We start from the raw sequence: 288358 nt of genomic DNA on the forward strand, positions 1-288358 counted from the left end.
TATTCCTAATAACAATTCCTTTATAGCATTGCAGGGGGGCTTACGTCAGTTAAAACATGTGGGGGAGATTAGAAAACTGCTTGATATACACTAACACCCAAAAACCACTTGAAACACTTGTTTTGGAATTTTTCAGTTCCTTCCTTTCCTTTAAGAATATGATCTGAAAAGAGTAGGTTGTTTATATCTCAATGACAGCAGTATTTTCCATTAACTTGTAAAAACTTTAATTCTCCAATTATATCTCAACTGAAAATAAAAAAGAAACTAACACTTTGTAACCGAAAATAAAATAAAATAAAAACTTTAATTCTCGATAATTGAATCTGAAATCAGTCCATAACATCAGCACCAGTATAGCTTTTGAACTGCAGTGTAATGAGAGATAATGACTTATTAGCTATTTTAGGGGTTCTTGCTTAATTATGGTGAAGGAAGCTGCAACTTTTTATGTTTACCTCCTCAATATTGGTTCACTTTCTGAAAGGGAGTAGGGGAAGGAGAGGGGGTTTTCAAAGAGGTAAAGTTGAGATGGAGATGAAAAATTTTTGTTTCTGTTTTTACTCTCTCTTTTTGACACACACACCCACACTTACGCACACACACGCACAGTTTCCTTTTCTACTTTAGCCACATTCCTTTGGTTATATCACAGTTGCTGAAGTTTCTGGATGTCAATATTTCCTTTCCATTGTCACTAAGAGGAGCCCACATAGTGACTTAATAAGTTAATAGCAACCCTTACTCCTAAGGCTGTATAGATTTCCCACTGTCTGGCTCGAGTGCTATAGGAACATCAAGGTCTTCAGTTCTCACAGAGCTTACAGTTGATTGGAGAGACAAGACCAACACGTGAAATAACAGTACTATTAGCACATATAAGCTGGAAGCAAGATAGGACTCTAGCGGATACCAGTAAGAACCAATAACTTCAGCGTCTGGAGATTCATCTGTTACACCCACAGTGGTGGAGCTGTTGTGTGACCTGGGAAAAGGGGCTCCAAGCTAGAAAGCGAACTTCCACTATCTGGAGAAGGCCATGAAACAGGGAGAGGAAGCAGACAGCCTGGGGGCGGGGTGGGGGGTGGGGTTTGGCCTCCCAGGTGCCAGGAGTTCCCCTCCCTCTGCTCCATTCTCTTTGACCTGTGGCTGAATCTCACTCCTTGGTTATGGATTCCTAACACTTCTTGCTCCAAGTGACTATGTTCCATGTTTTCATCTATTCCAATTTTGAAAATGAAATAAAGAAAATACATACCCTAAGGAGAAACCAGAGGAAGAAAAAAAAACAGATGTAAGAACCATAATTTTCCTATCTAAAAAGGCAGGTTACTCAGAGTACTTCACACATAGTTGAGAGACCAGTTACAACCATTAGCAAGTTGTTAGCACTGACTTTAAACTCCCTGCTCTGATGTAGCCCCAACCATTCAGAAGGAGCTGTGTGGTGTCACTAGAATTAACCATTATAAAAAAATACAAAAACAACACTCAATCCACAACTGCTTATTGGGTCCATTACCTGGGTAATGTGCATTGTGGTACCCCCAAAGAAGATTTAAACATTTAAACACACACACACACACACACACACACACACCTATCTAGTCTCAAATCAATAGCTAATGATCTTGATGCCACCATAACGATATGGAAGGGCCCCAGTAGTATAAGGCTGTAAAATTTCAGCAAGTGAGGGCAACTATGGATTTTCCAAAGGTTCAAAAACTCAGAGGCTGGGGTTCTTCAGCCACTGTAGGAGTTAGACTGAGGTATAAGAGTGGGAGAGGTTGAAGAGAAAACATATTTCCAACAGTTAAGAATGTGGGCTCTGGCATTTGACTGGTGAAAATCAATCTTGGCCTTGTGCTAATTACTTCACCCCTCTATGCTTCCATTTCCACATCTGCATGGGAATGATGATAATATCCATATCTCTCTGATTGCTTTGCCGGGAAGATGAAGTGAGTTAGCTCATGTACATTATGAATTACATAATACCATGCTTACCACACAGCAGACAATCAGTGTTAGCTGTTATCGCATGGAGCAAGTACAAAGAAAGCACATTTCAGAGTAGCACTTATTTTAGGATCACTTGTTTCTGAATAATCCTGCCAAAGCTACTTGTGACTTGATTATTCAGAAAAATTAACCAGATTGGAAGCTTTTTAAAAATAAATCACATAAATTGAATTCATTTAAATTCATATGAGAAATTATAGGAGGTAGCAGTGTATAGATTTTACTATCTTTTATTCAATCAACCTGTACTTTCATTGGTTTCTTTTTTTACAGTCAATGGTAAAGGGACCCTATATGTCTTAGTCAGTTTGAGCTGCTAAAACAAAATACCGCAGGCTGGGTAACTTAAACAAGATATATCTACTTCTCACAGTTCTAGAGGCTGGAAGTCTGAGATCAAAGTGCCAGCATGGTCAAGTTCTTGGTAAGGGCCCTTTTCCCGGTTTGCTTGTGTTCTGGGTGGGGAGAGGCGGAGTGGAGGAGAGCTCTCTGGGTTCTTCTTATAAGAGCACTAATCTCACCATGAGGCCTCCCGCTCCCCACCATGACCTCATCTCCCAAAGGCCTACCTCCTCCTAATACCATCAGCATCGGGGATTAAGGCCCCAACATGTGAATTTGGGGATACAAACATTCAATCCATAACGCTGTACTTAAAAGAAACATAAGAAACAAAAATTTCAAACTTACGTGTTATAAATGGTTCTATAGAGCCAAATATTTATAAGTTAAAGCTTTAGAAATAAAAGAAAATCAGTTATGAAAGAAGTGTCTTTGAAGGTTAAAACTTAACTTTTCTGGGCAAAAGAGTTTTGTTTTTTTTTTTTTGAAAATTGTATTTAGAGTGTTTGAAGATACATAAGCACAGAGGGGTGAAGTAATTAGCACAGTCTAATATAAATGTATAGTAGATTTAGATTGTGCTGACCAAACAGATGTGCAGGCAACTCTTGCTGTGTGGTTTAGGGCAGGGGTCCCCAACCCCCGGTCCACGGACTGGTACCGATCCCCGGCCTGTTAGGAACAGGGCCGCACAGCAGGAGGTGAGCGGCTGGCGAGTGATCTAGGCTTCATCTGCCTCTCCCTGTTGCTCCCCATCGCTTGCCTTACTGCCCGAACCCCCCCCCAGAAAAATTGTCTTCCACAAAACCAGTCCCTGGTACCAAAAAGGTTGAGGACCACTGGTTTAGGGTACATACCTAAGCCTCTCCAGCACCTCAGAGGCCCATCCTGTCTGCATCCCCCCTCCCACTGTACCCTTCCTACCCTCTCTTCTGCAGTCCTTACCCAAATCCCCATGGTCCCACTGCTCCTGCTGTGGCTATGTGCAAGAAAATGTGTGTGCAGGGGACTTCCCTGGCGGTCCAGTGGTTAAGACTCCAAGCTTCCACTGCAGGGTTCAATCCCTGGTCTCAGAACTAAGATCCTGCATGCCCCCTGGAAAGGCCCAAAAAACAAAACAAAACAAAAAACAAAAAAAGAAAGAAAGTGTGTGTGTGTCGTGGTTGTGGTGGTGATGGGAATCTCCACTCCCATGTCCTCCACATTTGGGGGAGAAAGGAAAGGTGCCCCAGGGATCCCAGGTAAATGAGAAATGAATGTTCACATTAAAAAAAATGTTAATCAGAGCAGTTAATTTCTACAGAAATACCAGCACCAAACAGGGTTTATTGAGAGGCAAAAAGGGCTTAAGTTCCACGACACCTTATTCACATGAGCTTTTCCCAGGGGGCTTTTGCATTTTTAGCTTCCTTATCTGGAAAGTGGCTCCCCAAATTGTAAGTGATTCAAACCCTACAAAACCTGGATTGTTTCTGGTCAGCACTATAGGTTAATTATGGGATTCCTTTCATGGACTTTTGTGACTATCCTGAGAACCTTACTACCACATAAAATGTTGCTTCTAAGAAGTAGTTTCTAGTGAGAATTAACACAACATACCACCTGTTCTCAGCCCTGGGAAGATGTCTGGTCCCTAAACTAGGTTCTTAACAAACGTTTGCTGATTGAATAATAATGAAATAAATGAAGGGAAAATGGATATACTTGAAGCACTTACTGAATACTTCTCTCTGGAGGGTAGGATTATAGTGATTTTTATTTCCTCCATACCTGGCTGAGTTTCTGAAATTTTTCCACAGTGAACATGTATTATTTTGAATAATTAAAAACTTGCTTTAAAAGTTCATAGTATGGATTTTGTAAACTTATACATGTATGGAATGCTTGCTCTGTGGCCTTCTGTTACTTTTGAGGGTATCAATTCAGAGGAGACCTACATTGCCTTGCTCTCAAGAAATCTATGGTGCCAGTCACTGTTCTGAGCCCTGAAGAGATAGATTACAACACAGGTCAACATTTATAGAGCTTGGTCTATTCAGGTGGTGGTGAGGGAAGGAGAGAAGTGGGGAAAGAGAAAAACCTGGTTATCCTCAAGCATCCTTTTATATAGAATTATATGTAAATAAACACACACACACATCTTAGTTATATACTTCTTTCATCTTACCATAGGAGAAGTTTTTAGGAGTGGCCTAAAAATCCCAGAGAAATGTTGACTACATTTGGATACACCCAGCAGATGGATTTTCACTCCCAACTTTAAGAAGGAATGCAAAGAGAAAAAAAAAAAGTCTATCAAATTACCAAATCTGGGATTAAACTATATATTTGAAAGAACAGCTCATATTTATTGAGTTCTTACCATGTGTCAGGCATTATGCGAAGTTTTTTATATGCATTGCCACCTCATTTTATTTTCCTTTTATTTTGACAACATGCCTATGAGATAGGAACTAGTATCACCAATCCCATTTTACAGATGAGGGAAGGAAGACTGAAAGCAATAACAAGTCACCTAAGGTAACAGAGATGGTGGCTGGCAGTGCCTGACTGGAATCCTAATTAGCCTACCAAGCCCTTCTAAACCACTCCTCTTCAGGAGGCCAGATTACAAAGAATTCTGGTTCCAAAGAGAAAAATAAACTAGAATATGGATAATTTAAAAAATGGAATACAAAGGAGTTTCAACAACAATGTGATACCAGCCTTTCAAATTAAAAAAGTAAAAACACTGGAAAACCATTTTCTTTTTTCTTTTTTCTCAAAAAGGCCGACTTCCTAGACATTATGGGTGGGTTATTAACTCATTTCATTAAACTAAATTATGAATTTGCTTTTCAATTAAGTGTCTCATCACTGTCACAGCTCCGATGTGTCCTTTCCTGTTTTCCAACTTCATCTTGGCCCAAAGTAAGAAATGATTCGGTTTGTGTGTAATCCACAGGACCCAGGGAGGATCTTTTGCCCCTTTTGTTTTCTTGGGTGTCCTCACTCTGGAGGCCTGGCATTCCTCACGTGTCTAGGGCAATGCAGGAGCAGCGAAGCGCGGGGAAGCCACACAAAAGACATCCAACCACTATCAATGTTAAAAGATCAATTCAGGGCGCACACGAAACACCCAGTATGACCAGGAAACGAAGAAAAAATACCTTCTCCCAGAGGGTGAGAAACTGGTTGACCTCTTGTGAGTGTCCACAAAAAACTGAGCAGGTAAAATGGTGGGCGGCGATCTTTGTGGAGCCCCAATCATCCCAAACGCGCCTTGCAGGCGCGGCCTCCGCCCTTTAGTCCCAAGAGGCCGGAGGGGCAAAGAGGGGGCGCAGGGCGCGAAGTCTTAGGCGGTGTCTCCTTCCCCTCCCCAGTGCAGGTTCTGACCAGTGGCCGACGCTTCATTCATCTTGCAGGCGCCGCGGCTCCAGGGCAGGGTAGCGGGGCAGGGGCCGGGGCCGCTGGGCTGCGCCCGCTGGTCCAGCGAAGGGAGGGGCCGCGCGGCGCGGCGAGGATGCCCGGCCTTCCCTCCCTCTGCTTCCAGCAGGCGCAGCCCCGCGGCTGGGCCCAAGGGCTGGCTTGGGTTTCCCGCAGAGCTGGGCCGCCCCGGCCTCCGAGCGGCCCCGTGGCTACCACGCCACCGCCCGGGTGTCAGGCCCAGGACGCAGCTTTCACGCACACACGCCCGTCCTCACCCTCCTTCCCTCTCTGCAGCCCTGGCAGCCCCGCTCTCCTGGTCCCTTTCTCCGGGGTGCCCGGCAGCCTCGCGGCCTCCGCAGGCCGCTCCCAGGGGCGAGGCTGGGTGCTGGACGCGCGCGGGAGCCGGGCGCGGGGAGGGGCCGACGGTGGGGGAGTGTCTGGCTGCCCCCGCCCCTCGAGTGAGTGACTGGGCGAGGAGGTCCCCTCCCTCCCTCCCCCTCCCTTTTTCCAGGTCCCCTCCCTCGCTCGCTCGCTCCCCACCAGCTCCGGCTTGCTCCCTGCCCACTCCCGGGGGGACGTTCCGTGCCGCGGCCGCCGCTTCTTTCACACTTTAGTTGGGAGCCGCGCGCCGCGCTCAGTTACTGGAGAGCTGGCCGCGCGCCGCCGCCTCCCGCACGCACGCACGCGGGCCGGGCTTCGGGGGTTTCGGCTCTTACCCCCGGCGTCTGGGAGGAGGGGGAGACCCGGACTCACTGTGGGGAGGAGGAAGAAGAGGAGGAGAAGGGAGGAAGAAAACAAGCGAGGAGGATCCGGGCGGGGGGCGGGAGGCTTACCACCTTCAGCCCCCCCCGCGAGCGCCCAAGGTAAGCGTGAGCCCACGCCGACCTGGGGCGGGGGGAGTTGGCGGCGCAGCCCGCCCGGGTTCTGCTCCGGGCGCGCCCGGGTGGGCTGGGAGGGAGGCCTGCGGGGTGCCTGCCGCGCGGCGGGGATGGGAGCCGCGGTCGTGGCGCTGCCGGCGCGCGCGGCCCGGGCCGGGGCTGCTGCTGCTACTGCTGCTGCTGCTGCTGCTGCTGCTGCTCCTACCACTGCCGCCGCCGCCGCTGCCGTTGCGGGGCCGGCGGGGACGGAAGCTGGGGTTGTGGGGAGCTGCTGGGGTCATCTGCCGGCCGGGGCGGAGGGGTTGGGATGCGGTTGGGGCTGCTGACGACTTTCGTCACATTGAGGCCTGGGTGGCTGGGATTCGACCCCCCTCCCTTCCCATCCGCACTCCCCGCCGCCCTCAGCCTTTCCTGCTCCTCTCGAGCTCTGACTGTAGCCGCCGTACTTTGCAAGCCAGAGCTTGAAAGAAAAAGCAAAATTCAGTATCCTCTGCTAAATCTCCTAGTCTCTTCTCCCGCTGCGACTGATTGATGTGTTTGTGTGGGTGCCGTGATCCCCGGGATTTCTGAAGTTTTGACCTTTTTGGGGTGACTTGTCTCGATGCAGCGATTTGCCCCCCTCGATGTATTTATTATTCGTGCCCATGCGAGGCAGCCAGAGGGTGCCTGGTTATTGTACTGGGGAAAGATTTCACTCCCTTCTGCAGGCAGTTCGCGAAGTGCGGCCGCCGCAGCTGCCTCTGGTTTGCTGCCTGACGTCCTTCGCCGGTCTTCCACCCTGCCCCCCACCCCCTCCTCGGAGGGATTTTTTTTTTTTTTCCACTTACTGTTTGTGTGAGAGGAGCCCCTGGGCTTAGAGCCTTTCATCTCCCATTCATCCCTCTTCTAAAGCTCTGAATTGTCTCAGGCACGATGGTAAAAATTGGGGTGGCTTTCTCTGCTCCAAGAGTTGCACGGTCAAGGATAAAAATATATACACATAAACACGTATTAATCCTGGGAGGTGACAAACACAGTTTGCGATAGAAGTGCTTGTTTTCCAGTAGGAAGTTGACGACCTATGTATGAGGTATCTCCCATCGCATGTGGGGTAGGAAAATTGTTTTAAAATAGATAGTTGCTTATTTTGTACCGTGGCTGGAAGACAGCCCTAAGTTCAGCTATTGGAGCAAGTCTGAAAGTGATACACCCTGGTCACCTAGAACTTCACTAAAGACACATATACTCTGACTCAGACTTTGGGAGGGGGACTGACAACATAAATTCCATGTAATAGTTTTTTTTTTTTTTTTTTTTTTAAGAAAACAGTTGGGCAGTTTGGGGAAGTGACACGTTCATTACACAGACAGATCTTATGAACACTTCCTAACTTCATGGGCTGGGCTCACCTTCTACCTAATGGAATAACCTTTCAGTTGGTAGAATTGGGATGTACCAGGGTAGAAAAAAATTGTGGGTAGAGTGGGCCTGGGCTACTCTAGCTTTCTTGGGGGGAGAAGGTGATGTTTCTGAAGGGTCTTTAAGTTCAAGATGCTCAATCTGGGGGTTTCCTCCCCATTTTCATACTTCTAGAGCTGGATTGTAGGATCAATAGAACATGTTCTGTGTTGGCTGTTTGGAAATGCCATTGATCAGGCATGGAGATAAATTTAGACTTAATCATCTATTTTTCTTTTGCTCTTATAAAGTAGTAAGTGCCGGTGATAGGACAGCTGAGTGTATTTATCTCTGCATTAAACCAGTGCTGGGACTAGTAGTTCACGGATCAGAAATGCAGCATTGAAAGGTAACCTCCTTCAGTGTTTCCTGCTGTGCAGACTGGGTTCAGAGAACAGCTCCGGAGGGCTACTCGGAAAAGCGACAAAGACAAGCGGACTCAGCACTTGGATGAGCAGATGCCTGCGAAGGAGTGGGGTGCTTCTGTTGTCAAGCTTATCTCCATTCGGGCATTTTTCCCAAGAAAAATTGGACTTGGTTGGTAGGGAGGGAAAGTTCATCCTAGAAGGATCCTGAGGTTCTAGCTTCCCTTTTCAGCTGACTCAGTTTCAGTGGTTGAGAGAGCTGATAATTTTGTTTTATTGGCTAGTAATTTACCCTTTACCCTCTCACACCTGATCTCACTTTATCATCTAGCATGGATTTCTGGGAATTCGTAGGCCACAGTCTGAAGTGGTTTGAGCTTCTTGAAGAATCACAGGGTATACATCAAAAGCTTGTTCATTAATTGGTACTGTTTGCTGTGACTGATGCAGAAACTCGACCCAGGAGGAAGGTGGCGTGTCCCACTGTGAATATCATTTCCAGGTTGATGGTGCCTCGGCACATGTGTTGGATTTCTGACCAGGCAAGACTTGACGGTCACATCCTGAGTGGCTTGCTCCAGGCTCCTTGTGGCCCCTTTCTTCTAGCCATTTTCTGTCAGGGAATGAGACGCCCCAGGTTGGAGAGAAAGAATCATGGCACCGCCCATTAGAAAAGGAGAGGGCAGGAGATTATTCACAGAGGGCCTTAAGTGTGATAAGTATCACCAGCTTCTCGTGAACTTATCGATAGAGTTTGGAACCCTGTGAGGCACAAGCAAGTGCATTTTTGGACATCTTATGTTCCTCCTTGGAATTTTAGAAGCCTTGGAGCTTGGGAGAAGTAAAAGCTGTGATTACTTAGGCTCTCATTAAAACATGAAAGGCAGGGGCTTCCCTGGTGGCACAGTGGTTAAGAGTCCGCCTGTCGATGCAGGGGACGCAGGTTCGTGCCCCGGTCCTGAAGGATCCCTCATGCCGCGGAGCGGCTGGGCCCGTGAGCCATGGCCGCTGAGCCTGCGCGTCCGGAGCCTGTGCTCCGCAGCGGGAGAGGCCACAACAGTGAGAGGCCCGCGTACCGGAAAAAAACAAAAAAGAAAGGCAGCTTGCAATAGATCAGTATATAATACTTAGAAAACTGAGAAGACGGATAGGGCCTGCGTGCAAGGAGAATTGTACACTGAAACTGTATTTTAAAATTGGTGACATTTGTGACTTTAAGAGATCATAAATCAAGAGCTTATCGAAAGTGACATGTAAATTATATACATACATATTTTTAAAGTAGGCAATTATTTTGCTTGACTCCCTCAGTTCTGAAGTTTAATTTTACAAGTTACACTTGCAACAAGAAACAACTTGACATGCTGTGGTTATGCAATCAGGACAAGAGTGGTTGCACGTAAACTGGGCTAGGATGAACATGGAAATGAACACACAGCAGTGTCCGCAGTCACCAGGTATTAAGAAGTCCCTTTTTTGGGCTTCCCTGGTGGCGCAGTGGTTGAGAATCTGCCTGCTAATGCAGGGGACACGGGTTCGAGCCTTGGTCTGGGAGGATCCCACATGCCGCGGAGCAACTAGGCCCGTGAGCCACAACTACTGAGCCTGCGCGTCTGGAGCCTGTGCTCCGCAACGGGAGAGGCCGCCCTAGTGAGAGGCCCGCGCACCGCAGTGAAGAGTGGCCCTTGCTTGCCACAACTAGAGAAAGCCCTCGCGCAGAAACGAAGACCCAACACAGCAAAAAAAAAAAAAAAAAAAATCCCTTTTTTTTTCTTTTTAATTCATTGTGTTCCTGGAAAATGCATTTCCTAGGTTGTAGGGTAGTCACATAATGTTAAGATTGCTTTCTCTCTATACTTGTGAGAGGAGATGCACCTGCCCCAATCTGAATGGAAACTGAGAAGATTAACTAACCGAACTAGGTAGTTAGAGGCAAACTGTTTTGCTCATCTCTGCAACCCCCATGGCGGCTTGTACACTCCCTTGCACTTGGAATAACTCAATGAGTGATTGAATTGAATGGAATTCACCTAATTAGTTAAGATCTGTAATGTGTCAAAAACCTCCTTGGAAATGCATTAGATGCGGATTTCCATTTTAATAAATCAGTAGGATAGTTTATCAAGAGCTCCATATTATGCCTCAGGTAGGGTTTTTTTTTTTTTTTTTTTTTTTTTTGCGGTACGCGGGCCTCTCACTGCTGTGGCCTCTCCCGTTGCGGAGCACAGGCTCCGGACGCGCAGGCTCAGTAGTTGTGGCTCACGGGCCCAGTTGCTCCGCAGCACGTGGGATCTTCCCAGACCAGGGCTCAAACCCGTGTCCCCTGCATTGGCAGGCGGACTCTCAACCACTGCGCCACCAGGGAAGCCCCATCAGGTAGGGTTTTTAAATGTTGAGAAGTATTGGACAGGAAAGTAAACATACCAAGCATAATGTCTTCTCAAATAGGAACTTCTAGTTAGGGTCATCTTGATTTGGAATATAGATAATATCCGTATTTGACAAATATTTCTTCACTCCTGATTGTGACTGTGGTCTTTCTTTTTTTGTCCGAGGCATTCAGTGAATAACAATGCTTCATATTTATAGGGAGCTTTATGGTTTTCACAGTTCTTTCATGTACCGTTGTCTTACTTGGCACTGTCCTGCAGCCATAGCACTCAGGGCTTTCCATGCTGGGATCTCTCCCAGAAGATGCCTGCATCAGGGAGTCGGGGAGACGTCCTGGGGAAGCTCACAGGTAGCCCCACCTCTTGGTTTACTGGATTTTCTCAAGGGAGCTACAATTGGTATTCACTGCTGGTCCCTCTAAAATAAAACAAGCAAAGTTGAGACTTGTCTCATGCAGCGAGCACGCTCAACCTGCCAGCGTTCATTCTGTGGCTTTGCCCCTACCTCTTTTCGCTCTCCTTGGGCTGCCTTTTACCTTGCCCCTTTGCCAACTGTCCCCTTCATCTACCTATCCTTTCTGAAGTGTTTCCATGTTTTTCTGTCCCACAGATTTTCATCCATAGGCTCTCCTGCTGCTTCTCCCACCACCTTACTTTTGCCTGCAGGACTTGGGTTGTGTGTTTCCGAATGACGTTTTCCAGTACTTGAACCTTATCTCCAGGCCCACTTTCCCTCTGACTCCTCCCACCTCTCTGCTCGAGTGTAGACTTTCTGCTTCCAGCCACTTCTCCTTTCTACCCTCAGGGCCCCTCTGCCTTGTCCTACTTTGCCCCCTACACCTCCCTTATGCCTTCCACCCACTTCTCTCCATCAAGCCCTCAGATCTTCCAGCACATGCCTGCCTCTGCCTGTTTCACAGGCTCACGCCATCTCAGCAGATGTGTTTACAAGCATTCATGAGTTGAAGTCCGCATACATGCTTTGTACCTTTAGGAGAATGGAGTTAGAACACCCCCAAGTTTGGGGATCTTTCGCTTTTGTTTTCACTTTTGATTACACAATATTTTTGACTTTTAACGGCTCTTAAGCCCTTTACTCATAGCTGAAGCACTTTGCTTCTTCACTTCACTTAGCTGTTACAGCCTATGTTGGATAATAGATAAAGGAATATCTAGGTGACTATTGTTATTTTTAAAGATTGGACAACATATCTTGAGAGGCACTTCAGAGATTTTCATAGTGGCACCATTGAAAGGCTTTCCTGTACACCCACGTCTACTTACTAGTCACAGAAGTAGAATGGTTTGTTTAATTTCATCCTCAATACCTTATTTTTTTCTCCTTTGGTTAAATAAATGTTGGTTACATGAATGTTGGTTAAATAAACATTACTGTAATATGAACCAAATTTTTTCTCATTTGTTGTGGTTTTACTGCTCTCCATGAAAATTTTATAAGCTCATTAGACACATTTCTACCAAGCAAGGATTCTTTAGCTAAGACCCACCATTGTCGCTTTCCCTTATAAATTTATAACCTGTGTTGGCCCTACCAGTAGGGTCAGTGGGAGAAAGAGGACTGCTACTGGAAAAACACAGCCTATTGACTCATTGCATACGAACTTAGGTTGGTCTTTTCACAAAACCATACTTCAGAAGTAGATCCAGCGCTAGTTACGCAATATCCTGAGCGCTCCAGGGCTTTTGGAAGAAGGTGCTTTAAAGGAGAGCAGGGACAATTGTTTTTAAGTAAGAATTCCCTTTCTTTGATGGATCTGTGTTTTATTTGAGTGCAGTGGTTATTGCAGTAGTTTCAGTTTATTGTTACACCATATATTAGGACATTTTCTACCTTACTTGGTGACTTATGGTTTTCCCTGCCTGAGCAAGGTAAAGAAGGAGAATGAGAGGTTGGTGGTCTTTGCTGGAGTGTGAGGACATTTTTCATACCCCTCATCACAGATGCTGGTGGAGTAGGTGACACCCACCCAACAATCCAATAGATGCAGTGTGTATCATCACAGGCACACCTAAAAGCTTCTCCCTGAACCCCACAGTTGACAAGGAGATCTACACAGGTCATTTACAGTGCAGGGGAGCCCCTATATCAACAGTACATTTTCTTTCGGGAGAGGATTGAAAGGCCAGATGTAGAGTAAGGAGATGCTGCAGGCTCAGGCTGAGGTTTGCAGAGAACTTTTCAAAGACACAGATAATTAATACATGCCAAGGGGTGACTTCAGCAGTTCTATCTGAAAGTTGCCAAAAGCAATTTTCCTAAGATAATTTTGTAACAGTTCTTACAATTAAAAGGTTATAAAGGAATAAGCTACATATATCTAATTCTGTGTCTCAGGCAGATACTATAACTATTTTGAGGAAGGAGGTGAGAATCCAGGAACCTCTTTGAGTTGTTTAATATCTACTGAAAATTCAGATGTTCTGGTTTCTATGCCAGGAGTCCATGACAGTCTAGGTACAGCTCCCAAAACAAACATCTGCTTACCCTTGGTGGCCGTCCGAACACCCACCCCCGCCCGGCCTTGAGCTTTCCTCCCTCGGTGGCTTCTCTTGGGGTCCAAGCCATTTCTCGAGTCTCCGTTCAAATCCCTTCTCCTTCAGGAAGCGTCTTCTCTGACCATCAGAGTGGTTTCTCCCTTGGCTTCCACGAACTCCTGCAACACTTATTTGTTGTTTATTTTATTTCATCATTAGTTTTGGTCTTCATTTATGTTTATTTGTCGCCCCACGGAATTATCAGCTCTTCTATCGTGCCCACTGGGCCTTAAGAGTATAACATGCTGAATAAGTAGCTGTTGGTTGATTGACAGCTGGTCATTGGTCTGAGGCTTAGAATTTTTCTTTGTGAAGACCTTGCTCCCATTTAAAACTCTTTAACCAAATGAGGAAGTGGAGTTTCTCAGGGATGAGAAAAGATAATGGGAATTGTTTAATTCCTTTGCTGCCGAGGTTAAAGCATCTAATCTCTCCTCTTACTCTCTTAGATAATATATTAAACAAACATTGACTTTTGTTGATGATACTTTGTGTCATCTCTGTGCCTGGCACTGGAGAGATGCTGGAGATACAGATAAGAAGGCCTGGCCCTGACTTTGTGGACTTCTCAGACAAGTGTGGGAATTGACAAGCACATGATATGTCGTAAAGAGTCAAGGTGCTTTGGAAGTTGAGGGGAGAAAGCAGCCAACTCTGTCTAGAGGTAGGCTGACCCGGCACCCTGTCTCCCTGGGACAGTCCTGGTCTGTGCCCATTGTTCAACATAGTTATTAATGCACCCCCTTTGCCCTCAAAAGTCTCCCAGTTTGGACAATGAATTATGTGATTCCCCAACATAAAGAAGTCATAGAAGGCTTCACAGAGAAGGAGGTATTCTGGATGACACTTGAAAGCTGCACAAGGGTCCCCTAGGGTATTGCTGACATTTCCAAAAATATTGGGGGACGAACATTGGTTTACTAACTGTTTTCCTCATTTTACTATGGATTCATAGACTAATTCACAGACTGGCATTTGTGGATAAAGGGATCTGGGGGCAGATGGAAGATGAAGTAGGGCATTCCAGCAGGGGACACACAGTGACGTGGAGAAACGTGGGTGTGGGTCATTGTGGCTGGAGCTTCTGCATCTTGCAGCACGATGCAAGATAAGACTGATCAACTATGCAAGGCTTCACAGTACATAGTTTGGACTCACTGCCCCAAATAAGAGGCATTGAGAGATTGTAAACAGGGGAGAGACATAATTTGCATGATAGATGGTTCCTTTGTGAGTGTGGGTAAAAGACTGGAGGGGAACAGAGAGTGTCCCCAGGACACCTACCGCACAATTGGGGCCCAGCACATATTTGTTGAATGAATGAATGAGAGAGAGTTTTTGAATCTGTGGTAGTTGAAGCTACGTGGTTTTGTATGAGATTGCCCAGGGAAAGTAAATATTATAGAAGAAAAACACTGGACCGTGAGTTCCAGGGAACACCATCTTTTATGGGCTGTGGATGGAAAGGATAGTGAAGGAGACTGAAAAGTGCAGGCTCCTCACTGAGGCAAGAGAACCAGGCAGGTGGTGTCAGGAAGAGAGGATGGATCAGGAATTGGTGAGTGCTTAGAATTGTCACATGAAGAAGTAAAATAGCACTGAAGAGTTTTTCTCAGAATTTGTAGTTCTGTTATTAAATAAAAGTGGAAATATTTACCTTATGGGAGATAACAAGATATAGGTACTTAGTATTATTATTATATTCATGATGCTTGCAAAGTTTGAAGCTTTATCACTTTGTTAGTTTTATATGTCGGGATTCTGAGGTTTGCCTTATATAATTTATGCCAGTACCTGGTGTAGTAAAAATCTGAGGCCATGTTTTGGGAGGATGATGAAATAACACAGCGTTTAATCATTGTGAATTTATGATTGTGCATAGTGATTTATAAAGGGGTTAAGACACTTTTGAGTGTTTACATGCCACCAGATGAGGAGCCATCCACAGTAAGGACACATTGAGTGACAACATTGTGACAAAGGATGGCTAGTTGCAGAAGCCAGGCTGAGTAGCAGTGTCATTAAAGGTTTGTGGTAGGGCTTCCCTAGTGGTGCAGTGGTTGAGAGTCCGCCTGCCGATGCAGGGGACACGGCTTCGTGCCCCGGTCCGGGAGGATCCCACATGCCACGGAGCGGCCGGGCCCGTGAGCCATGGCCACTGAGCCTGCCCGTCCAGAGCCTGTGCTCCGCAACGGGAGAGGCTACAGCAGTGAGAGGCCCGCGTACCACAAAAAAAAAAAAAAAAAAAAGGTTTGTGGTAGAAATAGAGACTCTTGTTGCAGAGTGAATTGTTACTTGTCCTCAGTCTCCACTGAGAGACCCTGGATGGAGATGGGGGCAACATCATAAATGTATTGGAAAGAGTGTGGGCTTTGGATTCAGCACATTTTATCCCGTTTCCACCACCTCCTAACTCTAGCTTCGTGATCTTGAATATCAGTGGTAATAATTGACAGTAGTAATGATAAAAGCTAACATGTATTGAGTGCTTACTCTGTACCCAGGTGCTGTGCTAAGTACCTTACATGCATTGTCTTTAATGCTTGAGACAACCTTGTGAAGAACCTACGACTGTTACCTCTACTTGATGGATAAAGAAGAACTGAGGCTCAGGGTCTCTGGGACCTTGACCAAGGTCTTGTAGCCAGCAAGTGGTAGTGCTGAGAATCCAGGCCTTCTGACTCTAAAGTCAGGCTCTTAATTATCGACTCCTGGGCAGTTCTCTTTGCGCCAGTCCCCCTACCCTTCCCACCACACACACATTCCTTTCCCCTCACCTACTGCTTCTCTTTGAAGCAGATCACAGACACTATGTCACCTTGTCTGTGTATACTAGATTATGTTTCTAAATGATAGCAGCTTTTTTTCCTTTTAACATAACCACAATATCATTATCATTCCTAAAAACTTTTTTTTTTTTTTTTTTTTTTTTTTTTGCGGTACGCGGGCCTCTCACTGTTGTGGCCTCTCCCGTTGCGGAGCACAGGCTCCAGATGCGCAGGCTCAGCGGCCATGGCTCACGGGCATGGCTCACGGGCCCAGCCGCTCCGCAGCATGTGGGATCTTCCCAGACCGGGGCACGAACCCGTGTCCCCTGCATCGGCAGGCGAACTCTCAACCACTGCGCCACCAGGGAAGCCCCCTAAAAACTTTTTAACGATAATTTCTTAATATCAAGTATCCAGTCAGTAACCAAATTTTCCTGGTGGGCCCAAACATTTTTTTTTTTTTTTTTTTTTTTTTTGCGGTACGCGGGCCTCTCACTGTTGTGGCCTCTCCCGTTGCGGAGCACAGGCTCCAGACACGCAGGCTCAGCGGCCATGGCTCACGGGCCCAGCCGCTCCGCGGCATATGGGATCCTCCCAGACCGGGGCACGAACCCGTATCCCCTGCATCGGCAGGCGGACTCTCAACCACTGCGCCACCAGGGAGGCCCCAAACATTTTTTTAATGATTAATTTGTTTCACACTTGAGAGATGCATCCGTCTTTCTTTTTTTTTTTAATGTTATTTTTATTTATTTTTATGTTTTTATTTTTTTGGCTGCGTTGGGTCTTCATTGCTGTGCGGGCTTTCTGTAGTTGCGGCGAGCAGGGGCTACTCTTCATTGCGGTGCGTGGGCTTCTCATTGCGGTGGCGTCTCTTGTTGTGGAGCACGGGCTCTAGGTGCGCGGGCTTCTGTAGTTGCGGTGTGTGGGCTCGGTAGTTGTGCCTTGCGGGCTTAGTTGCTCTGCAGCAGGTGGGATCTTCCCAGACCAGGGCTCGAACCCCTGTCCCCTGCATTGGCAGGTGGATTCTTAACCACCGTGCCACCGGGGAAGTCCCCATCTTTATAGGCTTCCTTTCTCTATTTTTCCCTCCTCTTTTTCTCCCCTAGCAGTTTATTTGTTAAAGAAACAGGGATTTAATCTGTAGGATTCCCTGCATTCTGTAGTTTGCCGATTGCATCTTCTTTCTTAGTGTTCTTCACTATATTCTTCAGTTTCCAATATTTCCTGTAGTTTGATCTAGACTGGAAGCTTGATCAGGTAGTTTGGCAAGAGTACCTCATAGAAAGTGTTCTGTACTTCCTCTTATATCACATCAGGAGGCCTTCTTGTTTCTTTATTTGTGAGGTTAAGACTAATTGGTGGATTTAGGTGTTGTCAGCCTGACCTTTCCATTATAAAGCTTCCCCAGGCCCTTCAAAAACCACTTTGGCCATTGCTTAGATGTATTATTTCAGAAACAGTTGAAAAATGATGATATTCTGTCATCCCTTCTGCATTTGTTAGCTGGAGTTTTTCTATTAAGAAGAAATTTTCCACATCAATTACTTGGTTACCTCGGGATATAGGAAAATTAATGCTCAGTTTTGTTCCCTCTGTTTTAAATAATGTTCAGAATTATGAGTTGACTTTCTGACATCTTCCAAAGAAGACCAATGAGGTTTTTTAAAAAGTATCATTATGAGCTCATGGATTTTAACACAATTCATGTGTTTATAGTCCTTTGAAGTTATTTCTTTTGAAGTTCAAATTATCTTGGGCCTGTAGGAGATTCTTTAAATTGGCTTCTGAATCATTTTGACATGACTCTCGTGGTCTTTGAGGACGTCTTTACTTTGTGGTACAACAAGGTATTTCAGGCTGATCTAGTACTTTTCCTGTCCCAGATCTTTTTATTGGTAAATGGTATTTAGATACCACAATCCGGGTGTTAGTAGTTTTCATTGCCTCTGGGCTGGTCATTGTTCCTAGGTCTGTTCAAGTGGACAACGTTAGAAAAATATGTAAGTATGTATATCTAGCTACTGAGATATGGATATATACATATGTTTGTGTATTGATATGTTTTTGTATATACCTGGTGTGTGTATGACATGTATATATACATATGTGCATATTGTTTCTATTTAATGTAAGCAAACATATCTATTTTTTCCTTTTAGAAAAAAGGTTGCATACTATAGTTACGCACTTTGCCTTTTGCACTTAATGGTATTTTTCAGAGATCACTCTGAAGCCATGTATGAACATTTCTTAGTGCCTTTTACAACTTCAGAGACTCCACTGTGTAAATAAACCAAACTTTGTTCTTTTGGATATATAGTTATTTTCAGTCTTTTGCTCTTACATTGTATTGGGAATGATTTGTTTTCGGTGATGGGGTTTTATTTGCAAATCAGACATAAAGCCTGAACGGAAACATTATTTTTCCTTAGCTCAATGGACAGCTGAATGAACAGTGCTGCAGTGAATAGCCTTGTGAATATTTATGTATGTATTCTTTCCAGTTTATCTTTAGATAGATCCCTAGAAGTGGGATTGCTGGGTCAAAGGATGAATAGATTTGCAGTTTTGTTCAATATTGCCGAAGTCCCTTCTGTGGGTGCTACACAATTTTGCATTCCCACCAGAGGTAATGAGAGTGCCTTCTTACCCCACAGTCTTACCAGTAGACATGTTGTAAAAACCTTTGGGTCATTGACATTTAAATGATACTTTGTGTAATTTTAATTTGCATTTCTTTTATTATGAGCTAGCTTGAGTTCCTTTTCATATGTTTTGGGGCCACTTGCATTTCTTTTTCTGTGAACTGTCTTTTCATATTTTTTGCCGATTGTTATAGGATTTTAGGTCTTTTTTTCCCCTTTATTTTATGAAGCTTTTTATGTATTAGGAATATTATATACTAGGGATATTATCCCTAACATCTGACAGTTTTTCCCCAGTTTATCATTTGTCTTTTTCCTCTGATTATGGTTTTTTTAGTGTAAATTATTTTTCCTTGATTTAGTCAGTTATATCAGTCTTTTTCTTTATTGCCTCTTGGATTTGAATCAGGATGTGGAAAAACTTTTCTTCTAGATTGTAAAGCAGCACTATCCAATAAAAACATAATAGGAACCACATATGTAAATTTTTAACAGCCACAATAAAAAAAGTAGAAAGAAAGGTGAAATTAATAACATATTTTATTTAACCCAATATATCAAAAATATTGTTATTTCAACAAGTAATCAGCATTTTTAATTACTAATGAGATATTTTACATTTTTTCATGCTAAATTTTTGAGAACTGATGTGTATTTTATACTTAGCACATCTCAATGTGGTCACTAAATTTTCGTTGTAAATACTCAATCTGTATTTAGACTATAAAATTTACAGTTGAAAAAGTAAATTCACATAACCAAGTTGTTCTAAGTGTACGTAAAAGTTTTCTAATAACTGAGTTGAGTGTCAGTTTTTTAATTTCAATTTAAATTATTTAAAATAAATTAAAACTTCAAATTCAGTTCCTAGCCACGTTTCAGGTACTTGGTAGCCATGTATGGATAATGACTGCCATTTTGGACAGCACAGTTATAGGATAGTCACTCATATTTTCTTTTAGCACTTGTGTGGTTTTATCAATTAACATTTAAATCTGTGACCATTGGAATTTATTTTGCTGTATGGTCTGGGGAATGGATCCAATTTTCTCTCTCTCTTTTTTTTTTTTTTTTAACATGGCTATTTGGAAATCACAAACCACTTACTTATTAAAAAGTTCATCTTTTCCCCACTGATTTGGGATGTGCCCCTATCCTATAGTTAATTGCTATAAGTAATTAATTAGCTATATTTCTGCATTTTCTGTTCTCTTCTATTGGTTTGTCACTTCATGTTCCAGTACCCTACAGTTTTAATCATAGAGGCAGTATAAATATGTTTTAACATTAAAACCATGTTGAGATACCGTTTCATACCTAGTAGATTGGTAAATGTCTGTCAACATCAAGCATTGGACAAGAATGTGGAGCAAAGGGAATATACATACAATGGTGTTGACAGTATAAATTGGTATATGATTTTTGAAAGACATTTGGAATGCCTTCTGAGATGGTCCCCTGACCCCCTTAGCCTTCAGCATAGCAGAGCAAGGTAGCAGAGCAGATCCAAGCCTGGAGTGGGAGCAGTTTTGTCTAATAACTTCAGTTTGCCGTTCTAATATTATCATATTCTATATAAATTGCATGGTGAAAAAGGTTGGGAGGCAGTGCCTTAGAGAAACTTACACATGTGCAAGAATGCTCATAGTAACCCTATTCATAACAGCAGAACACTGGAAACAACCTATTTGTCAATCAGCAGTATACTGAATAAAGAAATTGTGGTACATTTATGATAAATAGTCGTGGGAGTGACCTACAACGGTGTGTATCCATAAGGATGAATCTCACAAGCACACAGTGAGTGGAGAGGCAAGGTAGAAGAATAATACAGTGTGATTCCATTTATGTAAAATTCAAAACAAGTGCTAAACCAAAGCAATACATTGTTTAAGGATTGATTCACGTATGGGAAGACTAAAGAAAAGCAAGGGAACTATTAACATAAAATGCAGGAAGATAGTAGTTACTTCTTGGGGCAAAGGGGAGAGTGTGATTAGGAAGGGCTACACACAGAACTTCCAAGGTGCTTGTAAGGTTCTGCAGGTAGCTACATAGGCATTTTTTTTCACATACATTATATTGTACATGTGTTATGTGATTATTTCATAGCAAAACAACAACAGAAATCCAGGCTCAGTAGTAGGCTGACCAAAACTCAAATAATTAAATTTATGCTCAACAAAAACTTCTGTTAGATGTGAAACACTTGGCTCTTACCATGCCTCATTTAGTGACAATGACTTTTTAACTGGCTGGAAGAACAATTGAAGACAGGTTTGCTTTTAGTGGCTCGGTCGGGCGGCAAGAATATGTTACCGTGTGTTATGTGCACACAAGTGACAGTCACATCGCCAGGTACAGCTATAGGTAGAGGCGTGGGTTCTTTGACACTTAAGCAGTTTTTTTTGGCACCAGGCAATTATTTTGGGTACCATTTTTGCAAAATATAATCACGGCCAGTTTTAAACTTTATTCAGAGAGAGAATCTTTTTGGAGGGACAGCATCATAAATAGCAAACATTTATGAAGCATATGCTATACACCAGGTGCAACATGTACAGTAACTCATTTAATCTAGTTAATAGTCCCATGTGAAGCCACACAGGGAATACAATGTTGTCAGAAAGTCAACACAGGAAATACATGATGGGATTTTCATGAAAGCTTGTCTGACCCCAAATCCCATGTTCCCAACTTATATTCCAGAATATCTTTTTAAGAACTTCAGGAACTGATCTATCCTTTGCTCAGTGGAGGCCTGTCCCAGAAAGTTCGTATTTCTAGCCTGAACATTTCAGAGAAGGAAATCCCTGATTCTAGTGTGGCAGTTCTTCACAATGTCTGTGAATTTTTAACATCAGTTTTAAGTTGGCTGTCTTTAATAGCATTAAGCAGTTGCTCTCTACCCCTCTGTGTGATAGGTCAGTCCTCTTATACACTTGGTGGCCTTAAAGAATTTGATTGACTGGGCAGTGGGAGACCTGCCAGGGTTTCTGTCGGTTTTCTGATTTGAAGCCTTTCCTAATTTTCCATCCCCAAGATTAGCCTGAACCCTAAAACCTCTCTTGACCATGCCTGTGCAAAACCTTTGCAGCCCATTTCCCCTTCTGGCATTAAGATTGTATACATCTCTTTCTCTAGCTTGTCAGAATTTTAAAACCTTTTTTTATTTTTGGTTCTTCAAGAATTACCTTACATATCCCAAATTGTGATATCAACAAATGAAACTTATTCCTGGTCTTTTATCTGAGTCGTTATTTGGCATATTATTATCAGACCCGGCACTAGTAATTGTTATTATGCTTTGAAGTTACATCATGCTTAGCTTCAGAGTTCCCCCCTTCCTACCCCTTCTTTCCACTGGTATTTTCAGGAGAGAACACAGCTGATGAAGGGGATAGGGTGGGAAGGAGCATTGAAATGAGCATTTGGTTGCTAGGTAACCTGGCTTACTCAGGATTTGTGACTTCCTAAAGTTATGTAGAAATTAAATGCAGAGCTATTTGGAATCTCTGTCCAATGGCTCATTCCTCTTTAGATTAGTGTGCATTCACTTTGGGGCTGACAGTAGCTTCTAAATCTACACAGCCTCTTTCTCTGGGGGTATTAGACTCGCTGTTTCAAGGGAACGTATGTGGTAAAAACCATTTTTTTAATAAAAATGAGAAGGTCAGTGTACAAGTGAAGATGGTGAATCCCCATCACATCTTGTGATCTGTGGATGTGTATGTGCCTTTCTGAGCCCTAAGAGGGTAGTTTTTATAGTGATACTGAAGCCATCCTTGTATCTTTCTTCTATTTTCATTATATTTGAACTTCCATCAAGTTTGCTTTAGGTTTTAATGTCAAGAAATAGACTTGCCCTTTATATAATCTCAAGTGAGAGCTATATGGTATTCTGTGTGAAGATAAAATCCCTTGCGTGTGTTTTGATAATTTCACTTTTTAAAAAGCATAATATCTAAGACTAACAAAGTTAAAAAGGAACCAAATAAAATTAAATAAACTCCTATGATTAGGAAGGAAGTCAAATGAGTATAACCAGAAAATGAAATGCCTGTGAGATTTATACTGGTTTTCTACTACTTGGTTAGATCCTATAATAATGATTTTTGAGGGCTCTTCTTTGGATCTTAGATGTTGTCCGTTACAAAGGTGGCATTAGAGTGAGGGTGAGGGAGAAATGGCCTTGGAAGAGAATAAAAAGAGCAGTGGTATTTATGATCAAGTGTTGTTCTTTGGAAAATAACATTTCTATTAGAACTTGTAGCAGGTTATTTGTTAAGTGGCAAAGAGGATCAGAATTATGAGGGAAATTCAGTTCAGACAGCACTGCTTGTCCACATAGCCTGAAGATAACCTTGTAATTTACAGAAACACATCCAGACTGTATTTTCCTGATTGCTCCTTTAAAGGACTATTCCGGAAGGACTTGAGCCTCTCACTCTGTTACATTGTGCTTTAATGGGCCAGCTGCTTGCATGTGAAAGAGTAAGAGAAACTCTGAGAGGCTGTGGTCTAAATTTGGATGCCTTCGTGAGATTAAGTGGGTTTTTTCCTCCTTTCTACACTGCCCCCCTCACCCCCCATTCCTCTATGGAATTGAGTCTTTGATGTGGAACTAACTGTGGCTGTAACACTTTACATGTCTAAAAATGAGTGGGAAAAAATTAAATAGGTTCCTAAATGGTATTCCCCATAATTGAATGACTACAGCTACATTTGGTAACATTTAATATGAAAAACGGAGATAACCTCTCCGGTAAGAGTTTCTTTCTAAGCTGAACAGAACTTTCCCCACGGGTCACATCCTGTGCTCTGCCACCTGCACTTAGTGCCATGAATGCAGCTGCTAAACAAACGCATGCACAGTAGTTCAGAAATCCACAAACACTGTTTTCTCTCTGAAGTAAATAAAATACATCCTCTTGGGTTATTTTGATAGCTCTAATAAATCTCTAACCTGCTTACCTTTGAAGGTAAGAGATTTATATTGCCTTTTTTTTTTTTTTTTTTAGGGTGGGAGGTAGGACTGGGGCATTTAAGGAAGTATACCAGGTCTCTAGCAAATCATTCATGATGCCAAATGAACATTGTATTCGACGTGGCCATTTATCTTTTTTATCCAGTGTCAAGAAGTCTAAAATAAAAAGTTCTGTTTCTTCTTTGCATGGATAAGTCATGATAAGGCCGTGATGAAGTCATGATGAAGAGGATTCAGAGTCTGGTTTTTGTACTGCATGGGCACAGGGATTCCATAGCAGACGTGCTAACGGGTATCAGGTGAGGAAGGGAGCTGTAACCTTCCATTATCAGGGTTTTAGAAACCATCAAGTGGGCCACAGGAAGTCAGAGTTCTTGTTTTCACTTTTTACTAGACTGGCTCTACCTTTGTTATCTACGGTCAACACAAGAAAGAGCAGTTGGAGAATTAATAACTCAATGATATTAATACTGAGATGGGGCAGCTAAGAATGAGAAACATGTCCTAAATCGAAATCATAGCAATTCATTATTTCCTTGCTGAGTAGGTAGGTAACTCGATGCACTTGGTAATACATTAGAATTGCTCTATTAAAACTGGAAAATGTATGCTAATATTGTAACATCACAGTCAGGAATGGTTTATTTTTGTTGGTGGTAGTTTATTTCCAAATCAAACATAAAGCCTGAACTGAAACATTACTTTTCATCAACTAGACAGACAGCTGAATGAACAGAGAAGGTGAGTGAATTTATTCTACAGCAACAGAAGCCCTGAGTATGGAGGGTTTGTGCTTCTTGGCAGAACCCTGCCCCCAAAGAGACTTCTGTGTCTCAATAGTGGGACCCGTTGTATTGGTGAGAAAACACTGCTCTACTGGGCTTTTTATTACCTTGATTTTTAAAATTCATTATTCATTATTTTGAATCCAGCTCAACAAAGGGTTATTATTTGGGTCATTTACTAGGACCCAGAGCTTTGCTAAACTGAGCTATAGGTTAAAATGTTTTGTCTATGTTAGGTATTTGTGAGGAATGAGAAATCCCTGATAAGCGCTTAGAAATAGGAATAGTCACTGAACTGCTAAATAGATAGAATGTGAAGGCACATCCCCCTGAAGGCTTTAACCATCCTTTGGGGATAGTATGACCTTTGAAAAAGCTGTTGTGGTCAGATTTCACCACCTTTTCTCTTGCATCCCAATCTGATGAAGTCTCATGCATAACAAAAATGGTGAATTGGGATCCTTTTATTTAATTCCGACAATGACCCACCAGAAAATTTTAGAACAAAGTCTGTTCCGTAGTCACAGGGCTATTCTCACAGTGAACTAATGGGTTTGAATGTCAGTGTTCTTTCAGTACTAGACTACCAAGAGTTATTTCAGTTGAGAAGGTGAAATATGGGTAGTTTCCATCTATTCAGCACTTTTTTTTTTCATTCTTACTCAATTTTCAAAGAAAGTTTCCATTGGTGTTTGTAGTGTAGGGATGACCTCAGGCCAGCAGTTGGGTAAACTACTTGCTGTAGTTTCTCCTTGGTCCAGGTGAGTTACAGCTGAGGGATCAGGAAGCTGCTCTCTTTGTACTTTTCAGTGAGTGGGCTCTTGTGTTGGAATTGATTCTGATCTTCAGCCTTTGTAGAAAGAAATTACCTCACAGTATTGGGGAAGAAGTAAATGGAATGAGGTAGTAATGGAATGTATGTGGGGTGTGCAGTGTGGGCTTGAGATGGGGGATGGGAAGACTGCAGGAAATGACCTGCAGATGGATTTTTCAGGTCTTCTATCGGAATAAAGGAATTCATAATGGATTTTGGTAAATTAAAACGGAAAGAGCGGGCTTCCCTGGTGGCGCAGTGGTTGGGAGTCCGCCTGCCGATGCAGGGGACACGGGCTCGTGCCCCGGTCCGGGAAGATCCCACATGCCACGGAGCGGCTGGGCCCGTGAGCCATGGCCACTGAGCATGCGCGTCCGAAGCCTGTGCTCCACAACGGGAGAGGCCACAACAGTGAGAGGCCCGCGTACTGCAAAAAAAAAAAAAAAACAAAGAAAACCAAAACAAAACAGAAAGAGCAAGAAAGTGATCTATAACAAAGTAAAATAACTCTCTTAGTCATGAATTAATAGCTCTTTACAGACCCATTAATAACTCTCTACAGAGTGAGGGTTTCAGTCCACCTGGCCCACCACAAACGTGTAAGCTGACTGTCTACCTGACACGTTGCCTGGTTAACTGCAGGCCTCGAGAAATACATGCAGAATTGAATTAAATGTTACGGTGACTCCAGGGGCTCTGGGTATTCATTGTTTCATTTCCCTTCTCTGTGGGTTTCTGAGTAATATTTTACAGTTCTAAACTGTACTCTCAGTTGGCTTTACTCTTATTTATGCCCTTTCTCAAGCAGCACTGCAGAGTTAGCTATCAACAGAAGAGGATCAACCCATTTATATAAATTTGTATAATGGCAGGGAAAGACTTATAGCAGAATAAGGATAAAGTATAAAAAACTGGCAAACTTATGAGAAATAAAAGTGATAGACTATGGAGAAGACAGTGTAGGGACAGTAAGAAATTTATTTTTTCAACAATAGAAATAAAGCCTCTGTTCTTACATTTAAAAATGATAAATAAATAAATATGCTTCAAGCTTCTTCTTTTTAAAGAATTTATTGTTCTGGTCAGCAAAAGGAAAAAAAGAACTGTAATAGATAAAAGGTCTGTGAATAGTTTATCTAGGAAATATGGCTTTGGAAGCAGTGTACTGATAATTATGCCTGTGTCCGGATTGTTAAAAATGTTTCAGGACATTAGAATTTGTCTTGGGAGGAAGGGTTATACTAAGATTAAGGAATTATTCAGGTGGATATCTTGGATTTCATACTTTAGTCATAACTTTTGAACATGTTGAATGATTTTGACCAAATTTGTAATAGCACAAGAAATGTCTTAGATTCAACCTGTGGTTTGGTGTGCGGTGTTGAAACAACATTGAAAGCCAGTCCATGTCCAAGTGAATATATTTCTGTAAATTAAAATGAATTACAGGGAATTTTAAGTGGATAAATGTGGCTGATGGTGTATGTCCACATTGAACGAGAACGGGTGGCCAGTTTTCGAATTTTCTTCTAATATACATTTTGGATTAATTTTATCTGAGGTTATGAAAGGTTAATTTGCCAAAACTAATTTTTCCCTTAAACCTCTGCATCAACTAGAGCTGTTTTTCTCAGGCAATTCTAAAATCCTACAGAAAAAATATAAATGAAATATTTCCAATTGGAGAAAATGCCTTATTGAGTCTCTAATTTTATTTCCATTTGTTTTAAATTTCAATATATATGGAGGCTTAAACATGAATATATGTGGCTTATGGGGAAGTTCATGATCAAATGCAATAATCAAGTGGGGTCCTATCTAGTTTTCAGGTTTGGTGTTAAGCAGGCTTAGAAAAACTGCTGGTTTCTCTAGTCTTCAGAGAGCTCTTCTGCAAATGGACTAGAGACTATTCCTTATTCATGACTGCAAAATAATTAGGAATATTTATCTATTTTTTTGCAGTAAAGTGTGGCTACTGGGCAGCTTTCTATGCTACTTCCAAACTAGGGTGTGCAGAGTTCAATGCTATCTTTTTCTTAAAGACAACATAACTAAAAGTTATTGGTTACATGAATTTCTTTTGAAGTGCCTCATCCTGAGTTTATCATGAGACCTTACTAGGTTCTCTGTGTTATTTTTGTTATAAGCTAAAACTTGTCTCCCATCCACTAAGCTTGCCTCATTGTTCCAGACCCGGATGCAGGGTTCAAAACTTATTTGATGCTCTCCTGGTGCTAATCATATAGTTGAGACACCTAAAATTATGCAGAGATGATTGGCTATTTAGAGACTATTTGATATGGCTGGTCATCATTGAATGAAATTTCCAAGAGAACTGGGATGTCCAGGTTTTACTCTCTGTTCCTATTGCACAAGTACAGATGGCTTTTTAGTTGGGATGGATTCTGTGGCAAAGATAACATCATTGGGGGCTTTTTATATTTCTGTGTTTTTATTTTAGTTATTTTACTTCCCTAACCCCTGTTTTTCAATTCCTGTCAGGTAAAACAAGGATGTTCTTAGGAAACGATGTAGCCAGGTTTAATTACCACTCAAATGAGGATAGCAAACAACCCACTGTTACAGCGAGGGTATCGTCCCTAGGGATTGTCAGCAGGCCAGCAGGGGGTCTTCCTGTGTAAGGAATGTGTGCTTGAAGATACAATATAAATTATAGACTCAGGGTAGTGTGAACACGTCTCCATGCCTGGGAGCATCCTCACAGGTGGTGAACACTTAGAGGAAGCCTCATACCAGATAAATAATGCTCAGGTACTCATTTATCTGTTTCTTAAAGAAACACGTTAATAAAGACAAAGAAACCAGAACAAAGGTGGCATAGGGATCAAACAGATGACATCAGAAGAGAGTTGAAATCCAGAAATGCGTTCTGAAAGGCTCTGCCTAATTACGTTACAGGTAGTCTGCAAATCTAGCCCTGAGTTTCCCTGTAACCATAGGAGAGGAAGAAACATCATCATTTACAAGATTCAGTTATAAAATAAAAATATGTCATTTCTTTGCCCAAATGCAACTGTCGCTGCTTCTCATATAGAAGAACTTCCCTCTTGTTAATGGACAACTGCATGATGACAGATTATCTTTGCTTGGGAAAATCCAGATTTCTTCCTGAGCCTTTTCTAGAAATAATTCTTTGATTACTGGAGGCAGGGAGCAATGGTAAGGCATCACGTTTTACACATCTAGAAGGACTTCCCCTCAGGATATAGTTATCCTAAAACCCCGAGAGCAAATGAAAGAAATATAATCTCTGTTGTTTCCCTGTTATCCCTCTGGTGGGATTGTGTTGGCAGGGGTGAACTGCAACGTCCACCATGAGTCATTTCTCAAATTCTTCAAGGGAAGGAATGATTGTGGCTTCATGCATGTTGTGATGTGTATGTAGGTACGTGTATGACAAGATTGTGTCGAGAGATTTTTAAAACCCTAATATTTGTCATCAGACTCCAGAGGTGAGGCTCATTCTCACATCCTGATAAAAATTATACAGTGTGAGGGGGCTCCCCTGGTGGCGCAGTGGTTGAGAGTCCGCCTGCCGATGCAGGGGACACGGGTTCATGCCCCGGTCTAGGAGGATCCCACATGCCGCGGAGCGGCTGGGCCCGTGAGCCATGGCCACTGAGCCTGCATGTCCAGAGCCTGTGCTCCGCAACGGGAGAGGCCACAACAGTGAGAGGCCCGCGTACAGCAAAAAAAAAAAAAAAAAAAAAAAAAAAAAATTATACAGTGTATTTATAGTCAGTTGTCGAATTTATTTGAGCTAAATCTCACAGTATTAATGATGATCAAAGTAAGGGAGTGAGTCACTGCTTTAGATCAGGATAGGTGTCCTGTCTGAACGTCTTAAATGATGCCAGCGTTGATTTTCTTTTTAGGTTCATAAAAGCCTTTGAAATCTGTAGGATATTTCTTTGTGGTTTTGACCAGTTGCAGAGCTTGCCAGTAAGTCCCTGAAGGAGTTCTGGTCAGACCTGAGTTATCAGAAGAGTCTGTTTCTGAAAAACGCTCAGTAACTGGAGGCATTGAGTCTGTAGCTGGTGTTGGCTGTCTCACCCACCATGAGTTTACAGAGAAGACTGCAGGGAATCTTGCAGAGGGACACAGGAAATGAAGTGAGAGTGTGTGTCAGCTTTGCCCTGATCCCTAGAGCCTTGTGAAGAATTCGCTCTGCCCTTGAAATATGGCCTGTGTGTATGAGTGTATGTGTGGTGGGGACATCTTCAAACCTCTTTTTTCACCTATAGTTTGACAGAAGTTGAAAGGAAAGAGGAGTTTCCAAGTCAAGAGAGGAAGGGCAAGGGAAGGTCACTCGGCCTCACATTTGAATATTTCCCTGGAAAAAAAAGGTACCCTTGTGTGCACATTGCAGCTGCTTCCTTCTTTCTTCCAGGTAAATCCGTTGGCCATTGCGTACCTGCTTGAGTGATTATTAATAATAACCTTACACTTATGCAGACACTGGGAAATCTTTGCAATAGAATATGTGACCTGAGAGCTGCAGTCTGGTTGTATCTCCTCCCACTCTCCAAAAGCCTAACACTAGACCCAGAAGTTAATAGTTGCTCAATAAATGCATATTGGATTAATTTGATTTTAGACCCTGGGAAAACCATCCTTGGGCTGTTTTTGGAAGAGGGAGCTAACATTACTCAGTGGAATCCTCAGAGATCGCTGGTCATGCCATAGGTATTCCTGTGGCTGTGACTAAAGCTTGACCCATGTAAACCTGAACTAACTGGAGGAGCCCTTCAGATGGAAAATTTGATTTTAGAAAGGCAAAATCACAAAGCCTAACCAAACCATGGATTTGGCATAAACGTTCCAATTCCATGGTCTATTTTTATTCTCTTACATATAGCTTTATTTAGTGTGCTAGATTGACTTGCTTTTTGTTGATACTGTTCCTTTGTTAAAATCTTGAGAAAACCATTTGTAAGTTTTGTGATTTAAGAAGTAAAACTGATGCTTCTCATTACTAATTTTTTTGCTTCTTTTGGCCACTGTTGTATCATTTATGTAAAGTTTTCTTCTTACTTCTGTGGAGGGAAAGCATAGCACTTTTGCCTCCATTATTTCATTTTTCAATTTTGGAGATAATTTGTTTTGTAAGTCAGAGGTGCATTTGATGAAGATCAGTACTTATTAAACAATGTGCTGGTTGTTGGATTGGCCATATGTGTGATTTTGCACTCTTGTGTTCTTTGAACTTTAATTTTCAAAATGATAAGACATACATTTCTGTGGTTCTTCCTTATCTCCACCCAGACATGGCACTGTGCTTGGCAGTGGAGATACAGCAGTGAGCATGACCATCGAGTAAAGTTGTGGGATACTGGATCACAGATGGGCATGAGTGGTCTTTATGTACGTAAAGAACACTACCCAGGAATACAGCAGACAAGGATCCCCACTGTTGGCTTCACTAATAATTAGCAATGTGACCTTGAAAAATCATGAAGCCTCTTTGGATCTATTTGCCTTATAACTCATGACTGGATTGGGGTCTAGATGAGTTTCTAAATTTCATTGCACATCAGAATCACCTAGAAAGCTTATGAAAATGACAGGTCCTGGGCTTTAACAACAGGCGATCTGTTGCAGTAGGTATGGGATGGAGCCTAGAAAAAATTTTTTTTTTGGCATGTTCTGTTCTGATGGATGTGGTCTGTGGGTCACACTGTCAGAAACACCTGGTGTAGATCATTGTTTTTCAAACCATGGGAGGTGCCCCATTAATGCGTCATGAAATCAATTTAGTAGATTTTGGAAAGCCGTTAAAAATAGAAGAGTGGAGAAATTATCAGAGGCATCATAGAGCAAAGATAAATAAAATTAGAAAGCCATTATGTACATTTTTGGGTGTTTGTTACAGCAGCACCCTACTTCCAGGAATCTAGAAAACTATTAAGCCTACTCTCTGCCAATTGATTTGAATGTGCAAATAGATTTGGAATTCATCTTATTCCTGGAGCACTAATTATTTCCAGAAGGTGAATTTATCTGGAATAGGGGTTTTAATATTGACAGTACCACCCGACCTGCCCTAGGATAGAAGTGTTGATCTCACCATCGCAGGGGAAACTTCCTCAGTATCATAACATAGAGTAAGTAGATCCTTCCTGAGTCTTCTCCTCATGAATATAATAAGAAGCCCTGCTCCCTTTCACTTATTGAAAACAACTTGGATAACATGGAAATAATAGTCCCAGGCCAAAAATAATGCCAGGGACAAACTCACAGCAGCAAAATCATCTTCCTTAAGAGAGGATTTACTGAAAGGAGCTCTAGATGGTTATTCCCGGAAAACTGAACATCTCTCTCTTTGGTAGTATTTGCTCAGTAAGTATCTTTTGGGTGAATGCTTTCTAGAGCCACTTCAATTCTAAGATGCTAAATAAGACTTTTCTTTATTCGTTCAATCCCCTTGTTCCTTGAAGTAATCATATACTTTAATTTTTTTTTCTGTCAGTGAATGATTTTAACTTATGAGAATGATAGTGGGAAAAAAATTAAGTTTTGGGAAAATAATCAAAATGTTAAATTTGGAGGCAGTTGGCAGAAATTAATCATTTAATTTAACTTATTATATATACTCATATATATGTGTCCAGATGGGAAACACTGTCTTCAAAGTAGCTTTGGTGATTTTGTACTAATTCCAAAGATCTTGCCACTGTTTAAAGATAAGAATATCTATCAACTAACACTATTTGAACTCTTTTTTTTTTTTTTTTTGTATTTGCCTTCAGAGTCTAGCTATGATCCTCATAAGAAAACCAGTTTTATTACTTTTACGGTCACACCTCATTTTTATGAAAAACAGTATTACTCAACATGATTACCTACCTTACTTGACAAGTGTGGCTCGGAATGCCTGTTGATTGCGTCCCAAAGACATCTTCAGAGAATGCCAGTGTACTGTGTCACTGAGCTATTGAAATGGGAGTTGAAAACATATTTGAGCAACCCTCTTCATCATGTCACTGGAAGAAATACTAGTTTCTAAAGGTGACCACTCCAAAAGGCTGATACTCTTTTTTTTTTTTTTTTTTTTTTTCGGTACGTGGGCCTCTCACTGTTGTGGCCTCTCCCGTTGTGGAGCACAGGCTCCGGACGCGCAGGCTCAGCAGCCATGGCTCATGGGCCCAGCCGCTCCGTGGCATGTGGGATCTTCCCGGACCAGGGCACGAACCCGTGTCCCCTGTATCAGCAGGCAGACTCTCAACCACTGCGCCACCAGGGAAGCCCGCTTACTCCATTTTGATTGACAAGTTGCCAATGATGGGTCCAAAAAGACCCAAGGAATGGTTGGAATTTAGGCCAGTTTCACCAGTGACAGGAACCTAAATAGGCCTTGTCTATGATTCCTCCAAGGAACGAATGATTGATGAATGAAAGTCACCTTTTTCTTTTGCTGGTGAATGCTCATATTCCGGTTCATCTGTACTCTACCTGCATGTTTGTGGCTCAGCTAAAAGAGTGGTGCTTGAACAGTAAGAGGGAAGGGTGACTGCCTAGGCAAGGCAGGGCTTGCTACAGACTAGGTGGATTATTGTCAAAGCCCTTTTCAGTGAAAAGAAGAGTTGCATATAAAGAATATGGCCTTTGCTAGCGTAAGAAAAAACAGCCAAAATTTTGAGCTGCTTCCATAGCGACAATGCTATTTTTCAAGTACAGCTAGAGCCTAAGTACACCCCTCCCCCAAAGACATCCATGCGTCAAGACAGCTCTCAGAGTAGTTGTGGAATACTTGTGAAGGCTTTTAATTAAATTTTTTTTCCTAGGGAAGGCGTGTTTATTTTACATTACTAATAAAGTAAAAATGTCTGCAAATAAGAGACCTCAAAAATTAAGACTTAAGGATTGCCGTCTTGATTACAACAGTTTAAGCAGGCATTTTAAATTTGGGATTTTTAACAGTTATCACTAAAGGAATTCTTGGCATTTATATGTGCAACCTAATTTTAGATATTTGAGCTCACAATTTGGATTTATCAAGTAAAAGAAAAACTTCAGTTATCCATAGGATACGTTGAAGTTTCAGACATTTCACGTGGATGAGGCAATTTCCAACATCAGCATCTGCTAGATCCTCCTTTTACTTCTATCCCTAGTCCCTGAGGTTGCCACCTCCCATCTAGGGAAAGGTGAAAGCAGATATTTTCTTATGGCATGTCTGAGAAACCACCAGGCGAATTTGTGTAGAAGGTCTAATGAACTGTGTTGGAATAAGGCCAGGTCTGGCTGGGGACAAAACATGATCATGCTCTGTGTGTGGGAATCAGCAGAACTCTCGGTTGGTCTTTCTCCCTGTTCCTCCCAGTATCTGTAGTTCAGAAGTCGGTTAAGGTAGTGACAGAAGCTTGGGGAGGACATTCCGGCCTTGCCTAACCACACAGCCTACGCTGAGCCATAGAAGTGGGTTTGGACTGTTTCCTCCTCTGCCTGAAAAGAAGCTGACCCTAACAGAAACTTCTGCTTATGGACCCTGTCTCCTTTGTGGCTTGGTGGCAACTAAGACTTGGGTCCACCACTGAGATGATTCAGAGAAAAGAGCCTCCATTAGAGTTACTCTATTTCTGCCACTGTCTGGGGGCTGCTGGACTTAGCTGCCTGAATTGACTTAGGTTTTGCTCTGTTGGGCTTGGGTAATGGCTCTCAAACGACTCCTACCAACCTCAGAAATGGTGATCAGGAGATAATTGAACTTACAGAGTGCTTTTCTTTTGTAAATTCTTTCATTCTGTGGATGGATTTTTGTCATCTTGTTTCAAAATCTGCAGATAGTACATAGGCTGGGTGGCTTCACGCCAGTTAGTTGAGGCTTAGTGAAGGGGTCAGTTCATCCTGGTCACACAACAAGTCTTCAGGGAGACCAGTGCTGAAGTTAGTAGGTCATGCCATCTCCCTTTCTTTTTCTGTTACTGTTGGTTTGATTGTAACAGTAACAGAATGATTTCATAGGAGTGACTGTTTTATTATAAAAGTACAGTTTCTTTCACAAAATTTTATTGCATTTTTTTTTTAGTCCAGGTTTTCTCTGCGTAATTAACTGCACTCTGGATTCTTTCTATAACACATCCATGGGGTCTCTCTGTTATCTGGTGCTATTGAAGAAGTGAATCCATCTTAAAACGAAGGAGGGAGAATGGGGTGTCAGACTGTCCTGGGTCTGTAGAAAGGCCAGCAGAGGCACTCATAGCAGCATGGTCTTCGGTTACTTAATCTTTCTGAGCCTGAATTTCCTTAGGCTCTTTAAGACAATAGGGAGGAACGGAATGTCTTTCTAACTGGCTTTTGGTGAAGATTAAATGAGAAAAATACATGTAAAAAAAGGTATCAGGCCCATGGCAAATTCTCAGTACATGGTGCAACTAATCCAATGTTTTTTGACTGTACTAACTCAGTCTCATGGGTTGGCTTCTGTGGGGAAATAACTGGTTACCAGCTTACCAAGCAGGAAGTACTGGATACTTCATGGAATCGTAAGAAGTAAGAGCAAGAAAAGATCTTATTCATTCATTCTGCAAATATTTATTGAAGACCTACTACATACTAGGCTCATGAGATACATCACTGAACAACACAGGCAAATCCCTGCCCTCAAGGAGTGTTTACTTCAGCTGGGGGAAACAGACAATAAATAAGAAACAATAAATAAGTCAATTGTGTTATTTGTTGGAAAGTGATGTACCACGGAAAAAAGAAAAAAAAAAAGAGCTTAAAGGCCATGTGATTTTATAATTTATTTACTTTTATTTTTGGCTGCATTGGGTCTTTGTTGCTGCACATGGACTTTCTCTAGTTGCGGCGAGCAGGGGCTACTATTTGTTGCGGTGCGCGGGCTTCTCATTGCGGTGACTTCTCTTGTTGCGGAACACGGGCTCTAGGTGCGCGGGCTTCAATAGTTGTGGCACGTGGGCTCAGTAGGTGTGGCTCGAGGGCTCTAGAGCGCAGGCTCAGTAGTTGTGGTGCACGGGCTTAGTTGCTCCGCAGTATGTGGGATCTTCCCGGACCAGGGCTTGAACCTTGTCCCTTGCATTGGCAGGTGGATTCTTAACCACTGTGCCACCAGGGAAGCCCAGCCATGTGATTTTAAATGAATCTAATTGGAAGGGATACATTTAATCAAATATCCGAAGGTGACAGGGTTAGCCATGCAGATATTTGGGGGAAGAGCATGCCAGGTGTCGGGGGTGTGGACAGCCAGTGCAGAGAGAGACCAGTGTGTCTGGAGTAGGTAGCAAAGGGAAGGGCAGGAGGTGAGGGCACAGGGGCCAGAATATGTAGTGGCCCGGAGGCCATGGTAGGGCTTTGGTTTTACTCTGATAGGGAAGGTGAAGGGAGAGTTTTGAGGACAGGACTGACAGTATCTGACTTAGGTTTAATGGGATCACTCTGGCTGCTGCTCAGAGAGCAGTGGAGATGAAAAGCATAGATCTTGGGGGTCATCTTTAACCCCTTCATGTTAGAATAGAATTTGGACTCAGCCTTTGAATCTGGGTCTGCTGCTGCACCACCATGGGTGTCAGAGATCCCCAAGGGAAGGAAATCTTCCAAATATCCTGTTTACTGCCTGAGGACCAGGCTTTAGGCTGTGCAAGAAGGGGAGAAAAATGCTGATTCCATTGTTTTACTAACAATGTATCTTTGGGGGATAGAAAGCTGAGGCATTTTTGTAGCCTAAAATTACTTCTGGGGTGTTTGTCCACAGAGCTTTGGGTTTATAGATTGGATATTTCAAATAAGAGATGAGATTTCATTAGGTTGGCTGTGACATTTTATTAGACTTAAATTCTCTAGTTCTGGTTAGCTGTGAAGTTAGCTGTCAAGAAGTTGGGGAACCAAAATACTTCAGTGGTGTTAAAAAAGGGAGGTTTGTGATATGTTTTTACCTAAAGACAGCAAGCATCGATGAGGTGTCTAATTTTAGACTGTTAGGAGGAAAAAATAACTTAGTTTGGTAGACTTGCCTTCCTGTTAGGCCTTTTTAATTTTAACCTTGGTCAATATTCCATCCCCCCAGGCTTTCTCCTTTGGAGAGCCCTTAATATGTCTTATTTTGCATCAAAATGTACTTTTATCCTCCCTTTTGCTTAAACTGAAGTTGTTAAAAATAAGCTAATGCCTTAAAAAAAAAACCCAAAGCCAAAAAAACCAATTCTTTAATTTTCTAAGTATTTTTAAGCCCATGATTTTTTTTTTAAAATAAAGAGAACTGTAATAAATAGAGATTAATCAATGCTGAGAGGCCAGGTTAATTCTTTGAAGGAGGGCTGATTATCTAATTTTGGATCTTCTTGAACTTTCTACTTCTTTTCTGTTATTTTGACTATATTGTGACCACAAATCTGTCTACTCCTATAATTATACTGAAAGAGGGAAAAGAGATGAAATTCATATTTGTCCATTTCATCCGTTAACTACACAGTTTCACCTTTTTTGTTGCACTTTCCCTTTGACCTGCTATTATACTTTGGTTTGGTTGCATTCTTGAGGTGTTTGATCAAAAGTTGGCCATGAGAAAAATAAAATTCCTTCAGTCTTTAAAATAAAACATTTGACATAGGCTGTCATTAGGAAATGTTTATTATGCTTCTGATAATTTTTATTTTTTATTTTTATTTATTTATTTATTTGTGGTACGCGGGCCTCTCACTGTTGTGGCCTCTCCCGTTGCGGAGCACAGGCTCTGGATGCGCAGGCTCAGCGGCCATGGCTCACGGGTCCAGCCGCTCCGCGGCATGTGGGATCTTCCTGGACCAGGGCACGAACCCATGTGCCCTGCATTGGCAGGCGGACTCTCAACCACTGTGCCACCAGGGAAGCCCCTGATAATTTTTAATATAAAATTCCTTCCTGCTTTTTTCCACCCCAGCTTACAAGGAAGCCAAGAAAGCAAATGTGACAATTTCAAATAAATGTATATTTGAGAGAAGTTTCTTTAGTTTCAAGTTCTCCTTGTCCATTTTTTAAACTATTTAGATGGAGTCACAGTTTTAAATAATAAATCACAGTTTACTTCCCCCATCAGTGAGATATTCATGATGAGTTAGGATGATTAGGGAATATTGTTTACAGTGGAGCTGTCTGCAGTTTGGGGGTAGTTTCTAAATTCAGCTCTGGAATGGTAATTAGTATAACAAATATCTCTGAACTGGAGCTGAGAACATTATCTGCGGGGCTTTATAAAGTACCTGCTCCATGAATGTGAGGCATTCTGGAAGCCTTGAAGATTCCTGTTCATATGCATACATGTGTGTGCATACTTGTAGATGAAAGTGTATAAATACAACCGCAGACACAAGACTAACCCTGACCAGAGAGGTATCAACCAAGTGCATGGGAAGGAGATCAGGGGCACATTCATCGAGGAAGTCTAATACGATGGCTTTGTTGGCTGATGGATAGGATTTCAGTGGGTCAGGTTTGTTGGAGAAGGAACATCAGGCAGAGAAAAGAATGAGCAGTAGTGCAGCAATAAGGCCTTGTGGAATGTTGGCTGTCCCCAAAGCTGATTGTACCCTTCCCTGCTCTTATCCCTTCATTTGCCTTTCAAAGCCCAGCTCAAGCATCACCTTGTCTTAGGTGCATTCTGGAGGAAGGCTTTGTGTGAAATGGATATGAGTACTGGCATCAGACTTTTACGTGCAATGCTCTTGGTCAGTTATGTAATAATAAGTGAAATTTATGTAACACTATCTACCAGGAGGCATTTTTAGTGCCTTGCATAGGCTTAGTCTTTAAACACTACAGCATCCCTCTGAGGTAGGAACTACTATTCTTCCCATTTTACAGATAGGGGAACTAAGGGGCAAAAAGCGTGAGTAACTTGCTCAAGGGCACACAGCTAGAAAGTAACAGTACTGAGGGTAGAACAGTGGCACTTGGACACCAGAAACTATTGTCTCAACACTAAATGCACTGTGACCTTGCTGGGCCACAGCTTATTTATTTGTAAAGCCTTGTGATATGATTTTCAGCACACTTGTTTAGCATGCAGTGGGTGCTTGTTAATTGGAAATCATTGCTATAATTAGTATTTCCTGTCTTCCCAATTTGATTGAAATGTTTTTCTTTTTGTTCATACCTCTCTGATAGCATTATTGCACTGCGCCATAATTGTTGATTTGTCTGTTTCACACATTGAACTGTAAGCATCTTGAGGGCAGGACCTCTACATAGAGAGCCTGTCCCCTAATGGCTCAGTAAATGCTTGTTGAATGAGTAAATGGATAACATGTTTGGGCTGTCATGGATGGTCTTGCTGCCCAGAAAGCAGCACTGTAGAGTGGTTCCTATCCAGGAATTTAGGGCGTGCAGTACCAGGTTTGAATCTAGCCCCTGCCATCTATTTGCTTTGTGTCTTGTGCAAATTATTTATCTTCCCTTCAGTCTCCACTTCCCTGTTTACTTAATGGGGGCAATAGAGTTGTTATAAAGATCCAGGGAAGATATTGCATATCTTGAATTTAACAGAATTCCTGGTTTCAGATAAATAATTCCTATTTTACTATTATTGAATAACTGCTAAAAGGCAGGTTCTGTGCTATTTGTTGGAGTACAGAGGTAAAGATTCCTCCCCCATGCAGGAGCTTCACAGCCTCATAGAAGAGAACTGTCACCAAATGCATTATAATTGTGTGCAATAGTATACAACAGTGACACGATTCAGATAAACTGGGGGGGAAAGGTGAAGAGTGGTCATTTTCTTGATGGAGGATATATCCAAGCTGGGTTTTGAAAAATCAGTAGAAGTCCTTAAGGCAAAGTCAAACGAAGCCCTCAGATATCAGGATTGTGGACCTAATTGAATAGGCAATGGGGAGCCAGTAAATTTTTTGAGTAGGAGGGTGACATCAACAGAACTGTCTTTTAGGAGGATTAATCTGACAAAAATATGTAGGATGAGTTAGTGGGGAGAAAAGTGAGGAAGTAAATACCACATAGATCTTCAGTGGAACCTCCTACATGGGATAGAAATCTATTCTGCAGCACCACTTACAGATAGATGGTCATCCAGCTCTGCTGGAACACACCCAGCAAGGGGAAGTTCACTACCTCTTAAGGCAGCTCCTTCTTTCCTTCTTTCCTCTTTCATCCCCTCCTTCCTTCCGTTCCTCCCATCCATCCACCCACCTATTCACTCATCTACCTGGCCATCCACCCACCCACCTACTCTCCCATCTACCCATCCAAGCATCCTTTCTTAAGGGTTTCCTTTGTGCCTCTTACTGGGCTAGGTGACAAGAGTGCAAGGTGAATACAATATTGTTCTGCCATTGAGGATCTCCAATCTTGAATGATCACATGTCCATTATTGAATAATCACATGTCCATTATTGAATAATTTTTATTGCTGGCAAGTTCCTTTCTCCTTAGCCTAAGCCAAAAGCTGCTTGCTTTTGAGTCTCTCTCCTACCGGTCCTACTTTTCTCATTATTTCTTCTAAAACACACGAAGTATGCTCTTCTTTTATGTGACTGCTTTTATTATTTTAAAAACTATCATGCAGCTTCTTAATTCTCTCTCCTTTTGGAAAACTTACTTCCTTTAAAAGGTCCTCGTAAGGCAGGATTTATAAAATTTAAGGACGTTTGGACGTGAATGGGACTTTAGAAGTCGATTAGAATTTATATCTTAACCTTCATCATTTTACAGGTAAGATCTGAGTCACAGGTAAGTTGTGACTTGCCTAAGATCACAGAGCTAGGTAGTGGCTAAACTGGGACAAGAACTCAGGCTTTAGGTGTCCATACTTGCAAGGGTAGTGCCCTCTCAAACCTTCTCTGCTGATAACCCTTCCCAAGCATTCTATAAATTTTCACTCTCTCTCACAGAATGTGGAACCAGAAGTTGAGTGTGGTGTCTCAAATGTGTTCTGACCTTGGGGGAGAGCTGTAATGAGAGTTAATAAAGCCCAACATTAACAGAATGTGCCAGGCTTCATGCCAGCCTCATTACCTGCATTTTCCCATTCAGTCTCCCAGTAATTCTTACAGGATGGGGTTAGTACTCCAATTTGAAGATGGGGGAACTGCACTTAAGAGGGAAGTAATTTCCACTCCATGGCCATATAGCTAGTAAGTGCAAGTGCTGGAAATCAAACTGAGGGCTCTCTGACTTCACGGTCACAGAAGGGCCATTATTTACCATAATTTCTTAATTATATATGTATCTTAAAGAAGCTTGCATTGGCTGCAGCGTAGTATTTGTGAGCATGTGTTGAGCTTGTGGTCACCTTGCATTTCTGAAATTTTATAAAAATTTATTGTGGTCTTTATTTTTCTTTCTATGAAATGTTGCACTGTTGGTTTTATCTGGTCTCATTGGTTAAGAGTGGAACAAGGCTCATGCATGGGGCCGGAACACTTGGCTGTGACTGCTGGCTCTATCCCATGTGGTTGGGTTAGTGGAGTGTCAGTATTCTCAGATGTCAATCACAATCAGTCCTACTGACCTCGGTGTGGATGTGAGATCAAATTAGACAATATATGTGGAAGGGCATTGTAAACCACAGGTTCATGCTAATCCTGATCTTTTAAAACGTGGATTGGGGGGCTTCCCTGGTGGCGCAGTGGTTGAGAGTCCGCTTGCTGATGTGGGGGACACAGGTTCGTGCCCCGGTCCGGGAAGATCCCACATGCCATGGAATGGTTGGGCCCGTGAGCTATGGCCGCTGAGCCTGCGCGTCCGGAGCCTGTGCTCCACAACGGGAGAGGGCACAACAGTGAGAGGCCCTCATACGGCAAAAAAGAAAACAAACAAACAAACAAAAAAAAACGTGGATTGGGGCCTGCCTTGCCCCTGGGCTCTAGCAAACTTGCTCCTCTCTTTTCTTGCAGGTTTTTCCTGCTCCCAGGAATACCTCCCTCCCTGCCCTCCTCCAACCCCTCAAAATGTCACTCCGCCCTGAAGGCCAAAGTCAAAAGCAAATTTTGGGAAAAAACTTCCCTTACTTCCCTGCCAGAGTTAACTTTTTCTTGCCAGTGTGTGTTCATACAACTTTGTTTTTCTTTTTCCTTTCTTTCTTTTTTTCTGGCCGCACTGTGTGGCATGTGAGAATCTTAGTTCTCTGACCAGGGATCGAACCCGTGCCCCCTGCAGTGGAAGCGTGGAGTCTTAACCACTGGACCACCAGGGAAGTCCCCATACAACTTTGTTTATAGCATCATTATAGCCCTCATCTCAGTTGGCCTTGTATTAATATTTGTTTTGCTCAGATATCCCTACTAGCCTCCTGAGAGCTCCTTGAGAATGGAGACCTTATAGTTTTCATCTTTATGAACCTTCTCTTTCCCCGAGCCTACAAGAGAGTCAAATAGTAGTTCATAGCCATTCCTCCTAGATTTGTTTGTTTGTTTTTGTTTTTGTTTTTTGCAGTACGTGGGCCTCTCACTGATGTGGCTTCTCCCATTGTGGAGCACAGGCTCGGGACGCGCAGGCTTAGCGGCCATGGCTCACGGGCCCAGCCGCTCCACGACATGTGGGATCTTCCCGGACCGGGGCACAAACCTGTGTCCCCTGCATCAGCAGGAGGACTCTCAACCACTGCGCCACCAGGGAAGCCCCCTCCTAGATTTATGTACTAGCAGCTTTGCTAGTTTCCCTTCTGGCCTTATTCCCATCAAGATAAAGATGTTGGAAAGGATGGATGGAGTGGAGCTAAGGAGATATTGTGGCCCTGTGTGATGAAGATCTTCCTTCAAGTTGTTGCCCAAGCTTGAATGAACTCTTGGGTTATTGTTATATAATGGTGACTCCTCAGAACAGTGCTCTTGTCAATTTGTCTGTCCTTTCAAAACTGGCCAGGATTACTGCAGGAGCCTCCTAACTGGTCGTCTTCCAACTTTCCCCTCCAGTTTATTCTGCACACACAGCCAGAGTGGTCTTTTAAAAAAGCCTGTCTGATCATGTTGCTCCCCTGCTGTAAGCCCTTCAGTGACATGCCTCTTTGCTCTCTGGGCAGGAATCTTCAATGGGACCTGCCTGCCCCTCATGCTTGGCCCTGTCTCCTTACTGGGGTGCACTCTTCCTTATTCCAGCCCCACAGGCCTTTTTTTCAGTTCTCTGAAAGCACCCTGCATCTTCCTACCTTGGGGATTTTATGGGGGATAGAGGGAAAGGGCTCTTTTTTCCTTCTAGAAATGTTCCTCCCCCTATCTTTTAATTTGCTAGTTCCTATCTTGATTCTTAGCTTAAATGTCATTCCTCAGAGAAGTGCACCCTCACGAAGCATCTGGTACTTTCCCTTAGTAACTCTGATAATTATTTGTATAATTATTTGCCTTATGCCTATCCCTCCCACGAGACTCTTAAGTTCCCTGAGGGCAGGGACCTTGTGTGTTTTGTTAAGCAAGGCACACTGGGTACTTAGCACAATGCCTGACACGCTGCAGGCGCTCAATAGATCATGGCTCTGTAAACAGAAGTACGAATTCATTCATTGGACTGTTACTTCTCCGGATTCTCCAGTGTGCAGGGGCCTTGGATCCATCAACTCACAGACCACTTAGGGGTTTCAACCAGGTAAACAAGCCAGAGGAAGATGTCACCTTTGCTCACAGAGTGAGTGTACAGACCTCTGAGAGTGGAGAGGGTGGGGTTTCCAGGTGTGCGGTGGGGCTGGCGAAGGTGTTTTGAGAAGGTTATGTTTGAGATGAATCCAGCCCATATTTTGCCATTTTCAACTCCAGGTATCAGACTACCACGTACCTTGCCTAAATCTTGACACCTTAAGTGGACCAGACTTTTCCTGCTCACCAAGAACTCTGTCAAACACTGTATATAAAGTTAACTTGACGTGATACTCTTAGTGAATTTTAGTGTGTAGTGTTTGCAAAAATCTGCTAAAACTCCTTTATGGCTTGGACAGAAATCTTTCTACTGGTTTAGTTTCCTGGATCTACCCTATTTGAAAAAAACAAAAAAAACCCTCTGATTATCTCCTTTCCTTAGTCTTTGGGGATCCCCAAAGATTTCTCTAGAGAGGCTCTGAGGTCAGGATCTCCTATGTGTCCTGGATTGCTTTTTTTTTTTTTTTTTTAAAGTTATTTGGCCTTTCACTTCTCACCAGCAGGCCCAGGGAGTTAGTTGGGGGAAAGGAACCCTGGAGTGGAGTCTGAAGGCAGGAATACTCTTCAGTTGGGCCATCTTGAACAAGTTATTTAACCTTTCTTGGCTTTGGCTTCCCTTTTTTTTTTTTTTTTTTTTTGCTGTACACGGGCCTCTCACCGTTGTGGCGTCTCCCGCTGCGGAGCACAGGCTCCGGACGCGCAGGCCCAGCGGCCATGGCTCACGGGCCCAGCCGCTCCGCGGCATGTGGGATCTTCCCGGACCGGGGCACGAACCCGTGTCCTCTGCATTGGCAGGCGGACTCTCAACCACTGCGCCACCAGGGAAGCCCCTGGCTTCCCATTTTTTAAATGGGGGGCGGTTGAAATGAATGAACTTGGTGTCTCCCTCTGGCTCCTGGTGTTCGGAAGCTTTCCTTTCTAATATAGTGATCCTCCAGTTCCAAAGTAATAGGTGCAATAGCTCTGCCTTCAGTTTGGGAAGTGTGCATCTTACCTTTTCTATCTTTCCCATCGTCTTTGCTTGGAAAAATCTCTTTGGTTGTTTTTCTTTTCTCCCCGCCTCCCCCCAGACTTCGCTTATTTTGGGCATGGCCATCCTAACATTTTTACAGGTTTGAATCACTCTTGGGCAATGACCCTTTGTCCACTTGACTCCAGGACTGGAGCAATCAATGACGTAGCTAAAACAGGACCAGGTTTTCCAGGTTTACATCCTGGCTCAGCGTGTGACCTCTGGCAAGGTACTTAGCCTCCTCTAGGTCCCAGTTTCCTAGGCTGTGCAGTGAAGATGACCATAGGTCCCACCCACTTCAGCGGGTGTTGCGAGGTGTCAGTACCCTCCCTGAGCACAGTCCTTTACACATGGGGAGCACTCCTTAAGAGCCATTTTTAATATTTGTGCCTCTTTTTGTGCTTCAACCATTAGAACATTTCCCAGCAAATTTACACTGAATTCTTTAGCTGTCCCGTATGGCACCTCGCTGTAGAAGACTGTATAGAACTCTACAGGTAAACAAATTTGCTGCATGAAGCAGCATTTAAAATCAGGGCATTTCTGCAACGAGCAGCTTTAAGGAGGAAGAGGATAAGAGGCAAGGAGGGACCAGGAGAAATGATTCTTTTTCCAAACGTTGTGGGACCTGCTCTACGTGCTCTACCAGCTAATTTACATTAGAATAGCTTCAGATGGGAGGGAGGAAGGAACATGGACAGGGCTGGTCATACTTCACAGTGTATCATAATTCATAATATGTACCCTTATCTTTTTTTTTTTTTTTTTTTTTAATTTATTTTTATTTTTGGCTGTGTTGGGTCTTCGTTTCTGTGCGAGGGCTTTCTCTAGTTGTGGCAAGTGGGGGCCACTCTTCATTGCGGTGCGCGGGCCTCTCACTGTCGCGGCCTCTCTTGTTGAGGAGCACAGGCCCCAGACGCGCAGGCTCAGTAGTTGTGGCTCACGGGCCTAGTTGCTCCGCGGCATGTGGGATCTTCCCATACCAGGGCTCGAACCCGTGTCCCCTGCATTAGCAGGCAGATTCTCAACCACTGGGCCACCAGGGAAGCCCTGTACCCTTATCTTATATTAAATATCCTTTATATTTAACTGTGTGAGCATTTGATTGTTGACTTAAAGTGATATTTTGTAGACATTTAAGCAAACATATGCTAATTTTGGTAGTTCTAATTTCCTTTTGTGTTCTGGAGTCAGTTTTTTTCCCCCTCATTGCAGATGTTTCTGTAGTTCGGTGAGAGCCTATGGGCCACTACCTGTGCTTGTGGTGGATAAGGTGGTCCTAGAGAGGGCAAGCAGCTGGCTCTGAGCGGACACTGGGCTGAGATCCGGTTGCCTTCCTGAAAACCCACATGCAGGGAGTGATGACATCTTTACGCCATTACTGGGGGAATTACAAACAAAGGGATTCGGTTAGGAAGATGGACTTGGGGCAGGAGCTGTGGTCATCCTGCCTTCTTCCATCCCCCTGCCCTCAGGCTGCCCTACGCGTTGCTTTTCCCCACCTCACTCTCTCTCCCAACCAACACACGTTTGGTCTCGGTGACTCAAGACTGTACACACCATCACCCATTCATTCATCAGACATTCACTGAGTGCCCACCAAGTGCCAAACTCTGGGATTACACAGATGAATTCAATACCCATCCTGTCCTCAAAGAGCTCACAGCCCAGTTCTCCTCTGCTTATGTCACCAGTTGTGAAAAAGGCCCTTAATAAGTTGCTGACACTGAGAAAATAAATAAGTTCTGGGAGTGGAGAGGCACCGGAATCTTCTTGGCTCTCCTGTGGTTAAATATGGTGCCCACATCACTCTCCTCACTCCCACGTTGGTAATTGGTTGTAGGAAAGTTCTTTGCACTTGGGAATGACATAATTTTTTTCTTTAAAAAAAAAAGGAATCTATGCAAGTCTCCAATTCTAAAATTCTGCAATTGTATGATTCTAACTTAAATTAGGAAAGCAGGCAGACAGTTTCTGAACGTGTTGCCATGGATGTTGTGTTGAGATGTCTGCTTAGTCACATTTGGTGCCATCTGGCATGAAAGAGTGACTGGATTTTGGTCTGAGGGCAACTCAAGGTACTTAGAGGGATCTGCTGTCCTTCCAATATTCAGTCGAAATGTCCTAGCACCTTAGCAGACCACCTGCCAGATAAAATACAGTATATTAAAAAATATGAATAATTTTTTTTAGTGTAAGTATATCACATGTGGAATACTTTGGGACGTACTTATACTAAAAAATGATCTGTTGTTTATCTGAAATGCAAATTTAACTGGTGATTTTTTTTTTTTTTTTTTTTTTTTGGCCTAAATCTGGCAGCCTTGGCAGCATCCACCTATAATCTGTGATCTTGGGAACATTCTGGTACAGGTAATACTGCACAGAAGTATCTATCAGATAGTAAGAAAGTTTTCAGGCAGTCAAGTCTGCCTCATGTTCCACTGAATGTTCTGCACTCTAAGTCCCTCGTCACATTTTACTGTTTGTGGAGCTTTGATTAATGTTTCTCTTTCCTGCACTACTAATGAAGTGACAAACAGCCATTCTGTTAAAATCCTTAAAATGTCCATAAATGTAATTTATATTTCAATTAGCAGTCAGTTACTTACATTTTGAAAAATAAGCTTCTCTTGACTAAATAATATTTGGTGAAATTTCAATGTACAGTAATTTATGAGTACTTTTTGGCTTTGTTTTCCTTATCTGATAAAATAGCTCTGGAATTTACGTGAGGTCAGGACCTTTTAATTCAAGCACACGCCAGGAGCTATCCCCAAATACCAGATTTTTCTACAGTTCATCTTTGGTTCTCATTAGCCTTGGAGTATTTATAACTATACCCATTCATCATCCTTTCTTTTGAGATCTGGTGCCTCTGCAAGGAAGAAGGAAATTTACAGCTCTACATTCTTGCAAAATTTATAGGCTTTTGGTGAGTTAAGATATTTGGTGAAGATAAATGGAGAACATGAGAGTTTTGCAAAATCCTTAAGATTATTAGGAACTCTTCTGCTTTGCTTTTCCTGATTTTAGTGAAGGAAAAGAGAATATGGAATAATGAATTTGCTGGTTTTCTTTATTGTATTTGATATCAAAAGACAAGTTTCAGAATATATATATTTTTTAAACCTTAATTCAGTCATGGAATTTTGGCACTAAAGTTCAGGATCAGTGGTATCCAAGTCAGACCCAAGAGGCACATGCTTTTGTTCTCTCAAGTTTGTAGAGTCAGGAACCATATGTAGTGCTCTTTGTTTGAGCTGTCCCCAGACATAGGTGGGTGAACTTTCTTCAGGGCCATGGATTCATCCTCACTCTGGCCATTCCTTAGGCAGGTAGATGTCTGACACAGCCCAAGGCAGCAGTGCCTGACCATCTCCTCTTGGCCTCCAGTGGTACAGCAGATACAGCAGCCCTTCGCCTGTTTGCAGAGGGAGGTGGGTTGGGGTAAGATGTGTGTGCATGGTATTCATCCTGAATCTTCCCTGCTCTGGTCCAAAGCCATAGCCATGGAAAACCCTTTTTCTCTCTGCTCAGGCTGCCAAGAGCAGTGCTCATTGCTCTCTGCTGGACCAGCAGAGAGAAGGGTAGGTATGCAGAAGGCTTTCTTTCCCAATTCCCTCTTTGCAAGGGACTGAGAAAGGACTGATTTAAAATATACAGTGCATAGGTGATGTCCCTTATCTTTGTAAAGTGTAGATCTGAACATACTATTACTACTTGCCTACATAGATGCGTCCAATGGCTCCCATTACCTATGGGAAGAACTGTCAACATCTAAGGATAGCAGCATGTTGGGGACCAAGGCCCAACAGGGCTGTGAGGAGAAGAAAATAGGATGTGAAGATGAGGATGATCCAACAGAAGGGGAGGTGCTGATGATGCAGGAGAAAGAGGATGATGCAAGAGAGACAGCCTTGGTTAGGTGAGAAAGGGAGGGGAGGTTGGCCTTAGCAGAAGGAATACTATTTGCATGGTAACCAGCCAGAAGGCAGAGTATGTGGAATAGATGCAGCGAAGTTGGTGGCGTTATCATTGTAAAGACAGGGTAATTCTCTGTTCATGGCACCTCTTTTCTTTATTATGCGTGTAATAAATATCAGCTGAGAGCAGCGGGGGAAATCTGAGATTTGAGGAAGTGGGAGTGGTCAGTGTGGAGAGTTGGCAAGTGCACAAACACGGAGCATAGGGGAGTGTGCGGCAAAGTTGGCTTCCCATTAGAAATGCCCAGCGTAAGGAGAAGTCATCATGGTCTGAGGCAGAGTGGCATTGGAACCCACCTCCCAGGAGCCCATGACTTAGCAACACGCTTCCCTGAAGGTCAAAAAATCGATCTGATCAGTGCCATACTGCTCCGTTCCCCACTGAATTGACTTGTTGTTAGAACACATGCTGCCTTTTCCTCCCCTTTGCCCTTCCTGGGCCTTCTCCCACTCCGTTACCCTTCTAGCTCTCCCTTGGTCGTTCATTGATCACTCAGCAGCAGCAGGCATTGGTCTGTGTGCTGGGAATTCAGCCGTGAACAAAGCAGATGAGGGCCCTGGAACAACTGTTCTAAGAAGGGGTAGCAGCCATAACCAAGGAAAAACAATTGCACACAATACTTTCAGATACCAAGTGCTGTAAAGTCAATAAACTGAGGCAGTGAGCTTGAGTGACTGGGGTGTGAGAGGGGAGGGAACTTCAGAAGGTCCCTCTGAGGACAGGACCTTGGAGTTGAGACCTGAAGGGCAGGAAAAAGCTGGCGGGGTGGGGTGGGGTGGGGTGGGGGGAGGGCATCTTCTGTGCCTTGTGGGGAAGAGGAGACTAGATGAATGAGCAATCCTGTGGGAGTGGGTGTTAGCATGGGGTGAGGAAACCCTCTTGACATTTTTGTTCAGGTGATTAAAATGTTAAAATGTTTCCATCCCATCATGGAAGAAATCTCTCTCTTCTCCCTCCTTCTCTCTTCAAAGCTCTTGTTTCAGTAATGCAAGCAAAGAGCAATAAATAAAGAAATCTTTCTCTAATAAGTTTCACCCAGACCTTCCCTTGGGTCCTGTTTTTCCTCCTATCTTAACTTGGTATGTTTGATTCCTATCTTACCTGAGCATCTTTTTCACTTTTTCTCCCTGGTGTCACACCCTGAATGGAAAGATAGCCGCAGCTGTGGGTGAAGGTGGGCTGGAAGGCTGGAGGTACCAGGTTGTCTGCGTGCTGGTTGGGTGGGACCCAGAGGAACTTAGGTTTCATTTGCAGCCATAACGTCACTCTACGGACTTTTCCCAGTAGGGGAAAGGAAAACAAACTAGGAAGGCTAAAAGAGGTTGCGTTCTTAGGCACTCTCAGAATGGACTCTCCTCCTCATTTCTGACAAATATCTTAGGGAACTTAGCTTAATTCCAAACCCTGGGTTGCCCTGGAAGTCCTGAGCAGGTACCATTCCGAGAAAAAATTTCATTTGCCAATTATATTTCCCCTTCAGGGATTTGAGAGCCAGAAGGGATCTTGGAGCTTGTCTAGGTCACCCAGGGCGGTACCTTGGTTCTCCTTCTGTGGCAGTGCTTTGTCTGGATGACTTGGTGCAGGCAGAGCAGACTGGCCCCTCTAGTACCATAGTGCACTGCTTCCCGATCTTTTTCCACTTCACAGGACCCGTAGAAAATGATCACCTGGGCAAGGCAAATTGGGGTTCATAGACAAGGTTGCTCAAGGCTAGAGATGGGAAGGGGAGCCTGGGTTGGGGAGGATGCACAGAGCAGGGGGTTTGTATCTTGGCACATGTAGAATCCATTGGTGGTATCTTTTTTCTTTCTTTCTTTTTTTTTTTTTAAGGAATTTTGCCTTTAAAAAATTTATTTATTTATTTGTTTGTTTATGGCTATGTTGGGTCTTCATTTCTGTGCGAGGGCTTTCTCTAGTTGCGGTGAGCGGGGGCCACTCCTCATTGCGGTGCGCGGGCCTCTCACTATCGCGGCCTCTCTTGTTGTGGAGCACAGGCTCCAGACGCGCAGGCTCAAGTAATTGTGGCTCACGGGGCTAGTTGCTCTGCGGCATGTGGGATCTTCCCAGACCAGGGCTCGAATCCGTGTCCCCTGCATTGGCAGGCAGATTCTCAACCACTGCGCCCATTGGTGGTATCTTTTTAGGAAACACTCCTGGTAGATTGTAGTCCTTTACTAGATTGTGGGCCCCTTAACAAGTAGGCTGTGTTTAGTTGTTCTTGAATACTTTAGGCCCTTGAAGAGTTCTTTACAACTGGGAGAGAGCCCAGGAATATGGTTGCCTTAAATGCAACAAGGATCTCTTCCGTGAGAAATAACTACAGAGAATTCTTGCTGAGCCTCATTGATAAGTTACATCTTTGGGCTGCCTGGAGTCACCCTGCTCAGGTTGGAGTTCCAGTTCTTCCACTCATTGGCTGTTCCATCCTAAGCAGATTGCTTTATCTCTCGAGGTTATTTCCTCATCTGTGCAACGAGCATAACACTATTTGGTATGTGACAGAGTCCAGACCCTACCCTCGGGCTATCTGACTTAAAAGCCCTAAGTCATTCTTTTATGAACACAAGCACGTTTATAAGACGCTGGAAAAGTCAGAGGTTGCGTTTTTTGGGGAAAGATTTTGTGGGTTAGTTAAAATAGATATTGTCCAATAATGCCTGGATTTGTAGAGCAGTTGAGAGTCATCATATCAATGCATTATTGGGCATAATATTATGTTTTAGAGTTACAAAGGTGGTCAAAATAAAGATGGTATGAAAAAGTAGGAGAAGTGAGCCTGATGATTTCTTAAGGTTTTTGTGGTTGTTAACTTAGCAGAAATGAAAATGAAGTAAGAAATCAGCTTGGCTACAAATCAATTTATCTAAAGAAACCCCCTCCCCGCCAAATAATATTAGACTTGTTTCTTGCTTCTACTTTCCCAGTTTTGATCGGGGCTGAGTCGCATGAGAGTGAGGTCCACTCTGCTGGATTTAAAATGGTTGTTGGGAGGGGACATTAGGAAGTGATATCTGATTTCTCCACAATAGATATTGATTGCTTTGGTAGAAATTAGCATGATTGAGACTTGCCTTAAGGTGAATAGCACCAGAAAATATGTCAATTTCCTTATTTTCTTTTTCTAGTATTAGAGGAAACTGTCTAAATATTTGCCCTGAGGAAATCTGATGATTCTAAAAGCTTCTTTGAAAGAAGTTTACTGAGAAGTTGAACAAACATTCTAATATAGTAAGTTTGGGAAAACATTTCTGACACTTTAAAGGCTATAATATGAACAACAAATACACACACACACACAGACATATATATAAACATATATATGAAGGAGAGGGGAGTGCTTTGTAAAGTTTGTGAAGTGTATGTCCCTTAAAAGTATGTATTAAGTTATGCATTAAGCATTTATGTTTTAAAAAAATTACCTTTCCCAATTAAAGGAACCTGGCTGAGAGACCAGCCAGATTCTACATTTTGCAAGAAAATCAAGTCCTAGAAATGTTGCATTTCCTTTTGAATGTTGGTACCAGAGATACATCAAAGATACCGGGGGAAAATCTTAACCAAGCTCTCCCTATAATTTGAACTGAAGGGTTCTATTTGATGTTTTTTTGGTTGGACCCAACATCCTGGGTAAACTGAAATTCCAGCTACTCCCTTTGGAGAGTGTCAGGGGAGAAGTACCTCCTTAAGATTATAAGTCTTCTGATAGAAGAAAGCTGCTTCTTTTGGTTGGTGGAAATTTCCATTCCCAGGATACGTATTCATTTTTACCTCAATGCAGCTTCCTCTTGGTTTTGTGATTGAGTTATTTTTAGTGAGTTACCATGCTTCTCATTCCCTGCTTAACTATGCTGCATCTTTTACTTCTCTTTCTCCATTAATTAATTCCTGCAGCTCTTTCCTTAAAGCCTTCATACACTGAGGAATATTTTAACTTTTTTATGCTCCTTTTGAAAAAGAGGGAAATATCTGGTTTGTCTAGAAATGAGGTATCAGACCTGCCCAAAATCAGGTGTTTGATTCCAGGCTTATATTTGTGTGTCTTATAATACTATTTGAATTTATTCACTGTTTTCTTAGATTGTTATTCTTACTTGACCTAAAAGACCCAATTCCAAAATAAGAGGGCAGTAGCAATGTTGTGTGCTGATTATGTGCCAATGCTGTACACATTCATGACTTCATTTATGATAAGTGATATCATCCCTATTTTATAGATGAGCAGGCAGAGCTAGTTATCTTAACCACTGTGCTTATACTGTCTAGTAAAGTTGCAATTCTGAGCTAGTTGGAAATTTATTTGTATAGTTAAAGCTGCTATAAACCCAAGATAATGTTCAATTTTTGGACTCGGTTTAGAAGATGTTAAAGCATTTGACAATAATAAAAGAAATGTATCTGCCCATTTTGCAATGCTTCATGTCCAGCAGGTACTGATGTTTATAGGGGTTGATAATCATTAGTAATATTATGAGTAGATATCAGTGAATGTCACAGCCGAACTCTTGTACTCCATTCAGTTATATTGTGGTCGATGGATGGAACAGTCCTAGTAGAAGGCACCATGGATTTTTAGGTCAAATAGAATCCCAGCTTTTCCCCTACTCTTGGATGACCTTGCAAGTTACTCACCTCTTCCAACCTCAATATATTCATGTGTAAATGGGAATAATAATACCTCATATTGCTATGGTGATGATTAAATTAAATGGGAAAATGTACATAAATTGCTTAGAGCCTTAATATAATATAATATTCAGTAGAATGGCAGTTGTGAATAATAGTTGTCATAATCATACAATAGAATCTCTGAGTTGAGAAGGATCTCAGGGTCAGATGGACTTAGTACCAGTTCTCCTTCTACTAGCAGTGACGATAGCCAAGTCACTAGCCTCTCTGAGTTTCTATTTCCTCATCTGTACAACAGAGATAATATTTAACAGGGGATCATGATAAAGATTATATGAAATGTGTCATCTGTAAAGTGTTTAGCACTAATTAACCCTTATAAATGGTGATGACCTCCTTCGCTTAAGCCGATAACCTGTGGGGACAGGGCAGCTCTAGCTACAATTGTTAGAGCTTTACTAACACTGAAGCTTAGTTTCCCTGTGACATTTGCCAGTTTGGCTCTAATCCCATAATCTGATTGGGAAAGTTATTTTTGCTCTCTGGGTCATGATTTTGATTAGATCTAGAAATATTGTTAGGACCCTAACCCACTTGCTTGATTGTTAAGATTAAAATTCTTATTCTTCTGCAGTTGATCTTTATCTCCATCTTCCTGGATACATTCTGTGCTGAACAAAAATATTTGTGTACATGAAAAAAAAGTTCTAAAGCAGAGGAATGTGACAGGCAGCGTATCAGTGGATTGGATGGTTGCGTGCTCTCTGTGGTTGTTGCCTGTGACTCAGAATTTAATACGGAGATCAACATTTTAAATAATTTAATGCTGAGTGTGCCATTTTAATTTATTTGATCTCTGCTCCGTTCTCCCTTTCTGTCTACCTTCATATGAAACGCTATAGTTTGAAGCCAGTTAATAACAATAGTATTATGCTGGGCTTTGAATGTGAAGAAAACATGAATAAACGAGCTAAATAAAGCATTTTCCTGAACGGAGTTTCCCTGCTTGCCGGATCTTCCCTAAGGTTTAGGTGCAAAATCCCTTAATCATATACTTAGCGTTTCTACTCCTTACATGCACATTTATTTGATTTCTGTGGGCTGTTCCTGTGTGCCCTGCATAAATAGCTCTGGGTGAGATTAGTATGTGTAATGTTAGATCTTACCTAACCTGCTTTTCAGTGTTTTGGAACTGAGAGTGCAATAGCTGTTCTGATGTGAATAGTTATCTGGTTTTAAAATCCAAAGTTGTTTTCGACACTGGATGCCAGATTTTATATCCCACCGGCTAACAAGTCTATAAATACCATGTTAGCTTTCCTCCCTTCTGTCTCAGAAGGAGACTTCATCTCCAGTAGCAATCATCATGAGCATATAGCGAGTGGTGGGCTCCTGGAGCCCTCAAAGCAAGATTTCCTTTATAAACACCGTGCCTGTAAAAGACAGTTTGACTGCTTGGTGTTCTTTCAGGAGCATTGGGAGGTTTCTTCACCCCAAGTTATTTTCCCTGCTAATTACACTGTTGGACATTTATCCCTCTGGGGTCCACATCTCTCCTTCCCACCGTTCATGTTTCCTTGGAGGGACAGTACTTAAGTCCCTAGTACTTGATTATTCCATCATGACCCTTTAACTATCCCCCTTTTCCAGAGCTGCAGAAGGGATGGGTTCCCACTGCTCTGGAGTCCCTGAAATGGGGGTATCAGGCACTGAAATCCAAGCAGCGCCTGAAGTGCCTGGGTTCCGCTGTGTTCAGACTCTTTGGGCAGGAAGGGAGAAGGCCCAGTCCCGAGGCTCAGGCTGTATATATGGGCAGCATTTTCCATAGTGATCAGAAGTAAACCACAGCCTTCTGGGACGAGCTGGTAATTGAAAATTCTTTCAGTTAAAAAAAAATACTGCTTATGGGTGGGTGCGGGGAATGTACAACCTCCTAAAGTGCCTTCCATCCCAATGTGTTTAACTTGTATCCCTTCGGAGGGTTCTGCCTCCCAGCGAGGGAGTCCTGGAAAGAGATGCCAGGGCCCAGTCGGCACAGTCTCTGCAAAGGAGGATTCTGAATCTTTTACCTCCATCCACCTGTGTCTTCTTGCTTATCTTTATGTACTCTCAAAATGGACTGGGTTCCAGGGGCCCACTTACTAGCTGTGAGACTTTAGGGAACATTACTTTTGAACCTGATTTCCTCATGTAAAAATGAATAGATAGTCTACATTCCTACCGTCCACCTAGCAAGGTGGTTAGGAGGAAACTGAGTATCGTGCTTCATCCAAGCATTCGACAAACACATGATGAACACCAAGTAGTGGTTTATGCTAGTATTGTACAAAGGCGTAATGTAGTTCCCTATCTGGGGAGATAAAGAGAGCACTCTTCCAAGCAAAGAAGATTCCGTCTCACCTGTCATATCCTCAGTGTGTAAGCACCTAGTATGGTTACAGTATTTGTTCAGTGGTCATGTGTAGTGTGCTTTGTGCTCTAATATTATATGTGACTCCATATGGGACAATAGCAAGATGGCGGATGAGTACTACCATAGGTGCGGAAAGACCTCCCAGCAGAGATAATGTTTGAGTTAAGCCATGATGGATGAGTAAAGTTTTATGAAGAATTTAATATGTTGCCCAGGTTTTTTTGCATTTCACCGTGGGCTGTCACGGGTCTCTGGACTGGCATCTGAGAAGCACCCCTTGATTTTTAACTTGTCCATTAATCCTAATAAAATAATCTCGCCAATGTGTTTGTAAATGTTTTGAGCAGGCTTGTTTTCAGATGAAAGTTTTCAGAATATAAAATTTTATAATGAAAAACCTCTTAATTTATATGAGCCCCCTTTTTTAACCTGATACTACTGCACTTTAAATTAAACCATGCTTTGTTTTTATTTAGGCCTGGCATTTGTTCCTAATGGCAGGATAATTATAGTGCACAGGAACACTCAGTGAACCGGAACATACTTGCTATCGATGTTCAAATAGAATTTGTTCTTTTGAGGCAGGGACAGGAGAAAAGCCACAGACAATGAGACAGATTTTCCAGAGGGCAGGTTGACAGAATGAATGTGTCCCTTAGGGAGCATCAGTTAATGGAGATCTGTTTCTTACGGGTGCATTTTGTAAAATGAAAGTTTTGGTCCCTAGAAAAGAATGTCATGTGAGGATAATGGTGAAAATTAATTAAAAGGGTATACACAACCTTCGATCTTGCTCTGTATTACTGTTTTACTGTAATAGTTACATGAATGTTATATTATTGGCTAAATATTTCCCTTGTGGGGTTGAGGGATGTCATTATATGGATTTTGTGTTTATAAGACAAAATAGTTACCCATATGAGTTATATGGTAGAGCTCCCTCTTCCATGAATTTTCTTGAGAGATTAATTCTTTAAGCATAGAAACTTCTAATTCTCAAAATTTTAATGATAGACTTTTTAAAAATCAGGAAATGCTTCACACTTTTCATCAAAGTAAATGCAAAATAATGTAGTCTTTTCTTCTTTATGACTTCAGGATTATTGTGATGAGTGTCAGTTATTACCTTGAATGCTCTGGAGAGATGCTCAGGGCGGCTTGAAATGGTCTGAGAGTGTGGTGCTTGATGAGTAGAGGAAGCAGTTGCTTTTTATATTTTTCTGTTTTCATCATCCATTGTCTTTTATGCTGTGCTTTTTACTGTTCCTCAACCTCACCCTTTTCACTGGCTTCTTTGCCATAGCAGATAAGCATGATTTGTCAGCTCCATCTTTTACAAAATCCTGCTTGTAGATCTCCTGTTGGAACTCAACACCTCCTTAGGAAGTATTCTTGCCAAAATATTGACCCTGAATTAATCAAACCTCTATATTCGAGTACCAATATATAGGACACAGAGCAATAAAGTGAATGTTAAATGATCCATCAAGGATGCAATCAGCAAAATTAAACAAAACAAAACAACTTTACAGAATAAATGACCAAAGGGGTAGGAAAAAAAAAAAAAAAAGATGAAGAAAGGCATTCATGGAACCTATAGATGAAAAGAGATTCGTCAGCCAGTTACAATGTGTAGACCTTATTTGGATCCTGATTTAAACAAACTGAAAAAAATAGGCAGTTGGGGAAAGTTGAACACTAACTGGATACTTGATTTTAAGGATTTATTATTCTTTTTTAAGATGTGATAGGTGCTGGCATGGTTGTGTGGTTTTTTTTGTTTTTTTGGGTTTTTTTTTGCGGTACACGGGCCTCTCACTGCTGTGGCCTCTCCCGTTGTGGAGCACAGGCTCCGGACGCGCAGGCTCAGCGGCCATGGCTCACGGGTCCCGCTGCTCCGCGGCATGTGGGATCCTCCCGGACCCGGGCACGAAATCGCGTCCCCTGCATCGACAGGCGGACTCTCAACCACTGCGCCACCAGGGAAGCCCATGGTTATGTTTTTTTAGTGTGGTCTTTTATAGATAGATACTGATATTTAGGAATGAAATGATATGAGTTTATAATTCTCGAAGTTCAGACTTAGGTTACAAGGGCCTCCATTCTACGGTTCTCTCTATTTTGAATATGTTCGAAATTTTCTATAAAAACTCTTAAAAAAAAACCACCACCAAACTAAAACTCTACTTTGAAGCCCAGTTCTGTCTGTGTATACAACCCGTTATTTCATGGACATTTCTAGAAAGAGTGATCTGCAGTCACTGCAGAGGCATAATTTTTCTTGACAGCTCTTGCAATTTCTTCTAATGTGCCCTGTTTCTTTTCTTTTCTTTTTTTTTTTTTGCGTTACACGGGCCTCTCACTCTTGTGGCCTCTCCCGTTGCGCAGCAGAGGCTCCGGACGCGCAGGCTCAGCGGCCATGGCTCACGGGCCCAGCCGCTCCGCGGCATGTGGGATCTTCCCAGACCGGGGCACGAACCCGTGTCCCCTGCATCGGCAGGCGAACTCTCAACCACTGCGCCACCAGGGAAGCCCTGTGCCCTGTTTCTTAACTGTCTCCATCTAAGCCCTCTTCTCTTCTTGCTTTATACTAGGAATACTTAATCTGTGAGTTCATAGATAAACTTCCTCTAAAATATAGTGCCTTTTCTGTATTTGCAAATGTGCATGTTTTAGGGGTTAGGCTCTTGGCATTGACCAGAGTTTTAAGGGTCCATATGATTCTAGAAGGTTAACAACCACCCCAGTGGCCGCCGTGCTCCACTGTCACATTCATGGAGTTGTCTTCTACTTGCACATTTCGCAGCTTGGATCTGATCACTGGTCCACAACTCTGTCCTGTGCTTCAGTCCTGTCCATTCATTTGTCTGCTCTTTATCTCCACCAACACCTCAAAGATAACATGTTAGGGGATAGTTTTACGATTTACCCAGTAGTTCTTCATGCCAAATACCTCTGAAGTAGCCTAGATTTCACTTTCTTCCTTACATGAACATCTGCACCTAAATAATCATCAAGCTTCTATTATTTTACCTCTTAAATGATATTTTTTGTGTGTATCCTTTTCTTATTTGGTACAGTGGGTTTTTTTTGGTTTTGTTTTTTGTTTTTTTAAAACATCTTTATTGAGTATCATTGCTTTACAACGGTGTGTTAGTTTCTGCTTTATAACAAAGTGAATCAGCCATACATACACATATATCCCCAAATCTCCTCCCTCTTGTATCTCCCTCCCACCCTCCCTATCCCACCCCTCTAGGTGGTCACAAACCACCGAGCTGATCTCCCTGTGCTATGCGGCTGCTTCCCACTAGCTATCTGTTCTACATTTGGTCGTGTATATATGTCCATGCCACGCTCTCACTTCGTCCCAGCTTACCCTTCCCCCTCCCCGTGTCCTCAAGTTCATTCTCTACGTCTGTGTCTTTATTCCTGTCCTGCCCCCAGGTTCTTTAGAACCTTTTTTTTTTTTTTAGATTCCGTACAGTGTTTTGACTTGGACGTGCACCATCTCTCATCTGGCTACTATTGGAATCCTTCTTACCAACCCTCTTGCCCTCAGCCCAATCCCTTCTGTTCCCAGAAACGATGTTGCTAACACAAAAATCTGATCGTTCCACCTCTCTGTTGACATCAGTGGCTTACAAGGTCTTACAAGGCCCTTCATTATCTAGCCCCTGTCTCCCTAAGCAGCCTGATTTCCTGACACTCCTCTTCAGACATATTTAGAGCATGACACACTCGTCAAATCTCCTGGGCTTTGCTTATATATTCACTCTGCCTGGAGGTCAACACCCCTTCCACCAGCCTACCTTACTCATCAACATGGGAAGTACGGCTTTACCCTTCAAGTTGTTAGGATAACTCCTCTCTCAGAGGCATCCCAGATGCTCCTCTTAGAGCACTTGGGAGCTTCTCAAATGCTCACTCTGCCATTTGCACAAACTGCCATTAAGTGGTGTTGTTTTTAACTGCCTTGTAATTGTTTAGAGGCTATAAGCTAACCTGTTATTACCTTTGTAGCATCTTTGAGACTCTAGCTTTTGCCCAGTCGTGAGGGCATGAGTGTTTAGTAAGTGGTTGCTGATTGCATGGCCTTGGTCCCCAGAGACCTTCTTTCCTTCATGTGGGTGCCACCTCGAGCTCTTTCAAGGAGATATTGGCAGGGAGACCACAGGGCTCCTTTTCCTCTTGGATCCCATTTCTTGAAGAGAGAGGTGTCCTGAGTGGCCACTGGGAGGGCTAGGTGGGAGACTGTTTTCAAGCACAAGTTTTTCTTTGGTGACTTGATTATTTCCCTCTCTTTCTAGGTACCTCTGTTCTCTCCCATTTCTTTTCTCCTTTTTAAAAATTGAAGTATAGTTACTGTACAATATTATATGTTACAGGTGTACAATATAGTGATTCACAGTTTTTAAAGGTTATATACTCCATTTATAGTTGTTATAAAATATTGGCTAGATTCCTGTTCCCTCCCATTTCCTAGTGACCCCTTTAAAATATGAGTAAAGGGTTTGAAATAAGACTACTCTCTTCCTAAACATCTTGCCTACATATATGTAGTTTTAAAATGAATTAGGGTGATTGAATTTTATTTTCAACTTATTTTGTAGTATTTTTAGCAATGAAAATTGGAGTTTAACTATCTTACTACCCAGGAACCACTGAACTCAATATTGAGAGTGGAGCCGTTTTCCCAGAAAATTATTAGTTAAGTGTTCTGAAAGCAGTTTTAGTCAGAAAAGGCTTTGTCCATGATCACAACATTATCTCAAAATTAAGATCTCTATTGCTGATATTTTTATAAGCCTACCTATTAGCAGCTGTGAGTTTATATCTAACTGTGTTATCTCCATAGGGTTTTCCTTCAGTGTTTAGTAACCTCATCCTGCCAGGTCCATGGTGGAGAAGGCAGGTTCTGCTAGCCCTGAGTCATGAAAATAGGAAAGCAAGGCTTACACTGGATTTGGGACATCACATAAAAGTCTTTCTGGCTGGTGTGTGGGGTGTGGGTAAGACAGAACGCAAGATGGAGGGAGGTATCTTTATGGTAGGATCAGGGTGTGTGGTGTCTTCAATTCCAGGCCTATGAGTCACTTGTTTAGAAGACAGCACAGTGAGGTCGTAGGTGGATGCCTGGTACATTCATTGAGGGGATGGTGCACAGAGGTTGCAAGTTTTATTGCCCAGGAGGCAAGTTTTATTGCCCAGGGTTCCATCAGAGAAGCACCCCTTTACTAGGTTCCCTGGGGTCAGGGAAATGCAGAGCATGGCCTCCACACTGTGTGCAGGACTCTCTGGGACCCTCCAAGCCCAGTGCTCCTCCAGGCAGGGTGCTTATCACTGCCCTTTCCTGGACTCCCCCTGCCCCCAGTCAGAACTTGCTAGGTGTCTAACCAGTTAACCTGGAGCACTAAATCAGGGAAGGGTTAATGGTAGAATATGTTGTTAGCCCGACAGTATGTACATTTTAATGGATATCAACAATGCTTTAATACAAAGAATAAGAAATCTGTGAGTTTTATGTTGACAAGCAGCAGAGGTGAGATACCTACCTGGTAGGTTGCGGCATGCCCAAAAGGTGTACACACACACACACACACACACACACACACACACGCACACAAACAAACACACATAGCTAGATAAAGTCTACCAACATAAACATATAACCAAATTGCCTGTCCTTTTCTTTAACTTTCCTGCTCTCTGCTATGTCCATATCAATATTGAACTTAATTAAATTTCATCTGGATGAAAGGCTTTATAAAGGTCAGGAAGAAAGCCTAACTCATTTTTCTGTGCTAATGAGTTCTTTTATTCTTTAAAATCAGAAATGAGGATGGAGAAAAAAGAAGTGTCACTTGACTTCTGAATTCACCAGCATAAAAATTGCTTATTAAAGCTCTGATTTGAAAAAATGAATTACACAAAAATAATCGCCATGCCCTTTGCTTTTTAAAATTTTTTATTTTTACCCAATTTGGGGACATTGGTTTTAATCTCAATCTGCTCATCAACAGTTGTAATATTGTGCTTTGAGGCTCTAAAAAACGCTACACACACACACGCACACACACACACACACACGCACTTCTCTAAAAACTTAGGCATGGGTACACAGTATGTTCACAAACAAATGAATTAAAAGTTAGCAGCTGATTTTACCCCCAAGTGAGTATCTTGCAGCGCTGGAAGCCCCTTCTGCTCCAAGTTCACAAAAAGGGCGTTAGCAAATGATAAGCATCTGAAAGCGGAAGCTTTCCATGTTTATAAACTTCATGAGCACATGCTCCATTGAGTGATTACATCCTTTCTAAATAATTTCATTTTTAGAAATAAATGTTAATGTTAGTTTGTTACTGGAGGTGAATAAAAGTGCCAGCCAATCCCCAAGTGATCTTTTGCTTTCCCTGGAAGGTGAAATATTTCGTCACATTGAAATCAGAAGTCGAAGCCAACTACTTAAATGAAATTTCCCTCTGGGTAGTGTACAGAATGCATCTTAAACTCCTAGACGTGTGTGTGTGATACAGACATGTTCCTGATGAAAATTTTAGGGACTGGTTCTTGGAGGGAGCTTACTTCTCGTTAACAAGATAGAAGGTTCGGTGGGCAGCAGTGATGGTATCACCACTATGTCTCCTATGAAAGACTTATTCCCTTTAGAAAGGTTTTGGTTTCTAGAATCCACAAAGCCTAGTGCAGAGCAAAATTCCCCATCTTTGCAATTGTGGTCTTACCAGTCCAAAGGGAGAGGGCACTTCTCACATCATCGGCGGGGTCACCATCGGATGTGGGTCACTGGATAATGTGTTTATCAGAAGCAGCAAAATTAAGGGTTGCCCCAAAGTAAGCTCTGTGGTTTTCTGCTTGGGAAATAAGGTCCTATTTGCCTTGTGTATTATCAGCCTGACCCCGGCGTGCACTGATGGCAGAAGAGGGTGTAACCACCACATGCGTTGTTTGCACGTAGCCAGGCTGTGATTTGTATACCTTTTCACGGACATGTTTGTGTGCCTGGTGGCTCAGAACAAACTTTGGTTGGCCTTTTTCTAGCTAAATAACACCTAAGAATTTCTGTGAATCACTTTATTTACGGTGTCACACTAGATCGGTGGGATTGTTCAGGTTTAAGAGGTAGGAACAAAATCTGTATCTTGCTTGTGGATTCTGCCTGTCCACTCTTGAGCTCCCTCTGTCTTTCTTGTGACCCAGCACAGTTTTATTATAAACGGCTCTAGTTGATGAGCAATTTTGAAAGCCTTTAAAAAATTTAGTAGTTTTGCCTCACCTCTATTGTTCGTGCCTGGCCTTTCCCTGGCCTCGTGAGTGGAAAACTTTCAGTCAGAAGGAAGCATAAAGCCCTTTGCTGAGAGGATTGCTATGTTCCAGGGGCCACTGGTGTCTATTCGGCTAGGATCATTTCCCTCCTCAATGGTAAACAAGCTGCCTGACGAGGAGCCACAGCCTGTTTCTAGAAAAATCTTAGAACTGGGAAGTATACTATGAAATGTCTCTAAGTGGTGAGGGCCACAGCCCACATCACTTCAGGGAGAGGATGCCAGAGTTGTGTTGTAGCCAAACTCATCTGGAAGAACTGAGCCCCATTCGGTCCTCCAGAGGTTCTATGAGCAGAGGGGAGAACTCAGCTGGCACCTATGGAGCCCCAGGTAAATGCAGCATTGCCTTAAGTGCAGGTAGAGCCCAAAGCCATGCCTCTGCCTGTGCTTTGCTTTTGTTTTGCAGTCCTTTCTTTGCTTTCCGTAAGATTTTAAAGGAACACGTTTTTACTAGGTCTGCATTTCTCATGAAACTAGTGTCTCGTTTTCCTAAAGGAGACAACCCAGTGTAAACACTGGTCTGCGTTTCAGTGTTTTGTCTTTTCCGTCGTTTGCTGAACCTACCGATGTTAATATCCCCTTTTGTTCCAAAGCCTTGACTTCCCTTGACATCACCACCTATTTTAGTTTTTAATCTCTAAAGAAATCTCAACCCAAACTCTTTTTTTATTAGGTTGTTTGTTCAGAACTGCCGTGTTTGACTTGCTGTTCAAGAAATAGCTGTTAGTTTTATGTGTGAAACTTCAGGGATTAAGGGACAGCGAGTGCCAGATATTTTACAGCTTTTGTCTACCTCAGTTAGAGTTTAAGGAGGCTGCTCTCCAGCTTTCCCCAGAATGTGTTTTTAAGTTGCAATTTTGAAAAGTCAACTCCGAAAGAGAAGAGAGGTTATATTTAATTTTTCTTTCTGGCCGTTGGAGAGATGGATTGAAATTTCTTTCTAAACTTGAAAACAAGAAACACAGCATTGGGACTTCCCTGGTGGCGTAGGGGTTGGGAGTCTGCCTGCCAATTCAGGGGACACGAGTTCAAGCCTTGGTCTGGGAAGATCCCACATGCTGCGGAGCAACTAAGCCCGTGTGCCACAACTACTGAGCCCGTGCACCTAGAACCCGTGCTCCGCAACAAGAGAAGCCACCATGATGAGGAGCCCGCACACCGCAAGGAAGAGTAGCCCCCGCTCACCGCAACTAGAGAAAGCCTGTGCGCAGCAATGAAGACCCAATGCAGCCAAAAATAAATAAATAAATAAATATATTTTAAAAAAAAGAAAGAAACACAGCATTGTATGAGTAGGAGGCTAACATGCATCATGTGGGGACTCCGAGTGCTTTATGCTAAACATATACCAATAGCAGCAGATTCATAAGGAAAACACTAAAAATTTCATATAGAGAGTGAATTTTCTTTGTTTTATTTACTTTTGGAAAGACAGTAAGTAGGGAATTGTGTATATTTAAAACTTAATCCTTACACAGTAATTGAAGCTGAAAATCAAAGGAAAGGCTAGGAATATTTCAAGTTTTGATATATTTGATACACTTCAGTAAGATATGGTTGAGTAGATTAGGAACTTTGAATTTTGTATGGATAATCTGTTATCAGAGTTGGTGTAAATCAAGTCAGTAATTACAGTCACAGATACTTAGAGGTAAATTTAGTGGTAAGTCCAACAGCAGTGGGCAACATAACCCATTAGTCTCAAGCATATGAAAGAGATAGGATCTCTCAACATTGTCTGGTACCATGGTGTGGTTTCCCTAAATTCCTTAGAATTATAAATTACTGATCCCAAGCAAGTGTCAAACTGTTCTCAGATACTGACATTCTTTGGAGGAATTAGGGGGTAGTAAATATATTTCTTTTATATAGGCTATTTTTAATAAGTTAATTATATCCTTATTTCAAAACGGTCTAGACTCTGAAATTAGGAATTAGAATTTATGAAGTGTGATGGGTCGTGTGTGTCTGTCATAACTATCCTGTCATCAGAATTTTGTATTCCTCAAAGTTCCGCTGTAAAGAGCATACAGTATTTGTAGGTTTGTCCCTAACCTGACATTTTAAAAGGCTTCAGTGAGCCCTCTCCAGACTTTCAGTGCCAGTGTCACTGTACTGTCTCAAAGTTGGAAGGGGCCTTAGAGGTCACCTTCAGCCACAAATGTAAGGTGACCTGTCTTGTAATTCAGCTTGTAAATAAAACCTGTTGGAACAGTGCTTTTGAAGCTTCTTCGTGCATAGGAGTCACTGGGGATCTTGTTAGAATTGCAGATTCTGCGGTCTAGGGTGGAGCCTGAGATTCTGATTTCCTAAAAAGATCCCAGGTGAATCCCAATCCTGTTGGTCCCTAGATCACACTTTGAGAAATAAAGTCTTAGAAAGTAGCTGTGAGACAGCCAGCTTCCCTCCCCCACCCCCAAATTAGAATCACTTTCTTTTCTCCCTTTCTTTCTCTCTTTCTTTCTTTCTTTCTCTCTTTCTTTCTTTCTTTCTCTCTATTGAAGTATGGTTGATTTACAATATTGTGTTAGTTTCAGGTGTACAGCAAAGTGATAAGGGTATACATATACATATATTTATATATCTATGTTCTTTTTATTCATTCTCCCTATGATGTTGTGTTTGCTCCAGTATTTTCTCTCTTTGGGGAAAGCAGTGAAAATACAACCAGAAATGGTTCCTTTCTGGGGTTGCTAATATTAAGATTTACCATAATCTCTTTCACAGTGACCACTTAAAGCTCCATGTCTTTCTTGTCCCCATCAGACCTCAAGCACCTAGAATTACTCCTGGCCCATGCTGGGCCCTGAATAAATATATGCTGAAAGAGGTTATGATTAGATGAATGTATAACATTCAGATTTGGGGATATTATGAGTCTTCATTTTGGGTTCTCACTGTCAAATTTTTAATAGACCCTGGGAACACATCCAGAAGCTACCTAATCCTCTGATGTGTGTAGTGTGGACAGTCACTCAAGTTCTTTTTCCATCTTTTACACCCTTCTGTCCCCTTTGGATCTTTACCTTTACAGACTGAAGAAGACTCACTGTATCAGCCTTTCCTAAAATCAGAGTGTTTTCATTTTGTTCTGTTTTACTCTGGGCTGTTTCTCCTTTCATCATGTCATTTGTGTTTAGATCAGTGGACCTGATATGCTGTATCACAAATATGGCTTGTACAAGATGAGGTCAGAGTGTAAGAAACCCTTTATGCTGAATTTCCAATAAACTTTCCAATGATAACCAAAAAAAAAGCAGCTGCATAATTCTCTGTGTATATACTAGAGAGAGAGAGAGAGAGAGAGAGAGTGTGTGTGTGTGTGTATGCATGTACTGGAACATGGTTCTTACTTGCTGTGAGTTGTCAGGTTGACACGTGATGTCTTTTCATTGCTTCCTGCTTAAATTGAACTTCCTCTTTGATTAACCAAGTTAGGTAATTTCATCATCATAGCTAACAGCTTAAGGGCAACATGAAGAGTTTACGTCTGCATTGGACACTTGATGATCTTCAGAAAGATATGTTTATTTTCTTTCATAGTAAAATATTCCCACTCTTTCCTTTAGAAACAATTATGGTAACACAAACCCCAGATTTGATATTTTTCCTGCTAAAATCCTCCGAGTGTCCATTCAGATCCCACTTTCTGCACAGTCTTTCTTGAATCCGTCCAGGCATCCTTTGTTATTTGGTTTTATGATAGCCGTATCAACCATCTTATGGTATCACAGTTTCTTACTTGCTCATCTTTTACTCTCTAACAATTGCTCCACTGGAGGCAAATACTTTTATCTGTATAGATATATATATGTCCAGGTGTGCCTAATCTAGTGCTGGCCCACAGCAACAGTAAACGTTGAGTGAAAAATTTAATGAATGGTCGCAGCATTTGGAAGGAGAGAGTAGACCAAACCAAGCGAAGGTATCTGGAGCAGCTTGGTGGAAAAGCTGATGCTGATCGTTTGGTTTGATGTTATGCCTTGCCTTATACTTATGATAACATGGCTGCCAAAATGTTAGAATTGTAAATAAATGCTCCATAAGAAGATGGTGTTGTTGCATAAAGCAGTAAGCTGCAGATATTTACAGTGTGTTCCGAACTGAGTTCTTACTCATAAGAGAGAACTTGTTGGGGACGTAGAAGTTACTAGAATTGCATCTGTCATCTTGAGAGGAAAATTGGCACATTCAACAAACACTTACTGAACAAAGATGAATAACAATGGTCACCTGCTTTCAAGAAGCTTATGTCCTCCTGACATGTAGACTAACACCAAATAGACTGAAAGGAATGGATAAAGAAGATGTGGCACATATATACAATGGAGTATTACTCAGCCATAAAAAGAAACGAAATTGAGTTATTTGTAGTGAGGTGGATGGTCTTAGAGACAGTCATACAGAGTGAAGTAAGTCAGAAAGAGAAAAAGAAATACCGTATGCTAACACATATATATAGAATCTAAAAAAAAAGATTCGCAAAGAAAAAAAAAAAAAAACCGCGGAGTGGCTGGGCCCGTGAGCCATGGCCGCTGAGCCTGCGCGTCCGGAGCCTGTGCTCCGCAACGGGAGAGGCCACAACAGTGAGAGGCCCGCGTAACGCAAAAAAATAAAAAATAAAAAAAAAATTAAAAAAAAAAGATTGTTCTGAAGAACCTAGGGGCAGGACAGGAATAAAGACGCAGACGTAGATAATGGACTTGAGGACATGGGGAGGGGGAAGGGTAAGCTGGGACGAAGTGAGAGAGTGGCATGGACATATATACACTACCAAATGTGAAATAGATAGCTAGTGGGAAGCAGCTGCATAGCACAGGGAGATCAGCTCGGTGCTTTGTGACCACCTGGAGGGGTGGGATAGGGAGGGTGGGAGGGGAGACGCAAGAGGGAAGAGATATGGGGACATATGTATATGTATAACTGATTCACTTTGTTATAAAACAGAAACTAACACACCATTGTAAAGCAATTATACTCCAATAAAGATGTTAAAAATCATCAGGAAAAAAAAGAAAAAAAGACTGTAAGGAGCTCTGTGGTGGAGAAGCAAGCAAAATGCTATGAGAACCCAAAGGAAAGAGACCTGGATTCCAGCTGTGGGTGGTAGAGGCGAACTAGTAGGATAGAAAATTTTTTTTACATAGATTCTATCTCTCTTGCCTTCTGAAGTGGAATTAATATGCTGCAGGCAGTCGGACCTCTTTGTGACCATCCACGTGAACACTGGTTTGGGGGCTCAGTCAGCTGAAAGCCGCTGTCCCTGTACTGCATTGCTCAGACTCTTCTGGACTCTTGCATCTGCTGATAGTTCTTTTTTGTGCCTCTTTAATGGGAATCTTGCCAGCTGTCAGTGTGCTTACTTCCCCATCTTTGGTCTGATTTGTTATGGGCTGTAACAGATAAAGGGAAAGTGAGATTGCATCAGTTTTGAGTGTCCTGAGGCATTTTTATGGGAGTTGAAGCTTAGAGTAAATATCATTTAGGCAGTTGTAGCCTTTTTTATCATTTAATGACATGTATACTTCCTGATACATATTCCCTTATTTATAATGAGAGCTGTCTTCTATAAGGATCTACTAAGTACATACATGGTAGTTGCTTTGTAGACACTGCTTCAAATGCTCAGAACTACCCTCCAAGGTAGATGATTTTATATTCATTTTATAGAAGAGGAAACTGAAGTTTAAGAGATTGATTAACTTTCCCTGGGTCTCATAGCTGGTAAATAGTAGATACTGTTTCTTGCCTAATCTGTCTGACTCCAAAGCGTGGGTGTAACTGCTCCATCCTGCCTCTGTAAGTGGAGTCGAGTGTTCTGTGCTAGGTGTGGGCGATACTTGGGCCCTAGGAGACTCAGGGTCCTGCCCTCATGGAGCTTTGGCTGGGTGCCAAAGTATTTAAAGCCTGGCTAACTGATCTCAGTAGAAGAACTATTACTATTTTGTGGTGTTGAGTACAGATTGTTCCAGTGAGCCCTAGGATACTCAGGGTCCTGCCCTCATGGAGCTTTGGCTGGGTGCCAAAGTATTTAAAGCCTGGCTAACTGATCTCAGTAGAAGAACTATTACTGTTTTGTGGTGTTGAGTACAGATTGTTCCAGTGGCGTTTGGCCTTTTGTCCATCTTCTGCTAATATTTGCTTCTCTTTGGGAATTTAACCAAAGATTGATAGGGGGAAAAGGTTTGTTACAATCTTCTTGTCATTCATTCATCTGTGTTGGGTCCCAATGGGGAAACAGATAAAAGGAATCTTCTCTAAAGGAGTTAACATATACATTGCTAGATCTAGACTATTTGAAGCAATAAAAAACTATATATTATGCTTGGCACATGTGTACTGAATGGTAAATGGATATGGTTTTAGCTCTGCTATAATTTGAAACAGCTCCAAAAGTATTTCAATTTAACATCTTCATTTATTTACACCAACTCTGGCTTTTACAACAATCTGGCTTATTGCCAGTTATCACAAGCGATTGGAAATTTCTCATAACAGAATTAATTTTAATTCATGTCTAAATGTATGCCATAAAAAGAATTTTAAAAGAATCAAACTTAGACTAATTCAGAATTTAAGGGACCTTAAAATTTGTGTCAGGAAACAAAATGATCATAGAATGCTGGAACTTCAGAGAGAGCGAGAAATTTAACTCTTGCGTAAATGAGTCTGTGGCAAATTTAAATAAATAGGAATTAGAGTAGTATTCGTAGCTTTATCATGTGTCTCTGTTTTATAGGGAATTCTATCAAAGATTTTGCCATTCCTTGAGTAAAGTGTATGTTTAAAAAAAACTGCAGGGTATCTTAGTAATAATCATATTTACTTAAACATTATTTGACTGCATTTTATGCATATCACGTTGTGTTGTATGTTATGAAATAATTTTGTTTCTGCAGGGGAACACTCACATGATAGGTGACTTTTCCTATCTGCTTGTACTGTCTTTACTAGAAAGGTAGATTAGAAAGTGGTTTGGGGAGTAATTTATTTTAGTAAATAGCTTGACATTTAAGAAATTCATTACCTTAACAGAATGGGCTATATTTTTCTAACATATAAGTTTTTTCTGGGGAAGGTGAAGGGTAAGTCAGACACTTTTAAAGCTTGCTTGTAACACTTTTAGGTCAAAGAGTACAACGTGTGAAACCTGTACCCGTAGGGAATTGATGCCAGTTATAAAAATGCCTCATTTGGCCTTGTGGAATACTGAAGAAACTACACGCCAGCTCTCCTTGTTTATTTCCCAGTGACTGAATGACTTTCTTTTTTCACTTTTTTTTTTTTTTTTTTTTTTTTTGCGGTACACGGGCCTCTGACTGCTGTGGCCTCTCCCACTGCGGAGCACAGGCTCCGGACGCGCAGGCCCAGCAGCCATGGCTCACGGGTCCAGCCGCTCCGCGGCATGTGGGATCTTCCCGGACCGGGGCACGAACCCACGTCCCCTGCACCGGCAGGCGGACTCCCAACCACTGCACCACCAGGGAAGCCCTTCACTTTTTTTTTTATTGGAGTAAAATTGCTATTACAATGTTGTGTTAGTTTCTGCTGTACAATGAAGTGAATCAGCTATATGTATACCTGTATCCCCCAATCCCACCCATTAGGTCCACAGAGCACTGAGCTGAGCTCCCTGTGCTATACAGCAGGTTCCCACTAGCTATCTATTTTACACATGGTAGTGTATTTATGTCAAACCTAATCTCCCAGTTCATCCACCCTCCCCTTCCCCCACCCCCGCTGTGTCCACATATCTGTTCTCTACGTCTGCGTCTCTATTCCTGCAACCTACAAATAGGTTCATCTCTACCATTTTTCTAGATTCCACATATATGCGTTAATATACGATATTTGTTTTTCTCTTTGTGGCTTACTTCACTCTGTATGACAGTCTCTAGGTCCATCCACATCTCTACAAATGACCCAATTTCGTTCCCTTTTATGGCTGGGTGATATTCCATTGTATATATGTATCATTTATCCATTCATCTTGTTGGACAAGACATTGTTGTTGGACATTTAGGTTGTTTCCATGTCCTGGCTATTGTAAATAGCGCTGCAATGAACGTTGGGGTACACGTGTCCTTTTGAATTACGGTTTTCTCAGGGTATATGCCTAGTAGTGGGATTGCTGGGTCATATGGTAGCTCTATTTTAAGTTTTTTAAGGAACCTCCATACTGTTCTCCATAGTGGCTGTATCAATTTACATTCCCACCAACAGTGCAGGAGGGTTCCCTTTTCTCCACACCCTCTCCAGCATTTACTGTTTGCAGATTTTTTGATGATGGCCATTCTGACCGGAGTGAGGTGATACCTCATTGTAGTTTTGATTTGCATTTCCCTAATAATTAGTGATGTTGAGCATCTTTTCATGAGGGTTTTATTAGTTTGTTGTGCTCTGTATTGGTTTGATTCCAAAGCTGCCCTGGGATTGTTACGGCCGCTATCTGTTTATTAACATCTCCATTTTTAAGATTCATACTATTTGGCAAACAGGTGTTGAACACCTTCTATGCAACAGTGACTGTGCTAGGAGTTGGGGACAGATTATTATTTTCTTTTTTTTTTTTTTTTTTTTTGGTGAATAAGAGAGTCTGTGCTTCTGTCCCTCATGGTCTAGTTTGGGAGACAGACATGAGCAGGCAGTGCGGACACAGTGTGGGAAGTGCCGGAAGAGCTGAGGGCACCCGGACAGTGGGGGCAGGGAACAGAGATCATAGGAGGCTTCCTAGAAACCCGACACTTTGAGTGGAGTCTAGGGATTGAGTTGACCCTGCAAGGAAAGCAGTCGTAAAAGCTTTTGCCTCCATCTCCCTATTTTTCACTTTTCCTATGGTGGTTTCCAGTCTCCTCCACCCTGACAGCTGGTCAGCATGTCTTTTCCTTGCACCCCATTTCTCTCCAGCTCTTTCTGTTGTTCTTCAGGACTTTTCTGCACCGGGACTACCTGCACAGCCCTTTCCACAACCAAGAGAGCAAAGAGCACGAGGGTGCATCCTAGAGAGAACAACGCATTTCCTCTCTGTTATGCTGGAAACCATCATTGCTTTTCTCTAGATATCATAGCCACAGATTTCATTCAAAATCATCTTGGTAGGTAGTGATAGAAACAGGTTAGGGGTGGGGGACTAGCAAGCTGTGGAGGGAAGTCACGCAGTGTGTCCCCCAATCCAGGTGTTCACTCTGCTCCTTCAAGCAACTACTACCATTGTCAGGAGAATCAGGATCCTTCATGGATATTTACATCCCCAATAAAATGCAGCTTCAATAGATATTCAATAGAAATTGAGTTGCGGAGGTACCAGCAAGAGGTAACAAGGTCAGTGATGCTATAAATGCCATTGAATATGCTCTGATACTCTCATCGATTTTTTTTCCACTAAAATCCTGTTACTCTCAAGCAGAGGAAATCAAAATGGGGTGACTACCCCTTTATCTAAACGAGCATTTCCCCTTTCTTACCTCTCCAGCCAGGGGTGCCCTAGATCTGGATTAACTTTACTGGCATCTAGAGTTGCGTTGTCAGTGTCTTCTGAATCATCTACTTGAAGACCCTGGCAGATCAACAGAGCCAGTGTGTGGGAAGGGCTCCACACATGGTAAAGTGGTATATAAGCATCAGTTGTTCTTACGTCTGTGATGCCAGCAGGGGCCCTGAATTCCGTAGCTCTCCATCACTGTTTGACATTGAGGACAAGTTTCCTTCCTTGTCTCCAACTCGTCTCCATTTTCCCTGTCTTCTTTGTCTCCATTTTTTCTCCAGAAAATGTTGACACTTGCATGCCTGCTGTCATCTGAGCATCACTGCTAGGGGTAGCATTCTCAGTATCAGCACCTTGCCCTACTCCCATGACCCAGGAGCACCCACATCATCCATTCTGTCGGCCAGACCTCTTGCTTAGGACCTCAGAGCACCAGTCAGTCAGGGCTTGAACTGGGTGTTCCTTGTATGCCAGTGTGGTAGCCTTGTCCATCTACTAGACTGTCCTAATGTCAGTGGACAGGGCTCCCCCATGCCTTACATACTCTGTCTTTGGTCTTCTTGACAGAATGTTGTTGGTGTCCAGCTTCTAATAATAGGTGGTTGAGTTGCAGGGGAGAGAAGTACCATTGCATACTCCTTACTGGATTCAATGAGCCTAAGATTTTTGACTTTAAGCACACTGTATAGGCGGCCACCTGGTGTGGAGAGCCGAGGCAAGTTTGGGTCTCCCTGTCCTAGGGTACTGCTACCAATAAATCCTCCCGATCGCTGATGCTACCCAAATACCTCTTACCGGTGAGCCCATTTCCTGCACAGCAGAGCCAGAGCCACCAGCCAGGAGTCAGCTCATGTTTAAAAAGGATGCAAGTCTGGCTGCTGCATTTCCTGTCTTACAGATTGATGATCTTTGACTGTTTTGCTGATGTCATTGTACATCTGTTTTTTGGAAATGAGTGTAACAAGGAAGGAAAATGGTTAATTGCAAGAACTCATTACACCATGAATGATGAAGGGTAGGCTCCTGTTTTATTTCTATTTCATTTGTTTGCTTCATTGGGGAAAACAAATAATCGTGTCACCCTATGGGGAATTTCACTTTCTCTTTGATATACAAATAAACAGCCTCGCACACTTCATTTATTTTTGTCACTGCTGGAGTGGTTGATTAAAAAAACACATTAGGGCTTCCCTGGTGGCGCAGTGGTTGTGAGTCCACCTGCCGATGCAGGGGACACGGGTTCGTGCCGCAGTCCGGGAAGATCCCACATGCCGCGGAGCAGCTGGGCCCGTGAGCCATGGCCGCTGAGCCTGCGTGTCCAGAGCCTGTGCTCCACAACGGAAGAGGCCACAACAGTGAGAGGCCCGCGTACCACAAAAAAACCCAAAACAAAACATATTATTATGCTGCTTTCCTATATCATGACCTTCACTATTGGATAGGGAAAGGAAACCAATGAAATATGTATATTTTTTAAGAAATGGAGGACCCTTCACTACAAATGCCCCTAGAAACCCAGGTCCATTAAAGCGAGATGGATGAGGTGATGACAAAACCAAACTAAACAACGGGGAGGAGGGCATGAGTCTTCGTTTTCTTTCTGGTAACATGTCTCAGAGATGAGAATTCAGTTTTCATTAATTTATTAGAAAAAAAAATAAAGTGTCCTTTTCTCTTCTTCTTGTCTTCAGCTAGGAGAACATTCCTGGTAATGGAACTAAAATTCATTTTCACTAAAACGTGTGTTCAGCCTTTGGCATATAAAACACATGTGACGTGGGTGTTGTTAGAGGGTTCTAGATGCTGACTAACTTGGATTTTCCCAGGGCCAAATCCTAACTGGCAGCTCTGTGGCCTCTAGTTCCTAGTAGTGTGTATGCTTCCTAGGTTCCTATTTATATCCCTTTATCCCCTGGCTTTTGGAGCCCAGCAAAGAGGCTCCTCTGTTTTGTTATATTTCTGTTGCTGGCCACTATCGATTTGTGATTAGCCAACCCTGATTTGAACAGCGGGTTTGCAGGCCTGTGTCTTGGTGGGGGGGTGGCCATTTGGCAGTTGAGGGTATAGATTGACATACTGTTGCTAGCTTACTGAACCCTGAATTACTGATCCCCCAATACAGCATTTGTGTTCTAAAGTTGCTATTTATGGTTGAAAGCAGCTGCTGTACACATTGCGGGGCGGGGGGGGGTGGAGTATAGTGAGATATAAAATAAATAAATAGTTAGACACAGTCCATCAAAAAATAATTACTGTAAGAAAATGTTTATGGCAAAGTAGGAAAAAGAGATTGATACTCCTCCCTCCTCTCCCTGCAACTCTGGAAGAATTACTTTGTTCATGTTCAGGGAGTTATTGGGCGAGCGTTTGTAGAAAGCCATGATGTTAACTCAGTCATGAACTAGACCTTGTCATAAAAGTCAGCTGATGCAGTTGTGGGTGCTGCAGCCAGCCCTCCTGATGTAGGGGTAGGGGCGGGGTGTGTGTGTCAATCTTGGGTATATGTTTTTATTTCTTTCCTTTTTTATTCCTTTTCTATTGTTTTCATAATTTTTTATCATATGGACAAAAGTTTCTATTTAAAAATAACCTTTATTCAGAGAGTAATTTTACCAAATGATGGTGTAATTATACTATCACCATTTGACCTTATTAGACAGCCTCTAATAATCAGAAACTTCAACTTCACTTTTGGCAAAAGTTATTTTTTTATAATTTCCGTAGTTCTCTCCTCCTGCACATCTTTGCTTTCTAGCTAACATGTCAAGTAATGAATATTTATTAATCTCCTACTTTGTGCAAAGAATTGCAGAGGATCAAAGACATCGAAAGCATGACTTGCCTTGAAAAATTTATAAGTAGACTAGGATACCAAGACAAAAGTGCACAAAAGGTAACAATATAAAACAACGGTGCAGGAGATGTCCCAAGACCATGTATATAATTACGTCCTAAATGGAGAGGTAAGAGCTGACTTCAGAGGAAAGGGAATTCCGTAGGCCAGGCAGGTTCCACCAAGATGGAAAGATAACTGTGGACTTGCAGCAACATGAACCGGTGATGAAGGAGCCATGTGGACACATGCTGATGAATTTAGAGAAGGGGAAGATCTGCGTGGCCTGGAGCAAGTTTTCTTAGAGGTGATAAGACTTGTTCTGGACCTTGAAGGATGGGTAGAATTTGAAAACAGGCGGAGATGAATAACAGGAGGGCTTTCTATCTAAGGTGAGACTGTGAGCCAGAGGCAGTTCGGGTTAGAATATGAAAGTATGTTCAGGGGTTAGTAGCTAGAAACTAGACTGGCTAGAGCAATATGCCTGTAGAAAGCTGGATGAGATTGGAGATGTGCATGGAAAGCCTTGATTTCCATGAGGAGTTCAGACTTTCTTCTGGGGGCCTTCATTCCTTATTTATTTCCTGAGCACATATCCTGAGCTAAGCACTGTTAGAAGCTAGGATACAATAGGAAGCAAGAAACTCATAATCTGTGTCTCCCAAGGAGTTTATACCCTAGACTTAGGGAACCAATAGATGGGCAGTTAGGAATTAAGAATATTCTGCCCTATATGGGGGCTACGAAGGGGCCTATCAGGTATTCTGAGACCTTTGGGGAGGGACAGCTCATACAGACCAGAATTTCAACTGGGCAGAGGTAAGGAGGGAGAACCTTCAAGGCAGAGGATAGCAGGTGCAGAGGTGGGAAGACAAAGCCAGCCTGCTGCTCGCTATTTTGAAGCGGGTTTATTGAGTTCCTACTCTGTCTAGTTGGGCCTCCAACATAGCAGGGGAGACATACAGGAGATGGTTTCTGCCCTCCAAGTACTTAGTGTCTATTTAGAGAGAGATGCCCGAGAAACACCAAATAATTGACTCTATAAGTAAGAGTTTAGGAAAGAGAGGATTGAAGGAAGGCATGAAATGGTGTGAAGTCTTCTTCTTGGTAAGTAAAGGCTTAAGCAGAAGTAGAGAGGCAGGCATGTGAGCAGAATATTGAGGGAGAAGGGTGGTCTGTGAGACCCACCTGATGAGATGAAAAGGATGCTGGTTACCTTGGAGCAGTAGTAAGAGGCAACAGTGAGTCCATGGGTCTGGGTCCTGGCGGACCCTGAGTAAGTTGCCTAAACTCCTTAGACTTCAGTCTTTTCATATGTAAAATTAAGAACCTTGACCTCAGTGGTCCTTGAGGCCGTTTCTAGCTTGAAAGTCCAAGTATCTCAGGCTTTACCCTAGAGGCAGAGTGAGTCTTGGAGGGTTTTGGACCAGGGGAAGGACTTGACAGAATCAATGCACTAAGAATCTTAATTTGTCTTAGTTGTAGAAAATTAGTGGGATAATTACTAACTTATGAGAAGTACAGTTTTTTACTAAAAATTTTAATCATGTTCTAATGTTTTTAAAACTGTGAATAGGACCATCCTGATGTCCATTGGACATTGCCTTGTGAATTTTTTCCTTTCTCAAAACAGCAAAGACACAAACAAAATCTGTGGCCTAGATAATGCTCATGAATAGTGAGAAGTTTAAAGGGTTCAGAACATGATTTACAAATACAAATTTGAATTTGTGAATCGTAAAAATTCTTTAACATTTTTAGGGAGATCTTGGAATTAGAAAATTTATGTCTTTTATTTTTGCAGTACCATTCCTAGGGTGGTAATGGCAGTGATGTCATAGAGACGATATGGGGGTGACTTCCTCCCAGATACGGGAACACTAGGCAGCTTGCCAGATGTGCCTTTGTCATATCCAGGACCAAAACTGCCTCAGCCTGGACCCCACTAGAGGTCCCACAGAGATGACAGCTGGCCAAAGGCCTTGTTAGAATAGAACATGGTCAGACCCTAAACGTAACCCATTTCTGACATGTCTTTCTCCAGTAGAAGTGTTTACCATCAAGCCGTGCATTTAGTTCTCTTTTTCAGACAAAGACTTGAAACCTTCATGTGTCAGACTGGAACTGAAGGTGGATCTTTGGAGAGTGTTAATGCCAAGAGGTGCTGGCCAGGTTGTCTGGATGCTGAGCTATGGTCTCCTGTTGGTGGGCCCCAGTCATGTGGCTCCTGCCCACATTGTCGGATCCTACCAGGCTTGTCCCTCTCTGGTCTCTTTCTCTAAGTACATTGTGTTGGACAAGCGGGAAGGAATACCATGTTCAGCAGTTATGCTACTTCAAAAGGGGGACATTTGGGCTGATATCAAATAACTATTTTAGAGTAGACTGGAAATTTTGGTAACATTTACAAGGTCCTAATAACTCATAACCTGTAACCCTAGATGTTCCTCAATAGCATTTCAATGGCTGAAGATGAAAAGCTTCTTACCCTCCCTTTATGTGTTTGTGGTCTCAAACCCCACTAAACATCACCGAAACAATGGTAGGTACGTGGAAAGACTCCCCAGTGCAGAGTCAGGAGAGAACTTGTCAGGAGCAGGACAGCATCTGCTGGTACATTAGGGAGTGGTCATTCCTCACCTGATTTCGCTTTGTCTTCCTGGGTCTGTTTTCTCTCAGCTTCTTACCATTAGTTTTCTTTAAGTAGATGATCACACAGAATGTGCTTTTTGACTGAGCTCTACAAAATCAGTGAAGTTCCCAAAAGTCCTATGCCTTTCTTGAGAGCAGCATGAGAACTGAAGTGCTTTTTTTGTTTGTTTTTTAAAGGGACATTGATTTGTGCTACCTGAAAATGGTTATTTATACTTTCAATTTGTTTGGCCCTCTGAGGACATCATCCTTAAAAAGTTCTTTGTCATGAAAACCTTAGCAAAGATTTAAATTTCAGCAAAAAGAAAACCAAACCCTTGATTTTTCAGATGGTTGAGTTTTAGAAGCGGCTCAACGTCTCTAGACTCTAATTGACAGTCAGGAAATGCACAGTCAAGGTCTGGCTGACTTATCCATTTTGGAATCTCTGGTCCCTAGTGAAATGTTGAGAACTAAACAAGTTACCAAAAAATGGTTGTTGAAATAAATAAATGGCACAGTTTTCTTGGGCAGATTAGGGACAACTATACGAGTGCCAGATGCTTCCAAAACTCCATTATACTAGTATAATATTACATATAACTCCTTTCCTATCTTTTTAGGGAGTATATACTGAACATAATTTTAAATTGTCTTTCATGGCTCAGATAAACATTTTTAACTATAGCCGTTGGTGATATGCTAAAGAGGTCACTGACCATGCAGGTGACCTAGGACCTGAGGCGGAGGAGAGATAGATCCCTTCTTTTTTTTTTTGATTTTTTTTTTTTATACAGCAGGTCCTTATTAGTTATCCATTTTATACACGTCAGTGTACACATGTCAATCCCAATCGCCCAATTCATCACCCCCCCCACCACCACCACTTTCCCCCTTGGTGTCCATACATTTGTTCTCTACATCTGTGTCTCAATTTCTGCCCTGCAAACCAGTTCATCTGTACCATTTTTCTAGGTTCCACATATATGCATTAATATACGATATTTGTTTTTCTCCTTCTGACTTACTTCACTCTGTATGACAGTCTCTAGGTCCATTCACGTCTCTACAAATGACCCAGTTTTGTTCCTTTTAATGACTGAGTAATATTTCATATATATATGTACCACATCTTCTTTATCCATTTGTCTGTCAATGGGCATTTAGGTTGCTTCCATGACCTGGCTATTGTAAATAGTGCTGCAATGAACATTGGGGTGCATGTGTCTTTTTGAATTATGGTTTTCTCTGGGTATATGCTCAGTAGTGGGATTGCTGGGTCATATGGTAATTTTATTTTTAGGTTTTTAAGGAACCTCCATTCCCACCAACAGTGCAAGAGGGGTCCCTTTTCTCCACACCCTCTCCAGCATTTGTTGTTTGTAGATTTTCTGATGATGCCCATTCTAACTGGTGTGAGGTGATACCTCATTGTAGTTTTGATTTGCATTTCTCTAATGATTAGTGATGTTGAGCAGCTTTTCATGTGAGAGCTCCCTTCTTTAAGAGCCCCCCATGTCTCTTTGTGAAAAGAGGTTTCTAAGAGAATTCATCTGCTCAACATATATTGCAGACCTACTGTGTGCCTGACCTGTGCCAGAGGGAATATAGAGAGGAATAATTAGGACATGGTCATGACCTTGGAAATCTGTCTGGTGAAGGAGACAGACACATAAACACATAAGAGTGGAGGATGTGAGTGGCACGGTCATCCAGGCTGTGACAAAGCATAGGAGAGCTCACTGACCTTCAATTTGTCTGCACACAGCGGCCTCTGCCTTCAGAGCCCTGGCATGTGCACACAGAGACTGGCCTGCCCACCCCCAGTGCTGCAGAAACAACGGCACTGCTCAGGGCTCTCTGTGCAGGAGCTGCAGTGGGGCCATGAGCCTCTCCTGCTGCAGAGCTGCTGTTTCTTGGTTTCTGTCTGTATTCGGTCCTGCCTGCCTATCTTTGGTTTGGTTCCTAAGGAGAACTAAGCTGCCACACTTTACCTCTCACCTCTCTTTCCATCTCTTCTTTCTAGTCTCTTTTGCCTCTGCCCCTTTCTTCGTAAAGTTCATCACCATCCCATGAAGTCATGATGATGCTGATGATAATGACGGTAACTATCATGTATTGATTTTTTTACTAATTGCCAGGGGCTGTGCTAAGCACTTTACATATATCGTCTCATCTGCACCCCTCAACATTCATGCAGTCTTATCCCATCTTGTAAATGAGAACCCAAGGCCCTGTGAAGTCAATAACTTGCCCAAAGCCACAAAACTCCTTTCCTTTACAAAATCACAAAATGCTGGAGGTAGTCTTTGCATCTCTAGAATTTTTATTGTGTGCATGTGTGTGTGTATGTATGTTGTGTGTGTGTAACAGAGAAGGAGACTGAGTCCTTCACCAACAAAGAGGTTTTATCTGTTTGCTTTCTCTACGTTTTTGGGCCACTTCCAGAAATTGAGCTGTTCTGGTTGGAACTTGAAGGTTCTAGCAGGCAGAATTTCAGATGGCCAAGGCTTTCCCTTAGGGACACTCATTTCAGTGAACAGCTCTCAGTCCAGCAGGCAAGTGATGGGTTTACTCAATCACTGGGTCACTGCTGACTTCCCCTCAGACCTGGGATTGTGTGGCCTGGGGCAGAGCGCTGGGAGAAAGAAAGCCCTGTTAGGCCAGGCTTTGCAGCAGTCTCTGATGGATGAGTTCATTTGTTTTAGTGGGCGGGGCGGGGGGGGAAAGGAGGAAAGGGGTTATTGTGAGAGGAAAGAGGAATGCATGTTTAGATTTTGAGAGAAACACTTTTTCTAGTGTTCACATCTTATCGAAGTGTTACTACATTGCTTCGTTAAAAGGTTTTATAGTTCTGAGGATATTAAACATACATGTACTCAAATATTAGCACCAAAATCCACAAGTAAAATAGCAGCAGGCTTTTCTTGTCTTTATACAGTTCTCACGTTTGCTTCTAATGGTTAGTTTGGGTAATTTGTATCTTTTGTATCTGTTGGTCATATTTCTTTGTACCTACCATAGTAACCAGTTTAAGGCTGAGATACAAGTTTCTGCATTAAGTTTAGAGACTGAATTGAATCAGAAATGTGGATTACAGTAGCCTTGTATAAAAGTTGAGTCTTGGGCTTCCCTGGTGGCGCAGTGGTTGAGAGTCCGCCTGCCGATGCGGGGGATATGGGTTCATGTCCCAGTCCGGGAGGGTCCCACATGCCACGGAGCGGCTGGGCCCGTGAGCCATGGCCGCTGAGCCTACGCGTCGGGAGCCTGTGCTCCGCAATGGGAGAGGCCACAGCAGTGAGAGGCCCGCGTACCGGAAAAAAAAAAAAAAAAAAAAGTTGAGTCTTTATAATTCAGTAAGGAGAACATCCCGTGTCTTTTTCCAGTGTGTGCATCAGACAAAGATCAGTGGCATTCAACTCTTGTCCTTAGCACCACGAAAGTAACATCCAGATTTCCAAGGGATTAATCCAGCTGCAGTTCTGTTCTAGTTTGTGTTGTTAAAGAGGATTAGCAGCTCAAGACTGACATGACATCTGTTTCACTGTCCTCCTCCTCAGTAAATGAGGGTCTCTTACCCGAGGGCCTCTTTTCAAGGGTCTGCTAAGAGTAGCACATTTGCTGGATGTTACTACATTTCTTGTTGCACAAAATAAAGCTGAGACAAGCACTAACTTAATTAGCTTGAAATATCCTATGACTTTGAAGAACATCTCTGATCCCTTTTTTCCTTGCCATGTCCATTAGTCACTGGAATTTTATTTCACTTTACTTTATTATGTTTATGATCTGTTAGCCGTGTCTGAATGCTGGCCCTTCAGAGGCAGGACTCGTTATCTGTTCTTCACAATGCATTTCAACACACAGGTCGCCCAGAATGTCCTTCATTGGCCATTCAGGAAGGATCATGACTTATCTGCTTAGGTTAGAATCAAATTGTGCTTTTTAAAGTAACTCATACTTATTCTATTTACATGTTCTAGTCATTTCTTGATTTTTTTTTTTTTCCTTTCCAACTGTTTTCTCTCATTTTCTCCAGGGCCACATATGGGGGCAAACTGATTCTACCCAGTGCTCCTGAAAAGCCATGAGTCTGATAGGTAATGTCAGGCATCTGGCAGAGCAGAGTATGCACAGAACATTACCTTGCATTTTATAAGTGCTTTGCACAGCATTTCATGATCTACCTAGATTTTCAAAACAATCCAAAAAAAGAAGGAAAACAGCCGTTACTACTAGGATACTGACAAGGAAATCACATGGATTTGTCCCAAGTGACATGGTGAACCAGCAGCATAGCTGTCAAAAGATCCTGGTCATGGGTGTCTTGGTACAGAAGTTTCCCCACTGACGCAGGTTGGCAGCTTCCTGCAAATCCCCTTGGTATTCTGAGTCTTGGAGGTGGAAAATGAAGGAGAACTCAAAAAGTCCATGTATATCCGCCATTGGCCTTGATCACAGAGGAGCAAATCCAGAAATGGCCTAATTCTTCTGCATAGGTTCACCCTGGTGTGGATGGGTGGCTTTAATCAAGATCTGGTATTTTCGTTTCTTGCCTTCACAGAAGTAGTGTCAGCCATGCATGAACTGTGTGAACACATATAGGTAATACAAGAATAGAGTTTTCAGCTACAGGGTGAAGGCACCAAACTCCTAAGTCCTTAGCTGAAGAACAATTATTCCACAAGCTTTTTCTATCCAGCTCTCTATAAGAAACATTTAAAATTTTTATTTTATTTTTATCCATTAAAGGCAGAATAGAAAAGAGGAAATAAGAGCTAAGCCTTGTTCATTTTTTCACTTGATACACAATTGAAGTCAACACCCTTGGGCCAAAACATAATTGGTAATAATCTTTAGACCTCATAGGGCTTCCTGAAATATTTTGGAAAAAAAAATTGCAAGTATATCCTAATTGGGTAAGTGCTGAAACAAAGTTTCTAAATAAACCGAGTCTAGGTGAGAAATGGCCTTTTTATAAGTTGTCATTTCATCCTCAGCATCACTTGGACATAAGTTCAGGTAGGTCATAGAATAAAAGGAAGAGGCTCAGAGAGAGGCAGCCCAGCCTTGGTACTGAGGCAGGCATGTAACCCCTGCGACCAGGGCTCAGCATCCCCACTCCCCTTCCAGTGCTCTTTTCACTTGTCACCTTGCCTCCTCGTCCTCATACCTCACTGTGGAAATCCAACAAAAATGTATCATCTTGCATAGGACTTACTATTGTTACGTTTTGGAGAGACACCTCTGTACAATTATTATTTGTGGAAGTGAGAGTTTTCCCATAAAGAAAGCAAAAGCAGATATTCCTGTTTCTTTGGCGTTAATAGCATATTGTCAATTGTCATGCCACCAAATGAGTGTGATACAAGGAATGAATATCTTCTGTGATGCCAGCAATTGCCGGGTAATAGGAAGGTTTGACTTTTCCAGAGTATCCTCACGTCAAATGTGACATCTCTTTGTGTATTATCTTTAACATGCACAATGAAATGTGAAATGGTGTTAACAGTAGCCCAAGGATACCAAAGCTTCAAGATTAGAAATCACTTTCAGGCTGTCTTTCTTCTTCCCCCCAGTGGGCTGCTGTATTAACACTCATTACAGCGAAGCAGAACAGATGGGCAAACAGACTGATTAGTTATTTATATATATATTTTTTTCTTTGTGAAGCTTAGATGTTGGCTCTTTCTTCAATAAAAGAAAGGAATTTTTAGATGTTGCCTTGTCTTGATTTCCCTTTTTAATCAAAGGAAGAAAGGGGGTACTTTGCTCCTGATCTATTAATAATGTGCCAATTATCCTTTTCTTAACTGCTGACTTCATAGCTCTCTGTGTACCCATTGCAATCAGAATTCGATTTTCTCTAGCCCTCCAAGCTGCATGTGGTGTCTTCATGTTCTCTCTGGCCTAGGATTTCTTTATGGAGTTTATCACTTTTAATTCATTTTTCAGAAGTGTCTTTCTTGACAAGGAAACTGTCTACAGTGTTTTTGGCTTTTCCATCCAAAATGAAAAAATACATGATTAATTGGTGGAAAGTGAAATTATCCATAATATTACATAAATAGAAATATTTTCCATAGCCTTTTTAAAGAAGGTCAGATATTTCTTTGATTTTTCTTAAAACAGATTTTGCATATTTTATTCCTTCCCAATTTTATAAAAGTAGGTTTTTTGATGAAATTATGCTTCCAGTTCAAAAAGTTAAGGTAAAGAAAAAAGCCATCCACAATTCCACTTCTGGATATATATATTCAAAGGAAATGAAATTATTATCTTGAAGAGATATCTGCACTGCCATGTTCATTGCAGCATTATTCACAGTAGTCAAGGTATGGAAACAAGTGTCCTTCAGTGAATGAATGGATCAAGAAAATGTGAGACAACACACACACACACACAGAGGAATATTATTCAGCCTGATTATGAAAGAAATCCTGCCATTCCCAACTATATGGATGAACCTGGAAGGAATTAAGCTAAGTGAAATAAGCTAGACAGAGAATCTTATATGTAGGATCTTAAAAATAAAAATGTCAAACTTATGGAAACAGAGAGTAGAATTGTGGTCGCCAGAGGCTGGGGAGTGGGAAAAATAGGCAGAGGCTGGTAAAAGGGTACAAACTTTTAGTTATAAGATGAATAAGGTCTGAGATATAACATGGTGACTATAGTTGATAACATGATATTGTATAATTGAAAATTGCTAAAAGAATAGAACTTGTGTATGCATCAAAAAAAAAGTAAATATATGAAGTGATACATGTGTTAATTAACTTGGTGGGAATCCTTTCACAATGTATATAGTATATTGAATCATCTTGTTGAATATAGTATATTACAGTTTTGTCAATTATTCCTCAATAAAGCTGAAAAAAATAAGAAATCCATCTGCACTGGAAAAAAAGAAAAAAGCCATCATAAATCCATAATCTTTTCTTATAAAAGGGCAAATGTATCACACATATATAACATGCATAAAAAAGTGATGGACTAACTTGTATATAGAAAAGAACTTCCTCAGGTTATAATGTGAAATGTCCTGGAACAATAATTCCCCTAAGGATATCTAAAATAGTACGCGAAGAGTCTTGAGGCATAGTGTAAGGAGAGGAGGGGTAAACGTGCACAGTTAAAGGTTTTTTAGTCTTTTTGAAAAATTTTGAATTGCATTTACAGATTTGCTAATGTATTTTATCAAAGCAAGAAAATTATTCTATAAAGATGGCCCTATATGAGGTTAATGCATAGCATTATGAAGGGATTACAGCTTCTAATTTCATGATATAGGATAATATAGCCGTATAGCCACTTGGGGAGATTTTTACACAAAGCCGTGGGCTATTAATTGGAGCCCATGTTTTTGAGGTGCCCAGTGATCCTATCATATAGATTATTTAGTTTTAAAAAATCATCCTCAGTGGAACTTGGTATTAGAAGATTCCATCAAACATCAAAGAGATGCTTCAGTTTAATTCTCACACTATGATCTGTGACTTCAGAAATAGCATGCTGTTAATAACAATATGTGAGAACGAGACTCAGATCTTCTTGTTGCTTTTGGTCTCTGCATGCTCATTTGCACCCTCAGTTACCTCTCTAAGTGGGCTGGTTTCAGGGAGGTGAATGAATAGATGATGTGGGAGTTGGGAGAGAAAAGCTGAGCAAAACTAATGGAAAAATGGAAGCCAAAAAAATATGCTCGAATTTATGTGAAGGATAGTAGAAACTGAAGGGAAACTTTCTTGAGCAGATGATGGTGGCAGTAATTAGGGCTACATTTCTGAAGGTCTCCTCAATTTGAGGTCTCAGTTAGATTGAGGTTAATTAAGAGAATTTTCGGTAGAAATGAAACCTTGACATTACATAAGGCTATAAAAGAGATGCAGTTCAGTAGTGTTTTAATGATGTTTATTCAGCTATGGTTGGGTCTCAAACTCAACCTTTCTTGACATTCCCAATCTCGAGGCTGAATCAGGTGCCTGTGGGGTGAACTCCCCTGTCATCCTATATTTAACCGGCAGTTGCTGTACCAAATTGTTGTGAAACTGGTCCGTCTCACGATCACCTTTCTCTGCATGTTCATATTCTGTGGGGGTGGGGAGGACACTGTATCTTGTCCTGTTTATCTCTATATACCCAGTGTCTGCCAAAAATGTGTCTTGTCAGTTTAGTAGTTTTCAATAAATATCTATTGATTAAATGAATGAATGAATGGACAATTGTTTATGTGCAGAATCCAAATGACATAGTAAAAAACTTTCCCCAGTGATCAATGGTTAATTTTGAGAGTTGGAGATCCTTTGCCTCTCAGATAACTTCATAATTATCTCCTTCGAAATGGGCAAAATATTAAAATATATTTCTGTCAAGGTTGTAAAACTTGAAAACCTCACTCTTAAAATTAACTTACTGCTGTAAAATACATAATGTGTGTTTCAAAAACAAAACCCGTACCTAATTGTGATTTGGAGAGAACTCACATTGAGCGATAGTGCTTTTTTTTTTTTTTTTTTTTTTTTTTTTGCGGTACGCGGGCCTCCCCTGTTGCGGAGTACAGGCTCAGCGGCCATGGCTCACGGGCCCAGCCGCTCCGCGGCATGTAGGATCTTCCCGGACCGGGGCACGAACCCACGTCCCCTGCATCAGCAGGTGGACTCTCAACCACTGCGCCACCAGAGAAGCCGTCCACTTTTTTTTTTATTCAAGTAAGATTTGTTGCTACAAACAGAATTTCTAAAACAGAAGAAACAGCGCACAGTGCTTTTCAGGAATAGCAAAGAGTAATTCACGTCTTAGATTCTTACATTAACTTCTTGGGTAGATTGTGAGGCTGTCAGTGTGAAATAAGAATGAGGAACAGAAAAGGAAGAGGACTCCCAGAGAGGAGGGTTGTAAACTGTCTCTGGATTCCTACTGTCCTTCTGGATTTTGCTAGGGTTTCCCACTCTCCTTCCTGTTTTTACTTTGTTTATTCTGAGGAGGCGGCAACAGACTGGGAGGGGAGGCGAGGTTTCCCCTCTCACTTCGGGTTGCTCTGCGGTGTATCGTGTACGTGTGAGGTTGTTTTCCCACATTCCTTTTTGAAAAGTGAGGAATTCATTCTGGGAGCCCACACCTGTCACCTTACGTGGTGATGCTGAAAGGGAACGAGGGACATGGGCCAAGCAGCAGCAACAACAACCCTTAGCAGCCACCTGCTTACAGAGGAGTTTTTTCCCTTCTGCCTTTAGAACTGATTCCTGTCTCCTATCCTACTTGTCTCATATTTCAGTGCTGTTCCTTTAAAAACTGTAGTAGGTCAACAGAGTGGATTTCAGCACTACTAATTTTTTTTTTTTTTTTTTTTTTTTTTTTTGCTGTACGCGGGCCTCTCACTGCTGTGGCCTCTCCCGTTGCGGAGCACAGGCTCCGGACACACAGGCTCCGCGGCCATGGCTCGCGGGCCCAGCCGCTGCGCGGCATGTGGGATCTTCCGGGATAGGGGCACGAACCCGTGTCCCCTGCATTGGCAGGCGGACTCTCAACCACTGCGCCACCAGGGAAGCCCAGCACTACTAATTTAATGTCTCTCAAAGTGTGCTCAAATTTGGATCAAATGGACTTCCTATATCTTAGGAGGTTTTATAGTTTATCTTTAAAGTTGGATAAAGTTAGCAAGGCCTCCTCCAGGGCCTTCACAAGCATCAGCAGTGCAGTCCTCTTCCCTGCCCCGCCCTGACCTTGACCCCTCTGAACACACACACACACACACACACACACACACACACACAAAACATCCGCCATGCACTTCTAAGTTCCAGTGTCTTAGCTCAGGCAGTTCTTTACATCTGGATGATGGTACTGTCCTTTCAGCCTGGCAAGTTTCTACCAAACGTTAAGACCCTACAGAATATCACTTCTTTTAATTCCTGCCTTTTCCCAATCATCATTTAATCTGCTTCCTTGAATTCTACATTGCCATAGATTCCTGTGAATCATTTATCATGGCACTTAATACACTGTATTGTGTAGGTTAAAAAAAAAAGTCAGCACATCTCCCCCCATCTGGCCCGGGAGCTCTATAGACCAATATGAGTAGACCATCAGTGGAAATACTGTAGCTTTAATGACATTGCTGCTAACTATCATCAGAATAGTTGTGTGTGTGTTTTCCATATAGCTTTAAAAAGGGGAAAATGTGTTAACATGAGGTTACCTAATAGTGTTGAGAAACTGATAAACATTAACTAGGAAAAAATATCATCCTTGTTTGTAAAACTTTACCAACTAACCCTATACTTTCTGTTAATGATTTTATATAACCAGTGATAGAAACTAGTCTGGAGAACTATACAAAGACATGGTTAGTATTATAGCCATTGAGTTGATGTTGAAATTTGTATTTGCTTGGCTTGATTTAAGATCATTACCTGTGTTATCTAAGTTCACTTATTAGATTGATTTAGAATTATCTTTTAGTATTGGGCTAATTTGAAAATTTCCCTTTGCTGAGATTAGGTGGTTTAAATGGTAGAATTTCTATGTCCATAGATGTTGTCAGTGCTCTAGGAAGGAGGGCTTAGGGGCACCAATTTTGTTGGAAGAGAAAACTTGCAGCTGCCTTTGGGTAGCACTGTTCTTTTTTATTTATTTATTTATTTTTTTTGCGGTACGCGGGCCTCTCACTGTTGCGGCCTCTCCCGTTGTGGAGCACAGGCTCCGGACGCGCAGGCTCAGCGGCCATGGCTCACGGGCCCAGCCGCTCCGCGGCATGTGGGATCCTCCCAGACCAGGGCACGAACCCGTGTCCCCTGAATCAGCAGGCGGACTCTCAACCACTGCGCCACCAGGGAAGCCCTGGGTAGCACTGTTGTTGACACTGAGAAACATCAGTTGTTCCTAAAGTGGAGAGGAGAGTAGTGGAATATGGGTGCTGATGAAGATTAAGAGGGTGGCTTGGCAGCTTCTTTTGCTCTGCCATGGGTGTGAGGGGTAAGGGCCTGTGTTACAGTGGGATGGATGGAGATGAAGGCATGGGTAGATGTTTCAAAGTAAACACCTACAAGACTGGAACGGCTTGATAAGGATGATGAAAAAATAAAATAAATAAAAATGAGCAAGCTGAGCACGACAAACCTTGAGAATTTGGATAGTGACCTTGAGTGGGGCAGGGGAAGGTAAATTCACTGCAGTTAACTAGGGGATTGTCTCCTTTGTGGTTTATCCATAAATGCTCTTGCAGCCTTTAGTAGAGGTCAAACAGAGGCTTAAAGGCTCTGAAAGAGGTGGACGACCACCTCGTTTTCTTCCCTTCATATTCCTATATCTGCTCAGTCCTTAAAGCATTCAGCTAACTAAGCAGAAAATTGACAAAAAGTACATTTAAGTCCTTTCCCCCATCTCCTTCCTTCCCAAACAGTATCGCGTCAAGTAAAATAAAATATTGAATGATTTATGGAACCCACTGGAAATGCTAGCCCATGTTCCAACCCACCTCCTCCTGGCAAAATCTGAGGAGCTAGGAAGAGCTGGCCTGTGTGCAGGACAGGATGAGGAGGTTGGAGGACTTTTCCCAGCCTCTGGAACTTGATGGATCTCAACAATGTGCTTTCCTCTCTCTGAGGCTTTTTGAGATTCCGGAACATTAGCAAACCTATATAGCCTATTAAGTTTGTGTGTGGCAAGTAGGAGTGCTCAATTATTTATTTGAATAAATAAATAGAAATTTTTTAGCTCCTCAAAAAGTCCAGCCACACCTAGAGTCTGTCATACAGAGTGAAGTAAGTAAGCAAGAGCAAAACAAATACCGTATGCTAACACATATATATGGAACCTAAAAAAAAAAAAAAAAAAAGGTTCTGAAGAACCTAGGGGCAGGACAGGAATAAAGATGCAGACATACAGAATGGACTTGAGGACATGGGGAAGGGGAAGCTGGGACGAAGTGAGAGAGTAGCATGGACTTATATACACTACCAAATGTAAAATAGATAGCTAGTGGGAAGCAGCTGCATAGCACAGGGAGATCAGCTCGGTGGTTTGTGACCACCTAGAGGGGTGAGATAGGGAGGGTGGGAGGAAGACGCAAGAGGGAGGGGATATGGGGATATATGTATATGTATAGCTGATTCACTTTGTTATAAAGCAGAAACTAACACACCATTGTAAAGCAATTATACTCCAATAAAGATGTTAAAAAAAAAAAAAGTCCAGCCACAGAACACTCTAAGACATAAATCACAGCAAGATCCTTTTTGACCCACCTCCTAGAGGAATGGAAATAAAATGAAAAATAAACAAATGGGACCTAATGAAACAAAATCTTTTGCACAGCAAAGGAAACCATAAACAAGACGGAAAGACAACCCTCAGAATGGGAGAAAATATTTGCAAACAAAGCAAATGACAAAGGATTAATCTCCAAAATATACAAGTAGCTCATGCAGCTCAATATCAAAAAAACAAACAACCCAATCCAAAAATGGGCAGAAGACCTAAATAGACATTTCTCCAAAGTAGACATACAGGTTGCCAACAAACACATGAAAAGATGCTCAACATCACTAATCATTAGAGAAATGCAAAGCAAGACTACAATGAGGTATCACCTCACACCGGTCAGAATGGCCATCATCAAAAAATCTAGAAACAAATGCTGGAGAGGGTGTGGAGAAAAGGGAACCCTCCTGCACTGTTGGTGGGAATGTAAACTGATACAGCCACTATGGAGAACAGTATGGAGTTTCCTTAAAAAACTAAAAATAGAACTACCATATGACCCAGCAGTCCCACTACTGGGCATATACCCTGAGAAAACCATAAGTCAAAAAGATAGATGGGGCTTCCCTGGTGGCACAGTGGTTAAGAATCTGCCTGCCAATGCAGGGGACATAGGTTCCAGCCCCGGTCCGGGAAGATCCCACATGCCGTGGAGCAACCAGGCCCATGCACCACAACTACTGAGCCTGCGCTCTAGAGCCCATGAGCCACAACTACTGAACCCACGTGCCACAACTGCTGAAGTCTGCACGCCTAGAACCCGTGCTCCAGAACAAGAGAAGCCACCATGATGAGAAGTCCGTGCACTGCAACGAAGAGTAGCCCCCGCTCGCTACAACTAGAGGAAGCCCGTGCGCAGCAATGAAGACCCAACGCAGCCAAAGATAAAATAAATGTATATAAAAGAAACAAACAAGTAAAAAAAAAAAAAAAGATGTACCACAGTCTTCATTGCAACACTATTTACAATAGCCAGGACATGGAAGCAACCTAAATGTCCATTGACAGATGAATGGATAAAGAAATGTGGCACATACATACAATGGAATATTAGCCATAAAAATGAATAAGATTGAGTTATTTGTAATGAGGTGGATGGACCTAGAGTCTGTCATACAGTGAAGTAAGTCAGAAAGAGAAAAACAAATACCGTATGCTAACGCACATATATGGAATCTAAAAAAAACGGTACTAATGAACTTAGGGGCAGGACAGGAATAAAGATGCAGACACAGAGAATGGACTTGAGGACACGGGTAGGGGGAAGGTTAAGCTGGGACGAAGTGAGAGAGTGGCATGGACATATATACACTACCAAATGTCAAATAGATAGCTAGTGGGAAGCAGCTGCATCGCACAGGGAGATCAGCTCGGTGCTTTGTGACCACCTAGAGGGGTGGGATAAGGAGGGTGGGAGGGAGACGCAAGAGGGAGGGGATATGGGGATATGTGTATACATATAGCTGATTCACTTTGTCATACAGCAGAAACTAACACAACATTGTAAAGCAATTATATTCCAATAAAGATTAAAAAAAAAAAAAAGTCCAGCCACATGTTGTGTAGGGCGCAGGCCTTCTGACCTTGCTTTTCAAGCGGGGGTCAGATGAGAGTGACCTGTGCTGCATTTCCTTCTTCAGCGCCTGGTCGCACCCCAGTCCAGTGGGGTTGGGCGGGAATCACCACGGAGACTGAGACACTGACTGGCTTCATGTCCCACATTCTGATCTAGCGCTCTCTTCTTGCAGGTGCGCACATTTTGACCGACTCAGCAAGAAGGTGGATTTTCCTTGTGTCTAAAGAGAAAAAAATGTCCCCGTGCCTGTAGAGATGCTTTGCAGTTCAGCCCGGCTGAAGCTGACCGAATGAGACTATGGGCTGTGCCTCTGCGAAGCATGTTGCCACTGTTCAAAATGAAGAGGAAGCCCAGAAAGGGAAGAACTACCAGAATGGAGACGTGTTTGGTGGTAAGTGCAGTTGAATTTCATCCTTGGCCCCTCCATCCAGGCCTTTCATGTGAACATTGCAGTGTTCCTGTGTTCTGTTTGCTGGGGGGCGGGACGGGGTGCAGGGGTGATGGGGGGCTGTGGGTAGAGGGCTGATGAGAGATGATAAAAATCAAGGCAGACCTTTTACATTGGGCAGTTTTCATCATAATTTATATCTAGAAGACTTTGAGGAGGATCATGGAGGTTTTATGTAGAGCTCACATTTAAATCAAGCTTTGAAGAACTAGTAGGACATAAACAGGTGCATGGGACAGTGGCCACAGGGTGTCCTGGTCCAGAACTGTAGGACTGAACACATGGAGGTCCAAAAGCAGGCAAGGATTTATAATGGAGGGAATGACATGTTTTTTGGAGTTTTATTATAAGTTTATAAGGAATTACTCTTTCTGTGAATTAGAAATTCTCGGTTTCAAAAACACAATTACAGTGAACTTAGAACTCGTCTTTTAACCGTCCTGTGATGATTCATAGTGACTTGAGACTATCTAGTGCAGAGGTCACAAACTGCCAACCCATGGCCACATCTGGTTTACAAATATATTTTCTTTGGCCCCCAGAGAATTTTTAAATAAAAAAGCAAGGCGGCCTTTAAAAATCAGGATGTTTCACACAAAACCCCAAATTTCTTGAGAAGGTCTGACAACACTGATTTTCCATTCCCTGAGGCAACAGTTGGTGGAATGGGGTAGCAGTTGCCGGTTCAATCAGAGTATGGCCTCCAGTACACGGCTGAGCCCTCCCCGTGAACGCACATCAGGCCCCGTTCACTCACTGACGTTCCATGCCTGGCCACTTACAGCCTTTTGAGTTTGCCTAATCTTGAGTTTGTCCTTTGGAAGATCAGTGATTACCCTGATGCAGGGTGGCTATGGGTTTGTACAAAATTCCAGTTAGTCCAGGCAGATGAAGCAGTTTTTGCTGAATTACTTTAACAATAATACCCAAGACTTGACATTTTCTGGTACTTCTATTCATAAAAGCACCTCTACATCTCTTATTCGATTAAGAACCTCATTGCAATGATGTTTACATGTAAACAAGTCAAGTGGCACTCTTCAGTGTCTGTCAAGGAATTCTACTGCGTTTCAATCTCTAGCTTTTGATCCGTTGCAATGGTTGTTTCAGTCCCCTGGGGAAGAATTGGGAACAACGTGGAAGGGGTAATGCTCTGTTACAAGTGGACTCATGTATATGGAGGGAGGAAGATTTCATTTTGGTTTGTTTTAAGGAGATGTATTTGTTGCCTGGAACAAATTTGCTTCTAGTGGTCACTACCAATAGAAACAAGAAATGTGGAGAAGAGTGACATATGAGCATCTTAATAAAGTAGAATCCAGCTCTTTGAAACCACACCTTCTGGGAAAACAGCTAATAGGAGCTAGAGTCATCACTGTTACTCTCAAACACTTAACTTTTAAGAGGAAATAATCTCATATCAGGGATTTCTTTAAATTAACTTCTATGTAAGGTTCTGTGTCATTGTCATTTTTGTAATGAGAGCTACCACTTATGGAGCCTTCACCATATGTCAGACACCGAGAAGCATTTACATTCATTTTTATGTTGAATTTTCGCAACAATCCTGTGAAATCTGTGCCATCTTAATTTTACAGATTTGGAAGCTGGAGCACAGTGTGACTAACTGATCCAAAGTTACTCAGCTACTAAGTGATAGAATCAGATGTCTCAGGCGCCAAAGTCCACATTTCTTTCTCAATGTCATTTCCTCCTGCCTCCCATCCGTCACTCAGTGGTTTTTTTTTTTTTTTTTTTTTTTTGTGGTACGCGGGCCTCTCACCGTTGTGGCCTCTCCCGTTGCGGGGCACAGGCTCCGGACGTGCAGGCTCAGCGGCCATGGCTCACGGGCCCAGCCGCTCCGTGGCATGTGGGATCTTCCCGGACCGGGGCACGAACCCGTGTCCCCTGCATCGGCAGGCGGACTCTCAACCATGTGCCACCAGGAAAGCCCCATCACTCAGTCTTTAATGTGAAAAGGTATTCACTGGCCAGTACACGATGTGTCAGACCCTTTGCTAAATGCCATGGAGGATACAGAGATAAACCTTGCTTTCTAGGACTTCGTAAGAGAATGAAGAAGTGTTAGGAGGCAGAATAAGCCAAATACCAGAGAAGGAAAAGACATACACATCCTGATAAGAGTCAGAGGGTTGAGAGACTGCCTTGAAAGGTGGGATCAGAGCAGATTTCTTATAGAGGTGACAGCTGACCCTGACCCTAAAGGACTGGAGAATCTAAACCTGTCGGATGAAGGGTGTAGGAAGGAACTAGATGAGGAAAGGCTAGACGTGATGTGACCCATATTCAAGAATTACAAGTAATCCAGTTCGAATGTAATATAAAATAGAAGTGAGAGGGAATTGGGTACAAAACTAAGTTAGGGTTAAATTATGGAGAATGTGGAATACCAAATTACAATCTGTAGAAAGGTAACCTTAGATTTGTAAGAGCAAAAATTTAGTGATAGTATATTGTATTAATATTTTGCTTGTCAATGAGACCATCTAACCATTCATTTGCTAATGTGGTTACAACTTTTATAGCTAAGAAGACTTTCTGTTGTTCTAAAGTACCATGTGGGACTTCCCTCGTGGCGCAGTGGTAGAGGGTCCGCCTGCCGATGCAGGGGACACATGTTCGTGCCCTGATCCGGGAAGATCCCACATGCCGCGAAGCGGCTGGACCCGTGAGCCATGGCTGCTGGGCCTGCGTGTCCGGAGCCTGTGCTCCGCAACAGGAGAGGCCACAACAGAGAGAGGCCCGCGTACCGCAAAAAAAATAAAAAATAAAAAATAAAAAATAAATAAAGTACCATGTGTAGTTTGCAAATGCTAGCATCTAATAAAGGAGCCTTGTATTAGTCAACTATTGCTGGGTAGTAGACACCCTCAGGATCTTAGTGGCGTTCAGCAATAATCCTGTCTTTCTTGATCACGAGTTGCTTGGTCAGCTGGAGTGGCTCTGCTCCGTGTCTCTCAGCTTCCTCCTGGGACCAGTGAGCCAAGGTGGGTACGCTCTTCTTTTGCAAAAAGGTAAAAGTCCAAGTGATACACATGATGCCTCTTAAGCTTAGGCTTAGACCTGGCACACTGGCACTTGCACCCACATTTTACTAGTCAAATCAAGTCCCATGAACAGGCTCAAAGACAAGGAGCAGAGAAGTCCATCTGACCACAGCACATTCATGGCAAGGGTATGGTTGTAGAGAAGGGTCAAGAATTGTGGCTAATATTTCAGTCTACCCCATGCCTGCCCAGTCATTGCTGTCTGTGTGGCTCCATGCCATAAAGTGCACTCAAGGCCTCTGCCAGCTTCTCTTCATCCTCCTGGTACTCACACTGAAGTTCCGTTCACTCCAGCATTCATCATCTTGTTACTCTTTCTCACATCAGCATTTGCAGGTTTGTGGCATTGTGTTAGATAAAGCAGGAATACAGGGAGGGAGAGAGCTTCATGTACCAGGCAGGGAGAGTTTTCCTAGCCCTACAGGGTTCTGGGAGTAGAATTGTCAGAATCCATTGTGAACATCAGTACCAGTATCCTAGATGTTACTGAATGCTAGAGTTTGAATATGACAAGAGAAGGTCCTATCTGTTTCTCCACTTGAATTAGTTTGCAAGCAGAAGTCTACAAAAATCCCAATAGAATCACAGGTGGTCACAGATGGATGGTAGATCTGGCTCACTTTTAGCCATTTGATATCTTTTGTCACCCATTGTTTCAGTGATCTATTATCACATAGCAAAGGACTCCAAACTTAGCAGCACTGATTTATTATTTTTCCCAATTCTGTGGGGTGGCTAGGGTTCATCTGCTGTTTTTTTTTTTTTTTTTTGCCTGGGCTCAGCCATGCAGCTGCATTCAGCTGGGAACTCAGCTGGGCTCGACTGACCATGATGGCTTCAGACCTCTCTTTCCATCTGGGTAGTCAAATTTTCATGTGGCAGCTAGCTTCCAAGAGAGGAAGTAGAAGCTTCCAGGCCTCTTAAGACCTGGGTTTGAAAGTGCAAGAATGTTATTTGTCCCATGTTCTGTTGAGCAAAGCAAGTCACAAGACCAACCCAGAGTCAAGGGAGCACAAAGGCTCTCCATCTGTTGAGTCTGTGCTATAGGGAGGGGAGGATTGTTGGGAGCTGTCTTTGGAGATGGGTTACCACACCCATTGACAGAGGCAATGAGAACTCATGACTGGATTGTATTCCAACCTGGACAGTTATATTCTGCTTTCTAAGTCACGCCTCTATCTTCCACCAAATAAAATGGCCTCATTCACTTTTTAAAAGCTTAATGCTTGAAAGATGTTATTACCACATGTTGTTGAAGGGTTGACCAAGTCTGTGAAAGGTGGCATATTTGGGGACAGCTCTGAAGTATATGTCTCTGAGTGTGTGTACACACACACATTCGATCCTTTTCCTAAAAGTGTTAATTTAATTTCATAGCTTCTAAGGCCATGCTGGGGAGCGTTGATAAGCAGTGTGTTTTTACAAATAGGAATTTCCATTTATGTGAAGCATTTTGGTCTCTGTGATATTTTGGTTATTTAGGAGATGATGCCGAAAGCTCAGCTTCCCTGTACACCGGTGCTGAATTGAATCTCAGAGACATATTTTTGGGTGAAGTAGAAAAGGATAGCTTTATTACTTTGCCAGGCAAAGGGGGGCAAAGGGGGACACAGCGGGCTCCTGCCTCGAAAAACTTTGTGTCCCCACTTGGAGAGGATAGTGAGAAGTTTTATTGTAATGGTTCAAAGAGGGCATGATGAGCTAGTGGACATTCTTCTGATGGGTTGGTGGTGAGGTAAGTAGGAGTCAGCATCATCAACCTTCAGGTTCCAACTGGTCTGGGGTCTACATGCTTGTGAGTAGCGTACCATCATTAACTTCTCCCACCTGGAGGGGGTTTCAGTATTTGCAAAACAGCTCAAAGATATTGTTGTTTGTATCCCTGGATGGGGAACCAGGACCTTGCCCCAAGGCTGCACTGTTGTTTCTCTTGACTGTTTGTTTCTCCCTGGTCTCCCATCCCCTCCCTTCCCTAATTAACAACTGCTTGAATCTGCCCACTGGGACTCAGGGAAGGTCATGGAGGCTGAACAAAGGCTCCTTCCTGTAATCAAAGAAATGGGGGAAACAGAAAGGCTTTGTGCCCAGGAGCCCCACAGGGCCGTGCTCGGTATCAGAGACACACCACTCAAAATGTGTGGGACAGAATTGCTATAGAATATTCCACCATTGAGGATTAACTGACAATTGGGCATCTTGACTCCTAGATTTCATAGATTTCAGGAGATCATTGACAAGGAACTTTATCACTGACGTTCACCTATAGACTTTCTTTCTACTTTAAGTATAGGAGCATAAAAAGTTTCAGATCTAAAGTTGTGTCTCATTTCTGTGGTCCTTTCAGAAGTAAAAGCCGGGCCAGAAAGCTCCATCTCCAGATTGGAATTTTCCTTTCCTCAGTGGTTAGGGCAGATGTGAAGAGTGATCAGCATATCTGCTGAGGTCATTCAGAGGACAACTGAGCAGATTGCCAAGACCAGCTTGCATAAAGTAAGTGACCAACAGGCTCAAGTTAGCAGGAACTAGTAAGGCAAGTTCTAAGAAAAGCCAGGTGCTTATTGGATTTCTTTCAACCATCATTCACTTAGACTATTAAAGTAGGTGCACAGAACAGATTCAGGCCTTATTAGGGAAATTTTCATATCAAACCTGAGATCATTATCTCTTCTGCAGCCCATCCCCAAGGGGGGAAACTCTTCAGTTATATTGACTTTCCTATTTGCGTGAAGGTCACCATCATTCTTCCAGTAATGTAGGCTTTAATCTTGCAAAGGCTTTCAACTTGAGGCATTTGTCTCTCCCAGTTCCCAGACCTGTGAATTTCACTCTCTCCTAGCATCACTTTTCCTACCACCAGCATAGTTCAGGTTGTTATAGTCCATAACCCAGAATAACACAGTGTCCTCTGAACTGATGCTCCATTAGCTCTCTTTGTTGTTTGTTTGCTTCTTTGCTTTTGTTTTTAACTCTCAATTTTTTTGCACCCTTGCAGATGGTAGCAAGTTTTTCTAAAGTACTCCTTTGTCGATGTTAATTCTCCTGCACTCAGTTCTTAGACAGTAAAATCCTAAATCCTTAGTGAATATTCAAGACCTCTGACGATGGCTCTTACCCTCTTACCCACCTTGGCAGCCTTGTTTCATTCTCTGTCCCTCATGTTTCCCTGTTCTTCAGCCAGAGGGACAGCTCACCCTGTGACCACTTTGTACGCCTGTGTCCTTCAGGTCAAATACACCGTGACCTCTGCTTGGCATGAGCCGTTTCTCCTGCTTTCATCTCTTTAAATCCTGCTCTTTTTCCAAACTTGCATAAAGCTTTCCTAATAACTTCAGAAAGAATCTCTTTCCTGCCATCCCAGAGTACATTTTTACATACTTATGTATTGCTTATATATTTAATCTCATTATTTGTGTGTGTGTGTGTCCTCTGTCTTATGAGCTGCAAAAAGCCCCTGGAGGAAGGGACTGTTTGACCTTGAGAGGACGCAGGCTTCCAGGAGCCGGGGCCTGACCATGCCAGCTCCCCTATGATGAGGTGGCCTTGACTGACTAAGGACCAAGACGGTCCTCTTGTTTGTATGTGTCCCCTTAAGTGGAAGTGCTTAGATTATTAGAGTCAATTCTTCTGGAATGGTGGTGTGTAAAAGAGCAGCGGTAAAGCAAGAATTTGGCTGCTTTCTTTCACTTGGGCTCTGTATTGCTGTGTGGCTTCAGTTCTGATCTGGTCCTTGGCTACGTAAGTTGAGAACATATAACGGGTGTGTGTGTGTGTGTGTGTGTGTGTGTGTGTGTGTGTGTGTTGGTGTTATGCCAATCTGTTACCCATCTAAAATACTATAGGAAAAAAAATACTATAGGGACCAACTTTACAGGTTATGGTGAAGATTAAATGAGAAAATAGATTTATACAGAAATTCAAAGCAGTTGGAAGCAACGTAATAATTCACTGTTTCTTCCTGTAATAATTGCTGGTTGTGTAAAGTGAAGATTAAAGATGAATTAATCTGTGTTTGTGAGATAGTAGCAGAGAGCATAATGTTGAACTCTCTGCCATCCAGTACAGTAGCCACTGGCCACGTGTGGCTATTAAGCATGTGAAATAAGGCTAATCCTAATTGAGATGTGCCATAAGTGTGAATTACACACGCGATTTTGAGGACTTACTATGGTAAAAAAGTATAAAATAGCTCACTCATTTTCTATTGGTTACATGTTGAAAGGATACTCTTTTGGATATATTGAGTTAAATAAAATATATTATCAAAATTAATTTCCCTGGTTTCTTTTTACTTATTTAATGTCGCTGCTGGGCATGTTTCCAGTACTTACATAACTCACGTTATATTTCTATTGGATAGTACTAGTTTACGTCACTAGAAGGTAGTGTTGGTGTTGACAGTTTCCTTCCCTTTCACGTTTCAGTGTTGGAGTTTACTTATTACTGAATCGAAGAGGAAAGGGGTTGGGCTGAAGCAGCAGCCCTCATTTTGTGCTTTGACTCTGCAGGTGGGAGGTGCGTGCAGGTGAAGCGTACAGGACAACGAGCGAGGCAGGGATTGGGAGCCAGCCTGGCAGATGAGGTAGACCACACTCTGACGTGCTCACCTCTCAATGCTAATTGGTGGTAGTCTTTAGCTGCCCCCCCTGTAGCTTTCCTGCTGGCCTCCAGAAGCTTCTTTTGACTTCTGAAGTTATTTCCCAAAGGTCAAAGAGGACATCTTCCCCCGCCCCGCCCCCCACCCCCTTTTTTTTTCAGTTGGTAAAGAACCTTAAAAGAGAAGTGTTTGATGGGTGTGTGATAGAGCTGGGTCACAGTCCCAAAAGCTGAAAAATATTTAAGTCAAGATGAGTGAGGAACCTGGCCCTGGGTTTAGTCTTTGAAGATTCCACAAGGTCCTGAGCTGAGCCTCCGAAAGGTCTTCAAGGCTTTTAGTGCACATGGGGCTAATGAAATGATAGAAGTCAGCCCACCTTGGCCCTGAGTTTCCATCTCACACTTCCGAAGGGAAAGTGCTTAGGCCAGCGTCTGACTCAGAGAAGGTCTCACAGTATCTTAGTTTCATTTTCTGCTTTTAGATCGTTCCTGGGCCATTCTGATAGGCTCTTATCACTTTGACAGGAAAGAGGAGACAGGCCCAAACCGTGAGCACGTAAGGCAGTGATTGTGAGTTCCCTCCTACCAGCTGGGTTTCTTCCAACTTCCCCACTTCCTGTGTTGTCTTTGACAAGGAACCTCATCAGTGCCTGAGTTTCCTTGTCTACAGTATAGAGATAATAATGGTATCCACCACTCAGAGTTGTGTGGAGGATCAAACCACGGAAAGCACTTAGAAAGATGTCAGGTGTAATTAGCAGTTGAGCGTGAGTTGTAAATAGGAGTAGACTGGCCCAGCCTCTTCACTTTGGCCCCTTGCCCACCTCAAAACAGACCGCACTGGAATGCCACGTGATGCAGGATTTAATCTAGCTGAGGTAGAGTCAGTCTGAATTTCTGTTTGGAAAAATTTTCTATGACAGAAAGTCTCGAAATGCACGATACTTTATATATTTAAAGAAAGAAAAATCCAAGTGCTGTTTTTCCTTCCCTTGCCAACGGTACCATGAGCCTGTTCTTTTAATATTATATACAGAGGTAAGCCGAAAAGTAGGCCCATCTGTCACTTATTGCTACCAGGCAGCCTGACTGCAAGATGAGGGACCCTCCGAGTTCTCAGATGCCATTGATGGGGACGTGCTGGCAGGGCCCTCGGTGGTGCCACTTCAATTTTATGTCTTGAGGGTTTCCTTCAATTGCTCCTTTGCCCCTCTAGGTGCCTGGTCTTCTCTGTAGCTGCCTGGAACCCTTCCTCAGGCAGAAAATAAGACTGAATTTGGCCCTGGAGAAGGCAACAGAGATGCTGCTGGGTGCTTCCCGGTGTCCTGGTACCATCCAGCGGAAAGCACAGAGGACTGGAGCTGTGGGCAAGGCTTGTTCTCTGCTGGGGGAAGTTCTAAAAAAGTGACTCAGCCACAAGAGAGAAGGTGGGAGGGTTTCTGTACCCATAGCACTTCTTCTCAGAGTTATTTTCTCCTGAATGACGTCAAAGAATTCAGAAATTCAAAACAATGTCCTCTTCCTGGAATCCTGGCTGATGTGGCAGAAAGGACCTGTTTTGCCATCAGCACCTGCCAGGTAGCACTTACCTAGCAGCACCTACCTGGTAGCAGCCACCTGCAGTGCACACCTGGCCATACCTGTCTGGTGCTTAGACCTCATTTAGGCCCCAGCTCTCTACAGAGATGCGCAGTACCTACCTTCTGCACCTGGAGCCTTAAGTGTGGCTGTTTCCTTTGCCCCTGAATTGTTAGCTGGCATCAAAAGCACAGACTCACACTTTACAGTTTATAAGGCCTTTTCATGAGCAGTTATAATCCCCACTTGATACAAAAGGAAACTGAAGAGCCCCGCCAGTTCACTTAACTAAAAAAGTGGGACTGTGCCTAGAACTAAGGATGCAGACTCTTGATGAAGGGTGATTCCACTCTCAGGAATAAGATATCTGTCTTTGTCATTAAATCCGAACCCACTGCCAATGCAGGGGACACAGGTTCGTGCCCTGGTCCGGGAAGATCCCCCATGCCGTGGAGCAGCTAAGCCCATGCACCACAACCACTGAGCTTGAGCTCTAGAGCCCGCGAGCCACAACTACTGAAGCCCACACACCTAGACAACTAGAGAAAACCCACACACAGCAACAAAGACCCAACACAGCCAAAAATAATAAATAAATAATTAAAAAAAAATCCGAACCCACTTTTTCTCAAGAGTCTTTACGAAGCAATTGTTAACTGGCTGCCCGAGTTCAGCCTCAGCTTTTTTTTTTTTTTTTTTTTTTACATGAGGATGTTGCAAGACTAATGTGGTAGTTAGGGCTATTTTCAGTGGACCTGAAGTTCACTCTCACGGTGAATGCACAGGCCTGGAATCTGACTAATGGGTTTCAAAGCCTGCCTCGGCTACTCACTAACATGTAGTCTTGACAAATTACTGAGGCTCTCCTTGCCTCAGTTTCCCCATCTGTATAGTATGCAGAATACAGTACTAGTACTTACTGCCTTCAGAGGACTTCAATGTATCAATGAATGGAAAGCCCTTAGATTAGGACCTGCCACATGATATGCACTGAGTGAAGCCCATTTATTTATTTATTTATTTATTTATTCATTCATTCATTCATTCATTTTTAGCATTTTATAAGTTTGTTTATTTATTTATTTATATCTGGATGCATTGGGTCTTTGTTGCTGCACACGGGCTTTCTCTAGTTGCGGGGAGCGGGGGCTACTCTTCGTTGCGGTGCACAGGCTTCTCATTGTGGTGGCTTCTCTTGTGGAGCATGGGCTCTAGGCATGCGGGCTTCCGTAGCTGTGGCATGCAGGCTCAGTAGTTGTGGCTCACGGGCTCTAGAGCACAGGCTCAGTAGTCGTGGCGCACAGGCTTAGTTGCTCCGCGGTATGTGGGATCTTCCCAGGCCAGGGCTCCAACCTTAGTCCCCTGAATTGGCAGGCAGATTCTTTTTTTTTTTTTTAATGTATTTGTTTTTTATTTATTTTATTTTTGGTTGCGTTGGGTCTTCGTTGCTGCAAGCGGGCTTTCTCTCGTTGCGACGAGCAGGAGGGCTACTCTTCCTTGCCGTGCTCGGGCTTCTCATTGTGGTGGCTTCTCTTGTTGCAGAGCATAGGCTTTAGGCATGCGGGCTTGGGTAGTTGTGTCACACGGGCTTAGTTGCTCAGTGGCATGTGGGATCTTCCCGGACCAGGGCTCTTACCCATGTCCCCTGCATTGGCAGGCAGATTCTTAACCACTGCACCACCAGGGAAGTCCCAAGCCCATTTATTATCGCTATCATCATCTGGCCCTAGTTTCCCTTGACTCTGCTGGGGGAAAAACATAACCAGTCTATTGCAGATGTGGCATTCTCCAAACTTTAAAAGTTTATTGATTGTCTACATAATACAAAATAAAGAGCTACATAATACTTAGCTCTTTATTTTGTATTTTAGAATATTTGTGTCCCTATGATTTGTTCTTTCTCTGTCTTGACCTAGACCAGCTTATGTTCTGTGTAAAATGTGAGTGTGTATGTGTCTTTAAATCAAAAGACCAAAGTATATGATTTAAGAGTGGTGAATATAATATTATGCCTTATCACTATAAAAGTGTGGTTTAAAAAATAGTACCAACATAGAAGTTAGCAAACATATTTTCATTTATCAAACATTAATTTATGTGTGTGTTGTATTTTTGTATATGGTGTGATCAGCATTTTCCTAGTCTTGGGTTTATCGTGTACAGTGAGGATGTTTCTAGAAGGAAGGACATTTCTTTGTGAAGCACTGTGGAGAGGCCAAGAGGCAACAGACACAGATTGTAACTGGATAAATGCATTCATAGCTAACTGAAGTAAAAAGCTGCACCAGTTAGATACCATTTCAATTGATGTTTTATTCTTTATTCATGTTCAACTCTATTTTATTCTTTAAAATATGAATCATTTTATAGAATTTATATGAACTTATATTCATAAATATAATATTAAAAATTGAATTTCTAACTCATCCCTTCATACTAGAGTTTTCCAGATGAATCTAAAGGTTGAACTGTAAAATATGAAACCATAAAAGTACTATAAAAAATGGATGTTTTTATAATTTTAGGTTGCAAAATGTCTTCATAATACCACAAAACCTAACGCCCTAAAAGAAATAGTTGACTACATAAAATGTTTAAATCTCTGCATGGCAACAAACACACCACCCGCCATGAACTGAGTTAAAAGACAAATGTCAAAGTGAGTGAGATTAATATCTGTAACACAAATAGGGTTAAAATGACTAGTATAAAAAGACTAAAATCTTAAAAAATTTTCCTTAAAATCTATAAGGAAAGAACTAATAACTCCAATTGAAAAATGGACGAAGTTTGTGACCAGGCAATCAAAAAAGAAAAAATTAAAAAGGCCAGTAAACATACAGAAAGATATTCAACTTCTTAGCAATCAAACAAACCACACCAAAACCCAAAGCAAAACAAAACATTTGTCACCACTCAAATTGGCAGGAACAGGCATCTGTCTCATGCTGTAACTGGGAATGTCAAACCACAACAATTTTTCTGGGGCACCAAATGGTAATATATAATATGTAAAATTTAAATGAGCTCAGCCTTTGCCCCAGCAGCCCCACTTCTAGGAATTTATCATAAGGAGATAATTGGACAAGCATGCAAATGGCTATGCTATGCTCAAGGGTCTTTCTCACTGATGAAACATATATCGAATGCAGCCATTAAGGATTAAGGTACTCTATTTATTGAGATGGAAAGAGGTCTATAACATGTCGGTAAAGGGTTTTACACAACATATCTTGTTTGTAAATTTTATATGTTTAAAATATATGGGGGCCTCCCTGGTGGCGCAGTAGTTGAGAGTCCACCTGCCGATGCAGGGGATACAGGTTCATGCCCCGGTCCGGGAGGATCCCACGTGCCGTGGAGCAGCTGGGCCCATGAGCCATGGCCGCTGAGCCTGCGCATCCGGAGCCTGTGATCCACAACGGGAGAGGCCACAACAGTGAGAGGTCCGCATACCGCAAAAAAAAAAAAAAAAAAAAAAGTTCACGTCAGAAAAAATCTTAAAAAAAAAAAAAAAAAAATATATATATATATATATATATATATATATATATGTAAAATTCTGTGCAAGTTCATAAAAGAAGTGTTTGGAAGGCTGTTTACCAAAGCTTTAACAATGGCAAGCTCTCTATTGTGGAGGTTCAGGTGATTCTTAATTTCTTTTTTTGTATTTTCCTGTATGATTTAACTCTTTTGTGGCTAACATTTATCATTAATACAGCCATTTATTTTGATAAATATAATTTTATGTTCCCACCTTCTGAAGGCCTTCAGTTGTGCTTTCAGGGTAATGTGAACTCTATCCCACAGGAGAGAGCTCTGTCTATCACTGGAAATAGCCCCAGGGCAACAGGGATTGAACTGATAGTCTTGTTTGTCCAGGTAGATAGAGTCTGATCAGTGGTGCTTGTTGGTTTCATTTAAAACCTAGCAGTTTGTCCAGTCCACGGAGCGCTTAGGATCTCATGTGGCTTAGACATGGTGCGAGGCGCTGAGGCTATAAAGATGGATTAAATCTGGTCCCTTTCTTTTAGGAACTGATAATGATGCAACAGATGAGCATCTCAACAAAAAATGTCAGTGTCCTATGATGATAATGCAAAAGGGTCTCATAGGAGTAGGAAAAGACTCATAAAGAGGACGATTGCAATTATACTCCAGTAAAGATGTTAAAAAAAAAAAAAAAGAGGATGATTAAGGCCTCAGCTGAGTCTTAAAAGATGAAAAACAGACGAAGGAACAGAAGTGTGGCAGGAGTTTCAGGCTGAGAGATAGTGAAAAGGCTCAGAGGTACATTATGCATCAGGCATGTCAAGGGGAGACTGGGAAGCTTTACCAAACCAGTGGGGAAATAACTTTAGAAAATTTCATATTAGGGCAAGTATTTTAATATTTGGAAAGTTTACACTGTAATTTTCTTTTCAAAACACCAAAAAGCTCACACAGACAGTATAGGAATCATATTATGTAACCTGGAAATTGGCCGAGTATTTATTTTTTTTTAATTATTTTATTTATTTTTGGCTGCATTGGGTCTTCATTGCTGCGCACGGGCTTTCTCTAGTTGCGGCGAGCGGGGGCTACTCTTTGTTGCCGTGTGCGGGCTTCTCATTCTAGTGGCTTCTCTTGTTGCGGAGCACGGGCTCTAGATGCATGGGCTTCAGTAGTTGTAGTGCACAGGCTTAGTTGCTACACTGCATGTGGGATCTTCCCAGACCAGGGCTTGAACCCGTGTCCCCTGCATTGGCAGGCAGATTCTTAACCACCGTGCCACCAGAGAAGCCCTGGCCGAGCATTTAGAAAACACTGGACAGATAGTGTAGGAGATTCGATGCTAATTCCTTAAGCTATTTAAATGATCAGCCTCACCTCAGGTTAGATAATTACAGACCTTGAAATACTAATGCCGGTACATGGTCTTGCATACATGTTGAGACTGTATTATCATTAAAGCATCATAGAACCAGCCAAGACAAAGTATGACGGTGTGGTATTTGTCCCATGCAGGGATCAGAACATGACAGTTATTTATTATTGCACACTGATGATGTCTCCAAAGTTGATTTTATATGCATCACATGTCACGTGTAAATTCTTCACATCTGGTGAAATAAGAAAGACAAGTTACTGCCTTGAGAGGCATGTAGGAAGTTGTGGCACGTGAGCCCTGAATCTTTGCCCAGATTTTAGAGGGGAGGATTGGGACAGAGTAGGAGATAGGATTAGCAGGTCCATCCCCATGGGACAGAGCAGAAGTAGGTCTAGCATTCATTCACCCACCAGGCCTTCCTGAGCTTTCAGCTGTGAAATATTTCCAGTTGAGTAGTTTGTGATCATAAATCGGTGTCACAGTTTAATTGTGTTTCTGATAACACATTCTAAACAGTGAGGAAAATTGCTTCATCCAATTAAGTACTCCTAAGGTAATAATCCTCATTCAGTGGTTGTTGATAGACCAGTTACAAGGTTAGAATGGCTCCAATTGAATCAGTGTTTATAAACAGACCCTGTGTGCTCGTGGGTGGTAGATACACAGGAAACAAAATCAAGTGACCTGCCTCAAATAATTTACCTTATTTCAGAAAAGACACCATTTATGCACGGGAAATATTCAGCAAGAAATAGAAACTTGAAAATATGTAACAAAGTGCTACATTGAGTGTCTGTTGGCACAGAATATCCTTGGGTACCATGGGTAATGGGAAAAATTAATGTAGGCCTGCATTTGGGGTAGAGAGAAGAGTGAAATGTGATGGGAAAATAAAGACATTTCCCTTCTAGAGAGAGATCTAGCCACTCTTCAGTACATCGTTATTAGTTCATGATCATTGACTCTGAGCTCCTTGAAGATAATGCTTTTAATTTAATCATACACCACTCTTACCTAACGTAACATAATGTCCGATATGTAAGTTATTCAATAATAATGAACTGATATTAATGATATCTGTTATTTACCGGGGGCTGTTATGCCCACTTATAGGTGAGGGGGTGGAGATGGTGAGAAGTTAAGCAACTTCCCTAAGTTTACACAGGTAATACGTTAACCTAGGGAACTCGGCTGTGTCTGGTTTCAGAACTTAAGTGAACAAATGTGTGCTTTATGAAGGGGAAGCAAGGAAGGCATTCTGTTAGGTATAGAAAGGGATTTTAAAAAATATACAAGATACAGTTCCTCTGTTCCAGGAACTTTCAATCTAATGGAAGAACAAAGCCGAGGATCACCTACCTCTTCCTTTCTCAGCCTGGCTGTCTGTCCATCAAGCACTGATTGCTGGAGCCCTGATACATGCGGGGCCCTTTGGTCCTGGCCCTCGCCCTGTGATCTGATGGCAGTCCTCTGGCCCAGTCCTCTCAGTGCCATCTTCACTGCCATGGATCATCATCCCATGACAGTGAACTTCAGGGCTCTGAAGGAAGAGCACACAGGTATGATGCGCCATGCTTTACACTGAATTTCTTTTTGAGGTTGCTGGCAAACAATCACTGAGTACTGGTAGGAAAACACCCCCTCTTATTGTACCCTGCTTCTGAGCCAGCGCCTGTTGACTAGGGTCTGGGAAACTTACATCTGAGCCAGAGTAAGGTCAAGGGCACCTCTGTTTTAGAGTCTGGGAACTCATCTGCATGTCTGGCTCTGTCTGGCTTTGCAGTTCCTTGGACCAAATGAAAACCTAAGTGTATCAAATAATTAATCCTAAACTCTCTAGACTTTGGGATAGGAAGACAGTAGAGTTTACTATAGTTGATGCTTCATTTCCTTGTTCGGGTATTTCTATTTGTTCGTTTCATTGTATTGAGATGCTCTGATGTTAAATGGAGAAAAACTGGTTATGAAACTCATATATATAGAATGTCATAGACTGAAAACAAGCCTCTAGGTATTTACCAGGAAAGGTGAGTGATGATTATCTCTAGGCGGTGCTTTGCACTTCTGTTATATTTCCAAATATCTACACCTTCTTTTCTAAAGGAAGTTTTTTGAAAAATTAAATAAATTTTATTTTCAAAAACATACTGTGATGAACATTACTGTTTAAGATGAATATGCTGTTTATGAAAGAAAGAATAACCTAGAAAACTTTCTTAAAGGAGTTTATTTAGTACTCTTTATGTGCCAGACATTATTTCAAGCATTTTGTTATTTATTAATTCATTTAATCCTCAGAATACCTTATGAGGTAGATTCCTATCAGCATGGTCCCCAAATCTGTACCTTCAGCCACTATGGCATGCTATTTTATCTTCAAGTCCTTTTTAACTTAAAGTTACCACCTGCATAGGTTATAAAATATGAAAAGCAATGTGGTCAAGATGCTGGCTTATTAAGAAAGTTCTGTATTTTCATATACCTGTTGCCACTGGAAATATCAACACGTGTAGCACTTTCCCTCGTTAGGAATTATTGCTGATAGCAAAGTTCTTCTGTCTCATGCTTCTCAGTGCCCACTTCACCGTGAACCATCACATTGAACTCCAGGGCTCTGAAGAAATTGCTCACTTTCCTAACTCCTGGTACACTAGTTAAACAGTTCGGTTTCATTCTGCCTGTCTTCGGCCCTGCACCCAATTGGTCACTGAAGATTGAGAATAAATCAAAAGATAGGAAATAACTATGATATAATTCCCTCTATTTTTTTATATTTTTATTTATAGGTTTATTATAGGTTTATTATTTATAGGTTTATTTTTAGCTAATGGGCCTTGTCTTGCTGTTCATTTCATAGCATAAAGAGGAGAGGTCATGTGGGGCTTGACAGATTATTAATTCGAAATCGAGCCACCTTAATCCTTTGTGACTTGACTCTCAGTCTCTCATTTCTCACATTTTCTACTGTAAGTAATTCTTTGCAGAAGTAACTATCTTAGAGCGCACAGTGGGCTACATACGGCTTAAGGTTTTATTAAAACAAACAAAACAAATGATGTGGCCCAGGAAGCCCAGTTTATAGAGAAGCCCTTGACTCAGTGGCTGGAGATCTTGGGTGTGGTTGGATGCTGCTGCTGATTGGCTGCTACAAGGCGATCTCTGTCATCCTCAGTTCCACATTTTGGGAGTGAGTGTTGAACTTCGGTTGGAGAGTGTTGAGCGCTCATGTTCAAAGGTTCTACTTTACCTGCTTCCCGGACTGTGGACAGTTCACAGGACACTGTGGTCTCAGTTTCTCTCAAGCCACAGGGCCATTGGAAAGACTATATATGATACTGTTTTGATGAGTTTTTTTAAGAAAAATGATGGTGGTGGTAGTGGTCAACAAATAACATCTTTATGGTCCCAAGTTGACCAAGTGTTGATTGCTTTATAATTTTTTTCTTCTAAAAATTTAGAGAGAATTATCCCCAATATCTTCTGTAGCTTCAAAGCATTACCATGAGTAGAAGGCAAGAAAGCTGGAAGTGTGGGTGTTAACTATCCCTGCTTCCATCTTGGCTGGCTGGTTATTAGTTTATCTTTCATGCAGCGACGCTTGAATTGGTACAGTGTAGTTGCTGGTCAGTGTGAGATTTGTGTTGCTGACTTTCTGTTGTAAAGTATTGTTAGAAGTAGTAGTGGGATATGTTAGTTCTATTTTTGAAAAGGGTAATAAAATGTATGATAAGACATAGTTTTAAACAAAATTTAGACAAAAGGGAACATTTAGTTTCCCAGGTTGATGACTTTTCCCAGGTTGATGACTCTAACCTGGTCACTTTCAGAGTGTGATTTTGTTGTTGACTTAACATAGCTATACTGTGTTGGTCCAGCCAGACTCTAAAAGAGCAAGAGAAAGTCACAACTTATAGAAAGTCAAATTCTAAAGGATAACAAAGGGATAATAGTCTCGTGGCTGTTATATTAAATATATGCATAAATAATATTCTACTAACATATAATTAATAATTCAGTTTTAAACAATGAATAAAGATGGTCTTTGGTTTATAAAGGTTGCATAATTAAAGTTTTTTTTGAAGTATAGTTGATTTACAATATTGTGTTAGTTTCATGTGTACAGCAAAGTGATTCAGTTATACCTATATATATTTTTCAGATTCTTTTCTATTATAGGTTATTACAATATATTAATTAAATTTTCCTAGATAAAAGGGCCATTGCTGGGAAAGGAAACTGGTGGAGAGAGGGACAAGTATATGCAGCTCACTTCCTTAAAAGTAATAGTCCATGCTTAAGTTATAATGTAAGTGGATATTTACATTTTCATTTAAAATATGTTTTCAGAAGCTATGTGCGTGGCTATTAAGACCTGAAGGTAAAAGATTAAGGGTGACGTGAAAAAGCATGGTGCTAAAATACCAATCTGTGAAATGATTTTTTTTCAGATTGTATAACAAAGCCAAACTGGTACAAATCTGTATTTGCATTATGTTGCATTTCCATTTTGAAAACCACATTCAAGGCAAGCTAAATTGCCTTTAAATTCCCTTCTAGCTACAGGCACCCATGCTTCACTGTGTAAATGTCACTGTTGATTTTGATCTATAACCAAAGGAGAAACGATCAAATTATATATGAAATAGGATTTTATTTTTAATGTTGCACCCAGCATTTTGGCCTTTATTGTGTCAGCTGTTCAACACAATATTTATTCATTAATCTTTTACTTCCCATTGCGTTCTTTCACTCCAGAAATGTCTCTTTATTTAAAAGTGTTTAGGTCTTGAGTTTTGACCATGCCTTTCCTCCTTTGTTCCTTGTCTTGTTTCTTCTAATGCAGTTGTTCAGTTGCCAAGCACTAAAATGAAAAGCAATATGCTTTTAGCTCAGATAAAACTCTGAAAATCACAGTTATTCATTCAAGAAATATTTATTGAGCAATTGCTAGAAACTGGCTTTTACTAGGGATGTAACAGGTAAAAAGGCAATGACTGCCCTCATTTTGTTCACATTCTAGGGAGTGACCCAGGCAGTAAACAGAAAGACATATAATACACTATCAGATGGGGATGAGCACAATGAGAAAAATAACAAAAGCAAGAGAGAGTGATGCAGTGGCTTTTTTTTTCTTCCCCCCCTGGGCTGTGTTGAGTTTTCATTGCTGCACGTGGGCTTTCTTCAGTTGCGGTGAGCAGGGGCTACTCTTCGTTGCGGTGTGCGGGCTTCTCATTGCGTGGCTTCTCTTGTTGCGGAGCACGGGCTTTAGGCACACAGGCTTCAGTAGTTGTGGCATGTGGGCTCAGTAGTTGTGGCTCACGGGCTGTAGAGCACAGGCTCAGTAGTTGTGGCGCATGGGCTTGGTTGTTCCGCGACATGTGGCATCTTCCTGGACCAGGGCTCGAACCCGTGTCCCCTGCATTGGCAGGCGGATTCTTAACCACTGTGCCACCAGGGAAGCCCCACGGTGGCTATTTTAGATTCATAGGTCAGAGAAGGTCTGCCTGAGCAGTTGACATTTTTGAGCAGAGACCTGAAGGAAGGAGCAGGCCAGGAGAACACCCAGGAACAGTGTTTTAGGCAGAGGAACACCAGGGCCAGATCCCCGAGAGGGGGCAGCTGGTGGTTCCCAGGAAAAGTCTGAGACCCTCAGGTGGGGAGAGTGGTGGGTGATGAACTCAGAGAGGCAGCCTGGGGTTAGACCAGGGGTCCCCACCCTCTGGGCAGCAGACCGGTACTGGGCTGCACAGCAGGAGGTGAGTGGCAGGCTAGCGAGCGAAGCTTCATCTGCCGCTCCCCCATCGCTGCGCTGGCATTACTGCCTGCACCATCCCCCCACCCTCCCCCACCTCCCCAGTCCGTGGAAAAATTGTCTTCCACGAAACCGGTCCCTGGTGCCAAAAAGGTTGGGGACCGCTGGGTTAGACTGTGTGTTGCCCCGAAGCTCAAATGTGGGCTCTGGATTCTATTCTAAATGTAATAGAAGCCAAGAGAGGGTTTTGGGAGTGGGGGAGTAATGCAGTCTGACTTTGGTTTTAATGTTAAGGCTTACTCTGGCTGCTATGTAGGGAGTAGACTGTCAGACCTGCCCAAGGCCACGTCTACCCATAGAGCTTCCTGAAGGAGACAAGTGAATCATTTCTAGGCCCTCCCCAGTTGAGGGGAGGTCAAAAGGATTTCAAGGCTTGAAACCCACACCTAAGAGTGGGTGACATGGCTTGATCCATGGGAAACAGGTGCCTCAAACGGTGATGTCAGTTGTTTCTGGAAACTGATATGGTGGTGGTGGAAAAGGGGTGAGCTTGCAATCCTTGCCCTTCTGGTCTGGCAGATACTTTGTACACCCAGACCTTGGGTGTACCTCTACCAGATCCTGCAGGAGCAGTGGGGAACCTTATCACCCACTGGCCTTGATCAGGTTAAAAGCCTCTTCACACCATGTAAAAGAAACTTTGGAACATGTCCAGGTCATGCATTATACTTTAAGATCTTTGAACTCTCGAGATTTTACCTAACTCAGGCCTTTGGGTGCAAGCAGTATCTTAGAAAGGTAGCTGAAAGAAAACGGTATAGAAGATGTGCTAAGGAACTGTGGCTGTTCTGTGTCTCTGTGTGAACTGTCCTCCCAAATTCTCCTTTGGCCTGTTTGTATAGAATGGTGTGGGCCTTTCATACTTTTCTATGTGTTGAAAATGTCTGATTTAAGTCATTGAAAGGGTTAGAAGTTATAGCAGTTATTTTATTTATTTATTTATTTATTTATTACTATTTCCAGCTTTGTTTACATGTAATTGACATAGAAGGTATAATTGAAGGTGTACAAAGTGACGATTTGATATACATATACATTGCAAAATGATTATCACAATAAGGTTAGTTAACACTTCCATCACGTCACATAATTATCTTTTGTGTGTGTGTTTATGTGTGTGTGTGTGCACGCAGTAAGAACATTTAAGATCATTTCGTTAGCAACTTTCAAGTATATAATGCAGTATTGTTGTCTATAGTCACCATGCTGTACATTACATCCCCAGAACTTACTCATCTTATAACTGGAAGTTTGTACTCTTTGACCAGCATCTTCTTATATTCCCTCACCCTCTAGTTGCTGACAACCACTATTCTACTCTCTGTTTCTATGAGTTCAACTTTTTTAGATTCCATATGTAAGTGATATACAGTATTTGTCTTTCTCTGACTTATTTTACTTATCACAATGCTCTCAAGATCCATCCATATTGTCACAAATGGCAGGATTCCTTCTTTCTCATGGCTGAATACTATTTCATTGGCTATATGTACCACATTTTCTTTATCCATTACTGCATCAATGGACATTTAGGTTGTTTCTATACCTTGGCTCTTGTTAATAATGCTGCAGTGAGCATGGGAGTGCAGATTTCTCTTCGAGATCCTGACACCATCTTTTTCGGATGTATACCCTGAAGCGGGATTGCTGGATCATATATATTGTAGTTCTCTTTTTAATTTTTTGAGGAACCTCCATACTGCTTTCCATAGTGACCGCATCAGTTTACAATCCCACCAACAGTGCAGGAGGGTCCCCTTTTCTCCAAATCCTTGCCAACACTTCTTATCTCTTGTCTTTTTGATGATAGCCATTCCAACAGGTGTGAAATGATTCAGCAGTTCTTTTTTGCTACTGTACATCCCTGTTGAGGAAGCAAAATGGACCCTGGAGAACGTTCACTATCGTAATCTACGTTTAAGTAGCTTACATATAGATGGTGGGTGAGGGTCACTGAGGAGGACCACTTACCCATCAGCTCTGTGTCCTCAGGCTCGCACTACAGAGCCTACCTCACAATTGCGATACTGCACACTTTGAATTGAACTGAACCACTCAAATGCCCTTATGAATCCTTCCCGAAAGATAAATAATAAGAACAGCTACCATCTCTTACAGACAGATTGAGCAGAATGTGTTACTAAAATAGTCTCGTTCAAACCGACCAGGTTGTGGAAGATGGTGTGTTCTTATTTCCTGTGCTGCCCACCATTGAAGTGTCCTCGAATATACTGTTCCCCCCACTCACCCAGACACGTTATTCGTAAAGAGCTATTCTTTGTCGCTGTCAGAACACACTTTAGTCTCTAAGGGGAATCTAACTTGGCGATTCATAGCAACTGGAAATGATCTTTTGTTTTATGTGAATGACTCTCTTGTGAGAAGAGGTACAGACTTGGCAGGAGAGAGAGAAAGAGCGCGAGAGCCCTCCTCGCCCCTCATAGACTCATGTGAACGAGCTCTCTCCTCGCCCTCTGGGACCTTTCTTCATGAGATCCGCAGTGAACGTCAGGTCATGACTATTTTTTATAAGTAGGGAAGCTGTACTCTTTTATCACAAACTGTACTTTAGCTGTGTTTTTCCATTTTAAAAATTCAGTGGCAGTGCTTGTAGCCTTGGGAATTACTTTAACTGAAAACAACTCTATCCAATTTCTTCCTATTCTTGCTAATGATTTTGCTGCCACTAAATTCTTTCTAATGGCTGTAGAACCCAGAATTAACTTCAGCTTCAGTCCAGAGGCATATTAAAAGAATCACCAAACATTCACTGACAAGCAATTTAAATTTTTACTGAATAAAGAATCCCAGAGGCATCTCATTCATAAACCTACTTCACCATGTACTGAAATCTATTCCCGTGACTCTCTAGCTCTCTGCCCCTCTGGTGACTTTTTGTCTGTCTGTCTGTGGACTGCCTCCCAAATCTCCCCTCTCTAATCTTCTGCAAAACTTTCCACTCCAGCCCACTTCTTCTCATTAGCTCTGCTCTTTCTGGTGTAAATCCAGGCTGCTGCAGTTTCCCGCTAACCTCCTCACCCCATCGCCAGACTGCATCACAAAAGAGCACAAGCACGTCTGGCCTGCTGGGGAGGTGCCTTGGGAGAGGGGGAGGGGACTGGGATGCTTAAGCATCTGGATTATTATCTGAGAATCTTTTCCTTAACAGAAATCCACGTAAGTCAGAACCCAGTTAAAGGAATTACATCAGATCAACATTAAAATGTCCTTCGTCCTTAACACAAACACACAGACACACACACACACACCATTGGCCAAATTGTTCCATGTTTCGGTTAACTCTATGGCAGCCACACTAAATGGGAAGAGTTTATGGAATGATCATAGAATTTCCTAATCCTGACCAGCCATCCTGCAAATTCATGACCCTTGATCTTGGGCAGCAGTGAAGGATTAACTGAGAATGAATCAGCAGAAATGTATTGCCAGTCCTAGAAAAGCAACTCTCATTTCAAGCCCTCTTGACAGTGGAATGGCAGTGGAGTTTTATCGACTTCATGTACAAAGGAAGGCATGTGAGCCCCTCTGTTAGTATCTGTTCGTAATTGCTATTAGTGCCTTATAGTTTACCCCTAAAAAGAAAATAACTGTTTGCATTTATCTTAGGTCTTATTTTATCATAACACATTTTTTAATGCCTGACCTGAAAAGGTTTATCTTTATCTTAAAGGTGACTTCCATTCGGGGAGAGGATCCATATTGTGATAACATTTTCTAATAGTTCTGTAATGGAAATCAGCAAACAGAGAGAATTTTTGTTTTTAGCAGAAATTAACTTTACTACACGTTTGTGGGAAAGTCGAATAAGAGCCTGGGATCTGAGTCAGACCGCCTGGTTCAAGGCCTGGCCCCAGTCCCACCACTTACTGGATGGTATAGCTAGCTGGATGAGTGAACGTTTCCTTAGGATGGAGACATTGACGGTTCTCTTTCTTAGAGTCCTGTGAGCATTATATGGGCTGTTGTATAACAGATTTTCTGAACTGGATCTGGGACATTTAAAGGGCTCTATAGGGGGCTTCCCTGGTGGCGCAGTGGTTGAGAGTCCGCCTGCCAATGCAAGGGACACGGGTGTGTGCCCCGGTCCGGGAAGATCCCACATGCAGCGGAGCGGCTGGGCCTGTGAGCCATGGCCGCTGAGGCTGCGCTTCCGTAGCCTGTCCTCCGCAACGGGAGAGGCCACAACAGTGAGAGGCCCACGTACTGCAAAAAAAAAAAAAAGGGCTCTATAAACGATAGCTCTCATCCTCCTCCTCTTCCTCCACCTCCAGTGAAGGAAGACATCCTAGATTTATTGCTTGGTCTTAATGCTAAGATCATATATCAAAATTGTAGTGTATAACAGAAGGCTTAAAAGGAAGTTATCTTTCAAAATACAAAGTTTTTGTAAAGACATTGCAGTATTTACTGTATACTGTAGAACAGCTTCCGTTTTCTTCCGTTAGATGCAGTGGTGGTCAAATCGCCACTGCAATGAAAAGTCTCACAACCCTTACTTTGATTGGTATATTAATTCCTAACGTAAGGAGCACAGGGATGATATCTTCCACTGGCAGAAGCTCCAGACGCCTGACCAGGGCGGCTCTGATAGTTTCCCCGATGTTACCCATGAATGTTAGTTGTCTTTATAACTTTTATTTATGTCACTGTGATTTGCAAATATGTCCAAATCCTTTCTGAATCCATTCATACTTTATGCCTGTACCATTTCTCAGAGTAATTATTTCCTGTGCTTTGCGGTTTAAAAAAAGAACTGGCTTAGTGGTTAGGAGCCTGGCCCTGGATCCCAACCAACCTGGGTTAGAACCAGCACTGCCACTTGACCAGCCAATCAAGGACTAATCTCTGCAACTGGAAAATGGGTTATAATGCCAGCCTCATAGGGCTGACATGAGGATTAAATCAAAGCAGGGGAGAGGACAGACAGCTGGGCAGGCTTTCTCTTGAACGGTCATCAAGGATAAGGGGAACCGCACCAAGAATAGTAGAGAGGACTTAGCTGGCCTCCAGCTTTTCTGTGGTTGGTGGAGAACCAGCATTCCAGAAGAGTCAGAGCAGGGCTCTTGAGAAGCTGGATAAATGGCTGTCAGAACCACCATGCATGCCCTCCCTCTCTGGGAGTGGCTCGCCACTCATTCACTTTCTTGGTTAGGAATTATTACTGTATGATACAAAAATTAAACCCCCTCTCCATAGGAAAGCCTTGGTTGCATATGCATTCCTAAAGGAGTCCAGGCTGGATTTGGATCTGGTTGCATGTCTTTTGTCGGAGCGTGTCAGAAGATGCATGTTCCGGGGCCCTTAATGGCTGGCTCATAGTTCCCTGGTCACTGAATGAGCCTCAAATGAATGGAGGAGATGTGCTATCTGGCCTCTGAAATGATGAAATGATTCAGGAATGAGGCCTGCAGGTCCAGTCTTAATTATTAAGGGTGTTGTAATGAGGGAAGCTTTACCACCCTCCCATCCTTGCAGCTGTGGACACACACCTCTCAGCTTGTCCTCTTCGAAGGCGTGGACAAGATCCTAAGAATGCTAAGAGGCCATAGCTCCCGTGCACAAGCATCGCAACGCACTCTGTTCACTCAGAGGAGTCTATCCCCTGTCTCCACGGCACACAGCTGGGAAGTCACCAAGCCAGGTCCAGAAGAGAAAGGCCCTTTGAAGCCGGTGCTCCGTCCCTTGTGATTCACTGCTGTCCCGCCAAAGGGGAAGCAGCTGGGATCAGGTTCAGTGGCAGCTTCTTTGCCCCTATCACACCCCATCCCAACCACTCCCTGTTCTGCATGCTGTGATATCTCCCCATCACCAGTTGAAGGCATACCTTACAACTTCCCGTCGGGGAAGCGGGAAACAGGTTCTGGCAGATGTTGTGTCTTAAGCTCCAGCCCCACCAGTGCCCCACCAGCTGACTCCAGGTAAAAACTCCACCCTCGTGAGACTCTTTGTGGCTGCTTTCTCTGGCTCTTGGCCAGTCTTCTCCGTGTGTTGTTCTTCCTCACCTTCCTCACCTGACTGGTCCACCTCCACTGCTCCATGTAAGTTCCACCTTTGCTACACCTTCTTTCAGAGAGAGGGAGAAAGCCTTGGATTACGATGGTTGGGGGTCTCTCCAGAGGAGATGGTTGAGGACAGGCCAGAGGACCAGCTTAGCCTGTAACGATGGCTTCAGTCTGGGCCCTGGTTAGGGAGACCGTATCCCCTCAGAATGGAGCCTGCCTCTGGTGGGATTCACATACCAGGTCTTCCTGCACTGGCCCTGGCAGCCTCTGCTCCCTACATCCCTCGAGGCCCCCTGGAATCTGCGTGTTGGCTGTACTAGACCACTTGCAGTTGTTCCTGTTGGCCATGCTCTCTCTGGTTGTTGAACTCACTGTCCCCTTGCCTAGACCTGTCCTTCCCACGCACACACTAGTGTTCCTCAGCGCTCCAGTGAGATAACGTCACCTCCTCCAAGACTCTCCCCATCCTTGCTTAGGGGGGTCCCTCCCTTCTGTTCTTATTACAGTCATCCCACACATGTGCTTCATGGCTGCAGACATTCTGCACTCTATTTGCTCATTTTCTTAAATCTTCCCCTACTAGCTGTGAGCTCCTTGAGAATAGGATCTGCTTCCTTTCCCTAGGCATAACCCCAGGACTGAGTACTACGTTCTCTGGCACGCAGTAGGTGCTCAATGGATATTGCTGAAATGAAGAAGGAAAGAAACACAGAAAAGACAGCAGGGGATAGCCTAGCACTTGCCTCAAAGACAGAAAGCAGCTAGTTCCTTCCACCACCTCATGTCTGAACGAAAATCAGAGGTGTTTTTGCCCAGACCTTTTGGGGCCAGAAATATGTCCATAAATTGGTATAGTTTACAGAGAGCTCATATCGCAGTCAATAGGAAAAATGCTACAACTCCAATTAGAGAAAAGGGGCAAAGGATATGAAGAGATGTAATGTATCACAAAGGGCACACATGAATGATCAGAACAGGGGGAAAGTATTCAGTATCACTGGTAAATTTTGAAACATCAAACTAAAATAAAAATTAGATACCATTTTCACCCTTCAATTCATTGCATATTTTTAAAAAGGATAATACCCCTTATTAGTGAGGGTGTGCTGAAATGAGTTTTACATGACTGAAGCAAGACTGTATCTTTTATCTATCTCTGATTTTCAAATATATCCAAGCATTAGGTTTCACTAGTGAATAAGGATACAGTAGACATATGAGACTTGCCCTCTTAGTGATATTAACAGTTTTCAATTATGAGATATCATAAAGGGGGTTATGTACAAATATGTACAATCTTCCTAATTCCCCTAGTGGAAACCCAGTGGCCAGGGTTTAACCTTCCACAAATATGAAGTCTGAAAACATAATTTCCCTGCTTGTTATTCTTTAACAGTTTATACTTTTAGACCATGAGCACTTCATGTATTAGACAATCCTATTTTGAAATTAGTTTTCCTTTATTAGGTTGATTTGAGACACACTCTGAAAAAAACTGAGAGCATTTTCTATTAAATGCACCAAAGCCTTATTTTAGAAATATTCAAAACATTTAGAACGAGCAGTTCATAATTACCCTAGAAATTGCTTAATGATAACTATTACATTGGAAAGGGCGAAATCACTTTCTGCAAGTGAGGATATAGTAATTATCGTGAAGGGACTGCCTGACTCAGAGAATTGATACTGGTCTATGAGGTCCTTCAGCTGAGTCTCTACTTTGTGCATAAGGTTTTCCAGAGTTAGTCTGTCTTGGTGGACTGTGGCTGAGTGGAATAGGGTCAGCCTACTTGTGCAGTCAGTCTAGCCTGAGGAACGTGCTCCAGGTAGCAGAAGGGTTCTCAGAGCATAAGCCTCCCCGCAAGACAGTGGTTTTCCCCGGGCACTGTCTCCCGGCCTCTTCCGTCTCCCCCCTCCACACCTCCTCCATTACTTATCACAGAGCCCAGCCCATGGTAGGTTCTCAGACTCTCCTGAACCTCAGCCATTCACTCTTGTGCCCTCAAGGAAGGCCGAGACTAGGAGCTGTGCCAATGGCAATAATTGAGTTAGGATATAAAGGAAGATAGAGGAACATTATTTTCTTGTAACCCTGGTTTCACTCAAATAATGATCACTTTTCTTTTTCCTGTCATAAAAGTTATTTATTGTTCTTTTAAAATTATGTTATATTTTAATTAAAGCACTATATGCATTTAGTTAAAAAATGCTAAAGGCTTATCCTGGGCGATAATATTCCCTTCTCACTTTATTTGTTAACATAGTTAAGTCAGAATTTTCAGTTAAATTAATTTTTGATGTTTACATTATGCTTTCTGTTTTTATACCTTGATGGATTTTGTGCATTAGAAATAATGTTCCCTGCAGAACCAGCACAGTTTTTCTAAAACAGCAGCCAACATTTATTGAGCATTTATTATGGGCTAGGCACTGTTTTAAGTGTATTCATATATTAATTCATGTGACTCTATGTGTGAGACTAGGTACTATAAATATTCCCATTTTACAAATGAAGAAACCAAGGCACAGAAAGCATGAGTAAGTTGCCCAAGGCCATATGCCTAGTCATTCAAGCTCTAGAGGCTAAGCTCTTAGCCACTGTGAATACTCACCTCTTGAAAAAAATCTCACCAAGTAAAGAAATAAAGATCCTAGGCAAGAATTTGAAGTCATACCAGGATTTGGGGACTTGAATTTAGTTAGCTTGGGGGACAGGATGTTCAGTGGGAGAAACCCAAGGGAAGTGAGTTTACACTAAAATGCAGAATAGTTCAGTCTTTTAATTGGTTTGTTTATTTTTATAAATACTTCTTCTACCTCTTGTTCCAAGCCCTCATATTTTCTTGAGCATATAATAATAATTAGTCTACCAGAGAATCTTCATGCAAAATTTGGATGATGAAGCAATCTGGAGCATTCAGTGAAGATGCCCAGATGTTGCATTGTTTTTTTAGTTGTTGTTTTTTTCTTTTCTTCTTTTTTTTTTTTTTTTTGTGGTACACAGGCCTCTCACTGTTGTGGCCTCTCCCATTGCGGAGCACAGGCTCCGGACCCGCAGGCTCAGCGGCCATGGCTCACGGGCCCAGCCACTCCACGGCATGTGGGATCTTCCTGGACCGGGGCACGAACCCGTGTCCCCTGCATCGGCAGGTGGACTCCCAACCACTGCGCCACCAGGGAAGCCCTGTTGCATTGTTTTGATATGAGGACATTAGCACAGAGTTTTTGAAATCGGAACAGTCCTGGGAAAGATTCATTCTGGTACATATGTCATTGATCAGAAGAAGACTTAAGTGTGAAAATATCAATAGATACGAATTTCACCATTCTAGGAAACAACTGTAAGATCCCTTCCTACCTCAAAGAGTAGCATTTCTGGAACTCTTGCCTGTCTTCCTCCTTCCCCATCTAATATGTACTTTTATGAGAATTGTTAACTTTTTAATAGTTATGGCATTATGAACTCACTCCAGCACTCATCTCCTTCTAATTCACTCATTCTGAAGTCAGTTCCGTTGATTATAAATGTAACCTTGAGGCAGATCTTGCATCTGCAAAGCTTGGGAGGACAGGATAGGGGCCAGTGAGTTGCTGACACTGGAAGAATTGACAGGATCCTGAAAGTGGGGTTGATTCCATAACATCTGAAGCAAGTCCAACCAACTGATCACCTTCTAGTTCTAAAAACCTAATTTTATATACATATATATGAGGCACTTTACGTCAAATGTGAGGCGCAGAGATTTGGTGGGAAACAGTGTGTCTTTAGCATGATAGAGCTGCCACAGAAACAGTGTAGCCCTCTCTGATGGAATCTGAGGAATAAAATGCTAAAAATATCACCACAGCAGTGCTTTTACCCCAGATCTATTTTGATTGTCACAGCCTGCAACTGTTTACCTAGAGAGAAAGGGGAGCAGGTTCGAAACGGGGTGTTAGCCTACAGCTCCTGACGTGCATTTTAAGAAGCCACCTGACAAGATCAACAGGAAGAAAAGAAAAATTGTGAACAGGTGTGAGGGAGCCAGAGGAAAACAGTCTGCTTGTGGCTCCTCTTAATTAAGTTGGCAGGTTGTTCTGTTGCTGGGCGGGGCTCTCTGGCTTGTAACAGTGGCTCTGCTACTTGCAGTTGCCTCCAGTGTGTGATCTGATGAAGGGGCTTAAGTCCCACACGGATTCCCCTGAGCCCTCACCAAAAAGAAAAATGGATTTCCGGAGTGGTTGTGTCACTGCCATAACCCGAAATGCTCCATTGGTCCACACAGAGTGCCGTTCCTGACGGCTGCATCACCATGGAAATGTGTGACACGTTGGTTGACGAGTTGTCTGTTTCCAGATGGGCATCTTCATCCCCAGCACCAGCCTTTGAGAGGCTTGACAGACCGTTTTTAAGTATATGCTTTATACAAATTGTGGTTTATCTAAGGGTCTTGCTGGCTTTTTTGTTTCATACCACGATGGATTCTGTGCAGTGTGTTATGTAAGTAATAATGATAGGTCTGGCTTTGCAGTCGTGGCTGTTTGTTTTTCTTTTTTATCCAGTCATAGCGTGTTCCACAAAGACAGCATTGGCTAGCCAGGCATGTTTGTTAATGACACGCTAAAACCTATCCTCTTTCTAAATTGGTGATATTATAAAAAGTCTGTATGTGGAATAACACTGCTTTGAAAGACGTAGCCAGCAGCTTTTCTTCATTGAAGAAAAATATTAGAAAAATATTAATAGTTTGTCTGCTATTGATACTTTGAATTCAGCTGCGTTTCCTGGAGGGATAAAAAGAGAATGAAGATTGAATATCACTCAGCTGTTTAGAGAGCGTCTACTGTGGGCTGTGGCTTAGGGGTGGGAGAGGACAGCGGGCAAGGCAAGGGCGGGTCCCCTCTAGAAGAAACCTTTTGCTGTGCCGCAGGCAAAGGGGCATCTTTTGGGAGGCTCTTTCAGAAGGTTCTGCTTAGGTCCTAAAATGTTGTGCTTTCCCCATGTCATCATGTGAGGTTTGTGTCCTCTAGACAAAATCCTAGAGTCCACTGGAATTGTGTTTAAAACAAATATGTGTGTATGTGTGTAATTTATATTTAAATAATTAGAGACTCACTGTAAGTAATTAAGATCACAATTTAGTTCAGTTAAATGTTAGTAATTATCCCAGTGAACCATCATTTATAAATATTAATGTTCCAAACTGAAGTTAGGGAGACCCATCTTTAGCTATTATTTTTTTCCTTTATTTTTGTCTCTGTTTAATTGCATGGGACACATAATTAGACAGGGTCTTTTCTTTTTCGATTAACAAGTGCTTTTCCAACTTCTGAGTAAATAATCCTTAATTAAATGTGCCAAATTTATTAATTTACTCTTATTTTTTTCTCTCCTGAATACCAGATTGGAATGTGAAATTCTGTATTTTGTAATTGTGGATCAGAACCCATTGAGTAACTTGTTAATACATTTAGGACGTGGTATTCCTAAAGGACTCATTACTGTAACCTCATACCAGTCTTTCTAATTTCTTTAGAAAGAAGCAGAGTCAATAACTACCTTGAATTGTCAGATGGAAAAAACAATTGGCTCAGCTGTGACCATGGAGTCTTTATTCAGATATATGCAAATGTATTACTTTCATAAGGATGATAATTTTGAGAAACACTGGAACAGCATAATTACTTGAAGAAATATTACTGTAACAAACATCTTTGGGGGTAGCATGTTAAGGGATAGTATGAGGAAGCCTGAAACTATATAGGAAATGGTATTATAAATAGTAAGGCAAGAAATTATATAAGCATATAGTCATTGTAGCAAATTAACCACAGGCAATAAGAAAATATATTGCGACTCCCTAGTGATAGACATCTGTCTATTAGGTAGCCTTTTATAGACATTATTCCATGTCATATGCTAGGCAATCATCAGTTTGTTGGTTGATGAAATTTTCTAATTCCATAATGTCTGTGATTTTTCCTACACACTGGACTAAAGATGACTCAAAGTCACACCTGTTTTGACCTTAGTGTGCCCAAGTCATTTCCTATTGACAGAAATCTGGTGAAAATGTCATCATAGTCATCACCAAACCTCTACCCTGGAGAGGAACTTTAATTGCAAGTTTTCCCAAGTTTGTTCTATGACGTGTTTTGATATTGGAGTTTGTTGTACTCTCTCTCTGGCTGTTGCAAAGTCCAGGTCCAGTCCATGGCCCACTATACTCTCCGCCTTGAGTGATAGATATACCTACCAATTAGAGCCGTGTGATATTATGGCTGTTCATGTGTGTGACTTTACAGAGAGATTAAAGTCTGTATGTATCATATGAAATTGTTGCAGACTGTTCCACATTTATTTATTATTATTATTTTTTTTTTTTTTTGCGGTACGTGGGCCTCTCACTGTTGTGGCCTCCCCCATTGCGGGGCACAGGCTCCGGACGCGCAGGCTCAGCGGCCATGGCTCACGGGCCCAGCCGCTCCGCGCGGCACGTGGGATCCTCCCGGACCGGGGCACGAACCCGTGTCCCCTTCATCAGCAGGCGGACTCTCACCGACTGCGCCACCAGGGAAGCCGTGTTCCACATTTAATATGGGGATCACCAACAGGAAAATTTCAATTTCCAATTGTGTATATCTATTTGTTGATCAGTTAAGCTCTTTAGTCTTACTTTGTGTTTCCAAAAGAAAGAAATTCAGGTGTGAACGTACTGCATAACGTTGCTGCCACAGGCATTTTGAACTAATATTCTCAAGGAGAAAAATCTCCCTAAACCATTATGTGATATGCCCTAATGCGTATAAATTCCGAATAGGCTTGAGATATGGAATAACCTGTTTCTGCTGCCACCATCTGCTCTCTGTGAAAGGACCAGGCAGTGCCACTTCCATTAGCTGCCTTCGTGGTGCTGAGCTTTGCCAAGTAGACAGAGGAGAGTGCCTCATAAAAAGAGGCTGGTTAAGCTTCTTCCAGATTGTTTCAAATGAACCACATAGAAAGGCTGCAGGGAAAGGGCTCTAACAAATTATGCTGTTGGGCTTTTCTTACTGACACTTTTCTCCCATTGTGAAAAAAGTTATAAAATGTCTTTTCTTTTTTGGCACTCAGATGAGTATAGGATCAAACCAGTGGAAGAGGTCAAATACATGAAAAATGGGGCAGAAGAGGAGCAAAAAATAGCAGCCAGGAACCAAGAAAACTTGGTAAGCATTGAATTTCTCGTATAACAATGAATTTTGGTGACAGCATTATAATAAAATCTTCACTGCATGTTTAAACTGCAGCTTACACACTGGCATGAGATTTCTTGAAAATGCCATTGCTATTTATAGCTTGCCTGGAAGCTGTACCAGTACTCCTGTATCCTGTTTGTTTTTGAACAAGCCCTTCTTTAATCTTCATAGAGAATGTTTCAGGGGAAATGTAGCAAAATTATTAGTATTTCAAAATGGTTAAATTTAAAGGAAAAAGCATAAAGTAGGAATGAGTTTTATGGGGGGGGCATTACCTTTTTTCTTTTTCTCTGCATCCTTTAACTCGTGTCCAGATCACAGTGAATGGCTAAGTTTCATTATTCTCCATATGTAGTGTTGTTAAGGAAGTTGCCTTTCAAAGGAAAATAAGGTACTTTGAAGGTAGGTCTTTATCAAATTTGTGCTTCACATTCACACTGTTAAGGTATTGTGGGTTTTGAGTTAACGTGAGAATTCTTATGATCTGAAACAGATTGTTAGGAACCTCTTTCTCTAATACAAATCAATATACATGTTCCACCTTAATATTCCATCTCTTAAACAGTAAATTATCATATTAGCTGATTTCTTAAGAGATTACAGGTTGTTAAGAATATGCATTTATTCAGTTATGTTGGAGTAGAATTGTTTTTCTCTTTTATTTTGGGGTTAATTGCTTGCTATTTTTTTCATGTTTGAGTCAATGTATTTTTAAGAAGTTTGCAATGTCATAAAATATTTTCACTTGACTTAAACTCCTTTTTCCGTTATGTGCTTTGTTTTTGTTTTTCTGATTTCTGCTACAGCAGAAGGAGTCGGCAGAATATTCACCAGTGCTCATGAGTATTTAAGGCTGTCCTTTTTCCATGATACACTAATGAACATAACAGGCTCACTCTTTTTCCTCTATTCTTTTCTGAACATATGATCTACAACTTGAAAAACTCAAGTATCAACAACTGAGTATTTTAGATCATTTTAAAGGAGTGAAAAACACTGTGATAAATTTTGCTTTATAAATGGGATTTGGATTTTAAGGTATCCCTTAAGTCACAGAGGTTCATCATACCTGTGGTATATTTTAACATCAATACTTAAATCCAGAAAAGGTAGCTATGACTAAATAGTGAAGTTAATATTATCAGACTTTTTACATGAATTTTTTTTTTGCTTTGAATAGATAAATAGAAGATCTGAGTAGTTGAAACATCAGTAGTCAGTTTTCTACTGTATTTTATTGAACAAAGTTTGTCGTTGCTTGATATAATTTCATCTTAAGTTATGAATCCCATCTTTAGTAATAGTATTTCCATTGGAGGCTAAAGAGACATTGGTGACCAGTCCGCTGGTGGCTCTTTCTTAGATGTAACTACTAGCGTCCATCTCTACTTCACATGCTTGTATCTCTGAAATCCTAAGGAAAGCAATGACTTTTATCTTACAGCTTGTGAGTTTTTCCTCAGTGTTGCTCTCATCATATTTAGGGCCAGTACAACTTTTTTCCTTCTCTCTCAGTTTCATAGTCTATCAGCCCCTTGGTGCTAGTGTATTCTTTTTCAGCACTGTGGTCAAAATTGGTGCTAGTGCTTTTCCATGCAGACTGAATGGAGATTCAAAAAGAGAGAAATTCTGGCCTATTTACTCATGGATTATCTATGTCAACCCCACACCACTTTACTCTGCCAGCGAATCAGAGTCCAGGCCACCAAGAGGAGTTTTCAAGTATATGAAGACTTACAAGGAGAATGGGGACTAAATGGTTATTTTTGGTTCCGAGATTTCTAGACTGCGTTCCAAAATTAAATGATTTTCAGTTATTTGGAAGTATGTTACCTTTGTCACCTCCATTTGGGGGGATGCATAATCAAGTACTGACCATGCATGCCGTTTGAGAAAACAGCCTCCTAAATTTGAAGCTTACATTGGAAGGTGGATGAGATAGACTTAACAATTCTTTATTTTTACGTCCATTAAAATAATCTGAGAGTCAAGTTGTTCTTACGTTTCAAAGAATGATTTTAAGATGTAGCTTGAAGTACTTTTTAAAAGATTTTTTTTTTACCCAAACTGTTGAAATTAAAAGGGTTGGCAAACATAACCAAGGCATATGGCATCACGGTGACAACCATGGGTTTTTGGAGGCAGAAACTGCCTGGATTCTGATCTCAGCTCTGCCACTTACTCATTGCAGGATCAAGTTACTTTACTTCTCTGAACCTCCTGCCCATCCATTGGGGAAAAAGACAGTGCTTCATGGTGCTCTTGGGAGGATTACACGAGGTGATTGTTGTAAAACTTTGAGTGCAGTGCCTGGTACGTGATAAGCACTTAATAAGAGTTAGGCATTATCACATAAAACGAAAGGAAAGAATAATGAACGTTAGAGTCAGTGTTCCTTTTCTTTTTCTTTTACGTTAATTGGTGAGAGAGATTTAAGTGAATGTTTTAGGTTAATGCCAGTGTTACATCTGTTTTGAAAAATCTTGCTCTGGAACCATGAAATTCCTTAAACAAGTATGTTTTGAGTACCTGTTATGCATAAGGCCCTTACTTGTGTTGAGAGACACAGTGTACTTAAAGTCACTGTCCTCGAGGAGCTTACAGTAGAGTTGACGGAACTGTTCAGGTCAACCAGTAGCTTACTGGGTGCCTCTGTGTACAAGGCTCTGTCCCAAACTCTGCAGATAAACACAAAAATAAGGAAACCACTGACTCTTACCACAAGGCGCTTGTATTGCAGTAAACAAGGTAAGTACCAAATGACTATAAATAAAGCAGGGTTAGATAAATAAAACAAGATCGGTTCCAAGAAGACAACACAAAGAGCTGCCGATATCAAAGAAGGCAGATATCTTGTCTGTTGTGGATCAGGACCTACTTGATGAAAGAGCTGGTGTTTACAGTGGGCCTCAAAGGATAGAATGAGGGAGAGTGCCCCAGGCTGAAGTAACAGAGGTGGAAAACACAAAACGTATTTAATAAAAAGTACATGGTCCTGTTTGATTGGGGAGCGGGAGGGGTCAGGAGAAGGCATCAGTAGGAGAGCAGCGGGAAATTAGAGGCAAAACTTAGATGGGGTCATACACAGAGCTTTGATGTCTAGCTGAGAGGTCCAAAATCAATTCAGTGGATTAATGGGAGCCTTTGAAGTTTTTAAGCTAGGGATTGTCAGAATGAGATTATGATTCAGGAAAATTTATGTGGAATCAGCAGGTGTAATATGGAGTAGTATGGGGAGCCTGGGTGGGAGATCATTCATAATAGTTTTTGCAAGAGATAGTGAACCTGAACCAAGGTAGTGGCAGGGAGCATAGAAAAGGTTTAGGCAAGGTTGCAATAGAAGCAACAAGATTTGACAGCTTCTTATAGGTATTAAAGGAAGACAGAGGACTCAGGAGATAATGGTAATAACAAGACTGTGACACCTAGAAAGATGACCGGTAGTGGTGAGAATAAATAGTGACCTCAATGAAAAGATAAAATCACTAAGAAGGCTGTGTTTGATGAAAATACAAAGTGTTCATTCATTCATTCATTATTCATTACTCACTCTTGCCCACCCTTAAAAGATCAAATGTGGTCCACAAGAGAGGAAGGGAAGCATCCATCGCATGACAGTGTAGTAACTGCAGTAACAGAACACCTGTACTGTCAGGGCCTTAGGCTCTGTGCTTTGGGGGATGCAGAGGAGCATAATGTAAATCTCATCACCCTAATGGGCTCACTTTCTGGTAGCAGATAGAAGGCATGTGACCTAAATGACCACAACTCAAGGTACATTGCGAATGTAGAGGCTGGTTTTGAGCAAGCAAAGCTTTAGGAACTTGCAGACTATCCATACGAAGGAGTCTAGCAAAGTCCACATCTATGAGTGTGTGGCGCTTGTTACCTGGGACATGCTAGGTGTTCGGTATATTTTTGTTTGCTTGAATGTGGATGGAGGAATGTATGAATAAGAGAAGTTGGACCTCAAGGTCCAACTATTACTTTGTACCTAGTAGTTGCTCAATAGTATTTAGATGTCCAGTCACTTGGGACATCTAAATACTATTGACCACGGTTTCTGTGGGTGGAAGAGATTGTGCTGGTTTTCTGTGGCTGATGATGAGTCATTTATATGTCAACCATTTATGTACTCAGTACAAACATGTGCATTCATCCAGTTTTTACCACTGTTGGACATCCATGTATTTCACTTTACTTCTCTCAGACTTTAATTCCTTCTTCAGGAAGGTAGTATAAAGTAGTAGCATTGGCTTTGGAGATTATATATAAATATATATCAATATGGATCCCAGGTTATTTCTAGCTTTATAATTTTGGTCAAATATCTAAAACTTCTGAACTTCAAGTTCCTCATCTGGAATCTGGGAATTATAAAGTTATTGAAGTATTAGAAGAAAACATAGGAGACTATGTTTAGAATCTTAGCAAAGCAGGGGAGGCTTTCTTAGGACATAGAAAGCAAAAACTATGAAGAAAGAAAAATAGTGGGACTTCCCTGGTGCTGCAGTGGTTAAGGATCCACCTGCCAATGCAGGGGACACGAGTTCGAGCCCTGGTCCAGGAAGATCCCACATGCCGCAGAGCAGCTAAGCCCATGGGCCAGAACTTCTGAGCCTGCGCTCTAGAGCCCACGAGCCACAACTCCTGAGCCCATGTGCCACTACTACTGAAGCCCACACCCTAGAGCCCGTGCTCTGCAACAAGAGAAGCCACCACAATGAGAAGCCCGCGCACTGCAACAAAAAGTAGTCTCCACTCACTGCAACTAGAGAAAGCCCGCACTCAGCAACGAAGACCCAATGCAGCCAAAAATAAATAAATAAATATATTTAAAAAAGAAAGAAAAATAGTTTATTTCATTAGATCAAAATTAAGTACTTCTGCAAGACAGAATAACTACAGAAAAGTAGTTAATAGATAGGCAACATCCTGGGAGAAAATATTTATGACATAAAAGACAAAGGATTAGTACTGGGATTTCTAAAGAACACTTGTAAATAATTAAGAAAAGGCTAATCCACTAGAAAAATAGGTAAATGAAATGAACAGATGGTTCACAGTAGAGGATATTGGGTAATAAGCATATGAAAAGATGTTCCACATCACTAGAACAGTGGCTAGTCTCTTACCCAACCTGCTGCGTTAGAAGACTCTCACACACCCCTCTGAAAGATGCTGACTTCAGTCCGGGGTGGGCTCACAGAATGGCTGGTGGGCTACTCTCTAGAATACCTCTGTGCTTTTGCTCTCTCAGTTAAATGTGTGTTTTCCAAGCACCAGTTTCCTAACCTGCTTATACTGGTTGAATGTCATTGTAATTATGTAATTTAGTTAGGTAATATGTAAACCAATGAAACACAAGTGTGGAAAGAGAGCTGTTTTGTGAAAATTAAATTAAATGCTTTGGAAAATCTTGATGAAGGCAATTACTAAAAACTTACGGTTAAATTAAATTAAATTCTGCACTCAGATTATTTCACAAGGCTTTTACATTCTCACTTCCCTTAAGAAACCAAACCAGGGAATCTTAGATGCACATTATAAGGATGTGGTTAATGCAGAAAGTATATGTAGAGCCCCAGTCAGTGATCCCTTACTTGTGAAGCCTTGTTCCTGTGTCAGAAGATGGGAGGGGGAATGCACATCCATGTATTTTAAAATAAATAATACGCTTAATGTATATATACATTTTTTATGTTGCCCTACTTTAACTCACTTTATCATTTAATTACCAGTCAGATGGTGTTGCCTAACACAACCTTTATTGTAATCAGGGAAATGCGTATTAAAACATGATTCCTTAGCTTGGCAAAAACTTGAAGATTGATAATATCAGATTTTGGCATGGTAATAGGAAAATATGTATTTACATACTAGTGGTACATATCTTGGAGGACAATTTAGCAGTATCTATTAAAATTTAAACATGCACTCAGCATCACCCAGCACTTCCATATCTTGATATCCACCCAAGCAGCTGCCCTTGTGAATGAGAAAGCTTGCACAAGACTTTCACTATAGCGTCATTTCTATAAGTGAAAAATCAAAAATAACCTTCATGCTTGTCACTAGGAGAATGCTACAGCTGTAGTACACTAGACAGCAATTAAAAAGAATGAGTTAGGGCTTTCCTGGTGGCGCAGTGGTTGAGAGTCTGCCTGCCGATGCGGGGGACACAGGTTCGTGTCCCGGACTGGGAAGATCCCACATGCCGTGGAGCGGCTGGGCCTGTGAGCTGTGGCCGCTGAGCCTGCGCGTCCGGAGCCTGTGCTCCGCAATGGGAGAGGGCACAACAGTGAGAGGCCCGCGTACCACAAACAAACAAACAAATAAATAAGTAAATAAATAGAATGAGTTAGGATTTATGAACTGTCAGGGAGAAACGCAAATTGTAGATTGGATATGTATAGTATGATACCATTTAAGGTTTTTTAATGAAACAAAACAGCAACACCCTGCATGTGCTATGAGTACTCATAAATGTACAGGGATCCATAGAAAAACCTGGATGGATGTGTCCCTAACTACTAAGAGTGGGCACCTGAGTTAATGGGGGACATAAGTGTGCTATGGCTCAGTTTCCTCCTCTGCAAAATGGGGATAATAATTGAACTCACTTTAGCAGGAATTTGTGAAAATTAAAAAGATATTCCTGTAAACTCTTAGCAGGGTTTCTGGCATAGAAAATGCAGATGTTGGCTATTGTCAACAGTGGAGTTGGATTGGGTGTGGTGGTTAGGGGATTTTTATCCTTATAAAAATATTTTAAAAATTTAATATTTTTAATTTTTTAAGGAAAATATGAGTATATTATTTGTGTGATTTAAAAATTATTTTTAAAGGGGATAATAATAACAAAACTCCAGTAACTACTTGCATACCTGGGGATCTGTAATGTAAGTAGGATTGTCATTTTCTCATTATCCTAAATACCCTCAGTTTTTCACCATTATCTGACATCTGATTAACAGCAGGCAAGCTCAAGGAGCTCACGGAAGCTCTAGGATCATCCAGCTTCATTTTATGTAGGTTAATAGTTTTGCATATAAATAATTTAAGGGTAAATTACTCCAGTCTTGGCACTATTCAGTCCCCTTCCCTCTCCAAAGACAAATAAAAGACATAGTTTTGAAGTGCCCCCTCTCACAACACGCTAAGACATTGTCATTTCTTCCTTGATTAACATTTGTCATTCTTAAGCTGTCCTCCCTTAGGAGTTAATGAATCATTTGATGCTGGTTTTTTGTTTTGGGGGGTTTTAGGGTTTGAGTTTGGGGTTTTGTATGTATGTCCTAGACTTACACGTATTATAATAGTTTCTGACTCACTATTTCCAGATATCTTTGTATAAATGAGAAGGCACTTTTCTATCAAATGAGACATATCATGGTTCGGTGAGCTTTTGATTTTAGTATTATCCAGAGAGTTGAAGACTGAGTTGAAACATGCTTGTCTAACTCACCAATTCCTGAGTACAATCAAGTGACAAGATAAGAAATAGAGCATTCTAATGGGCTTTAGTGGAGAAGGAGAATGAATCAAGCTCTAGGTACGCCCTCTTCCCGCCTGTTGAGTTTGTGAGAGCTCCTATACCTATCTCCGGTACATTACACTTCCAGTAAATGTCAGGACATCCAGTTGCAGAAATGAAGACTTAGAGATTAGGAGACATCTTTGATAAGAGGAAAATTTCCAGCAACCTGTCAGAGCTCTCTTTGGAGCAGCGGCATTCAGCTGGTGAAAACTGGGAAGTGGCTCTGACCCACGGAATGTGCTATGGTTGAAGCAGTCCCCTGGAGGGGGGCTAATGTTCTCCAAAGCATTGGATTGATTGACAGCCTGAAACAAACCAGAGAACAGTCTGCAATTTCACTCAGTACCTGTAGGTCAGTAGGAAAGCTAAGTGCTCAAGACTACAGTCACCATATCACTCTTTCTAGAGTATGCTGGTGAGGAACAAGTCATGTGGATGAACACTGTAAACTTTGACTCAATAATGTTTATTATGCTAAGATATATAATTCCCATCTAGGTGTTCTCTAATGAGGAACCCTCTTAAGAGTCAATTTAAACTCTTCTTTTTAACAGATACGACCATGTTTACTTATCCTGTGACTCTGCAGAGCAGCTAATAGAATAGCAAACTGACTTTTCGGTTTAAAGGTTGTTCTTGGTGATCTTAGGAGTGACTGTTGATCTTTGAGTGCCCAACTCACATGGAAGGTCAAGTAATTATTTTTGGAAACCAGATAATGCAAAAGACCATGACTTTGAATTGTCCCAGTTTCCCAAGTCATTTATACATTCCTAGCACTTTTTTTAAAAGCTTCTTTTTTTTTTAATTTATTTATTTAATTTGTTTATTTTTGGCTGCACTGTGTCTTCGTGGCTGTGTGTGGGCTACCTCCAGTTGCGGCGAGCAGGGCTACTCTTGGCTGCAGTGCGTGGGCTTCTCACTGTGGTGGCTTCTCCTGTTGCGGAGCACGGGCTTTAGGCGTGCGGCCTTCAGTAGTTGTGGCACGCGGGCTCAGTAGTTGTGGCTCACGGGCTCTAGAGCACAGGCTCAGTAGTTGTGGCGCACGGGCTTAGTTGCTCTGCGGCATGTGAGATCCTCCCAGACCAGGGCTCGAACCCGCGTCCCCTGCATTGGCAGGCAGACTCTCAACCACTGCGCCACCAGGGTAGCCCCCTAGCACTCTTGAGAATAAGGTAAAATAAACTGACAAGGGTAAAGCTGATATTACAGACAAAGGAAGGGTCAAGCTCTATAAAGCACCTCCTTTCCCCTCCCCTCCCTCCTTCAAGGTGCAGGTTGGATTTGAGCTCAGGCTGGGGCTGGAATGAATTGTGGAGGTGGGAAGAAGTGGGATATGGACTTGAAGGAGTTACTTCCTGGTTTGTGGACATTCTAGAAGGTTGAGGGTTCCCAAACCAAAGTGAAGATAGGGGGTGAAGATGCTCCCGAGAGCATCTGTTTTAGACAAGAGAAACTTCTTCCTAGAGCAGCTTCATAAACATCACTTTAGCCCAAGACTCATCCCCAAGACTCCCTGCTTTTAACTCAGTGATCTCATTCTCATTTCCTGTTCTTGCATGCATAGGACATGGGCATCAGCCTCGGGTTCTTCCAGATAATTAGAGAAACAGCATCAGGATCTCAGACACGATCTACCTGACCAGAACCTTTTAGTTTCTGGGGAGAAAAACAGCTCATGTGAGCTTTAGTTCTGGCAGCATCATTCTCTTTTGTTGCGGCACAGATGGAACAGGAGGAAAGAATTCTGTCTCTTCACTGATCTTGGAAAACATTCTTTATCCAACTAGTATTTTTGTGTTACTTGAGCCAGGCACATTTAGGGTCTTACAAATTCTCCTGGCACTGTGGTGGTTTATTTTAGAGTAGAACAGGAGTAGGGTGTAATTCACTAAGAAGGAGGGATTTGTTGAATCAACCCTCTAAATGTTAAGTGTTGAACAGAAGCAGAGTTCCTAATTCAGGAACAGAATGTTATGAGAATAAAAGAATACCCACAAAGTGCTTTGTAAACATAAAGTCCAACACAAATTATAGTGGTTATTGTTGTCACTAGTTAAAAGGACACTTAGATTCGTTTCTGAGGTTAGTTGCTATTTCATGGTGGAAACCAAGTTAAGGAACAGCATTCTTCTGGTTCTAAGTAAGAGTTAATACCTAGTCCCCTGAAGAAAGACTTATATCATCATAGCACACTTCATTCTCTCACGGAGAAAGGTCAATATTAAAGTGTACACAGGTTCCCCCTGCTATCCGAAAGTAGTGTTCCTAGGAAACTTCCCGTAACCTGGAATGGTGCAAAGTGATGAAGCAATTACCTTCGGACACGTCTTGCTAACGGATGCACAAAATAAATTGAGCTAAAGCACAGACACTCACAGACACAGTTCACAGGTACAGCAGTTTCATGCTGAGATGCTGAATGTAGTTTCTGGGGAAGGAGCATGGTAGTGCCACTGTCACTGCTGGGGGAATGCACTGCCTTTATAATGGCTCCTGCAAGACAAACGCTGAATGCTATTTTCTCTTTTTGCCTTTTTTCCTAAAAGCAAAAATCCTCTTCACATTTCTTTCGGTTAGCGAAAACAGGTACTAATTCTTTTGTAAAAGCGAAGTGGTGTAAAGCAAACTTTGAAAAAGCAGGGGATACCTGTACCCAACAGATACAGAAATCAATGCATCGAAGGTGGTTTTTGGAGCAACTACTATAATCATCCCAAAAGCTAGGCATAGCAGAACATGACTGAAACCCTATTTCAAATAGCTTTTACTCTTTTCCGTACTAATACACTGACATGACCTTATGCAGGCGAACACGGTGTTAGGGTCCTGGTACAGCATCTCTCTTTTTTTCATAACTATTTTTTAAGTTGATGTGTAGTTAATTTGCAATGTTGTGTTAGTTTCAGGTATACAGCAAAGTGATTCAGTTATACATGCATGTATATGTATTTTTTCAGATTCTTTTCCATTATAAGTTATTGCAAGATATTGAATGTAGTTCCCTGTGCTATACAGTAGGTCTTTGTTGTTTATTTTATAAATAGTAGTTTGTATATGTTAATCCCAAACTCCTGATTTGTCTCTCTCCTCCCCTTTCCCCTTTGGTAACCATAAGTTTGTCTTCCATGTCTGTAAATCTATTTCTGGTTTACAAAATAAGTTCATTTGTGGAATTTAGATTCCACATATAAGTGATATCATATGATATTTGTCTTTTTCTGACTGCTTCACTTAATCTGGTAATCTCTAGGTCCATCCACGTTGCTGCAAATGGCATTGTTTCATTCTTTTCTATGGCTGAGTAATATTCCATTGTGTGTGGGGGGGTATACACACCACATCTTCTTTTTATCCATTCATCTGTTGAGGGACATTTAGGTTGCTTCCATGTCTTGGCTATTGTAAACTGTGCTGCTATGAACATTGGGGTACATATATCTTTTTGAATTATAGTTTTCTCTGGATGCATGCCCAGGAGTGGATTGCAGGATCATGTGATAACTCTATTTTTAGTTTTTTACAGTATATCTCTTGAATAAATTCCTATCTCAGTGTACTCAGTTCTCACTGTCAGCTAGGTATTGTCTGGGTGCTGACGGAAAAAAAGGATTAATGAGGCACCAATGTAACTCAGGAAACTCAAGGGGCGACAGATACGTACACAGGAAGTCTCTAGTAGAGACCCTAATGCAGTCTTTTGGGAGAATGGGAATGGAATGGTGGACCCTGATTGGGAGATCTGAAGAGATCCACAGAGAGCCAGCACTGCAGCAGGGCCTTGAACGAAAGCAGTTTGCCTTGGCAAATGAGGAGGGGAAAGGGATTTCGAGCAGAAGGAATAGTGGGAGCCAAGCACAGAGACGTGACATGAATAGTGAGTGGATGGGGAGGCTGATGGAGCACATTGTGAAGTGTTCATTGGGTAGTCAGTGTGTTTTAGCTGTTTTTTGTTCAAGCCAGCACGTTAATTTCTGGTATACAGATAGCCACATTCTTTAGCCAGTTTGCAGCTACAGAATAAATAGAACAGATCTCTGCTCATCTAATTTAAAGATTGAGGGTGTTGATAATGACTTCCTTTTTCCCAGCATTGTTGCAAAATGTGATTGCTTTTTTCTTTTTTTTTTTTTTTTCCGGTACGCGGGCCTCTCACTGCTGTGGCCTCTCCCGTTGCAGAGCAAAGGCTCCGGACGCGCAGGCTTAGTGGCCATGGCTCACGGGCCCAGCCGCTCCGCGGCATGTGGGATCTTCCCGGACCAGGGCACGAACCCGTGTCCCCTGCATCGGCAGGCGGACTCTCAACCACTGTGCCACCAGGGAAGCCCCGTGATTGTTTTTAAATATGCCTTCCTTGGATGCAAAGTGTTTTCTAAAAGTTGCTGAACATAATTACTCTTGATCTCCTCTGCCCTGTAAAGCATAGCTTCTTATTTATCCTCCAGAACCTTCCCTGTTTAACTTTGGGAAGTACAGCAAACACAAACCTTATATTTAAAATTATACCTTATATTTAAATATTAAGGTATAAGGTATACCTTATATTTAAAATTTTGGCCTCTTCTCCAAATACCATGATATTTAAATAGACAATGGAAAGAAGCCCTCTTCAAACCTTGATTCTGTTTGATCCGCATGGTCATTTTAGATATTGGATTTATTTGTCTCGCTCTTTTAGCCTGGGTATTTTTTACCCAAGTGGCCCATATACAACAGTGGAGTGGGGGGAATGAGTGACAAGTGAGAGGGCCACCTAAGGCTCACCACCGATTAGAGTATCTAGAACAATAACACAGTCATGTGCCTTTTCTGCAGGTTGTTCGTATTTCTCTCTTATCTCCCCTGTGATGCTAAAAATAAAACTAAAGCATATAAGTTTCACTCATCGATTGGCAAACTCAGTGAGGTAGCTTCACCCAAAATTAATAATTTATGTCCTGGAGGTGAGAATGTCAAAAACTGTGGTAATGTTTCTAAGAGTCTGGGCTTTGAGTAGTGTCTCTTCTTATAGACTTTATTTGTGAGTAATTAGTACTTAGTATTAACAGAGGTATAGTACTCAACAGCCTCATGATTTGTTTCTAAAAGGTTCTTGGTAATTTTGACAATGGATTCTATACCTGTCATTCAGAAAAGATAGAAATAAATAACCAGGCATAAAAAATTCATACATCTTCTTTGAAAGGGGGGGAAATGTATTGCTTAGCTTGTCAACATTATAATAGATACATGAAGATGCCATTGTAACTGCCTGCTTTATGTTCACAATAGATCTAATTTATTTACTCTGTATGATAATAGATGCCAGAGTTCCTCCTTCTTTGAAATTAAAACAACTGGTAATGACGGATATATTGTCTAAAACTTAATGAGCTGGTTTCATTTTTTTGTTCATGTCAGAGTGTCATGTTACACTGCACATTTTCATTTACTGACAAAACTTCTGCTCATAAGTAGATTATTTGAGGGCTTGCTTGATTGGAGGCAAACCTTTTTTCTTTTTTTTAATACGTTATGGATTTGTACAGTTGAGGGCACTTAGACCAGAAGCAAGACAGGAATCTGGTGACTAGAACTGGAAGATGAGGTTTAAAGGTTGGTCTCAGAAACAAGGCAGAAGAAAGACAAGTATCACATGATACCACTTATATGTGGAATCTAAAAACATGATACAAATAAACTTATTTACAAAACAGAAGAAGACTCACAGACATAGAAAACAAACTTATGGTTACCAAGGGGGAAAAGGGGAAGAGGGATAAATTAGGATTTGGGATTGAAATATACAGACTACTATATATAAAATAGATAAACAATTCAAGGACCTGCTGTATAGCACAGGGAACTATTAATATATTCGATATCTTATAATAACCTATAATAGAAAAGAATCTAAAAAAGAATGTGTGTATGTGTGTGTGTGTGTGTATATATATATATATATATATATATACACACACACACACACATACACACACACACACATATCACTGAATCACTTAGCTGTATACCTGAAACTAAGAGGTTTTATAAATTAAAAAAAAAATAAAAATAGAAACAGAACAGAAAGTTCCTTATTAGAAGTGGAGTCCAGGCACACTGACAGGAATCTGGGTCTCCCATATGCTGACCAGGGTTCCATTACTTCTCCTGAGTCTGAGATAACACAGAGCCTGAAACAAATGTCAGGGAACACCAGCTGTAGGCAAAGAACAGAGAATCTCTTTACAGTGAAATGCTTCACAGTCCGTGCGATGCCTTAACAGTCACAGTGAGTAAGCTCATATCAGAATCCCTGCTGGCCAGGAGCTGGTGGCCTAGTGAAACAAGAAAAACAACACAGAGCCATTGGATTTGGTTTACTCCTGTTACTCTCTTACTTAATTGTACTTTTTAAATTAATTTTTTCCTGATTATAAATGTACTGCTTGCTTGAATTACTTCAAAACATCCTGGGAAAATATAAAAGTAAAAAATAAATAAAATTGGTCATAAATCCCATCACAGCTGTTTATGTTTTATGCCTAAATACATAGAAATATAATCTTTTTCTGAACAGAAGTGGACCTGAATTTCTTACAGAGCTATGTATGGTATTTCTTACCATATGTCCAGTAGCCATACTTCTAGGATAGTGAAAAACTGTGATCCCACAAACATCTTAATGTGATTGTTGATAGTAGCTTTATTCACAATCACCAAAAAACTGGAAGCATGTAAGATGTCCTTCACTGGTGAACGAACAAACTATATACAATGGGGTATTATTTAGTGATAAAAAGAAATGAGCTACTAAGCCATGAAAAAACATAGATGAGTCTTAAGTGTACATTGCTCAGTGAAAGAATATAGTCAAAATGGTACAATACATACGATATGATTCTATTTATATGACATCTGAAAAAGGCAAAACCATCCAGATGGTAAACAGATAAGTGGTTTCCAAAGGTTTGTGGGAAAAGGAGGGCTGAGTAGGAGAAACACAGGGAATTTTTAGGGGAGTGAAACTATTCTGTATGAGACTGTAATGGTAGATACATGACGCTATGCATTTGTTAAAATGCACTATGCATTTGTTAAAATGTATAGAACTTTACAACAAAGAGAGTGAGTTTTAATGTTTGTAAATTTTTAAAAAAATGTAAGAAGTCAGGGGATCCCAAGATGGAATGTAGACTGACAAAAGAATCTAACAGTACTACAAGTATATGAAATAACCTCACTGAAGAGGGTGACCTAAGTAACTTTAGAAATGATGGATGGAGACTGTAAAAGTAAAAGAAACTTTACGTAAGCACTGTACTCTTTTTTGCAGTGGTGCTAAGAGTTAACAGTTCTGAAAACACTGTAATTAATGGATTTGTGGATGCTGGATGGTGGAGGCAGGTTTCTCACTGTTGGAGTGAGAGGTTAGAAACACATGAGAGGTGGCTAGAAGCATCCAGTGGCAGTGGTTTAGAGCGGTGATATCAGTGTGAATTAATGTTTAACCAAATACAGATATAGATGGATACATGTAGACATATCGATAGATATGTGTAAACACGTGTAAACATATAGACACATGTATGGGTATGCATATATTTATATACATGTATGTACATACATGTGTTGATACCTGTATTTGTAGTATATGTATGCGCAGGTGTAGATACGCATGTACACACACACACCACTTTCCTGCTCTCTCAGCTGAGAGCACCTAGAGTCAATGACACTCCAGTAGCAACAAACATACCCAGCACCCAGATCTTGTTTCTAGTACCATTCTCCAAAAAAAGGAACCAAGACTTTTTGGACAAATGGCTGACTGTAGGGCTGGGGAATATATGTAAGATGATCCTAGAGTATTTTGTAGTGCCCAAATTAGGAAGTGCTAACAATATATACACACAATGATGGGGTATGTCACAGGGACACAGGAGCCAACTGAAAGGGCTCCGAGCAGTCAAAGCTGAAAGAATTGAAGCAACAAAATTAATCATACAGTAGTAGATTGTGCTATAAATATGGAATAGCGCACAATGCATTTACTTTATACAAATTATAAAAATAAATACCCATGGGTCCATACTGATACACATAAATGATTGAATAAATAGAGAAGAATTGATAAATCTCCTATGCAGAATAATTCCATATCATTTATGTATTACTCTACCCTGAAGGAGGTGGAGCATAACTTCCCACTTCTTAAGTATGGGCTGTGCGCAGTGACTTCCTTAGAGAGAGTACATTGTGAATATGGGGCAAGAAAGGTAACGTTAGAGTGGAGAAAACTGACAAACACTACCCCAGCCAGGTGATCAAAATTAACAGTGACAGTGTTAAGTTTATGTGGATAGCATGTACCCTTGGTATTATGTGATGAGAATGACCTCTGTGGTCTTCCTCCCCAAAACCCATGACCTCAGTATAATCATGAGAAAAAAATTAGACAAATCCCAGTTGAGGGACAGTCTACAAAATACCTGGCCAGTACTCCTCAAAACTTTCAGGGTCATCAAAACCAAAAAAAAAATCTGAGAAACGGTCACAGTCAAGAGGAGCCTAAGGAGACATGACAACTAAATGTAATGTAGTGTCCTGGATGTGCTCCTGCAACAGGAAAAGGACACTAAGTAAAAACTATGGAAATCTGAATATCATTTCAATGTTTGGTTCATTAATTGTGACAAATGAACCATCCTAATCCAAGATTTTACCAGTAGAGGAAACTGGGTGTAAGGTATATGGGAACTCTTTACTATTCTCACAACTTCTCTGTAAATGTTAAACCATTCTAAATTATAAAATTTAAGTATAAAATAATGGACCTGTCCTATACACACTATGAATATACTGTTTGAATATGCCATAATTTAACTAATACTTTAGAGAACAATTTTTTTTAATTTTATTTTTTTATAGAGTAGGTTTTTATTAGTTATCTATTTTATTTATATTAGTGTATATATGTCAGTCCCAGTCTCCGAATTCATCACACCACCATCACCCCTCCCCCCACTTCCCCCCACTGGTGTGCATATGTTTGTTCTCTACATATATGTCTCTATTTCTGCCTTGCAAACCGGTTCATCTGTACTATTTTTCTAGATTCCAAATATATGCGTTAATATACGATATTTGTTTTTCTCTTTATGACTTACCTCACTCTGTATGACAGTCTCTAGGTCCATCCACGTCTCTACAAATGACCCAGTTTTGTTCCTTTTAATGACTGAGTAATATTTCATGTATATATGTACCACATCTTCTTTATCCATTTGTCTGTCAATGGGCATTTAGGTCGCTTCCATGACCTAACTATTGTAAATAGTGCTGCAGTGAACATGGGCGTGCATGTGTCTTTTTGAATTATGGTTTTCTCTGAGTATATGCCCAGTAGTGGGATTGCTGCATCATAGAGTAACTCTATTTTTAGTTTTCTAAGGAACCTCCATACTGTTCTCCATAGTGGCTGTATCAATTTACATTCCCACCAACAGTGCAAGAGTGTTCCCTTTTCTCCAAACCCTCTCCAGCATTTATTGTTTGTAGATTTTCTGATGATACCCATTCTAACTGGTGTGAGGTGATACCTCATTGTAGTTTCGATTTGCACTTCTCTAATAATTAGTGATGTTGAGCAGCTTTTCATGTGCTACTTGGCCATCTGTATGTCTTCTTTGGAGAAATGTCTATTTAGGTCTTCTGCCCATTTTTTTGTTTTTTGTTTTTTTTTGTGTGTGTGTGGTACGCGGGCCTCTCACTGCTGTGGCCTCTCCCGTTGCGGAGCACAGGCTCCGGACGCGCAGGCTCAGCGGCCATGGCTCACGGGCCCAGCCGCTCCGCGGCATGTGGGATCCTCCCGGACCGGGGCAGAAACCCGCGTTCTCTGCATCGGCAGGCGGACTCTCAACCACTGCGCCACCAGGGAAGCCCCTTCTGCCCGTTTATTGACTAGGTTGTTTGTTTTTTTAATAATGAGCTGCATGAGCTGTTTATATATTTTGGAGATTAATCCTTTGTCCACTGATTCGCTAGCAAATATTTTCTCCCATTCTGAGGGTTGTCTTTTTGTCTTGTTTATGGTTTCCTTTGCAGTGCAAAAGTTTTTAAGTTTCATTAGCTCCCATTTGTTTATTTTGTTTTTTATTTCCATTACTGTAGGAGGTGAGTCAAAAAAGATCTTGCTGTAATTTATGTCAAAGAATGTTCTTCCTATGTTTTCCTTTAAGAGTTTTAGAGTGTCTGGTCTTATATTTAGGTCTTTAATCCATTTTGAGTTTATTTTTGTGTATGGTGTTAGGGAGTCTTCTAATTTCATTCTTTTACATGTAGCTGTCCAGTTTTCCCAGCACCACTTATTGAAGAGACTGTATTTTCTCCATTGTATATCCTTGCCTCCTTTGTCATAGATTAGTTGACCATAGGAGTGTGGGTTTATCTCTGGGATTTCTATCCTGTTCCATTGATCTGTATTTCTGTTTTTGTGCCAGTACGATATTGCCTTGATTACTGCAGCTTTGTACTATAGTCTGAAGTCTGGGAGTCTGATTCCTCCAGCTCTGTTTTTTTCCCTCAAGATTTCTTTGGCTATTCGGGGTCTTTTGTGTCTCCATACAGATTTTAAGATTTTTTGTTTTAGTTCTGTAAAAAAAAAATGTCATGGTAATTTCATAGGGATTTCACTGAATCTGTAGATTGCTTTGGGTAGTATAGTCATTTTCACAATATTGATTCTTCCAATCCAGGAACATGATATAGCTTTCCATCTGGTCCTGGACTTTTGTTGGAAGATTTTTAATCAGTTTCAATTTCATTACTTGTGATTGGTCTGTTCATATTTTCTATTTCTTCCTGGTTCAGTCTTGGAAGGTTATACCTTTCTAAGAATTTGTCCATTTCTTCCAGGTTGTCCATTTTATTGGCATAGAGTTGCTTGTAGTAGCCTCTTACGATGCTTTGTATTTCTTTGGTGTCTGTTTTAACTTCTCCTTTTTCATTTCTTTTTTTTCTTTTTGTTAAATTTTTTTTTAATTTTTTGGCTGTGTTGGGTCTTTGTTGCTGTGCGCAGGCTTTCTCTAGTTGTGGCGAGCAGGGGCTACTCTTTGCAGTGTCTGTTGTAACTTCCTTTTAATTTCTAATTTTATTCATTTGAGTCCTCTCCCTCTTTTTCTTGATGAGTATGGCTAAAGGTTTATCAATTTTGTTTATTTTCTCAAAAAACAGCTTTTAGTTTTATTGATCTTTGCTACTGTTTTCTTTGTTTCTATTTCTTTTATTTCTGTTCTCATCTTTATGGTTTCTTTCCTTCTACTAGCTTTGGGTTGTTTGTTCTTCTTTCTCTAGTTCCTTGAGTTGTAAGGTTAGATTGTTTATTTGAGATTTTTCTTGTTTCTGAGGTAGGATTGTATCACTATAAACTTCCCTCTTAGAACTGCTTTTGCTGCACCCCATTGGTTTTGGATTGTGGTGTTTTCATTGTCATTTGTCTCCAGGTATATTTTTTTTTTCGGTACGTGGGCCTCTCACTGCTGCGGCCTCTCCCATTGCGGAGCACAGGCTCCGGACGCGCAGGCTCAGCGGCCATGGCTCACGGGCCCAGCCGCTCCGCGGCATGCGGGATCCTCCCGGACCGGGGCACAAACCCGTGTCCCCTGCATCAGCAGGCGGACTCTCAACCACTGCGCCACCAGGGGAGCCCTCCAGGTATATTTTTGATTTCATCTTGGATTTCCTCAGTGATCTCTTGGTTATTTAGTAACGTATTGTTTAGCCTCCATGTGTTTGTGTTTTTTACGTTTTTTTTCCCTGTAATTTATTTCTAATCTCATAGGGTTGTGATCAGAAAAGATGCTTGATATGATTTCAGTTTTCTTAAATATACTGAGGCTTGATTTGTGACCCAGGATGTGATCTATCCTGACCCAAGATGTGATCTATCCTGACCCAAGATGTGATCTATCCTGGAGAATGTTCCATGTGCACGTGAGAAGAAAGTGTAATCTGCTGTTTTCAGACAGAAGGTCCTATAAATATCAATTAAATCTCTCTGGTCTATTGTGTCACTTAAGGCTTGTGTTTCCTTATTACTTTTCTGTCTGGATGATCTGTCCATTGGTGTAAGTGAGGTGGTAAAGTCCCCCATTACTATTGCGTTACTGTTGATTTCCTCTTTTATAGCTGTTAGCATTTGCCTTTTGTATTGAGGAGCTCCTATGTTGTGTGCATATATATTTATAATTGTTATATGTTCTTCTTGGATTGATTCCTTGATCATTATTTAGTGTCCTTCCTTGTCTCTTGTAACATTCTTGATTTATTTATTTTTTTTAATTTTATTTATTTATTTATTTATTTATTTTTGGCTGTGTTGGGTCTTCGTTTCTGTGTGAGGGCTTTCTCTAGTTGCGGCAAGCGGGGACCACTCTTCATCGCGGTATGCGAGCCTCTCACTATCGCGGCCTCACTTGTTGCGGAGCACAGGCTTCAGACACACAGGCTCAGTAGTTGTGGCTCACGGGCCCAGTTGCTCTGTGGCATGTGGGATCTTCCCAGACCAGGGCTCGAACCCATGTCCCCTACATTGGCAGGCAGATTCTTAAGCACTGTGCCACCAGGGAAGCCCACATTCTTTATTTTAAAGTCTATTTTATGTGATATGAGTATTGCTACTCCAGCTTTCTTTTGATTTCCATTTGCATGGAATATCTTTTTCCATCCCCTCACTTTCAGTCTGTATGTATGCCTAGGTCTGAAGTGGGTTGCTTGTAGGCAACATATGTATGAGTCTTGTTTTTGTGTCCATTCAGCAAGTCTGTGTCTTTTAGTTGGCGCATTTAATCCATTCACATTTAAGGTAATTATTGATATGTATGTTCCTATTACCATTTTCTTAATTGTTTTAGGATTGTTTTTGTGGTCTTTTTCTTCTTTTGTGTTTCCCGCCTAAAGAAGTTCCTTTAACATTTGTTGTAAAGCTGGTTTGGTGGTGCTGAATTCTCTTAGCTTTTGCTTGTCTGTAAGGCTTTTGATTTCCTCATCGAATCTGAATGAGATCCTTGCCAGGTAGAGTAGTCTTGGTTGTAGCTTCTTCCCTTTCATCACTTTAAATATATTCTGCCACTGCCTCCTGGCTTGTAGAGTTTCTGCTGAGAAATCAGCTGTTAACCTTATGGGGGTGTCCTTGTATGTTATTTGTCGTTTTTCCCTTTTTGCTTTTAATAATTTTTCTTTGTCTTTAATTTTTGTCAGTTTGATTACTGTGTGTCTTGGCATGTTTCTCCTTGGGTTTATCCTGCCTGGGACTCTCTGCATATCCTGGACTTGGGTGGCTATTTCCTTTCTCATGTTAGGGACGTTTTCAACTATAATCTCTTCAAATATTTTCTGGGGTCCTTTCTCTCTCTTCTACTTCTGGGACCTCTATAATGTGAATGTTTGTGCATTTGTATTATGTTTAATGTTGTCCCAGAGGTCTCTTAGGCTGTCTTCATTTGTTTTCACTCTTTTTTTTTTTATTCTGTTCTGTGGCAGTGAATTCCACCATTCTGTCTTCCAGGTCACTTATCTCTTCTTCTGCCTCAGTTATTCTGCTATTGATTCCTTCTGGTGTATTTTTCATTTCAGTTATTGTATTGCTCATCTCTGTTTGTTTGTTCTTTAATTCTTCTAGGTGTTTGTTCTTTAATTCTTCAAGGTCTTTGTTAAACATTTCTTGCATCTTCTTGATCTTTTTTTTTTTTAACGGTATGCGGGCCTGTCACTGCTGTGGCCTCTCCCACTGCGGAGCACAGGCTTCGGACGCACAGGCTCAGCGGCCATGGCTCACGGGCCCAGCTGCTCTGCAGCATGTGGGATCCTCCCGGTCCAGGGCATGAACCCATGTCCCCTGCATCGGCAGGTGGCCTCTCAACCACTGCACCACCAGGGAAGCCCATCTTCTTGATCTTTGACTGCATTCTTTTTCTGAGGGCGTGGGTCATCTTCACTATCATTATTCTGAATTCTTTTTCTGAAAGGTTGCCTATCTCCACTTTGTTTAGTTGTTTTTCTGGGGTTGTATCTTTTTCCTTCATCTTGTACATAGTCCTCTGTCTTTTCATTTTGTCTGTCTTTCTGTGAATGTGGTTTTCACTCCACAGGCTGCAGGATTGTAATTCTTCTTGCTTCTGCTGTCTGCCCTCTGGTGGATGAGGCTATCTAAGAGGCTTGTGCAAGCTTTCTGTTGGGAGGGACTAGTGGTGGGTAGAGCTGGCTGTTGCTCTGTTGGGCAGAGCTCAGTGAAACTTTAATCCGCTTGTCTGCTGATGGTTGGGGCCGAGTTCCCTCCTTGTTGGTTGTTTGACCTGAGGCAACCCACTCTGGAGCCTATAGACCATTTGGTGGGGCTAATGCGGACTCCAGGAGGCCTCACACCAAGGAGTACTTCCGAGAACTTCTGCTGCCAGGGTCCTTGTCCCCGCAGTGAGCCACAGCCACCCCCCGCCTCTTCAGGAGACCCTGGAACACTAGCATGTAGGTCTGGTTCAGTCTCCTATGGGGTCACTGCTCCTTCTGCCTGGGTCCTGATGCACCCACTACTTTGTGTGTGCCCTCCAAGAGTGGAGTCTCTGTTTCCCCCAGTCCTGTCAAAGTCCTGCAATTAAATCCCACTAGCCTTCATAGTCTGATTCTCTGGAATTCCTCCTCCCAGTGGGAAGCCTGATGTGGGGCTCAGAACCTTCAGTGGGTGGACTTCTGTGGTATAAGTGTTCTCTAGTTTGTGAGTCACCCACCCAGCAGTTATGGGATTTGATTTTATTGTGATTGCTCCCCTTCTACTGTCTCATTGCGGCTTCTGCTTTGTCTTTGGATGTAGGGTATCTTTTTTTGGTGAGTTCCAGTGTCTTCCTGTTGATGATTGTTCAGCAGTTAGTTGTGATTCCAGTGCTCTCGTCTGAACAATTTTTCATAATACTTTGTATCTCCAGTCATTCCCTTAGCATAAATCCCTATGTGTAAGATGACTGAGACAAAGAGATTTTTTTTATATATGTATTCCAAATTATCCTCTCTCCAAAAACAATCTTTTACCAACTTATCTTCCCATCACCAAAGTATGAGTGTCCATTTCCCTTGACCCTTTACCACATGGGGAACTTTATAACTTTTAGTTGTTTCTACCCTGTATCTTTTTGTTTTGAGTTGCTTTTTTTTTTTGGTTACTAATGAGTTTATACTTTTAAAAATGTGTTTATAACTTAGAATGTAAGGTCCACAAGGATGAGATCCTATTTGTTTTATTCAGGACCTAATATTAATCCTAATAATACTAATAAACATTTAATGAATAAATCATATTTCTTATGTTTCATTTTTGCTGGAATTGAACGTTTTCCTTTCATTGGACCCTAGGGGTAAAAAGGCAGGAGAAAAGAATTTGTTAATTCTATTCTTACACGTGAATATAAAACTATAAAACTGGATATCTTCATGAGGAATTCCTAAGTAATGGCCTCCTTGGATCTTATTCAGATAAGTTGGCCCATCCTTTATTATGCTGCATTTGAGTTTTACCCAAGATCCTGGCTATTGCAATAAGAACATTGCATAAGATGGGAACAATCGTGACCTTTGGGGAATCATGACATTAGGTGAAATTAATCCCAGATTAAAATATTCTTCTAGAATCAGTCATCGACCCATCCATCTGTACCTCTTTCCAGTCAATTAGGATAAAGAACTGGGATAGCAGTATTTTTTAAACAGGTTTGAAATATTCATCAGTTATTCCAATAGTGCTGAATTAAACATATAACTATGGTTAGGCAGCATCGCTTCCCTGACTGCTGAGAGATTTAGGTCATTCAGTAGGTTTCATACTCCTGAAGAAGAGTGCCCTTACCCAGTGTTGTGCACTGAGAGCATCAAAACTTATGTGATTCCTGCGTTAACCTCAGGATGATGAGATAAATGAACTGAGATGAATTCTTTGAACTGGATATTATGGGTCTTACTCACTTTGTCATAGAAAATATGCTCAAAAGTTACTTCTTAAGGTATCTCTCAGTTTGGGGAGTACATTGACATTACCTGCTAACAGTAACAGTATTTTCTGAGTTGGAGCAATGGTGAATTTTTTTACTCCTTAAATAGTTCTGCATCTAAGTTTCTGTAGTACAGTGATATTTTACTTTGTTTTAAGGCAAAGATACATGTACCTGCAGAGATGAATGGAAAAAAATAGCTTTTATTTTAGACTTAACATTAGCTGTTAACACCTCCTTTGTTTTATTTTTGTATAACTTTTGGTTATTATAATAATTATTTTCATACCATTGGTTTCCATAGAAAATTAACTTCCAGTTGTAACATCTTAATTTGTCATCAAATTTTCATAAAATGTATGCAGTGTACTCTTCAGTGTGGTTGGATCATAAGCTTCCAGTTTTATCTGTTTTAATTTTATCCTTTTGTTTCATGACATCTTTCTTTTCCATCATTTGATTTTGTGGGGTTTTTTTTAAACCAAGAAATCATATCAGCCTTAAGAAAGATTGGCTTATGGTTCTGATTGTGTAAGCAGAAGCCATATCAGTGTTGTGACACACACAGGAATTTTGTGATCAGATCATGAAACGCATCTGAAGAATCCACAAGAGAAGTTTGCTTGTGTCAACTGTCCAAAAAAACAAAAAAAATGATGGGGGCAGGGTATCTTTGGGTTGCAGGGTTATGGAAGATTCTTCTTTTTTAAAAATTCCTTTCTGCATTTAAATGTTTTCCTCCTTAATGAACATTTATTACTTTTACAACTCAGGGAAAGGAAATTATACAAAAAGCATTTAAAACACAAGGATTTACAGCAGAAGAACAACATTCATGCTACCACAAATATTAGTTGCTTTTTTTCTGGAAATGCACATATCTGTGAGAGGAGGGGAAAGGACCATTCACCCAATTTCCATCTCAGTTGAGAACCAGTGGAAACTTCATTGTGCTATAGGTGGTGTGGTAAATGAATGAATGCAGCCCTGTAACTTTTCAGGGCTTTGTAAACTAGGAAGGTAAAAACAATTTGTCCATGTGGACAAATAGCTTTGCTTTTTAGGAATTCTTTAAAAGATACAATGAAAGTAGTGTTGTGAAACTATTCCCATTATTTAGCACAGTGGCAATAATTTAAAATTTTTATTGTTGGAGTTAATGAAAGAAAACTTGAGTTAACCAAGTTGCCCAGGGTTTAGAGTATATCGATCAAGCACCATCATTCCTTTATTCTTGCCTTGTTATTGAAAGTTTTTTGAAATATATTTTATTTGCCCTCTTTTTGTTAGTAAGTACAGGATTTTGAGTACTAGTAAATTTTTCTTTCATGATTCACTGTCTTGCCCTGGCCTTAAGGTTGTTGTTAAAAACACCACAAACTGAACAATATGTCCAGAGGCTGAGGAGATTTGGCTAAATCTGTGCTAGCCTTCTGACATCCCCTAGAAAAGAGTTTATTTTTTATCTAAACATTATTTTCTCTTATACTTAACCTACAAGTATTTTTTGGAGTATCCTTCTGTTTCCAAAATTTTATTTTTTTTACTTTAGAATCATTAGTGCTGAATTCTCTCTTATCAGCTCAGGTGGAATTTGGCAGGTAATACAAACATAAATCAGGTTATTGGCATCCTGAAGTTGTTCAGGGACTAAATTGTGTTTGATTACTGCTTTAAAAAAATGAGAATTGTTTGGCAGCCTTATGGTAAACTAACTCCAAATATATCTAATCATTTGGCTGTGAACCCACTGTGTTTAAGAATGTTCACATAGGTACATTTTCATAGTCTCTCAATTCTTTAAAGGAATAACCCTCAACAGGAGAATTTGCTTAGCTACCATGGCAGGGATGTATGATATTTTAATATATCCCCCCAAATATCTACTCCCAGTTGCTTAAAAGAAATAGTTGCTTCACCCCATAGAAGAAAACCAATACCACCACTGTTCTGATTATCTATTATTGTTGCATCACAAACCACTGAAAAATGTAGTGCTGTAAAATAGCAAGTTATTATTATCTCATGGTTCTGTGGAGCAACTGGGTTGAGCTAGACAGTTCCTGCTTAGGGTCCCTGACGCACTTGCATTTAGTTGTTGGCTGGGGTTGCAGTCATCCTAAGGCTCAACTGGGCTTCGTCACAGGGCTGGCAATGGATGTTGGCCGTGAGGTCAGCTGGGGCCATTGACAAGTACCTGTATATGACTTTTCCACATGTCTTGGGCTTCTCACAGCATGGTGGTCTGAGGGTAATCATGCTTCTCACCAGATAACTGGCTTCCCAGAGGCAGCGGCCCTTCTTCCAATTCTATTTGTCAGGGCAGTCACAGAGCCTGTCCAGATTCAAGGGGGTGAAATTATAGGCCCTGCCTCTTGATGGGGGAGTGGCAAGGTTATATTGCAGAGCACAGGGCATGGGAGATACTATAGCAGCCGTCTTTGGGAACTGCCATCTGCTACAACCACCAGCCTGTTCAGATGTTTCCATGGGTAGGGACCACTTTATGTGAAAAGCCTTGTGGGAAATCCCACTGACTTCAGAAACCTGGATTGTGTCCTTGGATCTACTTTCTATTTTAAAAGAAAAGCTGACAGAGACACATCTACCTCATGCTTGGGTCCTGAGCAAAACACCTCTATAAGTACCAGATACCCCAAAGGCTAAATGTATCTAATTATATCATTCCTAAGTCTTCTCAGATATAAGATGACATCTAAACAAGCCTAAGAAAAGCAATCTTTGGCATCAAACCTAGCCAGGCTACTTTCTAACTGGATGACCTTACTCAGACTGCATGAGCCTTTGTCTCTCATCTGTAAAGTAGGAATAATGATTTCCCCAGGTTGATTTGAGGAATTTGGTGATTTTTTTGTAAAACACCTAGCATACTGCAGCACACTGTTAAGTACTTAACGAAAGATAGCTGTTTTCCTCTTATCTCTATTTTCCTGATTTCTAAGTGCTTCATATGCCCTCAAAACCAGCTCCTAGAGAGTTCCAGGCACTTCAGTATTTACTAACTTAGGTTTTACTATTTTGCTGAACAGCATCCATAGAATTTTTTAGTGAAGTTTTCTAATTAATTTCAATTTCAGGTCTTTGAACTTATAAGTATAGTATCAAAATCAACATTAATAATTTTTTACTTTCCTAAAAACATTTCCAATGTGGTGGCTGATGTTGGATCATTGTGTTTAAAGTGGAAGATCTCCATTTTAGTCTTAATGACTAATTTTCAAGTTTAAATTAGCTCATGTTATTGGAATTTAAGAAAGAACAAATGGAGTGAATTTATAATGGGTGTTTAACTAGAATTTGTCATCACTCATAATGAGGAAAAACTGTGTAGCTCTAGGCAGCTCTCTTGTCTCAAGAGTCTGCTAATTAGCTAAATGTTTGGCATATCTCAGTAACCCTAGTAGCCTGTATAATTAAAATTAGCTTTGAACACACAGTATCCCACATCTTGTTTTCCTTTTTGAAGGCATCTTCTTCAACTGGGAGCCTTCTAATAATAGTTCCTCAGCCCTGAACTGATCTCAGGATAAGCAGGGAACATGTCCACCAAATGAATCTTTTTATTTTGTGTGTTTTTAAAGAAGGTTCAAGTGGGAAGCATTTTTTAGAGAAAAAAATAAATCCTTTATGGGGTTAGAGCTCGCAGTGATTTCCCAATCATTGAAGAGAGTACAGAAAGATTCAACATAGATGGACAAGTAGTTTATCCTTTGTAGTTCACTTAATTTTTTCACAAAATTTTAGGACTATCATGAAATTGAAGATTTTTTTTTTAAAGTCTGGCACTGGTATAATAGAGCATGCTACAGGTTGAACTATCTTGTCAAGACTGTAAGGAAAGAAAATGTCTCAACCCCATTCATTCAATCAGTCACTCGACAAATATTCCTTAGTCAGTTACGTGACAGTTACTGTCCTTGGATTTGGAGATTATGAGGAATACCTACATGTCTGTCCTTGAGGAGCTTACTGTCTAGAAGGAGAAGGTAAGCCAGTGAGCATGCAGTTTCCAAGCAGCAGGCTAACAGGCCTAATGAGTAAATACATGGTACCATGCACACTGAACCCAAACTTACTACATCTGGAAAGTCTTCTTGATAGAGAGGTCCCTTTTATATTCTCATTTAGCTAAACTACCTTCAGCATCAAAGCTCTGTGAAAAAGAGTATTGAGAAATATGGGCTCTTGATTCTCCATCCTTTGTACATAGCATATGGTGCTTTGATGTTACAGGTGATTCTTGGGAATATCCTCTGCGCCGGAGGTGTGTGTTAATTCAGCAAGTGGTTGTTCAGTCCTTGTCATGTTCTGGGAATTGTGCTGAGAGCCAGGAATCCAGTGTATACCAAATTGTATAAAACATGGTCTTTGCCTTTGTGAAAGTCATAATCTGTAAGAAACAAGCTGGTAAAGAAGTGTAGAAACGATATGGTACATGGTGACTTACAAGCATAAATTTCTAACTGAAAGAGCAGCAGATAAGGGAACAGTTTAACTGTGCCTCTGGAGGTCTGGGAAGGTGGGGCCTTGAGGGATGAATAGGAGTTTTGAGGGAGACCAGGTGAGGAACAGTAGGAGCAGAGGCCAGGGGCTTAAAAGGTCTTGGTGTCAACTCAGAACTCTCCCAGATCTGGAGTGAGATAGGTGTGGCAAGGTTCAGGGTCTGAAAGACTGTGTACACCATCCTAACAAAATGGAACGAACTGTCATGTAGTGACGAAGCCTCTGAACTCCCACAGACCCATGTTCAAATCTTTGCTGTCTCGCTCACGATCGTGTTACGTAACCTCTCTGAGCCTGAATATCCTGAGGACACACTTATAGTACCTACCTAAGGGACTGTTGTAAGGGTTATAGAAGACAATGCAAGGAAAGCACTTAGCACAACACATTCCACATTAGCAGACACTCAGTCAATGTTAGCAGTTGCTCTTACTGTTGGATTTGATCCCATGGACATCGGAAAGCTAGTGAAAGTTATTGTTCTCTTGCTGTTGTCACTGTGGATTACTGAACCTCTTTTTGTTTCATCTTAAAATGTTGTTTTGATGATTTTAAAAGGTAATATTTGTGAAGTGCTTAGAACAGTGCCAGGATCATAGTAAGTGCTATGTAAGTGTTTATCACATAATTTAATCTAAGGGATAAAAATATGGTTTTCTCATTTTATAGGTGAGTAAGCTAATTTCAGGGAAGTTAAACTTCTTGCCTAAGGTAGTACAGCTAATAAAGTGTGGAACCCATGTTTCATTGCATATTATAGCAATTGCGTCCTAAAATTTGATTTAAAAAGATGTAAAGTCTGACCATCACAACACGTTTTTTAATTCTGTGAATTCTTGTCAGGTGCTTTCTGTCTTCGCTCAGGTACAAGTAATAGTTTTTTTACAGAGCGGGAGTCATAGCCAGCCTGTAACTTTGCATTCCAGTTTTTTCTTAGCATCATATCATTTTCCATTTCCCTTTATAGTCATCGTGTTGAATTTTAATGGATGTGTAAAAGTACTTCAAATTGATTTTCCTTAGCTTTTATCCTGCTGTTGGGTATTAGTCTATTTCCTGTTTTTCATTATTGTATAGTACCTGATGCCACTGTAAGCATATCCCTAAATATAGCCATTTTCTTCTGTTGATTTATTTCCTTACATAAGTTTCCAGGGGTGGGATCATTGGGTTGACCATTATGAATAGTTTTATTGTTTTTGACATACATAACCTGGTGCCTTCCACCAGCAGTGAATGGAGAGTGCCAATTTCAACACCGAGATAAAGGGACAGAATTGATAGCCTCTCTAGCAATGAGTGTTTTACTTTTTTAAACTCTTGCTAATTTAGTTAAGAATAAAAATGATACCCCAAGGCCAGTTTATTCTTTTGCATGTTTTGATTATTTTTATTTTTTGAAATGGATTGTCACCTAATTTGTAATGCCCTCTTTTATGCCATCTTCTCTTACTTTCTTTTTCAACGTCTAATTACTTTTTCAAGCCTCCATATATGTACCTCTTTTATCTATTTCTGATTGACTAACCCAATTTTCTGCAGCACTGATTTTAATATTTATGCAATGATGATCTTACTGCTTCTGTCATGGAGTGAGTGCATCCTGCTGTTCCTGTTTCTTTATAGGGATGTTTCTTTTTCTTTCCCTGAGAATGAATAGCAGCTGTTCCCTGAAAATTTCTCGCGTGGTGTGCAAGACTTATTTCAGGGGGTTGTTAATTGCTTCTAAGACTTTTCTTGTTTTTCATTTTTTTCCTAGGTACATAGCTTTCTCATTAGGGCCAGATTTTTTTTTTTTCTGTTTTCTTATACTTCCTCTTCAATTTTTGGAGTGTTTACTATAAGGAAGCTAATTTTAAATTTCATTTCTACCTGTTTGGAGGTTGGGATCAGGTCTGTCAGAGGTGCTCTTTTTTTCTCCATTATCCCATTTGCTATTCAGTAAGCAGCGTTGCAATTCTAGTTGAGCCTGTAGACCAGACCATTTGAAGGGTCTCTCTTCATCTTGTTCCGGCATGTGGTTGTTGCCGATAGGTATCTCCTGTAACAGGCTGATGGAGCATTTTTAAAATGTGCCATTAGTGTGGTAGATTAAAAATAAAAATTTTCTTCTGAAGTTTTTCAGTTCTTACTACTCCTTGTGTTTAGCTGTATATATTTGATTTATTTATGCATTCAGTTAGTTAACTTTTCAGAAAATTTCCTGTAGGTGTTTTTGCTTTTTTAAATTTATACCAGGAAATCTTTTCCTTCCCATTCTGATTTTTCGCAAAAGACAAGAATTGGCATCAGATAATGATACAGTCTAGAGTGTGTGTGGCATAGTAGCATTGGTTTGGAGCCAGAGGAAAATGGATGTGGACCCTGATCACACTTAACTACCTGTGTGACCTTGGCAATTTAAAAAATATTTCTGAACCTCAGGTTTTTTCAACTGTAAAACAGTAAAAAATCATACCCACCTTACAAGATTGTTATGAAGATTAAATATGGAAAGCACCTAATAGGTTGCCTGGCGCAGGACAGGTTTCTAATAAATGATTGCTGCTCTTTTTAGTAGTATCATGACGTTTAAAGTGGCAAGAAAGCAGTCAGTGCTATGATGATGTAGATGTGACTCGTAGGGTAGGAAAGCTATGACTCCAGATTCACAGTTAAAGGGTGGAGGTTGCTCTTATAGAAAAAATGAAACAAACCAACAAAAACCCCACTGGACCAAGAGTCATAAAAAGGAAGTTCTGCCAGTATCTCTCCCTCTGTGTTCTTGGTGAAGTGACTTCACTTTCGGGGCTGTGTCTTCATGCATAAAATGAAGGGGTCCTGCAACCATGATGGCTCTGGACTCTCAACTCTGTCCAAATTCTCTATGCTTCTTACCACTCTCCTAGGTATGAAAGTCGCCTTTTGTTTTTGCTTTTTACTGCATATCTGACCGTGTTACTGTTTAACGCCCTTCCTCCAATGGCTTTGTGTTGCTCTCAGGTTCTGACCCGAGGAGGGGTTGACCCCCGGCTACCTCTGTGGGTTCCTCCCCACCACACACACGTTGGCCAAGCTCCTTCCCACCCGGAGCTTGCAGTCCTGCAGTTCCCACCCCTGATTGCTTTCTCTCCCACTTCCCCTGACCAGCTCCACCTACCCTAGTCTCAGCCCTGAGGTCCTTGCCTCAGGAAAGCATCCTGTTACCCCTCCACTATCCTTCCTTGCTCCCCACAGATTTCACTGGTACCGCTTGGAACCCTGTACGGCTCTTTTGTAATGCTTACCATAATGGTAATTAAAGTTACTTGCATAATATTTGCTGTAGGCCACCTCTGGTTGGTAATGGCTGTTTCCCCAGTACCTCACTTACTGCCTAGCATGTTATAAGTGCTAAATAAATATTGGTAGGATGAATGAGTGGATAAACAAATAAACGTAATCTTTAACATAATGCTAAAAGAGGCATAGTCTTTGATTTTGTGTGTGTGTGTGTGGTATACGGGCCTCTCACTGTTGTGGCCTCTCCCGTTGCGGAGCACAGGCTCCGGACGCGCAGGCTCAGCGGCCATGGCTCACGGGCCCAGCTGCTCCACAGCATGTGGGATCTTCCCGGACCGGGGCACGAACCCGTGTCCCCTGCATCAGCAGGCGGACTCTCAACCAATGCGCCACCAGGGAATCCTGATTTTTAATACTTCCTGTAGATCCAAGACTTAGCCTGGTTGGATGCGAGGGAAGAATGAGTGCTTCGTAAACAATTTTTAAAATAAATTGGTTAAGAATCCGCCTGCCATTGCAGGGGACACGGGTTCGAGCCCTGCTCCGGTAAGATCCCACATGCCGCGGAGCAACTAAGCCCATGCGTCACAACTACTGAGCCTGCTCTCTAGAGCCCGCGAGCCACAACTACTGAAGCCCGCATGCCTAGAGCCCGTCCTCCGCAACAAGAGAAGCCACTGCAATGAGAAGCCCACGCACCACAACGAAGAGTAGTCCCTGCTCGCCGCAACTAGAGAAAGCCCGCACGCAGCAACAAAGACCCAATGCAGCCAAAAATAAATAAATTAATTAATTTTTAAAAATGTTCTAACGTGATATTTGGAGCTGTTGGTTCTTTCACATAAGAAAAATCCAAAATTAATTTCTATTTCAGTCCTCATTTCCAGTAAGAAGTGACCAGCTCTGCTATACCCTGTCAAATTGCGAAGTGAGGGGTGCTTGGTGGTGGTTCATGGTGGAGCCTTTTCTTCTGTATTTGGTGCATGTCTTGGCCTTGGAGGTGCATCTGTTCCTTTGCTGTATCCAGACCTGCCCTCAGACCATGACACCCAGACCCATGGGGACTGAGTTAGTTATAGAGTGAGTACACATGAGAATAGGTGAGATCTATCTGGGGGAGAACCTTCAAGAGCAGTCCTGATCTCCATATTTTCTTTGAATACCTAATACCTGCTCTACCTTGCCTGGTCCACAGTAACCACTCTGAAGAGGATTGTTGAGTGAAAGGTACTTGTTTCCTTTTCTTTCCCATCTATGGATAATGATGCCTTTCATTTACATCTCATTCTATAGTTTAAAGAGTGCTTTCACGGCCACCAGCTCGTTGGAACCTTGCATGCCGTGAGGAAAGTACGGCAGGTATTTTCATCTCCATTCTAAACTGATTTTAAAAAGGAAAAGAAAATATCAGAGGGTATTCCTTGCCAACTGTTGCCTGAGAGTTACTTTGTGGTTTTTTTTTCGAATGAGGTGGGATTTATATTTTAATTTTATAACTGTAAACTGCCTAGAGTTAAGGAGCTGAAACTCAAAAAATCTCTGCCTTCCAATTCCTAGGGTAAAGACATCCATTGCCTCTCATGCAACTTTTCAGCTCCATAAATTTTTTGCTTCTTTCTCTCAACATAAAAGATGGGATAAAGAGACACTATTGTAAATTATGATTTCTTTTACACATTTAGGGGTTTTTTTCATTTTAATGATTTAGACTCTATAGTTTAGGACCCTTTCTGTTCCTTTTATTGCTAAGTATCTGTTGATTCAGCAAGCATATATTGAACATCTTCTGTGTGCCAAGAACTGTACCAGATGTTTGGAGTAAAATTAGGATATGATTCCTCTCTTTGAGTTGCTCACAACTTAGCAGGGGGTACATAATAATTAAAATACAGTTAAACCAGTGATATTGTAGAGGTGCGAAAAACTAAGAGAGAGGCCAAGCAAAAAGATAACTTCTCAGAGAAAAAAATGGGTGGGAGGGCAGAGGGGATCACCCCAGGCAGAAAGTACAGAAGGATGGGTCCCTGATATGGAGAATAGTCCAAGGTAGTTGTGGCAAAGAGGAGCAATGGGGGACGGTAGGGCTTGAGAGGCAGGATGGGTAGACTTGAAGGTCTTATGATGGTAAAGCTCAGGCATTCTCTAGGTAACAGGGAGCACTTGATATTTTTTAAAGCAGGTATGTGACATCAGATTTTTAAAAAATAACTGATATTAACATGTTCCCTTCTAGCAATTCTGAGTTCCAAATTAGAGATTTTGAGAGCAAGAAGTGAAGTGAAGCAAAAAGCAATGATTTGTTGTGGGAAAGTGAGCCTCACTTACACTAGCTGTCATTTCTGCTAGCAGCGAAAATGACTCAGGACAGCTGTGTGGGAGATCGGAAAGAGGAGTGGATAAAATCGAACCATATGGCTTCGGCTGGTCCCCTGAGGTCTTAGTTGTGATGTTAGGACTCATATCAGCCATCCAAACACAAGGACAACTAAGTAGAACCTAAAAGAAATTCCAAAAGTATATTCCTAAAAGTATATTCCAAAGGAGAAAAAGAATTCTCATTTTCCATAAACTATCCACAGCTTAAACCAACAAGGTCAGATGTTTTTGCTCTTTGAAACAGTTCCCAGTCATTTCACAACTCTTTACAGCATCAGATGCTCAAACCACGTCAAACAGCATAATTCCTGTTGAGTGGCACTTTAAAACAGCAAATGAGGATGTCAAAGAAATGGTGAATTGAGAACCATTTTTTTCCTCCTTTCTTATGAAAAAGTTAACTGAAAGCAAGTGTGGTTCAATGGGTGGACTTCATTTCAGGTAATTAAGTTTGTGGTTTCTTGTATGTGTACTAAAAGCTGGGTGCTTACACCATCAGAGCCAAATTCAAATTCCATCTGAAGCCTTACTATCCCTTCTCGGAAAGAAGAACAAATACAATGCAACCCACTGATTGTGTTCCGGTAGACTTTGGGAAATGTATTTCGAGAATATCTTCCAAGAGATTGCTTCCTCAATCTTCAGAATTTCCTGTTAACTTTGAACCCTGGCAATCTACATTGAATTAAATAATTTCTATTAATAGGACATGTTGATTATCCTAGGAAACTTGAAGTGATGTAGTTATTAGCATTAAGTGCTGTTGTTCCCTCTGCTGAATATGACGTTAAATCATTAAAAAAGAAATTGTAAGAAATTTTACTCTCATGGCCATTAACATGAGAGATGAGACATTTTCCATCATTTTAATGTATAGTGTACAGAGGGGATAGCTGTATGGCCATGGACACATCTTTTAATCTCTCTGGCCTCAGTTTCTTCATCAGAAAACAGGAGAGTTGAACCAGCTGACATGGAAATAGTTGACACTTTATTATAAGCACGTATTTCTCTTACATATAGTCCTTGCATACACACTCCAGGGCTGTCATGGAAGCTTCATAGTTTCAGAGACTCAGAGTCCTTCTCTCCTGTTGCTGCGCTATGTTCAACACACAGCTTCCCATTAGCTTTTTAACGCTGGTGGTTAAAAATGCTGCCCTAGCCTCTGCCGTCATGTCCACATACCAGCCAATGAGAAGAGAGAACGGGCCAAGGGGACGACGCATCCATTCCTTCAAAGGCGTGATCTAAAAGGCGTGCTCTAGCTTCCACTCAGACAGCCAGCTAGTCCCGTGGTCACAGCTAGCTGTGAGAGGTGTGAGGGGCTGTCCGATCACGTAGTTGTCATCTATACTTCTCCGTATAGGAGGAGGGGGGCAGTTGTCTGAGGACCACTAACGGTCTCCTGGCACGACATCTGAGGTCCTTTCCAGTTTGAAAATAAATGACAACAAGTGCAAGTTCCAGGTCTAATTTCTCATCTGCCTGTGAAAAAAATTCAGACCATGTCTGTTTCCTGCAAGTACCTGTTTGAAAGTGCTGGTAACAGAGGAGGCAGGCGGAGAAAAGCCCAGCAGAGGGTGACATTGTAAAGCCCGTGGAGAGTAGCCCGATGGAACACATTCTCTGGGTGAAAAAAACTGATTACTTGAAAACAAAGAAATGTATTTGTTCCTCTCTATACTTCCCTTATCACTCAACAAGAAACAAATTAACTGAGACCTTAATTTCTTCTTACTACTTTCATATCCAAGTTTTGTTTCCAGTTAGAAGGGAGAATCAAGTTAGTTTCTGTTGGATACAAATTACTGATTTCCTCCTTTGCCCAGCCCAGGATATGGCTGGATAGAGCAAGGGGGCATTGTAAAGGCAGACGTGTTATGGCTGATGTTTGAATTAGCTACAGCTGCATGTTTAACCTTTAAAAGTAAAAGGATCCTGCAGAACTCCTTTTAACAGTGTGTATGTTTACCACGGGGGATGTTCGCTAAATCTCCTCCTTCTGAGTCCATGGGGCACCTCTTTGCCCATGGGACCATGTGACTTGCTTTTCCTAAGGGAATATGAGTGGAGATGATACGTGTCACATTTAAGGGAAAACCTTAAGAGCCAGTGTAGAATTCTGCGTATTCTATTCTGCCTGCCATGGCGACCGACAAATTTCTTGCTTACTGGTCACTTTGCCTCTGCATCCCTGAGTGAGGACATGACATGGTGACATGGAACAGCTCCCCTGCTGACCTGTGATGGGCATGTAGCATGAATAGAAAGAAACCTTGTTTATAAGCCACTGAGTTTGGGGGGTGTTTGTTACCACAGCATAACCCCCTGGCTGATACAAATAGAAACTAAAAATGCCCCCACCTATGATGGGGGTGGGGGACAGTTACTACTCTATTCATGAAAGTGAAATCATTAAACAAAAACCCATTATTGTTAATAAGTGCCAAAGAAATCCAGTGTATAATGCACACATCTTTTTGTCCTTCTAAAAGCTTTTACTCGAATACTAATAACTAGTGCTCAAATTATTAAGTCAATTTAGTTGTCTTTTCATAGTAGTTAGTAACAATATTTTAAGTAAATGCCAATTCCTAAACTCTCATCTTAACATAATTTTTAGGGTATATGATATACCAAGGTTTTAAAAGAAATTGACAGACATAGTATATCCTTGAGTCTGGCAGTTTTCAGTACTTTGAGTTATAGAAACTTGTAATCTAGTTTTGGAAAAACGTTTTTTATGCTATAAAGTTCTGCTTGTAGTTCTGAGGCCCTGTAACTTGGAGCAGAAATGGTGACTTTTTGATCTGTAACCTGTGAATGGTAGTGCCATGAACAACATAAATGCCATCATACCAGTTTTTCCCCAAAATATTTAGCATTTTTTAACCATTTAAAACAAGTATCAAAGTATACTTGTAAATTTTCAAATAACTTATAAAAACTTATTTTATTTGAAAGCCAACTCCAAAAACAAATAATAATAACTAACATTCATTGCATGCTTACTATCCACCAGGTATTCTAAGTGATTCCACAAATTATCTCTTTAAATCTTCGTAACAGTCCTCTTATACATAAGAAAATTGAGGCACAGGAAAACTAAGAAATCTACTGAAGCCCATGTAGTTGCCAGTGAAGGAATTGGTTTGAACCCATGTCATTTGGCCCCCCTGAGCCTCCATTTATATCCACAGTGCCTCCTCGGGGGGCGGGAGTGTTGGGGATCCCCAGAGTCCTCCTGTCTGTTGTTGATTTTGCCCAACTGTGTAAGTAGCAGTGCAAATGAAATATTGATTACACTTCTTTCCTCATTTTCCAATTACAACCAGTATGTGATCACCACCCCCCACCTCCCAGAAATACTACTTTTATTTGTTTGGTTTTTGTTTATTTATTTTAAGTAAAGCTCTCTAAAGGACTAACTTACAGCATCATCCTAAGTGAATATGCTTCCATTGTCATTAGAATAAGCCTTGACCTGGTGATCTGCTGTGCATCTGGCCGGCCCTTCTCATCTCAGCAGGTAGAATCATGACCTCACTTCCGTAGGTCCTAGACTGGGACATTTACAGGTGGCCTATCTGGATATCTTCAGGTGACAGAATAAGGATATAAATCTTGTGCTCAGACCCTAGCAAAAATGATAGGAAGAAAGTATCAGATCCTTAAATATTTACTTAGGGATCTCATTGTGGTCCCCTGATGATGCTGCAGATCCAGAGAGCCTAAATTGCTCAGAGCGTTCTCCAGTTAAAACTTTAAAAGCAGGGCCCTGGATTCCTTCTTTTGCGTGATAAGCATAGCAGACTTGGCAGTCCAGATGGGAAGTGCGTGATCTTGGTTGGCTTTTTGAGAAAGGTGTGCCAAGGAGTGTGTCTCCATTTAATGATCTGGAAGCCAGCGGGTGTCACAGGCTGGTGTGCAGAGTTACTGAGTCAGAACTGTCTGAGCTTGAGTGGGAAGGTGACAGCATTCCATGTGGCTTTTGGCAAGTGTGGCGTGTCCACGTGGCCAGCTGTCCTTTTACAATCTCTTGTGCAGTGATTGCTGAATTTGCTAAAGTTGAATGTTCTGGGGGAAAAGGAATGAGGGTGATTAATTGCCTGAACCGTGCTCTTGTTTTTGGTTTCAGGCAAATTCCTCCTCCATACAGGGTGCAGTCATCTTTAGCTTGTCGGCACATTATTGTCACAACATGTTGGGAGGCTCATCAGCTTAGCCACTTACAGCTAAGCAAGGGATGGAGTGAAAACCCCATCCCTTCTGCATGATTTCACCTGCAGATCTCACCAGATGTGGGAATCCTGCAGTATAGTACAGCACAGGGCGATTCATATAGTAATGCTAATAGCAAATACTGTGTGCCAGGCCCAGTTCTAGACACTTTACATGTCTTAACTCATTTCTTACTAATAACAACCTATAGAGGAGATTCTTTTACTATCTCTACTTTACGATAAAGGAATTTTAAGTACTTAGGGAACTTGCCTGGGGTCATGCAACCAGTAAAAGTTGGACCTGGATTCACACCCAGGCAGCCTGGCTCTAGTAGCTGAAATGACCCAATCACAGTTCACAGTAGTGTTCACTAGAGGATGGTAAAGTATAGGATTAATAGTGATGCAGAGGAAGGAAGGAAGTATTTTAGCAGAACATGTTACTTGTTATCAGCAGAAGGTTATAGATTTACCGGACAAGCAGGTCAGAATTCTGAGCTGCTATTGGTTGAGACAGTTTCATGTAGGAGGATCTTTTTTTTTTTTTTTTTTTTTTTTTTGCGGTACGCGGACCTCTCACTGTTGTGGCCTCTCCCATTGCGGAGCACAGGCTCCGGACACGCAGGCTCAGCGGCCATGGCTCACGGGCCCAGCCGCTCCGCGGCATGTGGGATCTTCCTGGACCGGAGCACGAACCCGTGTCCCCTGCATCAGCAGGAGGACTCTCAATCACTGTGCCACCAGGGAAGCCCTAGGAGAATCTTTTATCCCCTCTATATGCAGAGTTAGTGGAGTCTGTGGGTATAATAACAGAGAGTTGTTACATAACAGAGAGTTATGTATAAGCTCTAGTGAGCTTATGCATAGGTAGCTCATTAGAAAATCTGTACAGAATACGTGTGTGGATCATGTAGCAATGACGAGACAGGACTGGTGGTCTTCGTGTTTGCCTGAGGATCCAGCAGACCTTTGGGGAGAAGGAGTAATGTCCACTGTAATGGACCCTGAGGTCCTGCAGAGCTCAGAGACTGCCAGCCTCCACAGCCACAGCATCCTTAGGGAGGAAAGAAAGAGTTGCAGTTCCATGGCCTTATCCGAAACCCTCTTAGACTGTGAACAGGGAAGAATGCTTTAAGGATGACACTATGGAGTATGACTGGAACATTCTCCCACCCAAACCATGGAGGACTGAGAGCATGGCATCCACCTTACTGTGGGAGCCGAAGACGAGGGCTGAGGATCACTGAAAGAGCAAGGTCCCATTGGGCAGTGGCCCAGATGCAGCACTGCTGGGGAGGGAACCCTCCCTTGCCTCAGGAAGGACAGACCTGTGTGCTGACAGAGGGGGTGGTGGATGGGGAGGTATGGCTGGAGCTAGCCACAGGGGCCCACAGCCATGGCAGGAGCACCTAGGCTGACCCGGATCAGGGACAGCTGGGGCAGGGGCTGCCCATTAGAGGTGACTCCAGAGCAGGGCAGGGCAGCAAGGAGACCTTAGTGCCCTAATACCCGCCCCGGGTTTCTCTGCCAGGAAAACTGGGAGGAGTCCTGGGGGGTCCCAGAGCCTCTCCTGAGAGGAGGCCACGTTTTTACTCACATCCTTGGGTTTTCCTTCCTCAGACCAGTGTAGCCTGGGAAGCAACAATGATAATCAAATTATATTGTCACTTACTTGTCATGTACTAAGTGAGAAGTCAACTAGTTGGTTTAATAACCATTCAGGGCCTTCTGAGTTGCTCATTTATGTGTTTAAAGTGATCATTTGATATCATCTGTAACCAATTTGTCTTGGTTTTTGGCTCTAGACACCTGGATATTTTGGCTCTAGACATACTGTACCAGGGAAATTCTAGCTTTCTAGAATTTCCCTGGTACAGTATATCCACTGTATTGTTACAAGAAGTAGATTTTTTTTCTAAAAATGTTTTTTATGACCTCTGGCAGTAGAAACAGATAGATGTATTTAATAATTTGGTGAAATGTCATCAGGAATATCATTTATTTAAAAAAAACTAAATATGTATTTGTCTTCATTATTTTGAAACTCAAAGTTTGCTGGTGGTGGAAGACCTGTAGTGATTTCAAATGCTTTTCTCTAGTAAGGAGGATTATTTTTGCTACTCTCAAGCACCACTGACTTCTAGTCCTCTTTATAGTTTTTTGTAAAAGATAAGAGGTTTTCCCAGAACCATTTATTCTTCCCAGGAATTGAAGCCAAATAAGGAATTAGTTGAGTTCATATTTGGTTTGAGACTATTATGATGTTTCCTTTAAGTAGTTTTGGAAAATACAGATACATTTGATCCCCATCACTCACTCTATTTTTGTTTTTAAACTTCTGGTTCAGCAACATTAAAGGGAATTAATATTTGGACTTAGATCACTTCTGATTTAAGGCTGATAGCTTTAAGGTTCAAGGTCACGCCTCTTGAAGTCACTTAATGTTCTGTGCATTTTTGAGAAAGCAGTCAAAACGAGATGTTGACTTCTACTGCCAGACTCAAACTTCAGTGGTTATTTACTTTATAAAATTAATCATTTAATAGAAAATTTAAATGATAAGATAGTGGCTTAGAGCTTGAGGCATGGTGGCTTGCTCTGTCATTTTTTAAGAAACCATTTAGAACTCTGCAATACACCTTTTCCTTTTCATTTCTGATGATGTATGGTATGTGTCCAAAAAAAATTTGAAATTCAGGAAACAAATCAAAGCAACCAGATGCCATTTTTCACCCATTAATTTAGCAAAATTGCTTTAGTTTGACCATATCTGGTGCTACTGAGGTTTGAAGAAACCAACACTCTTGTGCTTTGTTGGCGGATTATAAATTGCTACTACTCTTTGATAGACAATTCGGCAATATCTTGCAAATTTTTGAATGCATATACCTATTTTCTAAGTAGTCCACTGCTAGGACTTTACTGTATGTGGTGTATTAGTCATCTGTTACTACATAACGAATTACCACAAATCTTAGCAGCTTAAAACAACAAACATCTATTATCTCACACAGTTTCTGAGTTCAGGAATTGGGGGCAGTTTAGCTGTGTGGTTCTGGTTCAAGGTCTCTCATGACGTTTCCATCAAACTGTTGGCAGGGGCTACAGTCACCCCAGGGCTCGCCTGGGGCTGGAGAGTCCTTCTCCAAGCTCACTCTCCTGGTTGTTGGAGGCCTCGGTTCCTCATCACATGGGCCTCCCTACAGGCTACCTGAGTGTCTTCATACCATGGGTGCTGGCTTCTCCCAGAACAAATGAACCAAGAGAAACAGAGCGAGCATGTGAAAGAAGCCCAAGAGGGAAGGCACAGTCTTTTATAACCTAATCTTGGAAGTGACATACCATCATTTCTGCCATAGACTCTGGGTCACATAGACCAACACTGGTACAGTGTGGGAGGGGGCGATGCAAGGTGCAAAAACAAGGAGGTGGAGATTCTCAGGGGCCCCCTTGGAGGCTGCCAACCACATGTGGCTACTTTAAAGCAAACAAAAACTAGAACTATATCACCAGCCTGAATGGTCGTCTCTATGTTACGTAAATTACAGTATACATCATACTGTGGGATGTGTTGCAGCTGTTAAATAAAGGAAAAAGATCTCTATGTGTAGCTATAAAAATCTTTAAAATATGCTATTAGGTAGATAAAGAATTCACGTAGAGGAAGCTATATAGGATGATATATTTTATATGAATGTTTTAAAAGTATGTATGTGATCTGGCAGAGCATACTTTTTTTTCTAGCATGAGAAACTGTTACTGGTGATGGACCTTTCATCTTTTTCCCTCTCTCCATTTTCCTAATGAGTAATTTTTTTAAATTTGGAATTGGGGTACGGACGTCTGCCCTAACACTGCTGTTGTCCTGCCCCTTAACCATCAGTGCCTCAGTCCTGCCCCACACTGATCTTTCTTTTCCAAGTCCCTGAGGACTTCAGGAGTTGCTGGGCTGTGACTGTTCCTACACTGGCCTCAGCTGTTCATTTGCAGCCCGTTTTCCTGTGGCGCACGGACAGGGTGACACATGGACGCTTTCTGCCTCAGTGTCTTCAGCCAACTGGGCAAGAATTTTTGTTGGAACAAGTTTTGCAAGTTCCAAGATGCCTGGTCTACCTGGAATCTCATGAATCATTGGGTTTTTGTCTCACTGAGGTTTCCTCCCAGCTGACTATCCTGCCTTAAAATTCCTTTTCTTCGGAGGCAGGCTCTTGAGGCACGACTGGCCTGACTGCTTTCTTCTAGAAGCAGCATGTTTCTTTCTAGCCCTGGGGTGAAATGCTTCACTGAAAATTCTGCTTTCAGTTGTGAAGTTATGAACTCAGTGTTTTGGTCTGCCAGCTTCTGCTTCTTACTATCTTTCGAATCCTCATTTATTCAGTAAGAGTAAGTAAATTTGCTAGGTACTTCCATTGTGCCCAGAGTCTGGTTATTTCTTCCATTACAACATCTCCATGGCTCTCCTTTTCATTAATTCATTCCACAAATATGCAGTTAGCCTCGACTCTATGCCAGGACACTGTGTTAGGGACTGGAGAGAGAACTGTAAGCAAAAAGCCATATCCCCTCCCCGAACCGACCTTATTGTTTAGCGGGAGTGACCAATACTACCGAATTAAGCATACAGATCAATGACTACACACTGATAAGTGCTATGAACGAAAAGCCCAGTTGCATATGTCAAGCAGGCAGACTTGCAGAGCCAATGATAGGATATACAGTGTCTTTGTGCAAGTTAGAAAAAGCCATCCCCTCTCTGTGGACAAATTAAAAGGCAGCTCCTTCAGGTATATGCAAGTGTATAGGCACAGAGTTTGGCAACAGATAGAGCCTATTTCTAGTTCACACAAAGGAATCATTTTTTCCAGGCGGATATAGCCCAGTACCAGGGCTTGTGACTTGGCCAGTAGAGCAGCCTTCCCCTCGCCCACCTTTATCAGGAGCCCTTATTTTGGACACAGTCTGCCCAACCAAAGGGCAGCTGGCTGATCTGGAGGATTGGGTAAGGCCTAAAGGCTAAGTTAACCAGACAAAGGGGAGGGGGCCGGAGTGATGAGGAAGACAATCCAGAGCCTTCCAGGCAGAGAAAACTGCGTGCTAAGGCCCCCAAAGTACAAGAGAGCCTAGGATATTCCAGGAACAGAGACTAGAGAAGGAGAGTGAGTGGAAGGGTAGGTTGAGCTGAAGCCGGAGCAGCCAGAAAAGGCCACACCACGGAGGGCAGGGTCTTCCTGGACCAGTCAGGAGGCCCAGATTGAGGATGGCCTCAAATGCCAAGCTAGGAAATTTGAACTGGAGTACCATTCTTTTATTTGCAGAGGGTCTGAATTATTCTGCCTCCTTTTTGTCTTTAAGTATAATCATTCTTTGCTTGTATAAGTTTGTGTTTATGATCCTCCTTCCTTGCCAATTAAAGGCACATAAATACTTCTTTCTCTCTTAAAGAACTGCAAATGGCATGCATGCTCAAGGCAAGTTCTTGGGCTTGCTGCTGGGCACATGGTTTCTGAGAACCACAAGGAGGAAATCGAAGGAAATCATGAGGAAAGTCTGTGCCTTCCCCCATGACCAACTCCCACACACATATACACACATGCACACAACCACAGGAATGTTCTCTGCGACGTACCAAGTCGAGAAAATAAAGCCAAATGTGTTTGTCTATTTTACTCTGGCAGCATTTCAGGTATTTAAATTTTTAGATAACATCTTAAATTAATTTAACTTGAATATGTTAAGTGAACATATCCTATCAGTTATGAGGAGAACAATCAAAATGAATATGCTGTTCTCTAGGAAAGTGGTGTGGGTGAATATCAGACATTGTTTGACATTCACCACGACCATCTGAAATACTGACCTCGGACATCAGAATGTGCAGCTGCAAGGCAGGCGAATCAGGTGATTGGAAACAGATACCTGCCCCCTGCTGCCTCCTCGGCACCCACTCCACTGGCTCCTGCCCCTCGTAACCACTGCTGGAGGTTGCTACAGCCCTATGAAGGCCATTACTCTCTGCTGGGCCTCCCCTCCCTCCTCCTCCTCCCTCCTCCTCCCCCCTCCCCCTCCTCCTCCCTCCTCCTCCCTCCTCCTTCCCACTCCTCTCCCCTCCCTCCTCCTCCCTCCTCCCCTCCCCTCCCCTCCCCCTCCTCCCTCCTCCTCCCTCTTTCCGCCCTCCTCCCTCCTCCCTCCCTCCTCCCTCCTCCTCCAGGTACCCTAATAGGTTGTGCTTCCCAAAGACCTGCTGACACCTCCTGGTGGTAGTACCTCAGCTGCACACTGTGAAGTAGAGAGTCGGCGGGTACCAGACACTGGTCAGGCAGGACAGTAAAGGTGCCTTTTGGAAGTGTAGTAACTCACATCTCCCATCTCCAACACACACTCACACACACACACACACGCGCACACACACACACAGAGACACCCATGTGCACGCACAAGCCCACACTAGTCGGGAAGGCGAGGCTGGTTACGTTGGCCCTGAAAGAAGCGGGCCAGCAACCTATACTGCCTGACCCTGCTCAGTGTTCTGGTGGGAACGTTCATTTTTTTGACTTACCCTCATCACAGTTTCATTGTAGGTGTCTTCGTGCTGTATACATGGAATCTACGTTGAGTACTTAACCAGTTCCTAAGGGGTCTGTAGACAGAATTCAGGAAGTCTCTGACATGATTGAGAGAAACAAATTAACATCTTTATTTTCACTAACCTCTGACAAAAATTTAGATTTCTGATTAGGACAAATAGGTGGGGTACCTTCCTTTGGAGAAGGAAATAAGGTGTCTAGGAAAATAACACAGTAATTATGAATGTAGGCAACAAACCAGTAGCACTACCTGTGACTTTTCAACAATAGAAATCAGATGTTTTCATAGTACTTTAAAGTTATTGTAGATATTACTATTTGTTAAAGTCGTTGAAATATTAATGCTCATCACTGCTTCAAAATTACCATAGTTATCAGATCCTATAGTGTATCTTCTTATTTAATACATTAATAAAGAACATATATTGCTATATCACATATTTTTTTCCTAAAAATATTTTGATAACTCTATTTTGTTATAATTTTTGTCCTTTATAACCCCATGTGTTTATTTTAGGAATCTCAGAACACAATTCCAAGAAAAGGTACATTGGCTTTACCAGACTGCCAGAGGGGTCCATGGCACAAAAAGGTTCTGAACCCCATGTGGTGGAAAGCACTTGAGCTCCAGGCTTAAATCCTGCTCAGTCCCCTAGCTGTGTAACCTTAGAATAGTAACTTCTGAGCCTCAGTTTCATTATCTGCAAAATGGTTTAATAATAGTGATGATGTAGGTAAAGTAGGTGAAAATCTCAGTTAAGGAAAGGACTTATTCTTTTCCCTCTAGTTATATACTAAAAAGTGTGAGGCCTTGTTTAGAGTACTCTGCTTCTAAATTGATAAAGTAGAATCACTAAGAAATCACTTAAAATTCTCAAATCTGTTTTCTTTGCCTTTTGTTTTCTCTGTTAACAGCAGTTTTAAAATATAATAAACCTGTATTTAAATATATGTATGAAGTATATAAAGTCAGGGAAAGTATCATATATACTAACATTTATACCTTTTTAGTTGTTGCATTTTAAAATATTTTAGTCTCTCGTTTTCTGTTAAGGAAATAACATTGGATTCCCTACCCATTCTCTGCATGTAAGGTAATATCTTTGTCGGCCTTTTTGTTTGATTGCTTTTGTGATGTGTAAACATTCAGGTGTGGAGCAGCAGGGATGGTACTGCCAGCTAGGCAGTTCTGGGACATTCCTGGCAGGTGTTTTTTCCCTAGTCCATCACTTTTCTTTCTAATGAAAAATTTATCAGTAAAGTCCCAAAATTATTCTGTTTATTTTATGTATTCATATAGTGCTAATTTTAGATAAGTATATACGTCATCAAAAAACCTAATTATGTATAGAAAGTGCCTTTACAATGATAGTTAAAAAGCAAAATGTAGTAGTTGATTGGAGATGTTAATGGTTATTTTTCCTTAATGTACTAGTAACTATTGTATGTTGTTGTGTAAAAACAAATGGTATAAATAGATGTTTAAATATCAAAAAGATTTAAATATCAAGGAAAGCATTTGTGCTAGATCAGAGTGTAAGGCCTGTTAACGTCTATTTTTAAAAACCTTTTGAAAGGAAAGTACACTAATTTGTGTTAATTTTGTCGACTACCCAATTTTCTTCACCCAATTTTTTAAAAAGAGGCAAATTGTAATGCTGCCCACAGCACGTTTGCTACCTAAATTTCTCTTAGCTACCTTCTGGATTTAATCTGCAGGACTGATGAGCAGAATTTGTGGCAGTAAACCTGGCTGTCCAGAAGTCAAGTTTCTTCTAGTTTTGTGAAGATGGACTTATTGGACTTGGTTAAACCATAACTGGCTGTTGAGAGCTTGAGCTAGTCTAGTCAGTGACATGATACAAGACCAGGACATGTATTTTTTAATAGATTTTTTCAGCTCTATTGACGTATATTTGATGTGTCTATACTTAGGTATACAAGGTGATTTAATATATGTATACATTGTGAAATAGCACAGTCGAGTTAATTAATACATCCATCACCTCACAGTTACTTTTTTTTTGTAGTGAGAACACTTAAGAACTACTCTCTTAGCAAATTTCTAGTATACAATACTCTATTGTATAGTAGTATTCACTATAGTCACCATGCTGAACAGTAGATCCCCAGAACTTGTTCATCTTCTGAGAGTTTGTCCCCTTGACCAACATCTCCCGATTACCGCCACCCCACAGCCCCCCACAAAAGATATGTTCTGATAACCCAAATAATTCTGGACAGGGTGGCTATGAAAAATTTTAAAAGAGCAACAAAAAGGAACTTGGTATCTCAAATATCAAAATATATAGGAAATCTGCAATAATTAAAACAATGTACTGCAGGCATAAGAATCAATGCAACAGAATAAATAGCCCTGAAATACACAGAAAGACACACACACACAAGTTGGTGATCACTTGGAACACAGCAAACCAGTAGGGGAAGAAGTGGATTATTCAGCAAACCACACACCAAAATACACTCCAGAGAACTAGAGAATTATGTGGGGTTAAAAAAAAATTTTTTTTTTAATCTAGGAGAAAAAAATAGGTGACTATTTAACCAATACTGGGATGGGGATGGATTTTGAAATGTAAGAGCAGTGGAAGAAACCACAAGTGAAAGAATTGCTTTATTTCACCATGTTTCATTAAAGATATAATAGTTATGAGTGTGAGGAACTAAACCAAGAATACCACAAGTAAATGGAGGGTTTACGAGAAAGGGATCTTGGATTAATCCACAGGGAAGGACAGTGATTGGGCTGGGCCTTCCCAAGGCTAAGACAGAGAAAGCTACTCTAGAAGGACCAGGGATCTGAGCACTGTACCCGGGCTCTGTTACGCAACCAATGTCTGCTTCTTTCTAGCTAGCTGTTCCACCCTGGACCAGCTATTTCAACCAAGGCCAGCAGGAGGGAGGACCCACTGCCTTCTCTGGACAGGAACAAGTTCTCTGAGAAGAGAATGTGAGTTGGACAGAAAAGGGCTCAGAGCAGGGCAGGGATGATTCATGCCTAATATATGCAAATTTGAAACTCCTTAGAACAAAAAATACAGTAAACGTTTAAAAGATAAATACTACCCAGTTAAAAAAAAATATTGCAACAGATATTACCCCCAAAAATATTTAATATCTTTAACATAGAAAAGGGTTTTGTCAGATAATAAGGATATCCTGAACAATCCAGTTTTTCAGATGGGCAGAGGACATGAATAGACAGTTTTCAAAAAAAAAAAAAAGGGGGGGAAAGAAAATAGTATAGTATACATGGAAAAGAAGATTAATCTTATTAGTAGCAAAAAAAAAAAGCGGGGGAGCAGATTTAAGAAAACAATAAGATACATTTTTTGGTCTAGGAAATTGACATTTTTTAATGCCTTTTTTTTTAGGTGTTTTTAAAATCATGCTGTCAATTCTGGTAAGGGTAGAGTGGGCTAGACACTCATCCTTCTGCTGAGGGTGTAAATTGTTACAGCCTTTCTGGATGAAAATATTTTAAGCCGTGAAGATAGGTGCTCATGTTCAAATTGATCAAATAATTCTTCGAAGAAAAAGGCTGTCAAAGATATGTATAAAGATAGCTATTGTAGCATTATGTATAATGGTAGAAATCTGGAAATAACCTAAATCCCCAATAGTATCTAATGGTTACTTAATAGTTTATCCATATAATGAAATAAATGAAATAGTGTAAGCCAGTAAAAATCATGTGTTCAAAGAATGTTATTTACATAATTGCAATTTTGTAGATAAACAGAAGAGAGAGAAAAAACAGAAACAGAGATGTAAAACTAACAAAGAAAATATTCCAAATTGTTAAGGCACTTGGTAGGGCAAGGTATTTATTTCCTACAATGAAGATGTTACTTTGGTTAGCAGAAAAACAACAGCAATGACATATTTGATATTTGTATCAAAATAAAATAGACATTTTTATCATTTGGCCTAGAGAAGGGACATACCTGTTCAGGAGAGTTGTTTCCATATATTCCTGGCGTATTAGTTTAAAAGGATTAAATTAGTGAATCCATCTCTAAAGATCTAGGTCCATGCCTGGTACTCATCATAGTCCTTAGAAAATGTCCACTGTACATTCAGATCTCAGATCTCTATTCATACATGTGCAGAGAGCCCAGAGCCTGCTGTGTGTATCTCCTTGATTCTTCATGCAATCTGGATGTGACTTTTCACAGGTACCAGGATGAAGGAAGATGTATTTTATTATTTTAGGTTAGGAAAGAACAGTTAGCTTTAAAAATAAATCCAAGAGAAATAAACTAATGCCATTTTTTTTCTTGAGAATGACTGCTGGATTTCTATTAATAATCCTAGGCACAGTAGTTATTTCACAGTCTGTCTTTAAATAAATTTTTATTTTAAAAAACTATTGATAGTTTCAAATTCACAAAAATTACATCCTGCTGTTTACTCTTAAATCAAAAAAAGTCAGTGCCCGTTTACTGTTTGCCTAGCTCTGTGCTACACACTCTAAAGGCACTATCTTATCCTCACAATCCTATGTTTATGGTTTTTACTCCTCTTTTCAGAAATAGAGGTTTCAAGGTCAAGTTAATAAGTGATGGCTTTGAACCTGTCTGCTTAACTGGGCTCTCATGCGTCATTCATTCGTTCATTTACTCACTCATCCAATGAATAAAACACATCAATTCAAGGAAGTCCATGTATAGCAAAGATTTTTAGACTTTATGGTCCACTTCCTTTCTATCATAATTTATAAAATAAAGTCTATATAATAAAACTTACGAACAGTCCCTTAATAATTTCTTGTAACTTAAATTGGCCTATAATAAATTCTTTAAATTGTGATGGTTGGAAATGGACACAAAAATTGAAACTTTTTTATTATTTACTATTAAATTCAAAAGTGTATGTTATGTGTGTGTGTCTAAGAACAACATAGACATTTTTCCTAACTCTGGAGACTGCGACCTCTAGCTAAAGAGTAATCTTCTCCACCAACCCCCCCACTCTCTATTATCCTGTTGTATTTTCTTCTTACTACTTCTCACTACCTGACTTGATATTATCCACATGTTTGCTCATTTGCATTGCCCCTTGCTTCACTACAATGAAAGTTCTATTAGAGCACCAGGTTTTTGTCTTTTTTTTTTTTTTTCCCGTGCTTGCTCAGAGCTACTTGGTTCCATTTATGCAGAATGAATGAATGAATAGATGGATGGATGAATGAACTTCTCTGCCTCTATCTGCTATGTTGGAGCAGAGAACTCCCCCCACCCCCACCACTTTGAGGTTTCTAAGCTGTACCAGGGCTTTCCAGGAAATACCTGATGGGTGACTTTTCCCAACACTACCATGTGGCACCACCGTTCCCCCTATCCCTCACTCTGCTCTGACTTCCTGTGGGACCTGCTGCTGGAGCCCTAAACCCTGGAAGCCATCGGTGCCAGGCAAAGCCCCCATGAGCTGCTGCTGCCTTCCTGCACCTACACAGCCCCTCAGGGCCCAAGCGGAGGGCACTGATGTCCATAGCCAGAGGCTGCTTCTTTCATTATGGAAGAATCCTCATCAAAGTCCACCATTTCGTGGAACTGTGCTATGAGTCTTCTCTGCTGGTGTGGGAATGAGCACACACACTCTCACACCCACATGCAGAGACACCTGTTACCTTCCTATCCCAAAGTTCTGGACCAGAGCTACCTTGTGCTCCTGAATTCTTTCAGGTTCTGGTGAAACCTCCCTTTCTATTTTTATCCCTAGGGCAGGGATTGGGACTAAGGGGAGAGATTATTGTGAGGCGGGGTGGGAGGCTTGACTCAATCAGAAGTCCTGAGTGAGGAAAAATTCATCACAGCTCCACTTCAACACTGAGGCATTAGCTAACAAGCCTCCAGCAGGCAAAATAACTTCCCTGTAGGCCACGTGGTACCTCCTGCAGATTGCCACTGTGTGGAACGGCCCACTGACCCTCCAGGCCATATGGATACAATGGACCCCTGAGATGAACTCACTTTAGTCCCCGCTAGGACGGCTGCTAGAGGGAGATAAAGCTTAGCTGCTTCCTTTCTGCTTCATTTTGGACTATACTCTAGAAGGATATGTAAGAAATGGTATCCTAATTAGTAATTGCTCACTCCACTCCTTCACTCTCACACACACACACACACACACACACACAGAGACATTCACAGTGTTCACCACAGTATATATTCTCACGGAGTTTTATTTGGCTTCTTGGACAAATAAACCAAGGCAGGTGAGAGCTGGATAAGCCGTGGGGTAGGTCAGCCACGGTGGTAGGATTTGAGTCTCCCGACCTAAGAAAAGGAACATGCAGTGCCTGTTGACAGGCATGACCTTGTTCCATGCATGCTTCTTGCAACTTAAAGCGTATCCAGAAACCTGTTCTAGCTTCCAGCACAGAGAGTCACAGGGCCTCTGCTAGTAAAGGAGGCTTTGTTCTAAGAAGGCTGGTGCCTCTCGTGGATCTGGGCAGAGGAGAGGGCAGGGGGCTTCTGCCAGAGGCTAGGCCAACCCAAAGAAAGGGAATCAGGGGGCTGCCCCCTATTTATTTAAAGAAAACAAGGAAGAAGGAACCTTCCACCATCACCACCACTGTGACCACTGCTCACTATTTTTTCAGGTTTGTGTACCCATATAATGCTTTTAACCGGAAAAGGCTATTATGTTTTATCTTGAAACAATTTAGTATGTTGAAGAAGATGAAGGAAGGGAAAACAGAACCAGCCTTAGAAATCCTGGAATAGTAACAGGGCCCAACAGGACCAGACCTTTCCTATGGGGAGAAACCATACTCCACGCTTTGTAAAAACATGGTCCTTACTATTAAGGGGGATGGCTATAATATTAGAAAGGAAGAGATGAATGGAAGACTGTCTTGGCTTAGAAAATCCATTTCTATTTTTTGTTCAACTGAGTCACTGTGATAAAAGTGGCCTGAGCATCACAAGATTTGCTAACCTTTTGTCATCTGCCCTCCCACTGTTCCCGAAAATGTTAGTGTTTTTTTTCTATCAGCCTTTCTCTTGCTTCAAACAGTAGTTTCTCCTCATAGACAAACATTACATCAGTTTATGAATTATCACTGATTTTTTTTTTTTTTTGCATGTATGTGAGCTGCCCTTTGCTCCCATCTTTGCACTATCCAATTGGAATTCTTAACCAAATGCCTTGGCCCCCTGACTCTCAAGAATATCAGTTTGGGGGTCATGAATTGATCCATTGTTGTTCATATAGTATTGAGTTAGCCTAAGAGGCCCCATTTGCAACATCATTCCCATGCAGTTTTAATCTCCACTTAGGAAGTATTTAGATTAATTCTGGTGCTCATTGACTATAGGTTAGTTTGGATTATTTTTAAGTGATTTTGTTTTAACTTTAAAAAACCGCCACCAGTAGCTTGGCAGTACTACCACAGAATGTTCTGAGTGAGGAACGTTGTTTTCAATAACCCCACTGTGATTTGGGTACAGCCATTCACTCATGAAGTGGGGAATTGCAGTGGAACTTCACCAACGTGCAGTTGTCCTAAAAGGGCATCAGGATAAGCCCCTGTTTGTTAAATGAATTCGAGCATAGGTCTATATACAAAATCTAACACATGTCCTGCTTTACCCGCTTGGTTTTCGGAATGCTAAGAGCTAAGGGCCACTGGCTGCAGTGCCCAGGTCCAGCTTTCTCAGGGCCAGGCCGTTCCAGCCCATTTCTTGTCTCCTCTTCCTTCCCTTCTCACTAATTCATTAGCAGTCATTAAAGTGGAAGCTTAGCTTACAGTTTTCACCTTAGCTTTCTGTTTTCCTCTTCAGCTACCACTTCACATCTTCCCCAACACTCACCAATAAGAAACTTTCAGCACGTATGTCACAGAACATAACAGTCTTTAACGTTCATCAGTAAATGATTTCTGTGGCCCTGGTTTGTGTGAATAATGACTGCTAATTTCACTCAGGCTCACCGAACATTTGATCTTGGCAAGGTGACAAGTTGTAGATTTTTTCTTTTATTTCCTGGGGTAGCCACTAGGATTTTTTTTTTTAACATCCATTTGCTATGCCAGGAATTCCAAAGTCAAAATATACGTAAACCATTAGGTTGTAAACAAAAGCATCTAGCAGGAAGACAGTCTGAGGTCAAGTGTAACCATCTACTGCAGTACAGGGACCTCTCTCCAGTACCCCCAACACAGGGTCCTTTGGTGGCCAACTGCCACCCCTGTGAGGGGAGAAAACTCCCAGTCACCAGGCTGTGCACTCTGGTTGTTGGGTTGTCAGACGCTTTGTGTGAGCTGAGGCCAGGATCTTAAGCTCTCTGTTTCTTCATATGAAATGGTGACTGTAATAATAGCAGTTATTTCCTCATAGAATTGTTGAGTGTGTTAAATCAATTAACACACATAAAACCTGTGGACAGTGCCTGGCAAGAGCTCAGTGCACAATCACTGCTTGTGGGTAATGCTGCCTCTGTAGGTGGAACCCTGGAGTAGCAGAGAGAGGAGGGATGAGAGTCAGTCTGACTGGTTAGAGCTCAGACTCTGCCAGTACCTAGCTCTGTGAACATGCTTAATATTTTCTGAGCTCGGATTTCCTTCTGTGTAACATGTGGATAAGGAGTCCCTGGTATGTACTTGATGTAGCAGGCAGTCAGTCAAATGCCAAGTGCTTTAAAGGGTTAGCGAGAATTCATGTAAGTTGCCTGATACAGGGTAGACATGCATTAAACAATCATGATTCGTCACATTTCCTGCTTAGTTGAAGAGGCCAAAAAAGAAGGTTCTGTTTCCTTTGCCTTAGGAGACAGTATAGCACTGTGCTTGTCACATTAGTGCCTAATAGATATTGGAGTATTTTGCTCAAAGGAGTAAATAAAGGAGAATAAAGATGAAATTGAAGAGTAATTCAGGTTTGGAACTTCTAAGAACCGAAGAAAGGACGTGAAAGATTTTTGCAAACCTAGAAATGAAAAACCTGTTACATTAAGCTATTAGAGTGTATAAGATTCTCTGATGTGTATAAACTCAGAGTTTCTAGTAATATTTCTCTTCAATGATAGCAGAACTACACTGGTTCGTGCAAGCCCAAAGAAAAGGCAGATTAGAATACTTTTAAGGAAATGCAGGCTTTTTCCTTTCAAGAATTAGAGTAACCCCCCTTTCTGGAGAATCCAGCTGAAAGAGTCTTTGTTAGGTGTCTTTTCTGCAGGTAAAGGAGATCCTAGCTGGTGCAACCAACGTCTTCCCCACCATCAACTCCAGATACCCCAGACCAACAAGTCATGACCTCCAGAATCCTCAGATATAATGCTGTGATCCCTGGCTCACCACCTCTAAAAGGAGCCAGTCCCTGGCAAAGATGCCCCCACAACATTAATTCTTCTCTTTACCTTGAATGATCTTTTTTTGCGGTACGCGGGCCTCTCACCGTTGTGGCCTCTCCCGTTGCAGAGCACAGGCTCCAGACACGCAGGCTCAGCGGCCATGGCTCACGGGCCCAGCCGCTCCGCGGCACGTGGGATCCTCCTGGACCGGGGCACGAACCCGTATCCCCTGCATCGGCAGGCGGACTCTCAACCACTGCGCCACCAGGGAAGCCCTTGAATGATCTTTGATTGTAGATTAAAGAGATGGTGACTAAGGGCAGCTTTTACGTCACCTGTTTTAATGAATAAACGGGAATTACTTTTAATTAGTGCTTCAGTTGTCTATGTAAACGATGCCCTCTGATGTGCTTAAGGGCCTTTTGAAAAACGTTAATTCCTTAATTTTGTTAAGCCTTGCTTGTTTGCAATGCTATTTGTGTTCTCTGTGAGAAATCTTTTAAGTAGAGATCATTTCCAGCCTTTGTGGACTAATCCAATTTTAGCGGAGATCATCTTGACAAGAACATTTACCATATTTAGAATACATTGCCGGGCAGTGGGTTTGCCTAGTCCAAGGGGAGTCTACCAGTGCAGAACAAGAAGGCACTTTCATGTAATTCAGAGCTGGCTCCATCTCCCAACCCTCTGCTCTCCTCAAAGACACATGAGTGTGCCCCCCAAGTTCCATGGCTGCAGGGGTAGGGAGTGCAGATCCCCGGTAAACCTTGCCAAACCACCTTGAGCAGGGCTATAGGCCCTTGGCCTGATAAGATGTTACCCAGGTGACAGCGTACATTCAATGACAAGATGAAGCCACAGTTTGGCATTTTGGGATCAATAGATGTGAGTTAGTTATAGGACATAATCAGATCACGTCTTAGCCCCAATATCATATTCAAAATGTTTTCTCTCCTAAATTCTTGAAATTGCTCCCTGAGAAGTAACTTTTGGTTCCAAAAGTCCGACGTTGCCTATTAATAGATATATTTTGAGGATGTTTTTAAATATGACACTTTGGATATTTCCCCCAGTTTCTTTTTTTAAAAAATCACCCTAGAATCAGTTTTCACCCACTAAAAGCCTTTTCGAGTTTTCTTTTTTTAGTCTATATTCCAAAATAGTAGCTTCAGAGTTGCCAACTGAAAAAGGACCTGTGTGTTGTGTATGCTGCTGGAAGCTATTTCCAAGCACAAACTAAATAGTTTTAAAGTACTAGTACATGGAGTATCTCACGTGGTTTTGTGTCTATAGCAGGAAGAACCACTTGGCCTCAGTGCTCTAAAATCTGTCAGGTCTTCTGATCAGGAGCAGTAATTATCTTGAGAACCGAAAGGAAAAAAAATTACATTTGTCTTAGTAATTTCCAAGAAGGTAAATAAATGGTCCTCTTAGCAAAAGGGTGTTAGGCTGTTCACTGCCAACTTTAAACTGCAGTGATAGAGTCATAGCTCTCCCTGAACTGTAGGAATGCGCCCATCAACTTGGATAAACTCCACAGGAACTAGCCCACATTTCTGTCCATATAATTTGTCCATCAGCAAGTGTTCATTGGGTTCCTTTTGCCTAGCACTGCTCTAGCAGCTGCATAAAATATCAGAACAATTCATTTACTCCATAAGGGGGAGTGATGTGCTGGAGTTAATAGATAATTGTTATTCATTCAAAAAAATTTAGGGCTTCCCTGGTGGCGCCGTTGTTGAGAGTCCTCCTGCCGATGCAGGGGACGCAGGTTCGTGCCCCAGTCCGGGAAGATCCCACATGCCGCGGAGCGGCTGGGCCTGTGAGCCATGGCCTCTGAGTCTGAGCCTGTGCGTCCGGAGCCTGTGCTCCGCAGCGGGAGAGACCACAACAGTGAGAGGCCTGCATACCGCAAAAAAAAAAAAAAAAAAAAATTTAAACATCCACTACTAAAATTATTTTGTGTATAACTTGGCACAAGTCTAGAATAAATAATGTTTTAGACCACAGTTGAAAGTTCAGAGAAGGATATCTATTTATACAAATGCTTAATTCCTAATTGTGTGGCCTTTGGGGGTGGTTCTGCATGCTCTTTGGCCTTTTATGTGTTTAACTACATCACATTTTCTATTTTAGACTTGAGCTCATGTGGCCAAAATTGTATCAGTTCAGCACAAGCACTGCTCTGCTTGCTAACCTTCCTAATCCTGTGTATTTCCTGCATCATGATTTATTTAACAAGTATTTAGCTAATTTAGCTTAATTGTGGAGCCAAGGTAGTTAGAACTAAGATTTCCTGATTGCTAGTGTTTTGGTTCCACTAATTTGATCTTGTGCTTCCTTTAGCTCACAGATTCCATTAACTACCCCAAGACACAAGTCTTTACACCATCCGTAATGCTCTAGAGACATTTCCACCTTCTTTAGGTTTAACACCTACATCTCATTATCTTTTAATTGAGTTCTTGGACATACAAATGGAAAAGAATAATGGGTGATTAATGCTTCTGCCATGAATAAGAGCTAACTGTACATATAAAGAATGTAACTTATTTTAAAATTTCTTCTGCAGTGAAATATTGTGTTGATTAACAGCTACCAGACTGAGGTTAAACAGACTTTAATTAAAAATTACAAGCCCATGCAGGGGACACGGGTTCGCGCCCCGGTCCAGGAAGATCCCACATGCCGCGGAGCGGCTGGGCCCGTGAGCCATGGCCGCTGAGCCTGCGCGTCCGGAGCCTGTGCTCCGCAATGGGAGAGGCCACAACAGTGAGAGGCCCGAGTACCGCAAAAAAAAAAAAAAAAAAATTACAAGCCCATAGCACTACTGCATGCAAATCTAAGAACACCAAATGGACGCAAACCCTAAACTTGTTCAGCAGCACCCCCTAGCATATATAATTTTAGGCTGTCAGTCTAGGAAGCAAATTCTAGTTCTCATGTCCTATCTAAAAAGTATATGTTTTTTACACATGTCTAGTTATATTGGCGCATTCTTCACATTATTCCTGAATTGAATGTCTGAAGGTAACTATAAACAGAGGATAGTGTAATCTAGTAGAATAATTTCTTGTGCAAATATTTTCAAAATGATTTTACTTTAACTGTGGCTGTCTTCTATTCATTGTCTCTGCTTTGGTTGGCTGATTTAAAGAGATTTTTGTTTTCTTTTGGAGTCAGTCATCTAGGAAAGAGGAAAAGCATAGCTGGGGGAGGTTCCTAAAGCAGATGGTGGAAATCCACAAGGTAGACGTAGTATGTTTAATTGCCTTGGTAAGTGTTAAGAACACAGCCTCCGGAGCCAGACTCTCTGAGTTTTGTGATCTTGGGCAGGCTCCTTAACCGCTCCATGACTTAGTTTCCTCCTATATAAAATGGGTTAATAGTCATAGTACCTGTCTCAGGGCGCTGCCACAGTTAACACAAACACTTTGGAAATGTAGCTCCTAATGAGTGCTCAGTGATGATCGACGGTCATTGTTATCATTATTTCACCATGAGTGCTTGGATGTGGTCATGATCTGCAGTTTGGGCCCTGACATCAGAAAGACCTGAGTTCAAACCCTCTGAGAGTCCTTGGGCAAGTTGCTGAAACTCAATTCATCACCTCTAAATGGGCATAATAATAACAACTACTTCATAGAGTTGTCGAATTAGACAACGTATGCAAGGTGCCTACGTTAGACTAGGTAGGACAGGTGGATCATAGCTGTTACCCATTATTTCCTTCCGAAACACTGATAAAGCCACAGTTAAAGAACTCTACAGAATAGCAGTAATCCTCTATGACTAAGAACAGGAAGGAATATCAACATGCTGTAAGATGAAAAGCAGAGAGAGTGGAAACTGACTTAGCGAACCCAAGAAAGCCAGTTACACTGTAGAATGAGCAAAAGGCTCAGGAATTGCTAGCAGAGATATCTCTGGAAATGGAGGGGAAAGTGGGGCTGAAAACAAGAGGATTCATTGAAAGTCAGTGTAAAAAGCAGACTCCCAGGTCCCCTTCTACATTCCTTCCAGACGGGCACTATTGAGGGCTAGGATGCCAAAATGAAATCAGGGCTTTTAAGTGAAAGTCTGCATTCTGAATGTCAAGGTCCTTGGTTGTCTTCTCCTATCTGTCTCCCAGGGTGCTGGCAAGGAGGTTTAGACTCTCCAAGATGAGATGATATGTGCCTTCTCTGGGGTCCCTACCAGCCCAAGTAAATAGATCCAAGTACGCTGCCCTTGGAGGTTATTGAGCTAAAAAGCCCTGTCGTATCCCTGAAGCCCACAGTCCACATACCCAGCTTGTATGCACGGGGCTTCCAGTCGGCTGACTAGCAACCCACGCTTCACTGGGACAGAGAGTCAGGGATCCCAGACCACAGTCCCCCGCGGGTGCATCGTAGTGGGGGTATACGTGAGGCAGATCATTTGCTTGTGCCATTCAGGCCTCTTAGGTATGTTTGTTTAGGTTTTAGGATCCATTCATTGCTTCAATCCTAGCATGTTCCAAGCGTACCCCTGGATTTGTCCTCAGGTATACCTCATACCTAGCTGGCACTCAGTGACTGTCAGCTGGCATCGCTACTCATTCAGCCATCACAGGATAGAGCAAGTCACCTTCCACTTGTTTCACCTACTTCCAGAATTAGAAGCTGTGATTTGAACATTCACCTGCTTTTATAACTCTGCCACTTGTGGAAGTTCCACAGCAGAGAGGAAGAAACCCTGGATTAAACCCTGCCACTAATAGTATGACCTTCACGAAATCCTCTGATCTCTCTAGACCATGGTTACCACCAATGTAAAGGGGACAGATTAGACCATCTTTAGACACAGCTTCCTTGCTCCCAAATACCCCCACAGTATCAGGCCAAAAAGTGTTTCAGAACAAGTCTTTGAGGCTGACCTGGTTACTTTTCAGAAGTGTACATGCATACTACTATAATTATAAAAAAATGTTATCTGTAGTAATAAATAACTTTAAATCATGAAGATAAAAAATAATAAAAAATGATCCAATATCTACCATGTTCCAGGTGCTTGCATAATCTCATTTCATGGGATACCAGTGCTTTATGAAAGACATTCTGTTACCCCATTTTGCAGAGAAAGTAACTGAGGCTCTAAGAATTTTTACGTACAAAATTTACAGACAGTACGTGGCACAGTCTGGATTTTGAATATCTGGCCACATCTAGAGGCCCCGTTCTCCAAACCTCACCATGCACCTCTTTTCTGAACTCTGTTTGGTGCTTCCCCGGTAAGATCATTACACTCATTCTAGTTCCCTCTCAACTGCTGTCAGTTTTTAGTCTGGCTTTATTGCCTTTCCCTGGAAATTTATGTTTCCCCCTAAAGTTGATTGGCATTGGAGTCATAAACAAACTAAGACCTACAGGCCTTTCACAAAGTTAGTTTGCTCTCAGGGCTTCCCTGGTGGTGCAGTGGTTGAGAGTCCGCCTGCCGATGCAGGGGACGCAGGTTCGTGCCCTGGTCTGGGAAGATCCCACATGCCGCGGAGCGGCTGGGCCCGTGAGCCATGGCCGCTGAGCCTGCGCGTCCGGAGCCTGTGCTCCGCAATGGGAGAGGCCACAACAGTGAGAGGCCTGCGAACTGCAAAAAAAGAGAAAAGAAAAAAAAGTTAGTTTGCTCTGAGTTCTCAAAGTCCAAGGGCATTTAAAATGTTCTGCCTGTGTGTGGGATTTCCCTGGTGGTCCAGTGGTTAAGACTCCTCACTTCCACTGCAGGGGGCGCAGATTTGATCCCTGGTCATCGGGAAACTAAGATCCCACAAGCTGCACTGTGTGGCCAAAGAAAAAATGCTCTGCATGTGTGAAATAACACAATGTTAAAATTTCTGCATAGCTGAACTTCTATAGGATGTGTAGTTTTTCCCAGTGTGGCCAAATTTGCAGATCATTGTTTTTCAGTGGATTATGTGACATACCAGTTGCCCCTTGAGATTGCAGACTATATAAATGTACAAGGAAATATTTTAACAGATCTTTGTACATAAATCTGTTTTCTGTTTAATGTTGATTTTGAAGTGTATAAAAATAAGGAGAGAACATAAAATAGATTTGATGAAGCAAACAGGAAAATCTTTTAAAGAAGTTTGGGGGCGGCTGGAGGTGAGAACTCCCTCCAAACTTGGCTGTGCATTTTTTTCAACTGGGTAAAAGATACTTAACTTAAAGTTAGCTATTTTAACCATTTTTAAGTGGAAAGTTCAGTGGCATTAAATACACTCACATTTTTGTGCAACCATCACCATCTTCTATTTCCAGAACTTTTTTCATCTCGCAAAACCGAAACTCTGTACCTGTTAAACACTTAACTCCCCATTCTCCCCTTGCCCTAGCCCCTGGCAGCAACCCTATGCTTTCTGTCTCCATGAATTTGACTACTCTAGTTTGCTGTGCCTTTTGCAGAAGGTCTTACATGCCACGATCAGTATTATAATTAAGAGAGTAACAGCTGACGTGTATTACTGTTGGTACCCAAAAGGTTTATGGTGAAAATATTTCAAAGGTATTTAGAGTGAAATGACATATGTTAAGCTCTTTATCCTTCTTTGAAATAAGTAATGAACTATTTTTTTTTTTAAACTCCTGAGGTTCTTATAACTCAGCTTCTTAAAAGTGATGATGCCCATGTGCTCAGACAGGTGTCATCCCTTGCTCTTTTCTCCCATGGGGCCCCAATCACAATTTTAGTGAAAACTACAATAAAAGCACCATTCCTTCTTCCCTTTGGTCCCCCCAGCCCCATGCCCCCGCTCCAAAGTTCATGCCCGAGATCCTCCTGCCTTTTCAGGGCCCAGCCTCATATTCTAAGCGGGATTAATGTTGTGAAACGGTGTAGCACGCACATAAAGGAGGAGACATGTTCATTCATTCTTTCCTAAAGCAGACCTTTCTTGAACACCTACCACTGTCGCTTACTGCATGCAAGGATAGACAAGACACTAGCACTGTCTTCAAGGGGCTTACATTCTATTCGGTTGAAGCATTTAGAACTCTTGTGGTAAGAAGAGAGAGATGTGTGAACAGCTAAGCCAAGGCACCATCACAGAAGTCTGTGCCAGCAACACTGAGGGAGGAAGTGGTTCCACCCAGAAGGGTGAGGGTGTCGTCATGGTGTTTTCTTTGGCCTTTTGGCCTTTCTTCACAAGGCTGTTGCAGTATACCATGCTACCTTGACTTGCTTCTGCAGCTCCTGTTCATGGTCTCCAGGTAGATTTGGAGTTGTCTGGAAGACACAGAAGCAGAAGACTAGGTGGTGGCTCATCCATTTGGACAGGGAAGCAGCAGTTCCCGTTGCCACTTGTCTCGCATTTCCATCCTCCTCAGTCATTGAATGGAAGTGTAGGAATTTTCTAGAGCAGGGTTGAATGTCCTGTTGTACATGCATTAGCTAAATTCTGTTATTTGCCTCACATTTTGTTGGAGACTGAACTTTTCTTTAGAAGGTTAAACAGGGGACACTAATTCATATCCAGGTTAAAGTGTTCTCTCAAAGAAAATTCCTGAATAGACAGCTGCCTGATTTGGGGGAGGGCAAGTAGAGCTTTCTACAAGACATAATGATGATAGAAACGGGTCTTGCTTAGGTGGTAATTGGAGATTGGGACCCAAGGTGACAGAACAGTGAGATAGGGATGGAGAAGGATCTCACTGCCCTCAGTGCAGGAAGAGGTTGTATGCTGTGGAGAGGGCCATGGCATCGTCCTAGGAAAGCCAAGAGTTTAGGTCCTCTTAACCCAATTTTTAAAAAGTAGCATGATGACACTCCAGTCTGGTCCATCTAAAACATTCCCCTGGATTGGGGTTTCCTCTTGACCACATATAAAGTGTATTTATTTTAGGGGGAAAATACACACACATGCGTACACACACACAGTGCTGGTAAACCAGGTCTCTGGGTGAAAAAAGTCCTGATTTATACCATTTGTGAATTTCCATAGTGTAAATACTCCCACAAAGGCTGATGTCAAACCACCAGCAGTTCACTCGCAGAATTCCTGAATATGTAACAGTTGGCACTCCCTAGTAAGAGCCAGCTCCAGCATACCACTGGATGTGTGTATTACTTGGCCAGCGTGAATAACTATTTTTAAAAATTTAGATTTGAGTGCCTTTGGACAGGCACTCACTGATGACTGTTCTTACCAGTTGTACCTGCTCCCTCTGTTCCCTCTTGTTTACTCAAGGCCTCCATCCCTTCTCCTTACTTGCCTGCCCTTGACTTGCTTTGGTCTGGGCGGTGCAGATGCTGTTTCTCAGTCATGGCCGTGGGAGGATTGCCAAGGTTCTTGCCTGTGTCTTTAAAATTGTATGTGCCTTCCAGGCCTGTGTCTCATCTTCAGGTGTTAGAACATAAAGGGGAAGTTTGAGATTGCGTGAGCTACTCTTACTCCCACCCTCTTTAATTCATATAGATTTGGCATTTTTAAGAATGTGAAATACTTATTGAAAGATGTATATGTGGAGTTCTTATCCCCTTTCAGCCAATAACACTCTGACCTTGGGCAACTTATATCTGTTCACATTTGAGATTTTATGTCAGTATCCCATAAAGTCTTTAATGCAGGAAACCTTGGATTTTGGTAAAAGATATCCTTTAAATTGACTTCCCTTGGTGTTTCCACAGTGCTGTGGTATATGCCAGGATACAAACAGGGTTTTTTGTTTTGTTTTTGAAATTATTCTTCAGAAAAGTGATGCCACCTTGTATTTGAGTCACGTGGTACAGGGCTCTTTTGTTGTTTTAAACACGAAGTTTGAGAGAGACATATTAGCCTAAAACACTTGACTTTATTAGTTAGGGATCACTTTAGATGCTTTTAGAGATCTGACAGAATCAGGTTTGCTTCTAAGTGAGAAAAAAATCACTGTGTCATTGTAAACAACCTTCTAACAGTTATTTTGAAAGAACCATGCAGCAAGTGGTGAACAATGTGGAGATCACCACTCCTAAATGTTTATTTATGGCTTGGAATTAAATTTCCAAGGCAACAGCATACAAAAATTCAAAATGCATTTTTTTTCAAACAAATTAGAAGTGAAGATGGAAACATTAGAAGACTCAAAAAGTTAGTGACTCTGATTGTGGAAACACCGATGTCCGATGCACCTGAAAAGTTTAAATTAATTCCTGAGATATTAGTGTGAAAAAAGTAGTATTTCTAAATTAATATGATTTTTTACACAGTATGTGATTTTAAATATATATGTGTAGCCGAATTAATAAATTATATATTACAAGTAGTCACCTGAGGTTTCCAAGCACATACCTAAAAGATTATAAATTTAAGCTTCCAAGACACATTTCTGAGGATATTTTATTTGGAAGAATGGGGATCACCTTGTATTTAGGCCTGTGTTGTTCATTAAAGCTCTTAAACGTGTATTTTAACATATTTTTCTCCCATTGCCAGTTACCTTTTTTTCCCTAATACTCAGATAGGAAAAGATTTTCACCTAAATAAGAGGCAAAGAATGAGGAAACAAGCAAACTGGCTCTTAAGACTTATTTGTGGGACTTCCCTGGTGGTCCAGTGGTTAAGACTCTGAGCTTCCACTGCAAGGGGTACGAGTTCGATTCCTGGTTGGGGAACTAAGATCCCGCATGCAGTACGGCCAAAAAAAAAAATTTTTTTTTTTTAAAAAGACTTATTTGCCTAGGAGGATCTAGAGAGTAAGAAGAATGGAGAAAATAGATTGAACACTCAGAAACCATTTTACATAAGGTAGACTTAGTACACTAAGGCTTATTGCACCATTAATAAACCCTAATTTGAAAGCCTCCTAATAAAAGAACCTCAGAGAGATAAGAAATGACAGCAGCTGGGGACATAGGTCACTTGTTCTTACCTTTTCTCCCCAGCTTGGTGGCAGGCTGCCGAAGGGGGCCCAGTCCCATCATGGTCCCGCATCAATAGCAAGTGCTCGGCTCTGATGTTTGATGGGAATGGACACCCAAGTTGAGGGCAAATGTGGAGAAAGATCAAAATGAGAGCTTCTCTAGAAAGCTTCCAAAAGACTGAGAAGATAAGCAAATAAAGACAATCATGGTCAAACACACTCCTTTAAAGCATCTCAGGATCAATTCTATTTGTGACATTTAGAATGAAAATATTTCTAGCGGCACATTTCTCCAAAAGGAGAAAGAAAAAAAAAAGGATGTGCTTATTACTCTTTATTGCCCTAAGTACCATATTTCAATTTTAAAGAGCTTTTTCAATCCAGATGCTAGCTGCAGCCAATCATTCTTTTCCTAGCTCTGGGCTAAAAGTACGTCAATAATGGAACAACACCAGCCTTGATTATTGACTGTCAAGTCTGTGTATAAAAATCTAGTGACTGTGTCCACATTGTAAAATAATCGTATCATGGCAGAACTATTGCTTATAGTAGCAAGACAGCTGGGGATACTATTGAAACAACGACTTCCCCTCATTTCCTCTGACTTCTGGTGGGAAGAGTTTACAGAAGGGTAAAGGAGGTTTATTCCTAGATATTTTATTCTTTTTGTTGCAATGGTAAATGGGAGTGTTTCCTTGATTTCACTTTCAGATTTTTCATCATTAGTATATAGGAATGCCAGAGATTTCTGTGCATTAATTTTGTATCCTGCAACTTTACCAAATTCATTGATTAGCTCTAGTAGTTTTCTGGTAGCATCTTTAGGATTCTCTATGTATAGTATCATGTCATCTGCAAACAGTGACAGCTTTACTTCTTCTTTTCCAATTTGGATTCCTTTTATTTCCTTTTCTTCTCTGATTGCTGTGGCTAAAACTTCCAAAACTAGGTTGAATAAGAGTGGTGAGAGTGGGCAACCTTGTCTTGTTCCTGATCTTAGTGGAAATGGTTTCAGTTTTTCACCATTGAGGACGATGCTGGCTGTGGGTTTGTCATATATGGCCTTTATTATGTTGAGGAAAGTTCCCTCTATGCCTACTTTCTGCAGGGTTTTTATCATAAATGGGTGTTGAATTTTGTCGAAAGCTTTCTCTGCATCTATTGAGATGATCATATGGTTTTTCTCCTTCAATTTGTTAATATGGTGTATCACGTTGATTGATTTGCATATATTGAAGAATCCTTGCATTCCTGGAATAAACCCCACTTGATCATGGTGTATGATCCTTTTAATGTGCTGTTGGATTCTGTTTGCTAGTATTTTGTTGAGGATTTTTGCATCTATGTTCATCAGTGATATTGGCCTGTACCTCCCTAAGGAGACAAAAGACCTGTATGCAGAAAATTATAAGACCCTGATGAAAGAAATTAAAGATGATACAAATAGATGGAGAGATGTACCATGTTCTTGGATTGGAAGAATCAACATTGTGAAAATGACTCTACTACCCAAAGCAATCTACAGATTCAATGCAATCCCTATCAAACTATCACTGGCATTTTTCACAGAACTAGAACAAAAAATTTCACAATTTGTATGGAAACACAAAAGACCCCGAATAGCCAAAGCAATCTTGAGAACGAAAAATGGAGCTGGAGGCATCAGGCTCCCTGACTTCAGACTATACTACAAAGCTACAGTAATCAAGACAGTATGGTACTGGCACAAAAACAGAAAGATAGATCAATGGAACAGGATAGAAAGCCCAGAGTTAAACCCACGGACATATGGTCACCTTATCTTTGATAAAGGAGGCAGGAATGTACAGTGGAGAAAGGACAGTCTCTTCAATAAGTGGTGCTGGGAAAACTGGATAGGGACATGTAAAAGTATGAGATTAGATCACTCCCTAACACCATACACAAAAATAAGCTCAAAATGGATTAAAGACCTAAATGTAAGGCCAGACACTATCAAACTCTTAGAGGAAAACATAGGCAGAACACTCTATGACATAAATCACAGCAAGATCCTTTTTGACCCACCTCCTAGAGAAATGGAAATAAAGACAAAAATAAACACATGGGACCTAATGAGACTTAAAAGCTTTTGCACAGCAAAGGAAACCATAAACAAGACCAAAAGACAACCCTCAGAATGGGAGAAAATATTTGCAAATGAAGCAACTGACAAAGGATTAATCTCCAAAATTTATAAACAGCACATGCAGCTCAATAACAAAAAAACAAACAACCCAATCCAAAAATGGGCAGAAGACCTAAATAGACATTTCTCCACAGAAGATATACAGACTGCCAACAAACACATGAAAGGATGCTCAACATCTTTACTCATTAGAGAAATGCAAATCAAAACTACAATGAGATATCATCTCACACCAGTCAGAATGGCCATCATCAAAAAATCTAGAAACAATAAATGCTGGAGAGGGTGTGGAAAAAAGGGAACCCTCTTGCACTGCTGGTGGGAATGTGAATTGGTACAGCCGCTATGGAGAACGGTATGGAGGTTCCTTAAAAAACTACAAATAGAACTACCATATGACCCAGCAATCCCACTACTGGGCATATACCCTGAGAAAACCATAATTCAAAAAGAGACATGTACCAAAATGTTCATAGCAGCCCTATTTACAATAGCCCGGAGATGGAAACAACCTAAGTGTCCATCATCGGATGAATGGATAAAGAAGATGTGGCACATATATACAATGGAATATTACTCAGCCATAAAAAGAAATGAAATTGAGCTATTTGTAATGAGGTGGATAGACCTAGAGTCTGTCATACAGAGTGAAGTAAGTCAGAAAGAGAAAGACAAATACTGTATGCTAACACATATATATGGAATTTAAGAAAAAAAAATGTCATGAAGAACATAGGGGTAAGACAGGAATAAAGACACAGACCTACTAGAGAATGGACTTGAGGATATGGGGAGGGGGAAGGGTAAGCTGTGACAAAGTGAAAGAGCGGCATGGACATATATACACTACCAAACGTAAGGTAGATAGCTAGTGGGAAGCAGCCGCATAGCACAGGGAGATCAGCTCGGTGCTTTGTGACCGCCTGGAGGGGTGGGATAGGGAGGGTGGGAGGGAGACGCAAAAGGGAGGGGAGATGGAAACATTTGTATATGTATAACTGATTAAATTTGTTATAAAGCAAAAAATTAAAAAAATAATAAATAAATAAATAAATAAACTTTAATCAAGAAAAAAAAAAAAAAGAAGGGTAAAGGAGAGAGTGTACGGGCTGGGAGCTAAATTTAGAATTAGCCAGGATTCATCATGGAAGTGAAGGAAGAGATAATAAATGAAAAAAAGAAATCAGTTCTTTTCCACCAACCAGAAACTTAAAACACCTGTGTGTGAAAACATAAAAAGATTTTTTTAAGCATACTTTAAAAAAGTCATAGAGGCCACAACAGTGAGAGGCCCGTGTACTGCAAAAAAAAAAAAAAAAAAAAAAAAAAGGCATAATACATGCAACAGAGAATTTCTATATTTTATAAATATGTATAGTAATAGAAAAGAAATTCATACAAGGAGTTCATAGGCAGAAGAGTAAAAGATGTTGTGGTCTCTATTGCTTCTCTTCCCCCAGCAAGCCCCCTGACTCCTGCTAAGAGACCCCACCCCACTTTCTTAGAGGTTGGCACCTGATGAAAGGCAGACTCAGCAGTGTTTCCTTGGGATCCTTGTAACTGGAGTTAACAGGGGACCCCTTGCCTGTTGGGTCACAAAGTTGGAAGGATTGAATCTGGGGTTGCCATAAAAATTTTTTTAATTTTTATTAGAGTATAGTTGATTTACAATGCTATGTTAGTTTCTGCCATACAGCAAAGTGAATCAGGTATACATATACATATATCTACTCTTTTTTAGATTCTTTTCTCATATAGGTCATTACAGAGTGCCATAGGGTCTTGAAAAATGAAACCAAGGTGATAAGCAAAGATGAGAGCCACGGAGAGAGGGACCCTTGCTTGACCACCTAGATCCCTTTCGGTCTGAGGTCAGATTCACTCCTGTGAAGTAAGCCAGTAAATTCTGGGCCTTCAGACACGTGTTCTCTCCGTCTGTAGTACTTCTCTGCCATCCCTCTGTTACAGATGTGACCCCACTCTCATCTGCCTTGCTCCTACATGAATGTTGGTTAGGATCCACCTGGATAGACTATGTGTAATAAGTAAAGGATTTATCTAAAAAATAATTGCATTCTAATATACCCATTCAGAAAGACAGCATTGTCTCCTAATTTATTCTGATTCTTTAGGACATCTAGGAACAGGCCCTCAAGCTTCAGTTTCATTCCCTTCTAGAAAAATGCACCACTTCCCAGACCATTTCTGCGTTAACAGACGTGTCAGCTTTCCGTTGCTTGCCCAAAAAGATACCTTTACTTGAAATGGCAACCCACCCATTATGCATTTGTAGCAAGAAAGTAAAAGCACTTGTTTATATCCATATTTCACCCTTTTAATCAGTAACCCTAAACCTCCTTTATTTCCCACTTAGTCACCACCATTTCCTACTGTCAGCCAAGCCAAAAATCTGGCTGTCATCTTTCACTATACTTTTCCTCTTCCATCTCCTGTATACACTCAATTAACCTCAAGTCTTTTCTCTTCTTATATTATCATTTTGCATTTGGAGTTTTTTCTCAGATATTTGCAGTTGCTCCCTGAGGGCAGGGATCTCATTGGTCTTTTCCTGTTGTTACCCTCAAAGCCTAGCAAGGTGCCTAGTACATAGTGGACACTCAGTAATTTTCTTGATAACTCTGAAATCTGTTCCCTTGTCTCTAATTCCCAGAGTAATAAGCTATCTTATCAACACTAGCATTTGGTATGCACTAGCTAGCTAGCATTTGGTATGCACTTCCTATACAACAGGCAACCCAGTGAAGTAGGTACAACTTTTATCCCCATTTCATAGGTGAGGAAACTGAAGCACAGAGGTTACATAATCTGCTCAAGGTGACACAAGTAGAAAGTGAAGAGGAAGTCTGACTGCAGAACCCATACTCTCTTTTTTTTTTTTTTTTTTTTTTTGCGGTACGCGGGCCTCTCACTGCTGTGGCCTCTCCCGTTGTGGAGCACAGGCTCCAGACGCGCAGGCTCAGCGGCCATGGCTCACGGGCCCAGCCGCTCCGCGGCATGTGGGATCTTCCCGGACCGGGGCACGAACCCACGCCCCCTGCATCGGCAGGCAGACCCTCAACCACTGCGCCACCAGGGAAGCCCAGAACCCATACTCTTGTTATCTGCTGTGCTGTCCCCTCTTGTCTTGCTAGCTTCTCAGAGAATCTCTTCTGACTTACAGGAACAGCTTCCTGACCAGCTCTCTGATCCCATCTTTTTTTCCAAGTGGAGTATAGTTGACTTACAATATTATATTAGTTTCAGGTGTAGGACATAGTGATTCAGTATTTTTTATAGATTATATTCCATGTAAAGCTATTGTAAAATATCGGCTGTATTCCCTGTGCTGTACATTATACCCTTGTATCTGATTTTACACCTAGCAGTTTGTACCTCTTAATCCTCTTCCCCTATTTTCCCCCGCCCCCCGAGCCCTCTCTGATTCCATCTTTAAAACACAATTCTGACATGACAGAAGCTTCATAAACTCTTGCAGTAGTTCCACCTTATGTCAAAGGAAAATCTAAATGCCCAACATGAACCATTCATGGGCCAGCCCCTGCCCACCTCACCACCTTATCTTTCACACAGCCTCCTGGCACCCCATGCTCTCTGTGGATCTCCCGGGCTCCATACAACTATACATGCCTGGTTCTCTTTTCTCCCTGCCAGGTATACATTCTTCAAGACCCAATCCTGCCTTTCCGTCTCCGGGAAGCTTCCCTGATCTCCTCCTCTGGGTTGTGTCATTGCAAGTGCTTCCACCACGCATACTTGTATCTTCTTTTTAACTTCTATTTTTTAAATGTCTGTTCACTTTGTTTTTAGTAGGTGAAGAACATACCTTTGATTCCCTAGTACAGCCTGGCACGTAGGTACCATTAAATAGTGATTTAATAAAGAATGGGCCATTGGGTTTCTCTACTATAGTTTTCTACTAGTCTTTTGTTGTTTTTTTTTGTGTGTGTGGTACGTGGGCCTCTCACTGTTGTGGCCTCTCCCGTTGTGGAGCACAGGCTCCAGACCTGCAGGCCCAGCGGCCATGGCTCACGGGCCCAGCCGCTCCGCGGCATGTGGGATCCTCCCGAACCAGGGCATGAACCCGCGTTCCCTGCATTGGCAGGTGGACCCCCAACTACTGCGCCACCAGGGAAGCCCCTAGTATTTTTTAATATATGTTTCTGTCCCTGTTTGACTTTTCATTGTGAGCCATGAACCTGGGTTTTGATATTTGTTTGGCCTGAGATGACTGAGTTTTGCAGATGTGATAGGCTGAATAATGACCCCCCCAACTCCCAATTTGGCCACGCCCTAATCCCTGGAACCTGTGAATATGTTCCCCTACATGGGAAAAGGAACTTTGACAAAACTAAGGATCTTGACATGAAGAGATTATCCTGGATTATCACAAGGATCCTTACAAGAGGGATGCAGGAGGATAAGCATTAGAAAAAGAAGATATAAGGATGGAAGCAGAGGTCAGAGAAGAGAGATGCTAAGCTGCTGACTTTGAAAATGGATCAAGGAGCCATGAGTCAAGGTAAGCAGCCTCTAGAAGCTGGAAAGCAAATACTCTCCTAGAGCCTCCAGAAGGAAGAAAGACTTGAACACTGATTTCAGACTTTTGACCTCCAAATTTGTGTTTTAATCTATAAGTCTGTGGTAATTTGTTAAGCAGCGGTAGGAAACCAATATAGATTTTGTTACCTTGAAACATGGCAGTGCAATAAATACCTAAAAATGTGGAAGTGACTTTGAAATTGGGAAGTGGACAGAGACTAGAAGAATTTTAAAGAGCATAATAGAAAAAGCCGAGATTGCCCTGAACAGCTAGTAGAAATATGGTTATTAAAGAATCTGCTGGTGAAGGTTCAGAAGGAAATAAGGAAGATGTTATTTGAAACTGGAGAAAAGGGGATCGCTGTCATATAGTAGCAAAAAGCTTAGCTGAATTGTGTCCTACAGCACTGTGGCAACAGAATTTATAAACAGTGAACTTGATTATTTAGCTAAGATTTCCAAGCAGAGTGTTCAAGTCACAGCCTAGTTTCTTCTTGCTGCTTATAGTAAAATGCGAAAGAAAAGAGATAAATTGAGGGAAGAGCTGTTCCTTAATCAAAAAGGAACCAGGACTTGATGATTTGGGAAATTGTCAGCCTATCCAGATTGCAAAAGACACTAAAGCTAAAAGATTCACTCTCTGGAGAGAATGCTCTGGAAAGAAAACCAAGAGTGTAGCTGAACAATATTTTTGCTAGTTTCTGGAAAGGATTAAAAAGTCAGAGCATTTAATCACACAGATGTCTCTTTGAATAGATTAGGCATGTGATTTAGGCATGAATTCCCTCAGCCATCTCAGCAGAAGCCAGGAATAGAGAGAGGATTATTCAGGAAAGATCTGTGGAGGAACATCCTGTGCTATGGAGTGAATACCCATGGCATACACAGGAGACCCGTGAGGATCTCAAGGAAGTTATACCAACAGAAATACTGCTTCTTTGAACTGAAAAGAACAGAGAGAGGGTGAAATGAAAGAAGGTTGTTGCACTCCCGAACTTCTGTAGGCAGGAAACAATCTGATAAAACAACTCAGCTGCAAACCTGTGCTACCCTTCAAGAAAAAGGAAGAAAGACTACAAAGATGGAGCCACAGGCCCAGAGGGCAGAGTCTTAAACCACAGAGGATTATTCCAAGGTCTTGAAACCTGATGGAGTTTGCACAGTTGGATTTTGACATTGCTGGGGACTGATGACTCCCTTTTCCCTTCCATTTTCTTCCTTTTTGAATAGGACCGCCTGTAGCTGTAACTTTGTGTCTGTCCCACCACGTATTTTGTGATCAGATATCTTGTTCTGAATTCCACAGGTTCACAGATGGAAAGGAATTCTGCCCTAGGATAGATTATACCCAGAGCCTCATCCATTTGTAATTTAGATCATTTAGGTAATGAGATAATTACATAATGGGACTTTTAAGCTGATGAAATTTAAGTAAGACTTGAGACTTGAGTTGATACTGTAATGGGCTGAGACTTAGGTACCTAAGGATGGAGTGAATGTATTTTGCATATGGGATGGGTATGAATCTTTGGGGCCACGGGGAACAGTGGTAGGCTGCATAATACCTCCCCACAAAGATGTCTACATCCTAATCCATGGAACCTGTAAATATATTACCTTCATGGGAAAAGAGATTAAATTAAGGATCTTGACCTGTAAAAATTATTTTGAATTATTTGAGTAGGCCCAATATAATCACAAGGATCCTTATAAGAGTAAGGCAGGAGTGTCAGTTAGAAAAAGAAGGTGTAAGAAGCAGAGGTCATAGAGGAGAGACGATGCTTCACTGCTGCTTTGAAGATGGAGGAAGGGACCATGAGCCAAGGAATGCAGGTGAAGTCTAGGAGCTGGAAGAGGAAAGGAAACACGTTGTTTCCTAGAGCCTCAGAAGGAAGGCAGCTCTGTGAACTGTTTTTAGACTCTTGCCCTCCAGAAGTGTAAGACCATAAATTTGTGCCACTAAATTTGTGTTCATTTTCTATAGCAGCAATAGGAAATTAATACACCAGATTTTCTGGACACTGACATATTTGGAATTAAAGAGAGTTGTGGGTATGTCCAGCTAGATCAGGAAGGCTGGAGTCTGATTTTTGGCTGGCTTAGCACAGTGAATGCAAGAAAAAAGATCATGCCTGTAGGAAAAACTGGATCATTTAAGTTTTTGTTTTTAGCTTTGACACTTACAGTTTCTCAACTTAGGAAAACCTGCAAGATTTTGGTTTACCCCAGGAAAAGTTTAGCAATTCTGCACAAATGATGGCTTTTTATTTGTTAAAATATTAAAGGCGTGATGGATGATACAGTTCTTTGTTCTAATATTTTGTTAACTTTGATTTTGATTTTTCTGCCTATGTTTTTACCTACCAGAAAAATCTAGCATAAAGCATGTTTATTTTGGGCTAGTCAGCTCTTAAATGCAATCTTTTAGGGACCATAATCCATTGATAGTTGGATTCTTAAAATCTTTGGTCTTCTTATTATGGATCACAGTGATTATGATTCACATTCCTATGTGTTTTGTTTTATTTGATGGGTGGAGAGGGGAAGTGAAAAATGGAAAAATCAAGAGATGTGTAGGTGTGGGTGTCAGTGCAGTTTTCTGAGTGGGGAATAAACCACAGATTTTTGTCTCTATTCTATCTTACTGTGTCCAGGTGGCATTTAACATAATTTATTAATGTCAGCTAACCAACTAGTTTCAGCTTTGTTTTGAAATCTAAACTCTGCATGGCATTTTGGCCCAATTTAAACTTTCAATAATTAAGTGTTTTCCATGTTTAGTACAAATAAGATACTTGATGGATTTACACATGAGACTCTTCAGAAAGGAAGATCAGAATGGTTAATGTTAGGTAGTTCTTGATTAAGAAAATATACTTTTTTAAAAAATTAGCATTATGGTCATCATTAGGGCTATTTGTAAATATTCCAGTTCTGCTCCTTCTAAGCACGTAGTAGGATTGTACTTTCATCAGTCTCTTGACTAGTGTGGTTCTGTGACATGCTTTGGCTGAGTAACGATGAGCACTTAACCTTGCTCAACTCTATCCTCCCCTCCCCTGCCATGGTGATTGAGAGCACATGTAGACATGTGGCCTCCACTGGCCTGAGTCCCTGAGTGATGAGGATGAGCAGAGCTCTCCTGCCAGCCTGCACTGGACATGTAGCAGGTGTAAGACATAAACTTGTATATTATTAAACTACTGATATCAGGGGTTGTTTTTTACTGCAGCATAACCTACCCTGTCCTAACTTTTCGGCATCTTGGCCAAAAATTGAATGCGGTTCTTCCAAATTAGAAAAACCTGGAGATACACCATCTTGTTGTAAACATCCTTAACTTATAATTCTAAGTGTGATTTATAAAATTATAGCTTGTTCCTTTTATTTTTTTTCCACAACTCACACACACACTCTATTTTATTTTTACAAGAGATAAACTGTCACCAAGCATTGTAAATGGATGACCACAACAAAAGCAACAATGATTGCAATTACCAAACACGAAACACACTCATACTATGTCATAATATTGACATTCAGTCCAGTAATCCTCCACTGTAACAGCTCCTTTACTTTGCAGTGAAAATTGATTTGTATACTTTTTGCCTCTGAGTCCTTGTGGGATTTTTTTTTTATTCAAACAGAAACTCACAAATCTTATAATCATCCTCATCAGTTCACTCAATCCCATGTAATTAATTTTTTTTTCATCTTGATCTTTTGTTAGCACTTTTATGAATTCATCAGTTTTCCGTTGGAGTTCTGAAAATGCTTATTCATTCAGTTCAGCAGTGTAATCTGTTACCAGAAACCTGTACTTGTCAGTCTTTTCCATGAATTCCTTGAAGATGAAACCTTTTTATAGGAACATTTCTGCAAAAGCATCAGAGTATACCCAGAACTGTCTGTAAATGACAAAAGACTTAGAAATGACCACGGTTAAAGATTTGATGAAAGTTCATAATAATGCAATTGACAAGGAAATTTAGTTATTTCTGAGATATACATTTTAAAGCAATAACTAGAATTATGACTTATAACATTATACCAGAACATATAAGATTTTTAGAAATTTCATGTAATGTCTGAAACATTTATATTAACATATTTCCATACAAATAACCCAAAGAAAGTTTAGTATTAGTTGTTTTTTTGTTTGTTTTTTTATACTGCAGGTTTTTATTAGTCATCAGTTTTATACACATCAGTGTATACATGTCAATCCCAATCGCCCAATTCAGCACACCCCATCCCCACCACACCGCGGCTTTCCCCCCGCTTGGTGTCCATACATTTGTTCTCTGCATCTGTGTCTCAACTTCTGCCCTGCAAACCGGTTCATCTGTAACATTTTTCTAGGTTCCACATACATGCATTAATATACGATATTTGTTTTTCTCTTTCTGACTTACTTCACTCTGTATGACAGTCTCTAGATCCATCCACATATCAACAAATGACTCAATTCCATTCCCTTTTATGGCTGAGTAATATTCCATTATACATATGTACCACATCTTCTTTATCCATCCATCTGTCGACGGGCATTTAGGTTGCTTCCATGACCTGGCTATTGTAAACAGTGCTGCAATGAACATTGGGGTGCATGTGTCTTTTTGCATTATGGTTTTCTCTGGGTATGTGCCCAGTAGTGGGATTGCTGGATCATATGGTAATTCTATTTTTAGTTTTTTAAGGAACCTCCATACTGTTCTCCATAGTGGCTGTATCAATTTACATTCCCACCAGCAGTGCAAGAGGGTTCCCTTTTCTCCACACCCTCTCCAGCATTTGTTGTTTGTAGATTTTCTGATGATGCCCATTCTAACTAGTGTGAGGTGATACCTCATTGTAGTTTTGATTTGCATTTCTCTAATAATTAGTGATGTTGAGCAGCTTTTCATGTGCTTCTTGGCCCTCTGTATGTCTTCTTTGGAGAAATGTCTATATACGTCTTCTGCCCATTTTTGGACTGGGTTGTTTGTTTTTTCAATATTGAGCTGCATGAGCTGTTTATATATTTTGAAGATTAATCCTTTGTCCGTTGATTCTTTTGCGAATATTTTCTCCCATTCTGAGGGTTGTCTTTTCGTCTTGTTTATGGTTTCCTTTGCTGTGCAAAAGCTTTGAAGTTTCATTAGGTCCCATTTGTTTATTTTTGTTTTTATTTCCATTACTGTAGGAGGTGGGTCAAAAAAGATCTTGCTGTGATTTATGTCAAAGAGTGTTCTTCCTATGTTTTCCTCTAAGAGTTTTATAACGTCTGGTCTTACATTTAGGTCTTGAATCCATTTTGAGTTTATTTTCATGTATGGTATTAGGGAGTGTTCTAATTTCATTCTTTTATATGTAGTTGTCCAGTTTTCCCAGCACCACTTATTGAAGAGACTGTCTTTTCTCCATTGTATATCTTTGCCTCCTTTGTCATAGATTAGTTGACCATAGGTGCATGGGTTTATCTCTGGGCTTTCTATCTTGTTCCATTGATCTATGTTTCTGTTTTTGTGCTAGTAGCATATTGTCTTGATTACTGTAGCTTTGTAGTATAGCCTGAAGTCAGGGAGTCTGATTCCTCCAGCTCCGTTTTTTTCCCTCAACACTGCTTTGGCTATTCGGGGTCTTTTGTGTCTCCATACAAATTTTAAGATGATTTGTTCTAGTTCCGTAAAAAATGCCATTGGCAATTTGATAGGGATTGCTTTGAATCTGTAGATTGCTTTGGGTAGTACAGTCATTTTCACTATATTGGTTCTTCCAATCCAAGAACGTGGTATATCTCTCCATCTGTTGGTATCATCTTTAATTTCTTTCGTCAGTGTCTTATAGTTTTCTGCATACAGGTCTTTTGTCTCCCTAGGTAGGTTTATTCCTAGGTATTTTATTCTTTTTGTTGCAATGGTAAATGGAAGTGTTTCCAATTTCTCTTTCAGATTTTTCATCATTAGTATATAGGAATGCAAGAGATTTCTGTGCATTAATTTTGTATCCTGCAACTTTACCAAATTCATTGATTAGCTCTAGTAGTTTTCTGGTGGCATCTTTAGGATTCTCTATGTATAGTATCATGTCATATGCAAACAGTGACAGTTTTACTTCTTCTTTTCCAATTTGTATTCCTCTTATTTCTTTTTCTTCTCTGATTGCCATGGCTAGGACTTCCAAAACTATGTTGCATAATAGTGGTGAGAGTGGACATCCTTGTCTCATTCCTGATCTTAAAGGAAATGCTTTCAGTTTTTCACCATTGAGAATGATGTTTGCTGTGGGTTTGTCATATATGGCCTTTATTATGTTGAGGTAGTTTCCCTCTGTGCCCACTTTTTGGAGAGTTTTTATCATAAATGGGTGTTGAATTTTGTCAAAAGCTCTTTCTGCATCTATTGAGATGATCATATGGTTTTTATTCTTCAATTTGTTAATATGGTGTATCACATTGATTGATATGTGTATACTGAAGAATCCTTGCATCCCTGGGATAAATCCCACTTGATCATGGTGTATGATCCTTTTAATCTTTTGTTGGATTCTGTTTGCTAGTATTTTGTTGAGGATTTTGGCATCGATATTCATCAGTGATATTGGTCTGTAATTTTCTTTTTTTGTAGTATCTTTGTCTGGTTTTAGTATCAGGGTGATGGTGGCCTCGTAGAATGAGTTTCGGAGTTTTCCCTCCTCTGCAATTTTTTGGAAGAGTTTGAGAAGGATGGGTGTTATCTCTTCTCTAAATGTTTGATAGAATTCACCTGTGAAGCCATCTGGTCCTGGACTTTTATTGTTGGAAGATTTTTAATCACAGTTTCAATTTCATTACTTGTGATTGGTCTGTTCATATTTTCTGTTTCTTCCTGGTTCAGTCTTGGAAGGTTATACCTTTCTAAGAATTTGTCCATTTCTTCCAGGTTGTCCATTTTATTGGCATAGAGTTGCTTGTAGTAGTGTCTTAGGATGCTTTGTATTTCTGTGGTGTCTGTTGTAACTTCTCCTTTTTCATTTCTAATTTTATTGATTTGAGTCATCTCCCTCTTTTTCTTGATGAGTCTGGCTAATGGTTTATCAATTTTGTGTATCTTCTCAAAGAACCAGCTTTTAGTTTTATTGATCTTTGCTATTGTTTTCTTTGTTTCTATTTCATTTATTTCTGCTCTAATCTTTATGATTTCTGTCCTTCTGCTAACTTTGGGTTTTGTTTGTTCTTCTTTCTCTAGTTCCTTTAGGTGTAAGGTTAGATTGTTTATTTGAGATGTTTCTTGTTTCTTGAGGTAGGCTTGTATAGCTATAAACTTCCCTCTTAGAACTGCTTTTGCTGCATCCCATAGGTTTGGATCATTCTGTTTTCATTGTCATTTGTCTCTAGGTATTTTTTGATTTCCCCTTTCATTTCTTCTGTGATCTCTTGGTTACTTAGTAATGTATTGTTTAGCCTCCTTGTGTTTGTTTTTTACATTTTTTCCCTGTAATTCATTTCTAATCGCATAGCGTTGTGGTCAGAAAAGATGCTTGATATGATTTCAATTTTCTTAAATTTACTGAGGCTTGATTTGTGACCCAAGATGTGATCTATCCTGGAGAATGTTCTGTGTGCACTTGAGAAGAAAGTGTAATCTGCTGTTTTTGGATGGAATGTTCTATAAATATCAATTAAATCTATCTGGTCTGTTGTGTCATTTAAAGCTTCTGTTTCCTTATTGATTTTCATTTTGGATGATCTGTCCATTGGTGTAAGTGACGTGCTAAAGTCCCCCACTATTACTGTGTTACTATCGATTTCCTATTTTATAGCTGTTAGCAGTTGCCTTATGTATTGAGGTGCTCCTATGTTGGGTGCATATATATTTGTAATTGTTATATCTTCTTAGATTGATCCCTTGATCATTATGTAGTGTCCTTCCTTGTCTCTTGTAACATTCTTTATTTTAAAGTCTATTTTATCTGATATGAGTATAGCTACTCCAGCTTTCTTTGGATTTCCATTTGCATGGAATATCTTTTTCCATCCCCTCACTTTCAGTCTGTATGTGTCCGTAGGTCTGAAGTGGGTCTCCTGTAGACAGCATATATATGGGTCATGTTTTTGTATCCATTCAGCAAGGCTGTGTCTTTTGTTTGGAGCGTTTAATCCATTCACGTTTAAGGTAATTATCGATATGTATTTTCCTATGACCATTTTCTTAATTGTTTTGGGTTTGTTTTTGTAGATCCTTTTCTTCTCTTGTGATTCCCACTTAGAGAAGTTCCTTTAGCATTTGTTGTAGAGCTGGTTTGGTGGTGCTGAATTCTCTTAGCTTTTGCTTGTCTGTAAAGCTTTTGATTTTTCCATCAAATCTGAATGAGATCCTTGCTGGGTAGAGTAATCTTGGTTGTAGGTTCTTCCCTTTCATCACTTTAAGTATATCATACCACTCCCTTCTGGCTTATAGAGTCTTTGCTGTGAAATCAGCTGTTAACCTTATGGGAGTTCCCTTGTATGTTACTTTTCGTTTTTCCCTTGCTGCTTTCAATAATTTTTCTTTGTCTTTAATTTTTGCCAGTTTGATTACTATGTGTCTCGGCGTGTTTCTCCTTGGGTTTATCCTGTATGGGGCTCTCTGCGCTTCCTGGACTTGGGTGGCTATTTCCTTTCCCATGTTAGGGAAGTTTTTGACTATAATCTCTTCAAATATTTTCTCAGGTCCTTTCTCTGTCTCTTCTCCTTCTGGGACCCCTATAATGTGAATGTTGTTGTGTTTAATGTTGTCCCAGAAGTCTCTTAGGCTGTCTTCATTTCTTTTCATTCTTTTTTCTTTATTCTATTCCACAGCAGTGACTTCCACCATTCTGTCTTCTGGGTCACTTATCCGTTCTTCTGCCTCAGTTATTCTGCTATTGATTCCTTCTAGTGTAGTTTTCATTTCAGTTATTGTATTGTTCATCTCTGTTTGTTTGTTCTTTAATTCTTCTAAGTCTTTGTTAAACATTTCTTACATCTTCTCAGTCTTTGCCTCCATTGTTTTTCCGAGTTCCTGGATCATCTTCACTATCATTATTCTGAATTCTTTTTCTGGAAGGTTGCCTATCTCCGCTTCATTTAGTTGTTTTTCTGGGGTTTTATCTTGTTCCTTCATCTGGTATGTAGCTTCTGCCTTTTCATCTTGTCTATCTTTCTGTGAATGTAGCTTGTTTCTTTTAATTCCTGCCATAGTAACTGAAAGACTTGGTTCTAGGTTTGTTGGTAAACAGTGAAATCTGTTCTGAGCAATTTCTTTAAACTGTTTACTTTTTAAAGATTATTTTAAATGTTTCCAATCTATCTTGTGAAACAACTATGTGAAAAATATTCGGTGCTTTAAAACTGATTTGCTCTACTTAACATTTACTTGGTATAAAATGAGGTACATGGTTATATTTTAATTTATGGAAAGAATTTCCATAGAGCTGAAACTTTCCATGCCAATTTCATCACTACTAAATAATTCTAACAAAATACTAATAATTCTAATAATTTCCGTGGACAGGTAATTATAATTATGTTGACCTCACGTAATCATGATACCGGTGGGCCCAATTCAACAGTTGCATTGCGTAGCTTGGGCCTTGCCATTTGCTAACATCCAGATATTCTGGTAGAATAAATGTGGCTCAGCTAATCACCATCACTCAGAAGATGGAAGATACTATTCCTTTATATTTGAAGGAGGTGGTGTCCTACTTGTGTTAATACTACATACGAAATCACACAAATTTTTAAAACATCAAATGAGATTGTTTTCTCAGAGAGTATATCGTATGAGACAATCCCCAGAAGCTGGAATGATTACTCATTATTTATGTTATAGCTGAATGTGTTCTTATTTTTAAATGTGTGTGTACCCCCCAAAAATCTCCTAATTCTAGTTAAAGTATTTACCTTTTGTAGTTTTCAGGTACTTTCTGAAATGCAGTGGTTAAAATGCACACACACAGAGTCATTGTGTAGAGGGAAACCCACTGAGAGTTCGTATTTAGTGCTTTTGTACCTTTTCTCTGTGTGGCCCCTCATTAGCAGGTCCCAGAAGCTAGTACTCCAACTCCCACTATTTTTCTCTAGGCCTCCAGCTTCCTCCATCCATCTGGCCCCTGAGATTTCTTTATAAGACAGAACTTCCTGCCGTTGGGCCCAGAAAAACAAAAAGAAATTCCTCCTCATACTTCCAAACCAGACCAACTCTGGGAACCTCCCAGGACCCAGACTCAGTGGGATGACACAGGCAAAGAAGTGATAGGAGGAAAGAAGCTCCTTCCCTCACCAACAGGGAGTAGTGGGGTACTTTCTTCAACTCCCTGAGTGCATTGTGTTGCTTCCTTCAGAATTAAGGAGCTGAAGTTCAAGAGGACTTTGTAAAGAAGCTGTCAATTTCTCTTGTATTCTGACTTTCCCTTTGGGAGATGCCCCCCTAGATTGGAAGCAGCAGAATAAATATATTTCGGTTTGACTGTCTTCAACATGAGAGAAGCTAAGAAGAGAATGATAGGTTTACTCTAGACACTGACAAGTGTGTTCTGTTCATAAATAAAATTGCAAGCAAAGGAGTTATTTGATTTGCTGTTTAAATAAACCTGTCACTACCTGACATTAGTTTGCAAACATTTTTGAGAAATGGATGTTTTTGTCCAGCATCCATTGAAAGCCCCTGAATGTACAGTTCAAGGGATTGCTGCTCTGAGAGGCCTTGCTATTGACCCCTGAGGCAGCTCTGCAGAACCCCAGGGCTCAGTTTGAAAACTGCTCTGTGGAAGGCCAAGAGGGAGAATTCTAAGCACAAAGGTACCTTTTCTCTGAAATAAAAGTCCTCAAACGTTTCTGAGTTAAGAGTCACCTAGGACTCTTGTTTAAAATGCAGATTCCTGGGTGCAATCCCAGAATCTGACACTTAGGAGGTATTGTGTTGGGCCTGGGAATCTGTATTTTGACAAGCATCCTAGATGATTCTGATACCAATATGGATGGATCATAAAAACACAGCTCTACCAACTGCCTGCTGAGGGCCCTTTCAATGGCTTCATCTTAATCCCACTTGGTCCCAGTTTATTTTAGGTACTTAGAGTATCAAATGCCATTAAAATAGTTTTTTCTTGCCAAGGGAAATAATATCTTAGTCACCTCTTCCGTCATCTCCCAGTTTAATTCTCTGTTCCTATTCCTGGGGCACCCTAAATGTGGCATGGCTCTCAGCCCTCTCTGTTGGAGCTGCTCCATCTGAGACTCCCATCAGTCTCATCCTTCCTCTGGCCTTTCTTGGTTTTGTTTGTTTGCTTATTGTTTCTTTTTTTAAAGACAGGTCTCTTTAAACTTCTCCTTCCCCAACAAACAAACCCAAAGCAGAAGTTAATTGGTGTTTGTAAGCAAATATAAAACTGACTTCTTTTTTTTTTTTTTTTTTTTTTTTGCGGTACGTGGGCCTCTCCCGTTGTGGACCGCAGGCTCAGCGGCCATGGCGCACGGGCCTAGCCTCTCCGCGGCATGTGGGATCTTCCCAGACCAGGGCACGAACCCGTGTCCCCTGCATCGGCAGGCGGACTCTCAACCACTGCGCCACCAGGGAAGCCCCAAAACTGACTTCTTGATGTAAATACAGTGAACCAGTAAGCATATATATGCTCCCATGTAGCAAGGTGCTAGGTGTTCTGATAGAAAGACATATAAGAACAAATCCAAATAAATAAAATTTGTAAAATAAATAAAGCCCACAATGAGACACCCACTTGAATGACTATAATTGAAAAGACAATACCAAGTGTTGGCAGGGAGGTAGAGAAACTGGAACTGCACTGCTGGTGGGAATGTAAAATGACACAGCCACTTTGGAAAACAGTTTGGTGACATCTTAAATAGTCAAATATAAATTTATCATATAATCTAGCAGTTCCACTCCTTAGAGTCTACCCAAGAGAAATGGAAATGTATGTTCACACAAAGACTTGTATACGAATGTTGATAGCAGCATTATTCATAATAGCCACAAACTGGAAACAGTCCATATGTTCATCAAGTTATGCATGGATAAACAAAATACAGTATATCCATACATTGGAATATTATCTAGCAATTAAAATAAATGAAACACTGAAATATGCTGAAGTACAGATGAACCTCGAAAACATTACGCTAAGTGAAAAATTCCAGATGCAATAGGCTATATATTGTATGATTCCATTTATGTGAATCTAGACGAAGCAAATTTGTAGAGACAGAAAGCAGATCTGTGGTTGCTGGGGCCCACAGATGAGAACAAATGGGTATGACGAAACTTTTGGGGCTGATCTAACTGTTCTAAAACTGGATTGTGGTGATAATTGCACAACTGTATAAATTTACTAAAATCATTTAATCATACATTTATAATGGGGGAATTGTATGGAATATAGATTTTATCTCAATAAGGCAGTTAAATATTTTTTCTTAAAGCGTATACCACAATTAAATAATTGAAAGTTCTTTTCTATGCAAAAGAAATAGAAAGGCACTATATATAGTTCAGGTGTGGCCTGCAGACCCCTGGAGGTTCCTGAGATATTCTCTGGGAGTCTTCAGTCATTTTCCTAATAATAAAGAAGCTATTTGCCTTTTTGAAGGCAAATAGCTGTTGACATTTGTACTTATGGTGCAAAAGCAATGGTGGGTAAAACTGCCTGTGCCTTAGCACAAATCCAGGCATTGGCACCACACCTTATTAGTAGTCATAGTAGTACTATTATTAGTAGTACTAATAGTAGTTATTATTAGTAGTCACCACCACCAAGCATAGTGGAAGAATATATTCTATTTTCACTTAAGAATGCCCTTGATGGGGACTTCCCTGGTGGCGCAGTGGTTAAGAATCCACCTGCCAATGCAGGGGACACGGGTTCAATCCCTGGTCCGGGAAGATCCCACATGCCACGGAGCAACTAAGCCCGTGTGCCACAACTAATGAGCCTGTGCTCTAGAGCCTGCGAGCCACAACTACTGAAGCCCACATGCCCTAGAGTCCACGCTCCGCAACAAGAGAAGCCACCACAATGAGAAGCCCGCTCGCCACAACTAAAGAAAGCCCGTGGGCAGCAATGAAGACCCAACGCAACCATAAATAAAATTGATTCTTAAAAAAAAAAGAATGCCCTTAATGAAGCAGTAGAAATTATTGAATTTTTTAACTCTTAGACCTTAGATGCATATCTTTTTATTTTTGAATAAGATCGTTATCTCAAGGAAAAGCACTTCTGCAATTGATTGAGTTGCAAGCTGAACTTACAGCTGTTTTTTGTGGGACACCATCTCTACTGTAGAAAAAAAGTGCCTGGCAGACAAATTATGGATATTCAGACTTAGGTATTTGGCAAACAGTTTCTCAAAAATGACCGAATAGAGCCCGTTACTCCAAAGAAAACAATTGTCAGTGTTTATTGCTGGTCATAAAATTCGAATGTTAAACCAAAATTAGAATTTTGGAAAACTTGTAGCCACCACTATGAGCTTGACACCTTTTGTCAAGACTTTTCTCATGAGGGACTTCCATGGCGGTCCAGTGGTTAAGACTCTGCACTTCCAATGCAAGTGGCGCGGGTTCGATCCCTGGTTGGGGAACTAAGATCCCGCATGCTGCGCAGCGCAGCCAAAAATTAAAATTAAAAAAAGGAAAGAGGGCTTCCCTGGTGGCACAGTGGTTGAGAGTCCGCCTGCCGATGCAGGGGACGCGGGTTCGTGCCCTGGTCTGGGAAGATCCCACATGCCACGGAGCGGCTGGGCCCGTGAGCCATGGCCACTGAGCCTGCACGTCTGGAGCCTGTGCTCCGCAACGGGAGAGGCCACAACAGTGAGAAGCCCGCATACCTCAAAAAAGAAAAAAAAAAGAAAGGGGGGGGAAGATTTTTCTCATGAGATTGATGCTGATTTTAACAAATGTGATTTTTTTCATATTGTGTAATGAAATGTATCAAATTTGCATAATATAGGTAAGAGGTCTTGATACTAAAAACTTAAAGGACTACTGGCCTAGTGGCTAATAGCATGAACTCTGGGGCCATTCTGCATGGATTCAAATCCCAACGCTATTACTTATTACTTGTAGAATGCCAGTAAGTGTTTCGCCTCTCGATACCTCAGATTCCTCATTTATAAAATGGGGAAAATAATGATACCTATCTCAGAGAGGTATGTGGGCATAAAAGTAAATTAATATATATATACTTGTGAACGTTAAAATGAGTTGATACATGCAACCAGTTAGAATAACATGTGGTGAGTTGTTACTGATCTTGATGAGTGGTAATTTGTACAAACAAATACATTATAAGTACAAAATAGATAGAAATCTCTATGTAATTATGTATATATTTGTAACCAGGAAATCTCCAGCTGCCTCCTCCCCATCCCCCATGCCCTCACCCCCCATCTCTGTCTCACCTTGGGTCCTCTCACTTCCTGGAAAGGCACATCTGTGCCCAATGTCCTAAAGTGTCCTCCCCATCTATTGAGTCTCTGTTTGGGGCAGTTCCTTCTTTTTTAGCAGCCACACCATGTGTTTTTAAGGAAGATTTTGTGAGACAGTATAGTTATGAAGGGTGCAGTTTCATAAATTGAATAGAAACAGAATATAATTATATGTCTTTGCATTCTTAGAATTAGAAGTCTCTTTCCTGCCTTAGCAGTGTTTAAAATTGTGATGCATCGTTTAAGTTCAAAGAGTTTAGGGAATTATGTGAACAGAGAAAAGGAATAAGGTTCTGTCACATCAAGCACATCCATTTTCAGTGCTTAATCCAAGCACACATAAAGTTTAAGGGGGAAAATGACTCATTTGGAGGGAACCTACATCTTCAGTCCTGCAGAGAGACTACAGTTGAGCTATTGTTATCTATGTTTAGAAAAGTTAATTACGTGCTGACATCATTTATTTGTTCTCCCAATATTCGATGAGTGCCTCCCATGGAGTGCCAGGCCCCTAGCCAGGCACTGTTGTTCCAGTTGTAAAGAAGGGATGTGGGTCCCGCCCTCCTGGACTTAGTGCATTAAAGTTTTCTAATTGTTCTCCCACCTTCTTTGTAAAAAAAAAATAAGGTAGTTCATCTGTTGTTCACTGACTACATCAGCAGAGGGAACAGTATATATTTTATACTTTTTAAATGTTCATGAAAACATTCTCGAGTTTAGTGTGAGGTAAAGAAGGTAAGCTAGACTGCAAAAGAACTGTAATGAATGTTTCTTCTCCTGGAAGATCACAAACAAAATTACCTTCTATTTTGGAGGACTGACGTTATACAGATATGCTCATGTTTGTTGGTAAATAGCAAACAACCAGTCATGTAAGTCGTTGCAGTTTCACTGATTTACATGGCTTCTGCTATCCTAGGAGAAATAATGAGCTCTTGAAAGAGCTCATTTGGGGACCATCTGTTTATGTGCCATCCCACATCACTCTGCCTGTGGTAAGAATGGTGGGTCGGCCCACAGGACTTTTTATTCTTTGCCCCTACCTACCCCAGGTCTTTAATTATTGCCACACCTCAGGTTGCTTGAGTGTATATAGTCACCTGTTAAGTAGGTTTAGAATAGTCCTTCCTTTCATTTTCGGGGGTATATTTAGAGAGCAAATTTTAGAGCACCTTAAATATTTTTTTAAAGATAATGTAAAAACACAAAGCAGTAGTATTATTGAGACAGTGTGCTTACTGATATACTTGTATTTTAAGATTTGAGAGTATTTCTTTCCTATGCGGCTGGTTTACTGGGAATAAGAAATCAGATCAGGCTAAAAGCCAAAGAAGTATTTCTGGAATACAGGCTAGTATTGAGTTTCATTAATTTAATTGAATTCAATCTCAATATTCATTATACATGGAAAATATTGGCTATTTTTAGTCATGTTCTTGTCCCTGTCACTGCTAGGGCCTTATGCAAACTTTATGTGTCAGTAACTGCAGTTGTCTTTCACAAATAAAATGCACAAAGTCACTTAACCTGGGCAAGCAAACAATGGCTGTGGTTGTACTACTGCTGTTCTCTTTCACTAGAGTCTTCTGTTCTTTGATTCTCTTACTGTTTTCAGTAACTCCACCTAAAAATCAAATATTACTCACACGTTATTTTCTAAAAGGAGCCATAGCTGTTATAAAAGTTAATTCCTCTTTTCATGACAATGTTCCCTGTTAAAATATTTGGCAGTTCTACTTGTACTGTGTGACATCTTTGTAAGGACTTTTGTCCTCCCCAACCTCAGAGGCTCCCCAAAAAATCTAACATTGTGTTGATGAAAATTTATGCTCTTGTTTAATTGTTGATTCTCATCTTATCTTTTACATGTGTGTTTATGTGTTTCAGGAAAAAAGTGCCAGTTCAAATGTAAGACTTAAAACTAATAAAGAGATTCCGGGATTAGTTCATCAACCCAGAGCAAAGTAAGTTCTAGTTCCTATTTTCCTATATTGTTTTTAAAGCTAAAAATGTTTTTAGAGTGAGCTCCATTTTGCCTGCCAGGTAACCAAGACTTATGATAAAGCCTCAGTAATTGAGACAGTGTGATTTAGTCTAATGGAACAAAATAGAGAGACCCAAAACAGACCCACAATATATGACAGAGCTGACACTTCCCATCAGTTAGAAGAAAATGAAGGGGAATATCTTTATAACCGTGGGGTAGGGAAAAACTTTGAATAGTCACAAAGGATGCAAATCTTAAGGAAAATTATTAATTTTTGTGACTACATTAAAATTAAGAACTTCTGTTTATCAAAATATACTATAGGAGAGTAAAAGGCCACAAAATGATGGAACATATTTACAGTACATATAATTAACAATAGTTGGGTTTCCAGAATATTTCAAGTAATTCTAAGAATCAATAAGTAAAAGACAGAACTCATAGAACACCAGGCTAAAGACATAAACAACCACTTGACTGAAGAGGAAACATGAATAGCTAATGCATATGAAAAAATACCATTTCACACCACAAGACTGGCAAAAAATAAGAAGTCTAATAATACTAAAATGTTTACCAGAATGTAGGGATATAAACTGGTACAATTACTTTGGAAAACAACTCCACTCTCAGGTGTATACCCTAGAGAAACTCTTGTGCATGTGTGCCAGCAGGCATATTTTGAAATGTCCATAGCACACTGTTTACGTGAGCTCTTAAAGCTCTTGAAGATATGGGACTTTCCTGGCAGTCCAGTGGTTAAGACTCCACGCTTCCACTGCACAGGGCATGGGTTCCATCCCTGGTTGGGGAACTAAGATCCTGCGTGCCTCGTGGCGGTGACATGGCCAAAAAAAAAAAAAAGCTCTTGGAAATAAAATCCAAATGTCCATCAGACATGTAATGGATAACAAAAATGTGGTATATTCTTATGATGGGAATGCTACATATCAGTGAAAATGAATGACCAATAGCTACCCAGATCAAGATAGAGGAATCTCATGAAATGTAAGGTTGTACCAGTAAGGTAAGTGGTAGTACCTGCCTATGTACAGTTTCATGCATATAAAGTGCAAAAACAGGCAGAGCTAAGCAATATATTATATATATGTACGTGGTAAAACAATAAAGGCAAGCAAGGAAATGAAAAGGCATTAAATTCAGAATAGTGGTTCTTTCTACTGGATAGAAGACAATGGGACCAGAGGTTCTATCTCTTAATCCGAGTGGTGGTTAACGTGCGTGTTCCTTTAATTATTATTATTTGAAAATGTACAAATAACATTATATGTTTCCTTTTCTATGTGTTAAGTATTTCACAATTAAAATGCTAAATTAAAATGCTAAAGAGAATAATGAGTAATTTCTATATTGTTCTAAAACTGAGTCTACCTTGGTGATAAAAGGCACTTGTGTGACTTCGAAGCTACCTGCCCTTTCTTCAAAGAAGCTGTAATCCCTAAGGCTGCAAATCTCTTTTGTGTTGTTCTGCCTAAATATGAACAAATTCCCTAAGGGTGCTGATCACACAAGTACATCTGACACAGTCACCACCATCCCCAAATAAATTTAACTATGACATATATGTAAATCAATATCATAAGTGGAAAAAGTTGTGTTCTCTGGTTCTTCCCAGGAGGTTGAGACAAAAATAACATAATCACTTTAACCTGGCTGAGTGTCTGGAACTGCTGCAGCCATGGCCACTGTGATATGGTGGTTAGGACTCTTCAGGGGGTGGTGAATGAGCTCAGGGATTGAATTTTTTACTTCCAAATAAAACTGGACATTTTAAAATCCATTTATCATTTACAGTGTCAGTATAATGGGACAACCGATTTTTTTCACCCTCAGGTAAATGTCATGCTATAATCACAACCTACCTAATCCACTTCACTTGTAATCACTTTTATCAACACTAATTTTATCTGCCTCTGGGGACAACAGATACCTGATAACACTACCAAATCATCTTTTCATCCAAGCCATTAGATATATGCTCCTTTTAAATGCTTCTAGAAAAAGACTCCATTGAGAATTTTTTTTTCCTTTAAAGCAAATACTTGTTTAACTTTGACACATTGAAATAGCATGCTTTGCAGACTGGCATGTGCTGAAGCTTTCAGAGAAGTTGATTAAATTGGCTCGTGTGTTTACATTAAAATTATGAAGAAAATCCCCTGTTCTTCACACAGCATAATGCTCGTGTGTGTGTGTGTGTGTGTGTGTGTGTGTGTGTGTGTGTGTGTATTTTAAACTGTGAGTCAGATCATTGGGTTTCTGGAATTCAACTAAGAAATATTTCTGGAGAGCTAAGAGAAGGATTTTACTTTTTCTACTCGCTGACATAATATAGGATCCAGGAAATTATTATTTATTATGCAGCTGTATAAAATAAGATGAGGCTTTTTCTCCATGAGTGGAAGGACAATCCCATACCTGATAATGGCAGATTTATTAATAATGAAGGCAGATAATGCTCACATCTTCATTTGATGCACCACATAGAGCACATTCTTACTGTCTTTGTAATCTCAGGTCAATGACCTTATGTCTGTGAGCTTCAGTTTTCTCCAAGAAAAATGGAGTTGAAAAATCCTATCTTATAGGGCTGGGGCTTAAATGAAATAATGTATGCCCGGTTCTTATCACAGTGTCTGACACTTGGTAAGAACACCTTAACAATTAGAAACAACCCAAATGCCCTTTGACAGGAAATTGGATAGATGAACTACACTGTATTCACACAGTGGAATATTAGCAGTTAAAACGAATGCACTGCAACAATGCACAACGCTGGATGGACCCTAGCAATATAGCACTAGAACAAAGAGTAAGTCCTGCAACATTACACAGAGCATAATGCACTCTATAAAGTTAAAAACAACTAAAATAAATCATCTGCTTTTTAAGCACATAGAGAGATAGAGTAAAGCTATGTAAAAGGAAAGCGGGGGCATGATGGTTCCTTTGAGTTGGGAGAAACACACATGGGTGGGACGTAAGTAACCTCTAGGTTCTTGTTAAGATCGCAGCTTTGTAGAGGGAACTTAACCTCAACATAATAAAGGCCATATATGACAAACCCACAGCCAACATCGTTCTCAATGGTGAAAAACTGAAACCATTTCCTGTAAGATCAGGAACAAGACAAGGTTGCCCACTCTCACCACTATTATTCAACATAGTTTTGGAAGTTTTAGCCACAGCAATCAGAGAAAAAAAAGAAGTAAAATGAATCCAAATTGGAAAAGAAGAAGTAAAGCTGTCACTATTTACAGCTGACATGATACTATACATAGAGAATCCTAAAGATACTACCAGAAAACTACTAGAGCTAATCAATGAATTTGGTAAAATAATAGGATACAAAATTAATGCACAGAAATCTCTGGCATTCCTATACACTAATGATGAAAAATCTGAAAGAGAAATTAAGGAAACACTCCCATTTACCATTGCAACAAAAAGAATAAAATACCTAGGAATAAACCTAAGGAGACAAAAGACCTGTATGCAGAAAACTATAAGACACTGATGAAAGAAATTAAAGATGATACCAACAGATGGAGAGATATACCATGTTCTTGGATTGGAAGAATCAATATAGTGAAAATGACTCTACTACCCAAAGCAATCGACAGATTCAGTGCAATCCCTATCAAACTACCAATGGCATTTTTCACAGAACTAGAACAAAAAATTTCACAATTTGTATGGAAACACAAAAGACCCCAAATAGCCAAAGTAATCTTGAGAAAGAAAAACGGAGCTGGAGGAATCAGGCTCCCGGACTTCAGACTATACTACAAAGCTACAGTAATCAAGACAGTGTGGTACTGGCACAAAAACAGAAATATAAATCAATGGAACAGGATAGAAAGCCCAGAGATAAACTCATGCACATATGGACACCTTATCTTTGATAAAGGAGGCAAGAATATACAGTGGAGAAAAGACAGCCTCTTCAATAAGTGGTGCTGGGAAAACTGGATAGCTACATGTAAAAGAATGAAATTAGAACACCTCCTAGCACCATACACAAAAATAAACTCAAAATGGATTAAAGACTTAAATGTAAGGCCAGACACTATAAAACTCTTAGTGGAAAACATAGGCAGAACACTCTATGACATAAATCACAGCAAGATCCTTTTTGACCCGCCTCCTAGAGAAATGGAAATAAAAACAAAAATAAACAAATGGGACCTAATGAAACTTCAAAGCTTTTGCACAGCAAAGGAAAACATAAACAAGACAAAAAGACAACCCTCAGAATGGGAGAAAATATTTGCAAATGAAGCAACTGACAAAGGATTAACCTCCAAAATTTACAAGCAGCTCATGCAGCTCAGTAACAAAAAAACAAAGAACCCAATCCAAAAATGGGCAGAAGACCTAAACAGACATTTCTCCACAGAAGATATACAGATTGCCAACAAACACATGAAAGGATGCTCAACATCACTAATCATTAGAGAAATGCAAATCAAAACTACAATGAGGTATCACCTCACACCAGTCAGAATGGCCATATCATCAAAAAGTCTACAAACAATAAATGCTGGACAGGGTGTGGAGAAAAGGGACCCTCTTGCACTGTTGGTGAGAATGTAAATGGATACAGCCACTATGGAGAACAGTATGGAGGTTCCTTAAAAAACTTAAAATAGAATTACCATATGACCCAGCAATCCCACTACTGGACATATACCCTGAAAAAAACATAATTCAAAAAGAGTCATGTACCGCAGTGTTCACTGCAGCTCTATTTACAACAACCAGGACATGGAAGCAACCTAAGTGTCCATCGACAGATGAATGGATAAAGAAGATGTGGCACATATATACAGTGGAATATTACTCAGCCATAAAAAGAAATGGAATTGAGTTATTTGCAGTGAGGTGGATGGACCTAGAGTCTGTCATACAGAGTGAAGTAAGTCAGAAAGAGAAAAACAAATACCATATGCTAACATATATATAGAATCTAAAAAAAAAAAGTCATGAAGAACCTAGGGGCAAGACGGAATAAAGAGGGAGACCTACTAGAGAATGGACTTGAGGACACGGGGAGGGGGAAGGGTAAGCTGGGACAAAATGAGAGTGGCATGGACATATATACACTACCAAATGTAAAGTAGATAGCTAGTGGGAAGCAGCTGCATAGCACAGGGAGATCAGTTTGGTGCTTTGTGACCACCTAGAGGGGTGGGATAGGGAGAGTGGCAGGGAGACGCAAGAGGGAGGAGATATGGGGATATATGTAATGTATAGCTGATTCACTTTGTTATAAAGCAGAAACTAACACACCATTGTAACGCAATAAAACTCCAATAAAGATGTTAAAAATATAAATAAAAATCGCAGCTTTGGTTTTTTGTTTTGGTTTCATGGGTGCTTATTATACTATTATTTTTAAAAATAACTAAATAAAAGTGAGCCATGAACTACTAGCCATGATGTGTCCTGCTGTGAGGATTAGGATTACCCCACTTCCCTGAGGTGCAATTGAAAAATAGTAATGATGATCATGAAGAAATAACTGTGTTTAGACTAAGATTTTTCAGAAGTAATGGAGTTTCATTTTTGCAGGTGAAGTGTTTGGGAATTAAGACGTTGCCTTCTTATACTTTCTCAGCTTAGGTGTTTATTGTTTGGAAGCTTATTTTTTTAAGTCACTTAAAATGGGAGCCGTGTATCTTTCGGCTCTAGAGCTCATTTTGTCCACCTTTCCTTCGTTTGATTACTTGTCCTTAAGATTCCATAGCATCATCACCCTAGTCTCAGGAAACTGACAAGTCACAGAAAGAAGAGCCTCTGATGGCAGGGTTAACTCACAAGAGCTTTGCTGGGACCAGCTGGGAGCCACAAGAATGCTCCAGGGTATAAATGGAGTATAATCTATAAAAATTTTGAGTCACTATGTTGTACACTCTCAACTAATATAATATTGCAAATCAACTATACCTCAATAAAAAAGAAATGTTCCAGGGGAGCGTTGTGTTTTCCAAGGTGGAACTTTAGTAATTTGAGAGAAATAGGAATAGCCGAAATTGTTAAGCTGTAGTAGTTAAATGCCAACATACAGGCTTTTATAAAAGATTTTTAGATCTAATTAATCTTAGCATCAAGTATTCATACTTTATAAACTAAATGAGAAACAATCCAATTATCCCTTCCTAAATCTTGAAGAAAGACAGTAAAGCCAGCCCAGCATGCTTTTCCGTCTCCTCCCCTCACTCACAATCATCAACTTGTCCATCAGAAGGGGTTTAAGAATCAAGTTGTTACCTAGGGACTGTTTCTCACAGTACAGTGTGTACCCTGGAATGTAAGAACTATTATTAATGCCACTGTGTTGATAGTTTCCACGGGAAGGGAGGGCATCCCTGTTTACCTAGGCGGGAGTCAGTCGATAGGGGTAATTCATCAGAGTGAAAGTTCTGTCTCTCTCCCTATGGAAGAGATTTAGGGCTTCTCCCTGAAAGGAACGCATGAAGAACAGCAGAGTAAGCCTCACGCTGTCTGGTTACACCATCTCTAAGACAACACACAGGTAACGAGGATCTCCGTGGTGGGCGTTTGCTCCACCTGGCAGGGTCTGCTGCACCTCCAGGGATAACGGAGTTTATCTGAAAGAGCTCAGTTAGTGCATTGGGATTTGAGAATACATAAGTCACCCTTCCATTCAAGGCCCTTTCCCTCCTGTCCGCGAATTCTCTCTGCTCTCCTTACCTTCTTAGTTTTGTCCTCACGAACCACGTCCGTCTCATTAAGTATGCCGTTAAATAGCAAAGAACAGGTAAACACACAGGGCGAGGGCTACTCAGACATGCCTCCTCACTTACTCTCACGTTCCAGTGGATTTCAGTTCCAAAGAGGTGCATTTGCTGTCGCCAGTACAGGATATATTCAGGTCAAGTTCTCGGCTCGTTTGCTGCCAGCCCACACCTATGCAGTCAGCTGAATGCCATGCTGATGCTGACAGCCTGTGAAAAATACACATTTTAATATAATAACTAGGATATATTGTTATGGTTACACACAGGGTTGAAATATGCCATGTACTGCTTGCCTGTGCTTTTTGTTTTAATTACAAGGCAAAAATTGGGCATGCACCTCCGAGTAACACCACTATAAATAACGTGTACGTTGAAAGGAAATTGCGTTCCTTAAATCATAGGAACTGATAGACTATTATGAAACACGTTTGCAGGATTACTGTAATGACATTTATCCTTAGTGTGACTTCAGAGTACTTCAGTGGAAAAGTCTGCAAGAAATAAATGACTGCCCCAAAGTTTAGGGACTCAGCATTTTTCATCTGAGGGAGCTAGGTTTAAGAAAACACTGAAATATGCACTTAACTACTCTTTGTTTTTCAGCATGCACATCTCTGAAAGCCAACAAGAATTCTTCAGAATGCTGGATGAAAAAATTGAAAAGGTAAGAAGTAAAATAACTACATGTTTCAAGAGAAATATTGCCTCATGTGTTAGAGTAACAATATTCTGGTTTCTGTTACAAAGCTTTTCTTACAAGGGGATGGTTAGAGTTAAAACAAACGTCCACACACCACAATGTGGCTAGGAGAATAGTTAATGTATAACAGAGCTTCCCAGGATCCTGGGCTACCGTTGATCATTCTTTAAAGTGTGGAAAGTCAGGTAGAGACTGGTAAGAGCCTTTGCCTAGAAACGGAGCGTTGCTGTCTATCACTGTGTATTGTCTGCACCTGATGCCCTGCTGGGACCTCAGACTGCAAGCAAGTAGGTCCTTAGTACCTGTCTACTACATACCCAACACTGCTCTGAGTTATTTACAAATGTTGCAAACATGTTGCAATCAATACCTTACCTCAGGGAAGTGACCATGAGACAGGTAATATTTGCATTTTACAGATAAGGAAATTGAGGCTCATGCTTGAGTAACTTAGCCAGGTTTGCAAGGCTAATAGAGGTCGTGTTAGAATTCCAGCCCACGTCTGTCTGACTCCAAAGCAGAGTCTCCAGGTTGCTTCTCTAAAAGTGTGGATTTTACAGTGACAGTAAGACACTAAGTTGATTCATGTGGAAATTTAACCCATACTTATGATCTCAGAGTGCCATATGAGAATTAACTGAATGAAGGGTTCAATATGGTAATCATTAAAGGCTTACATGCCTAGAGAATTTAAATTTATCACTGTAGGGAGTGAATTTTAAATACTAAAGTTATACATCTGAGAATTATAATTTGAAAACCTTATTCTGAAGAAGAGTTAAATTCTAAATTCAGACCATATCACGACTATGGTTAAGGCATCACGGGCCAATTTTACCTTTGAAATGTTTTCCATTTTAATTTTTACTTATTTTTTACTTTTTGTGGCCCTTGAGCATTTCTTCATGAATTCCTAGGTTATGTATATATCAGTCAATGGAAGATAGTGAAGGAGCTCTTAAATTCATCCGTATTTCAGTAACAGACACCTCTCTGAGGTGGACCTCTCATGAAAGAATCATTATATAATCTTCTAATGCACCATTAAAAGACCAGCATATATTACCAATGTGAAAAATAGAAATGGGTAATGAACTAAAGTAATAGTTTAATCTATAGTGTTCCCTGGCTATGCTTACATTCTCATTTGAGTATAATTTTTTTTTTTTTACTTTTAGTGAAATTTTAGCTTATGCATGACTTTTTAGATTGAAAACATCATCTAGGAATAATTACCAGGTTTCACATATTGGTTCAAAAGCTGTTCAACTTGCCAGTAACATTTTGTTTTCAGTAAAGAGAAGCATAAAAAGCAATATTTTGTTCCTACTGTAATGGTGAAGATCTTTTCTCTCTCTGGATTATTTCTCCTCCACTAGCTTTTTGGCAATAAAAATATTTGCTTAGTAGTCAGAGGTAGTCTGTAAAAATTGAGACCTGAATTGTAAGTTATCTTTTTAAACAACATTTACAGACCCTGACAAGGTGTTTTAAGTGATCTAATCTCTTGCTGGTGTGTTTCCATAATTGAAATTCTACCTCTTGTTACTCAAAACTGAAATTCATTGTTCCCATCTGAAATTCTACTTCCCTTCTTACTTTGCATCCAGGATGTAGACTATGATGTGTTTAGCAAAGTTTATAACTTGATCATTTATTGGATGGAACTTTCCTTGGACAAAGGAGCATTTGTAGATTCAGCATACAGTGTTCCCACTACATATTGAATACATTTATATTCAAAAATGAGCTGTTATATAATCTGTGATACGTGCCCAGTTACAAATTTCTAAGGGAATTTTATATCTTCTCTGAACCAAACTTTCCTATTTCTGCTCTCTTACCTAAAGTTCATCCTTCTGAATTTTGTGAATATGCTATCCTATGCATCATCTAAACATTAAGCCTCCCCAAATTAAAATGTTCCTTTTTAATATATGTGTTCAGCTTAATATAATCTTCACCATAGTTTATATAACCAAAATTGGAAGTTGGATTCTTACGAATCATTTTCCTGACTTTTTACCATTGCTAAATATTTCTTTGGTCCAACTAATATTTAGACAACCATAAATACAATTCAAATCTATCCGTTAGGTTATATAGGATTGATTTAAAAAAACTAAACTCAGAGCTTCATGCTGAAAATTGGAGTCATTCTGAGAGGCCTTGAGTTTTGAGATATAATCTTTCTCAGAAATGTCCAGGAATTCCTTTTTTCTTCCTTAAATTGGTAGGAAGCAAAATTGAGTGAATCTGTAGAGATTTAAACCTGCCGTTCCTTGATTCATCCTTTGTATTTATTGAATGTCTACAGGGCATAGTTTGATTTACCTTTCAACTCTCCTCTCCATACTAAGAGAAATCTCTGTTCTGTCTCTCTCACGAAATATGCAAAAGTACCATTAGTATAAAGAAACAAGGACTGCTAGATGGTTTAATACTTACAGTGAAACTTAATGTGGACGACTCTAAATCAAAAATGATCATGGTGCCGAGCTGCAGTTTACTTTTGTACCACAACTGGGCAAGCAGTTTTCTAAGAAGTTATTGGTGTCCAAGAAAATCAAGTAGCAAAAATGCATTAAAAAATTATTTAGCTCTTTTGATGCTAAATTAGTTAGCATCATTTAATTATTTAGCATACCAGGCATTATGCTATGACTCAGGATAGAAAAACAGATAGGAAATAAGGGATACAAAATAAGTAGGCAAGAGTCCCTTGACTTGAGGAGCTCAGTTTTAAATGCAAATTTCTTTGAAAAGGTAATTATTTTACCAACGGAGGAGTCCTTCTTTCATCACCCCTTACACCATTATCACCGTGAGTCAGGTCCTCCTGTATTGAACTTAGGTGTTTCAGCGGTCAAGTGCTGAAACTTGAGGTCCATGAACCAGGCAGTTGGGACATCCTTGGACACTTGACACCATTTCACTATGCTGGCATGAAGAAGGCCGGGACACTGAGCTGCATCTGGAGATGACCACGAGAGAGATTTTTGTCAGGAGAACAGTGAGAGTTCAAAAGAGCATTGTAAGCTCTGATCTACTTTTGCTTTTCCTTTTGGAGAGTAAAACAATGCTGTGAAACAGTGGGAGCACCTCATTTATCTTTACCTCATTATTTTTCACTTGGATACCTAACCATTATTCCATTACAATCTATAGTTGTTGTCCCTGACAATTCACAGGCTCCTGAACTTTATGTGAAGTGGTGACATTTGCCTAATTTTACAGCTTAAAGAAAATGACAGTTTACTGCAGAGCAAGATAATGATTTTAAACTCTCATCTTTCACTATATTTAGAGGAGAAAGAAGAGATCTAGGTTATTAAAACTTGGCCCTGTGGAGGAGTTTCTGAATATCGTACCAAAGACAGATCACATCAGATTTTAAGATATACTTTCTACTGTATATTTGAGTTTACTTGTAAGAAGCAGAAAAAGTAAATACATTTTTTAAGTATCTGCATTAATACTATCTTTCCCAGGCAAACGCAGGGATTTATATTTTGCTTTAGGAAGATGTAAGAACAGCTGACAACTGAGAAGTCTTTTGCTCTCTCAGAGAGAACCCTGAATATTAAATAAAGAATGTCTCAGTGCAGTGCCAATTGCATCTGGTTAGTTTTCCTCATGAAAAGCATCTTAAGCTCTGTTGGGTCATGGGCATTTTTTTGGAATGTTGTAAAAGTTATAAAGACTCTCCCTATAAAAATGCACATGATATCATATACACAAAATTCTTAAGTAAAATTTTAGAGTTTTATAACTGTCTGGAGCCTGTCCTTGGGCCCCAGGCAAAGAACCCGTGCATTTCACTGATGGGCTTTGCTCAGATCCAGGGCCCAACTACACCCATGAGCACCCACGAGTCTCGTCAGGGTCTGATCTTATCCATATGTATCTCTGACTGTAAAGAAAAGTAGGAAACTGAGCACAGATAACTCCAAGAAAACCCATTCTCCTTCCTTTCATAGCTCCCTTCTCCTCTTTGAGAATAGCTCATAGTACTTCACCCCCCGAGGGTGAGCCATCAGCGTGCCACCGTGCCTCGAATATTCCTGTAAGATTTTGAGACTCCGCCTGTGTTGACTGGAATTATTCAATGTGACCTTTTGAGGAAATGTCTTAGAAAGAGCAGCGGATGGATTTAAAATCAGCTGATTTTAAAAGATGTTTATCTATAGACATTTACACTTAGAAAATGTTTGGGTTCCTGAGGTGGCCTGATTTCCTTGGCCCCAGAACTAACCTAGTTGGTGAGAAACATGGTAAGTCTGAATTTATAAATTTATTTCAAGGGCTCCTTTTCTTAATATTATGTCAGATCAGTCTGAACTACGTTATGAATCAGTGTGTCAGAGATCCGAAGGTGTTTGCTTTTCATCTGGTAAAGAGAGTGACTTGTGTGTAATTATGAGCCATGATTTTTGGTTCTATATATAAACTCTTCCTGAAGTAGACTGTTTAACTGCAGAGCTGCTATAGAATCGAATATAATATTTGGCACCTGCAGTTGATGATAGGTTTTACTTTCTGTTGGTGCATTTAAAGGCCTCCTCAGTGCCGCTAGTGATGAGAAACATGGGACTGATGTATCGGATCCTGAAGAATGTCACCCGGCCTGCCCCATGTGTACAGAGGAAGTCATAGCATGTCCCTCCTACCAGCTTGTCAATTTCCGTTACAACCAGGGCCTTCAGCACCGGCAGAGAGATGCTCTTGCTGGCACGTGTGTTTTGGAACTGGGCTGGGCTGCCGATATTCCATTAAACAGCTCCTTGCTCCATGGGAAACACAGCAAGGCCTTAATTTTGCTAATAACCAAATCCTGCCTTGTGTCTCCTTTCCCTTCATCCCCCTGCCTTGCCTGTTCTCTCTCCTCTATGTACCTTTCCTCATTCGCTGGTCAAAGTAAAGCTGTAATTACAAGGGTAAGGCTGTGACTCAGCCCTGTTTTGTTTCTCTCCCTACTGCATAGCTTTATGCAGGTGACTTCTTAATAGTTACTATGATAGCGTTGGTGCAGGAGCCACTGGCGAAGTGTGTGCACACCGTGGACTTTGAGGATCCTAGCGTTCCCCGGCAATCCATGTAGCTACTAGTCATGGGTCATGCAGTCAAGGAAAATAAAGCAGGCAGCAAGCCTAGAAGAATGCAACACACCCAGTCTCTGCTCACTTTCTTTTTTCTGGAGGGCTTGATTTTCAGAGAATTCTTGAGGTTCTATCAGCCTGGTGCCTTAGAGAGTAGCAAAGAAGAGTCCAGGTTCCAGAACAGTGGAGTACATGAATACAAATAAAAACCATGCCATTTTTATGAATGCAGTGAGGCCGACAGCGCTCTGAACTCAACAGCAACCTGGGGCACAGTCGGTGAATGGTGTCATTTTGCCATGGGTGTAGTACTTGGGCAAAGGAAGGTGGCCCAAGGTGCCACTCAGAGCAGAGAGACAGTGATGCTGGCTTGTGTCTTTTTTTTTGTCTTGTTCCCATTCGGTTTCTCCTTCCCGTCCTCTTCCTGGGTTGTCTGTTTCCCCTCCTCCCCATGGCCTTTCCACTCTTTGCGCTTAGCACCCAGGGGCATTGTTTTAGCCCTACAGAGGGCCCTTGGGGACAGAGGGTGCCAGCCTCTGTCACTGCTGATTTATTATTTTAAAATCTCTAAAAGAACTTGAAGCATTACATAGACGGTTCCCTAAGGATAAAAGCTGGGTCTCTTTGTTTGCCTAGAACCTAGCCCAGGGCCTGGGACAGAACAGAGGCTTAATAAATTTGTTGAATGAGTGAATGGGGCAGATAAGACCACTGGGCTTAGCAGAAGCAGAAGCACACGAAGGAAGGAGATGTGATGGGACAGACTCCTGTAGCAGAGGGCTCAGCGTGATAGGAGGGGCTCTTAACAGTTAGCAGCCCCACGGCAGGTATGTAGTAGGTACAGTGCCAAGAAAGAACTGAGAAAGGTCAAGAAAGCGAGAGAGTGGCATGGACATATATACACTACCAAACGTAAAACAGATAGCTAGTGGGAAGCAGCCACATAGCACAGGGAGATCAGCTCAGTGCTTTGTGACCACATAGAGGGGTGGGATAGGGAGGGTGGGAGGGAGGGAGACGCAAGAGGGAAGAGATATGGGAACATATGTATATGTATAACTGATTCACTTTGTTATAAAGCAGAAACTAACACACCATTGTAAAGCAATTATACTCCAATAAAGATGTAAAAACAAACAAACAAAAAAAAAGCACCTAAAAAAAAAAAAAGAAAAGAGACAGCACAGAGCAAGTGAAAGAGCCTGTGCTTCAAACCCCAGGCAAATCCGAAGGCCCACTCCAGTAGTAGCTGTGTGACCCCAGGCTAATTGTTTAACCTTTCTGATCCTCAGTTTCCTCACCAAAACATTTGGATAGTAATACTCACTTGTCCGGGAAATTAAAGAAAATTCATGTAGAGTCTATAGCGGAGTGTTTGATGTGTTGTATGTGCTCTGTGATTGGTAGCTTTTATTTTGGTTGAAGTTGCCTGTATCCACATCATAAAGGCCATTTGTAGAGGAAGGATTTGGGGGAGGTGGTGACTGAAACCGAACATGCAGAACTTATCAGCTTGAACCTTGCTTGAGCAAGTGCCTTCCTGTGGTATAGATGTCTCCTTGTAGACAGAGAATTAGAACGGGATATTTTCCAGTGTACTGGCCCACCTCCCTCCTGTGTGGTATAAACATGTTAAGGAATTAGATTCGTGTGAACATTTATAGACCCATTAAATAACCTGTGCCAGCTTTTGAGCTGATTACAGAATGAGTCCATGAGTCAGTGGCCCAGGTACAGCTGAATCCCTATCTGTATTTCTGCTATTTGGAGGGTTCATTCTTTTTTAATTCTTGTGGGTTGCTTAAAACCTGCTTTTGCAAATATTCATTAATACTAGTCTTAAAATGTTTATAACAATAACAAAAAGTTAGGAAAGGGGATCCCTAACAAGATCATTAAAGCGATAAGACTAACTTCTTTGATTCATTTAACAAGCTTATCTGGAATGTGTTCTCTGGACGCAGAAATGAGCCAGGGCCATGGAGCTGCACCATAGGGAATTAGGAAATTGGGTCCTTGCCTTTAGGGAGCTTCTAATCTAGCAGCATAAAGTTTTGAGTTGGGAGGAACTTCAGAGAGTATCTTATCTGATTTACCCGCAACTTTCCAAACTCCCACTAAACAGAACCCTCTGTAGCAAAGAATGAGGCATGCCCCTTTATATCAATTGGGAAGGAATTATAAAGCGTATTATGTTTTGTACATTTCTTGAAATGATTATTCTGAGATATCTTGTTATTTGTGGGATACTTATTCCTCTCTTTGAAATTCTGTGGAGAATTCCTAGAGAAAGCATTCTTGGGGCAGACACTTCTCGATTGCCCTCATTTTAATCCCATTTTTCTAAATAGAGTCAAAAGAGGCGTACCAAATACTTTAAACTCAGATTCTCGAAATTGGTTGTTGGAGGTTTGGAGATGTTTAATCATATTCTGCCTCCCTTCTGGGTTCTTAACAAATTTAAAATAGACACAGAGAGTCAGGTGAGTATCATGGGTCAGTATCTATCTTATTACTAAGTCTCATAATTCCCAAATGCAGAGCTTCTAGTAAACTAGTTTGGAATACATTTGCAATACTTAAAACATGAAAAGGATCTGTAGCCAGCATATATAAGGAAGTACTATTAATGCAAACCAATAAAAACCATCAATTAAAGTTATGAGTCTATATCCTTGAAATTCTCTTACATGTGTGCAATAAAGTTCACTGAAGCATACATACTATGCTCAGTAGCAAAAAAAAATTTTTTAACCTGGAAGCAGTTTAAGTGCCTAGCACTAGAGGAATGAATATATAAAATCCTTTATAGTCCCACAGTACAATATCATGCAGCAGTTAAAAGAAATGACCCAGATGCATATATATTTATATCTCCACAATTATAGATCTCAAATCATATTATTAAATGACTAGAGGAATAAGCAGAATGATAAAAATTGTATGACACCATACAAATGAAAAAAAACATACACTGTTTTTAGATGGACATTCAACAAGTATTAATTAAACACCAGTTATACACACACATACACGTGTGCATGCACACATTACTATAGTATGTTTTTATATGATATATTTATAAATGGCATGTATTTATATCTGTTTTATACATAAACATTCATATATAAGATGTATAGTTTATTTGGTATATTATAAATATGATACAATTATTAAAGTATCAAAAATGATCATACCAAACCCGTGACCATTGTTGTACCTGGGGATGGGGGAAGGGGAATGGGACTGGGATGGTAGTTTCATTTCTTCAGGGAGAGAGTGGCAGCTAGAAGCAATGTTGCAAAATATTACTAGTTCTTATGCCTGTGATTGAAATGCAGTGCTTGTTACATTCATTATACTTTTCTGTATCTTTTAAATTTCTCAAAATTCAGAGAAGTCTATGAAAAGAGGAATATGTGTATGACAAAATGTCAGGTGGAAAACAAGCAGATTACACAGTGGTCACTGACGTTGCTCACACCTTCCACTGCATTCGCATATGTACAGTTTGGTGGAAGAAAACCTTCAGGAGGAACTAATACGCGGGCACCAAGTCATGCTCTAAGTCACCTGAAGTTCTTCTGGGGTTTTCTTGTGTGGTTTTTTTTTTTTTTTGATTGATTGATTGATTGATTGATGGCTGCATTGGGTCTTCGTTGCGAGTTTTCTCTAGTTGTGGCGAGCGGGGGCTACTCTTCCTTGCGGTGCACGGGCTTCTCATTGCGGTGGCTTCTCTTGTTGTGAAGCACAGGCTCTGGGTGCGCAGGTTTCAGTAGTTGTGGCACGCAGGCTTCAGTAGTTGTGGCTCGTGGGCTCTAGAGCGCAGGCTCAGTAGTTGTGGCACCTGGGCTTAGTTGATCCGCAGCATGTGGGATCTTCCCGGACCAGGGCTCGAACCCGTGTCCCCTGCATTGGCAGGCGGATTCTTAACCACTGCGCTACCAGGGAAGCCCAGTGCTCCTGTTTTAATTTCATTTGAAACCTCTCCCATTTCCAAGGGCTCTGATAGTCATGGCCACAGATGGAGTTGACCTCTATTCATTGCTGTTCTTATTGGCCAGTTGATCAAATGTGTGACAAGCCTTAATTTAATTGGAGCTTCATAACTTATTAGGCTAAACAGTCCCCACAAATTCAGTTAGTTCTCTTTTCCCAGCTTCTTATATGTCCTCTGGGCCTCCCCCAGTTGTTATCCTCCCAAAGTGTTAATTCCCAGGAAATGTATTAGACTCATCAGGCCAATGGAAACCTCAGGATCCATCATGAAATCCCATGGACACTGCTCTTTTTAGGGTGCAGCTTGCCCACCTTAACCATGTCCTGGAAGAGGAAGGAAGTCAAACGGACATGTTCTCCCCAACCATGGGCCCAGGACACCCACTCCTCACTGCTCTCTGGGCCTTTTCTCCCTCATATCTAGCTAGTTCACTCTTCTGTGCCTTCTGCGGGCAGGGACATCCCATCAGTAGCTGCAGTCCTCTCCCTGGCCAAATCCATGTGCTTCCTATTCTGAAAGCAAAGAGGAAGGAAAGGGAAGGTGAGCACTGTGGTCCAGCAAACAGCGTTGCTCCTCTGTGTAGGCAGGAGGGAAAGGAACCAACTTGTCACATTCTCCCCTGTCTGGTAGGCTAGCCCATGGAGCATTAAGAGGGGCAAACCCAGCATTCTCTACTCTCTCCACCTGTGACTGGGTGAGTCAGTCACCATCCATAAGGCCTGGGGGCGGGCGGAGAGGGGATAATGAGAGCCTGCTGGGTTCTCTAATCCAGTAAGAACGCTGATTCTCATCTGACTGACTGTTCTCAGATAAAAACTATAAGGAAAGGAGGTGTGTTCTTAGTCTCCCCAGACCTCCAACCATGTTCAAAATAAATTCTAGGGTATAAGCAATTAGTTCAGAACAAAGAGCTCTGAAGAGTTTGTCTGGAGGGCACATCTTTGTCAAGAGGCATATGGATTGAAATCCCAGGCCTGCTAAAGCCATTGTCCTGAAGGAAGTGAGTCTTAGAGGAGACCCATGAAGCTTCATGTCCTAGAGGAAGTGAATCCTAGGGGAGACCCATGAGGCTCCAATCCACCAAGTGGGTTCTCCTGGCTTAGGGGTGAGGGGATGGTATTTAAATCTTAACTCTTATACCTGAGAATAGACTAATTTAAGACATCTCTTTGAATTAAGTCCATCAAATGACCTGGAAATCTTCTGCAAAGAATTACGCAAAATTTTATGGTATATCTCTTTATCATTATAAGGAATCAGGTATAACAGGGAAATTTTTTATGAGATAATATCAAGTAAAAGAAATAAAATTAAAAATTTGTTGTCTATCATAGGATTGAAACTATATAAAAATGACATACATATGGACAGAGATTTAAATGAAACTTGAAAACTTTCTAATTTATTAGCAAGACGGGGTTGTAAGAAAATTTTTAAATTTAATTTTGATTTTGATAGATGGTGTTTTTGTTTATAAGATAAGAACAATTTTTATAAAACAACGTTTTGGAGAAGAACCCTGGCCCCATCTTGAGAGAAATGGCTCTCAAGGTGGAATTTATCTCTGTTGTGTGAGCTCTTAGGAAGAGGGCCTGAACCCGTGACAGAGTTAGCCTCTGAACCTACAGAAGGTAATTGTATTTTCTGTGACAAAAGTGGGCGGAATATAGCCCATGGGCCAAATCTAGCCTGCCAGACAAGAATGGTTTTTATGTGTTTAAATGGTTGGGGGAAACAAAAGGCTGAATAATATTTTCTGACATGTGAAAAATCATGTGAAATTCCAACTTAAGGGTCCACAAATAAAGTTTTGTTGGAACACAGCCATACTCGTTCTTTTACTTTTCTCTGTGGCTGCCTTCATGCTTATAGCTAGAGCTGAGTTGCAACAGAGACCCTTTAGAATGCAAAGCCTAAATTATTTACTCTTTGGTCCTTGACAGAGAAAGTCGCCAACCTTGCTCTAGGACATCAGTTCAATATGGCCCAGAGACATGGGCATCCTGCATTCTGTATCCCTGCTTTTTTTTTTTTTTTCTTTGCTTTTTTTGGCCTTGCCATGCGGTTGCTTGTGGGATCTTAGTTCCCCGACCAGGGATCGAACCTGTGCCCTCTACATTGGAAGCACAGAGTCTTAACCACTGGACCACCAAGGAAGTCCCATCCCTGCTTTTCCCTGTCCTCACTCCTGCTCGCCTCCTCGTGGGGAAAGGAGCATCATCCAAGTCATCTGAGTGCCAACATCAGGCAAAGCAGGACCTTGAGAAATAGGTCCCTTGATGCTTCTAAAATATCCTTTTTAGAAGGATAGAATCAGTAGAATGAGGATTTGGGTATAATAAACACTTCATGGGAGTTTTAAAGCTGTTTAGTCAATACATTCTCTCTTGGAAATGAAAAGGCCAATACACTAGGGCTCTTGTCACTGTGGTTGTTATCGTGGTGATCATTCCTCTACATGGTCAACAAAACAGTCAGAGGCTGTCTTACCCCTACTGGTCATTACGAACGATTCCTTTTTCCAACTGAAATGATAATGCACAAGTCTAATTAGAATAAAGCTCATTAGAAACAGACTTGGCCATTAATGCCTTGATTGATTTTTCTAATGAAATAAGCCAGGGGAGGAGACTTGAACAGCACTGCTAATTATTTTTGCTTTTCTTCGACATTGCCTCAAAACTTGTTATAAATTGTTGTTGTGCTGTAACGAAAATGCTGCTGAAACACTCCCTGACTGAAGAGGCTCTGACACTTGCAGCCCCGAGGAAGCAGTGGAGGGCGCCTGACTCCTGGCCCACAGCCCTACAGGAGGAGGATTAAACAGCAGCCCCTGGGGGGTCTCCTTCATTTCACTCTTCCACCCTCTTCCCGCTGCCTCCTTGTCCTCTTTGTTCTGGATTCTGGCTGGTGGTTCACAGATGCTCAAGCTGTGGAATGCAGCTCTCGTGCCCCTGTATTCCTGGTTCGACAGAGTTTAAATGTTGAGGCTCCCATAGAAACTTAGATCCGAGGTTGCCGCTGGATGGTGATACATGGAGGAAAAGTTTTGGGGAAAAAGATGTTAGGTGGGCAGAGAAGCAAGACGGCCCATTAAGTGTCTGTACCAAATACTGTTAGGACAATTGTGTTTCATTAATCAAGATGTTCTTTGGTGCCCAGAAAGCCAGACTGCCCCACAGTGCAGGGTAGAAGGCTACCAAAGAGGCATGACTAAGACAAGAAACAGACTCACTAAGCCCACAGTTAGGAAGAGAGAGGAGGAAGATGAATCATGTAAAGGAAGCAGACAGGAGGTAGGAGAATCCAAATAATGCACAGGTCAGAGACCTATGGAGCTTCCCAGTCATCCAGAGAGGTTCAGGAGAGGAGGGGGAAGTCTTCATTTGTCAGTTAGCCTGCTGTATGATGAGTATAACAGTGCACACTTCCAGGCAGAAATAAGCCTCATTAAAGCAAACTTCTGTGGGCCACACAAGGATTCCATTGAGTGTCAAAAAGACAAAGAGGAGAGGGCAGTTCTCATGGGTTCCCTTACCCTGCTCCTCTCCACCCGGGGGCCCCTTCCCAATAGAGTCTTCTGCTTTATCAGCAAAAAAAAAAAGAAAAAAAAGACAAAGGGGAATAAGAGACATGTTCTGTTCTGCCCCCTATAGTAAGGGAAGCAAACATTTTGGCTAAAATTACTTTTAATACGTGGTGGGATGGAAGTATGACTGAGAGGGGAAGAGACCAATTCTCCCTAGAGCTTTCACTTGAAATTATGATGTTGGAACAAGATCGTAAGACCAAGTAGCCACTAAGAGAAGTCTGGGGAGGAGGGAGTATGAGAGAAGAAAGCAATATATGTGGAAATGCAGGATGTACAAGAAGGGTCTGCCAGTTTCGGACACAGTGGATGACCGATCCTGTTGTTTTGTTCGTCTTTTAGATGTTTTAACCATTTTTTCTTTGGGATAGTAGATGGTTTTTTCCATGCCTAATAAAAGTGCTGCAATGAAAATATTTGTACACTTCTAAGAATTTTATAAAGGTAGAGTTTACATGCCATAAACTTTACTTATTTTATAGGTACAATTCAGTGATTTTTAGTAAACTTACCAAACTGCATGACCATCACCACATTCCAGTTTTAGAACATTTTCATCACATCAGTAAGATCCCTCCTGCCAGCTTACAGCCAGTCCCCCTTTCCCACCTCCAGCCCCAGGGAATAAATGCATATATTTTTTAAATATATATTTGGGAGTTTATCATTAATATTGATGTCTATGCTATAATAAGGGTATGAACATTCTCATGATTCATAATACATATTACCAAATTACTTTCCAAAGCAGCCATACCACTTTACAAGGCTGCCAGCAGTGTGTGAGAGTTGCAATTCATGGTACACTCCCAAGAATTGGGTATCGCTATTTTTAAATAATATCTAATTGTCTTCATTTGTATTTTTTTTTATTACTGAAGCAGACCAGTTTTCTGTCTGCGTGTTTACTGACTTTATTTGTTCTAAATGAATTTCCACTCTGTACCCTTCCCTCTTGTTGAAATCCTCTTACATTAACTTTTCTTATTGATATGAGCTTCTCATGTAACTTGTCACACATTGTATGCTGCAGGTATTTTTCCCATTGAGGTTTGCCTTTTTATTTTGTTTTATTCTTTTTCTTTTGGTATGCAAAGTTTCATTTTTACATGATCAAATATGTTCATCTTTTTATTTTCTACGTGATCTTTTTTATGCCTTTGAGGCTAAGAGTTATTTCCTTCTCCAGAGCTTTGACAGAAGCTCAGTTTTATGTTTTGTATTATTATTAAGATTTAGCACATCATTTCTCTTGGAATCTGTCATTTCTGGTGATCCCCTTTGTCAAATACTTAATTCTTACATATCTTAGGCCATATTACCAGGATATCTTATTCTGTACTCGTGATGTTTTTGATGGCTTCACTTTAAAAAGAACATGAGAAAACTGACACACATGCAAGGGAGTGAGACCTAGGTGGAAACCTCATTATTCACAGGTAATGGACCGAAGGATGCTGTCCGTCTGGGAAGACCTAGCCTCTGGTTACAAAGGTCCTGACTGTACCATTCTGTGGGACTTACAGAGAGGCAGGGTTTGGACTCAGCTGTGAACAATTTCATGAGTAGCTTGGAAAAGTATCTGACATGTTCCAGTCGTAAAGAGAAGGCTCCCCACCTGTAATATGGTCAGTGGAGGTCTGTTCTACATTAGATGCAAGGTAGGAGAGGAAGACCTCTGGGTCCCCTTCCAACTCCAAAATCTCAGAACTCTCTAGATACTGTTCCTCCTTTCGTTTATTCAACAAATACCTATTGATCATCTAATATGTCACCAGCACTAGTCTAAGTCCTAGGGATGCAGCAGTGCAGAAAACACTTTCTGCCCACTGGATGCATCTACTCAAGGGGGAAGACAGCCAATAAAGGAGCAAAGCAATACATTAATGAGGTCAGGTAATGATAAGTAATATAAATAAAACTGAAACAGAGTAAGAAGTGCTATTGTATATAAGGAGCTCAGGGAAGACAATGAGGTGACATTTGAGCAGAGGTCTAGAAAATGTGAAGTGATGGATGGGGTGAGGGCTGCGGGCAGGAGGAGCCAGCCAGAAAGTTGGAGCAAGGACAGGCATCCAGGCCCTGAGGTGCCAGCTTGTTTGAGGGCCTGAATGTAGATGAGTAATCCAGTGGTGGCCCAATTTCTCACATAGTCAGTTTAGTAACAGTTGGATCTGTTGACCTCATTTTTCAATATCATCATAAGAGCTATAATTTATTAAGTACCATGTTCCAAAGCTTTGCTAAACACCTATGTGTATTACTCCTAAGTCTCACAACAGCACTGCAAGTTAGGTCTTATTGTCCCCATTTTACAGATGAGGAAACTGGAGCTCACTGCTTCCTCTCTGGAACTTTCATCTTGTTCTAGTCTACTCCATTGGGGAAATACTCAGTTCACAGCTGACTATTACATGCTTGAGGTGTATGTATTTGGCCGAATGCACACACATCTACAGAGAAGTACTAGAGATTGCTGTGATAAACTCACCCCTGAAACTGGACAGCCAGCCCTAGACTATTTGCCTGCTTAAACTTGAGGAGAAGAAGTACTGTAGGCACTTGGAGGAATAATTCCTTTATTTGAAGTCACTCTTTGAGCTGTTCCTCTTTTTTTTTCCTTCTTCTTCTTCTTTTTTTTTTTTTTTTTTTTGCGGTACGCGGGCCTCTCACCGTTGTGGCCTCTCCCGTTGCGGAGCGCAGGCTCAGTGGCCATGGCTCACGGGCCTAGCCGCTCCGCGGCATGTGGGATCTTCCCAGACCGGGGCACGAACCCGTGTCCCCTGCATCGGCAGGCGGACTCTCAACCACTGCGCCACCAGAGAAGCCCTGAGCTGTTCCTCTTTAAACTAGCAGAATTAGGACAATGTCCTTTCCTTTGCTACACCTTAATATTGCTAATTCTAAGCCTAGACATCTCAACAAACAAAAAATCCTGACCCTAGAACCTTAGAAATGTATGAGTTGACATAAATTTCCAGTTTCCAAGAAAATAATGTAGACAATTGAAGAGGGCGTGGAAACTACAGAGTAGGGGTGTGGTCAGGGGAACTGGTAGGCACAAAGCTCCTTGAGATTTTTTGAGTCTACACCAAAACGCCTCTGTGGTTCTTCATACGACCCTTCCTTGTCAGCGTCATCATGCGTTTCCATTCTTCCCACACGTGGGGTCTCGTGGGGACCTGGCTGTCTGTAGCTTTTGGTGTGTCCTTTGCACAAGGGTGAAATTGTGTCTAACAGTCCCTAATGCTGGCTGCATACAGTGTCTTTACAAAGACTTCCATTTTGTAGTCCCTTTAAGGGGAAAGGGCATGCTTTGGGCTAAGAGAATTGCTGTGTAGCTCCCAAACCCAGCTCACTCCCACTTCCTGCCTTCTGACAGCTGCAGGTTTTAAGGTTCTCTTTTTAGCATAGTTCTTTAAAAATTTCAATGAGACGTGAAGTCATATTATAGAAACAAGCTCCCTATCTGGCCCAGTAGAGCCTGTGTGCAGGTGGGGCCCTTGTGATGCTGAGATGGGGCTCCTTCAGTACGTTTTCTTGGGCTCCCCTTAAAATGACACTGGCCATATGGGAGCTCTTACTCTCCTTGTTTTTGATTTCCAAGTTTTCTGTTCATAAAATAATTGCTTCTCAGAGCTGCTGACAGGTGATAATAACAAAAATAAAACTGATTTGAATTTAGTTATCAACTCACTACAGTCATAACAAAAGAGGCAAGGATTAGCCCTGTGTTCTGGGCTTCTCTGAGGTTTGCCCACAAGTAACAGGGCGCAGGACTCCTACCTACTTTGCAGGGTTGGTGTGAATAACCAATGAAATAGTGTCTTGCAAAGCAGCTGATGCAATTTTCTTTCTCCTTCTCATAGTAATTATAATAATTTCAGAGGAGCAAATGCTTGAGAAATGAAAGTTGCAGTTTGGGTTGACACAGAGGGTTTATAAGAGATTTGTCCCTCAAAAGAGGGCACTTTCCTTTTTTTATTGAATGATAGATTCTTTCAATTCTATAGTGCTTTACAATTTTCAAAAGTTTCACACACATGATTTCATATAATCCCATCATAACCCTTTTTTCCCTACCCCTCAAAAGAGGCCACTTTCTTATGGTAACAGTAAACTTGGAGGGTCTGAACTGATCCTTCTGTTTAACCCTATAATTCATTTACAGAGTTGGAGACACCGCTTTATCACTGAGTACACCAGTTCACGTGTGTGTCTGTCTGTCTGTCACTGCATCCAAGTTCTTCCTTGTGGATAAGATGCCCTCCGAACCCCACATTGACCACCTAGGCCTTTGCTTTGATTGAGGCTTCTTAAGAAGGGAAGGGATTAAGGTGTCTGCCATAGAAGCTTTATCTGAGCACATGGGGTTCTGGCCCGTCTGGGGTGCAAGGCTGAGGTGGAAGGAAGAGCTCCCTGACACCTGGCAGAGTACAATTTGTGACGACAATTCTCACCCACCCAACCACCGTAAGGAAGGTGGTCCCTATTCTCCTGCCAGGGCCTGGACAAACAGGGGGTTTAATAGCAGTAGTAGTAATAAGAGCAGCAGCTAATATTTATTGACCACCTGCTAGAAACGGTATTTTTCCCATGTAATCCTGATGACAACCCTACGAAACAGAGACCATGATTATCCCCAGGAAACCAAAGCCCGAAGATTTTCCCAGTGTCTCACAACAGTGTGTGTGTCCACATAGACACTGGAGAAGTCCTCTCCTTCCCTAACGTAAACTCCATGAGCCCACCTTTCCCCTCCAGCCAGACGCTCAGAGGCCACTCGCAGGTCTACTGTCTGAGCCCCATGAGTTGAGGATACGTGGAGAGCATCATCTGATATATTTCTGATAGGTTTGGATGTGTCCTGTTGCCCACAGTGGAGAATAAACTCCCGACGGTCAGGGTCCACGAGGTTCTCCTTTCTAGCTCTCCATCATGTGGCTCAGGGAGTGTCTCCTGGGTGGTCTGGGCCAAGGCAACAGCTGGCATCTGCTTGGACACTGTCACCAGGGAGGTGTCACTGGGGACACACTTCTCTTGTCAGGAAATTGGTCACCCAGCTTCCCTGCCCAGGAGACTTCTTTTTGCAGCAAGTAAAACAAGCCTGGAGATGACACCGGGCTCAAAAACTCTGCAAGGAGCAGGGGTGAGAGTTGGCAATGTGATAGTAGAAGAAACCAAAATTTGCTAATTGGCGAATCGTTCAAAGAGAACAAGCAATCTGGGGCCGGTTAGCATGGGAACGGGCCACCCTCGTGCTTTTGCAGGCCCCAAAGACTTCTTGGTGTGGCACAGCACTTTTTTATTTGTCAAACACACGTGTACACACATACGTGTATAAAATTATGTGCCAGGCCCGATTTAATCACTTTACTAGTATTAACTCACTTAATCTTCAGCAACCACATGAAGTTAGTACTGTTGTTATCTTCGTCTTACAGATGGGGAAAGTGAGACACAGAGAGGTAACTTGATCAAAATCCCAGAGCTAGTGAGTCACAGAGCCAGGATGACTGCCCAGCCAGGTGGTACCGTCATGCATTAAAATGACGCTGAAATATTAGGAGAATGTGAGCTACTTCCAATATACAGATATTGTGACAAAGAAACATACATTTGAGAAATAATTGTATGCAGAATTATTATTTTCTTTATGTTTTAGATACTTTTAGTAATAAGTCCCAGTTATAAAGAAAATTTTACTTTTAAAGGAACATTCCCCCCAGAATTGAAACATGTAGTGTGTATTTAAAAAGAAAGAAGTCAGGGTGCTTCCCTGCTGGCGCAGTGGTTGAGAGTCCGCCTGCCGATGCAGGGGACACGGGTTTGTGCCCCGGTCCGGGAAGATCCCACATGGCGCGGAGCAGCTGGGCCCGTGAGCCATGGCCGCTGAGCCTGCGTGTCCGGAGCCTGTGCTCCGCAAAGGGAGAGGCCACAACAGTGAGAGGCCTGTGTACCGCAAAAAAAAAAAAGAAAAAGAAAAAGAAAAATGAAAGAAGTCAGCGCCCTCCCCTTCCACTGCTGCTGAGCTAGCTGTTTTTGCTCCTGCCCATAGCCATGGTCAAGCCTACTCTCCACATGTTTCTCCCGCCCTTGTCTAGGTCATGGGGAGGCTTGGATGCCAAGCACTTTAGACAGTCAGGACGTGGCTCTGACTTCTGTTGGAAAGAAGACATGGACTGTGATCACTCATGTAAAACCCTAAAGTATTAACATGGGATGTTTGCAGAGACCAAACTCCAACTACCACCTATGCTGTCTAGTCAGAAAGTTAAAGATATGTGCATGGCATGCCAAAGATTGGACGTCGGGTAAAAGCTTTATGACTTCGGAAAACTTCTGGGCCTCTCTGGGCTCTGTTTGTCTCATCTGAGGAATGGGAGACACAACCGTACATAAGACATAGGGCTGTGGTGGCAGAATCAGCAATACTTGAAAAGTGCTAAGCACAGTCCCCAACATGGAGAGAGCATTCGGCAAACTTGAGCATCGTGGGATGTTACCGGTTCACACTTGTGTGATCCAGGGGTAGAGGGCCCAGTCCAGTTGAGCCACTATGATTGTCACTCCAGGAAATTTGAAACAACAAACAGACACAGAGACTGGAAGTCACTGGAACTAGAGCCCATTAACAGCCACTCTCAGGAGGTAAGGTCCATGTTGTTCCCACATCTGTCCTTCCCAACCTTGGTTAGTGAGCCTTCACTTCTTTGGGATACCTTTGTATCTTTCCAAAACATTCCTCTTTTTTTTTTTTCTTTAAAAAAAAAAAGTGGTCAAAGGATATAAATAGTATGAATACGTGACTTTACACAAAGCCTTTATCTGTGACACTGTGACACAGGCAGGACAGGGACTTGTTTCCGTGCTCTCTGTGAGAGACTACAGACCAAGGAGCCATGTGCTTTGACCAAGACAGCCCAGTGATGTCAGACGTGGAGCTTAAATCCCAGGCCTAACTGTGCCTTCATAGAGTATATAACCTGCTGGAGAGAGGATGAACTATGTTCAAAAGTAACGGCTGGATGTAGTTCTTAAGCCCTCAAGTAACCTGTTTTGTTAGGGAATGCACTAAAAGCATTTTTGCCTCCTTTGTGCATCCCACACATACCAAACATAGTCCTAGATATGTTATACATATTCAGTGAACCTTTGTTTTTTTAATCCCTGTTTTAACTTAGATTGGATTAAGGGACTTCCCTAGTGGTCCAGTGGTTAAGACTCTGCACTTCCACTGCAGGGGGCATAGGTTTGATCCCTGGTCAGAGAACTAAGATCCCACATGCCACACGGTGTGGCCAAAAAAAAAAAAAAAAAACACCAACACATTAGGGTGGATTAAAACTAAGACATCCCCAGATTATGCCATCCTCCTCTGTAAAAGTGTAAGTTCTGGGCTTGGAGATATAGCTGTGGAGTGTGAACAGCCCGAGCAGAAAGGGACTCATTCACTGTTCATTTTGGTTTCTCCTGTTCATGACGAATTAGTCTCCTGAATGGATCATCCCTTTGGTAATTACTTGGTGAAAGGCTGAGTCTTTCCTGTGCCTAGTATAATATAAGTTCTTACCAATACAAAATAAGGGCTTATTGGGGGCTTGGTAAAACTTCCATGCTATGAGGTATATACAGTTTATGAATCAGCCAACATGTATTTATGACTTACCTACCTGGTGCTCAGTAGTCAATGACGGAGCCTGGCTCCTGTTGCAGGGAGACATATACTGAGAGAAAACCGATTGCAAGTAACTATCTCAAGCCTTGCTTTGGATTCTCAGTCACATCTTATTCTTTTCTTTTCCTCTCAAGGGTCGAGATTACTGTTCGGAAGAAGAAGATATCACATAGCACCAATTCTACCACTCAAACTGGGAGCTACTACTGTGTAAATAGGTTACACCCCACGTTGAAATCTTTGCAAAGGTCGGTTCTCTTCAGCGAACAGCACTATAGCAAAAGAAGATCGTTCCATATCGTATGCCCCATTAAATTACAATGTTTCTTAATGAACTTGCAAAGGAATATTGCTAAAAACAAACAAACAAAAAACTGTTATCGAACTTTCTTTGTTGCTGCTAGTTAAAACTTGTTGCAACTTTTCACTTCTCTCAGTGTCCAGGTCTGCAGCAAAATTCTGCAATTTCACCTTAAAGATACTGTTGGTTTTACAGATGCTCTCCAACCTATTTTCTATAAGATAAGGTAGTGGTGAACTCAGATATCCAACTTCTGTCCTAGACCGGTTCCGCTTCTAAGACACGCGCCTCCGTCCCTCTCTCCTCCTCCCCTGCCTTCCCCCGCCCCCGAGCAGTCCAGAGCCTTGCTTCTCACTGGCAGTGTTGCGCTTTGGAGATGGGACGGTTGCTATGGCAAAAGCCTTGTTTCTCTGAGAAGAAGACGTAGAGACGCTGTTATCGATTAAAAGCATGTTGTGACCTGACTCCTGGAAGTGACATAGGAGCGAACGGCAGGTGGTTTCATTTCCTGGGTCTCTTAATCAAAGATCAAGCTTGCGGCGTCAGTTTTGCTCTGATGCAGACGGAAGTGTGATCACAATCATTTTGAATCCCTCTTGCCTACTTTTTTTTCTAAGAAAATAAACATTTTACTGTTTTTATGTTTCCTTGTCTTTTCCCATTCATCCAGCTCAGTGTTTTACGATGATCCTGGGTGCGGAAGACGAGCCCTCCTTAGCGATGACGCCTCAGTGGCTCCCTACCCTCCCATTTATAACCCACCAAGCATTCGCAGTGCTGACAGTGGTCAGAGGAGGTGAGGGGACGTCCCCCGGCTTTTTAGGAGGGCCTGAAACCACCCTGTTACCTTTCATCCTGTTAGCAGATAAACCACCCTACTTCCCTTCAAAATGGCACGCGGGCCTTGCCACTTCCTTTCTCTTACTTGCAGCGCTGGATGGTGTGGTGAAAAGCATTTGCCGACTAGAAAACATAGTACGTTGACACTGGTGATGATATTCGGAAATGCGAAAGCCAAAGCCCCGGGCAGTAGCGGGGAACATGAACTGTGGGTTTGGTAGAGTTTATTTTTCCATATTCTATGAAGAGAATGGTCTCTTCTCAAAGACAGAAATAATATTTTTAGCAAATGTTGTCACAAGTAAATAGCAATCAAAAGGAGAAAATAACTTTTGTATTTTTTTTAACACGTTCGATAGCTTTGACGCGGGTTCTCTTTGTTACTTTCAGGGGAGGGCACCCTATTCAGTGCCACGCCAGCAGTCCAGGTTTGGGTTTGGCCCACAAAAAGAAACACAGCAAAAGCCCTGTGTGTTTCTCTGTTTGCAGGGAATAGTGAACGCGAAAGGCCTCAGTATCAGCCACACTGCCACCCTCCGAAGGTGGGTAGTTAATACGCTCTGGGTAGTTGAGAGATCACCTGCCACAGAAAAGAATAAGAAGCTTAGCGTGTTCTTGCGGTGAAGATGAGCCTTGACTTGAAAACCCATCCACAGAGCTGGTGGCACCACTAATGTGTTCAGGGGGAGATCCCTTACCTCCTTTTAGACCCGGCACACACCAAAAGTGAGGGGAAGGAAACTCAGTCAGGCACAAGAGAAAATGGACTCAAATGTTAGCAACAAAAGCCCTTCCTTCTCTCAGCCAGCAGCAGCAGCTATTTGGGGGAGCAGCTGTGGTTGTTACATAAATAGAGACGCAGCCAAAATTTCAGGCTTTTTATCCAGCTTCGAGCAGAAAAAACACAGGGAGAGTTCGAGTCGCCTAGGGTTTTATGTCCCCTCCCTTTCTATGGTTTTTGGCCAAGTGACTAAAATAGTTTTCCCCAACTGTAAACGAACTGCTAAGCCTCACCTTAAACTTGTGCACCAGTGACTTGTTCACTGTTCCGAGGGTGACCTTTTCACGAGATTCCTTGTTCTTATCCAGCAAGAATGAAGCAAACACTAAATGTCTTCCATTTCGCTCCTCTATTTGGTGTCTCAGATAGTGTCTTCCCAGAAAATCACCACCTTCCACGTGGAGATGAAACAGGCTCACATCATTTTTCTTACGGTCACGTTTAACATTTTGACACGATACGCATGTACACAGAACCACGTGTCTCTGGGGAATCTGATTTTTGAGGGTTTCATGAAACCCGAAGTGTTGTGCCCGTGAGCCAGTGGCTTTTCACCTGGAGTTCTGTCTCCCGGGTTTAACACGGGGTACCTCTTTGATGTGCAAAAGTGATGTCATCTGCAGACACATTCGGTACATCTAGAAACAGATCTGAGAAATGGGGTGACGGAGCCAGTTGGCGTGAAATGCTTGACTATGTTAGCAACGCTCAAAACCGTCTGTTTTCCATTTGTTGGTTTTAATCATAAAATTGTCAAGGGATCTGTGTTTGTACTTTATTTTTTTATGCCTTCTGAAAAGGTCTAATGCAAAAACATTTGCCTTTTTTTTCCCCCTGTGTATCTGAACATTAAGCCCATTGTCTCAGACACAGTGAAAGAATAATCCAGAAGCTGGTGCTTCTGCTGGCTGTCATCTCTGAGGACTCAGGGAGATGAAGGAAGGAGGGAGGGAAATGGTCTGGCGGATGGAGGTATAGAAAAAGAATGAGAAATGGACCGAGAAGCATTTAGGACAGAGAAGGGCGATGGCTGTGTGCCCCGTGCGATTCAAAATCCAGCTGCTTTAGTGGCCAGTGGGTGGGGCAGACTGTCCGCAAGATTTACAGCTGGATTACACACGCCGTATGGGCTCTGAGTTGTAGAATTGTAAACGTTCAGCAGTATGCACGTAGCTTTCTTTTGGTTGGCAGGGATTCAGGACCATGGAGCATTGCTGTCATAACTGAATGCGTGTTTGTTACTGGCAGAGAACCCTGAAAGAGGCTTTTACCTCATGATACCTCCTAGCCCCAGGCTGGAGCGTAGGGTGGTGTTACGGTCTATTTAGGGACAAAGAAGGTACAAAGTCTGGAGACAGAAAACTAGGTCGGCCCTCAGACATCGCAGCAGCCACCCACCAGCCTGCTGGGAGACAGGTCTCTCCCCGTCTGCAGTGCCCAGGGTCTGAGACGGAGCTTTGATGCCCTGATTGAGGAGGAGCCTCGGCTCTTTAGTCCTCCGTGCTGGTTGCCAGCCTCCTGCACCTCCATGTCAGGGGCTCATCCAGGGTCAGAAGCAGCCATAGCTGCAACCTGACAGCCCCCGGGAGCAGGTCCTGGGATGATGGCGCCCCCCTTTCGGTCCCAGTTTGAGTTATCACTTTGTCTCCCTCACAGTCTCGTTGAGACTTATTTTCTCTTAGGGCCACACTCTCCCATAAGCCTGCTAAGAACAGAGATTATACCTCTTATGCAGTTTACCTCAGCAGCCTATGAGGCCCGTTGGCATATTGATTACAAGTCCTGCTTAGACACTGGGCAAGAATTTAAAAGAGCGTTTCCATGTCTACTGGTCTTAGAAAAGAAACTCAATTAAATATGTCAGTATCATAGGAAGAAAAATTATCAAATTCTTGATCTAGGAGAATACTGACTCTGAATCTTGGAATCCGGGACTCTGATATATTTTTTATGAAAGGCAAAACAATTGGTATCTAAGGCTCTCTCCTTCCTTCTCCCAACTCCCTCATAAAAAAGAGGTATCAGATTGTACTCTATAATTTTACATAAAATCTGCCTTGCATGCTTTTCCCCCCGGAAGACATGCTCAGAGCTTTATTTCTTTGTACGTCTCAGAAATTAAACTTTTTGTTAAGTTTTGCTTAAAACCCTAGTAGAAGAATAAGGCCTGGTTGGGGAGAGGGAATATATATTTAAGGGCATAATGAAAGGGTGGCTCGAAGCAGGAACATGGCTTCTCAATGTCATGGGTGGATTACTGGACCTCCCCACCTCCACTCCCGGCGCTTGTATAAAGCCAGGTGAGGCAATCGTGAGGCAATTGGCTTCCACCCTGTAAATATGTCCCTGCCGTAGACCTTTGGAATTTCATGAATAAGGTCTATGAATTGCCTTTTACCAATGAATGGACATGTTTTTCCAAGGGGGAAAAAATGCCCTTGACTTCAGTCACCTTTTTGTATGTCTCTGTAAGAGGGTCGAAAGCTATGGAAGAAAATGAGGATTGTGGGTAAACAGATTTACTTTTGTGACAGACCTTAGGACTCCGCTCACTAGCTATGCCATGCTTTTCAGAAGACTCTTGTACCTTATCTGGGATCTAATCTAATCTTGGGGAAAGAGGAAAAGGAACTAACATTTATTTTTTAAATTCACTCTGTGTCAGATACTGTGCTAGGCATTTTTATAATTGTCTTGTCACAATAATCCTGGGAAGTGAATTTATTACCGCCGTGTTCAAGTGGTGTATCTTAAGTGTAGAATTCATATATCCAACATAAATGGCCATGTTGAAAGAAGGAAAGATGTCATTCAAGTGTTTTCCTTATTTTTTTTATTATTACTATGCCCTTTGCAACGCGACACTGTGAAAACAACCCTTTTGGGGGCATCTCCCTTTTCCAGAATCTCTCCTTGGCTCACCACCAGCTTGGTTTCCTCATGGGGAGTGTTTTACTTGGCCTTCCTATATCTGATAAGCTACACACAAACCAGGAGAGGCTAGCAGGGTGTTAGTGCCCAGAAGGGAACGGCTTTGGGATTTTAGGCGCATATCTCTTTCCTTGGAATCCTTTCAGCATGTGGAAAAGGAGGCTGGTATCTGCAGTGACCAGAACAGGCTTTTGAGTACTCTGGTTTCTTTCCTGGGTCCCAAGGCTTGTTTCATCCCAGGATGCATCTTTTTAAGGTGAAAAGCCTTAACCTCCGGAGAAGTTTAGGAGAATCTGATCTTCAACGGTGGAGGAAAGGCAATGCCTGGACCATTAACTTGAGATCCTTTCTTGTGAGCTAGGGTTTGACATCTCTTTTTGATCTTTGGACTGGGGCCTCTGTATTTTCCAGGCTAGTTTAAACATTGAAACTAGATGTGAATCTCTTTCAAGACCTTAAATATTTTAGATAGTCAAGTAGTGACTTGGATAGGCATTTAACTAATTTGTTCCAAGGTCAGAAGAGCCCAAGAATTCCCCAGAGTTCCTCTCTTTGCTTCTAAAGGCACAACCTCTAAAGAAGATGACTCATGTCTCCATGGCAACTGTTAAAGGTGCTGCCTAGAGGGGACCCGCCTCTGCCCTCACTTATGTAGCTTGAAAGAATCAAAAGAATTTCCTGTGACAAGGGGGTGCTATGTCCAGTTTTCTTATGAAAACTGTTACCAAGATTCCTGCCTCTTTCTAACATGGTAGCTGTCAAATTCCTTCAAGATGATGTAGGAAATGGCTCTTATCTCTTGGAAGCCAGAGAAATTGCTTTAATTCACCAAGACTCACCCCTAAACCAAAGGCCCTATTCTAATACTGTCTTCCCTCTCTACTCTGAATTCTCCCTTCTTTCCTTTCCAGGGGTTGTTTTTAGCCCAAGGCTTTGCATCTGATTGAGTAAGACTTAGAGGCAGTAAAAAGAACGCCGTGAACTCAGCCAGAACTGCCTTAGGGTCCCTAGGGTTGAGAATAGCTCTAGAACCTCGGGGACCCCTGGGCTTAGACCCAGAAGTGATAGAACAGCCCCTGGTTTCTGGCATTTCAGTCCAGATCTTCAGGGACTGTTCTCCCTTGACAGTCAAATGAGCAAGGGAAGTTTCGCAGTAGATTGCAAGCCAGCTTTTCTGTATCTATTTTCCTAGAGCAGAACAAGGCAGCTGCCTTATAGGACTCTAAATTTGGATCAATTTCCTAACACACACACACACACACACACCCCACAGAAAGATACACGGATAAAAAATATATAGCTGCTTTATCATTGTAGTACTTCAAGGAAGAGCTGCATTTTGCCATATTGTAATCTCTAAGATAATGTCTAGGAAAGCATTAGTGTAATTATAATAATACCAAACTAGGAAAAGCTAGGATCACTCTCACGAAAGTTTGAGTTAGGCTCGAATAGGAGAATGAAGGTCTGCTGGTCATCTGGTCTTGTGCCCTCTCCGGGCCAAGATGCCTGTCACTAGCATCTTTCACTCACCTGGGCTTTAACCTGGACTCTGGCAGCCTTTCCCAGCTCCAGGCACATATAGGACCCATCCCTCAGGACACGTGCCAGGTCTAGCCGTATACCCCAGCATTTCTCAAACACTCTCCCACTCAGCCAGTATGTCCCTGACTGTGGCACTTCAGCAGCTCCACTGGGACACTGGGACACCAGCGACTGGGGTTGGGGCCCCTTCGTCTAGGTTGGCCCAGATGTAACATTTCTAGCATTGCCTCTTCCAGTGTCGGGGACTCATTTATTTGACGGGTTATATGGAGCACCTAGTATACTTCAGGCACTGAGCTAATCCCCAGCAATACATGGTTGACCCAAGCCCAGCTACCGCCCTCAAGGAGCCCACCGTTAGTGGAGAAGACAGTGTGGGAAGTGCCACTGTAGGGAATTACTGGGTGCCGTGGGAGGCTCTCAGAGGGACAGCCGCCCAGCTTTGGAAATCGGGGGCTTCCTAAAAGAGAGGACATCAAAGCTCAAGTTTGTCAGAGGCCTGAGGGAGAGCATTGCAAAGGGCCTTCCAGGCTGAGGGGACAGCATGGGACTCGGCCAAAGGAGGGACAACATGGGTTGTCTGGGCCTGTGTGCACAGAAGCAGCTGGAGCTGGGAGTTGAGGAGGGAGAAGAGAGGGATGTGGCCAGGGCAATCAGTGACCCAGCCCAGGGGGCATAAAGAGAGCTGTCGGTGATGCTCTGCCCGCTCTGAAGCCCACTGCCGAGGCCACTCAGAGACGTAAGTGTGATCCCCATCAGGACCAGAATTTCCCTCCTCGCTGTGGAGGTACACAGTTTCTTGCTGAGATGATTTATTCCTGTGTATCCTCCACCCCTGCCCCAGCTCCTTATCCTCTCCCCAAGAGCTGTTTAATTTCAAGAGCTTTAACCTGGGCTGGATTTAGAGACATACAGGGGACAGCTCTGGGTCATCCTGACCTGGCTGTAGAACCACCGAGGCTAAAAACACCTCTTGGGAACAGGCCGGCCTAGACCCCGGGATGAGGGTGCACCCTAAGATAAATACACGGGAGGCCGCCTAAGGCTTCCCAACTCGGGGTGTGAGGTCTTCGTTCATTCTACCAAAGGGCAGCCTCCCTTGGACAGCCTTTCCCCGGGTTGGGTCATAGCTGGTGGCCAAGCCTCTGCTGTGTCTGCAGTGTGCACCTGTGTCCTGCCAAAGAAAGGGGAATTAAAAAACGAAAACAAAAAAGCACAGATGGATTGTGTGCACATGGAAAATACCCGCAAGCCTAGACAGCTGCCGTGAGCCTCGTGGGGACGGGGGAGGCCCCTGGAGCCCTGCGCTCTTCGGGAGTGACTCAGGGAAGGCTCAGAGACAGCAGACAGAGTCTCTCTGTGCAGACAGCTCGTGGTGCCTTTTAGGTTTTCCAAAGAACCTATTCAGAGCCCAGAGCATTGGGTTTCTCTTCCCTTTGCCCCCAGACAAATAACTTTATAAGGAGAAGAAAAAGAATTAGATGAATCAAAATACCAGCTGTGAGGCGCAGCATGGTTGCTAGAAACTCAAGAAAAGGCCACAATAGGTAACATAATTTCCTTGAGAAGTTGGAGGCACTGGGGGCTGAAGGCAGTTTTCCTAGCTGAGGGGCTCAGGTCTCCTGACCCCAGAGGGCCCTGAGGATGGCTTGGGGCTCACCTATTTTGCAAGACCTCCACACCTGCCCTCCTGGGTGCAGCCTGGCATATTCACCAGCCTTCTGGATCCTTGGAAAGATTGTCACTCAAACACCTACTCTTTTCCCAGATACTCCTCTGGCTCCTTACTGAGGAATTTCTGTGTCTTGTGGTTCCCACGCAACTATCCCACCAGCCTAGGCGTTTTAATTAGAATTCAGCCTGTAGTAATCACGATGCTGGAAACTGACAGGATATTTGGCCTCAAATACACCTACTTTAAAATGAAGGTCCTGGAAGGTCCCCTTGGTCAGGGTGTGGTCATGGAATACGGCCAGGTTTGCCTTAGGGCACCCTCTCCCCATTGTCTGCCGTGGTCCAATTCCCTCTCCATCACCAGGAAGAGATCAAAATGCTTCCCTGCCAGGTGTCAGTGGCTGTGTATGTGCTCTTCCCAAAGGCATCTGTGCTTCATTTAGGATAAGGCTTTACATTCAAGGAAAATCTAGTGGCAGGATCAGGAGACATCAGCTCTCATTCAGGTCTGGGAGATAATCTTGAGGCATTGCTCTTCTGAGCACCTGCAGAGGCTTCCTCAGGTGGGCGTGGGAGCCCCCGCAGGGAAGCCTGCCCAGCCCTCCACATGCACGTGAATTCTGTAAAGCGGTGGGTGCCCATCTGTTTGGACCACACGTGCCTGTCAGCAAAAACCTTGTGAGATGCATCCCCCCCGTATGTTTATTAATTTAAAGTATATATTCATATACTTCTGTACTAAAACATTAGGCACATTTTTTAAAGCGCACAACATAGAAATTTTTTAAAGAGTAAGATACAAAATATTATAGACAGAGGTTCTGGTATTTTCACTCTGAAGCCCTGAGGGTTTGGGTGCCCCCTATATGTGCACAGCCACTTTGGACACCAACCACCATTTCAAGAGCAAATCCTCACACCTTGATGGCATCCATCCCAAACTACTGTGCTGGCACTTGGCCCGAAGAATAGGAAGGTCTTAAAGCAAAATCCCCAGGAGATTCTAATCTGGGAGACAGGGCAAGCCAACTCTCAAATAGCATAAACTGAAACAATTCAAAACCCCATCCGACAGGAGAGCGGACTCCCTAGGCAGTAGTGGCTATAGGTGCTAAGAAAAGATCAGATACACTGTACAGAGCCATGGGGTTGCTCATATTCCCTCTCTGGGTCTCCAGAAAAGGATATTTAGCAATATCCCCAGGTCTCTCATGATTGGCATTCTTTGAACCCTCAAAGTCCTTCAGTAGTACTATTATTCCCCACAGCACCAGTGGGTCCACGTCGCTTGAATATTATTTTTGATTTGACCACCAAGATATGATGATGATTCTGTTTCATTTGAAAAGGGTCTGAGAAAGTATACAGGTCTTATTATATATACATATTTATACATGTGTATTTTTGTTTATTGTTACATTTTGACATTGGACTTTCTATTAAATAATTTTTAACAGATGACCTGGCTTTGTTCTCTTTTGTGCCTTTCTTTCTCCGTGGATCTCAGGGAAGGGGCTGTTATAAATGTCTGCAAAAGATCTTGGGGCCTTCCTGTCCCTCCACTCTTCTGTCTTCTTCCCTACTGTGTGTACATAAGTTCAAGTTCTGTTTTTACAGGAGATGTACTGCATCAAGCACCCACTTGGAAAGCCCTCAACCTTGTTTTCATTGCCTCCAACTTTCAGGGACAGCCCACTCAGTCCCATCAGCTTCTGCAAATTCATAAATTCATAGATTTGATGAAGTTGCAAAAAAGAGCAATGACAAAAAATGATGCCATGAGCCTCTCAAATCTCTTGTACACCCCTTTCCCTCCACCACACACACACACACACACACACACACACACACAGTCCTAGATGTGAGACCTTGGACAAGTTACTTAACCTTCCTGAACCTACTTGAAAACAATACTTTTCTCATAGGTTTGATTTGAGGAGATCCCATAGTAAATGCTCAGTAAACAACCACCCACTTCCCGAAGGCACTCATTCAGCCAGCTGGCATTTGTTAATTGCACAGTGTATGCCGGGCACTGGGGTCTCCCAAGTAGGGGGTCAGGGATGTGAGGAATTAAGGAATTCCCCTCTCTCCAAAGTCAGATGCAGGGGGAGCAGTATGAAAAATGAGGTATGTGCCTTAGAGTGTCTCTCGTTCCCCACCCTCAAACTCCATGACTATCTGGCACATTCTGGACACTGAAAACAGTTGATTCTCCCACTACGCTCGCCTTCCAGGATCTACCAGAGAGAAATACACACACGCAGAGTCTCAAAGCATGAAGCCAAAAGCAGTTTCTCTTGACTCTGTCTTCCCTGTAGTATCAGCCTGTTCACCTCTGACAGGTTGTCAAACAAGGCAAAAGCCCAAGCTTCTGCCCAGAGGAAACTTGGGACCCAAGCTCGTTCTTTTCAAAATAGTAAGCCTGTTTCTCCCTGCAGAAGCTCACTTGAAATCACAAGGCCAGCCAAGCTTGAAGGATTTCCTAACCCCACCTCACTCCCGGCTGCACCCCACATACATACACACATGCTGGTCCCCTGTAGCCCTGATTGGGAACTTTGGGAGCTTACTTTAATCTCAAGCCACAGAGAAGTCAAGCTGCAGAGGAGACCGCAGGACTGCCCCTCGTGTCCGCTCCCCAAGCTCTTGTAAGCAATGTCAGCGTCCAGTCCACTGGTCGTAGCTGGACTAAAGCCTGCACGTGGTCGCCTGGAGTTCTCTTACTTGGAAGCGGGAGTGGCGGGAAGTGACACATGAGTGACGGAGGGAAGAGGAAGACTGATTTGATAAAGCCTTATCAACAAATTGGAGGGAAATGAGTGAAACGAGACCACAAGTGCTCACACTCAGCCTGGCCCAGCGGATGGCTGTAGAGGATGGGTGCTTCTCCTCAGGGGTCTCCCGGCCACCATCACCCCTGCCACTGGCACTGCCCACCCACAATTTCCATCCTGAAAGCTCAAAGTCATCTGGTGGGGAACATGAAGTTTTAACTTACTAGACTCACATCATGTTACCCACTCTCTGACAGAATCCAGCTTCCATTGGCCACTGCTCTTAGCCGGGTCCTCACCCTATACTACCCTGCCATGTTTATTTTCCTACTCTGGTTCCTGCTCTCCCCTCAGGAAAATTCTCCCATTTCTCCTTATTACAGAAAATTGAACTTCCTTTGAGGTCCAGTTAAAACTGACCACTTGTATGAGACCCCGTCTTATGGCCCAAGACATGCCAATCTTTCCTGCCAAAGAACTTCCCTTTCAGCAGAGGCCAGGTGTTGGTGGGGTTAGAAGCCCTGAGAGGCTTGAGCCACAGAGAGTTGTGGTGTAAGACTAGGTCTCCAAGTGTAAGGTGAGGCCTAGAAACCAGGTCAAGTTCAAACACTTACTAAGAGCCGAGTTGCCGGTACTGAGGAAGGGTGAGCCCATGGCAGAGCCCGGAGCAGGCAGGTAGCAGGTCTGAAAGCTGTGATGGTCATGGAGGGAGTATTCAGGGAGAGAGTGGAGCATCTGTGTGCAAGGAGATGTGTAAAATAAATAAGCAACAAGGAGATAATGTACAGCACAGGGAATTATACCCATTATCGTGTAATAACTTATAGTGGAGTATAATCTGCAAAAACACTGAATCACTATGCTGTACACCTGACACCAATACAATGTTGTAAATCAACTATACTTCAAAAGGAAGAGAAAGGAAGGAAGAAGGAAGGAAGAGAGGGAGGGAGGGAGGGAGGGAGGAAGGAAGATGTGCGCCAAACTATACATTACAAACAATGTTGCAACATTTTGTTTTTTGTAGGCTGAAAGGAACATCTTTATTACTTTTTTTTTAAGCAACTTTATTGGAGTATAATTGCTTCACAATGGTGTGTTAGTTTCTGCTTTATAACAAAGTGAATCAGCTATACATATACATCTGTTCCCATATTTCTTCCCTCTTGCGTCTCCCTCCCTCCCACCCTCCCTATCCCACCCCTCCAGGCGGTCACAAAGCACCGATCTGATCTCCCTGCAGCATTATTTCTGATCTCCCTGCAGCATTATTTCTAACGGAAAAACAGAATCATTCTTAATGCCCATCAAAAAGAGAATGGATATGGGCTTCCCTGGTGGTGCAGTGGTTGAGAGTCCACCTGCTGATGCAGGGGACGCAGGTTCGTGCCCCGATCCGGGAAGATCCCACATACCGCGGAGCAGCTGGGCCCGTGAGCCATGGCTGCTGAGCCTGCGCGTCTGGAGCCTGTGCTCCGCAGCAGCAGAGGCCACGGCAGTGAGAGGCCCGTGTACTGCAAAAAAAAAAAAAAGAGAGAGAATAGATAAACAGTAGTTTAGTTAATTTTGTATCAACATGAATAAACCTCAAAAACAGAGCAGTGAGTGGAAAACATGCAGAGGATACAGTATGATGCCACTCATATAAAGTTTGAAAGCTTTCAAAATCATATCATATATTGTGCGTGAATGCCCTACGTGTATAATAACGTGCATAGGAAAACATACATGGGAAAGACAAATACCAATTTCAAGAAAGGGAGGGGGAGGGAGGATGGGAAGTGGCACAGGGGAGGGTTAACAGTGTTTCAGTCTTTTAAAAAATTAACTGAAGCAGATATGGGGAAATAGGGTGTGTGTTTGGAAAATATTCCCTATACTCTTTTGTGTGTTCAAAAAAAGACCTCATGCCAGTGGCCAGCTGCAGCTGGTTTAGACTCAGAGGCTGCCACCAGCCACGGATGAGACACCAAAGCTTTACAGGAAATGGACATCACTCCTCTCAGAGCTCTGGTAGCTTTGGAAATCTGTGCTTCATCTCATATATAGGTCCTCTTCTCTGGTTTTCCCACACAGAGGGCAGATCGCCTGAAGTCGCACAGCCCCTAGCAGTGAGCTGCGCATAGAACTGGACTAGACAAACTTTTTTTTTTTATTGAAGTATAGTTGATTTACAGTGTCTTAATTTCTGCTGTACAGCAACATGATTCAGTTATACATATATACATTCTTTTTCATATTCTTTTCCATTATGGTTTATCACAGGATACTGAATATAGTTCCCTGTACCACGTAGTAGGACCTTGTTGTTTATCCATTCTGTATAAAATAGTTTGCATCTGTTAATCCCAAACTCCCAATCCATCCCTCCCCCATCTCCCTCCCCTTTGGCAACCACAGGTCTATTCTCTAGAGCTGTGAGTCTGTTTCTGTTTCGTAGAGAGGTTCGTGTCGTATTTTAGATTCCACATATAAGTGATATCGTATGGTATTTCGACAAACGTTTTGTGGTCTGATTTCTCTCATCATTTTCTCCCTGAATGAAACTCTATCAATCACTTCATGTCATTCCCATTTGCAAAACACACCCTGTCCACGTGCATCTCCCTCCAGGCTGCTCGGCCCACCTGGGGCCTCACACAGACTTGCCCACGACCGCTTCCCACAAGGCTCAGAAACCGTGGTCTGCAGTCTAGAAAACGTTGAGGAAGAGGTTTAGCAGGTATATGGAGTGATGCTGAGAGAATCCCGTGTGCTGGAGGCAGGAGCTTCCTAAGACTTAGTGAGCTGTTCAGCACATTTCCAAACACCAGAGGAGAGATGCCTGCCAGTGGCTCTCCTTCGAACTTGGTTCCCCCAAGAGTTCTATGGCTCAAACAAACGGCGTTAACAGGGGATAAATGCTAGGGGTGAGTAGGGCTTGAGGATCACACACACACACACACACACACACACACACACACACAAATAGAAGGTATCACTTGGACAAACGTCATTGGTTCATTCTAAGACAAGCTTTCATTAACGGTCGACTCTGGGGGGGTCTCAACAGGGGCTGCACATTAGGTCACGTGGGGAGCTTTTCAGACCACCAGTGTCCAGACCTCAGGTCACTTAAGTCAGGATTTCTGGGAGCAGGGCTGGGCATTTTTAAGCATGTCCCTAGGCCACTGTGAGCTCAGCACAGGGAGGGTCCCCAGGCTACTTGCCCACCTAGCATGCCACTGAGATGGGCACCAGCCAACAAAGCTGGACAGAATAAACCCTGCTCCCAGGGAGCTACAGAATAGTAGGGCGTGGGTCTGTACACACACTCCAAGGGGCTGTGAGAGCCCAGAAAAGGAAGTGCTCAACTCTGCTACCAATCTCGATGGTGAGAATGAGCCAGGAAAGGCGGGGAATGAGGAGGACTCCCAGTGACACATGAAGGTGAGTCTCTCTTGTCGATGGGACAAGAGAATGAATCAACCCCTAGAAGTCAAAGAGCTCAGGCTAGGGAAAGGCCTCAAGGGTTCATCTGGTGTCCAGACACGATGTTACTCCAGCCATTCCAAAGAGAATTTCGTGAACACACCCATCCTGGGCAGGAGGTTTACCCCTCATCGCTGACCTCAGGCAGAAGCCTAAGCCTGCTCCTACTTTGTGGTGTTCGTCACCCAGCTGCCCTCAGCCCTCAGTACACCCCTGGCTCTGGGAGATGCCTTCAGGATAAAACACAGCATCTAGGGAATGAGTTCCTTCCCCCAAGATTGACAAACCTCAGGGAAGGCAGATCCCACCCCCAGAAAAGCGGGGTCCCTGGATGCAAGGGACTGAAGGCAGTGGCTGCTCATCCTCTCTGCAGCATCTCTCAGCTGAATAAAAAGAACAGGATTTACACACCCAGGACGTTCCGTGGGGCAGAGCTCAAGTGGGGTGATGGGTGGTGTGATAACGATTAAAATTGAGGCTGCAGTGGTTGAATGCCTGGTGAGTTTGAGAATTGCCGGCTGGGATGTCGTTACCCAAGATATATGCATCCCCCTATGTGGGTCAGACGGGCTCACGGCTGGAATTTCAAGCACTTGCTTCAGTTGTTCCCGGAGTTCTGGTCATTGATATGCTCGGCACTTGGTCACTGACCTGACGCAGGGTTCTTGTGGTTTGCTCTCATATCTGGGACTGAGAGCCTTGAATACAACCAACACAGACGGGATCCAATAAAAAGCAGTTGTAAAGGCTGACCAGCCACCACCCTGCTTCCCAGGGCCCCAGCTGTGGGGTGAGGCTGCTGGGAGGGAGGGATGCTGGCTGGTTTCCCCACAGTCCTTTTGTGTCAGCTGAAGGCTCCCCTGAACACTTCCCGTCTGCTACAAACCAAGGCTGGGGCCCACAGGGATATGAGTCTCCCATGATCAGACTGGAATACAAATGGAGTTGCCAATTTAAAGATCAGGTTAGATGGCGTGGAATGGGAGGGGCACACAAGGAGAAACTCCTTTCCAAAGCCCCATCATTCTACATGTGAAAATTCAAGTCACTAACAAGGCTCCGTCTGTTTTCAGTTCCCGCCCCCTCTTCCCAGGCCCTTGCCCAAAAAAGGAGAAAAGGAAGCTTTAAATCGTCACCCTAAATCCTCTTTTATCTTTGACATAATCTGCCAGGATTTGTGCCCCTGCCAATGCAGTGAGATTCTGATGCCCCAGGGCCCCTTTTGACTCCTGCCAGGGCCCAAAAACACCTCCCCATTCCCACCCCTCCTCCCCCCAGCACACAATTGGAAGGAAAAAGCTTGAAGATTTTCCAAAATATAAGTAAATAGGGTCATCGGGATAAGTAGGAAGACCTGGGTAAGCAAATCCCTTTACTTACTGAAACTTGTTCATAGTCAGAGCTGAGTTCCCTCCCTCAAGTCCCAGATGAGATGAGCTTCTTAGCAGAAGCTGAGTCAACCAAACACTGGCAGAGTCCACATCACTGGGGGGAAGTGTGACATCAAAGCCATCAACTGGTCCCCAACTGATCCATCCTTCTAATAGTCACTGCCACGTATGGAACAGAGACTAAATGTTCTCTCACATATTCCTCCAGATAACCCCTATAAAGTAAGTTCTGTTCCCTCACTTTACAGTTGGGGAACTGAGCCTCAGAGAGATTGAGTAACTTGCCCAAGGTCACACAGCAGTGTGTGGTAGAACCAGGATCAGGTCATCTGACCCAGAGGCCTGGCTTATAACCATTCGGCCCTAGTGCCACTGACATGTGTGCCTTGGGTCAGCGTGCCATGTCATCTCAGTCTGGTCATATTCTTTGCCTGGGCCACCACGGAGCCAGCTTCTCGAACTTCTTTCCAGTATGCTCTCCCCTTCCCTTCCTTCAGCTGAAACAGGTACCCTAAATGTGTCTCTCCTGGACCCAATCCACGGAGTACTCCTCACTAGTGGACATATGCTGCTGTGAGCACATGAAAGGGACCCCAGGCAGCCCTTCCCTCACAGCACCTACCACAGGGGGTTCCTTGCTTTTCTTCCCTCCTTCCTCCCTTCCTCTCTCTCTCTCCCTCTCTGCCTTCCCAAGCTTTCGGCTAGCATTTCCAGCTTTCCTACATGCCAGCTAGATGAGCCATCGGAGTCGGCACTGGTCATTCAAAGGAGGTCTTATAAATTCCATCCTCTTCTCACAAGACCATCCCTGACAGACCTGTCCCCATGTAGCATTCTCAGGGCCCTGTCAGCTGAGAGGGTCCCACAGCTCTCAGCAGACAACTGCCTTTTGTCAAAGGCACTCTGTGAAGGACTTAATGCGTTGTCACTGAATTTGCTTACCATTGCTACATGACTTATTGGGCTAAGGGACAATGAAGGCAGGCATCCCGTATAGCCCATATAGCCACCTCTGCACAGCACCTCCAGAGTACTCAATTCTTGCTGCTGACTGGCTGAGCCAGGTGGCCACTGAGTGCACATGACAACTAGCAGCCAATCAGTGCTCCCCACACCTTTTTAAAAAGATTCACACGTGTTTAATGTGTATAAAGCCAAGAAAAAGACAGTCCTGAATTCAATAGCAGTATTCTGTACAATTCATACGGTGGGGTTGAGAGGGAAGGTGAAGAGGCCGTAGAACCTACACCCCAACATGTACAAAAATAACTTAATAGCAACTCCCACCTGCAAGGAAGACATAGCTCTCTTTCCAGCCACCCGGTCCAAGTGAGGGGACATAGCACAGAAAACCCAGCACGGTGGGGGCTAACCCATAGGGACCCAAGGGGCTGGTGGGGGTGAGGACGGGCAGTAGTCCTGGGGAGGGACTACGTGGAGGTCCTGAGGCGATTGTTGGCTGAGCGAAAGCTCAGCAGCTTGTCCACCATGGGCGGGCATAGAAGAGCTAACTTGCCAGACTCGTGGGGTGGCTGTGCTCCTGCAGGAGATTCAGGCAGTACTTGTGGAAATCCGGCTTCTAGTCGATGTAGGTCACAGCTGCCATGCTGGGCACAGGACGAGTTTGCTGTGGTCCTGGAAGATGTTGCAGGATGCAGGATGATGGTTCTGTGCTTGCAGAATCAAGTAGGCAGGTAGGGTTGCTGGACTAGTTCATCACCTTCCCCTGGGTGCCCACCTTCAGCAAGTGTTCACTCATGCAGTTTTGGAAGTACTTGGAGAGTTGATCTTCATGGAGGAGTCGGGATGGGAACTCACAGCGGGGGAGAACTCTGCACCACCGTGCTCTGTGAACCACAGACCGTCACCAAGGCACCCGAGGATGAGGTGAGTCCAAGCATCAGAGAACACCCCCTACACTTCGCTACACGGCTGATGCCCGAGGCTGCACTTGTCCCAATAGTCCCCCACCTGCTGACTCAGAAGATGGGGATGCCGGAGGGATCCTCAGCCTCCTCTTGCCTCACCAGCCCCCTCTCAGAGGGCTTGGAGGCATTCACGCTATGCAGCCGCTACAGCAATGTGGCACTCTCTGGTCTCCTGGACCACTGGTCCCTCTTTGCCCCAGGGAGTCTTGGGCATAGAGTTCTCTAGGCCTTTATTTAGGACTGTGAGTGGCTTCCTGTTGCTGGGATCCAGGCTTCTGAGAGCGATTGAATACCTTGATGGAATGGTGGGGCAGGTAATGGGAGATGGGCTGGGATGTAGCCAGAAGAAAAGAACTCGTCTTGAGCCGCTCGTGAATGATCAGGTGGGCAATGGGACCTGTCTGCGGCATCTTCTGGAAGCGGGAGGTGGCCACGGGGTTGATGTGCTTGGGGATCCTGCATTCATTCTTCTTGATCCAGAAGTAGGTCAGTTTTAGGCAAGAGATCTCAAAAGGTGATCTACCCACCGACAAGGTATATATCAACATGATGCACCCAATAGCCCCCCCGTCCACCAGGAAATGGCACCCTTTCTTGCTCAGCACCTCAAGAGCTACGTATTTAGACAGGGTTTTCTTCTTCTGTGCCCCATCATATTCACCTTTGGTTGCCGGGCCAGATCCCCTATTCTCACCTCCAGCTCGTCATTCAGGAAGAGTTTGCCCAGCCTGAGGTCCCAGTGAATAACCTGGTTTGGGTGCAGGTACTGGCAGCCGAGGACCATGTGCTGCAGGTAGCGGCGGACCTCGGGCTGGGTCGTCGCCTTCCTCCGCCAGTGCGGCTCCAGGGGAGATCTTCGGCGGCAGCAGCGCCCCAGCACCACCAACATAAAGTTCGTGTCCACGTGCACCTACGACTCCGTGCTGGTGGGCGAGAGGGCAATGAATAGACATCTCCAAGGACATCTTCTCCTTCCAATGCGGCCCGAGCAGCCGCGACTCAGGCAGGATCTTGCGGCCAAACGCCTCCTTGGCGTCCTCATCCTGTCAGAGATCTCGAAGCACTTGGCGAAGCCGCCCCTCCCCCAGGAAGCGGCCCAGCAGGCAGCACCGCCAACCGCGCGGCTCCACTACAACCTCCGGGATCTCTTTTGCCTGCTGGATGGCGGTCGGGGGCCCTGGGAGCCACAGCTCCAGAGATCCCGGCTTTCCCCGGTGGGCTGGTGCCCGCGCCAGCGTCTCTGCAGTGCTTGGCAGACGCAGCAGGGTCCTGGCAGAGGTTTGACACCGGTCCGCTGCTCCCCGAATCAAATGCTGCACTGGGACTGTTGCAAAAGCCTCTCTTTTCTCTCTCCTCTCCTCCCCTCTCCTCCCCTCCCCTCCCCTCCCCTCTCCCTCTTTTTTTATCACAACCGGGGAGGAAGAAGCGGGACAGGAGTGGCGCAGGTCCTCCAGGTACCCTGGGCGGCCCCGCCCCACGCGCAGCCTCCAGCCCCAGGACTGGGTTTATTTCCTCGGGCAGAGGGTAAGTGTAGGAAAGGTGGCTTTATCAGATTAAGTCTCACTAGTGAAAATGCTCAGTCTCCCAGCCTCTGTGAGCAAGGCGACCAGCCTCCTGTGTACACAGTGGTTTCCAGGCTGGTAGGTGGTTGTTTTTCCTCCAAACCCTTGGCTAGCTCGGCCTCTCACCCGAGAGCTGTGGTTTGGGGAATGTTTTGACTTGAAACGTTCAGGCCCCTGGTGGTATTTGGAGTTGTGAGACCCTTCTGTGCTAAAAGGAGAAATGAATGGTCTATTTAGAGACTGCTAACAATTCACAGTATAAAGAACAGGCAATAATTCTGCTGCTGACAGGCTGGGTTTCTCAGGGTAGTCCCTGGGGAGCTGGCTGGGCGGCAGTCATGGCCCCTACTCTGGATATTTCATCTGGAAGACCCCCTGCTAGTGGTGGCAATGCTTCCAGAAAGCCTCTGCCCTGGCTTTTTCTGGGCCTCCCCTCAATCGCTTCCCAGAACATGCTCCTCTTGGGGCCTGTGCTTGGGCTGTGAATGAGACCACTTTTCCTAAGTCCGATGAACTTTGCTCTTGACAAAGGAGGGAAGGGTGGTTATTTGGGAATGCCTTGAAACAGCTTCTCTTGGGTTTGAGTTGTGAGATTTTACCTATCACAGACATAGACAGAGTTCACCTGAAGAAGGAAACTGCCTTTCCTCTCAAGGACAAAACACACTCCCGGGGATTTCTGTCACCAGAGTGATGCTTCTTTCTATTGCATCCTAGACTCAGAAGAGAAGGTGAGAATCACAGGCTTCGAAATAAACACCCAACCTAATTAAAAACTGAACAGTTTTCTAAAATACCAAAGCTTGTTTCAAAGCTTGACCAAATTAGGAATGGTGTTCATCTAATTTATCAAAATGAATTCCTTTATAGATACCACTAATCCCAATCAAATGCCTGATAAGCTTTTGTGTAAAAATTCACAAACTGATTCTGAAGTTTATATAGAAATGCAGAGGATCTAGAATAGCAGAAACAATTTTGAAAAAGAAGAATGAAATTGGAAAACTAACACTACCCGATTTGAAGACTATTTTTAAGCTACAAAAATAAAGACAATATGGATTTGGACACACACACGTAGCATAGGCACACAGTATAGAAAGATAGATTAATGGAACAGTATGAGTCCAGATGTGGGCCCACATGTGTACAGTCAACTGATTTTAGACAAAGGTGTCAAGGTAGTTTGATGGGGGTAATTCGATGCCTTTTTTTTTTATGCCTTTTTAATGCATTGTGTTGGTATATGATTGGACATTCATATGCCTAAAACTAACCTTGACCCTTACTTCAAACCACATACAAAAATTGACTTGAAACGGATTATAGTAGTAAATGCAAGAACTAAAATTATAAAGCTTCTGGAAAAAAAATAGAAGATAAAACTTTGTGACCTTGGATTAAATAAAGATTTTTAGCTACACACACACAAAAATCATACATCATAAAAATAAAAATTGATAAATTAGATTTCATCAAAATTTTAAACTCATGCTCTTCAAAAGATAGTGTTAAGAAAAATGAAAAGACAAGGCACAGACTGTGATAAAATATGTGTAAAACACTCAGCCGACGGGGGTGCAAAATGGTACCCAGTTTGCAGTTTTTTAAAAAGTTAAGCATCCCTGTGTCATAGCACCCAGCAATCCCATTCTAAGGTATTTATCCAAGAGAAAGGAAAGCATACGTCCACAAAAAGACGTGTACTCTTTATGTTCATAGAAGCTCTATTCATAATCACCGAAAAGTAGAAACCATTCAAATGCCCATCAGTTGGCAAATGGTTTAACAAATTGTGGTATCTTTGGTATAAATTGGTGAAAAAAAAAAAAAGTTGATAAACGGATAACTACTGAAACTGATACATGTAGCTGTATGGATGAATCTCAAAAGTATTATGCTAAGTGAAAGAAGTCAATCACAAATGACTACATATCAAATGACCATTTATATGACATAATGGAAAAGTCAAAATTGTAGAGACAGAAAGATCAGTGGTTACAAAGGGCTCGGAGAGGGGAGAAAAGGCAAAGGGACATGAGGGTACTTTTTGGAGCAATAGAAATGTTCTGTATATTGATTGTAATGGTGGTTACACGACTGACTATATACCTTTGTCAGAACTCCTTGAACATATATTGAACACTTTGAAAGGGTGAATTTTATGATACAGAATTATACCTCAATAAATCTAATTTTAAAAAAATGAAATCCCCAAACCAGTTTTGATTAATAGAAGCTCATTAATTTGGATCCCCCTTATCCCTATTTAGTAACAATTTATACCCACAGGAGCCAGAGTTTATACTTGCTCCATCTAAAATGGTTGTTTTAAACCTTTAGTATCCTACTAGCAGGGAAGAGGGGGGGACTCAAATTTGTAGGATGTTACCATGTGCCAGGCAGACATCATGCTGGGCATTTTGCATGTGATTTTATTTGGTTCTTGTTATGGGCTGAATTGTGTCCCCCAAAATTGATATGTGGAAGCCTTAACCCCCAGTACCTCAGAATGTGACTATACTAGGAGATGGGGCCTCTAAAGAGGGGACTGAGTTAAAATGAGGCCATTAGGGTGGACCCTAATGCAACCTGAATGGTATCCTTATAACAAGAGGAAATTTGGACAGACAGGGAGACACCAGGGTTGCGTGGGCACAGAGGGACGACCATGTGAAGAGGCGGCAAGGGGGTGGCCATTTGCAAGGCAAGGCCTCAGGGGAAACCCAACCTGCCAACACCATGATCTCAAACTTCTCACTTCCAGAATTGTAGGAAAATTAATTTCTGTTGTTTAAGCTACCCCGGCTGTGTGTTTTGTCTTGGCAGCCCTCGTGGACTAATACAATCCTCCCAACAATCTGAGGTGAGGAAGGCAGGAGGGAAAACACAAGGCTCTGTGAGTGCTGGTAGCTTGCTCAACTCCAGTGGCTGGTAGGGCAACCTGGGGAGAAACACAGAACTGACACCCAAAGCTCACCACCACCTAGATTGCAATCCTTAGGAAATCAGAGCTGGTTTCTTCTCATCCTTGAACAACCCGTACTCCTTTTTCTCAGTAAATGTTGAATTGATGTAAATAATTAGAGTAACAAGATTTCAGGATGCAGGAGTGACCTACTTTATTTTTATAAATTTATTTGTTTATTTTGGGCTGCGTTGGGTCTTCGTTGCTGCGCGTGGTCTTTCTCTGGTTGCAGCAAGAGGGGGCTACACTTCATTGCGGTGCGCGGGCTTCTCATTGCAGTGACTTCTATTGTTGCGGAGCACGGGCTCTAGGCACGCGGGCTTCAGTAGTTTCAGCATGCGGGCTCAGTAGTTGTGGCTCGCAGGCTCTAGAATTCAGGCTCAGTAGTTGTGGTGCATGGGCTTGGTTGCTCCGTGGCATGTGGGATCTTCCTGGACCACGGCTCAAACCAGTGTCTCCTGCACTGTCAGGCAGTTTCCTAACCACTGCGCCACCAGGGAAGTCCCGAGACCTACTTTAAATATTCAGCTATTTTCCAGGACAAGGTAATATCACTGATTTTTATAAACAGTGACTATGATCATAATAATTGATACCTTTGCCTATCCATTGTGCCCTAGGGGTGGCACCCAGATTTGCTGTCAAGCAGATCTTATGGGACCTGCGCAATGAATGCTTTCTTAGCCTAGATGTTCATTCATTCCACAAATAGTTATTGAGCACCTATGATAAAACCAAAAGTCAAATTAAAAAAAAATTTTTTTCTCTGTAACAGGTTTATCACCAAATCCTAGATCATGCTGACCTTTGGCCCATTAGAACAAATAATTAAGGGGATTTTGCTGTTGTTCATTTGTTTTTTTAAGTCAGATTTTTTTTTTTTTTTCCATTCTGGGCAACAAAGCAAAGTGGAGAAAAGAACCCAGAGGTAAGGACTTGCAGTTCAGAAACGGAGGATCCCTTTATACTCTGGGGACCTCGGGGGGCAGAGACCTTCCTCTTGCCATGGTTGGATCCTGGGAGCTCGACAAATAGTGATTTGGGGGTAAATGTTTGTTGAACTGAACTAAATTTTGAATGATTCAACTGGTCAGTGTGGGGAGCAGCCAGTCCCAGAGAAGTGACTAGATGTGCCTTTTGTGTGTGTGTGTGTGTGTGTGTGCCTTTTAAATTCAGCCTCACAAAAATTCAGGTGAGCTTGGCCAAGTAAGGGAACCACTAAGTGAAACCAGAAAATGAAGCAGAAGAGACAATTCTGTGAAGAATCAAGTAGTGCTTTTGGGTTTGAGAGGCCAGTGCTTATCCACACAGAGATATCCAGTGAGCAGCCAGGAGCCTGGAGGAAGAGATGTCAGACCACGAGGACAAGGTGACCCTGAGGGCTCAGCCTGCCCCTCCACTGCCTCCTTGTCGCCTCCTCACCAGTCGACAGGTGTGCTGATGTTACCTTCTAAATGTTTCTTGACTCTTTTCCTTCCCGCCTGCCTACCGTGCACAACTCCAGGCCCTCGGCACCTCCTCCTTAGATCCCTGCTTTCCATCAGCTCACCCCTGACTATCTCTGCCCCTTTAAATCCCCCCATCACACTGTCACCAGAGTCTTATCCAAAATGAAATTCCTAGGATCTCCCTTTCCTGTTTAAAGCCTGTCGCATGCCTGTCTCCCTCTCATTCTTCACCCCTGGGCACAAGTGTTCCCTCTTCCAGAATGTGGTCCCTGATGCCTCCAGATCAGCCGGGAGGCCCCCGTGCGCTTAGATCTCAGGTGCATCCTGCCTGACCACACGGAGGCTTCGTTACCTCGGGGTAAGTGTTCCTCCCCCAGAGCCCGGGAGCCCCTCAGGCTGCAACCAGACCTGGCATCTCTACCCTCAGCACCTCTCCCAGTGTCTGGGGCACACGGGTGTTGCACTTGTCTTGGGAGGGAAGAAGGGAGGGGGAGAAAAAGCAAAGAGGGCCCGATACTAATCTTGAAAACTGTCTGTGTGTGGTGGAGGATTAGTCACAGTTCCCACATCCTACCTGAGGGAGCTCAGCTTGCTGCAGAGGCAGGAGAACTTGGGGCTAACTCCTGGCTTGGCCTCCTCCTAGCTCTTTGGCCTTTGTCAGGCTGTCTAATCTCTGTGGGTCTCAGTTTTCTCTTCTAAATAAAGGGGTAGGACCAGATGAACTCCACAGTCCCTTTAGCTCTGAATCAAAGGGCACCACAGGTCACCAGCCACAGGAACCTTGGCCCCATCTCAGCACCCAGTAACTTACCACCCAGAACCTCCTGCATCTGCCCTGTGCCCTCCTGGCTGGTCTCCTGACCTCCCTCTCCCCAAGCTGCAGGGAGCCCACGGCAGCATCATTAGAAAGCAGTGACAGTCACAGCCTTGCCCATGGACCCCACCAACAGCTTTCACAGGGGATTAAAGTCATTGTGGCTTCTCTTCAGAGTTTAACCAGCTGTTGTCTGGGGCTGGGCTTCCCTTCTCATAAACTGCTGAAGCCCAGATGGCCATGTCTTTGGATCTTCTATATTGTCTTCTTTTTTTGTGTGTGTGATACGTGGGCCTCTCACTGTTGTGGCCCCTCCCGTTGCGGAGCACAGGCTCCGGACACGCAGGCTCAGCGGCCATGGCTCACAGGCCTAGCCGCTCCCCGGCATGTGGGATCTTCCCAGCCCGGGGCACGAACCCGTGTCCCCTGCATCGGCACGCGGACTGTCAACCACTGCGCCACCAGGGAAGCCCTACTGTCTTCTTTTAAACCTCAGTAAATTCCTCTTTCCACCTACTGCTGGAGAGGAGTCTGCCAGGGCTTGAGGAAACACAGCCCTCCTCCCACAGGTAGCCCCTCCTCCCCACCTAACTGGGCAGCAGCCTCTGTGAATAAGGAAGCGCTGGTGGGCTCCGGCTGGGCACCGTGTGGCACTGTGGTGTCCTTGGGCCCTGCGCCACTGTGGAGAGATGGGGTGAAGGACACAGCCTCTCTCCTCACATTCCTCACAGCCTAGTAGGAAACACAGGTAAGAAGTAGCTATTGAGAAGGTTGGAGATAAATGACAGGAGAACACATCCCACTCCTTCATGAATTCTATTTTTTTTATCTCCCGATAGAATCTAAGCTCCACAAGGGCAGGGACCTTGTCTTACTCACCACTGGATTTCCTGCACCTAACACTGCAACTGCCACATAGCAGACCTTCAAGAAATATCTGTTGGTTGAATGAAAGAACGTCATGTTCCTTGCCATATCCCCAGCTCCCAGCACAGCACTTAGTGCAGTAAATTCTTGATAAAAGAACAAATCAATGAGGGAGTGTCAGAGCAGGGCTTTAAAGGATGAATAAGAGTTAATCAAAATAAGGACATAAAAAGAAAGGGGCAGGAGATTCCAAGGGCAGACAGGATAACATTTACAAAGGCAAGTGCAAATGTGCAGTTTTCATGGAACAGCAGCTTGTTGGAAGTAATCCAACATTTGACCTGAAAATAAATTGGACTACAGTTTTGCATAAGAGTAGCAGACGACCACCTAGGTGTTCTTTTTTTAAAATGTTGAACATCTGGGGAACAGTTTAATAAACTGTCATATGACACAGGGGAGTGTTGTACAGCCGTTAGCACGATTAAGATGGCCATTTTTTGTGTGTTTCTGAATAATACATAAAGTGAGCAGCAGAATTCGATCAAGCCTGTACATCACGACTGCCTTGTGGCCAAATCAACAGCTGCATTTGGCTGCTGGACATTGTAACTTTTCAAAATGTTTATATATTTCAATATATTGTCTTGTCAATGTTTTTAAATAGACAAAAGGGGGGGGCAATAAACAGGAAAGGCCCGCAGTCTCCTCCTAGGACCAAGTCCCAGGGAACACATTCCAGGTGAGGAAAGGGATTCTATTTACATTTCTTTCCCTTCTACCACCAACTTATCAGCTTTAGATCATTAAAAAGTCACAGGGGGGCTTCCCTGGTGGCGCAGTGGTTGAGAGTCCGCCTGCCAATGCAGGGGACACGGGTTCGTGCTCGTGTCCCGGTCCGGGAAGATCCCACATGCCGCGGAGTGGCTGGACCCATGAGCCATGACCACTGAGCCTGCGTGTCCGGAGCCTGTGCTCCGCAACGGGAGAGGCCACAGCAGTGAGAGTCCCGTGTACCGCAAAAAAAAAAAAAAAAAAAAAAAAAAACCACTCACAGGGCCATTGTGTTTCTATTATATTGATCACAACTTTTTTTGTTTGCGAGTGACAGAAACTTAATTCATACTAGCTCAAGCACAAGAACTAGCAAGTGCAGGAGCAGGTTCTTTCTATGTTTCTGTGTGTGTGTGTGTGTATCTATCTACGTATCTATCTATCTTTATCTATTATCATTTATCTAGAGTCTGTCTATCTAGGGTTTTCTTCCTTCAAGAATAGCCTCATTTTCTCCTACTATAAATAGCTTCCTCTTTGCTGTCAAGGAAGCATGCTTCTTTGGATCCATCCACATAAAAATCCCAGGAAAAGTCTTTGGTGAGTTCTGCTTGGATCACATGCCCACTCCAGACCAATCCCTGTGACTAGTGACCAACCCGGGTCAAGTGTCCTCCCATGATGAACAGCACCTTGACTGACAGATCCAGGAAAATAAGAGAAGTGTTCTCCCAAAGGAAGAGATGCTGAGGAAAATCAAACTACACGTCACCCACAGCAGCCTTGCAGGTGTCCCAGGCAGCCAGGTGCCATGTGTGGGTGGACACGCTGACATCATATCTTCATTCAGCGTAAGAGAAGGTAAACTTTGCATATGCATTTTTCATTTCTCACTGTAACCTCTTTTCTGGGTCTCAGTTTCTTCACCCATAAAGTGTGTATGTTGGGTTAAATTCACCTTTAAAAGTCCGTTGCAAATATGACCTTCTAGCACTGCTGAGATATTTACACTTAGAATCTTGCTAACATCTGAATAATGGAAATGTCTGTTTCCTTGGTTGATTAATTCATGAGGTAGTTTTGGATATTTTAACTTTGTTGTTGTCAGTCATTTTAAAAAAAAAAACTTGATCTGTTATTCTGCAAAGAAATCTAATCTCCTTCCCAAAGAGTATTTTTCAGTCTCTTTCAGAATCTTGATTATTCGGATCATCATCTTTGAAAGAATGAGATATATGGGGGTGAAGTACTTTAGATCCATCCCGATTTTTAATTCTTAGCCCCAAACATTTTATTATTTCTAATCTATCCTGGAAGCTGCAGGAAGGGAAATCATTGCTCCCTTAGATTATCTGGAGCCCCCTTGACCTTGGTAGAGAATATCATTCCAGGAGGGAAGGTCTCTGAGCCTGAAACAGTGGCTGTGTTATATTTACTGAGTATCAGTCATGTGCTTACGAAGTGTAAGGAAATCGAAATCGCTGATGCATCAGCCCTTCACAGTGGTGTGGGACTCTGTGCCTCTTCCAAGCCTACCCATCTGCCCTACTCCCAGCCCCACCAAACCTGGGCCAGAGCAGGACAGGTGTAGAAAAGAGGGCCCAAAGAAGGAAAATGACTTACGGTCAAGCGCTAGATGGTAAAACTTGAAATTAAAACCCATCTTCTGACTTCTTTCTAGTTCTCCTTCAGCATGATCCTCCTCTGTCTCACCTTCACCTCCAGCCACATTCAGAGCCTCCTTCTCCAAGACTTAAAACCAAGCCCAACCCTTCCTCACCCTCAGCTCCCAAGACCTGCTTAGTAGCGCCACGACCCTGACCACCTGCCATGCTGGGCCTTTCAGCCTTGCCTCCCACAAACATCTTGAGTGGGCAGCGTCACTTCCGGGCATCTGTTGTGTTTGCAGAGAAAGCCCTTTCCTTAACCCAAGCCTAATAATCCAAAGTCTCACTCCCCGAGGGATCTTCTAACAGCCAAGCCTTTGTTTAATTGTGGAGCCTGCCCCCACCCCGAAGTGTGTCTCGGCTCTGTCTGAGGCTCCCCACCTACAGTCCCATTCCCCTGCACACATTGGAAGACCTGTGGCTTTCTTTCACACCCCTGAGGATGTGGCAGCGGATGCTGAGGCTGCCTGCCAGCCCCTGGGGCTGCAGAAGCTTCCGCTGGCTGGCTGGGGTGACAGGCAAGGTCAGCATCCGGGTCAATCCTGGACCACAGGGGCTGCCACCTGTTTGGTGTTTCCTAGATCACTGGCTCAGGGAAGGGGTGACCTGACTTCTCCCAGAACCTCCCCCTCACATCCAGCAGAACTTTATTCCTCAAAGATCACAGCTTTCTTCAATGGGCTTGAGTGGCCAAAACCTGATATAGCAACAGAAACTTTACAACTTGAGAAGAACCCCCAATTGTCCTCCCATTCATTCTTCCGAAGAGACTAGTAAAAACCATAGCTAACTGTCCATTTCATAATTTATTTTTTCTTTCATAAAAATATTTATTGGACTCACTAGATTCTTGGCAAATTAATGAAGCTGACATGCTTTTTCAGACCCTTCATTTTCCTCACGTCTCAAAGCCCATCATAAATGTTCCCTCATCCAGGAAGCCTCTCCTAGAGTTTCTATCTTAATTCAATTTCATAGGACATAGAACCCTCAAGGGTTTGCTACTCACCGCTGTCTCCTCCACTCAGGCCTTGCCTTGGTGACTGGTACTGCAGCTAACTCTGTTATCACTAGACTAGACTTGGACAGAAACATCCAGAAGCAGAGTTTCTAATTCTCCACTCCTCATGCAGATGCCCCCAACCCATCAGCCTTTTGAAGCCCATTCCTTCCCACAGGACATCTCTACCCTCAGTCACAGAGTACTTCACCAAGAAACCCAGTCTGTCTTTGTCCTGCTGACTCTGGCCTTCTGAACGTGATAACCAGATTAGTCTTAATGAAACACCGTGATGGTGCCTTGCTCTGACTCAGAAGCATGCATTAGTTTTCTACTGTTCATAGAATTTTTTCAGTCGTTCATCAAGGATTTGTTGAGCACCTACTATGCTAATTACTCTGCAAGACCCTGGGGATATAAAAGTGAGCAAAATATAATTGCAGTCTAGATGCGAAGACAAAAATAGGCAAGGAAAACAATTAAGTACAATTGGTGCTGTGCCAGGCACACAGAATAGGAGCACCTAGGCTGGCCTAGGAGGGCTTTGTCAGGCAAGGTGGAGGTAAGACAGATAACCTGAATAAAACCTCCCTTACCTGCGTTCTGTGTCCTTCCATCCTCCAAGCTGTCCCCACTAAGAGTGTCTGCTCTGAGTATGCCACCCCACCACCAACTTAAACACATTGGCCCCGCTGCCTTCCTCCTTCTTCCTCTAGTCTAAATGGTTTTTCCTGGTGTGGATCGTAAATCTACAACTAAATGGTGAATTCCAGCAGAGCAGGACAGGCAGTCTTTGAGCCAAGTTCAGCTCCATGGTCTGTAGAGGACTGGTGGAGTAAGTACTCTGGCAGAGACGGTCAGTGTTACAGCCAGGCGATGCCCAGCTAAAGATGACATTTCCCCACCAATCAGAGGGCATGTAAAAGTGGAACATGTAAAAGTGGAGGTGCACTGCTTCTGGGTTCGGACCTTAGTGATGCTGCTCGTGCTCTCCTCCATGCCCTCATCCCTCTTCTCCTGGCTGACAGCCACATGTGGCTGTGGCCCTGCCTTGATCATGACCTGCAAAAGAAATCAATATCCTGGTCCTTAAGCCGTTGTATTGTTGGCTCTCTCTGTTGGAGGCTTACCACACCTAATACAATTTCCAGCACGCTGGCTTTCTAGCTTCCACTGCAAGCATGGAAAATCTACCAACGCTATGCCTGCAATCTTGCAGGGCCACAGTCAGCAGGCCGTGAGCCCCATCCAGGCGCAGACCCCACGGTGCCCAGTGAGGCTGAGAGCTGGTGCCCCTGCCCTGGCCCTTGAGCTCTTGCTTTTCTGCCCCTTTACTCTTCCCCATGAACTGCCTGATTCTGGCAGGCACATTTGCAGAAGCATTTGAGCCTCAGAGCAGAACATGATTCAGAGAGTCCTGTGGCTGATGATCCATTTGCCTGGCTCTTCTCTCAGGAGTTTGTCCTGTTTTAAAATCTAAACCAGTTATTTCACCCCTGTTTTAGGACCTGGATTAGACCCAATGCCTCCCCCACAACAAATATTCTGTAATATCCCCTTTATGTTCCTTAAATTAAATTAATATTATCCACCTACATTCGATTCTAAAAATCAGTATAATGCCCTAATGGAATGTAAAGGCAAAATAAAACCAAAGTCGCCTAGGATAACATCAGATGTGTTTCCATATGTAAAGGTTTGGTGCGACTGCGTCAGGAGCCGGCAGGAAGTCGTCAGATCCTCCCGTGCGGAAATCTGACAGCTGCAGACGCAGACCGGCACAGGCATGTGATTTTGGTAACAAATACCACAAGTGTCATTGCTATCAGGGATCTGATTCTTCCAAAAGATGAACAACTCTTGGGAAAACCCCAAACGAAACAAAAGTCTGTCTTTCCTTGATTTTCCACAACCGTTAAAACATGAAACAAATACTCTTTATGTTGATGAGTCAAATGGAGTTCAGGTTTACTGTCAGACCATTCCAAACGCATCCTCTGCTGAGAATACACAGAGAGGCCTCAAGTAGTCATGCAGGGCAGGGGCAGTTCTTGGTGGGGGACACCAGCCAGAGCGTTTCTGCCTGTCCAGCATCTCTGCCCTTTCCCACTAAATGGTAAGATCATCCCAGGCCACTGTTAAGACAGCCACATACACTCGGGCATTTCCAAAGGTCCCCTTCCAGCAATTCTTTCCCCATGAGAACCGCTGCTTCAAACCCAGAAGATGCACAGAGACGACGGCGATGTGGAAGCAAATATGAATAGGAATCGAGGCATCGCCTCATCTTGATTTTCCGTGACTCTCTGGACTTGGTAGGCTTGTGTTCAGCAAAGCCATGGGCGATGGTCAGAAAGGACTGTGCTGGGGCCCGCGGTGAGTGTGCTGCTTTTCCCTCTTTGACTCGGGAGAGGAGGAGGAAGTGGCCGCTTTCTCCCTGCTCCCCTGGAAACACGGCAAGACAAGCTCTCCCTCCTCGTTTCTGTGTTGAAAAAGGAGGTATAGATAAAGCCAGAGTCCGAACCTGAATGAAATTCAGTTCTCCCATCCCTCTCATCTTCTGCCTATTAATAGCCTCTTGGAACAAGTCACATTTGAGACGTTTATTCACCACCTCTGAGAGCGCATTCACCTAAAATAGTTCCCGGGCCATTTTTCTCGGCTGCTGCGATGCTGCGCAGCCCAGAGGGACACCGGTTTCTCAAAGAAATGTGCGTTCAACCCGGTTCCACCCAGGCTGAGGTGGAGCCCAGAGTCAAAACACCAATCGGCTTCTCACCAACTTAGAAAACATGGCATATGAACACTGCATCCTCTGGACCCTTCCCCAGGCACCAGCCTCTTGGCTTCTCCTCACTGAAGAAACCCCCTACTTTCTCCTCAGGCCTTGGTGTTGTCTAAGCTCTTATATGGCTCCCAGTGGCCTTCTGGACAAGTGCTGCAGTGGTTACAGATGTGTGCAATGGAGGAACAGTGAGAATCTGGTGCACGACTAATAATTGTTTGTGAAAAGAATCAGGAGGGCAGAAATCTGCCACTTTGTTACTACTTCCTGTTTCCAGCGGTAAATCTGTTGAATAACAATTAAAAACAGAGAAAGTGAGCGAGGTGTACTTCTTCTCAGGACCCTTCTTGGTCCTCAGATCCAATCCCCTCTGAGCAAATGCCTCACTTTCCTCATTTCATGCCATTCCACCACCTCATTTCCTCCTCTGTCCAAAACCATCTTTAACTGTCTGATGGGGAAGGTTCTGACCTGACAGGACGATTAAATATTAATACCGTGATTGAAGAGCCTGTGTGCAAATCAATTAAAAATAGGACATGTGGAGCTGAGACGTTTTCAATCTATTTTTTTCTTTCTGTCAGGAAAGCTGTGGAGCTCAGACCCCGGTGCCCTGGGGCTGGGATGGATCCCAGAGAGCATCCACACCTTCTGCCAGCTGGGTAGCTGGTCACCACCCTCCTCAGTTGGGGCAGGTGAAGGGGCTGATGTGGCCTTTCTCCTGCCAGGAAGACGAGCAGGGACTTGAGCGCAGATCACCCCCTCCATCGATCTCCTCCAGGACAAGATGCCGCCCTCTGGCTCCCATCCCGTGCCAGCTTTCATCAGATGTTTGTCATTATTTGCTAGTTTTGTTGACACCTTGTTCTAGAATGTGAAGGAATACGTTAAGGGCAGGAACTGTCCTCTTCATCTTTCCACGCAGATCCCCCCCAGCCCCTGGAATCTGGTGCACAACTAATAATTGTTTGTGAAAAGAATCAGGAGGGCAGAAATGTGCCACTTTGTTACTACTTCCTGTTTCCAGCGGTAAATCTGTTGAATAACAATTAAAAGCTCAATTCTTCTACTTTCTTCCAAGTTGACTTGAGGTGGCATATGAGTGACAGTGTAGCATACTCTGAGAAAGTCCAGAACAAATGAGGATTTATTTCTGTAAAAAAGAAGAGAGGACAGCTCCTTCCAAACCCCTGACACAATGTGGTTCTTAGGTAGATGGACCCCAAAATAAATTCATCGCCAAATAAGATCAGAAAAGGCATCAAGATCCATTGCAAAATAAAGGCTCTGGGACATTCTGTGGTCAAGAAATCCACTTAACATCCTTTAATTTGGCATTTCCCAAATTTTGTTTTGTGGAAATATGTTAACATCCTGTAGAACCAGGCAAAGGCTGGCCCAGCAGATCTCTAAGTTCCCTTTCAGCTCAAGTATCCCATAGCTTTAGGTCTTTAAAAGGCAACAGTAGGAACAAGGAATTTGAAGTCAGAACACTTAAGCTTGATTTCAAGCACTGCCTCTCATTAACTGAAAAACCTGGGTAAAGTCAGTCTCTCAGAACCTCAGTCTTCTTATCTGTGAAATGGGGATAATGATGGTATCTGTACCATTATGCTGCTTTGAGGATCACATTAGGTAACTAATGTATGCTAAAGCAATTTATAAACTGGATATGGCAGATATATATCAGCTATTACTATTATAAATTAAGAACGAAACAGAACTAGAAGTTGAACCTGAACAATTTCTTATCACCTAGTCACCTGCTGGAAACTGGTTTACCACAGCCCTGACTGCTCTTAATACTTCAGAGTAAAGACACATATTTTTTTAAATGGAGCAAATCCCTTGAATTCTTTCTTTTTCTTTTTCAGGTCAATACTTTCAACATCATTTCAATTTAGTATTTGTGCCAGGAAAGGAAAGAAATTAAAAACAAACAATGATTTGTTCTTCTATGCAGTGACCCTCCAGTTGAGTGAGTTTGGGGCTTTTCATTCAATGCCAAATGCTGGTGGTCATATTAAAAACAGAGTACAAGACAAAGAAGACACTGATGGAGAAGAAATTCATTGCAGAGAACCAAATTCCACTACAGCAAATTCAATACAGACAGTCCTAAGACACAGTTCTTCAGCGGGAAAAAATTGTCCTGCTGCATTCAGAACAGCTCTCTTCCCGGGTAGAAGGAATGTTCCTTTTTCACACCTCGTGCTGGTACCTGGTGAGAGTCATCCTGGCCCAGACAACACTTTCCTGTCTTCTGCACATAATAAGTAGTATAAATTTATGCCATGAAAAAACAAATCACATGCCAAATTCTTCCACCTTGTTTGTTTATTTTCCTTCTTGGTCTTTACTCAAAACATGACTCTTGGCCAATTCAAACCTATTTGTGCAATGTGTTTAGTTTTTAAAGAATTGTTTCTTTATGAAGTTGAAGGTCCAATATTGAGTCTGCATGATGCAACTTTCTAACTGATTTTTTTCTGTGAGAATATTTCAGATTCTGATTGAATCACTGACAACATTGAAGGATATTCTCGGACAGGCTGGTTCTCAGCAGCAACTGGAATTCCTCAGAGAAAACATTACAGTTGTTAAGAAATGAAGTAGCTCTCCTCCCAGGGCAAGATGTGGCCTTGCAGGTACAAAATGATGGCATCAGGATTGGGAAAAAATGGTTTCCTGCATTTTATTTGATTTATGGTGTAAAATCAAAAGCCCAGGTTCTGCATTTCTAAAATGTTCTGGTTGATGAAATTCTGCTCATAACATTTTTTTCTTTCAATTTTATGAAAAATGTGATGCATTAGCACAGGGAAGAAAATGTAACCTCTCAGTATTGCTGAAACCCAGGAAGGTTTCATTCAGCAGTACCTGTTTGTGTGAACTTGGACAAATCTCTCCAAAATAGAAAAGTTCCACTGGTAAACTGTTTAGAAATGAATTCTCTGAAAAAAACTGCAAAGATATTCTGCTGTTTCATCGCTTGCTGATTTTCCCCCATTGAATTTCATATCCTATTTTTAAACTGTTTCACCTTAAGATGACAAAGCAGAGCTTTGAAAATAATATGGAATCCATTATTTTAATTTGCTTATTAAAGTAACTTGTCTCTTAATTCACATTAGATTCAAAAAAGAATGCTGGTATGTATGCTTAGTCCTTTATGTTTATTTTCCAGTCAATTCTTATGATTTTATAATATAATTTTTATTTTCCCGTTTTTCAAACGAGGAACCTCATTTTTTGAGAGTTTAACTCTTTAGCCCAAAGATGTGCAGTAACAACAGCCTTGGTATTGAACCCAGAGCTGTCTGATTCTACAGCCTATGTCCCCCCTCTGTACCTCATGCTGACTTTCTCACAGCTAACAATACATCGAATTCTGGAACAGAAAGGAACCTCAGAGATCATTTGCGGAAAACTCCATTTTATGTGAGGAATTGGAGCCCAGAGACATGAAATGATTTGCTCAAATTCACGTAGTTATTTACGTGATAAAAGCCATCACTTCTCAGCACCTTATGACTTTTCTTTCAGAATTTTTCTTGCACAGTAAGCACTCAGTGTGAGCTTTTGTTGGGATTTCCCTTCCCAAATGAAACTAGCTTTATTGTATTATATTATATACATATATATAATACATATATATACATACACACACACACAAATGATAAAAACAGCATTCATGCTTGAGGATCTGTTTCTACACATAACATTTCTGATGCCAAATGTGTGGGTTTTCCACACCAAGCAGTTCTCCAGTTCTCTGTGGAGACCAACAAGGTATCCTCCAATTTAATTCAATTCTGACACTAACTTCCTGGAGTGAGTGCAGACCCCAGAGGTCAAGGGCTCAGTCCCACCAGACTCCCCCCATACCACTGCTTCAAATGCTAGTCACAACTAGTAGGTCCCCAGGTTACCCGCACTTCTATCTGACTTGGCTACAAGTCCGGGTTCCCATGACCCCTTCCTCCTCAGGTTTGAAAAATTTGCCAGTAATAAATGGCTCTCAGAACTCAGGGGAACAGTTTACTTACTATTACCAGTTTATTACAAGGCTATTATAAAGGATACAAATGAACATCCAGATGAAGAGATACATAGGGCAAGGTCTGGAAGGGTCCAGAACACAGGAGCTTCTTCTGACCCTACAGAGTTTGAGGTGTATCACCCTCCTAGCATATGGATGCTTCGCCAACACAGAAGCTCTCTCAACCCCGTTTTCTTTGGCCGTGCTGCACGGCTTGTGGGATCTTAGTTCCCCGACCATGGATTGAACCCAGGCCCCAGCAGTGAAAGCCAAGGCTTAACCACTAGACCGCCAGGGAATTCCCCTGGATCCCATTGTTTAGGATTTTTATGGAGGTTGTATTACTTATGCACAATTGATTAAATCATTGGCAACTGGTGATTAACTCAATTCCCGGCCCCTGTCTCCTCCTAGGAGGTTAGAGGTGAGCCAGTGATCTGTGAATCCTTCCAGCACACAGACCCTATGCCTCTGATCCTTGTGACATGCTGGAAGAGAGCTTGCTGTGTGCATCCATTCTTCATCTCCTTCCCACAGCCTTCTCCTTGGGCAAGGATTTCTCTCCAACTGTGAGCTTCTTATTCACTTACACTAATAGGTCCTGGTCACTCCAGTTGACAAGTGTCCCCATCTCCTGCACTTTAATCCTCTAATCCAGTTATTTCTGTTTTAGGAGCATAAACAAAACTCTTCTGGTTTGCCCTTTTGGTTTCCCATTGCTTAAGCTTCCCTATTCCTCCTTGCAGTTAAAGCAAGAGAAATCAGACCAGGATCTCAGCTCATGTTAATCCCTTTCCATTTTTGCAAAATCGACTAATGCTACACGAGCCCTCAGAAGCATTTTCTTCAGGGCTCCACCACTTTGAGAAGCAGCAAAGCTTGTCTTTGTGTTGTCCCTACCAGCGGTGTGCTGCTAAAATACATACATAAGGAAAGAAACAAATAAATAACCCTGATTTGTAGCTTTTGCTGATTTCCAATTTCTGTGGTGTAAATACTCCCCTTGTGACAGATTTCAAGCAACCAATGGTTTTATAACCTTTACCACCAGCCTGAAAACTTCCTGAGCATTTAACAATTGGCTTTTGAGAGCATATAAGAGCTGACTCCAGCACATCACTGGCAGGGCTGCCCTCCAAGTCTCCAGGGCACCCCAGTGAATGCCCACCTTGTTCTCCTTGCATTGTCACTGACTGACACAATTCTATCATTACTGAGCACTCACCATGGCTCCACTTCATATGTCATGGTTACTGCTGGGAGGATATCACCCTTCACTTGGCCTGAGTGAGAAGTAAAACATAGGACACTACACCTGTTGGGTTAAGCCACACACCCCTCTCAGAAATATATTTTTTAACAAAATGAGTTCTTTTAAGCATAATGTTTTTCCATTACAAAAGTAATGAGCCACTTTGTAAAGAAAATTGGAAAGCAACTATTCATTCTCATATATTTTAAGAATTATTTGGTGTCATGGTAGTGTTCATGATACATTGCATTTTAAGTGTGGGATATAGTACAGTAGGATGCAATATGATACCAATTCTGTAAAAAAAATATATATATATATATATATATATATATATATATAAACGAAATACCAGAAATAAAAAAGAAAAAATGTCTTAACAGTAGTCATCTCTGAATAGTGGGAAGTAAAGATTTTTCTTATTTTCTTTTTTACAGTTTCTGTATTTTCCATAATTAATGCATCAACATGTATTACAATCTTAATGAGAAAAATATAATACGTATGATTTTAATTTGGACAATATAAAAATGAAATGAATTGAGACAATTTTTCTCTTCTGACTTGAAAATCTTTCCATTCTGATTTAAGGTAATGTTTTTGCAAGAGATTTAATTTAAAAGAAATAGCACCAATGAGCATGGGCTCTGTAGTTCTCTGCCCAGGGAGGTATCGGGGACCCTCCCTAGCCCTTAACCCTCAAGGAACTCTCCCATGTGCCTTTTTATATTATCTCTAATTTTCACAAAAACCCTGAAAGATGAATATGGTTAATCCCATGTTAGAAATGATGAAACTAAGAAACTCATTCTCCATGAGGACAGGTGTTGTCTCAAATATCCTGTCGCCACAGAAAGCATCTTTGTATGGGGGGCCTAGTGGTCAAGAGCACAGCCTTCCACCAGGCAGCATCAAGTTCTAGGCCCGGCACTGGTACTCTCGGGTACCTCTCCATGGGCAGGATGTTGAACTAAGCTTCCGTTTCTCATAAAATAAAGATTAAAAGATAATTTCCCTTAAAGGGTTGTTGTGAGAATTAAATGACATATTGTTCAAAGCCCTTAGCACGATGGTCAGCTAGGTTAGCTACAGGCTGCCGCAGCGCTGAGGTTGGAACATGGTTATATCTGGCTACAAAGTCCACAGTCTCCACTCTGCAAAACTTCTTTTCTCCAGCAGGACTCCTCTTCTCTGTGAGGGTTTTGTTTTTTTTCATCCAGGTCAGGGAACTTTGCCTTGCTTCCAGCATAGCAGCCCCAACCGTCACCAGGCCCTGTTTTTGTCTATGTGAGGTAAGGTGTTTGCCGGGGACCTGGGGCTGGGGGCTGGGAGCTGGGGGCTGGGGGCTGGGAGCTGGAGAGCTGGGGGCTGGGGGTTGGGAGCTGGGGGCTGGGAGCTGGGAGCTGGGGAGCTGGGGGCTGGGAGCTGGGAGCTGGGGAGCTGGGGGCTGGGAGTTGGGAGCTGGGAGCTGGGGAGCTGGGGGCTGGGAGCTGGGGAGCTGGAGGCTGGGGGTTGGGAGCTGGGGGCTGGGGGCTGGGAGCTGGGGAGCTGGGAGCTGGGGAGCTGGGGGCTGGGAGTTGGGAGCTGGGGGCTGGGGGCTGGGGAGCTGGGGGCTGAGGGCTGGGAATTGGGGGCTGGTGGCTGGGAGCGGCCTTCTCTTCAGCCGTGTGGTCTCCCAGGAACCTGGGGGCTCAGGATCCTTCTGCCTGGCAGGTGGATGGAGGACAGGACCAGCTCTCTCTGTCCCTATAGGAACTCCTTTCTCTCTCCAGGTCGAGTCTCCTCCTTGCTGACCAAGTATCTTGAGCCGCTGGATTTCAGCTGCGTCCATTCCTCTGGGGGAATCTCTGCCAAGCTGTCAGAACCTGAATTTCCGTGTTTACCCTTTCCCTGCTACACCTTCCTCAGGCAGGTGGCCTCGCCCGCCGGGCACCAGAAAATGTCAGAGTGCTGGCTGGGAACACGCCCTCCCGCTAGCGAGCAGGCAGCTCCCATGCTCTTTAGTCTTTGGAGCAGCCCTGCCAATTAGCTTGTACTCTGCCCACATGCCCAGGGCTAGAAGGAAAGCAGGCCACGCTAAGCAAAACCAGACAATGGGCTCCCGGGACACCGAGGGCGGCGGGAGCACCTGCTGTTCTCTCCTCTGGGATGAGGTAGGGGTGGGGTTGGAGGTGGGGCTTGCAGGGAGGGGGTCCAGCTGTGCACTCGCCCCAGGAAGTTCTTCCCCCACATTCCAGATGGGGCTCCACGGGGGCTGCTCAGAGGAAGGGGGTGGGAAGGGGATCTCTCCGGGCCCGGAGGTGTTGGCGCTCACACCTGTGGGCGGTCACATTTCTGTTCAGCCAGGAAGAATGCCTTTAGAGCAGGGCTGTGGCTTCTCCATCTCTGTGTCCTGCGGGGTCCCCGAGACTGCGCTGGCCACTGAAACGGTGCGGGTGGAGGGCAGTGTGTGCGATGGTTGAGGACGAGAACTCTGAGAGGGAAGCAGGTGTGGGCTCTCGTCCCACCTCCCTTGCTCGCCCACCCTGTAACGTCAGCTACTTGGCTTCTCAGGCAAGGTTCCTTCCTCGAAAAAGCAGGGAGAATAAAAATGTCTACCTCACAGTGTTACTGTGAGGATGAAAAGCAATCCAATGTGGGAACACTTGGCACATAGAAAGCACTCAATAAATTGTGGCCGTTTTATTTACAGAATCCATGTAGTCTCTGTTTATAGCTTTACTGGACTCTCTTCCGGGATGAAGAAAAACATAAGCCTTACCAAGGTAATATTTTATCACCGAGGGTAACTAAAGCACCAGAAGTCAGAAGACCAAGATAAACAGGAAGTTGTAATGAACATTCTCAGAGACCCCTCAGGTGTCACACACTGGGCTAGGTGCCTTACGTGTGATATCTCATTTTACATGGCAGGTAATATTTCTGAAAGATCAGGCAGCTAAAAGTCAGACAGCTTGCTGCCACATTAAAGAAACAAAAGAAATGTTCATACTGGAATGCCTGCTGTGTCAAGACACCTAATTAGAAAACAACGTCATAGTGAATAGTAGACTGGGACGTCCCTGGTGGCGCAGTGGATAAGAGTCCACCTGCCAATTCAGGGGAAACGGGTTTGAGCCCTGGTCCGGGAAGATTCCACATGCTGCGGAGCAACTAAGCCTGTGAGTCACAACTACTGAGCCCTCGTGCTACAAGTACTGAAGCCCATGCGCCTATAGCCCGTGCTCCGCGACAAGAGAGGACACTGCAGTAAGAAGCCGTGCACCACAATGAAGAGTAGCCCCCGCTCGCCTCAACTAGAGAAAGCACGCATGCAGCAGCAAAGACCCAACGCAGCCAAAAATAAATGAATAAAATTTTTTTTAATTTGTTTAAAAAAAAATAGTAGAGCAAGTCTCCAGCTCTGCCAGAAGAGCTAAAATAAATGTGCCAACAGGGGAGTCACAGAGTAAAGTCAATTGTCATCCTGGTGATTCCACTGATTCCACATGCATGACTCGGAGTTTTGACAGAACTGGGCATGTGTTGGGTCTTGGTGTCATGCTAAATGGTAGTGCTTCCAGACACGCTTGTCATATCGCCGAGAGAATCCTATTCCAGTCGGAGATCTTCACGTCCGTTGAACTTGTCTAGTTATAAAGAAACATCATGGTAACTCAAACCACCAAAATAAAACGCTTTGACAATGACGAGGCAACAACGGGATGTTGGATTTATAGAGAGATTTTTATTTCCAGCTCATCGAGACATTTTACAAAGGAAAGGTAATCATTTCACAAAGATTATCTTCACCTTCCATATTGGGGCTCAGAGACATATTCTTACAAAGACAGTGCTGGTATCATTCATTCATTCATTCATTCCATCTCTCACTTATGTTTCCATTCATTCAACCATGTGAGTTGAGTGCCGTTTCATAATGGGTAGAGGTAAGGTGACATAAAATGCCAAATAAGAAATGGTACATTTCTTTAGGAGCAAAGTCTGTTAGGGAATAACCTAGTGGCAAAGACTGGCAGTTATGCAAACAACTGTAAGCCAGGTTTATGCTAGGATGGGATGTCTGTGCTAAGAATTTTGACATTTATCACGCAGGTGATAATGGCACAATCGAAGGATTGTGGGCCTGAGTGTGAGCACTCTAGAGGCAAGTGGTGTGCAGGATGGAGGAGAGGCAAGGAAGCCAGTTAGGAGGTGAGTGCAGTCATGCTACATGGAATCTACTCCCACTCCCTGGCTGCCTCATTATCAGTTCCCTCCTCCACCCATGGCATCCGGGCCCTTCCTCCACCTCTTGGCTGAAACAGTTTCCTATGTTATGAATGAACTTCTCCTGGCCAAAGCCCAAAAAATACTTTCCCAGTTTTAGTTTATCAGATCTCTCTATCCCACTTGCATGGTTAGCCACTAACTCTAGCTGGAAACGTTTCTCCGAGCACAGCCTCTTGCTACTTTATCTCCTTCTTCTCCCAGAGGCTGCTGCTCTGGTTCAGATTTTTCATGACTTGCCCGTCAACAAGGCCTGGTGTTTGTAAGTCGCATCTAAAACTCTCCCTGGGAAATGTCTTGCTCATATTTGCAGCTTCTGCAGCTAAAATCCCTCCTCTGTAGATAATCTATTAATAAAGAGGATCTGAAAATGAGGACTCTCTGAGGGAAATTTTTATCACACAGGTGGTCTCAGCATTATATTATCATGAATCCATCTCTACCTATCTAAAGATGATTTGGGGTCAGATAAACAACGTCTTCCTCCACTTTGCCCTTGTCAAGCTGTACTGGGACCTATTGGTGCCTACCATTGAACTAGTAGATTGAGTAGTTAAGAAGAGCAGGATGCAGAAGGAGACTTTCTTTCTGAAAGTCTTTAGAGAAAGATCTAATCTTCTGGGTGACTTTTTGATGAATGAAGGTCATTTAACAATTTTTTTTTTTTTTTTTTTTTGCGGTACGCAGGCCTCTCACTGTTGTGGCCTCTCCCGTTGTGGACCACAGGCTCCGGACGCTCAGGCTCAGCGGCCATGGCTCACGGGCCTAGCTGCTCTGCGGCATGTGGGATCTTCCCGGACTGGGGCACGAACCCGTGTCCCCTGCATCGGCAGGCGGACTCTCAACCACTGCACCACCAGGGAAGCCCGAATGAAGGTCATTTAAACATCATCTCTGGTGTTTTAAAACTATGTCTGGTCTCTCAAGAGATGTTCTGCTTCTCTCTGGTCTCCATAGTGAATTGTTGACTAAAACACCAAGGGAAGCTCCATGGGGGTTGGAACCTCGCTTTGTTCATTGCTGTTTGCCCAGGACCTAGAAAACACCTGGTACAGACTACGGACTCATAATTAGGTGCAGAGTGTTTAGTGTTTGGGGAGATGCAAGTGGTCCCCACGTGTTCCTGATTTGTCAACACAAGGGAAATAATAATAACAAAAACTTTGGGTAAACTGTTGAGATCATGGATTAAGAGAATTTAGAAGAGGTCACTTTAGGATTTATCAGCTTCAAATCTTATGTAAATTTATTATGGCCTCCAAAAAACTTGAATCTTTGTGGGAGGCCCAGGATTTGGCAGTTACAACCACGAATGAGGTAAGACCCTGGGACATAATCAACCACGCATGAACTGGCCAAGTGTAAACACGGAAGCTCAAATCGAAACAGACAACTTTCTTCTTTCAGCTCTTTGACCTCAGCACAAATGTCTTAAAATTCGTAGATCACAGGCTCCTCTCTGGTTGGATTTTGGTCGTGTCTTCTCATAGAGTTTAGTTTATTTTAAAGCCTCAAAAAAAAAAAAAAAAAACAGTAATCTTCGAATAAAGGCTTTCCACCTGAGGCTGTTTATGGTCTGCTCTGACAGGTAGGGTCCCAGGCAACCTGCTTACCAATCTGAACCTACTGGACAGTACAATGAATGGAGTTTATTCCCTTTGAATTAGTGCCCTATCAGTTTGCTAAACATGTTACCCAAATGCTGTGCTTGTTTCCTTCCTGGTGAGGGTCAGCTTGAAATTTCCAGGGCTGCTTGGTCTGATTCCAGGCCCATGGAGAACGGATGGCTTCTTGATCCACTTGTGCTGGAATCTCTCATGAACAGTAGGTAAGATGGTCTGTTGTCCCCAGGTTGAACTTTTCTCAACCTTTCATTCTGTAACTTGAATTCAGTTTTTGGATTTAGCTGCTTATATTCAAAAGAGAAGCCTGATAACCGATTCTTATAATGAACCAGCATTTTACACCACCTTCAGAGTTGGAGTCAGTTAAGTATTGTTTCTGGAAAACACACACAATTTTCTTTTTTTAGTCAAGGAGTGGTGCCAGATCGAACAATGTTATGTTTTATGCCCTTTGTTAAAAATATGTGCTGATTTATGGCCCCTTTTTGATCCTGGCAAAGAATGCCTGCGTTCCCACCTGCTGTTGAGGACAGAAAAGAGAGTGCTCTCTTGTGCACTGGTGATCAGGAACCAATTGTGCAGCTTCTACTTCTCTACCTTCTGGTAGAACGGCTTAGCAACAATTGCTGCTAAGCCCAAATCATTTTTGACATATGTTCTTAAAAACATACTGTGTCTATTTACAACTCCAGATAGCAGATGAGCTCATTCAATTTCCTAGAGTTTCATTTTGTAGTAGGAAAGAATCTTTGTATTCTATTACAAGTTAATCACTAAAGGGATGTCACCTGTAAGCTTAAATGATACATAATGGCCCATCTCTGGGAACCCTGCCTCCCAGGTAATAAGCATTAAGCTAAAATAGCATCATTTAGCTCACATGAAACATCTTGACCAGGTCCACCTGTGAATGACTGCAGGCAGAAAGGAATTAACACATCCCCGCTGGAGGCTGACGGGAACCAGGAAGTGTTTGGCTTTACTCCCTCCCCTTTTAGTATAAAAGAAGCCTGAATTCTAACTCAGGCAAGATGGTTCTGTGGGGCACAAGTCCGCCATCTTCTCGGTCTGCTGGCTTTCCGAATAAAGTCGCAATTCCTTGCCTTAACAACTTGCTTCTCGATTTATTGGCATGTTGTGTGGTGAGCAGTATGAGCTTGGACTCAGTAACAGTTTTTGGTGGGCAGCTCACCCCAGTTGGGGAATTTGGGGGTAAGGTTCTAGCAGCTGCCAGGACCACTTGTCCTGAGGACCTGCCCTTTAAAGTTCCCTGAAGCAGCACCCGCTGCCCCAGAGCTTGGCAGTTGGATCAAGGAATCGACGTTTAAGAACCAACAGGCTCCATACACTAGGGTAAGTCACTCCGGTGTGTGCAGCTGGAAACTTTATTTTCTCTCTGTTTGGGGTTTTTGCTCCAGAATAAGCAAGTTTGTTTTGTATTTGAGTGGGGTACCCTGTTGGAAAGAGGGAAGGGTTGTTGGACTTTTACCTGCTTTGTGAACCAGTTCATTTCTGTGGATGCTAGCATTTGTGTGTGCTGTTTGTGTTTTGTCTTGTATTCCTGTCTCTTAAAAAATGGGGAATATTTCAACTATCCCTAAAAAGTCCTCTGAGGCACATTTTGCCTTAGTGATCTGATTACAGCCATGAATCCATAAGTGAGAAGATACTATTTTATTGTAGGTGCTCTTTTATTGTAACAATGTGTAGCCACAGTACCTGTCAGGATCTCCAAAGGGGTTTAGGCAGGATTATCTTGGGACCCTGTGCACCATGTACTGCTACCCTTGCTGGGTTAATTACATCGTTTGCAGTCTCCTGTGTCGGTGGTATACGTAAAACCCCAAGACCAAACTTGAGGGTTTATTTAGGATTTTCTGTTTTGTTCTTTGGGTTGTTCATTCCAGTTTGTTTGGTACTGTTTCTCCATTTACAGCCAAATCAGTTTTGTGATATTTAAAACTTTTACTGATGCCAAATGGGGGAAAGGAACAAAAAAGAAAAAACCTGTCTATGGGACATTCCCGGGGAGAAGAGAAAAGTTCTACTTGGTTCCTAAAATCACCAAAAGCCCTAGCCCAGAATTCAGCCTGGTTGGTTGATGCCAAGGCAAAAGGGCATCCTTTTAATGGTTAGAGATGATCAATTGCTATTTATGGTTTTACGGTGGCTTTTGAATGACTCTATAGCTCTTTTCTGAAGAAGTGGGGAAGGACGACGAAGTCCTTTATATGCAAGCATTTGTGCTACTACATCAGGGAAAATAAGAAAAGGAAGGGAATGCAAGTGAGGACATGTTGCTTCAAACCTTCATTCCTCCACCTGGGCTAGCTGTTTTAGCCGCTCTGATATATCCACTCCTTCCCCCGCCTTCCATTCATATCTAGCCCCAGTTCCTGACACTGGGGCTCAGGACTGCCCCTCCTTATAGGGACCAATTAGAAAATCCTGTGTTAGTTCCTGGGTTACAGGGATTTGGTCTGGTATTGCCATCTAAGACCTGACAAGGCACCCAGTTTGGGCCAGGAGCCACTCTGGGGCAGAGCAATTTCCTTCATGTCTTTATTTCATGGGAGGCTAAATGCAGATGACCAGCCGCCTGGGTTTCTCAGGCTCGTTTAATTGGGAAGATCGCAAACCTCCTTACAGGAGGATCTTCTACACTTGAAGCCCATTTGGCAGACCCCACAGCTGAACCAAATTGGGACCCCAATGAGGGAGGAACACCATTATTAGGACACTGCTTATTTGTGCATCTTGGCAGGGCTTTTAAAAGGGGAACCAAAGCAAAAGAGTTTGAACAAAATTCAAGAAATTCAGCAAAAAAACAAATGAAGACCCCTCTGAATTTTTGGAAAAGATTTATCAGGCCTACAGACAGTATACTAATGCAGATCCTGAGGCCCCTGAAAATATTAGAATGGTAAACTTGACCTTTTTGGGCAAAGTGCCTCAGTTATCAAGAGAAAGTTGCAAAGATTAGATGATGCATTTGGAATAAACCCTTCTCAATGGGTAGATGTTGCTTTTCTTTCTTTTTTTTTTTTCTTTTCTTTTTTTTTTTTTTTTTTTCTTTTGTGGTACGCGGGCCTTTCAGTGTTGCGGCCTCTCCCGTTGCGGAGCACAGGCTCCGGATGCGCAGGCTCAGTGGCCATGGCTCACGGGCCCAGCCACTCTGCGGCATGTGGGATCTTCCCAGACCGGGGCACGAACCCATGTCCCCTGCATCGGCAGGCGGACTCTCAACCACTGCACCACCAGGGAAGCCCCAGATGTTGCTTTTAAAGTGTTCAACAGGGAACAGCAACAGAAGGAAGATGCAAAACGAAATGCCACTTTTTGGGCAGCGGCATTGGATTCCCAGAAGGTGAGTAGCCCCGAGAGAGAAGTCACCATTGGGGAAGGAACAATGTGCTGCCATAAGGAGGAAGAACATTGGAAAACAGATTGCCTAGACTAAAACATAAGAAGAAAAACAATAAAAGTTGAGAGCCTCTCATATGGTAGAAAGAGAGGATCACTCTGATGAATGAAGAGGCCCAGGGGCTCCCTTGGACTTGAGGCACCTAATTCCCCACAGGAGCCCCAGGTGAAACTGACAGTGAGGAATGAGCTGATGAACAGTCTGATAGACCTCACCCTGAAGTTTTTCACCAGAACAGCTTGACATCAGAGTCCCACCAGAACATGCTTTAAGCCTACAGATGGCGCTCGTATTTAGGTTACTCTGTGGCTTCAATTCCTACTGGAAAAAGTGTCCACTTTGCTACTGGTGCTCCTTGGGTGAATTATACTAGCCAGACAGTACTACACAGTGTTCATGAGAATGGCAGTGTCAGTTACTCAGTCTCACAGAGGTGACCAGGTTGGCTATTTTGGTAGTGTGCTGTGTTCAGTCGATGTGGATAAAGACACCATTACAGATGTGCTCTTGATAGGTGTGCCTATGCACATGAATGACCTAAAGAAAGAGAAAGGAACAATCTACCCATTTACTGTCACAATGGGTGTTTTGAATTGGCACCAATTTGTGGAAGGCCCCGAGGGTGTTGAAAATGCTCAGTTTGGTTCAGCCATTGCAGCTCTTTCAGACATCAACATGGATGGCTTTAATGATGTGATTGTTGATTCACCTTTGGAAAATCAGAACTCTGGAGCTGTGAACATCTACAGTGGTCATGAGGGCACCATTCACATGAGGTATTCCCAGAAAATCCTGGGATCCAATGGAGCTTTTAGAAGCCATATTCAATACTTTTGGAGATCCCTAGATGGCTATGGAGATTTATTTTTTATTTATTTACTTTAACATCTTTATTGGAGTATAATTGCTTTACAGTGGTGTGTTAGTTTCTGCTTTATAACAAAGTGAATCAGTTATACATATGTTCCCACATCCCTTCCCTCTTGCGTCTCCCTCCCTCACACCCTTCCTATCCCACCCCTCTAGGTGGTCACAAACCACCGAGCTGATCTCCCTATGCTATGCGGCTACTTCCTACTAGCTATCTATTTTACGTTTGGTAGTGTATATATGTCCATGCCACTCTCTTGCTTTGTCACAGCTTACCCTTCCCCCTCCCAGCTATGGAGATTTAAATGGGGATTCCATCACTGATGTGTCCACTGGTGCCCTTGGACAGGTTGTTCAACTCTGGTCCCAAGTATTCCTGATGTATCTGCAGATGTTTCATTCGCACCAGAAAAAAATCACTTGGCTCAACAAGAATTCTGAGATGAACCTCAAACTCTGCTTCAGTGTGAGTTTAGACCTACTAAGCAAGACCTACTAAGCAAAACAATCAAGTGGCCATTGTACATAACATCACAATTGATGCAGACCAATAATCATCCAGAGTAACCTCCAGGGGGTTACTTAAAGAAAATAATGAAAGGTGCTTGCAGAAGACCATGATTTGTGCTAAAAATAACACAATGACTACTCCCCAGATGGGGACTCAACACAGGAGCACCTGCCCTACCAGGAAGTGGAAAATAGACTTTACTCAAATGCCTCGAGTTGCAGGAAATTTTAGATAATCTGCTAGTGTTTTATCTTTTTCAGGGTGAGTGGAAGCATATTCCACCTGTACAGAAAGTCTTGAAGTAGTTAAAGCCCTCCTTAAGGAAATTATCCCCTGATTTGGATTAAGGCATTGAAACTGCATTCAATCTGGAGACCACAAGCAACAGAAAAAAACAAGAAAAAGAATCATACATTAAAAAGGAACATTGTTAAAAAGGAACACTATTAAAATTATCTCAAGATACTAATTTTCTTGGGATAGGGCCTTGCCAGTTACCCTGCTATGGATCAGTGGCTCCCAGAAGCAGGCTTAAATTAACCCCCTTTGAAATATCGTGTGATAGGCCATTCCAGGTGTCTGCCCTGGTGAGAGAATCTATAAATGCTCTAAAAGGCATAGCAGTTGCCCATTATGTTAAAAGTTTGGGCACTATGCTAACCTCTGTTCATGAAGTTGCCTCCAACAGGTCTGCCTATCCAACTAAAGTAGATGGTAATTTCATTATAGCTGGAGAAGGGTCAACCTATTTGTTTAATTTTGTCCAAATAAATAGCACAGGAATTTAGTATATGTATTGGGAGCTGGAACCAAAACTCCAAGTTCAATTACAAATTAGAAAACAACATGCTAAGGGGTTTCATCAGGTTTAAATAGTGGTAGATAAAAAAGGGAAGAGGATTTTACTTCTGACTAAAGATTCTAGAGAATATTTATCACCCTCATTCAGCAGAAAGTAGTCAAAGCAGTCTTGTCCCTTTCCCCACAAGACTGTGGAATGGACATTGACAGTAGGGAATTGTAATAGGGAAGAATCTTTGTATTCTATTACAAGTTAATCACTAAAGGGATGTTGCCTATAAGCTTAAATTATAAAAAATGGCCCATTTCTGGGAACCCTGCCTCCCAGGTAATGAGCATTAAGCTAAAATATCATCGTTTAGCTCACATGAAACATCCTGACAAGGCCCTCCTGTGAATGACTGCAGGAAGAGAGAAATTAAACTTCCCCTCCAGAGGCTGACTGGCCAGGAAATGTTTGGCTTTACTTCCTCCCCTTTTAGTACAAAAGAAGCCTGAATTCTAGCTCAGGCAAAATGGTTCTTTGGAACACAAGTCCACCATCTTCTCGGTCTGCTGGCTTTCTGAAT

At 42.2% G+C, this 288358-nt stretch overlaps 1 protein-coding gene and 1 pseudogene across 2 annotated transcripts; one reads left to right on the plus strand and one right to left on the minus strand.

Moving 5' to 3' along the window:
• Positions 1-6512: 6512 nt before the first annotated feature.
• On the plus strand, positions 6513-240413 carry LOC308610185 (uncharacterized protein C1orf21). The gene is made up of 6 exons (XM_081223531.1): positions 6513-6638; positions 91342-91560; positions 124655-124749; positions 211521-211597; positions 219009-219069; positions 239606-240413. Exons 2-6 carry the CDS (start codon positions 91467-91469, stop codon positions 239642-239644), a joined length of 366 nt encoding a protein of 121 aa, XP_081079657.1. The 5' UTR covers positions 6513-6638; positions 91342-91466; the 3' UTR covers positions 239645-240413.
• Positions 240414-256612: 16199 nt separating this feature from the next.
• Positions 256613-271763, minus strand: LOC308629522 (serine/threonine-protein kinase PLK1-like; annotated as a pseudogene). The gene is made up of 5 exons: positions 271644-271763; positions 270366-270692; positions 269116-269272; positions 267596-267752; positions 256613-258379 (listed from the first exon to the last, which is right to left on the minus strand). The product of its transcript is annotated as a serine/threonine-protein kinase PLK1-like (transcript).
• Between the last annotated feature and the right edge of the window lie 16595 nt (positions 271764-288358).

The sequence above is a fragment of the Mesoplodon bidens genome (genome assembly GCF_964165515.1).
Source record: "Mesoplodon bidens genome assembly, chromosome: 2".
Classification (NCBI taxonomy): Eukaryota; Metazoa; Chordata; class Mammalia; order Artiodactyla; family Ziphiidae; genus Mesoplodon; species Mesoplodon bidens.

Bases quoted from the DNA above. Each gene is read 5' to 3' on its own strand.
- LOC308610185 (XM_081223531.1), top strand. From the start codon at position 91,467: ATGGGCTGTGCCTCTGCGAAGCATGTTGCCACTGTTCAAAATGAAGAG. The intron at 91,561-124,654 runs GTAAGTGCAGTT...TTTGGCACTCAG, and splicing joins GAATGGAGACGTGTTTGGTG to ATGAGTATAGGATCAAACCA. The intron at 124,750-211,520 runs GTAAGCATTGAA...TATGTGTTTCAG, and splicing joins CCAGGAACCAAGAAAACTTG to GAAAAAAGTGCCAGTTCAAA.